The sequence below is a fragment of the Dryobates pubescens genome, chromosome 5 (genome assembly GCF_014839835.1).
Source record: "Dryobates pubescens isolate bDryPub1 chromosome 5, bDryPub1.pri, whole genome shotgun sequence".
Taxonomy (NCBI): Eukaryota; Metazoa; Chordata; class Aves; order Piciformes; family Picidae; genus Dryobates; species Dryobates pubescens.
The window spans coordinates 25,321,304-25,536,998 of record NC_071616.1 but is presented as its reverse complement, the minus strand read 5'-3'; the positions used below and the strand labels follow the sequence as shown (position 1 = coordinate 25,536,998).

Sequence of the window (215,695 nt, the reverse complement as noted above, 5' to 3'; positions counted from 1 at the left end):
GGAAAAAAATATTATTGCATAGATATTTGTGGTAGTGCTCAGTTTTTTAAGAGATTACTGAAACCTGGCAGATATGAACGATTTTTAACCTATTAACAATTTTCAACAGATGAGCTCTACAAAAATCAGTCACTGTACTAAAGCAATTAAGTTAAAAAAAAATATATAAAATTTAGAACAATGAAGAAAGGGGGTAAGTGTAAATAGTTTTTCAGTTCTAATGAGTCAAGAAAATCCCACTATTTCAAATAACTAGAAAAATGCTCTCAAGAAGCTGATGTCGTTAAAATGGAATTTTTTATTGATTTTTGGTAATTATCCTAATTCCTACAAGATTAATACAAGGTCATATTTCCTGTGTGGAATATGTGGGTGAAATTTATTCTTCAAAAGAATTAATAATAGAGGATATTATTTCCTTTCACGATTACTTATGTGGCAAAAGCTTGCAAGGGCAAACAGTCAGGGGTTTTTTTTGCAAGGGCTAGGATTTTTCATTTCTTCAGGTTTTGCTCAGAGGAGCAGGCAGTCTTTTTGCTGTGCTCTTTCCTCCATCCCTGGAACTAGGGCTGTTGACAGATCACTTGATTGCATCCTCAAAAATACTACAGATGCCAGGGAAAATGTCACTTTAATTACTAGTGAAAAGAACAGACTTACAAGAAGCCTAAACAGAAATCTTTTTTCCCCACGACTGGCCGGGATTCCTAGCTGTGCTGGAGCAGCCTGATCACTGCCATGCCATTCTGGCTGCAGCAGCCTCCCTTCAGAGGAGATGCCCCAAGACAGAGCATCTCCTAGCCCAAAAAATGGGAGATGAGGAACAGCTCCTGATGGGAAGGACAGTTTCACACCCATATCTGTCTGCTCCCAGACAAAGGCTGCTGGCTGCCAGATGAGTGAGTACATTAGCAGTTCATGCTCTTGCTGAGAGATTTCAATTTCTCCTTAGTCATGCAGTTCTGCAGCAATTCCATTTTCCTAAGTGAAACAACTCTGCCCCCTAAATTTGTTAAACAACTGTAGAAGATTAAACGATAATTTACATGGAGGTATCGATGACAGTTCAGCCAAAGCTGCCAAGTGTTTAGTAGACCTTGCTTCTGTCAGTGGTGATACCAATGAGCTCATCTGTGAATGCCACTAGCGGGACTTTTGTCAGTTAAGGTGTTTCACAGGATTGTGGGTTCCCCTTGGTTTCCTGTTAAATGTGGAAGTGTAAGAAGGTGCCTCCTTTTGGCAGATCCACTTTGCTGTTAGTGTCAGCAGGCACTTCTTTGGACTTTGTGGGCACTTCTTTGGACTTTGCATTTTGTCTGTCTTGTTATAAAAGCCTGAGGTCTTGAACTCCATGAAAAGTGGTTGCTTCCCATTAACTCCACAGTCCCAGCTTAGCACAGGTTTGGTTTTACCATCTTTTGGCTACCTACAAATTACATGAAACTTAATTTATATGTTTCCATTCACTTGTAGTGGCATATCTGTACCTTAAAGACTGCCTCTTGGATCTAGTTTGAGGTGCTGAGGTTATAACCATGATAATGATGACTTGTTTTCTGGGTTTCCATGGAGCTGAATGGGCTTTTAGTTTTTAAGAGATGAACATTTTAAAAAGCTGACCCGTGGAATTACCCAGAATAAGCAAGTAGCCAGAGGGAAGCAGATTCAGCTGCTCTGTGGATTCTGTCTGTCAGCGCTACGTGAGCTAAGTTTGCTCCAGATTCCAGGTTGTAGGCTAAAGAAATGTCCTTCAGGCTGTTCAGGCATTATGGTTAGAAAGTGCAAATGAAAAAGGCTGGATGATTTCTGTAGCCATGTTAGATTATTGTAATTTGTCATTGACTTGCATTGCCATCACACCACAGGGATGTGCTGAAGAGATAACTGTCTGCTTGAGGCAGCCTGAAGAGAACAGAGAATACCTCCCTACAAAATCAATTGCCCTGGCTGTTCATTCTGGATTCAGTTTCTCATTAAGATAAATGCTAACATTTTAAGGCTCCTTCCTTCCTTCCTGCCCAGATTCTTCTTTTCAACAGCTTCCATTGACATCATAATTCCGAATTTATGACATCAGTGTATAACCACAGGGGAAGTTATGCCAGAGGTTCAAGTGTTTTGGCCTCCTCACAGCACCTAGAAAAGAGCAGATGAGAGAGCTCTGAGAGTCTCTGTCTACGGCTTGAACAGTTGGAGAGCAAGCTGACAGGAGGCTCAGTTTAAGTGAAAAGCCCTCTGGCATTTCCCGTATGCACAGCTCCTGTTCAGCAGAAAATCTGGCCACATGCAGTTAGCAGCCTAGAGAGTCCTGACTGTCTCCAGCTTCATGAGCACAGCTGTGCCTCTGTGCTAAGATTTTTCAGACAAGTTTTGGGTGAGAACATCACTGTTTTTGTTACCCCACTGTGACAAGCCTGGCCTCTGTCTAAAAGTTCAAGCTCAGACAATCTTGACCTTGCAAGAGTGGGACCAAGGAGATTTTAATAATGATAAAACAAACAAAATGAAGCAGCTCCTTGCCTGGCTCAGTACAGCCTTCTCTGCAAGAGGCAGCAAAGATACAGACTGTTCTCTGAGGACACTGTGTATATTCCCTGATATGGAATATGCTGTATCAAAACAGGCTTTGGTAATGCTCAGATGGGGCTAAACCATAAAATGGAGCAGTATTTCATAGAGTCATAGAATTTTTTGGTTGGAAAATACCTTTAAAATCATTGAATCTAATGATTATCTAACTCTACCAAGTCTGATGCTAAACTGTGTCCCTTAGTACTACATCTATGTGTCTTTTAAACACCTACAGGAACAATGATTCAACCACCTCCCTGAGGAGCCTATTCCAGTGTCTGTTAACCCCTTCAGTGAAGAATTTTCTTCTGGTAGCCAATCTAAACCTCCCCTGGCTCAATTTGAGGCCATTTCCTCTTGTCCTATTGCTTGTTAGTAGGGAGCAGAGACCCACCTTGCTACAATCTCCTTTCATGTAGTAGCAGAGAGCCTCCTTTTCTGCAGACTAAATCACCCCAGTTCCCTCAGCCACTCCTCCTAAGACCCATTCTCCAAACACTTCATCATCTTTGTTGTCCTTCTCTGGACCTGCTCCAGCACCTCAGTGTTTTGTATTGAGGGCCCCAAAACTGAACTCAATACTGAATGTGTGGCCTCCCCAGTGCAGAGTACAGCAAGACAGTCACTTCCCTGTCCTACTGGTCACACTAGGCTTGATACAGCCAGGATGCTGTTAGCCTTGGCCACCTCAGCACATTGCTGGCTCATATCCATCTGGCTGTCGACCAGCACCTCAAGGTCTTTCTCTACTGGGCAACTTTCTAGCAACTCTGTCCCAAACCTGTAGCACTGCATGAGGTTGTGGGACATGCACAGGGCCTGTCACTTGGCCTCACTGAACCTCATACATTTGGCCTTGGCCCATCAATCCAGCCTATCCAGGTTACTTTAGAGAGTCTTCCTGCTCTCAAGTAGATCAACACTCCCTCCCAGCTTAGTGTCATTTACAGACTTACTGAAGGTGCACTCAATCGAGATCATTGATAAAGATATTAAAGAGAACTGGCCCCAATACTGAGCCCTGGGGAACACTCCTTGTGACTGGCCACCAACTGGATTTAACTTCATCCACCACTACTCTTTGGGCCCAGCCATCCAGCCATTTTTTTTTTACCCAGCAAAGCATCTATTCATCCAAACCATGGCAGACAGTTTTTCCTGGAAGATGCTGTGGGATATGGTGTCAAATGCTTTACCAACATCCAGGTATATAACATCCATGGCCTTTTCCTCATTCACTACATTGGTCACCTTTTTGTAGAAGGAGATCAGGTTCATCAAGCAGGACCTGCCCTTCAGGAACTTGTGCTGACTGAGCCTGATTACCTTGTTTCTCTGCATGTACTGCATAATGGCACTCGAGATTATCTCCATGACATTCCCTGGCACTGAGGTCAAACTGTAGTTCCATGGATCCTCCTTCCAGCCCTTCTTGCAGGTACATGTGACATTTGCCAGTCTCCAATTATCTGGGACCTTGCCAGTTAGCCAGGACTGCTGGTACGTGATGGAAAGTGGCTTGTTGAGCACTCTGACCTGCTTCCTCAGTATCCTCAGGTGTGTGTGCTGTCTGGCCCCACAGACTTGTGTGCAGCTAAGTGGTGCAGCAGATTGCTAACCGGTTTCTCTTGGATTGTCTGGTGTGTTCATATTTCCTGTTCCTGCCCTTTTGCCCTCACCCTAGCACAAACATATCACTGGGGGTGCCGCTCAGGAGGTTGGAGTACTGTTACCTCTGCAGAAGGGTCCATGGTCTTTAGAAACACTCTCATTGCTTTAGATTTTGCACACTGGGCACCTACACCCCTCTAATTTACTGGTGTCTTCTCCTTAAATAGCACATAAAAGTTGCTAAGGAATAATCCCTGGCAGCCTTGAACAGATAAGAACATAACACATCCCCAGGGCCTGCCTGCAAACAGAGCTCCTCCTGGCTGCCTGGAAGGCTGTGGCTTCCTGCATCAGCCTTCCTAACAATTGTAAATGCTTCTCTCCTGAGGCATAAGTGGAAGAGTGGAAGTGCTAGTGGGCTCCTCCCTTTCCGAGAGCAGGTACTGACTATAGCAAACACCATCCTGGGAGTGCAATTAGATCCTTCTTTATACTGGCTCTCATCTTCACTTGAGGAATTACAATAAAGCAGAATTAAGTATATCAACAATATATTTTTTCCTATTCTCTCCCTTTACCAATGCCACTTCCCCTTCTTGTCTTCTTTCCCTTCATTCTTTTTTCTTTATTCTTGCCCTTTTCATCTATTTTCCTTCTTTCTTTTTTTAAAAAAAAAAAAAAAGTAAATCCCAAACCACTGTATTTCCCTCATTTCTTTCTAGTCTCCTTCTTTTTACTCCTGCAGACTCTTCTGCCACTTGATCCTTTCTTCCAGCCTCTTCTCCTTCTTTCCTTCTCACGCCAAGACTGGATGAAGCATTGATATTGAAATCAAGATTTTAGGGACTCCCTATTTGCAGCCCTGCTGCAGCTTCTTTCTCTGTTTCCCTCCAGTGTGGACCCCAGCCCTCATGCAGGCAGTGGGTGATATGCACCTCTTTACCACCAGTACCTCACAAGGGCTGTCTTTTGGGTTGCCATAACAAATCACAGATGGAACCCAGGCCTTTGTGAAATGGTGCCAAAGATCACAGGGTATGTTTAAGTAGTCAAACACATGGACATGGTAATGGGCAAAAACCAAACATCCAGGATCACAGGAGTTGAAAGGGACCTCCAGAGATCATTGAGTACAACCCCCTTGCCACAGCAGGACCATAGAATCTAGCACAGATCACACAGAAATGCATCCAGATGGGTCTGGGAAGTCTCCAGAGAAGGAGACTCCACAACCTCTCTGGGGAACCTGTTCAGTGCTCTGTGACCCTCACAGTGAAGAATTTCCTCCTCGTATTGAGGTGGAACCTCTTGTACTGCAGTTTATATCCATTGCCCCTTGTCCTATCATAGGGTGCAACTGACAAGAACCTGTCCCCTCCCTCTTGGCACCCAGCCCTCAGATATTTATAAACATTTATTACAGTCCCTCTCAGTCTTCTCCAGACTAAAAAGCCCCAGGGTTCTCAGCCTCTCCCCATAAGGCATGTGCTCCAGTCCCTTAATCATTCTCATAGCCCTCTGTTGGACTCCCTGGAGTAGATCTCTGTCCCTCCTGAACTGGGGAGCCCAGAACTGGATGCAATATTCCAGGTGAGGTCTCACCAGAGCAGAGTAGAGGGGGAGGAGAACCTCCCTCAATCTGCTGGACACACCCCAGGATACCATTGGCCCTCTTGGCCACAAGGGCACATTACTGACCCATAGATATCTTGTTAACCACCAGGACTCCCAGGACTGAACCTCACTGAGGTTTAGGAATCTTTGGATCTCACTTTACACTTTGATAATCACATTTCCTCTGTGAGGTGTCTGTGAAATTGTACAAATGAAACCCAACTTCAGCTTTGGCAAAGTTACCATCTGAGGAACAAGTTTTTAGAAATACATGCATTACTGGACATAGTATAATGAGCTGGTATAAAGAATTCCTCTCAAGGGTGACTTCTACAAAACCAAACCCTCATCCTTGAAAAGAGCAAGGTATTCCTGTGGATGAGCTCAGGAAATCATATCTTTCAATCAACACAATGATCTGGTGGATGCTTGAACCATGAATATTGATGAGGAAGCCTCATGGCTTCTAAGACAACAAAGATTTTTAACACTGTTCTCCTATTTTTGTGCTGTTAGTGGCCAGACACTGGCATCTTTAACAGTAAACAACATTTCATCTCCTTTTCTCTCTTGCCTCTTTATATAAGAATAAAATAAAACAGCCAATATAATCAACCAGTAACCTCACATACTCTACATTTCTGCATCACTTCTCAAACCACCTCATGAGCAATTGTGCCTCCCAGCCCTTTGTAAGAGTAGACATTGCACAAGTTTATAACCAGTGAGGTGTTGCAACTTGCCCAAGGACAGCACCTTTCCTCAGGAGACAGTGCAGGTACTGAGCTGCAAGTGGTGGAAACCACCTCTGTGCCCTACCCAGTTGTTTGCAGTCCCTTCTGGGTAATTCCTGGTGGCTGGATGTGTCAGTCCTGTGGCATGCTGTGGTTGTAGCTTCAGCTCTTTGTAAAGGCTCATGAGTCCCTCTGCACCATCAGGTGCCCCTTTATGCTGTGCAGCCTACACACCCAGATAAAAGTCTTTGCACAAGATGTTTTTACTCATTTCTATCTTAAACATGGCACAGTTTACATACATTTTCCCTCTTTTATAACAGGTACTAATGTACCCATTATAAACCTATCCTAATGAAATTACGCTTTAAAAACCCCAGTATATCAGTGGACTCACATACAGATTTGCCTTTTTAATGATGCTGTAAGTTCTAGTACCATGAAACTTTCTAATTTAATAAGCATCCTCCTTGCCTTATGTGGTCTCCCATATGTTGCATGGGCTGGTCAGTGACACACACTCTAAAGGATTAGTCAGATGATTGTAATAAGAAAATAGGTTTTATTCTTGCTCATTATTTCTTCATAAGCTTGCTGCCCTCAGCAACCCTATTGCAAATTACGTGGATGAGTTTCTCTGAGCCACTGTCACTCAGGGGAGACTGCGTATCAGATCTGTGGTCTGACACAGTTGCTTCTTTACACAAGAAACATATATTGTGCCTTCTAGGAAATTTAGGATAAATGCTTATAAGAAAGGACTGTAAGCTTTGGTTTCAAACAAACAAGGAGACCCTTTAATAATAGGGGAATTTCTGCTTCATGAAGGACCTTCTCTGTCTGAAGTGAGCTTAAACTAATTGGCGAGGTGGTGACTTGGGAAAAGCATAGCACAGATCTGCTATAGGACAGAGAAGGTATGAATTGGGGTCTCTGTTAATGAGGCACACAGGAGGGGTGAAGGTTTCCTCCCCCTGGTCCCTCAGTAACTCTGTCCCAAATTATTTTTTTAACATCTTAATGATCATTGAAAACTGCAATTATCAGATATGCAGTAGCTATGAAGAAACAAGCATGGCCTTGAATAAAAAACATGCATATTACTACTACCCAGGTTTTGTTGCTGTCATATTATTGCTGATGTTTTTGTTGTAGTAGAGCTCTGTTTGGTATGGAGCTGCAGTAAGCAGCAGCAAGGCTTGACAAGCCAATGGGCAGACAGGTCTCTGGGGTGTCAAATCTATGGGCTTGATTTTTGAAACATTTATCCTAGTGCCATAGGCTATTATTACAGTAAAAACAAGGGTTGTATCGGCTTGGATATACAAAACTTTACCTGTTCAGACAAGCAGAAACAAAAATGTGTTTACATTAAAAATGGCCCCCACTGCACTGCCCTGTACCTTCTGCATGGATTGTGCCATGCCCGATTGCCTCCAGCATGGTCCTGCAGCCTGCTTGCTCTGCACGTTCCCTTGAGACTTTATACAGCTTTCCAGCCACACCTGCTGCCCTACAGCCCATCTTCCTTTGGACACATTGCCCGCACTTTCTTAAAACTGCCTCTGCCCAAAGGGAGAGGGGCTCCATCTTTCTTGCCCTTCACAGCACATGTGGATGGAGGTGGGTGTCAGAGAGCAATTGGAGCGGTATAAAATGAGACACAGATGCATGGCAATAGGGAGAGGGACAGAACCCAATTGTGTTCCAGATATAATGTGCACACACATGCTAGCTGACTCAAAATCCACTGCTTGCTGTGGCATTATACAGTCAGAGATTTTTGGTGTCCAAATCAGATGATGCAGAACTGGGAAAGATCATTGGGAGATGGATCCAGAGAATGCCAGCTCGAAGAGCCTTTACTCTTGAGAAGTGTAAATCACATTATGGAGACCTATGTATGAAGGACCTGAGAAACAGTTGCAATATTTGGTCCCTGATTGTGCCAGATCCTAATGGATATCCAAGCAAGGCCATTTTCAATATAGTATTTTTCCTAGTAGGTGGTCAATGGAAAGAGGCAATGAGATGTGTAGAGGAGCAGAAGCTCCAAACTCTGGGCCTGCAAAGAAGCTGTTTCCACTGGTAGGGATCATCACTATGTCAGTTTGGGCCACATGGAAAGCTGGTAGGAGGCAACTGAAAGGAGTGAAAGAAGGGCAGAAGGCAGGAAGAACTGGGATATGGAGTGGGAAGGAGAGCTGGAGACGGAGAAGCAGCAGGGCTGGGAGGCAGCCCAGGGCACCTCGGGGTGAGTGAGTGGACAAGGTGGGTGCTGAGGATGGAAAGGGCTGACAGCAGGATGAGAAAGCTGGCAGGGAGACTCAACTGGGCATTTGGAAAAGGCAAAGGGGCCGAAAACACAGTCCCTGCAGTGTAACCTGAAATACTGTTTCTGCCCTTGCTTCTATCCACAACAGCGGCGGTTTTTAACGATGGTGAACAGAACCTCCATCCGCAGCGCTGCCCTGCTCCCAACGGGAGCGGTTCGAGGGCGCGGCATGGCCAGTTCCCCGGGCCCCCGCCCCGGCCCCCCCCCCCCCCGAGGAGCCCGGAGGAGCCCCGAGCCTCCGATCCGTGCCGCGGTCGCTCCCCACGCCCCTAGCCGCCTCACCTGCGCTGCCCACGGCGAGAGATCGGCCGGGCAGGGCAGTCCCCGCTCCCCGCTCCCCGTTCCCCCAGCAGAGGCTGCGCAGGGCGGGGCTGCGCGGGGCGGGGGGGGGGCGGCGCGGCCCCGCCGCGCGTGGGAGCAGGGCGGGCGGCGGCAGCAGCGCTTTGTCCTGCCCACACACACGGGCACACGCAGACACACGCTGCGCAGCCGGGCGGGAGCCGGCAACATGGCCGGGCCGGCGGAGGGGCTGCCCGCCGCCGCCGCGCTGCCCGGATAGTGCCGCGGGGCCCGGCGCTGCGAGTGGGGCGGCGCCGCCGCCGGAGTCCCCGCCGTCCGCTGCCGGCACCGGCCGCGGCCGCCGCCGCCGCGCCTCGCTAGGAAGATGAGGTGAGTGCGGGCGGCTGGGGGATGCGCAGCGCCGGGCGTCGCGGGCAAGGCACCCCGCCGAGCCTGTCTGCCTGCGGGGAAGGGGGGTTGTCCGCGGTTCCCCCGTGATGGTGTCACGCCGTGGTGGGGGATTTCCTGTGCGAGTGGAAGGCGGAGGAGAGGTTAAGCAATGCGACGCTTCCTCGTCCTTCACCGGATGGATAATACTAGTGGGTGGCGACATTTCTGGCATGTTTGACTGTCAGTGCCTAAATCCATATGACAGATTATCTCGGCGCTTACAAAAGGCTGTGAAAGTGCTTTGGAAATCGTGCTGCAATGTAGAACCGGGGATGTGCCCAGGGCTGCTATGCCTGCTGCTGCCCGAGGGCACAACGGGGCGAGCCCCGGGCTCGATACCCCCGGGAAGCGGTAAGGACGACGTGCAGGGCTGCGGGAGAGGGGTTCTGGGGGTTCGTAGAGCAGAGGAGGTGGGATTTCTTCCGAGCATCTGCCACAGGTCGTGCCTGATCTCCGGAATCTATCTCCTTTGGCAGTGAGTGCTCGAGCTCGTAGTTTTCCCGAGGTCAGTTTCCTTATTGTGAATGTGAAAAGCAACAAACAAATGAATAAATAAACAAACAACCCACAAATTTCCTGAAGCTAGATAAGTGCCTGGTGAAAAGAAGGAAAGAAGACATTTATTTTTGTTCACTCTCTTCCAGACCACTCTCTTCCCTTATTTATCCAAGAGTTCACTTGAGCTGTCAGTATCTCAGAGCAGCCCAGCTTCTGATTCACTTTCTAATAGTAGTAATGCTTTCCACTTAATTTTTATCTTTAGCAAAGGAAAACCGATTTGGGAAACCTTAAAAATGGAAATACCTGTTTGAAGCCAGGTGCCTTTCTGTGGTGCCTGATCCCTGAATCTTGAGGTTGGCATTGCTTCTAGGAAGTGCAGTGGAAGTCTAAAATCCTTAAGCTGCTTTTACAGTTATGTTAACTCCTAACATTATTGCCTGTGTTGAAGACTTGGAGCTGCATCAGTTTATGTAGTCATTCATACTGCCATTAGTTTTCGTCACTCATTTAAAATTCTGTTCTTGGAGAGTGCCAGAAGCGTACAAGCCAACAGTGTCATGTGTCTGGTGGCTTAGACCTCTCTGGTCTCCATACAGAAGGACTATCTGCATCACTCTCACCTGGTCTGATCACTTTTCCATTCAGTTGGTAGCCCAATTAGGGGAGCTCGTCCCTCATGAAGAAGGAAAGCTGGCTTGCAGACTCAGAAACACCTCTTTCATCCTCAGGGAAGTAAAAGGCTGCAACAATTCTGATTTTCTCCCACTGAAGGTACCCCACTCCATGTGAACTTCTGCAGTTGATGGTTGTGCTTTTTGTTGGAAGAGGTAGCAGAAAGAGAGACTGGCAAAGACCAAGTGTTTATTAAGGAATTATAATGCACCCAAAGTAATCCCCACTGTAAGAGCTAGGGCACTCTTGAGGAAGGAGTGAGCTACAGTGCATTTTAGGATGCAAAAGCAGCTTGACTCCAGGAGGGTCTGCAGGACTTCCTAATATCCCCGCTTTTGATGACAATGAACGGGGTCCTTTTCTAGGTTGGACACCTAACACCAGGCTGCATCTGGTCTAGGTGGGGAAGCCAGCACCCAAAGTTGGTCTGTGTGTGCTGCCAGGCACTTTGTGCAGCTGCCCTTTCCTATTTTGCCCTTGTGATGCTTGGCATCTGCAGGTGTATCACATTTAACATAGTCTGTTCATATTAATACCACTTTAATAGTTAAACATAGGCTTGGGTTTGTTTTTGTTTTGGTTTTAATCAGTTCCTGTTTTCAATGGTTTCCATTACTGATTTGTTTCCTTATATATACAGACATTGCTGAATAGGTCATATTTGTCAGTAAATACACATCTGCAAATCACCAAATGCCTTTTCCAGTAACAACTCTTGTTTAATAAATACAGGCTATATAATTCCAAAAGGCCCTGCCAGGCTGTACAATCATTTAATAAAAACCTTCTTGAAACATTTGCCTAACCATGTGTGTTTTATTTATATTGCTTTTTGTGGTGAATAGATTACAGTGCTATTCTTTGCACAATTGCATTGGTGTGATGATTTCCATTTTTTTTTCTTAATTTCTTTATGTCTTTGCTTCAAAGGTATAAAGTGTGTGTGTGTAGTGGGTGTGCCACACATCTTAGCAATAAACCAGACTATAATAGATGTTCTGTCTCAAAAGTGGATTAGGATCCCTGGGTGGAAAATGCTGAAGTGCAGAGGTGTTATTACTTTATAAAAATATTGCTTTAGTACAACAAATGTTGGTGTTATTCTACAGCAGATAGTAATTTATTCTTGGAAGTAACATAATTAGCTCTTATTTGGGAATATGTCTATGAATATTATTGTAGATGGAAATAAGATTTTTGCATTCTGTCAACAGAGGTGTAACCTTGCAGTTCTTAGTCATACATGTCTTTTATAAGGCATCTGTCTTTTAGTGTTCTCTGTTCTTAAAAACCAGATAGTGTGTTTTGGGTGTATCCCTGAAAAAAATCTTCAGTGTCTCTCTCTATAGCATGACTGTGGTGAGTGTAAGTAGGCTCTCTGTACTGTACTTCCAAGGCCACGATGTGAGGGGGATCCTCCCACTTTAAGCATTTTGGGGTTTTGCGAACAGAATATACAGTGAATATTCATAGCTGGAAACAACATCTAAACAGGATTATTCAGATTAAAATGACACCTTCTTGCTCCTTTGTGGTAACACATGCTTTAATTCAACACAAGGTAGTGAGTTCAGTACAGAACTTACTGGGGAAACCGATGTCCCTCAGCACCTTAATGATTGTAGGGCTCACCAGAGAAAGCCAGCCTTTTCCTTCAGACATATCTATATAGCTGCTAACTGGAAATCCTAAAAAGTTATTGTATTTAGCCCTAATTTAAAGGGATGGAGCAACACCCTGAGGAGAAGAGGACTGAATATTCATAGTTTAATGCTATTCTAATAACAGGAAGTGTATATACACCATTCTTATTAAACCTTTGCTTTCAGACATAAGCAAGCAAAGTCTTTATGTTTGTTGCAGTAAACACAGTGTGTTGAGCATTTCATTGTCTTCCATATTTTCTCTTCATTAAGCAGCTCAGAAGATCACTCATTTTGCCAATGCTTTTAGTGTCCTTGGAGGGTAACAGGAGATGTACATGTGCAGTGTTACTTATCAAGTTTTCATTTTCCTTACTGTTTTTGTTCTGTAACAAATTTGAGAGAACGTATTACTTACATTTGTAATGTGAGCAGAACTGGGGTTACCAACGTCACTGGACTAGTGATGTGTAGCCCAGTGTAAGATCTTCTTCAGGAGGGTAGCATCCCTTGAGATGGCTAATAAAATCAAGTTGTCTATAATGTTTAATTTTAACTTTGTCATTTAGTAGTTGGTTTCTTGAGCTGTAGCAATATCTTGTCACTTAGATAATTTTTATTTAGTTTGAGAACTCTGTCCTGCCCTGTTCAGACTCCTCCTGTGTGCCTTGGTGTCACAGTGTGTGTGGCTGAAAGTTCATGAGGACGTTTGAGAGTTGTCACACCACCTTCTGCAGACATGCCTCTGGGTACCTTTAGGATTGCAGCCTTTCGAGCCAAGTCTCTGATACATCGTTCTGCCAGTGTCACTCGATGGGAAAACACCCAACACTTTGGCTGTCACGGTTTCATCAGCAAAATCCCAAGTGTGGATACTGTGCTGCTGACAGAAAATTGCTTCTGTTAGCTCAGCTTAGATCTTCAGAGGAGTAGTTTTGCTCTAGCTGCAGGAACACTCTCTTGTCAGCAAATTTTGGACCTCTACTGAAGGTTACACCACACTGACTACAGCCACACAAAGGCAGTGGCAGTATCTCATCAGGAACAGAACAATGCTGGGTCTCCTTTAGCATACCCTACTCTGGGAACATGTGAACAGGCAGTCCAGTTCTTTTACACTGATTTTTATTCTGTATACTTAAAAAATAAACTTATTTTCCCCTCTTTATAATTAGGCATAAACTCTGGACCTCTTTGTGTGCGTTGCCTCTTTTTTGGAGTATTTTGCCCTGTATTCTTGTAGTGGTAAAATTGAGGCTGAAGTTTATCTTGCAAGTGTTTGCAGGTCTCTTTAACTCAATATTGTGGGTTTGGGTAGCATTTCACTTCTGTCCTTTCCTGGATCACTCAGACAACAGACACTGTAATGCAGAACGGCTCTATTAGAAGTATATTGTGATTAAAGGTGGCTGCATAGTCTTCCTTGGCAATTGGCTAGGTGCTTCCTCTGGACAGTACAATGCTGCTGGTTTTTTTTTTTAAGTAGTTCAGTATTTGTAAATATTTCTTGTAAGAAATCATCAAAATCTTTCCTACAGTTCAAGCACAGTTCAGGCTCAAATAATTTCCTGTCATTTGCAAGTTAGCAATTTTGTGATTTTTGGTTTTTTTTTTTTTTTTTTTTTTTTTTTTTTTTTTTTTTTTTTCTTTTTTCCTTTCCATCATAGCTTCTCTCAGTTTGGGGCACTGTGTAAGAAGCAATACTGAACCTCTTTAGAAAAGATTTGTAAAGCTGCTGCCAAAATAAAATGAATCTGTTCAGTCCTAGTAAGTATGGAATTAAAATAAAGTTGAATAGGCCATAGATTTTCTTTACCTGAGAAAGTAACTAACAATATTTGAAGTTTCTGTTTTGAATCTGAATCTTAATTTCATCACACCTGCTTTGTATTTACATTTGAAAAAATAAACAAACCCCAAACCATAGTTGATGTTTTGGTGTTATTTATCATTGCAATAGATGGTCAGTAAACACTGTTCCAGTGTACATTGCTATGACTCCTACAAGAGTATGGAGAGTTTGGGGATATATTTTCTGTTTTCTTCACAGCCTCTGCAGACCACTAGGGATCCACAGTGCTTCCCCTCTTTTTTTTCTCAGCCTTGTGCCTAGGTTCAGTTTCACAGGAGCAGGGAGGAGAAGTAGAGCAGCTGTGCCACTGTTTCTTCATCTCACCCTGTTGTTTGCCCTTAGGCAAATTTCATCTGCAGTCACCTACCCAGGACGTCCATTTCATCTGCTTTTTGATCTAATGCACCATAATGAGGGGAAGTAACTGGAAGCTGCCCTGCTACAGCTCAGAACTTCCACCAAGATGCATTTGAATCACACTCCAGTAAAACTCCATCTCTGCGGGAGTACAGCCCAGGGAGAAGACACCAGACCTCCAGAGAGGCTTGCAGTGAGGCACCCGGGGTGTAAGTCATGGTAGCACACAGGTTTGCTTGGGTTAATCTACCTTGCTGCTGGCTAATGAGCCCATGGGGAGCTTTGCAGCGTAAGGACAGGCTGCTCCCCAGGACTTGGGCTAGCCAAGCTGTTTCTAGCCTGCACTGCAGGAAGCGGAGTAGCCTAATGGTTCTTCTGATGCATTCTCCTAGTGATGTGTTCATGGGTGTGCGCGCACATCATCTAGTGACACTGAATGTGTGTTTCAGTCTAGATTGTGACCATGTGAAATTGAAGACAGTTTAAATGTGATTGATTTATTTTTTCTTTTTCATTTCTGGGTTATTGAACACTGCAGAATGTTTCTTCCCATGACACCTGAAATTTTTGTATTGAGCAAACATGCAGAATACTATTGACAGCCTTGAATAGCATTGACAGTCTTTCCAAAACTATTCTTTACTTGAGAGTTATAAAAGCGTTAAGAATATCTATTTTTATTAATGAGAGGAGACAGGCTGGGCAAGTTTTTACCAAAAATTCACATTTCTGACTATCCAAAGTGCTCTTCTGTCACAGTGCAACAGCAAGTGAAGCATTACACTTCAATGGATATTTCACAGCCCTGGAATGGAAGACGTGTATGGGGCCCAGAAACTTCTGATTTTCCTTCTTAATGTAGGCATTCAAGCCTTATGTTAGTTTCAGGTTCAGCATTAGTTCATACATTTCTTCTGAGTTCTTATTGCCACTCCCCTCAGCTGCATGAATTTTGCCATTTGTGGTTTGTTAGTGAACTTGATTGTGGAGTCTTCACAAATTAAATACAGAATAAAAGAAAATTCACACTTTCCATAAACAAAGGCTGTAGATGTAGGCTAGGAGCAAGCAGAAGGCTGAAAATATGAGGCAGTGCTCCTTGACACAACTAGAAATGTTAATGAAACCATTTCTTCAGCAAATGCTATTAATACAAATTAAAATCTGGCTTTTCCTGAGATGCTACTCTTCCTCTTCCACACTCCTAGCTCTGGCTCCCCAGTGCTTGCACTGTAAACTCTGTGGCCTAGGTGGTAGTATGGATGAGCATTTTCTAGCTAGTAAGCACGTGCCCTGTCCAAAGAAATGTGTTTTTTTCACTTGAGTTCAGGATGGAGATGGTTTTTCCCCTGAGTCATATATCCTGTTCATCAGGAACTCAACACCTTTCTTCACATAGCTAAACCTGTCTCCCTCCCTGAATTTCCTACAGCCTTGCATGTGATCACCCTGGTAGTCAGCAGCAAGACTGGGCCTGTTTCATAGAGTCATAGTCACAGGTTGGAAGAGACCTTTAAAGATCATCTATTCCAAGTGCCCATGCTGTAGGCTGGGATGTCTTTGACTAGCTGTGGTTGCTCAAAGCCCTGTCCAGGGCTGGGTTATTCACAACTTTTTTGGCCAACTTCTCAGTGTCTCACCACCCTCATCATAAAAAAAAAAACCACATTTCTTCCTTATTTCTAAATCTGAACCTACCCATTTTCAGTTTAAAACTGTTGCTCTTTGTCCTGGTATTATTACAGGTCCTAATAAAAAGGTCTCCATCTTTTCCTAAGTCCCCTTAAGTACTGAAATGCTGCATTAAGACCCCCCTAGAGCTTTTTACTCTCCAGGCAACTCCCTTAGCCTTTCTTCACAGGAGAGGTGTTCCATCTCTGTGGTTGTTTTTGTAGCCCTCTTCTGGACCCACTCTAGTAGGTCCATATTTTTATTGTGCTGAGCTCTCCAAAGCTGGACAGAGTAGTCCAGGTGAGGTCTCTCCAGAGTGGAGCAGAGCAGCAGAATTACCTCACTCAACCTGCTGACCACACTTCTGGTGTAGCCCACATTATGGTAGGCCACCTAGGCTGCAAGTGCACATTGCCAGCTCATGTCCTTGTGCTGGTTTGTTCTCTAGGAGCCCTGCTGTTGAGTGCCTATCTCATTTAGGTGAGCAGTTCATTTCTTAGGCAGTAGGTGTCATTCCTGCAACTTAAGATCTCAGTTTCTTCTGTCTTTCTTCAGTTTCACATAGGATGGATAGACATGCTTTTCTGTGATTTAGTGTGTGTGTGGGGAAATCTCTGTAGAGTAATTCAGCTTCTTGTAGTGACATGATTCATAGTATGCTACAAGTTCAACCATGGGTAGATGCTCCAACAAGGAGGGCATAGCTGTTTGGGTCTGAATTTGCAGTGATGCTCCTCAGGTCTGGACCTTGTCCTTGTGAGGAGCTCCATAGTGCAGATATGCTGTGCTTCCTTGGCTGATCTGCAGCTTCTAAGTCTTTTAATCTTTTTGGTTCCATTTATTTACCTGCTGGAGGATGACAAAACTTAGCTAAGAGGGAATTAAGATGATTATGTAGCTAGGTCTCAGTCTAGCTCCAGATTTAAGGATATGCTTAAGTTTGGTCTTGTTGAAGCCCTTGCTTTGCTAGAATGTTCCCATTCAAAAAGCATTTCTGAGGAGAACAAACGTGTTTATATTAAGTGCTAAATGTAGTGAAGTTCCTTGTGTATTGCTGTCCACTCATTCCTTCCTCATCTTTCTTCTTTTGCCTTTTCCATCATTTGTGGCTTCCTCATAGTCAGCATGTGCATTGCTTCCTTTCTGTGCTTTCTTCCTTTATCCCTCAATCAGTAAGCCACTCCCTCAGTACTGAGACGATCTAGAAAATACACTGAAATGGTATTAGCAAGAAGTAGGGCCAGGGTTACCATAATCCCTTTAATAGCATGCTGTATCCTTCTTTTTCTGTAGCTGTACACAGATCAGGAAGTTGGCTGCAGTGATGTATCATGGCTGTATGTTTGCATGCTGCAGGGATAGCTGAATGCAACCAGGACTGTTAAATGCTCATGATAAAAGCTTAGCTTAAAGAAGTCAATTCAAGTGAAAAAAACTGTAACTGGAATTAAGTCAGTTGCACACGTGTTGGATGAGTAGGAATATGTCTTCATCACTGAATAGACCAACACTACTCAACTTGTGGCTTGTGGTCCAGAGAACATCAAAAGAGAGTTAAAAAATGTCAAAAAACCCTAAACAACAAACACAACCCCAAAAAACCCAAAACAAAACCAACAACACAAAGAAGTTAAAATTATCCACATATCCACATATTTCCCTACAGTTGGTATGTATGTACCCATGTCCATTAGCTCCTTAGTGTGCTTATTACCCAGTAAAAATGTTTTTGATACTAAAGTAATGATTTCATTAGATGACTCTGTTTTGTCTGTCACTCTAGTTCCCAGCTGCCAAACAGTGCTGGGATTTGAGATAATCTGCGAATTCCTTTTTGGAAAGGATTTGTGATTTAAAATAAGAAAAATACTGGACTAGCATATTTTGACAGAATGAGGTAACTTTAATATTCTGACTTTGTCATGAATTAGTGTTGAGTGCTGCAATACATTTGCATGCTAATCTTTCTGTTAAATAACTAAATAGATCAGCTAGGTGAGTCTAAGTCAGTTTTTGATCCCACAGCTGTTATATTGAGAAGCAAGGGTTTGGATCAACCAGTGAAGCAGACTTACTGTTCTTGGGCAATTGATTTCTTTGACTAGTCAAATAAGTGGAAGACATATATTCATTTTACCTGTATGCTTAATAAAATGCCCTATATCTGTCCCTGTTTGCTGTTTCACTTGTCTGGTGGTAAGAACCATATGTGGGTAGGCAGAATGCCATCTTACGACTCAGTCAGTAGCCCAAAACTGTGGTGGATCCTCCTGACCTGACCTGCTCACTCTTGTCTAGTTCACAGCATATGAGCCATGTACCAGGATAGCCATGGTGCATGGTGATCCCTAGAGTCATCAGGCTCATTACACACCCAGGAGCAGTCCAGAGTGGTGCCTTGCTTAGCCTTCAACTCAGTCTGGACAGATGGCTATTATCCTCCATCTTCATGGGCTTCAGCTGGCCACAGTGCTGGAGGCAGGAGGAGACTTGGCCAATGCTATGGCATTAAGGTCCTACTTGAAAAGAGTTGTACGTATTATTGACCTTATTACAGGGAACAGCATCCTTGATGTTTATGAACCTAATGACCATTGTGATAAGACCACTGACCATAAAAAAATTAAGTACAGGGGCAAGTATTGTCAGGATTGGGATCTGGTGGAGCAGTGAAGGCTTGTTTCTGCATTTGAGGACAGAGCTCAGTATGGTATTAGCCAAAAGCTACCCAATTTCTGCCCTGGGTGTGGCAGGTGTCACTTTTAACGTATGAATGTGAACATAATGATCTTATGTTTAAAATGTTCCACCTCAAATGAACAATTAACTCAAACCTTGGCATTAAGTCATGAACAACTTCTACCCCAAGGGAGCAGAGGAGGCAGGTGGGTGGTACAAGGAGTGGCTTTGCTGAGAAGTTGTGAGGAGAGCTGGGGCTGGTGGAGCTGCTCTGGTGAGGCAGATGTGGTGAGTCTTTCCCTTTTGAGGGTTCATGGGGGAAAAAATGGAAATAAGAAGTGAACATCTGGGCATAATGTTTTACATAACTGAGGAGTGTGTGTATGTAGTGGGGGATACCACCAGGCTTGTCCTGTTGACCCCAGGGAATGCTCCCTTATTTTGTCATCCCCAGAATATTGCCCAAGGATGAGCTTCGAGGGCCTGCTTGTCTTTTCTGTCCTGTCTTGCTAAACAGAAATAGTGCTAGAACTGCATGACTGCAACCCTTTGCAGGATCTCAAAGCCCTGAGCCAGCATACTATTTTAAAGTTTCATGGTATTAAATATGAGTGTGACAGAAATAGCAGAGGGGAGACTGAGCCAGGAAGAAAACTAATTAAGATGGAAACAATTTTATAAGAGCAATAAATGCACACAAGAATGTGTCTGGAGCTGTGAAGCCTGTTGGGAGCATCATGGATTATCTGTCACCAGTGTCCTGAGCTTGGTGGGGGATCTGGAATTGGTACTGGCCTGGGTCTTGTTCATTCAGTGCTCCTAGTCTGAAATCAAAGCATCATTGATTTCATCTGGCTCCATCCCCTGAAGCAGGTCACCATGGAGCTGTGTAAATGTCTGTCAGCATCATCCTAGTGGTGCTGCAGGGAGCAGGAGGTGAGGCTCGAGCACATTGGGGCAGACCAAATGGAAATTATGCTCTGTGGCTGACCCTCATCTTGGTGGTGGCTTCATGCTTCCAGGAGTTCAAATTTAAGTCACTGCATGGTCTGACTAACCCAGTAGTTTGGTAAGGATTTCTGTGTAGAATTGCTAAAACAATAGTCCTCCTTCTTTATTCAGGAATGCTTGCTGTGGCTTCTTATTCTTGACACTGGCCTCTAGTTTTTGATCTCTTTTTCTCTTTGGTCAAAGTCTGTCAATGCAGACTTAGATGCACCCTGATACCAGCTGTCATCTGTTGTTGACATCAGAGTCTGTTCATCATCCTTTTGCTTTGCAGGTTTGGACAGCTTTTGTGACCCTTAAAGATCATAATCCTGAGTAAGCACTGCAAAACAAACACAGCTAAAGGTTTCCTGAACAAACCTTTTAGAGGTATGTTTGGGTATGAGAGGCTAGAGTTATGCCTAATCTTGCTAGAGTCCTTGTCTTCCCTTTGAAAGCAAGGGGATTATAATCTAGTATCGATTTCCATCTCTGATTCCCAACACACAGGTCAATATGATAGGCCTGAACTGCAGTTCGGCTTCACAGATGGTACCTGCATTGCAGAAAATGCTGGATGACTAGTGCCCTAAATATGACAGAGTGCATTTGTCTACACATCTGTGTAGACTGGAAAAACTCTTTAATGGTAAAAAGCATACTCACTTAAGAGGAATGTGAGAGGAGTTTGCTAGAAGACTGAATGGTGACATTTTAAGTGTTGAAGCAGCATAAGCACAATTTCAGTAAACCCTTAAAACTCTGAATAACCATGACAAGTGACTTTAGCACAACTGCCTAAAGAAGTTGGCTTTTGTATTTTTGTGATTTTATTAAAAGCAACAACTTTGTTAATTGCTATGGTTTCCTAATAGTACAAAACATGTCCAATATTTTAGTGACCTGCTCTTTAAAAAATAACCACGTTAAATGCTTTACCTTCCTTGGGGATTCTCTCAGTTTCTTTCAGGACATGAATAGCCCATCAACATGTGTTTGAGTATTGCAAATGCAGGAGGATGGAGAAGTGAAGACTGGTGGATTGATTCTCTCTCCCCAGCCTCTGGGCTCCAGAGAAACTAGTAAAGATGGAGGGACAGAGGAGAGCTTTCATGGAGACTGAACATGCAGCATCCCTGTCAGCGTGTCCTCAGCAGGATACACAGCTTCGAGTGCCACTTTCCTAGGGAGTGAATTAATTGATGTCTCAAAACTGTTGATTCTGGGGGGAGTTTTCCAGTTTTTCAAGCTTCTCTTCTTTTCCTTGCTGCTTCTTTCTCTTCTGAAGTTGTCTGTGCGAGGATGTGAGGGAGAATTAATCCAAATCACCTAAAATGTGAACATAAAGTGAATTAGGTAAACTGAATCAAACCATTATATATTTTGTCTGATTCAGCATTTGAGTGACCTTAATTTGATTAAGCTTAATTCACATCAAAGTAAATTGTACTAAATATGAAATAGGGTTGACTTAATTAATAGTGAGTGTGTCTGCAGGGATCTAGTGTGGTTTGATTCATTACAGAAACATTAATTCAGATTATCTTTCTAGAGTTACCTTGTGTAGGTAAACCCTGCAGGGCAGTTTTTTAGTTATACCTGGACTGGTGCAATTGTGTGTTTCTTCCCCCTGGCTCTAGAAGGACCTTCTCACCACTCTCCTTCTGTGGGACTTCCTGAGCATTTTGTTGTGGGATGTCTTGTTAATTCAATAATCCAGACAAAGAAAATTAATTAGTTTCCTGTTGCACCTGGTTCATAGCTGCATGGAGCTCCACATAGTGTGAATGTGTGACCAAGTTGAAATGTGGAGAGGATGGGGACTCATTTCACCTCATGTCAACTCTTTGTGTAAGAGACACCCTTCTGCTGGCAGTATTCATATGCTGAAAGTGCAGTCTCTGCTGGATTATGTAGCACATAGTCTAGAAGAAGCCATAAGACATGCTGGAGTTGCTTAAGGTCAGATGCTACCAAGTTTGATTTGCTTGGTGTTTACATACAACTGTCACATATTAAATGTTTCTGGCTTCTACTGTTTTCCTTTGGCTTTTTCTCTCCTTTGTGCCTATTTAATTCTACAGCATGTACTTGCTCAATAGCAGCCACCTGAGTATCTTGTCCTTTCATAGAATCAATAAGGTTGGAAAGATCATCAAATCCAACCTGTCACCCAAGACCTCATGACTACTAAACCATGGCACCAAGCGCCTCATCCAGTCCCCTCTTGAACACCTCCACCACCTCTCTGGGCAGCCCATTCCAACAGCTAACAACTCTCTCTATGAAGAACTTTCTCCTCACCTCGAGCCTAAACCTCCCCTGGTGCAGCTTGAGACTGTGTCCTCTTGTTATGGTGCTGGTTGCCTGGGAGAAGAGACCAAGCCCGTCCTGGCTACAGCCACCCTTCAGGTAGTTGTAGACAGCAATAAGGTCTCCCCTGAGCCTCCTCTTCTCCAGCCTAAATAATCCCAACTCCCTCAGCCACTTCTCGTAGGGCTTGTGCTTGAGGCTTCTCCCCAGCCTCATTGCCCTTCTCTGGACACATTCAAGAGTCTCAATGTCCTTCTTAAACTGAGGGGCCCAGAACTGGACGCAGTACTCAAGGTGTGGCCTAACCAGTGCTGAGTACAGAATGGGCAGAAGGACTTCCCTGCTCCTGCTGGCCACACTATTCTTGATGCATGCCAGGATGCCATTGGCCTTTTTGGCTGCCTGGGCACACTGCTGGCTCATGTTCAGCCAGCTGTCAATCAGTACCCCCAGGTCCCTTTCTGTTTGGCTGCTCTCCAGCCACTTCAATAGGCTCAAGTTCTACTGAACCATGTTCTTACTGTTTTTCTTTCCCTTCTGTCCATGGCTTTAAAGTTCTGCAAGTGTGTGTGTATATATACTTTTTTTCCCATATGACTGCAGCAGGAGCAGGCACATTCTAATTGCAAAGATAGAATGACTGGAATGGCTGAGAGCTGCAGGGTTTTACTTAAGGTAATTTTTAAGGATTTGCTTAGTTTTCAAAGGATTGTAAAAATTTCATTATGCTGTGCTTTAAATGTGAAATAAGAAGGCTATGTGAAGCACCTCATAGTTTCCAACAATTTGCCAAGTTGAAACAATTGGAGAGGCTTCAGGAGAAGACTGCATAATAGATACGAACTAGATAAAGCGAAGTTGATCTAATTCCATAGCAGTTTTATCTTATTTTTCTGAGGATGAGTAAACTCTTATTTGAAAAACAGAGAAATTACCTGAAACCTGGCCTGAATCCTAACTTTGTTGCAAAAGTCTTTGAACCTAAGGAGGCTAGAAGGAATAATATATTGTGCTTCAAATTTCACTTGAAATTTATCCCCAGAGTACTAAGAAATGTTGGCTGTACGTGTTAGTGTCTTCACGCCTAGTTTCAGCTTGCACAAGGAATCACTCCAAATCAATGGCTGAAGAGGTGCTGTCAGCCTCTAGAAGCTTTCTGTGATTATTTGGTTCATTCTGTCTGGAAACCAGGCTTTGAAACCACATCTTGCCCTGTTTTAATATCAGCACACCAAGACACATAAACAATGTGCTTCTTCATGAGGCGATGAAAATCAATGAGGCTTTGAAAAGACAGGCTCTTTAAAGTCATGGCCTTATTTGGGAAGTTGCAAGAAGCTTGGCTGTCACAAGAGAATATTTTGGCTCCATGACAGTTTCCTTTATACAGTTCTTCAGCAAATAATCTCCTGTGTTTGTGCAGTGATAACTTGGTAGTGTTGCATCCCTTTCCCCTCCCCCTCCTTAGGAATATACACTGGAGTAGAACCCAATATTGTTGGTCAAAAGAGGCCAAAGAGCCCTCTTTTTTGTACAGAGTATGTAGAGAAAATGCATTTTAAAGGTAAAACAAAAAATTCCTGGTTATTCGGTATTCCTGGGACGATTCACAAATGTTTTTATTATAATTACTTTTCTATGCACTTTTATTTTCCATTAGTCATTTGTTGAGTACAGCCTTTTGTTTATATAAGTGTGGGATTGTTTAGGAATAATCCAGCTTGTTTGGAATAATCCACCCTTTTGCCCGTTATGTTCCTTGGGAACGTTTCCTTTGTGTTCCTGCCACCTTGGGAACTGTGATGGGACAAAAGAGCCTGCATGATGAAGATAAATAATAAACTGAAGAGAAGGTGTCAGAGACAGAAGCATTTTAGACTTGGAGTGATATAGGGAGAGCAAGAGAGGAGAGAGATTGTCATATAATTTTGAAATAGTTTCAGAAGAGAAAGAGGGATTAGAGAAGAAAGTTGTGATTGTAAGCTAATAATCACTGTGGCTGTTGCTGAATCCCCTGTCCATATGATAAAACACTGAGACAGGAAAATATCAGAGAGTCATAAGCTACATAATTTAGTGAAGTCCTGAGGGAAAAGGACCTCCGGGCTGTGCTGATGTTGGAGATCTGGAACACAATGATCAACACCATATGGATCTATCATGACACTAATACATGGACACACTCGAGCATCAAGAGTACTGTTAAATAACAGTAAGTTTTGGAGAGGCTGAGACATCAAGAGGGACAGAGGGTGAGGTCAACATATGCTATTCTGTGTTTGTACTGATCCAACATACATTTTGGCTGTTTTCTGCTCTGTCCAGTGCCTTTCTGCTTCTGAGGAAGTGGAGAGGCAGCTGTACAGGCTTATCTCTGTCTGCAGCCCTACACTGTTACATTACCAATGGTAACATTTGGCTAGTGCTGACGTATCTTCAGAGAAGGAGCGGGTGGAAAGGGTGGTGAGCCTGGAGCCAAAGAAGCCCAGGAGACTAGCACTGGGGGGTTTTCCAGGCCCAAACATTCTCTGATAATACTAATGTCACTTAATATTGTGCTCATCTAATAGCACTCTGAGAAAGCAAAGTGTGTTACTGTCCCTTGACAGTAGCATTGGGAGAGCAAGGTACTTGTAACTTAGGAGACCTTGAACTATTTAGAGCTGGTATGGCGAATTCAACCAAGAATATGAAGCTGGAAAGAGCAGGCATCAGGTTAAGCATATCTGCAGTGCTCTGAGATAGAAATGTAAGTTCAAACTGTGGAACAATAGTGATGCCTGTCTGTGGCTGGAAACTTAGCAGGGAATTTTATGAGCAAAAGGAATGATTCTGGGATAGTATTTGAAGGTTTGTGATGATCTCTCATTCTGTGAGTCTCAGAAATTAATTTGCAGAGTCTTGCTACTTCTGTGTTCCCTTTAAAGGTTACTGATTGCTCTGTAGTTCATTCATTCATTCATTCATGAAATATTAGCTTAGCCAGGATTTGACTGGGATGTTTATCCATGATTACCTGACCATTTCCCTCAGGAAGTCAGTCATACTTGGAAAGACAAATGTATATCATGTTAGAAGTTAGGTCATGCTTAGTTTTCTTTGCCTCCAAAGATGAGGGAAGTAGAATTTGGCTCACTAATAAATATTTATTACTCAAATATATGAGTCAGTTATCTAAGCTATATTGGTGCCCAGTTCCATTTCAAAGTAGGTGGAGGGTTTTTTAGGATAAAGAGAGAAAATGGGATCATTCAGTTGGGAAATGAAATTATAGCTGGACGAGTAGTGTGTATGCATGACATAGCTGGACGAGTAGTGTGTATGCATGACTTCTTACTCTACTCTTCCTCCTAAGGTCTCTTTGTTTCTTCTGACTGCAAGAAACATCACTTGGCCTTGAACAGTGCTAATCAGGGCTTGGGGGCCACTGGGGTTGGTTGCAGTGATGATTTGATTTTTCAAAGGCCTTCTTAGCTTAGGCTATGAATTGAGCGGAGAGGTCTGGGAGCTGACAGAGCCAAAATGAGAATTCAGACTTCATCAGTAACTTTGCTACTCAGTCCTGAAGCAAGTAGTGTGGCTTCCCTTGCTGATCACTTCCCTGCCTTAGAAATTCATATCTTATTAGATAAGTCACAGGAAAATTAGGAGAGGTATGGAAAATTATAGATGTAGAAAGCAAAGCAAGGTGCCCCAAGCATGGGGTCTGTGTTACTGTTCTGCATATTTATGAATATTAGTGCAAGTCCTTTTGTTAGGAAACTGAATCACATCCTCACTACCACTGGAAACTGCAAAACGAGTGACATTCAGGTGATGTAGTGTCCCGAAAGCTGCCTGGTTGCATGGATTGTGTAAAGGCTTTTACTGTGATGCTGTTTTTTTTCTTTTCTTCTTTATTTTTTTAGTTTTGGGTTGTTTTTTGTGTTTGGTTTTGGTTTTGTTTGTTTTTTAATTTACATGACTTCAACTCTAAAATAAAAGATACAGCTTATGTAAAAATGATGGGGTTACGTTCATTTTGACACCTCCTGTAATTAAATATTCAGACTTAATAATATGTCACTGAAGAAACCAGTGGACCCTCTCCAAGGAGTCCTGCTGGAGCAGCAATGAGCAGCAGTTGAGGTATTTCTCAGGTTCTTCAAAAAATAAATCAGTTTTTCCATCTTCAGCCTTTCCTTATATGAATTGCAAGTAAGGAATACAAACATGATATTCAAAACAATATCTTACAACTTAAACCACCTGCTGTGATTTCAATTTGCCATGGTATGTCATAAAACATCTCTTGCTTTTTCGGTCTCAAAAACATTTGGTCTTGCTGATGCATGGTGAAGAAATGCATGCATTTGCTGCACTGACCCTTTGGAGAGTGCAGTGTAACCAAGCCATGTGCATTTCAGAGAAAGAAAAGCACACCTGATTTGTCTTCTGTGTTGTGGAATATACTGATAGCCTCTTGTAACTTTCCTCCAGCCTTAGGTAGCATGCACTCTCAAAATTGTAGTCTAGATGTGTAGGTGGTTCTTGTCAAAGGTTATGTGTAACCTTTCTCCATTACGTTTTCATTAGGGAGCATGTGTTGTCAATAAGTAAATTCCATGTGAGATGAGTTACCACAACGGGAAGAGGTTGTGGGAATGACCTTACATTTCTTCTGCAGCAGCTGCTGTAGCAGCCAGGCACACTTTGGGAGCAAGCTGGGCTATGCCCAAGGGATTAGAAGGTCCTGCTCACAGAATAGTATTGAGTTGTGGAGACTGGCAGGGACATCTGGAGATCATCTGTGTCCCACTTAGGATGTTGTCCAGTTTTGAGTATCTATGTCCCAAGATGGTAATGCCACAGCCTCTCTGGACAGCCTGTGTGTGTTTGACCACTGTCATGGCAGAAAAGTTTCTTATGTTTGAAGTGGATTTCCTCTATTTCAAAGTTTGTGCCCATTGCTTCTTATTCTGTCACTTCTGAGAAGAGTCTGACTGTCTTCTGTACTCCTCCATCATGTATATTTACACAGTGATGAATGTCTATAAGTTGTGATGGGAGGCACTGTCAAAAGCTTTATTGAAGTCAAGACTTGTGATTACAGAGTAGACCAGAACCTGATCAGTGTAACGATGATGTCTTCTCTAGGCAGAAGCATAGCTCCAGTGGCAGCACACCATTAGCACCTCCCTCCTGTCAGCAAAGTCATATGGATTAGTGTATAGAGCTGCTGATGGGTGCTAGATTGTCCCAAAGCCTTGGAGGAATCAAAACTTTTTTATGTTCTCTTGGAAGTGAGAAAATTGTCCTGGAATTGCCACAGATTGTGTCTGTTGCTACTGTCAGAAGCTGTTTCTGAACAAAGAATTCCACAATATGTAATGAATAATTCCTTCACACATTTATTCTAACATCTTTTGCATGAGTTGCAGGAAGCAGGGGCAGCATAGTTCTTAATGTGACAGCAATACAGCTAAGTTTTGGCAAATTCCTTACCATCAGAGCTTTACACTGGATAATCATTGCATGTCTTGGATGAAATTCTGGGCCACAATATGATCTGAGCTTTGACTTTATGTCTACATGTAATCCCTGTAAGATAATAAATAGCTCCTAAGACCTCAGTGCTGTAATCATTGACTGCATAGAGCTTGCTCAACAGAAACATGGTACTTGTGGAGTTTTGTCAAATCCAGTAGTTACTTTTTGCAGAGAGAAGCAGAAGTATAAAACAGGCCTGATTTTAATCTTATACTATGTCCTACCATTTAACTAGGGAGTGCAGAGTTATAAGGAGATTCAGTTGTTACTAGGACTACTCTTCTAATGTCAGAGAAGATACTGATATTTTCCATGCAGAATAACTTCTGACTTGCCAGTGTACTTGATAACGAGTCTCCAGTTCCGTAGGCGTTAATGTGCTCATCTGTGTGTGGGAAGTTGCTTGGTTCATGTTGGCTGCTACTTTTGACTACAAACATGCCACTGTATAATTTAAATGCTTGTAAGAGCTAGACCATTTGCTTTCCTGAAAATGGCAAGATGTCAGTGTTTATGGTGGTATGTGAATACCTGTGTTCGTATTCATGGCTAAATTACAGAGGTTTGTGTTTCTTGATATATGATAAATACAACCCACAGAAATGTCCAAATGTTTTATTGTCACCATGTGCTTCAGTGGATAAATGTGTTTTGTTCAGATACTGTTTTTATATCCATTGGCATTTCATTTGATAGTGGTGATAATACAAGTCTGGTTTTAGCCTCCCACTTTTCTTTTTTCCCAGTTAATTTCTCACAGCTTGGAAAAAGTCACATTGACTGATTATAACTAGCTTGAAGGAAGGTTCCAAATGGAAGCCTACAGTTCTTTTTCTTTTCTCTGAAAGAATCATCTATGTCTTCTGCTCTGTGCTTGTACAGATTAAGATACTAATCAGGCAAAATTAGGTATAAGATGCTGTGGCTGTCAAGTGAATATTGAGGCAGTGTAATACCTAATTGCTAAGGAGACTTCAGTGTGCAGCATGATTCAAATTAGTCTGTTCTGCATTGAAGAAGCTATGGTTGGTAATTGTTTATCTAGGAATAAATAATACATTACTGCCTTGTACTTCAAATTTGTATAGCCCTGAACCTTTTCCTGGAAGGGATTTTATATGGTTTTAAATGATTTTTCATAAGCACACAGGAATACCCAAGTCTTGCTCATATCAACACATTTGAAACCTATATAAACCAAATCTTAATTGTCAATGCTGTGATGATATTTCTTCTACTAATCTGACATTTATCTCACATATCCTTGTCTGTTACTGGCCGTTATATTTTGTCTATGTAAACTGCTAGGGACTTCTTCCATTTTCAGCTTTATGTGGCAATCAGCACCATACAGTCTTAAACTTGACTGGATATTTCAGGCAGTGATCAGTAACTTAATAGCCTGTATGGAGCTTTTAGATTTCATCCTGATTGGCTCAGTTCTGTTGGATTTTAACTTATTACATGGTGCTATCCTGAAGACCTGATTAGAAAACCAGTAGGAATCTCATTCTCTCTAGTTCATTCCAGTGCATCTTCCCTTAAGCACTATAATAATGCAGATGGGTCTGTATTTGGAAAACCATCCCATTTCAGCCATGTGAGATGTATGCTCATCTGCATCTGGTGCAGAGTATCTGTTAATGAAAATGGTATGTTCTACTTCCAGTATGATAAGAGGAAAGCATGACGAAGAACTCACAGCAGCTGCCCTGTGGTCAGGCCAAGCCTTAAGATTTACAAGGCATGAGGCATAACTCAGACCAAATCTGTCGGGGAGAAATGTGATTTCTGCTGTGCAACTATTCACGTGCTGTGATAATTTCAAGCTATATAAATGAGGAGGGCGCATAGGTAGGAAATTTTTTGGTGAAGGTTAGCATCACAGAATCAAACTTCAGCGGGCAAATTGAAGATCAGAGAGTGAAAGGAGCAGTCTGAACTATGGATGAGACTATTCTTGTGCATCAAAATTCATTTAGTATTTTAAGGCAATATAAAATAGCAATCACATTGATTAAAACAGCCAAAAAGTATGTTCATTTCCACCTCACCCACCCTTTACCAGCTGAAAGTCTGAGTCAGTAATTCAATACTGAATATACCATTGTTCAATAAACTTTAGGGGACTATAATTATTTCCACAAATTTCCCAGTACCTGAAAAAACTGAAGTTGCTATTCCTTTTCTGTTTCATTAAACATTTTAAATCTTATTTTCTTAGACCCAGGAAAGACTTTTGAACTCAGACACAATCCTGTTGAAAGGAGATTTTTCAGCATATTCTGAGATGCTGACTGTGATAGCCACATTCTCCACTGTGTAGAAATGTAAGAGCTGCAGTGGTTGTGTAGTGATTATATATGCTCCCTTCTGATTTCTTTCTCATGAATTGAAGTGAATGCTGGATTTTTCGGTGCAGTTGTGGGGTTTTTTAGAGTGGTCTTGATATCACTTCAGAATAATGATAATACAGGCTTAATGACAGAAGTCTGCTGTGTTAGTAGCGTTTTTCCTTGCTTCAGCAAGGGAATAAATAGTTCCCTCATTAAAATATCTCAGTCTGCTTGTGGTCGGGTAATGCCATCTATCATCTGGCCAAAGCTTTGATGGAATCTTAGGTCAAGAGCACCAGTACTAATACACTGATGTACTGAATACCAACAATCACAGAAGACATCTGGTTGGAAGAAACCTCAAAGATCATGCACTGAAGGGTCAGTACTAAACCATGTCACTAAGTGCCAGGTCCACACCTCCAGGGATGGTGACTGCAGCACTGCTCTGGGCAGACCATTCCAGTGTTTGATAACCCTCTCTGTGAAGGAGTATTTCCTAGAATCCAGTCTGTTAGTCTTGGGGAAACTAGGGCCTTGAGTATCAACACAAGGCCCTTGTGTGCCACTTATATACTATCTAAAGCCAGAACTTTCCTCATTATCCTCTGCCTTGTTCTGGTTTGTCATATTTCCAGGCCTTTAGTGATTCCTTTGCTTCATTGTCAAGCTTTCATGAAGGCTAAGCACTTCTGTCACAGTCTCCCTTGTTTGTTAGAGCACAGAATTAAAATTGCAAATTCTTCTCCAAACACTACTAAGCTTCTTCAGTGGGTGGGGACCCTCATTGTCATATCCATGTGGCCTTGGATCAGAGGGTTGGGTCTAGGTCCCACAGTTCCCATTACATTAATTGTCACACACAATGTATAGTGTCATGTTTCATTTCTGTGGCATAATTTGATTTTGTGGTAAAGTGTTGAACATTTTTTTATCAAAGGTTTGAACTGATTATAGAACCAGACAGGGAATAAACAACTCCTTCTTGTCAAAAAATTCATGACTGGTTGTGGTTTCTGACGTACACTCTATCTGCTTCTTGAGACTTTCAGCCTGATTCAGGGTATGAGAGGTCACAGTCGTCTTTGCTAAAAGCCATAAGGAGGTCTTATAATCCTGCATTTATTTGTGTATTTGGCTATTGCATGTGTCACTTTCTGAAGGGACTTTCTGAAGTCCCAGCAACTCTGTTAGGTAATTCCATGCCAAACCTCATTCATGGTGACAACATATGACAAGATGGTCTCAGATCTTACCCCCTAATGTGGGAATCCTAGTAATTAGCAGAAATTACACTATTAGTTATCTCACAAAATAGGAGCCCTGCTCTTGCTGTCTGTAATGAGACATTGTGAAAGTGATGGCTAAGGAAAAATAAATTAAATCCCAGTTACAGTTACCCTACTGAAACTTTTCAGCAGCTGACCTCTACTGAAATTGAAAGCTTTCTGGAGTGTGTTGCCTTTCAAGTCCTTCACAGGAGACTCATTGATGACAGAAGCCTTCACTTGAACAGCTGACTACTTATTTGCATAGTGGCTCTTAAGAAATTGAAGGCCAGGCAGTACATTTGCTGTTAGTTCTGTAGAAAGGTTTTTATTTTAGCTAGCATGAAAAATAAACTTCCCTGTTCCACTTGAATTAAAGTTAAAAGAGGATTGGGTGAACAAGAAAAACAGAAGTTCAGGCTTTGACTATTCATCCCTGAAGGATCCTGGCTATCTCAACTTTGAAGGTAATAAAATTGCTTCCCGCAAAGTCAGTAGCAGAACACTTGCTTGCAAGAGGCTACTTCACTTGTGCCCAGTTGCTTGGGTACTGTATATCATATGCATACTTGTGGTGAAGTTCATACTAAGTATGTGAGGTGATTTTCTAGATGGTTGTATTGGTCTCCTCTGATAGTTATAATTTTTTATTAGACTTTAATCAGAAGCACCCGTATTGCAAGGCCTTCTCTTTCTGGACTCTCGTGGAATAATTAATTGGTCAGATGATGTGGTTGTGCATGTTTTAGGATTCCTTCAGTGTGCTTTCATTGTCACTATCACATTTGTTTAAAAGGAAATAAAATGAAACCCTAGGTCACCACTACATAAAAACCAGCACACCCCAAATAAAAGTGGATTTTCTTTGTTTCCAGTGCTGCTTTTTGCCATGAGTGCCTTTCCCTTTCATTCCAACCCATTTTACCTATATTTTTCAGAGCCATGGAATCAGGTGTTGCAGTTACTGTAGCCTTTGTGTACAGCTGATATGGCTGGCTGTAATTAGGATACTTTTGCAGACTCTGAATCCCACAGTACAGTGAGGCAGCCACTGCCCTACAGCAGAGTGAATTTCAGAAGCTGCAGCTGGGTGTGGATGTTTCAGATTCCAGCCAAAATCTTCCATGTGAGAAATTGTTTCCTTGTACTGGAAACCATACCCAGCAAGTAAAAGAAAGAGGCAAATCAAGGTGAGGAGCAGCCCCCTCTAGAGAAGGGGAGGCTGAGGGGTGACCTCATTGCTCTCTGCAACTGCCCAAAGGGAGACTGGATCGAGGAGGGGACCAGCCTCTTCTCCTTGATGACAAGTGACAGGACTAGAGGAAATGGTTACAAGCTGCTCTAGGTGAAGTTTAGGCTGGGTATTGGGAAATCATTCTTCACAGAAAGGGTTCTCAAACATTGGAATGGTTTGCCCAGGGCAGTGGTGGAGTCACCATCCCTTGAGGTGTTCAAATAGCATGTTGACCCTTCAGTGCTGGGTTGAAGGTTAAACTGGGTGATATTTGAGGTCTTTTTCAACCAGATATATTCTGTGATTCTGTGATCCTTGGGTGGCTGCATGCTGTTGTGGCAGAGATGCTGAGGCTACTTTGGTGTGTGCACAATCATATGATAAAACCTCCTCCTGTCCCTCCTAAGCACACTGCTGAGTTCAGCTGATGTTGTCGGAAGCGTTGGCAAAGTCTCCCAAATCTCTCCATGAATAAGACTCCTGTAATCCCTAAATGAACATATAATAATGGCAGTCATCCAGCCTGTGCTTCTTACACATCCAAAATTTCCAAGAGCCTTTCTATAGGGATGATGAGCTCTGGCTTCTGGTGTTTTGGGGTCTGTTGCCTTGTGCTGTGAGCTGTGTTTATTCAACCAGGGTTTTCAGTGGTCTGGGATGCATTATTTCAGAAAACCAGATGTGTTGTCCATTGCTGGGTTATTCCAAGAGCATGCCCATGTGCTTCCATGCTCTGCTTCAATGAGGTCACCCTACACAGAGTAGGTGCAAACTTCACTCCCATACCTGGGGTGCCACCTCGCTCCTGGTTCTTTCTGCTGGCCGCAGGCAGTGCAGGGGTTTACACCAGTGCATGGTGGCTGGCATAGGGGTGCTGCAGCTGGGCTGGGGCAGATTTGCTCCAGTTTGTCATCCCTGTCTGTGTGTGCAGTGGGGATGCTCTGACCTCAGCACTGGCTGCGTTGTTGCCATGGAGATTGCGTGTGCTGTTGCTAGGCAGCTGAAGCATTTTCGCTTGCACACTGCAATGCCATGAAATTCTCAACTTTCCTCGTTCCTGTCTCCCTTCTTTGATTTCTCAGATATAACTCCTTTGGCTCTTACCCCGCTTCATTCAGTTGCACTGCTGCGATTTCTTGGTGTTAACCCTATAAAACCCTAAAGAGCCCGCATGGCACTGCAAATAGGATTCATGGCAACAAATTCAGGGCTGAAGGAGTTAAAGTGGTTGAGGATAGACTGCAGAGGAAATGATTTCTAGCAGATAAACTACTTTAAATGCTCTGGCATTCATGGAAGGGGAGATTTGTGGCTGCAGTCTTTTGTTCCGTCACTGATGGTTTATATGAATAAAAACACAGACTAAAATATCACTGCAAGGTAAGAAAATCAGCTCAAATGGGCCTAATTAATCTCCTTGGTTGCAGTATATACTTAGGTTTTTAGTATCCTCTGCTTGCATTTACTGCTTGTCATGTAACATGCGAATGATATTTTATCTATTTATCCAGTATTTGACTTATTTGCCTTGAATAATAAAGATATCAGCCTGTATTCTTGGAGTATACTGCATTAATCAGACTTGCAGGAATGATCACATGGTACTCTATCGCCTTTCCCTGTTAGCTGCTGCTTGTCAGCAGCTGGCTGAGCTGTAGGCTGCAGGCCAGTATCTGCATACCCTTTCTCTTCAGAATATTTCAAATATACTGTCTTGTCATTATGCATTTTGCTGCAGTTTGACAATCTAAATGGTCCTTCTGCACGTTAAGAAGATTATTTCAAATTTCAGAGCATTTGTGTAGTTACTAGGCCATGTATGCATTTGAAGAATTCAGGTAGGCTCTCTATTTTATACATCAGTGTGCTTGGTTTTTGTTCTCACAAGGATTTTGCTGTGTAATGTCAGTCAGCTCTACAGTTAGTCCTTCAATGTGCAAATATTTCTTGCATTTTAAAATCACTACCCTGTGCATGGGGAGAGGTGCTTGAAGGGTAAGATGCAGGTAATGGTAGCTAACTGCATGATGAAGTGCAAAGCTGGGTAATTGATTATATCTCGCACGAATTTCATCGCCATGCAGCCAGAAGCAGCGAGTGCAGTGTAGTTAAAAATATAAACCAGAAACTGTTCTGTTTAAAAGGATCTTTGCTATTTTTGGTTGCGGAGAATCTGACAGATGCTCCTTTGAGATAGAATACTGATTGTGAGAGAGAAGAGAAAATTGGTGCTTGGATTGTATATAGGATTGTATTTTGTGCTACTGCAGAGTATACATGTCTGGTTTTCGTAGCTTTCATTTTGTAGCTCCAGAATTCTGTATGAATTACATGTGAAATAACAATATGGTTAAGTTCACTGGGGTTGATTTGTTGTTTGCAAACATTTGAGGAACTGTGATTGTTAGAGTATAAAATTAGCACCTTTTATTCGATATTGGTTCTGCTCAGTATTGCCTCTGCCCCCTCTCCTCCTCCATCCCCACCCCCAATATAACTCCATCCTTTTTCAAGTGTTGAGAGCTCTTAAAACCATAACAGATTTTTGAAGACAAAACAGAATTTCTACCCTCGCTGACAAAGTTGATTATTTTATCTGCAATGAAACAGTACTGGACTTGAAAAAAATTCTGGTCAGTTCTGGTCAGTAGTTGTGGGGCAGAGGGTGTCTCAGTTTTTAATTTAATTTGGTATGTTCAGTTCTTATAACTCATAAAATTGTCCAAATAAATTGGTGACAATGTTGTAGCAGCATGAGGGATCATTTCATGATGTATTTGTCTGTGTATCATTAATATAATGCATCTTAAAAATACCCTTTCCTTTTTGGTGCAGAAATAGGAGCTTCTTTGATCAAGTATATAACTGGAGGAGAGGATGGAGTCTTTTTGTATACACACTGAGCATTCTGTACCTCATATTGTCAAATTAAACTTTCTAACCTCGGATGACATTTTGATAAAATTATTTCTGCCTTTTGTTAAAGCATTTAATATGTTGGCAAATTCCCATAGTTTGTGTTTTGCTGATCATTCTGTGTGGAAGTAAGTGATGTCAAAAGCAGTGAAATCAGGTACAGGACATTCTGCAGCCCCCCAGATATCATGGTTGCAGCCATGAGGACTGAGGAGATACAGCCTGATTATGTATACTTCTGTTGTGAAATGCTGTCTGAGGGAAAAGATTTTACTGGAAGACTAGATAATGCTGTATAACTGCAGTTGTCACAGGGCTGTCAGGAGATGCTTGAAATCTTGACATCACTGATCGTTGGCAGTAAATTAAGCTGTGAATGGGCCCCAATCTTACTGTGCCACTTACTGTACTCACAAAGTATTTCAACCTGTTGGTTGGATACTATTTGTAATGGAGTGAAACTCTCTTCTCTACATGAGAAGATAAGTGGTATTTTTAAAAATTTGGTTTGAAACATAATTTTAGCTGTCTTTCAGTGGCTTTCCTAGACATCTTGGGCTAGGAGAGCACCTACTTTTATGACAAGAATGGTCAAATGCTGATTACACACCCACTAGACTGTCTAAATTATTTGTTATCCTCTCTTAGACTTGATTTGAAAACAGTAGTAACATCTGATGTGCAGACTGCTAGACATTTTCTTTTAAATTTCTGCACTGGTAGGGCTGTGGTTTCTGTATAACTACATTTAAGTGGCATTTATGTTATTAAGACATGTCTGTGGTGTTTTGTTAAGGTTGTATCTGCATGGTGATTTTTTTTTATGGTCATTATTCTCATACCTGTGGCTATATTACATTTTGATATGAACAAAACATATCTTGCAAGAGAAAGAAAAAACAAAGGGTCTAGTTGAGCAGCAGGATGGAAATCTGTCACATGAGCTCCTGGAAGCAAAGTTACTGTAGCAGTAGATGGCACTCTTCTCTGGGCTAATAGCCCCTGGTCTTTGGCAGCCCCACAGTCTTTACAGGGGCCATTTTCCAAGTGCACAAAACATAAGCTTGCACTCATCTCTCATCTTAACTTTCAGTGCACCTACAGGGCTAGAGTACCCAAGTATCTAGAGAAGTAGTGACCCCACTGGTGCCTGCTCATTCAAAGCCATGCACACAATTTTTGTACATGCTATTTTGCATTTTTCTTTCTGCCTGAGGCTGAGCCTTAACGCAGGACTCCTTCTATGGGTGATGGGGGCTGTGGCACCCCAGACCAATGCCAGGAAGCAGCACTGCTGGCTGGCCGCCTGCCCAAGTTCCCTAAGGGGTTTCCGTTTGAGGCAGCTGCCTTCACTTCCCCAGCAAAATGGTGCCAAGGTATTTTTGTGAAGTGTTAAACAGCAGCCAGACCTCTCTACAGGAGTGTCTTGCTTAAGGGCTATAAGTGCCCCTGGTGCTGTTTGTGAAACATCTGTGCAGCCCTTTGGAATTCCCTATTACCCCTGTGGTTACTGAATGGATGAACAGAGACTGAAGCCTTGGAGAATCTAGGGGTTGATTGCATTGAATAATCTCATAGGTTCTTGTATTAGCCAAGCTTGGATTATCTTCCTCTTGGGAAGAACCTAATATCCCCTGATACAAACTTTGATTGCTTTTAAAGTGAGAGTTAAAGGAACTAAGCCTCTTCTCAGTTTATAGGCTGCTGGTTTCTATGTCATACTACTTTGGTCCATTTTCTTACTGGTTTTCTGTACTGACTTCATAAAACCCTAAAGCTCACATACATTTTATAACGGGAGGTAGGATTGTGTTTCTGTGATCTCCTTCTGACTGTACTAAGATGCCTTTGCATATGAAGCCAAAAGGAGGGTGGTATACTTGGTCACAAGCAGTATCTTGGTTTCTTCAGTGCAGATTTAGTTCTCCAGCAGCATACCACAAATGCTTTTGTTGCCATGCCTTTATCTTTCTGGGCTATTACTTGGTATTCTTCACAGTGAGCTAGTGTCTGTCTATTTCTGATACACCGCCCACCATGGCATCGCAGTATTTTTAACTGCATCTTCTATTCCCCCATCCTCTGAGCAAACCCGAGAATTCTACAAGGGGGAAGATCAGTCTCTCAAAGAGGTGGCTATGAACAGAGGAAACAAAACCCACTGATAAATAGAAAGCAAAGTTTAAATGAACATAGAGCATTTGGGCACCATGGTGCATGTGGAATCTCTCACTTGCTGATTCCCTAAGCAGCAGTAGCAGTCAGGCAGTACTGCCAGGGAGAAGATGATCCCCTGTGTCTTGGAGCAAATGCAGTCATTGACATTCCCTATATGCATTTAATCATTGAGTTTAACTGCAGAACTGGAACCAAACCCAGGAATTCTGATGCCTGAGCCTCTTTTACTATTGCCAAATAAAACACTGAATGTGCAAAATTAGTGAAGAATTCTACCTTTAAAATGATGCTGCAAAAAATTCTAGCAGCAGGTGCCTATCAAATGCCTGCTCTGACTTTGGCTGCAGCATTTGCTGCATCACAGCCAACAGTATTGATACTTCCAGGGTAGATGGTACATTTATTAAAGAACAGTACAAAAGAGCAGTACAAACATTTTATAAAGATGGAAAATATTGTAAAACTTGAAGGCAGGTGGCTTTTTCTTTCCTCTTTCCCAAAGAAATGGCACATGTGTGCTCTACACCTACCTGAAAAGAGTTTGTAGTGAGGTGAGGGTCAGTCTCTTCTCCCAAGTAACAAGTGAAAGGATGAGAGGAAATGGCCTCAAGTTGCACTAGGGGAGCTTTAGTTTGTATATTAGGAAAAGTTTCTTCACAGAAAGAGTTGTCAGGCACTGAAGCAGGCTGCCCAGGGAAACTGTGGAGTCACCGTCCTTGGAGGTATTTAGAAGTTTTGTGCATGTGGTGCTTAGTGACATGGTTTAGTGGTAACTTAGGAGTATTAGATTAATGGTTGGCCTTGGTGATCTTAAAGGTCTCTTCCATGCAAAACAAGTCTGTGAAGCTGTGGTTATGATTTATGGAAGGCACTGATGGTCCAAAGGGATGCAGGCCTATCTGCTGTGGCTTTTGCTGCTGAAAATTCATAAGGAAGCCTTTTAAATAACCCAAAATTTAGGTAGTGCAACTGCAGTCTAAATAGTCAAACAGCTTCAAGGAGCTGTAAGTGGGGCAACTGAAGGGATTTGCTTGTGTCACAAATTGCTCTTTAAAAAACAGGAACAACAAAAAATAATCTGCTGTTCTTTTCTACAAGAGATAGGATCATATTGATGAGCAAGAAGCATCAGGAGAGTTGCCAAAAGACGATTCAGTTGCTACAACAGTGTAGCTTCTGCAGAGAGGAGTAATGGGATTGCACCACTATGGAGAAGGCGAACAAATTCTTCTAAGTTGGTAGCTAACCTCCCAGGTTACAAGGGGCAGCTAGTGAAGGACACACCAAATAGTGCATGTAGTCTTTTCTGACACGAGGGAAAATGAATGAAGGAGTAATTATTCCTGCAGTCAAAAAGTCTTAAAAGGGAGTAAATGAGTTTAAATTGGAGAAAATCTTAATTGGTTGCAGTATCTCAACCCCTCCTAACCCATGTTGCTGAACTCACCCATTGCATTGCTGTGTTCAAAACAGCCTCTTGGTGCTAAATAAGTAGCCATAAATCTGTGAACCTAGAAGCCAGCTCAGTGTCAGCAGACAAGCAATGCTGCAGGCCTGCAGAATCTCTGCTGGCTCAGTGCTTGCTCCTCCTTGGACTATGTTCACCAGCAAAACAGTTATTTATGCTCCTCTCTTCTGTCCTTATGTGGTTACAGGAAAACTGAATGCAAAACTCCATAAAAATTCATTGCTGAGAGAAAGCTTTTGATGACACACAGCAATTGGCAAGTCTGGCAGCTGCAAATAACAAAATGCATATGCCCAGGGGCAGGGCCGCTTAGGGTTTCTGTAAGGTCCATAATACCTTTTACATATTCTTCACTTAAGAGTTCACCCTTCAGTCAGTGACTGAGAGGCTAAGTTTTATAGGTTTGTTCTGAAACAAACTTGCACTGAATTTAAATAGAATGGAAAGGAACTACTTTGGATTGTTTGGGTTGTTTTGTTTGTTTTGGTGGTGGTGGGTTGGGGGTTTTTTTGTGTGTTTTTTCTTTTCTGAAAGTAGTTGCCTGAAATGTGCCCTTTGCTAGTTGAAATTGGTTTTAGATACTTGATTTTTGGACAGTTGGTATTTACCCACACAAGGCATACACCCTAAGGAAATGTTGCTTCCTTAACCAGCAGATTGAATCAAATGTTTTTGCTGACATATTTTCCTCTGTGACAACTGACACAGAGTTGCCACATATTTCAGTTGTTTAGCACAGAGACATGTGAAGAGAAGAAGAGGAGTACTTCTAAGGCAGTAATAGGAGAATACTGTTGCTGGGAATGGAGATAAGCACATGTATTCTCATAGTGGCCATGTTGTAATATTTCTTCTGAAGAGTCAAATAGCTAGAGATTCTTTGTTAGAGGTGGTGGATTTAGGATTGACCAGATTTAAAAATCAAAATGTTGTTTGGGAGTATAATCTCATCCCAGATGTAAATGTGAAAGGAGATTTATCCTAGGATATTTATTGAACCTGAGAGACTATGGTGTGTATTTTAGGAGGTAAATTCCAGTCACATTAAAACTGATGTAAATTGTATGGGGGACGTGTATTTAGTGCCTGAAATGTGGGGCTGTTTGTGGAAGTATGCAGTACTCCCATTTTTACCTTGGCCCAGTTGTTCACCTTACAGAGAAACCATCTCACTGGTGGCAAAGACTTTTCAAGGGTACTTGACATCTACTGCAGTGTAATTTACTTGCAAATGCCAGAAATTTCTTCTCTATTTCCTTTGCCTTCTAGGTGTGGTAACCTGGCTTCTATTCATTTTTCTGTTGCCTCTCTCATCTCCTATACATGTTTATCCCCTTACCCTCAGCACATACACACCCCCCCATTACTTTTTTAAACCATTCTGGTAGTAATGTTTACAAACAAGAAGTGGTTGCTGTTGTTTAATGACGACCCAGACACGCTTTTCAGAAGTAATGCTAGTTGTTAAGACACATGGTAATTGATGTCAATCTTTAAAATGAAAACAAACACATGAGTACAGATGGCTTCTTTAAAGAACAGAATTTATGATAATTTCAAAATCCACCTATGGGCACCCATTAGAGCAAATAATTCACAGTCTTGCCTGCCTCTTTTAAGCATTAGTATAAAGTCTATAAAGATTTAAAGCACTTTAATTGAACTTTCATGGAAAACAGATGCTGCCCATTGCTTCTTACCTGCAGTGCCAGCTTCTCAGGGGTGGATGCTTGGTTTTGGCTTCTTGGTGTCTTCAGAGGTGCTCATTATCCCTATCCCTGCCCTTAACTTCAGCAACACAGTGTGAATGTCTGACTTCCCTCTTGCCTTTTTTTTTTTTGTGAGCAAGGCCACAGAGATTATATTGCTGCTCCTGCTATTTCTGCTACTCATATGGGAGACACAGGACATGGAGGCTTCTTCCTATGTTGCATTTCAGTCCGTACATTTGCCTTTGAAGGGGAAAGACTTTTTTCCTACTTACTCTAGTATGAGTTGGGCTGGATGGCTGACCTTGTTCTCCTGGGAACTGGTTTGATTCCTGCAGGAATTGAGAGAACAAAGCTGGATTGCATGACCTGTGCCTCTGTTTTTGTTCAAGAGGAGCGGCAGGACCTCAAAACTTTGTCTTAGAGGAGAGGTTGACTACACATAGCATCATCTCAAACTCATCTGCATAAGCTTTGTGTTCATCAGCTGAAAGTGGGGACAACATGGTGCTTATGGAGAAAAAAACACTGGCAAGAAAGGTGATACTTTGTTATTAGAAGCATTTAGAATTAGAAGCACTCAAGAGAGGATCTCTGTGTGCATATAAGGAATGAGCCTTTCACTCTCCCATTGAGATTTTGTATGAAAACTAGGGAAGGTTGCTCCCTGCCATTATTACACAAGAGCTTGTGCCCAGTTCTGTATCTCAAACCCTTCTTTAGCTGTAAGATTTTTGCAAGTCTAGTGCCTTGCATCCTTGGAGACCTTCTGGGTAAGGTGTGTCCATGCATTTATCTCAGCTTGATATCATACAACCTTGTACGTTTTAGATTGGCTGCTGTAAAATGAGGTTGAAAACCTCACAATTTAAGTGGCTTATACAAAGCTTCATAAGGGTTTGTTAAAACACAGACACACAGGGAGGAAAAAAGAAAAAAAAGACCTGAAAGGGAAGCTAAAAAAAACCAACACTCAAAGCAAATGTTGAAATTTCTTTATATGTTGCTGTATTGGCTCATGAGATTATACAGAATTAAAATGAAATGTTTATAGAGTTTCTTCTGTTTGAGGTGATATCTATAGCTGGGGATTGCTGTCTGACCAGCAGCTGGAAAGCTGCTTCATGCCACCCAGGGTGAAGATGGTTTTAGTTTCATGCTTTGTACTGCATAGCACAGCAGGGTGTATCTCCTTCAGAAATTATTGCAGCCTCCTGCTAGAGACTAACATTGTTCAGGTAAGGTTATGAGAATAAAAATTTGTCCATTGGGGGTTTGCGATACTACCTTTAAAAAGCAGTTAGGGAGCTAACACTTAATTTTATTTCCTTGCAGCTACTGTAGAGCAGGGGAAGATGAGGAGAGGGAAGTTCTGTGAAATAGCCTCTTTCTTTCCATCTAGGTGCAGCAAAACCACCTGAGCTCTGGAGAAGAAAGGGAACGACCTGGGGGACAGGAATGTAGAGAAAAACTTTTCCAGGCAAAAGATATGTCGATGTTGCAAAGTTCTATGAAATTTGGGGGATAATGGTCCAGCAAAGATGATTGCTAGCCTGGGCTTGATTGTGGTGGCTTTGTTTCACAGGTGTAGAGCTGAGGGTTTGAATCCAAAACTGAAAGAAAAGACAATGATTCCAGCTTTTTTTTTTGGGTGGGGGGTGGTGGTGGTGGTGGTGAAAATACACACTTTGGTACTCTCCACTGTAGGAAAGTGGTTTTGATGTGGGTTGGTCAGACAGCTTGATGTCCCCATGTTGGTTCAGAACATGAAAACATAAATTAGAATTCTACTTTACCTGTTTCTGGATGACATAGGATGAAAAAGCATTTTTAAAGTCACAGAGATTTAGTTTTAAATCTGGGTTGTCCACAAACTAGGCAAGTGCTTTAGGCATTTAGAGATTGTGCTGCCTTCATGGAAACTGATGTATTTCATTAAAACATGCTATGGTAGTGCTGTTGTAGTGGTCACAGTCTAGGGATATAAATGAGGCAGTGCTGGAAGGGAGAGGATATCTTTTATTAAACCAGTTAACAGAATTGTCAAAACCAGGTGAGCTTATGATTACACAAATCCTACACTGATTGGAAACAGAGGTTTTGAACAAAGAAATTAAGAAAATATTAAAACCACTCAGAACATGGATAATTCTGTGAGGTATTAACTTCTGCATTTCCTTTCATTAAAGTATCATTAGCAATGGCATAAAGCCTCAGACTAATTTTGCATGAAGTTGTCTATGGGTAAGAAAGAAAGGGAATAAACAAGCTTGACAGAAATAAAAGACGAAACAAACTGATAAAAATGTAGGAAAAGAGATGATTGAAAATTTGTTTCAGACTGAACAGAGTTTTTTGTATCAAAAAGCTTGTGCTTTCTTCTGACTATAAGAATTGGTCTAAAAAAAGAACTATTCCTGTAAGCCTTGCATGCACAGTTTGTCTTTGCTTGATGAGACAGCATTTTTTGATGTTATTTCATGCTAACTGCATCTTGTGAAGTTAGCAGCATTCTGCCCTGCTAGCACAGCTTTGCTGGCAAGGGGCTGTTTTTTATAAAGTTGGGTTAAAATGGCAGGAACTCTTTTAGACATCCATTACAAATCATTTGAGATCAAAGTCACATTCTTCTTTTAATTGGGGAACGGAAATCTAAGAACATTACTTCAAAAATACAGAAAAAATAATTTTCCCTGGATCAGGTTTTCACAAGAGTGTGTATCTGCTCTGATTATTCCAGGGAGGAGGACCAGCTGGTTGCTATTTATGTAGAAAATTGGCCTTTGTCTTTAAAGGCTCACATAGATGTGGAATATTTTAATTATTTGAATATTTATGTTTGTTTCCCAGTGCTAAAGAATGTAGAAAACTGGATTTTAAACTTGTCTGTGTGTATTGGAGAGTGGAAGGAGCGGGCATTATGACTAACATCACAAAACCTGCTGTTTTCTTAGGTCTATGATTTCTCATTTTATCGTGTTGCAGGAAAATAAGACTGATGAAAACTTCTTACACATAAAGACATTAAACCTGGGAAGCTATGACATCTCCCATGTGATTTTTACACCATGTTTAAGATGTGTCAGTAAATCCTTGCACTTGATGGAACAGTATAGGTAGCAGTGGTCAAAGCCTTTTCAGAAGTACATAGAAGAGGGACAAAGCCAAGGAAAAATGCACCTGTAATGCAGAAAGATGCTGTTAGAGCAAATGAAATGAATTTTGCTTGGGACCTTATCACCAGAGAAAGAGGTTCTTGCCTGAGCCTGAGTCTTAGGTCGCACATAATACTGCTTGAGCATAAATAAATGCCTAAGCTGGATAATTGTATCATCACTATGTGTCCTTTGGAAACAGAGAATACAGCCCAAGCTTCACCATGCTTTAAAGTAAGGCAGTCCATTGAATCAAATGTAGGTGAGCTATGTGGTGCAATTGGAATCATCCCGTTACGGCACTGAGATGTTTCTTTTGCAGGCAAAAGAGCAAATTATTTATGAATCCTAAGTGCTTAGTAATACAAAGGATGGAGGAAAACCCAGAACCACCTTTGGAAAAGGATCACCCTCAAAGCCTGAGGATGACACTTCAAAGACTGCACAAGCTTGTTAGACAAGATTGTTGGTGCTAACAATATGTAACATATTCATACTAATTTTTAGCTACTCCATATAACTAATGGTATTTTCAAAATTCATTCAGCACAGGCTGATTAAACAAAGATAGGCTTTTATTTAAAATATTTATAAAGTCTAGTCTGAAAAGGAGGAGAAGGAAAAGTTATACTACAGAAGAAGGTGAAAATAAAGTACCCACAGAGTAAGGCATATGTAAGGTATCTAGGTAATTTTACGTGATGATGTCTAGTTTGTTGTGGAAAATCTCAACATGGCTGACAAAGATGTACAATATCCTGGTTTTGAAGGTTGAATTAAGAGAAAAATCAATCCTGAAATACAATGTGATTTCCTAACACTGAGACTTTGGAAGAAAAGGGATTGTTTGGAGGTGGACACCGTGCACTTGACATCACCTCAGCTCCCGCTGCAGTTGTGCTCCTTTGGGGTACAATTTTCTCTCCCAGAAAGGATCACATCTGTGTCTGTGAGTGCACAAGTGCTGGGTGTGGGTGTGAGCTCCGCTCGGCTTCCCATGTCCCATCTGAGCTCTGGCCACACTTGTGTGACTCTGGGTCTACATCAGGGTAGCCTTGGTTGCCAAATACTGTGGATTTCAGCTGGCTGCTGTTGCATGTGTGGGTGAGAGGAGAGCAAGGGGTCAGTGATTGGTTTTCCCTGTAGATGTGTGGTTTGGCTTCTAAGGTCTGGAATGTGTTTTGCTTTGCCTTTTTGGTTTCTGTCTGAATTATCTAAGGTTGGTCTGGCTGGCCAGGCAGTGCTGAGAAAGGTAGACCCAGTTCAGGGGTGCTGGCAGGAGCTGGGCAGCTGCTGCCTTTCTGCCACACATGGAGATTTCCATGTTTGGGGTCCTGCCAAGGCTGGAGAGCCTACTATGGTTCTACTTCTTGGGGTTTTCATCACTCCAGTTTCTCCAGTGTATGTTTGGATCCAAATAGAGCACTCAGCTGGTCATGTTTCCCCAAATTAATGTTTCTGGACCTCTGAGGTTTAAAAATCTTTATCTGCAAAATGTGTGTATGTAAGTGTCAGGTAAAAAACTGTAAATGAAAACAAATAACCTATGAACTCAGTGAGGTCTTTTAGTTGCTTCTCAGTATTTTATAATGATGATGCAGAGCCTTTCGGTGGGTGTCATGTAGAGAAACTTGATTTCTAACAATGCAGTTTGAGACATACAACCTGTTTTAGACTTTACTGAGTCCATCTGGTAGAGGAGCTGTTGAGAATTCAATGCAAGAGAAGCAAAACCCTGCCATTGCATTGCTACTGTGGAAAAATACAAAAAGTACTGCAACTTTGCACTTGTGGTTTAAGATGATGACGAGCAGAAAGCATGTTTCCAGGGCTTTCTGTGTTGAGCAGATTACTTAAAACCAGATTCCTTCAGATGTCTGAGCTCAGGCGTGGAAGCATTAAGTTAAAAAGTCAGAAACTTGACTAAGACTGCTCACTGAAACCATTATTAAATTTTAAAGGAGGCAATGAAGCAAGGATTAGCTGTAGCTGGGTGTGGAAAATAGCTGTGGAAACAGGTGTTGCTTGTCACTCTGAGTTTTACTTCCATGCTCAAGCAAGCTGGGACAAGTGCAAGGCAAGCTGAGGAGACACAGGTGGACTGGCTTTACTGGGATCACAGCCTCTCACACTGGCGCTTGCTGCAGCTCTCAGAAATGTGTGTCATTGGAAGCCATTCATCCAGTAACATGGGCTGGAGGAATCATCTGTTTTTTCATAGTCAGTATTCAGTGTGATGATTCTAGTCTTCAATCAAAAATCTCCATAACCTTGAGCGGAGATCAAATCTGACAGTTATCACTGTGCCAGAAAACTGAGGATTTGTCTCTAATGCTGAGATTTAGTGCAGATGCTACCAGAAATGGTAGATGTATGCCTGTATGAGGCACTGTGCTTCAGACAGCAAGTACCATAGAGTGGTACCTGCCAGAAGCTCTGCCTTCTCTTTTCTGAGGACAGCCCTGCACCAGGCGGGGAAGCTCTCAGTGGCAGGGGGGTTTCTGTTTAAAGAAGAGGGGGCAGCAGAGCAGTGATGTGATCACAGCTTTATGGGCAGGGGGTAATTCATGTCTCGCAGCTGGTAAGTGACTGGGCTGAAAGTGGTCTCTGTTGGTGTCAGCAGGTTGCTTTTAATGCAATGTTTATCCCTCATGCCGTGAGTGTGGCTGCAGTAGTCTGCCTCAGCACTCATCCTCCTCAAAAAATTTTCCTTACTGTCTTCTTCCCCTCAACGTGGCACTGCCCAGCCAGCAGCCTGGCTTGACAGGGCATTTCAGGGTTTCTGCAAGCCATGGAACAATTCCTCTTTTGTTCTTTGCAGGGTGATCAGGCTGGGGCTCTTTAGCTTAGAGAAGAGGAGACTGAGAGGTGACCTCATCAATGTTTATAAATATGTAAAGGGTGAGTCCCAAGAGGATGGAGCCAGGCTCTTCTTGGTGGTGCCCAATGACAGGACAAGGAGCAATGGGTGGAAGTTGAGGCATAGGAAGTTTCATGTGAGGGTGACAGAGCACTGGAACAGGCTGCCCAGGGAGGTTGTGGAGTCTCCTTCTCTGGGGATACTCAAAACTCTCCTGGATGTGTCCTGTGTAATCTGGTGTAGGTGATCCTGCTCTGGTAGGGGGGGGTTGTCTTTCGAGGTCCCTTCCAACCCCTGAAATGCTGTGATTCTGTGATTTCTACATTGTGCTGGAAGTGGAAGCTGTTTTCAGATTAAAATAAAAGTGTTTATGGGTAACCACTTAACTTGAGCTTTCATTGCTGGAGTTGTGAGGACAGAGGATGGAGACAGTGACACTTTGTTTCAATTTCTAGCCCAATTTATTGTGTGCAGTGATTCAAGTGTGCTTTCTAGACAGGAATTGTTCATATCTGTCCGTTAATTACATGGACAAAATGAAAATGGATTTGTCTGCTACATTTAATGTCAGAATGGGTTGGCTTTTACATATGCATGTCAAGATCTATTAATCTGTAGTCATATTTAGGCAAAACACAAGGAATTGTTTTTTTCAGTAGTACATGATTTTAACAGTCAACGAAAAGGGGAACATGGTGATAAACTTGCAAAGTGTCAGGTCAGAAGATATATAAATCCCAGAGAAGTAGGTGTGTGAATTCCACTGAGGAGGACTATTCAAAACAAAAGCACATGTAAATTAATTTTGATGGGTTTAAAGGTAAATATCAGTGTCACCAACTGAGCCTGTGTTGAACTGAAGGCTACAACTGCCAATGTGCCCCAGGAGCTGAACTCTTCTTCCTCTGTTCTCCCCGTTGCAGAGTGACTGACCTTGGCTGTGTACTGGGGCATGCTTCTATGTGTCTTATCAAATATTAAGCACACAAGTATATAAATAATTTCAGTGTTACTGTTCTAACATCTTTATTGCAGTTACAGGGCACTAGTTACTATCCCTCTAGTAAGACTAAGTTGTGGGGTTTTCCTGTTTAATTTGGGAATGAGTTGATAGTTTTCTTCTTGCCAGCTATGGCACAGGAGAGAATGAATTTCACAGTGAACTTTGGCTATAATAAAACACATAATCTGTTTGACTTAGTTGTTTAAAGCAGCTGGTTGAGTACACAGATGTTCTGGTTGAGGGCAATCCAATATTCAAATGGCATCATACAGCAACAAATTCTCATTTTAAATTGATGGCTGAACAAAAGAAATATTTAGTTAAGCACTCTACCCTTAATGATAATGGCAGATATTTTTCTTCTGGAAGAATGTGTTCAAAAGGTGCTGAAAACTGAGCCTTTTTTCTAGAAGAAAATGTTGTGTTGCACTTCCATAAGAAAGAAAAGATGCATTCACTGACTTCTTGGACTCCATTCCCTACTGCAACATTGCTGCCTGAGTCTGCAAGTGAAATTACAGTGGCTATGCAAAGAGGTTTTACTCATTTACAGACATAAGAAAAGTTGTGAAGTCATACAAGAAAGCTAAAGGTAATGTGCTTGAGTCAGGGTTCCACTCCTCTCCTTGGGCCAATAGAGTTGAATTCTTAGGATGAGATGGTGCCCAGCTGCCTCAGTGAGTTTCTTGTGAGAACTGAGCTTTTGATTATAATATTTACTCACTTGGTGAATGCCTGCCCAGAGAAGCATGAATGTGTTGGACTTTCTCTCCCCTCTGACAAAGAGGAGGTCAACCAATGCAATTTTCTGACACTGCATTTCTTTGAACTTGCACAGCTGCCCTCTCAGGGCTGCAAAGTTCCCAGCACTAGGGCCTGCCAGTTCTGGAAGCTTCTAAATATCAATTCTAATCTCAGTTTTCATTTTTAAAAAAGTAAAATTTTCCTTGACTTTCTGCTTACAGAGGAAATGGAGTTATTTCCAGTAAGTAAAATGTTGGTGCTGTTACGTTTCTGGGCATAAGGTGGAAGAGAGAACGAGATGTAACTACTTCGTATACCAATAACAATAAAAAGAGGCATAATGTGTCCAATTATACCAGTTAAACAATACATTTCTTTCTTTTCACAATGCCCCTGCTTTATATAAGCCTGTTCTGCAGTTTCCAGCATTAGGAGCTCTTTATAGATTGCCCTGTCAGTTTAAAGACAAGGCAGTTTCGTATTTCTGTGTTCTCAAGGTAAGAACTCCTCACAGAAGGCACCCAAAAGCCTGTGGGAAGCAGAGGAGCCCCTGAGAGCAGCAGGGGAGCCCAGGAGCACCAGAGAAGTTGAAGTTGTGGGAGTATATTATAAAGAGCAGTTGTGGTTATTTTCCCATTCCCTATTCTGGCTGCCCAATTTGAAGCCATTACTGGCCTAAAGATGCAGAAGTCAAGCAGAAATAGAAGGCAGATCGGGAAGTGGTGTAAGAAGTTTAGTCTAGGACTTCTAAATCCTTTTGAAAGTAGCCTCCCCTCTCTGAACATCCCGTTGTGTGGGTCATTTTTTTTTTATCCCTTCCCAAGCCCCACTGCCTGGCAGTTCATCACTTACAGCCCTAGGGCTGTCATTTGTGCCTACCTTCTCTGCTTGTCAACTATCTATCATTGACTTCAAATGTGCAAGTAAGAGCTGATGCAGCTGCCAGGGGGGCTGTGGTTGCCTATGTCAGTAGACTGTTGTCTGATGCTCCTCAGTAGCATGGGGTTGTGCACAGACTATGAAACTCATCTGGACAGACAGCAGTCAAGTAAGGTGAACTTAGTGTCTGCACTGGCTTGATCACAGCTTTATTAGTGCCAGGATAAAACTTAGCTGAGTTGTGTGCACAGACCTTGAAGTCACACTTCTTTGTTTTCAGGAGAGGTGCAAACTGCCATTCTTGTCCCTGAAACAATTTGAGTTTTTTTCACCACTGTGCATCATTCAATATTGTCTTGATCTGCTGGTCAGATTTGCTAGAATTTTTCATCACGCAGACCCTGCATCTCTGATTGTTGTAATCTAGTTGCTTGCTTGCATGGTGTTGTAAGCACTGATAAAAGGAACCTTGTTCTAGGAGCGTTATGTCTTGACCCAGCCTTTGGAAAGCATGAGGCATGTGTGGCATGTAAGAGATCTTCTCTGAGTTTGAAGAACCAAGGTCAAAATTACTGATGTCAGCAACTTCAGCAGAACATGATCAGATTTATTCTGATTCCCAGCCCTGTTATTGAGACTTAGAGTCAGGATGGGTCTCAGAAAAGAGTGGATGTGTGTGGCGTATTAAGGGGTGAGTGGATTGGGAGCACAGCCTGGGGGCAGCTGGGATTTCTTCCTGGATTTGCACTGGAGTGACTTTGGGCAAAACGTATTCACTGTCTGCAAAATGGGGATTGTGAGACTCCTGGGGTATAAACCTACTATGGTGGAGACACTCTTCTTCAGCAAACAGCATAAGGTTTTCCTTTTGGATAGCTCCTCCTGGAGAAAGTTGCTTATATATTTTCATGTCATGCTGCAAAGCTTACCTGTGGCAAAAGGTGAAGATATATAGGCTTTTAACACATTCATTTAGATTTAACTACCTTTCCAGGAAAATATTTGAAAGTACTTAGTCCAGATAAGAGGTCTTGTCTTGAAAATGGATGTGCTGCCTCAGGGCAAATGCAGTATTTTACTGCTCAGAACAAGGTTACTTTAAATCTTCTCCTTTGTTGAGAAAGTCATTATCCTTGTTGAGGATTCCTCCATTAGTCAATCAGGGAGACCTTAGAGAAGCAGATGAGTCATGTGAAGCCCTGTGTCTCTTAGTGCATGTTTGCAAACCTAATTTTAGTCAGTCTACTCTATTCTGCTCTGCCAACATTAGATAACATTGGTACAGCTATGCAAGTGTTTAAATCAAAAAGATTCTCCAGATAAATATAATTAGGCAAACCAGTTCCCTTTAGCAGTTTTCAGCCAGGGATCACAAATGCATTTTCTTCTTCTTATTTTTTTTTTTACATTTTTTTTCCTTTTAACAACATACCTAAATTTGGGGTTCCAGGATTGTTCTCACACCCATTGGCTTTGGTAGGCTTTGTAGCATGTCCTTAACTGTACAAGCCTTTAAATGTGTGTCTAACATTTCCTCTGCATCTTCCTACTTAAAACTGATAGTTACTACGACGTTCTGCCTAGAAACATCCTCATGAAGCACAGCAGCAGTTTAGATAAAGTTTTCTTAACTTGCTAGCGAACTGTACTGTTTGTTATTTTTTAACAACATTGCCTCCATTAGCTTTCAATTTGAGCACCTTGCACTAATGAATTCAGCCCCTTTGCCCTTGGGAAGTTTGGGATCTGATCCTTATTTTGCAAATTCTGCTAGTCTTGCTCATCAGCTGGCCCTTGCCTCTATGAACTCAGTGCTAGGTGGGAACAACTGAATTCAAATCAGGACATGAGCCCCACTGAGAACTTCAGTGCACACTTCAATCCCAACCATGTGCTTCAAAGCTTTGTGATAGCTATCTTAGAGCTTAAACATGTACAAAGTTATTCTTCTGTTGAACAGTTTGTTAACTTGGAGAGAGTTGTCTGTATAGTCACAAACTAAAGTGAATATGCTGTGGAACAGGAGCAGAACCTGATGTGAACTGAACACATCCAACTGAACACATCTCAAAAGGGAGGATGAAACTGATAGCCTTTGCAAATTTACTATTAAATGCTACATCTGATGCTATTGCAAGAGGCTTTTTACGGTATTAGTTTCTTCTGATGAGATTGGTGAGAGATACTAGATGACAATTTATTTGAACATCTATTCATATTCTTGCTGTAATGTGTTTTAGAGTCCTGTGTGGATTATGTTTGGTGTTGCAAGGACACACTTACACAGCCTTTGTTCCTTTGTCCTGGAATTTTTGTTCTGATTTGCCAGCTATGGCAACTTGCTCCAGGATTTACTTGGCTTTTTATCTAAAAAGGACCAGATTTGGAGCTTCTGGACTGTCTAAACAACCATGTTGGTAGAATGAACTAAAATCACAAAATCTTCCTTGAAAGACGAGACTTTTGGCTCCTTCCTTTTCCTTCCAAACACATTACCTGCCTGCCAGCAAGGTGTAGTGCCTAAGTGTGGAAGAGGTAGCTAGCTCTGAACAGCAACAAGTGAATGCAGTGGTTAAAAAGAAGAAACAAGACTGACCAGTGTCCCCAGTGTGCAGCCTTCATGGGGAACGTCTGACTCATGTTTTGGACACCCATTTCACACTTCCCTGCAGCTGTGCTGCATCTCACATGCCTGCAGAGTTGTGTTGCAGGGCTTCTCACAGCTTTAGATCCCACAGTTACAGCTGGTCTGTGACCAGCCGTCCAGGATGGCTGGACTGCATGGCCATAGAGCAGGACAAATGCTGATATGTGGTCCAGAAGGAGACTCCTACACTGAAAGAGCTCCTAAAAATGTATCACTTAGCAAGATCTCAATGCCAAAGAGCATCATCTGATCTCACAGTCAGACATGTGAGGTCTCATCCTCTGGGATAGCAATTTGCTGAGGAAGTGAGGTTGAAATCTCTCCCTTTTGGCCTTCTTGATCCTTCAGGCTTACCTTTTCTCATGGATTTTCTCCCTCTCCTTCCTCTGCCAGTACCCTGCTGTGAACCAAGGGTGGGAAGTGCCCTTGCTTTGGTGTCACATGTTGTCTGGGTAAACAGAGGTTTATTGTCATTGGTCCACAAGCCCTCCAGTCTGTTAAAAGTTTTTATTTATATAAACAAAGCATATTTTTAAGTGTAAGCAATGTTTGGCCATGGTAGCAGAGAGCTCTAGCAGGTGTCATTAAGGCTTCTAGAAATGAGACAGCAGTTCCCAATTGGAGCATGCAGTGGGCTGGCTGCTTAGCTAAAGGAAGCTGGCCAGCCTCCACTGGATTTGACCCAGGACAACCAGATTAACACAGAACCAAAAAACTCCACTTGTTTTCTTTCTAACGAACAATGTCCCCTTCTCTTGTGTCTCAGCAGTCTGTGCTGCTCTTTCTTCCTGCACCTTTCTCCATCTCATTTTTCCCAATACTCTCCATTCTCCCTCCTGCTGCAGGGACCAGACCTGTAAACATGCCAGTCACTTGGGTGGAGTAACTCAAGAACAATTTTGCCTTCTTGTTGCTTAGATATTCCAGGAAGTAAATGCTACCTTTGGTTTTGGAAAAGGCCAGTGCTCTGTGCTGACATTGCGTAGGATGAGTGTTGGGACGGCACGGCAGGAGTGATCCTGCAAAGCTGGATTGCATGTGAAGTTAGGAAGAGTTTGAGAAGCACAAGACACTGGGGCAGGCCTTTGGTAGCTCTTGTTCTTGGACTGCATGCATAGGTTGGGCATTTTCCTCCTGGTGGTTGAACTCCATCTACAAATCCTAATGAAGGATCTGTTAGAGATCCTCCAAGTGCTGGTTGTGGCTGAACCGTCTTGCACATCTGTCAAATGTTTTGCTGCAATAACAGTGTCTCGTGAGCCAGCTGAGAAGACTTAGATGGGAGCGTATTGCCAGTGTAGTGTTGGCTGAGTTAAGAAATAAACCCCCAGATGCTTTATTCTCAGGATATTTTTTTTAAATTGGATTAAAAAAAGAACATCAGCTAGTTAAAGATGACAGTTAAATGTGAGAAAATAGAGAGATAATGGAGTTAACTGTGGATTAAAATAGGTCTTGAATAGTGTGTTTGAAATTATTTGTATTTATCCTGATGTATCTGTTAGTGGGGCTTTATTAATGACATACTCAGCGGCCTTGGTTAGAATGTAATACCACTGTCTTCTATTTGAAAAGAGCTTCGAAATATGAAACACAGCAGGAGAAACAGGTGTTGGGAAAATTTTAGGCTGAGAAATCCATTAGTAGATTATTTTATGCCTTCAAAGTATCTAATTACCTGATCATTATTCTAAACACTATTTAGAAAAGGTGGGACATGGTGAGAGATGCACTTTCTCCTTCAAGTCTTGCTGCAGATGTTGAAATACTTCTCTAGCTACATGTCAATTCATGACCACCTGAAGCAGCTTCAGAGGCTTTACTTGGTGCTTGCTTAGAAGCAGCATAAGGTAGCAAATCATGAATAAAATCAGAAATCAGTACTTTTGAAATGAAAGCTTTTATCAAACTTAGGGTGTTATTCAATCTAAGTGATATGGAAATTCACCTGAAGTGGAAAACCAATACAAGAAGGCAGCCTAGCAGAAAGATTTGGGGGTTGGGGTTTACCTTTGATAAGGCAATAAATATATATAAGGTAATGTATGAACTGTATTTTGTATTTTCTAGTCTGAGAGCCTTTGTCAATGTGTGTCATAGCACACACTTAGCATGCACTTCCTACTTAGCAGGAAGAAGATTTGTGTCTGCTTGGTTTATGTCTGAACAAAAGAATTCCTGAAATCTACCTTCACTTAAGAATATTTTAGTCAGTGCTCCATTTCCAGCTCTTGAATTTACAAAAATACCTTGTGTTCAGAAAAGGTGGAAGTCTGAAAATTGTGTTTAAGGACTAAAGTACTGTTGCCTCTTCCTGCAGAAGCCCAGAGAGGCTGTATTCATCCCTGCTGTTTCACCTGCAGCGGGTGAATAATGTGAATTCAGAATTTGAAAACCGAACAGAATAAACTAAGTTGTTGTGGATTTTGGTGGATTTGGTTGGATTTTTTTTTTTTGCTTGGTTGGTTGTTTTTTTTTAAATTTTCCTAGTGTTACAACTATGAATAAAAATGTAATCAGTGAGACCTGCTGGCTCTAAAACTGTGGAGGAGACCAAGCTTAAAGACTGTCAGTTGAGTGCGATGGCAGGTGATATTTTATTTTTCTTTCGTAATGTTTTAAAGTTAATTTTTAGATGGTACTTGGGGGGGTTATATAAGCTTATTTTTGTGTGGTGTGATTGAAAAGGCAGATTTCCTCACTCCACACTCTGACAAATCAAAACCAGGGAAAAAAAAGAAGTATTTATGGAGTGCTAGATGTACAGTTCTGCCTACGTTAATGTAATAATTAAAATTCTGAGTAACGGTATGTTTAATCTGCGTTACTGCCTGTTGTGTTTAGATGCTGAATGTGTGTTCTCCTGATACCTGAGAAAGCACCACATTAACCAGTATGAGTTTGCTTTGGGAAAGGAAAGGCTCCAACCCTGAAAGCATTCAAAGGCCCTGGTTCCTTCTCCTCAGCCCTGTTTGCTGGTGACTGCTGAAGCAGATGCCAAAGGCATGGGGCCTTCAGCAGCCTGGTCTGGTGGAGGGTGTCCCTGCACTTGTAAAGGGCATTGGAACTAGATGATCTTTCTGGTCTTTTCCAATGCACACTATTCTAAGCACCTTAAAAAAAGCACAAAGGCAAACCAAAGCAGAGATAGTACAGGAAACCCTGCTTTAACTAATATTGCTGATTTCAATCATAATTAATTTCAGTGATAGACTTTAATGCATATACTTATTGAATTTTCAAGAGCAAGCTTTTTTCTGCTAGGACACACCTCACAATAATGTCATGCTGATATGGTTTTCTTTCTGGGCTTTCTGTTTCTTGCTTTTACATCTAAAATTTCTACTTAAACATAGCTTGATGGAAACTGTCCATATCCCTTGGTTTGGGTAAAGGAAAGAGTCTTTGTGTTTACAGTGAGGTGAGTGGGGTGCAGATTTAGATGCTGGATTTAGTGTGGATGTGCAATGTGGCTACAAAAATGAATGTTTGAGATGGACAAAAGAATCTCTGAGGATAAGAGGTGAATATAGAAAAGGCATAGGTGGGATGTCTTGCAAAATCCTCAGAACTGCTTTCAATGCTTTTGTCGTTGGAGAGAGCTTGTCATCAGATTTAAAGGTTGTTATTCAGACTTTGAGACTGCTACAAGGGATATTTCACATCTGCTTTATCCTCTCCTGAATCTCATTCTTCAATCTTCAAAAATAAAAGGAGTGACTTTTAAATAGCTATCAAATGTTTTATTATATCTACTGTGCCTAGAGCAACCTTGGAAAAAATACTCCAGAAAATGCGAATTGTGTACTATGAATAGACAAATGATTCCTAAGCAATAATGTGAGCTAAATAACCTTTGTACCGTAGCAAACTGCCAAATCTGCAGTGAAATATGGTAGTTGAATAATGCATTGGGTTTGATGCTGCACCTGGCTCTGGACATGGAAAGCAAGATCCTCCAGCCCTGGCAGTGGCACTGCACCGTAGAGATGACACTGGCAGGAGGTTCAGCCACAGCATCTCCGTGAAATTCGTGGGCATATTTTCAGTAAAAAGCAATGTTCAGGATTAGCTAATTTAGCCTTCTCTAATCCCTTCGTACTCCTTTTCAAAAGCAAAGCTGCCTTTCAGGACCATTTGTTGAAAGTGGAATATTCCATCACTGCTAGGCTTGGGGGAAATGACAAAATAGCCCTTACAATGAAGCACGTTGCACCAGTGTCTCCCAGCACCAAGATGAAAGAACACAAATATAGCTATGTCTTATCGTGAGCTTCTGAGTTTGGTAGGGTTTTCTTCCCCCCATTTGTTTCTATTTTAAGAATGGCAGTAAATCATTTTAGGATGAATATATCTTAAGAAGTAACTCATGTTTTAATGGAGATGTCTATGTAAATCATGCTTTATCATCCTAAATGCCACTTTCTATTCCTCTTTGTGTTATCAGAGCTATTTCAGAACATATTTTCAGCTGTATCAGCCACAGTGAGTGTTTTTTAAAAATGCTTTACTGTTATGTCATTCTGCTACTGACTCAAAGAAGGAAAATGGTAAGGCTAGCTCTCAAACTGATGCATAGTCTGTCTGCTTCAATGAAATCAATACGCTGGTCTCCACCTAATCTGGCCTGGGGTTATCTTTGTGAACTACATATCAGAAGAACATTTTATCATTGCAAGCATTTGAAAATTATTCTCTAAAATCAATGTTTTATTTTCTCTTAAACTTGCATTTAGTAAAATGTTCACATTTCTTCCCTCTGAAAAAGTCAGTGGCTGTTAATTGTGAGAGAAATGCGTGTGATTTTTTTTTCTTATTTTTTTTTTCCCAGTGACTTGGTTTCATCTGTACCATGGCCCACATAATTCTGTTCTTACCACAATGACATTCCTGAGCTTACACCCAAGATAAATTTGTCCTGATGTGTGCTAGGTTATTTATCCATGGAAATACAGGAGGGGGAGCAAACTGGCTGTTGCTGTGGCTTGTGCACATGCTAGAAAATCTGCTGGCAGCAAACACGGCACATGGCGAAAAGTTAGTTGCCCTGATTCTGTCTTTTCCAGAAAGCCAGAGAGACAAAGCAGCCCTGAGTCCCCTGAACGGGCAGTGCTGGCTGCCAGGCACGTGGGTGTGCTCCACTTGCCCGTGCAGCTGGATGCAGCATGCAGTGCTCCCTGCATGGCACCAGCCATGACTCTTCATAATGTCAGGATCTCACAGAACCTATTTTGCGCTGAGCTGAAGAGTATTTCAGTGGAAATTCAACTCTTCAAAGTGTACCCTAGATGCTACACTAAAGGTCATCTCCACTGTTGTTCTTCACCCTTGATGTGACCCAGCATTGTAAAAACAAGCTGTGCTGATGCTGTGACTGGTAAGCAGAGAGCCACACTCTGTAGCTATGGGAACAGAAACGTAAGCGTGACCCTCTGATAACCATGTGTTAACTTAAAGCTGCTCAAAGGTTGTACCTTCATCCAGTGAACTGTCAAAAATTGCCATCGTCTTTCTCTGCTTCCATCAGCAATTGCTCATTGTGGATTTTTTTTTCCCCTTCTGCAGCCATGATCTGCAACCTCAAATTATGCTAATAGCACCCATCAGATTGATGGTAATGCCAAATGGGTAGGTAGCAGAGGTGCCTTAGTGCAGCCAGCATCCTCCTTGTGGAGATTACAGCCATCAATTTCCATCTGCTGCAAGCATCTACAACATGATTCTTGGGTATAGAAATGTCATTTGGTTCCCAAGGCTGGGCGGGTTTCCATTTGGCACCCATTCCTCCATGCTCAGCATCAGTGCTATAAAAACATCCTCAGCATGTTATGTTTGCTTTAGCTCCATAATATATAAGCCTGCAATTTATGTATTTTCCTCTACTGCATTAGATTGGTACCCAGAGTGGTACCTTTGAGACTATGGATGCTTTATAGCTTTCAGTCCAATCACACAGTCATCTCTTTTGCCATCTGATCAGAAGTGTTATTATTCAGTATTGGTGTTTTGGAAAAAACAACCTACAAACCCTTGTTAAACATGGTGTGAGCCAAGCCTGGAATTTCAGGAGCATAGTGAGAGAAGATCCATTTGCAGGGCAGTAGGCTCAAAACCTCATCAGCTGTGAGGAAATATCCCATCTCAGCGTGGCAGACTCAGCGCATGAAAAACTTATGGTCTGACTTTGGAGGCCTCTTGAAAACTTGATCTGCATGCTGTTGTAACCCTGCACCACATCCAGCAGCCCTGGTTCCTTCTCCTCAGCCCTGTTTGCTGGTGACTGCTGAAGCAGATGCCAAACCTTGATAGTGGGTTACAAGCCCGTAATTCTGGCAAAATGCTGGCCTCCTGGTGTAGGTTCCTCTAGGATCCTTTACGCAGCCCCTCCCTATCGCTGTAAATGCAGTTTCCTTATGAACATTGGAAGTTGAGAGAGACTGAGGATTTCCCAGTGGAAGTCCTGAGGGCAAGCAAACACTACTGATTCTCCAGAGGAGACTCTACAGCCTCTGAGGCTGCCCAGAGAGGTTGTAGAGTCTCCTTCTCTGGAGACTTTCAAAACCTGCCTGGATGCATTCCTGTGCAGACTATCCTAGGTGATCCTGTTTTGGCAGGGGATTGGACTTGATCTCTTGACATTCCTTCCAGCCTCTAATGTTCTGTGATTCTATGATTCATGTATGTGACTGGAGTTTTGGGGAAGTTTTGGTCTGGTCCAGCTCCTGGGGACAAAAATTTGAATCTGAAACCCTAAATCTTGTTTCTTCCTCATTCATCCTCCTGCCCTTCCCACTCTGCTGCAGATGCAAGGTCTCCATTCATATGTGGTCCTTACTTTATTACTACTCCGGTCTGAAAGCATGCACAGTAGGAGCTGTTGCCCTGACACTCCAATCTGCATTTTAACATCGATTTCTGTCATGGAAGAGCTAATGCCAGGGTAGAGATGAAGGGTAAGGAACCTGGCAGAAAAGGAGACACCTTGGATGAAGCAGCTGGGGGCTGTGGAATTGAAGCTGATCCTTCTACAAAGCATCAATCCCTGTAGGCTGCAGGTATGTATCTCCACTGCAGCTAGTAAATCTCCTATGCTCAGCAGCTTTGAGGTGGACTTTGTGAAGGCTTTCCAAGCACCCATTCCCAGGATATTTCTAAACACTGCCTGTGATTACTCCAGAAACCACAACTATAGCACTTGGAGGAAGAAGAAAGGCTTAATAAACCCAAATGTGTTTGTTAACAGTAATTCACAGCAGGCACTCTGGCTGAGCCTGCCAGCTACCAGAATCTGCAATGACTGCATTTAGTCAGTCTTTAAAAGGAGGATCAACTCTGGCTCTGGAGGAACTTACTGCTCCCTCCTATTGTCTGGATAAATAAATTCATTTATAGTAATGCCTGGAAATGGTGTGCCAGTCACATGCTGAACTGATAAGGAGGAGACAGAGTACAGACTTGTACCATGAATTTGCAAAACTTTCTCAGTGAGATATGGGTCCTATAGGCTTTCTGTTAATAAAGGGCCTGATTCCTCCCTGTTTTCTTCCAGGTGGTGGTTTGTTCCTGCAGGAGCTATGCAGAGCACTGTCCTCTCAGATACTTGGCCGTGCAATACTATAAACCAGCATTTATTTCTCTATACAACTGTATGTTCTAGAACCATCAGGAGTTGTAAATGTTCTAAATACAGCTTGTTCCTTTGCTAGTTCTGGGCCCACTGTGGCAAAGCTGCTTTCCTTCTGAAAAGATGAGGATGTAGTGGAAAGGAAGAGGCACGTCCTGTGCGATAGGTGATGTGTGGGAGGTGGGTCTAGGACTCTAAATGCCACCATCTAAATGCCCCAACTGAACCACGCATTATGAAGTTACATGAGCCAATTCCTTCCTTTCTCAGGCTGCTTCCTGGAAATGCTCAGGGAAGGTGTTTACACCATCCTTACTTTCTCTATTGCAGGGTTCCAATCTTCCATCCAAATCTTCCTGGTAGAGCCAAATGAATTGTTGCTTTTGACTTCTTCTCCAAAGGCAGAGTTTCAGCCTAGTTCTTTTGGAGACCTTTCTCTGCAAGTAGGTAACTGACTCTAGGGACAGCAATAGGGGCTTTGCAATTCTGAACTCATCCATTCTGGGTTCTTCTAATACGGGGCAGTATCTTACCTCTGATGCTGATGTACTGCCACATGACCCGCCTTGGCTCCCTTCTCTTTTCCGATCAGTACTAACTGCAAACCATCTGCTGTGGCCTTGTCTCTTGCTGCCATGTGTATGTTTACCCTTTCCTCTGGTGTGTGTTGCATGTGCCTGTTGTGCCCTAATTTTTGGAACAAGGAATTTCCAGGAATGGAAGAGTATGTCTTTGCGATGAGAAAAAAACCTCCTACAAGATCAGTGGATTTCTGTCAGTATAAAATAAATCTCTGCATTCCTCCATCTTTTTCCCCAAGGTCTTGTAAACAGTAAAACTACTTCTGGAAATGGCTTTATACAGCCATGTAGAGTTATGGTGGAGATCAGTAAGGAACAGCAGCACTGTTGCAGCAAAGTGATTGACATGAACTTTCATCTCCTGCTGCGATACGAAGTGTGCTGTAAGCCTGGTTCCTTGCCTTCTTTATACGTGTCACTTCAAGCTTGATTTTTCTTGATTATTGACAAGCAAGGTACAGATTTTACTGTACTAAGGCAACTAAAACCTTTGATGCCATTCAATGTGGGCTACATGCGATGTCATACAAGAGCAAGTGAAACAGTCTTTAAAAGATGGGAAGAAATTAAAAGCATTAGTAAAGGAATGGGAATGTTTGGTGTGATCTACATATAAGCAAAACAGACACTATTATAAATATGGTTTGGGTTGTTTTGTTTTAAAGTATTTAAGATTGGGCAGCATGGTGACTACCAGGTTAAATTGTTTCTTTCAGAAGTCATTGATGATGGAAATCACATTGCACTGGTTTGGAAAGCTGGACTGAACAGTGAGATAAATGAGTTATGTTTTTGGATTCTGCATTATCATGTTGCTCTAATTCAGCTAAATGAGTCAATTATCCACTTACAGAAATTAATTGCAAAATAGGCTTTACAAGTGTCCAGGATGGGTTGTATTAAACCAGCAGCATGTTGTGGGGTGTGATGAGTGATGCTGAGCCTTTCTCCATGTCTGTGCCTGTAGGAGACTTCTTTCCCAAGGATATGGGAGAAAAGAAGGAAGGAAGGTCTTAGACTACAGTACAAAGCCTCCTGTCAGTGTGCTTTACTTAGTGTTCAGCTTTGCCTTGGTGGAGGTGAGCTTGAGAACATCACATGACAGGGAAAAAATCTAAGGGGGAGTTAGAGCTAATTGAATCACAGTGTTAAGCACTCTTGTTGTTCTAGGGTACTTGAACATGGCACAGAGAGGATTTACTGCAGGGGTTTTGATCTGTCTGTAGCAATGGTGCAGCTCTTGTCAAGGGAATACAGTGCAATGGATCAGAGTTAAATTAAAAGTCACTTCATGTATGTGTAAAGGAGAAGAGATACCTCTTTTCATGCTTAGGTGAACTTGATACATAACAATATATGAACCAGTCTCTGGTGGTTGTATTTAATAGTGAGTGAAAAACCCAGAGAGTGTAAATTCCTTGTGTTTCTTCATGGCAAAACTGGATTATGTACAATCTGGAAGGAAACAATATACTCAGCAGAATAAAACTGATTCATGTATTGCCTGTTATTCTTTCATTGTTAGTGCTGACTGAAGCTGGGCTTGCTCTGGAGTTTGTTTTTTGGGATTTTTTTTTTTCTGATTTGGAGATTGTTTCATGTTGTCAGTAAAAGAAGTTAAGCATTGGATTGATTAGTTGAATATTTAAAGGCTGCATTGAGCATCACCATGAATGCTGTGATCTTTAGAGGCAGTGACAGCTTTCCCTCTGGCTATTAACATGTCTGCTTTATACAACACAAATGTCAACATCACTGCTCCTCTAATTAGAGCAGTAGGTCAAACAGTGTCTTTGTCTGTAGAGGAATCCGAGCCATTCGCCATGTTAAGAAAAAGCCACTTTCTAAGCTTGATCTTTGGGGGTTTTTTTAAGGTTTATTTTATCCTGTGACAACCAAAAAAGGATATTTTTCAGGGTGGGGCATTTTTGCTTCTTGTAAAAAGGGAAATTCACAGAGGAGATTGTCCCTTAAGCTGTTCAGCCTTCTGCCTAAAATGCAAAGCAAACCTTCCACAGCAATCCCAGCTCACTGCAGGCCTGACCTGTATGTGGGGGTTGCATTGATTTCATTTTGTTCAAACACAAGAAATCTGTGTTCCCAGAGACAGTTTAAATGGTAACAGTATTGTAAACTCTAGAAGCTTATGAAGGTAGAGGTATACAGTGCTATCCCATAACACAATTTTCTGCTAACCGATGCAAAGCAAAATTGCCATGATTGTCCTCATTTGGATACTCTGCAGGAGGCACCAGTTTGGTTTTGCCTTTTCAGATTTGTTTTTAAGTAGAATTTAGCATCATTCCCATAATGATAAATCTTTCACTTAAGACCAAGAAGCCAGTGATGCTTGTCTTGAATATGTGGAAGATGTGATTGCTATTTACATTTTATCCCATTTGTTTTCTGACAATGTCTTTGATTGCACTACAGATCTTGCTAACTGAAATTGCCTGTAGCATTGTGGAAATACCTTGAAAATTGTTTTAAACTAGACAATGGCTTTATATATATATTTTAAAATAAATTAATGTTTAATATCTATTTTATATAATATATGATATACAAATATATTATTTACATTTGTATATTTTATATAATATAATTATATTTGTATTATATATATTATACTATTTATATCTATTATATAATATATATTATATAATTTATATTATATAATTTATATAATATTATATATATATTATTTTTTTCCCTGTGATCTTGGGTTTTGATGGCTTATTAGTTGGTGAGTGTCCAGTGGAAATTCTCAGATTTCAGAACTAGAGGATTATTTTTTTTTTGAGTAAGTAATAATCAAATGACTTAAGGCAGCTCTGAGCTACTGTAAACACTTTAATGGAAGAAGAATGCCAGCAGTAGACAGAAGGTCACAACCATCTTTCCTCCTTAAAGAAAAGCACCTTGAAGAACATTGCCTAGGACAGATCAACAATGGATGGTTTGGATATGATTGCTCTGTTTCATATTCTCATTAGCATTTGGCACAACCACTTGTGCTTCCTTTCTCCTGCCTGTTTCCCTTTATCTGCAATGACATGTGCCTCTGCAAAGATCAGAGTGGTTGTGGGTAACAGCTTGTAGATTATGTGGTCATTGGCCTGACTCTTCAGCAAATATGAAGCACATGGAAAGCACAAAGAACAGTAATTCATTATCCCTCCTCTAACCTGTCCTGGATCAAAGCCTTGTGTCACTGGTGAACACCTACCTCTTCTGCTGCCTTTTCCTGGTCTGCAGGTGGTCCCTGTGGTGCAGGTTGAAGATAGTGGAAGGGGTCTGCCCGCTGCCTTCCTGCTGCAATCTGCTAAAAGAACTTCTTCTCAAGTGGTTTACCTCTCTCAGGGTTACGTGAGAAAGGAAATAATTTTCTGGACATCCCTGCAATATGCTGAAATATGCTTTTTTACTAGTAGGAGAAAAGCTTATCACAGATTGAACTGGTAGGTGAGAACCTGAAATGACTGCAATTGCTTGTGCTGTCACAGTGAAAAAGTCTCTTCTCCTTTTTTGCCTTGTATCCCCCCGCGCCCCCTCCCCCCCCCCGCTGGCACACTGCCTCCGGAGAAGCGAAGCTCCTGCAGAGACGGGGTTTTCCATTTGTTGGAGGAACTGTGCTTCGTTGCCATGGGTTTTTTTGGTTGGTGGTTTCTTGGTGGTGTTTGAGCTTTTTTCCCTCACATTTCCCCAGTGACTGTTGTTCTAGAGAAAATTAAAGCTGTTCATTCCCCCAAAGAGAAACTGTATTTGCAGATTTATGTTGCCCTTCTCTGAAGAGGCAGTGCTGCTTCTGCCAAATTAGCTGTAGCAGATCTATGACCTGAAGGCTTCTCTTCAGCAGGCTGGAATTAAACCATCCAACATATTCCAAACACAAACACTACTTCTATAAAGAAGCTCAGACAGAGAATACCAGGTGCCAAGTCATCCTTGGATTTCAAAGTGGTACCTAATGTATCTTCAGAAATCCTGGTCTTACCACTGAAAAACAAATGGAACTGAAATAACTGAATTTGGCTTAGTTTGGTTTTGTTACTGCAGGACAGACCTATCCATCAGTGTCTTTCTATTAGGTTTTCAATTTCTTATTGAATATAAGTTGAAGGGCTCCAAGGTTATTTCCTTTTTGTGTGTTTGTTTGGGGGTTTTTTGTTTGGTTGGTTTTGTTGTTGTTGCTGTTGTTTGGGTGGGGGTTTTTCCCCAGAATAAGAATGTTCTTATATGTGCACCAAAATACTGCAATTGAAATTGGAATTTTGGCTATTGTTTGTGTGTAAAATGAGTCTTATACAGAGATCATGCATAGGTGCTACATGCATCAGTATTGGACCAGTACTATTCAATATATTCATCAGTGACCTGGATGAGGGCACAGAGTGCACTGTCAGCAAGTTTGCTGGTGACACAAAACTGGGCAGATTTTCATAGTTTGCATAAACAGTTTGACTCACAATAATTTGGTACAAGTATGGCCTGTGGGATGTTCTGACTCCTGGTCAAGTGGTGCTCTCTGCACCCCTGAATGAAGGAGACACAGGGAATGGCTACCAAGGTTGGGAATGGCTACCAGGTGGGCCAGTACCTTTAGGAATGAGATGGGGAGCTGCGCTATTTTGGAAACATGTCTCCATAGCTTTCACACTGAAGATACAGTCTTACCTATGCTGGCTGTACCCTGGGTGTTTTCTGGTAACCCTGATGAGCAGGAGCTGTTGCTTTGGGTTCTTCACTCTGCAATGCTGCTCCATGCACTGTCTCTGAGGGAACAGTTCATTGCACAGTGTTTACCTTTATTACAATGAGCTAGGTGCTCATTAGAGTGTCGCAGTTATAAACAGAGACACAATTTTGCTTGAGGAACACCATAATATTAGTCTGGTACCTGGAAAGTAATCTTACCTGAAGCAGGGTTATGTCAAAGTGTGATACTACTTTTAAGTGCATGGTGTAAATGTAAATGTTTATAAAATGTACAGATGAAAAAGTGAAGGAAAATGTAAATCTACAGCCCCCCTCTTATTCTCTCCTATTATTTAGCCAGCTGTGTTACGGCTCTTTAACATTGTTACCCATACAGAGCGACTCTGCCCTTGTGCCTTGGTTTTAGAGAGCTCCCATCCCAACAGAGCACACTCACTTTCCAGAGACCTCCAAGTGTTTCTATCATGCTATTTTTTTCCTTGTGTTAAGTTATGCAGCTAATTAGATCAAGAGATCACTCTTAATTCCTTCTGATAAAACCCCATGGTCAGCCTCCCTTCTTTGGTGATGCAGGTGTAGCTGTGGTAGAGCAGGTCCTACAGCCTTTAGTCTGCCCATGAACCTCTGCAGCTCAGCTCTGCTTGTAGCTCCTGCTGCACAGTGCAAGGAGCTCCCTCCGCTGAGCTGCATCTCATGCAGTGCCTGTGCTCTGAGACGTGCACAGATGCACATAAAGTGTGAGTCTCGGTTTTGCATGTGACCGGGATCACCCAGGGGTAATGCTGTGTTTGGAGAGACTGATGCCCACTTAAAGGTCTTAAAGGGATTCTGGTACAAGAGAACAATTTGGAATGTGGAACAAACCTCTCTCTTTTCTGAACCTTGCACTTACCTGAGAGTTTTTTGGTTCAGCCAGCGGCTGCTAGCAAAAGCAAGCATGATACTTTTGTAGCAGGGAGTGGCAGATCCCACAGATGCCACAGCCGGTGTGCAGTGTGAACGTGCTGCCGAGTGAGCAATATTCTGCCTGTTTTCTGAGTGGTTTCTCTTAAATACTGCAGTGCCTTGAGACTGCAAAGACTGCAGTGAGCTTGGCAGCAGTGAGCTTGGCAGCAGTGAGCATGGCAATGTGCATGGCAAGGGCTGATAATATGTGCCTGAGGCATGTCACAGACCAAGAGAGCCTGCATAGAAACCAAGACACAGAAAACCTCGTGGATCAGCAGGTTTTATTATCATTTTAAAAATGCTGTGAACTGAACTCTTAAGTGGCAGTGGAAATGAGAGACTAAGAGCAATGGCACACCAATTAATAGCTGGTGTTTGGTTTGGTTTGGGGCTGTTGTTTGTTTGTTTGTGGGGGTTTTTTGGTTGGTTGGTTGGTTGGTTGTTTTGTTGTTATTGTTTGGGGTTTTGTGGGTTTGCTTGGGTTTTTTTATATTTCCCTTTTTTCTCTTGTTTGGAGGCAGACGGGAGGAATCCCCAACAGCAAAATACCACTGTCCAGAAAAGATATGGGGGAGGGATGGAAAAAACAGACAAATTATAAAAGTTCTACTGGCTGTGTAACACAAAGCTGGAAACTGTGCAGACTACCATAACCTTGAGTGAGCAGCAGGGAAGTTTTGTTTTCACACATCACGTATTTCAGAGAAGCATTCCCCAAATCCACGGTCTGATTTCCAGCTGTGGTTGTATTATCAAGTAAATAAAGACCATTGTCTGAGTGTTAGAAGCCAGTCAGCCTAGGCAGAAAAAGATGAGACAGGCAAGGAAGGCAGAAATATTAAAGAGAAAGGGCTCATGACAAGAAATGCAGACAGTACTTAGGAAAATGGTTCTTTGAAACTAATGCTTCTAACCCAGTTCCAGTATCCGTCACGGGAAAGCAAGCAGGATTTGAATAGGGGTCTTTGAGGTCAGTGTTTTATCCATTAAGCTGTAACTGTCTAAACTGAGTGCAGAGCCCAAGAGACAATTGAGAGCTTTGCCCAATTTGTATTCTGTTTACACTTTGGAGAGTAGGTTTCAGCAGACCAAATAACTGGAACACTGCTTAGCTAATAACAATGATAGAGAGAGAACCCTGAGAGAGAACTTGCTGTGAACTAACTGAAGGTTTCTTTATCAATTTTGATTTTTGGTAGGCTCTTGGTGGTGTAAAAAGAAGCCAGCATGGATGTAGGGGAAGAGGTTGGAGGTTATGGCACTTTATTAAATCCTTCAAAAGTTTTGTGGTTCTTGTTTGTTTCTTTGGTTTTTAATTAACAATTTAATCAGATTTGGATGCTGATTTCTCTATTTGCATTGGTGCTGAGAAATAATAGTTGCTGCACCTGAAAGTGGGATTTGTCTTTTGATCCCACCGGGTGGTGGCTGTTTAGCATTACTGTAGAGACTGGGCTGCCTTAAGTCCATATGAAGGAGAAGACAAGATAGGGAATATAGGAACTATAAAGAATTTTCAAACCTTGAGGCATAACTGTGTTTGCTGCTCTTTAAGGAGTGTAGATTTGAAGTCAAAGGAATTTATATGGTCTTATTTTGCAGCTCAGCACCACAGAATAACTGAGTCTTCCATTTCTAATGGTTAATCAAAGATGATTTGATTCTTTTTTCTTCTTAATCAACATTAACTTGAGGGAAACTCCTTCCGTTCCCCTTCTTTTAATTGTTTTAGCTTTCCAGATTGACAGAAGGACTTAAAAGTTCTAGTGTAGAATTTTGGAAATCTGACTGAAAATTGCTTTATCTTAGATTATACTTCATGTTTTTCCTCAAAAAATTTCCAGTCACAATACATTTCTCTCTACTGGTTACTGTAGCTCATTAGAAATAAAGGGTGCTGCTTCACAAAATCTTAAAGTTCTAGCAGACCTGCTTCCACCTGGGGCTCAGACATGGGTCTGTATTATTTCTCATCTGCTTATACAGTGGCCTTCAAAATGAGGTGTACATGAGACACTGGAGTAGAGAAAGAAGATACTAAAATTTTAGTAGTGAATGTTTATAATTTATAAATATATATTGGGATGTGTGATGCTTTTTTCAGATAGGCATGTACATTTTGGAGACCATTATTCTAGTGACATTTTAGCTCATCTGCAAAAAAATGTGGAAGAATCTTTGTCAACTCTGAGTTGTGAAAATTGTCACAAACCATAGGAACATCTTTTCCATGCTATAGACACAGGTAATTTCGTGGGAAATCCAAAACCTATGATATGACTTGTGAGGTTGATGTTGAACTTTATGCTGCTCCCAGTGCATCCTTTATGATCTCTTTCTAGCCTTTTTTGTAACTTGAGGTTTTGTTGTTACAGGAGGTTGCTTTCAAAACATTTAATGAAATTGGCAACAGGTGAAATGTAGCCAAAATGCTCAAGTTTACTGCCTGAAGTGCTTTTAGTAGAAGTTTAGCACTGGATACTGTTACATATAAACATCAGTGGTGAAATGATACTGTATTTAGCAATAGCCTGAAGCTGATTTTAAAAGGGGCTGTGCATGCCACTGTGGAGGCTTTGGCAGTTATTCACTGTAGATGGAAGAGCTGGTGAGGGCACTGGTGGAGGCAGGTAGCTGTTCTTTTGGAGGCCCTCACTACCAACCCCTCTTAAGCTTGCTTTCCTAAAGAAATAAGTCTTATGTCATTACTTCACTTTTCTGTCTGTCCCATCCTTTTCCTTTTCTCCACCACCTTCCCTGCAACCTACCAGCAGACTTTGAAGTGTCAGCCTTGTCTAAGAGAAGGATAAACATCACTGGTTTGTGAGACTCAGCAAATGGATGAAGAGCACTTCAGAAAGTTGCCAGGACAACTTTTGTTTTGTTAACTGTCAGTAGTTTTGGATAAAGGATTTGCTTACTGCACATCTCTATTCACTAACTCTCCTTGTGTTTATTTTTACTAAAATAATCTGAAAGTTATTCTTCTGAAATTTAGGGGGGAAAAAAACCTCCCTACTGATTAGAGCATGTTTATATGCACATTTTTGAGTACAGCTTATCTATATTTGGTGCCCACATTGAAGGAGACTGTACCTTTTCCATGAGGGAAAGCTACAAATGATCATGCATGCAATGTTAAGCTTTTATCAGAACAAAGATGCTCAATCTAAATACATACTGTTGCTCAGGTGTACAGACTGTTGTTTATGTCCAGGTGTAATTTGTTATTCTTCCAAGCTGAATCATGTCTGCAAATATTGAGGCCACATTCATTACCCATCATCATCAGTGCAGACATTGGATTTCAGATGAGGCTCCAAGAGCCCAGTATCATTTACATGGTCTTACTGCCTGGCCAATGACACAGATGATATAAAAGATAAATATCTGCTGCAACTGAAATTGCTAACAGGAGTTTTTCCAACAACTTAGCAAGAATGGCACAAGGATCAAATCATGCAAAACTTGCTGAACATTCTGTTAAATGTTGTAAGAGATTATTGTACAAGCTGCTCCTTACCTACTGCAAGACATAAAAAAGGGGAAGAAATCTGGATGTGTTACTGTTATTACAGGAAAGGACTTCCCTGTGTGTCTGCTCCACAGCATGTTACATGGTAATGAAAGATGAGACTTGATATGGCAGACTGTAGACCACCTTCAGGGATCCTTCTGCAAGTTGAAGTTTCACTGTGTCCATATGTATTATTTTCAACCTGGTCTGTTCTGAGAGGAACAAATACCAGAAACAAGTGTAGAAACAAGGTCAGGCTTTCTTCATCTCAGTGTTAACTTAATCTCTTGTCCTCTCACAACCTCAACAAACACCATCCTAGTGCATCTTTCTTCCCTAAGCAGTAGAGCTCACTAGCTTTTGCATCCATCCTGTGCTGTAGAGCCTTCACTTTACTGTTGTGCTTTGGGCTCTAACTTCTAAGGGATGGTGGTGTTGCTGTCTTGAAAAGGGCTTTCCCAAAGTCTGGCAACCTAAACATCAGCTAAGCACTTGCCTTTAGAGAAGTGCAAGTAGTAAAAATACTATAGAATAGAATAGACCAGACCAGACCAGACCAGGTTGGAAGAGACCTTCAAGATCATTGCATCCAACCCATCATCCAACACCATCTAATCAACTAAACCATGCAACCAAGGACCCCATCAAGTCTCCTCCTAAACACCTCTGGTTGCTTTCTGTAATCTTCTTCCCCTCTCTGAGCTCTTAAGCTGTATTTACATTCCTTCTCTTTTCCAGCATCTCTTATATCAGAAAGTCTTTCCTTATCTTCACACCTTCTAGATTGTGCCTCATCCATCTATATGTCTCTAAAAGGCTTATGACAAAAACATTTCCAGTGGGTTATGGTGTCCACAGCATGCTGTAGAGGTGTCTCATGATGCTTACCTGCTCAGTAAAATGTGACATTTGAATTATGTTAGTGGTGGATAGCCTTAAATAACAAAGAGTACTACTAGAAATGAGCAAGTGCTAGCTTTGAGAAGGAAGCTCCTAATTTCTCTTTGAAACTGCCAGAGTTGGTATTTCTTGTTTCAGATCAAAACACCAGGAATTTATATGACCTCCCCATAAATTAGGAGCTACAAAAAAATAATGTATGCAGTTCAAATACCCACTGCCAACAGCTGCTGAAACCACTTGTGATAATCTATTTACTAAAGTCTAAAAAAAAAAAAAAAAAGGCAAGCTGAGTGTGAAAGCATATCTGCTGTGGAGCAGTGTTGGAGGACAGCATGTGCTTGTTGACATAACTATGGGAATATTTTGAAGCTGATACCCCAAATGAGTGTTTATTGACAGACATGCTAATAGCTCTTTAGCTATTTGCAATACATTGATTTGCTTTAACATTAAAAAAGTTGTTATATGGAAAAACTAAGTACATCTCTTACAATCTGTGGGATAGAAGAGGGTTTGAAATGTTGTGTTTGGTTTGGTTTGGTTTTTTGGGTTTTTTGGGGGTGTTTTTTCCTTTTACTAGCCTCCAGAAAAGAGGCTAAGGGATGATAAGCCTTGTCTGGGGGCAACAACTTCACTGCTGTTGGAGCAGGTGTGAGTGCCATGGCTGACTCCATGAGCATGGAGGTAGCTGCTGCCTGCAGTAGCAAGGTGCCCATGCTGGTGACTGCAGTGAGATTGCTAATGGGGATGCTTTGATTCTTTTGCACCACTGGTTGCCATGAAATGACATGGAAATGTTTGTGTAATAAGGACTGTAAAATGTCCCAGCCACTCAGGACTCTTAAGTACTTTCATACTTTCATGGGATTTTTTTCTGGCAACTTTGATCATATTAAATGAATTTCCCTTGGTATCATAATGCTCCATTTGTCATAAACGTGCTGATTTGTGGTTCTGAAATTAGCTGACTCAAGCAAAAAAAAAAAAAACATTACAGATATCTTGTGTATGAAGTGGCAGTTTATTTCTCTCCATATGGTCTAGAAGTTGTTTTGTGCTGCTTAACGTGGGGTCTGGGCTTACTGCCCATTGCTCATCACAGTTTATAGAGAGGAAAATTGAAGGCAGACACAGAGTTAATTTTCCACAATACAGTTATTTCCTTAATGCAATACCTAAGCTGTTTTCATCAGCCAAAACAGACAGTCTCCTTGAAAGTAGGTGAGTCCTGACTGTTCCCTCTGCAGAGTGAGGGGGTGGAGATGAAATCATCTTAGGAAGAGCACTGTATCCATCAAGAGTCAGGGGCTTCCTGGCTGGCAAATGTGGGGCTCCTCAAATCTTGCATATCTCAGGTCCTTCAAAAGACTTCTTTTTTTTTTTTTTTTCCCTGCCATATGTTCATTTATCAACAATTGGAAGGACATATGCGAGTGGCTAAGTCATGTCTCTTTTAAGTCTATGGCAAAACTTCCTTGAACCTCGCCAATGATGGAATTGCATTCTAAATTACTAGTTTCAAGAAGATTCTCATTTATAAAATATGCTCAGTGCAGGGACAATTGTTTTGCTGTCAAAGTGGCAGTCAGCAGAGTTAGTTTTAACTCTTATAATACTGAATAAGTATATTCTACTCTCCTTTAAAATGAGTGAAGAGCATGGGAAAAAATAGAGTTGAGAGACCAATAGCATATATTAACAGTCAGGGTTAAACTTTCTGAGGACAAAGGGTTTTTTTTCTGTCTCATCAGCATGTTTAGCAGTTGCAGATCTCACTGTATGAGGAGATGTCTTACATTTAAAGACTATTAACAGCAGTGAAATTAGTTTTGTGAGTCAGAATATGTAACTGCATATTTTATATGTTGTTTTATAGCATTTGTGCATATAGTCATACAATTGTCTTGTAGTTTATGCAATTTGAGTGTACAGTTTCAGTGTGAACTTTCAGATTTCTTAGTCATGAGATTATTAAATGAAAGGCACTGCCATATGCAAATTTTAACTTTTGTGCAATATAATAAGATGCCTTTTGAGTGTAACTGAATTAGAACCAAATGTGTGAAATTCAAACAAAGGTGTGAAATGTGTGCTTATTAAGGAAAAAAATCATGTGTGCCTTCAGATAGCTCTTAGGTTATTATACTTTATTTTTGTGTTATGATTGTAGTAGTCTTTTTAGAGTATAAGCAGCACATTCTACAGTGTGTTGCTTCATTCTTAAAAATTAACTTGGGTTAGTATTTGGAGATGAGTCGTTCTGAGGCTGAGACACCTTTTTGCATTCAGTCTGTAGCTCTGAGGATTGAAAATACATAGTGTATTTGTTTTATACAAGTCATGTTTCATCTGCTAATAAAGCTCCTCCAAAAAAAAGAAAGGTAAAAAACCCCAGTACTTCGACATCTTTAGAACATCGATGCCTAGTCCACGGCCAGCAGACATGCCACTTGGATACCTGTGGGAACTGCAACTAAAGACTCACTTCTGTGTTCAGGAGTCCTGATCTTCACAAACAGATCTCAGCACATGACTGAAATAATGTCTTCATCCAGCATATGGTCCTTTGTGAGTACTAGATAGAAATCAGCCACTGGGCCTTATTTGTCATTTGTCCCAGAATGCTGTTGCCTTCTAAGTGCTCCCTTTCTAGTCCAGGGCCACAGAGGCAATTTAGAAATGCAAAGGGGTGATTAGAGGCACTTCTGCTGGAATGTATGCTGTAATGCTTAATGAAATTAATTTGGCTTATATCAGGGATGCTGAGTGGGCTTTGTCCCACTCACTATCATTGTTTCCCAGAGTGACACTGGATGTGTCAGTAGTGAGCTGCTCTTTGCTGTGCTTTGGGCATGCACAGTGCTAGCAGGAGCTGGGAGGATGCTGAGGTTTCAGGTGTGCTCCAAGTTATTTTGTGTCCAGGAGAACCCAATGTTTAAAACCAGATTATTCCAGCTGATATTATTATAGAAGGTATTTAAGATTAAGAATAATTATATCTGCTTGGTTTAGCAGGAAAACTATTCTGACAACTAAGTTATCCTTCCCTCCAGATGAGTCACTCTATCCCCAACACATGAAATCAGAGAAATAAAAAGTCTGCTCAGATCTTTCTTTAGTCCATCTTCCTGCATCCCTCTGCCTAGAACAGTGGAGTCAGTGTGGCTGGTCTGGGCAATTAGTGATTTGAGTCCATGGTTATTTGGAGATGCATTTTTCAGATTATGTTTTTCTTTTCTAGTACATGTGGGAGGGCACTGTTTGCATGGACGAACTCTACAATAATAGTCAAAGCAGTGCATGAGCTATACAGAGAGACTGCCACTTGATGCAAAATAAAGTCATGTTTTAAATTCATGAAAAGCACATTTTTTTTAAATGAAACAAGGTTGTACCCCAAATCCACCCAGACCTCAAAGCAGAAAGGTGTAGTATCAAAAATGCAGCCAAGCTGAAATCTCAGAAAAGTGTTAATAAAATGTTTTATTAAACAGGAAAAAAAAAATCAAAACCAAACACACGACAGAAAAATCTCTGCTTAAATGTCAGTGAGAACTTTTATTTATTCTTTGGTTTTAAACTTCCTCCATCAGTTGAAAACCGAAACACTTCAGTCAAATGGATATTTACTGCAGAGGAATCACAAGCTGCAGCTGAATAGCTGGTGCACTAGCAACCATGGAATCAACCAGATTTTGACTCCTGTTTTCTCTAGGTGCCATTTTACCAATAGTTTCTGCAGGCCTTTCAGTTGGACCATGAAAGCATTATTTTAGAACAGGAAAACCAGTAAAGAAAGCACTCCACTTCTCCACTCAGATAGAGTGGTGTTCGAAGCCTTTACTTCCCAACAGAAACTGCACTGAAGTGTTTTTGTAGCTGGTGCACCTTGCCAAATTCAGCCTATTTCTTACACTCTTCCCTCCTTGCTGTATTAGGTGGGGATCTAAGATTATTCACATATATACTACTGCAAAGGGATTGTGTGATTTCCTGAGGACTGGTCTCCCCAGCGCTTTGCAAGTTTTGCTCACATCAGTGGAGACTGCAGGGTCTCCCAGTGTTGACTCACAGAGTATGTGCCTGGCATGCTACATGCTGCCTCTGTGGTAAAACCACATCTCCTTGCTGTGTTTCAAGCAGGTCTTCAAGAGCTAAGTGCCTCTGAAGTTTGTGGGATGCTCTGGGAGGTTACCTGGGTGCCATGGCTGCTCTGGATTGTCAAGCTCAGACAGATGGGCAAAAGGGATCAAAATAGTTGAGAAAGATAAGCTTTTGTGCAATGGTTTACAGGAGGGAGATAGTTCATTTGCATTGCACTTTAGGGAACTAGGTTCAGATTTAGTAACACATCCGTTCCTAGGTTGTGTAATGACTGAGTGGACAAAAATTGGCTTAGCAAAATGCTGCAACACAAGTGGGTGCAAACCCTCCTTCCCCTTTCCACCCGCTGATCCTGTACTACCTTCTGGGCTCACATTGTGAAGTGGTTTAAGTAATGCCATGGAAGAAGTACTTTCTTAAGAATGTGTGTTGAAAAGTGCTGTTAAGGTAAAGGACATAAAGTCTTCAGGTAAGGAGTGCTTGTGATGGCCTGAGCTAGGGAGAGGCAGTGGGTTTGTTCTGCAGCTGTTTGCATTTTATATTTGCATTGTCCATGTTTGTGTAAGCACAGATAACAGATGACATATTTAGACACATTAAGAGAACTTGCGAGCACACTGACAAAACTCCTCATTTTCACAAGAAATTGTCTTCAGGAATAGAACTTCAGCTTTCTCTACTTGCAACCAGAACATGGCATTTCTTAATTCATGTACTGATGGTGATAGCCCCAATTAGGACAATGGAGCTGGAGAACAAACATTAAAAAGCTTTTTCTCTTTCTGGACCTTGAATTAGCCAGGTGTAAGGCAGCTCCTATCCACATGCTTTATTGCCATGGTAGATGAGAGTCAGTGTGCAGTATCCTGGGCATTGTGCCATTACAAGTTCTGAGCTGGAACTGGCCCCTAGCCATCTGTAGGAGGCGCCAGGCTGATGGCAAGGTGGGACAGGGGCCCTTGCTACAGACAGGGCCCCTGGATTTGGTTCTGTGCCATGCAAACGCCCATGCCATAAATGAATAATAGCAATTTTTTATGAGTCTGAGTTTTGTTTACTTTTGCTTTTTCTTAACAGTGAACCTGTGCCTTAAGACATAAGTGAAATGTTTTCAATATCTGTGCCACCAATGAAGCAAAGGGAATGCATCTAATCTTAATCTATATTGTTTGGACTCTTGTTCAGTAAATCATCTGAAAGAAGGAATACATTTCTTCTTTACAGTCCCTTCCCCGCCCCTGCTGTACAAGTAAGTGTTACATCCTGCCCTCCTGCTCGCTCAATAGCACTTCCCTTTCCTGTTTTGGTTTTAAGCCTTCATAGAGTCTCCTGGCTTGTCTCCCTGCCAAATTTGTCTTGTGCTCAGTAGTCAGGTGAAATAGCCCATTTGGATTTAAGCACACGTGCCAGACTTGACTGGATACTCCTGTGGGATTACCTGGCAGGTATTCCTCAATGGCAGGCACGTAAGTATCTGGGGACCATGCAAGACTGCAGAATTTGTTGACCAGGTTTAGTGTGGTTAGATGGGAAGGAAAGCATGTACTGTTATAAATGTGGAAGGTATGTGTTTTGGTTATGGCCTCATAGGGAAATTTATAATTGTATAAAATGGTAATTAAGCTTTTATGGCAATGTTACATTAGTATGCATCCTCTGGTAGTGAGAGAGAAGCTGACTTGATGGAGCGAGCCTTCTTCATTTCTGGTCTACCTCAGTCAGCTCCAGGGAAATTGTCACAGGTTTATTTGCATTTCTTCTGGGACTGAAAGGAAACAAGGCAAAGCAACACAAGCTTTAATGAAAGACCTTTATGCTGATTTCCTGTATTCACTTACAAGTCTGCCTTTCCTGATTATTAGTTATGATTATGATCTTTCAAAGCCTTTGTTTAAGGTATTGTTCTCCTGAAATATTGATATGGTTGGTCCATGGCTGAGAGCCCTCAGTCATATATTTTCACTTGGCAGTTCAATTCTGGGTTTTGCATAATGTGTATTCTACAAGATTAGTTACTTCTTCTTTTTATTTCTGTAATTTAAGGGTGAAGGGAAATAGTTTATATTAATAGCAACCTGATCTAGTCAAGTTGGTTTTTTTCCTATTCTTGACTAATTGGGTTCATAGTGTTTCCCCAGGCCATTTCTTGATGTATTTTTAGGAAATTCTACTTGATATTTATTTTTAAGAATTCTCAAATTGTATCTTCAAGGTAGCATGCAAAATCTGAAAGTGAACCACATACTTCAGTGCAGAAAGATATATTGTGTGATTAAAGCATTAATGGAGCAATGGAGTTTCTCCATTAGGAGACAGAGGTGACCCAGTCTTGTTGGAGAATGTGGAAGCTGAAGGGAAAGTTTCCTTGAGCATGTGTTGGCTCTGGAAGTCTGACTGCCTTGCAGCAATGGCTCTCTGAATCACTACAGTTCCTCTATGAAGTGCCTTTTGCAAAGCAGCTCTCTTGTAGCATTTTTTAAAGATGTCATGATACTGATGACTGGATTTCTGCTTAGAATTATTTGAATTCTTACACTTCAGTTTGCAAAATCTCAGCCACATACACTAAGCAGATGTGCTAGCTTACAAAGACATCCATTGGCAGCCACTCCATTGGTCTTAAATCTCCACTGATTGGCAGTTGTGCTAATTAAGTGCTGCAGCAGACTATGAGAGGTCAGGGCTCTCCATGGGCTTTTACTGGTGGTGCTGAGGACTGAGCTGTTCTGGACTGATAGTCAGGGCCAGGTGGAACATCTCTTCCACTGCATTATCATTTTGCATGCTTTGTTTCTTTTTCTAGTTCTACTCACTTCTCCCATGCTCGAGAGCACTGTGGGGTAACAGAAGGTTATGCAAATGCCTGTCATCATGCCAGGATTGCATGCATGTTTGCAAATTTAGCAACTCATCTCCCAAAGTCCTGGCTTAGTGTGAGTCCTGGGTGCCTCATAAACTCTCTTTTTCAATTTCCTTTTGAAGTGTCTGCAATGGCTGCCTGCAGTAGATATTAGATGTGGCAATTCCAATTGGGTATGGCAATGTAAAAAGGGAGAATTGAAAATTAATATATCATTGCTAACAGAAACGATTAACTCTTAAATGCTTTTCCTTGTGGAGGTGTTCATCTTACTCTTGTTAACACTGTAGGTACCAGTATTTCCATTTCATGCTCTATAAAATATGACAGTCATTTTGAGAGTTGCTCATGAAGGAGACTTTGTGCTATTTTCTTGTAATTATTTAATATTAAAATGTTTAGATGCTGAAGTTCAACACCAGTGGAGAAAGGTGATAGCCAGGCATCTACAGTAAATGCTCAGTGCAAAAGCCTCATATTGTGCCAGCAATGCTGCTAAAGACCAGAAACAAAGGCAAGTGTTCAATGTGTACATGCAAGCTGAGCAGGAGACAAAAAAATAGAAGCTCCCCTGGGAACTGGGTTTCACTTCAAGCTGACTGGGTCAAGAGCATCACTGCCATGGATTTCTCTCTGCACAAGCAGGCAATCAGGAGTGAGTTAAAATTGAGGAGTTCTGACCACTAGGTCGGTGGGTTGATTTTTTTCAAGGAATCTCAGGAAATTTGACTCCAAAAAGCAACTGGAGAGAGTGATTCAATATTATGTATAAACCTCTGCTATTTTTCTAAATGTCTGCTAGGAGAAAAAAGTCAGGCTTCCACATAACACTGAGGATTGAAGGACCTATCTGGATGTAAAATCCTATAGGTTTCCACTGTGCTTAAGTTGATGAGTGGCTAAATGCTATTGTTTCACTATGAGGTTTTGTTGTGTTACTGAGAAAATGAGTTCTTCAGTGCTCTGGGTGAGCAATGATGGCACTGACTATCTTGCATGTTTGGCAGCAGAAGGAAGTAGACTTTGTAAAAGGAGAAGAAGCCACAAGCGAGACTGACACTGTATTGGAGAAATGAGGCTCACCCTGAGAAACAGGGTTGTGAGCAAAGATGGCAGTGAATCTGTGCTGGAAGGCTGGAGAGCCACTGCATTCCAACAGTGTTGTCTGTGATACACACAGGTCTCAGACGTGCTCTATATGAGCCCAGATGACCTGACTGATGTGTTCAGAGGGTTTCCTGGAGGGTTTTTTTCCTGTAAATCTTGTCAAACAGAAATGCCCTCCTCTTCCTATAAGGGTAAGTACTGAAACACTGCCCTGCATCACAGCCATTATTATATTTGTTGTAGGGAAATCAAATAAAAATGTTTAGGAAACTAGTTCGTTAGAGTTTGCAGTGCACTTGATATGCTGCAGGAACATGATTTATAGCTTACTAATTTTGAGGATGACACAAATACCACACAGACCACATGTGTCCATGTACAGGATTTTATGTTTACAAGAGCTGTCTAAGCAGACGTGGAAGAAAACTGCTAGCATCTAAAATCAGCATCAGCGACTACAACTTTCACTTCAGGTTTAACCACGCAACTGTGATTCTGTAAGCAGAGTCAGTGGAGAAGTGGAGTGAGATGTGTTAAATGGCTTGTGATTTATCTCATGTGTTCTCAGTGCTGAATGTTCCCAGGTAGGACAAGCCTTGGGCAAAGTAGTATTAATAGTTTCTGACACCCATAAGGGATGGTTAGGTCAGTACAAAATAACTTTGAATTTTTAATCATTTATAGGGGGAAAGGGGATGGGGAGGGGAGAGGAGGAGATGAAATGGATGCAAAATAGAAATAAAATACAGTATTTATTTGTGAAAGTATCTGTTTGCATTTCCTAAGAATACCAGAAGACAGCTTGTTTGAAGGTGAGAATCATGAGCAGCTTGAAACAAGGTAGATGTGTATAATAGGTCCAAAGCACGATACCTTGATTTCTGTCAGGGGCACTTTCACAGTTTATGCTGAGTGAATTTCTGCCCCAGGGAAACAGTTCTGTCTGTAAATACAAAAGGCAGTGGAAGTCTCCCAGTCCAGCTGACTTTCTGGAGCGAAGCCCACAGAATTAAGTGTTTAACCCTGAAGTTGGATAGTTGCAGTTGTTTGCTGCACTTCTGTGAGCATGATTTGATGACACCACCCCCCAAAAGAGCTGTATTACATTGTCATGGCTCTATGAGAAAGTATTTTAAACCTCTCCCATTTCTTCCTGGAGAGGTGACATCTGGGTGGGCTGGTTGCTGGTTGGGGAGTTCAGATAGGGCTGGGATCACTTTGCACCATGGCAGGATCCGCAGAGAGCCACTGGTCAGAGGTGAGCTCAGTGACTCAGTACCACACTTACAGTCATAGGAAAATGCCTTGTAAGTGGAGAAAATTGGTCATTGAAAGAGCAGTGCAGCCTGGCCTCTCATCTTTTTCTTAGCCTGTGACGGGAGAGAAAAACAGAAGACCCTTCAGAGCCTCTCTACCAAAGATCTGCCATTATGTTTTATTCATTTTTCCTCTTTATTCTCTATACCAGGTCTTTCATGGTTCAGTTTTGAGCTTTTTGCCCAAGTGCATGTGTATAACCCACTGGGTTAGACAGAGTGAAACAGGAGGACTTTTCCCCAATATGTGGCTTCCCTACTCCCAACCTCCACAGTCACTTCTGTCAACTCACTTTCCCTTGTTCCATGCTCCTATTTAATTACTTTCAGTCAGTAGAATTAGGATGGGATGGGATGGGATGGGATGGGATGGGATGGGATGGGATGGGATGGGATGGGATGGGATAGAATAGAATAGAATAGAATAGAATAGAATAGAATAGAATAGAATAGAATAGAATAGACCAGACCAGGTTGGAAAAGACCTTTGAGATCATCAAGTCCAACCCATCACCCAACACCATCTAATCAACTAAACCATGACACCAATTGCCTCAGCCAGTCTCTTTTTAAACACCTCCAGTGATGGTGACTCCACCACCTCCCTGGGCAGCCCATTCCAATGGCCAGTCACTCTTTTTGTGAGGAACTTCTTCCTAACATCCAGCCTAAACCTCCCCTGGTGCAGCTTGAGACTGTATCCTCTCATTCTGTTGGTGGTTGCTTGGGAGAAGAGACCAGTAGGTAATGTCAAGCACACCCATTAAGTCTCATGTGATAATTCACAAAAAATACAGATATTTTCCCTAAGACTCCCTATGCTATCTTTTCCATACTCCTTTGTGGGTCTTTTTTGGCTATGAGTCCTTGGTAATCATAAATTTACTAAAAGTCAGGAAAAAAAACCACTGCATTTCTCAGATTCTTGCAGAGGCAGAAGAGGAGAGAGATTTCTGGATGAAGCCTTCATTGCAGCACTATCTTAAAGTGCAGCCTCTTTGCCAGCCCAAGCGGATTGAGGTGGTGTCTGTACTTTAGCTCGTACCTTTAAGGTCGAGTGACCCATGTGATTGCTGGAAGTGCTGCTGGCATCATAGCTAGCAAAGCAAAGAGGATACAGCAAATGTATTTGGCCATCCCAAACGTTCCACTCAGCCACCACTCTCTCCAGGGCTGAGCAAAAGGGTAAAAGCTGACCCTTTCAAGAAGGATTAACTCCAAATTAGCTAATTTGCTGATTTGTGAAGACAAATCCTAAACAGAAGAGGTGGCAGAGAGTGTGTCAGAATGGGTTACACAAAATGAACTAAACAATATCATCTGCAAAAATATTTTTTAAAAAATATAAATTAGAATGTTATTGAAGCAATATTCTGTAAGTCTCAACGATGAATACTGGATTTTAGCTACAAGCTGTGAACAAAGAATTTCCTGGTGCCGTCTGCTTCTATCAGATATGAAGTTAATCAGATCTGCTTTAACTTCAGGCAAGCAAGTGGTGCTGGTGCAGAGGTTTACCATCCAGTAGATTTAAAACTGAGGAGAAAATGTTTTCAGAATAGATAGGGTTAGGTATTACGATTTGGATATGAAGGAGTCCCTAGGAAGAGCCTCTTCTCTTTCACACATAAATGAAATGTCATAAATCTGCTCTAGGGCAAAGTGTAGCACATTGGAGTAGGTGTTATGCACAAATCTGAACAATGTTGTAATTAAAACCCTTCCATGACGCAGGTTTTGTCTTTTTTACACATAATTGCCTGTGGCAGAAACGCAGGTGGATGTCTCTAACTGCTTGCATGTTTATGACACAAAAAGTCAATAAGGGCATTTAGTAATATTTGGATAAATACGTGAAACTTGATAAATAGTCTCCATTTTTCATTAACTTTAGTGTGTTCTTAGGAAAATAAGGCAAGTTCTAGAAGGTACAGTCATGACCTTGTGTATAAATATTGATATCTGACAGACTGTACTCATGAAGGAGGAGTGTGACTATGCATAATGGTGTGACTAAACTCCGTAATAATTACCTGTTACATGTAGTTGACCTGAGTATCAATGCTGCATGATCCCAAAATAACAACATTTTGTTGGAGCATTGTGAAAGCATTGTTACTTGATTTATGGTTAAAAAAATGGACTTCACAGAAGGTAATAGAGGGGTTCTCACTGACCTGTATAAAAGGAATATTTGCTGAGCTTAAAGCAGCAGTGGAAGAGTTGTGCTTTTTGTGGGTAGGATAAGTACAGAGTCTTTAGGCATAGTGAGTTACATCTCCATTTAGGGTGAGACAGGAAGGTAGCAATGAGTCCCTGGGGGCATTTTAGCTTGTGAAAGATTGATGAAGTGCTTTGCAGGAAAGGATTCCCCTCGTGCTGTACTTGTTTTATGTTCCTTTCTGTTATTTCACTGGAGGCCAGATAACATGCTTAATCCTGTTTCCATTTATATGAATGATGAGAAACTTCATTGACTTCAGGGAGAGCAGAGATTGAGCTTGATCTGTTGCTTTATATTACAGTAGCAATTGGTAGTCATGCATTAAGTATTGCTTCTGGGGTCTGCATCCATATTTCATGGAGTTGTAAAGGGGTTCTTTGCTGCCGTTTAAGTCACAGCAGTCTGAAGGCAAAGCTGCTGTATTCACTGGAATCTGGATATGGCGTTACAAATTACACCATGGTAAGACACTCATGTCTATATATGGTTCACTCTATTCTCCTTGTTGTAAATAAGAATAATTTAATTAATTGTGACTAATTAAGGAGCCAGTGGCAAGTATGGGTTCCAAAATTCAACTGAGATGGAGGTGACTTTGGGTCTGAGACTAGCTCTGTTGAAACTGCTGGCATGGTCTTGCTTGCTTAGTACATTGTGACTTGTAGTGACCAGCAAGGACTAAGGAGAAGGACCCGTTGTTATGTTGGCTGAGTGTGACTCTCTCAAGGACCATGTTTTCTGGGAGCCTGGTGGCAATCTAGGCAGGAGGTTGCTGTGGCCCTGGGCAACTGCTTCTCCTCACAGCTCCGAAAGTGAAAGTGGCACATGACGCATGGTAGCCCAGGCAGATAGGCATCATCCAGCCATAGGACTACACTGGAGATTATTTTCACCCGTTCTGCTTCTACATGGCAAGGCTAGTCCGGTGTACTTGCCTTTTTCCAGTGCAGTTCTGTCCTGTCCTCCCCATCTGTGAATCTGAAGCAGAGTGAGCATCACTGGGCAGGTCTGGAAGAGGTAGGCAGTGCTGCTGCTACTGCTAGTCTGTGCCTCTTGCACCAGCTGGAGGATTAGACAGGCTGGAGCAAGCTCAATCCCTCAGATGCTGGTGTCAGATATAAAGAAGCTGCCTTAACTTACCTTAGAAAAAAAGGGGTGGAGAAGTATTTGCTGTGTAAGTACATGAGCAAAGGCAGAGCTGCTCTCCAGGTACCTTGCATAACAAAGCCACAGCAACTGATGGATGATCTTGATTTTATAAATTTTCAGTAATATAAGTAAAATAATGTTTAGTTGTTCTGGGCTGAATGTATTGTTTCAGTAATAGAATATAGCAAGCTACATAATAAAAAACCCATACTTTATTATGAATTTTCTCACTTTGTTCTTTATGGAGACATCTGCCATCATCATTGCTCCCTCTGTAAATGTTGTGAAGCATTCTCAGGCTCTTTCCCACAGCCTAGAGGAGGTCTGTGGGCTACCTGGAGTCTGTGCAAAGTGACTGATAAAACAATCTGGCATCCATAGGCTTTAGTGTATAGTGGGGGATGCATCTGCCTTGGAATTCTTTCTGAAACCCACATATCATAAAAGATTGAAAACTGATGCTGTAATCTACCCAGATCCTCTTAATACTTACAGTAACATGCTCCCTTACATTAAAAAGATGATGGTGATGGGATCAAGTGGGTTTGGGCTTGCAACATTTGGTGTAATATGCAAGTGGTATAATTTATCACAGTAGAAGTGCAGATTTAGCAGTGTCCAGAAACTTCTGGTGTGTTTATGTGCAAACAAGGCATTACTGAGGGGGAAAAAAAAGTAAAAAATATATTGTATATGCAAGAGAGGGGAGAAAGGGGATTTGTGTGCAAAGAGGGTTACCGCTTGATATTGCACTGCCAAAAATTATTTAACACAGCTTGGGCCAAGGAAGGGAGCTGTATATAAATATATATGGGTTTAAAGTTAATGAGATGCTCATGAACTTAATAGCTTTTCAGGACATAAATCCTAACAGCTTTATGCAGGCCTAATGTTCACTATCTGCTCGTTGGATATCCCTCTTACGTTTGAAGGTCTCCCATCACCAAAACTTGGAGGATTCCTTTTTCCTTTTTATAAAAGAGCTCTTTTTTTTCTCTGTCACAAGAAAAGTGACTGGGAAGTCAGGAGGGTGGGAGTTGAACTCCTGATCCATATTGACGTGTCATCTCAACAGTCTTTGCCAGTGGCATTTCTTGCAGGTGAAAGGTGTGTTTTGGCATGAATCTGGCATGTGTATATTAGTCACAAATATGCAAGCAAGAGGTGAAGAACTGATGAATTTCTGTTAATCTACAGGACAAAAATAGTTCAATATTAGTGCTACGCAAAATAAGGGCTATTTACATTGATACTGAAATGCATACACGGATTCCCCTTTCCCGCTTTCTTTGTGACTGATGAAGGAAAGAGATTTTCTGTGTGTTTTGCACCATGTATTCTGGGACTTCTAAGTGCATCAGTCAGTCTGGGTATTAGGCATCAGCTGGATTAACGTAATTGATTTCTTCAGTTTACCTAACATAGCTTTTGGTTCAAGGTCTGGTTGCTTCCAGTTTTAAACGTGTAACTGAGCTGTGAATGTCACATTTATTTTGTCAGTGGGATGTAAAATACTGGTAAGTTTTCATGTAAATGTGCAAGGCTTCGCTTGCCAATAGGTACATAAAATAAATTGAGCATTCAGACTGTTGGACAGTTTCTATAACGTTTGTGTGAAACAAGTTATTCCTCAGGGCCTAATATTTTTGTATAAAACAGATTATCAGTTCAAAACAGCAGCATACCAGAGTTTTTTAAACCTATGAACACATCATACATGCCAGCTTTAATTTACCAGGCAGATTGCATTCAAAGGATTAGCAGATCTCTTATAAAACATATGTTGCGAATAGTTCTGATAATTTCTGTTGGTTTAGATATTTTTGCTAGTGAATGGCAAACTCAGTGGCTTTTTTTTTCCTGATTTTGCTGTTTTTACTCTCCAGTGAACAGAGTATTTGCCAAGCCCGGGCTTCAGTTATGGTCTATGACGATACCAGTAAGAAATGGGTGCCAATCAAACCTGGACAGCAGGGATTCAGCAGAATCAACATATACCACAACACGGCCACGAACACCTTCAGGGTAGTTGGAGTTAAACTGCAAGATCAACAAGTGAGTAACTGTATTCAGTTTCCTGTAAATTAACCTTTGATCTCATTTGATACTGTCAGTTCTATACTTCATGCAGTCTAGCAACATTTCCTGCTCCCTGCAAGGTGCCTACAAGTCTGTTTACTCCAACCCTTCAAACTTTGTGTAATTTATTTTAAAAAAATGGCAGTCATTCTGCACTTCCATCTCACAAAGTGTGATTGTTAAATTGTTGTGATAAGTAATTAGTTCATCCTAGGTGCACACCATGATCTGATTTACAGCAGCCTAAGTCCTCTGGAGCTCCTTGGGTATTAAAGGAGCTATATGAGATTTAGATGACCAGAACTGGGATCCGACCCCCTTCAGCCACCAAATCACAGTGCTCAGCCCTAGGCCACCATGGCATGGCTGTGGGCAGCCTGGCTCATGGGTGTGCCAGGTAGTGCCTTCCATCAGAAGCTCCGTAACCAAATGTCGTGTTTAGGTCATAAATTAAAAAAATATATACTCAAGTGGAGTAGCAGTGCTGTACCTGAGGACCATTTGCATTTTAAAGCAGAAATTTCAGACTTGGGGATTCCCTCTGTGTTGGCATGAGGCCAGCATGGCAGTTGCAACCCAACCTGTCTGGGCTGCCTGCCTCCCATGCTCACCTTGAGCCCTCAACTTGGCAGAAGACTCAGAAAAACGTGGGAAATTGATCTCCTGTTGGTTCAGAGAGCAGTGTTGCCTCCTGGGAAGGTGTGGTGAGCACTGCTGCCAGTGTGAGATGGGCAGGGGCCTGGCAAGGAAGGCCAAATCAGAAAGCAACAGGTGTGGCACCATCACCTCTCAACTGCCAGAAATGTTGACTTGTCCAATTTGCTTATGGAAATGCAGATGATGTCCCTCAGCTGTAATGATGCTTAGGCCAAATGGAAGGGTTAGTCAGGCTGGTTACTGGAAGTGTTAGGGACTTTGCTTCACTGTCCATATATGCAGTCATCATTTTGAAAAAGGAAAAGCAGAATAGAAGTAGGGAGGTAGAGTTTTTTAGCTCCTTGCAGTGCACTTTTGAAACATTTGATGTATCTTCTGCCATGGTCTTCGGACTCCTCAGTAGAGCAAAGGCAATATATTAATGTAATTCCATTTCAAAAATAGAAAATATTCTAGAAAATAAGTGAAATACAGCAGCTTCTTAGTCAGTTGTGAAACTAAGTATTGCTTCCTAACAAGCTGTGCTGGCTGTTTATTTTACATAGCCAGCAGGTGAATGTAAAAGATTTTCATGTAACCAGAATCTGACATGGGTTGGAATAGTTGGTGTAAAACAAGCAAAAGTTATAAAGGCTACATATATACATGAGACTATGTACCAGAGGTCTGTCTTAATTGGAGTACACAATTGACAGAATAGAATATATTAAAAAGTCAAATCTTGAGCTGTACTTTAAACGTGTTTTGCATTAACTGTAACATCGCTTGCAAATGTTCCTGCTTACAAGGAGTCTATGTGACATCTAAAAATCATCTCAGTTCAGCAGGAAACAGATAGAAAAAATATATTTTTCTAGGGTTTACAGACTAAAAGTCCTTCCTCAAACAAACAAAAAAGGACCTCAGTCACTTCATCTGTCTAAAAGAGAGTATTCAACTTAAATATGATTAGAGTAGCAGTAAATTGAAGACAGCACAGCAGAGTAGTATTAAAATGAACATTCTGAAAGTCTCAAGATTCAGAATTTAATATGTTTTATATATCTCACATGGTATCATAAGCTTGTTAGGCTTGCTAAGTGTTTGCATTTAATGAGAACAGAAATTAATTTCTGTAAAAATAATTCTCTGTACAAGCTATTTCATGCTTGTTCTCAGGTTGTGCTAAATCACACTGGAAGTAAGGTTTGAGTAAAGCAGTTACTTTGCCAAGAAAGCTATATTTTTCTGAAAAGGACCAATCTGCAGCTAACACTGGATTTGGCGTATAATGAAGCTGATTTCTGAGAGTCAAGCAAACAGTTTAAAATACATAACACAACAATACCACAAAGGAACAGTATAATTTTTATTACATACTGCTTGGCAAGGTGTAGACTAGAATAATCTTCATGACTTCACCTCTGCCCGCCTCTAGTGTTTCCCTTTTAATTTTTGTTGGTTTATATTACATGTCTCATCTCTTTCTTTACTTTTCATCCTCTTTCTTTGCTTTTCATCCTCTTTCTTTTTTTCATGTATCTTCTTCTGTAGACTTACAGTTTTGGCTTTATCTAGCTGCCTGTTTTCTAGCTCTTAACTGGATCATGTGCTGAGAGTTTATAGTACTGTCTTCTCATTCTGTTTACCTCATCTGTGTTAATCTTCTTCACTAGCTGACGGCGTGTAAAACATCCACCACAAAGAAATGTGGGTTTTAGAGTGGCAGAACTTCAGCACCATTCTCACCACCAGGAAGTGGTCACCTGACCTATTGTTCTCCTTATGTGTCTGGCTGATGTGCTCATTGTGTGCTTGCGTGCAGCAGCAGCAGCGCCAGTGGTGCATGAATTCCAGTTTCTGCTCTGCACAGACATGCACATTTGCGTAGACTCACGCTGGCATGAGTGGTAATCTTCTGAAAACCAGAAGACTTTTTGATGTTTTGAAGTAGCCACAGAGGCCAGAACTGTTTTGAAGCTAAGGCGAGAACAGTGTTACAATCACTTGACATCATGAACTTTGATGTTTCCTTGCAGCTTTAATTTTCTTGAAGCCCAATACTTGCAAGCAAACAGATTATTCCCATGTTGCAGCTTGCCAGTTGTAACCTAGCCTGCTGTAAAGGTGAAGTGTATTAACTTCAGTCACCACACAAGAGGTTCACAAAGCTAAAAATGCGCAAGGGTCCATCTCTTTGGTTTAGCTCTTGAGTAGTAGCTCTCCAACTCCAAACTTCGGAGCCAAATCAACAGAGGGTTTAAATATAATGACTTTACAGCAAGTGATTTCAGCTCAGCGTGATCTCATCACCAAAAGGCATGTGCTAAATAAATAGATGGGGAGGAGGGTGCAAGTCAAAACTGAATCACATCTCCTGAGGGTTTGATGTATTGACATGGCTAAGAAGGGAACATAAAAACAGGGCCTCAGGAAAGGTGGGACATTTTGCATTTGAGCCTAAGCCAAAACTGGAATGGGGACAGTATTCTTGGGATATAAACTAAACCACATTCTTTGAAAAATAAAGGAACCAATTAATCATCACTGTAACTTACTAGAAGTTGTTCAGGTTTGGGCCTGTTTACAGAAATAAGGAATCTGACCTCAGCTGTAGCATTTTTTAGTTGCTGTGCCATATCCTCCCTGGTTTAGCAGTTGTATGAGTGCTCCCCATGAGAGAAATCTGAGCACTGACAGTGCCACAGTCTGTTACCCAAACTGAAAACCAACTTCTGAACTGTTTCATGCTCTGGAGAAGCAACAAATGTCTTGTTCTGGTTGAATAAGCACCAGTATGTGTGGTAAGACTTGTGTGGGAGCTCTTCTCATCATCTTGCTTGTAGTTACACCTCAGATGTGGTCCTGAGGCCCCCTCAATCCCTTCTAGCCCCATTCCTGTGAGTCTTGTCAACAACCACTGTCTTCACTACTGACAACATATAACTCAGCAGCCTACAGACTGCAGTCAGAGGAAAGGGCTTCTTGGTTTTGATCTTTTTAATAAATCACAAAATCCCCTGCCTGCCCCAGGATGCCTACACCCATCCTCTTTTTTTTCTGTATTCTGGAAACATTAGCCAAAGGAGATAAGTGAAACTGACTATTTTGTGTTTCATTTCCTATTTTGAAATTGTTTTGAGCTTGATACAACATGTGTAGATATTCTGATTATTGAAGAAGGTCAACATTTAAAATCTTTCTTTATTCAAATGAAGGGATCAAACCCTCAGATTCTCTGAGTTCCTTGAGTTGATATTTAGGGAAAGCAAATTTTACTTCTATGAGATTGTTTTTGGCATAAGTTTTTACACTATGCAACTACACTAACCCTCTGGTGCTTTTTTGACTTTAATAGTGCTTTCCTTAACATCATGCACCAAGATCCCTCTTCCTATTCCTGCATAGCAGTGCCCAGCCCACCTAATGTACAGATGAGCCATACAAACCAGTTTCATGAAGGATTTTCCATTGTGAGATTGTTCTGGCTTTTGGTAAAACTCCAGCCAAAATATCTCCATTTGTAGAGACAATCTCAAATATTCAAACCACGTTTGCTGTATTTGAATATTGAACTTTAGAATTTCCCTGCTCATAATTTTAATTTTCTGTGTCTGTGGTGTTCCCGTCTGTTCCTGGCCTGTGTGGGCTGATGAAGAGAGAGCTTCCATTTCCTACATCTTCTCTGTTTTCAACTGCACTGTGCCTGTTTATGAGAATAATTATGATCCCTTCTGTTGTCATTTTGTTTCTTAGATTTGTGTGACAACAGAGTGCCATTGTCAGACCGCAGATGGGTATCTCAGGGGTGCTGTCTCTGCCACAGGTTCTTCTGGCTTATTAATGGTGCAGCAAACACTTCTGCCTTTCCATCTCCACCTAGAGCAGCTTGTGCTTTTAGCATTGGATGTTTCTGATCAGATCTCAGGTGTACTGTGTAGCTTGGTGCCCTCCACATTCCCTGCCCAAGGACAAATGGGGTATTGTATTTAGCACATTAAATTAAAACATACAGGAACACTCTTCTGCTGCAGTCACCCCATACTTGGAATTTATACAATGTACAGGTGGGAGAGGAAGTATTTTCTTGTGTGGTTTTATCATTGCCTATCTGATTCTAGAGAAGAAACTTTCTTAACATAAGAAGCTAGTGGTGATCAGTCACGTGAGTGGAGAAACGCAAAGCTAGTGCAATGTTTGGATTTATCTTCTGTAGGGCAGGTTTAGTGCCAAGAGTTCTTTCTGACTCATTTTCTGACAATTGTGTATGATCATCCCCCAAAGGATGGCAACTGCTGGCACTGTCTCGTCACATCTGTCTGCAAGATCTACATGATCTGCACAGCTGTATCCTGCAGAAGTGCTTTAGTGTGATTTTTACCCCGAGGCTCAATGGAGCTTTTGTAAATCTAACCCCAAGGTGTGCGTCTTCTGTCATCAAAACACACACTGCCTTACCGTGCAGCCTTCTAGGAGCTGCCTATGAATTGCCTTTACCAATGTAAAGCTTTACCAAAGGACTGGGTTTTATCCCACTGAAAAAAAGAACTATTTTTAATCTTCATTCCTTTCTTTCAAATCACAGGTAGTCATTAATTACTCCATTGTGAAAGGACTGAAGTACAATCAAGCAACACCTACCTTTCATCAATGGCGCGATGCACGGCAGGTCTATGGCTTGAATTTTGCAAGCAAAGAGGAGGCTACCACGTTCTCCAATGCAATGCTGTTTGCTCTGAACATCATGAACTCACAAGATGGAGGTAAATTCGCAGCTATTCTGCTCTTCGGTATTCTGTGACATTATACAGTGTTTGTTACGAGTCACGTAGTGAAGATGTGTTGGAGAGTGTGTCATTATGAAACATTATAATAAAAAATGTTCATCTCTGGTAGACAGCCTATAGATCAGCATTTGCTGTGGTGTGAACTGTACAGTTCTTCAGTGTTTTTTTCTCTAATTCCTTGTCATGCATTAACTTGTGGTAGGAAATAAATGGTTATTTGGGAAAGCCTCTATAGGCAAGTAAAGCCACAGATTTATGTGGATCTATACATGCATTACGTGATATGTAGGATGGCAGAAAGTGACTTTAAATAAACAGAAGGCAGAATGGAATTAACAACATTTTATGAGGTAGAGCACAGAGCTGGTATTTCCCGTGTGCTGGGTGTCAGCTACAGCTGTTTGCTCTTAGGTCCTGGCTTTCAAAAAGAGAAGTGTGTGGTGTCTTGGTTATTTCGTAGGGTACAATGGGAAGGCTTGTACTCTGGACTTTCATGTTATTCCTAAGTACTGTATTGCCTGCAGTTGAACTCTGTGGTGAATTTTACTGTTCTGTGACATTACGATTGCATTAGCTTGATGAGAGCCCAAAACAAAGTCCTAGTTTCTAAATGGAATACAGATTTTGATCTGCAGTATCTGGATGAAGTACTGCCCTCACATGCCTATGGCCTCTCTGCAGCTCCTGGGCTGGGAACAGAAAGCAGTCCTTGTGTGGTGGCTTTTCTCCTACAAAATACACACCACAGCCCTGTTTTCCTTTTGAAAACACAGTGAGTCAAGGCTTACATCACTTGCTGCCATAAGGTTTCACTGCATTGTTACCTGGTAATGGACAGCAGCTCTGCAGAGAGAGGTTGTCTCTTGGCAGTTTTCAGTATACAAATATGCCCTACTGAAAGGTGTAGTTGCGATATAAAAAACTTATTTTTCCTTTTGCTATTTCCACTCATCCTGTTACACTGACAAAGGCAAAAGTCATCGCAAATAATGTATTCAATTCTGAGATTCATTTGAAGTACTGAGGAGTGAATTCTGCCTTCTTCAGCTGCAACTTTTTCAGTTCTGGTTTTTCCATGACAGAATATTTCAGGAAGAAATCTGACCAACACTTAGCAGTCCTCAACTCATGCAAGTTTGATGAGTATAGATATTTTTGGCTGCTCATACATGCTTAGCCCTTGTAGACTACCAGATAGACTCCAAAATTAGGATACTTTGACTATGGTCTTGATGCAGCGGTTGGTTTAATGTCTGTGACAAGTCTGCCTTTCTTCTGAAAGTTGTTCGGTTTGGTTTGGTTTTATTTTGTTTCCATCTGACTCTTCCCATCAAAGGGAGTGGGGCTTTTGTAGGATTTTGAGGTTGTTCAATGGAGGTACCTTGTGGAAACACAAGTCTCAAGATGAGAATTTATTGCTCATAGACTAAACTGAAAGAAACCTTAAGGTTACTTTAATTATGTTAAGTACTTCTAGCAAAGTACAGGAATTTTTTGAAATGTATTTTTGAGCACTTTTAAAACCTCTTAGATTTCTGGGAAGTTTATGAATATATGGCAAATAATGATTTTCAGTTTGGTGGGTATTCTTTTTATTCATTTACTTAGCACACCAAAGTGTGTTAGATACTTTCCAGACATAAGATCCAGCTCACACGGAAGAGCTTGCATTTAAAGCTTGTAGTTGTCACACAGATAGATATGAATCAGGTCACAGCTGAAAAAAATTTCCAAGTTTCTAGAGGAAAAACCCACAATCTGGTAAATATTCAGGCTTCAACAACCACTTTAATGCATGAAGTATTAAAATTTTCAAAGATCACCAGTTGTCCCCTTCTTTACAGCTGAACTTGTCAAAAATTGAGATTTGGTTTAAAGGGAATTTGTGGGGCGTTTGCCCCAAAAAAATCTTCTGATTTGATGAAATACATTTTAAAAATATTAATTATAAAAGATATTTTTAATAAAAATATTTCTGTAAGTATTTCCATTCAAAAGTTTTATTACCTACGAAATCGTGATAGATTATATTGGGAACTTTTATATCATTGTAAGTTTCCCAGTTATTGCCATGATCCTCAGCATGTGAGTTGACAGCAAAGGTACATAATAGATATAAGGTATAAAGTGGTGTGGTTTTTTTTCAGACGTGCTTTTCTAGACTCATATAGTGCTTAAGCTTTTGTGGGTATGAATTACTGCAAACAGGAATTCACACAAGCACACATAACCATGTATCTTTCCAGGTACAGCCACTGCCTGCATTCTCCATCCATTCTGCTGCCTGCATGCTGCATTAGCATTTGCTTTTTCATAGAGAAAAATCATTAAGGAAAAATGTATTTATTGAATCTATGCATCCAGGTATTAAAGTTGCTCATGGGATTATGGAGATGGATGAAAGCTTTAAGGAATGCATTTGTAGGTACTGTGAATGTATGTGTTTATATAGTTGATACACAGTCTAGCTTCCATGACTGCTTCTCCCTTCACTCTACCGCCCACTTTCATAGACTAAAATTAATCATGGTAGACTACAACAGAAAACCTGAGACTACCTCATATCTTCAGCAGATGTGGAGTCAGGGTACTGTAACATTTGGGAAAATGACTAGTCTGGGTTGCAAAGTTGTGTGGGTTTTTGAATGGTGCATTAGCTGAACTAGGTAAAAAAAATTATAGCAGTCTTTGTTTTGGGGAGTTAGAAATCATTTTTAGGCAGTGCTGACTTTGAAATGAATGAATCACTTCAAATGAATACACATCTATGAACTGGTATTGAGAATTACTGGACTGCCCCACTTTTCATGAGAGAGGTGCTGATCAGTCTATGTCGATTGCATGGGCCACTAGTGAAAACTAAGCCAAGTGCTTTATTAAATGCCTATGGTTAAATGGGCTGAATCAGATTCTACATCCAGGCTGTGTTAACCAAGATCATCCCTAGGGAGGGATTATTCACAGGGGTCTTGACATTCCAGTTTGAGAAAGCTGGGAGAAAAGCATTAGTCTAAACTTGCTGCCTAGCTGTATTTCTGCAGTGGATGAACTCTTAGTTTTATCCACAGGAAGAGGTGGTCATCTTATGCATGACCAAATTCTCAGTGAGATTCAGTACTGTGATGGGAGCCTCTCCCAGTGCACATCCTCAGGGTGGGGTGAAGCAAGTCTTGCAGTGCAGGGGCTGAACACATACTCAACTCAGTCTTGTGCTTTGTAAGGAAGATAATGATCATGTTAAGAGTAATCTGAAATGAGATAAAATAAGACTAAAAAAATAATACAAATGTGTACCATCCTTCCTTCAGAGGCTGACAGTTGCCTCACTGAATCACAGTGGCTTACCTGCCAGCTTGTTTATATGCCTAATTACTTTGATTTCCTTATATGTTTCTTTAATCTCTTCTTTACAATGAAAAAAGATGAAGGTTTGGTTCTCAGCCAGCCTGCAAAATGAGAGCAAATAATAACATTGACTTGCTCATCACCAATCTCTTGCTTACATGTTTTTAAAGATATCATTTAGGAAGACCATTAGTGTGACAAATTACTTCCCATTAAATTGTTTTTCTTTCATGAGTGTCCACTTTGGGAAGCCAGACAATTTGCTGGCATAAGCTAGCTGATGCAAGGAGTGTCACCAGCCTACCTTGTCACCTGCTGCCAAGTTTCACTGGGGACAGAGCATTACCCCTTCCTATCCAGAGCAGCATGACACAGTTACTAGAGCAAGACACAAGGTGAGCATAGCAGTAAGCTAAAATGGCAAGTTCTTCACTGTTGTAATTTTGTAAGAAAGATGGTGGTACCTGTGGTGAAGGTAAATCTTTCTGCAGGGCTAATGGAGCATGTACACTGAGTGTTTCTCTCAGTGGGTGGTTACACCTCCCTGAGAAAGGGAATGAGACTACTTTCTCTCCTTTCTTGCTCCCCAAATCACTAAGAGCAGGCAAAGAATGGCTTCATTTCTTTCCTTCTTTAGATGCTTACTTTAGATCCTGTCCTTGCTTCCATGCTGATCCCCGACAGTGCCTGTATGTTTCTATGCTGCAGAAGGTGGCAGTGGCTGTGTGGCTTGGTGTGACCAACTCCAAGGGCATCTTGGGCTTAAAGACTTGGTACCTCTTGCAGAAGAATTGAGAGTCTGATCTATGCAGCCTAATGGTCAATAACAGAGAATACAACATACTGTGGATTTCTGCTTTTCTTTTGGTATCTTTGTCCTGGGGACTTGGATAGTTATTGTTGACTTACAGTTCAATAAAGTCATATTTCTAAGCATAAACACCATGTGCTGGTAAGCTTTATGCAGCATGCAGAATTAGTCACAGTTGAAGATATCAGCTGTCTTATCTGACTAAGAATGGAAAGGCTGGAAAATAGTATTATATAGTAAGGGAGAGTTTTGAACAACATAACTAATGCCTTATTTATTCTTTTTTAATTCTAAGAAAGCCATTTTCTTGTTCTGACTGTAAGTGGCTTACAGACCACGTGGTACAAATGTTTGTGGGTCACAGACAGAGGGTGCAGAGTTCAGCCACGTCTTCCAGCATGGAACAGACACAGCTTTAACTCTGAAGGGAGGATGTTGTGTCAGAAGGATTGCTCCTTACTCCTGTTCTTCTAATTAGCAGATCTGCTGGCTTTTCCTTTCCACCACTGTGAATTATTTGACAAGTATTTCTCCAGCCCCTTTCCCATAAGTTGGATTTGGTGAAGTTCTTCAGAGTTTGAGATCTTTTTCTACTCCTTCAGTCATTCTGCTCTTATCCTTGTCCCAGAGTGTATCTCTATACTACTGGGAAAAAGACCTAGGAGGGGGCTTTCAGCTCTCCAAAATAAGAGGAGAACAGAAGAATAAAACATTGATTCATCCAATAGCAGACAAACTGTCAGTATGTAGCACACATTTTCTCCTGGTTAGATGTCCTAAGTATTTGCAAGGTTTCTGTCAGTGCAAGGTGTGTGTGAAGATTATGGTGTGCTGCATTTTTTTTAATACAGAATTTTGTAATGTTATATTCAGTTCATTTTCTCATTAGAATTTTTCAAGCTAGTCCCACATCTCCTGATATTTCAGTGGCACTGAAGTGTAACTGCTGGAAAAGCCAGCCAGCTGCATTCATCTCCTACAATGCAGTAACTGTTTTATATGATAATATTGCCCCAAGACTTCCCAGCACCACAGAGGACACAGTGTGGGAGGACAAAAAACTGCATCTTCATTACAGTACTGCATAATACATAAAATAACTCATCAATAATGGAGGGGACCTACCACAGAACACAATGCCCACTTACAACCAGCTGGTTCCAAAACTATGCTGGTGTAAAGAGATCCATGCCCTGTGCAAGGCCCTTTGCGTACGGCTCTGCAGACTCATTTCCCGTGCTATCAAGTGTGCTGCTGCAGGTTATAAACCACTAAGACAGTGTATTTGTGGTGGTTTAGCACACTTTTAAGTGTGCTAATATCATTTAAAGACTCATGTAACATCATTGTGTGTAGACACTACAGGGCTGCAGGTCTTTTAACCAAATCATCCCAGAAGTGGCTCTTATTTATAATGTAGGCATAGAGAATTTGTAAATAACAAACTTTTAAACCTCCTAGTGTAAATATGATCCATTTGGTCAGACACCTCATGCTAGCCGAAACAGCACCCCACAGGCAGTGATTAACTGAGTGCCTGTTAAAAATACCAAAAGCTTTTTCTTCTTTAAAAATCAAAGGTTTCCTAGGGGAATAAGTCTTTCTGTAGTAACATTTTTCAAAAGCACTAGAGAAAGGTTTAGTTTCACAGTTTTTCCAGCATCATGCTTACTCCAGTTTCAATATAAACTGTAGTCACCCAGAAATGCTCTGAGGGCAGTTTCTAATCTAACTTGCTGTATTTTGTAAGTCAGTGAAGAGGGAGGGAAAATTCAAGTAAAATGATGAGATTTTTCCTTTCATCTGCCGTATTACTTTATTACTGAAACTGGTCCAGAAAAATCTACCCAGCATAAATAATCTTTTAGTATACTGCTAAATATTATAGGAATAAATGTCTTCCTCTGCAAACTGGACAAATGAACTGTCACTCAGCAAACTAGGTGTGAATTTATTTTCTTGAGCAACCAGTGAAGACCTGTGCCACACCACATGTTCAGCAGATCCCATCTCTGACTGACATTTGTGAGCAGGAGTCCCTTGTGACCCCAGATGAAAAACATCTTCTGTAGTAGCATTCACATCTTGCTCTCAGAGCTCTTTATTACTATGCTGATGCAGGTGAAAATCCTCATGTGAACCCACTGCTTGTGGTTCTGGAACAACCAACCATTTCTTTTCAAGTTTCCCCTGCTTGCAAAATTGTTCTTGTACCCTCTTCTCAGGTTAACCTTGATTTCCTGAGATGCTCTATATGATGTATCTAAGAACCTGGGTACGCTTCATAAGTCAAGTTCACATGGAAAGGAACACGTTTAAAACCATAAATCAAAGAAGTTGGCCCAGCAAAAAGAAGCAATAAGTAAAACTGGTTAATCTTCTGTTTTAGTTTGGCTCTAGCTGGCTGGAGAACAGGAGTTGAATTGCTTCATTCATGAATAGATAACCTGGGATTGCAGACTCCTTTCAGTGTTATGAGTGTAAATATCATTGCTGTTATTCATCTGTCAGGAAGTATCAAACTGTTATTTAATTATTCTGCTCTATAGAAGTAGACATCAATTTTTGCCTAGTTTTTCAGTCCCCCAGATGGTAGAGATCCATGGCAGAAAGTCTTTCAGGGCAGTGAAATGTTGTCCCAGTGTTATGCTAATAAGAACCCATGGCATGTTGCTTGTGTGTGTCTTAGCCACTTTTCTGCAGGACTCTATTATATCCCTGATTAGAACAGCAACAGTGCCAGAGCCGCTGTTGCACATCTCGAACAACAAAAGGTGCCTCTGCTCTTCGAAGAGCATAACAAAACTAACAGCTCTTGAGTCTCGCACTGATCTTTTGCTGTGCTGAGTCGTTCTGCACTAAATGGAAACCACTTCAGGAAGGAAACTGTTGGGGGAGAAAACTGTTGAGAGATTTAAGAGATACTTACATTGAAAGCAGACTTCGCCTAGTGAGATTCCCTAGGACCATTGCCCTCATACACTTGTGCATTGCCCTCAAACTGGTGCAAACTGGAAAAGTTCCCTGAGCTCAGCAGTTGGAGATACAATGTGGCTTTTTCACAAGACTATGATGAGTGGCAGAAGAATGTATTAGCTTAGAAAAAGAAAAAAAGAAATTAATCAAAATTTAAGAAGTCCAGTAATTTATGTGCAAGTAGTGTAGGCCAGATTTAGGCTAGTATTCATTTGCACGCCATTTCTAGGGTGTTTGCTTACTAAATATACCTCTTCATCTGGTGATGGCTCCTTTTGTGGTGTTAACTTGGACTAGCCACAGCAGTGAGCGGATCTCAGCCTGGAGCCACCAGATGCCATGATTCACAAGCAGCTCCATGTCCTCCTCTGCTTGCTCTCCTCTCCCCAGAGACATGGCAAGAGAAGGATTACCTGCCATGAGCCTAGGCCAGCAGTGCCCTGCAGGCACCCTCAGTATGCATCTCCTCATGTGGGCTCAGTCCTGACTCTGTGCCTTGGGCTCTGTACAGGCAATGGGCAAAGGGCTGGACTTACACCCCAGTCTGCCACATGATCTCCTGCATAAGCCATCAGCCTGTGCTTGGAGTCCATAGCTGTTCAAAAATCTGAAGCACATGAAGAGCAAATGGCTTTTTGTGATGAGAACAGTGTTTTTCTCTTTACTTTTCCCAGTGGTGTATGTGACATATCGAATCTCAGTGCATTTTGTTTTGCTCAGCAGTACTGGTTTATGGGACATATGATATCTTTCTGTCAAAGAGAAGTTGCTCCTTGGAGGAGATTTGATTTAAAACAAACAAATAACAAAAAAACCCTTTCAGTTTTGTGTTCATTTTCTGTCATTCTTAAAGTGCTTTGATATTTGGTGTCCCAGAGTAGTTCCCGAAATAACATGACTTCATTTGTATTGGAACAAGAATTGCTTTTTTAGGGCAATTTGTCTTTCTTTTGAGACCTTGCATGAGTTAGAGGTGCTGTAATTCTGCACAGAACAATGCTCTTTTTACCTCTGTGCATACACTGACATCTCACCCCACTCTTCAGACTGATTCATGCTACCTTTAAATGTTGTAATAGTTCATAATTTACAGATTTACAGATTCACAGATTGCATTGGATTGGAAGGGGCTCTCAAAGGTCATCTTGTCCACCCCTCCTGCAGTGAGCAGGGATACCTCCAACTAGGTCAGGCTGCCCAGGGACACATCAAGTCTGATCTTGAATGTCTCCAGAGATGGGGCCTCAACCACATCTCTGAGCAACCTGCTCCAATGTTTTATCACTCTCATTGTAAAGAACGTCTTCCTTATGACCAACCCTGCTTCAGTTTAAAACGATTGCCCCATGTCCTATCCCTGCATGCCCTTCTAAACAGTCCCTCCTCAGCCTTCCTGCTGTAGAAGGTCCAAGTCCCTCTTGTGTTGGGGCCCCCAGAGCCTGACACAGTACTCCAGGTGAGGTCTCATCAGAGCAGAGTGGCAGAATGATATCATATGTGTGATTAATTTGAGATGTGATACACAAATGTGTAGGGATTAAGACAGATTTGGATTATTAGTTGCTGAGCTGGCAAGAAATTTACTTTGTTTTTTATTTAGTAGACTCTGGATTCCCAGCTAAGACCCAGATCTTTTAATAGTTTGCTCTTACGCAGTAGCCCGTGCACTCCCCTAGCTGTGATCCACTTCTTGTATGTGTGCTCACACGAGTAATAATTGTGTGACCACGATCCCCCTGTGTGATCCTTCTATGGGATTAGAAATGTAGGCATCTATAGTGCAGGGGTTTGTACTGGTCTGGGCTGTCTGTGTGCTCAGGGAACAGTAGCAGATGCTCCTAGGACAGTCAGTTACATATTTGAGGTGTCTCTACCAAGCATCTCTAGGCAAAATTCAGCCTATTTTTCCTCTCTTTTTCTGTCACTGACTGTAAAGGACCCTAAGAATCCTCTCCAATTCATGACAATATTGCTATGATCCTCTCACAAACTTTCTGATTGATAGATTAATTATTTGTAATTATGCTGTAATTAATTGTTTGCTACAATAATAATTAAATCTCTGATTTAATAATAGTAAATTAGGGGCCTGGAAACTAATGCATGTAAGCTGTATTTTTAGTGGCTCCATGTGGATTTCCCTGGGATAGTTAATGAGAATTTGCAGCATATTTGTTGTGTGTGTCCATATGTGTATGTTTATATGAGCAATGTACATCAGATGATTACCTCTTCTCCAGCTGCCTGAGCTCTGATGGTCTTTGTACATGTAAAATTTTGAATTTTATACCAGAAATGAACTTGGGGAGAAGTTCACACATACATATATAGCACTCAGGAATAGGTTGCTGGGCTGAGAGAATTTTTCACAATAAATCTAATAGTTATTTGAAATTTGTTTCTAAATTCTGCTTTCATTATGTGCCATTGTTCACTGTGTGAACACATTCACTAAAAATGTGTTCACAGTATCTAGGACCAGAGCACTGAGTGGGGACAGTCAGTGGTTTGGCTGAGGAGGTAGGGCACAGCACTGCAGCCCTCTTTGACAGCATGCTCAGCTAAAGGGAAAATCTGCTGCTTAATTCCAACCACTGAGTGAATCACCATATGCTGCTGCCAGCAAAGCATGTAGAGCAGCTTCTGCTGCTAGCTGGTAATCCCCATGGAGCTCACACAAAGTCTATTAATTGCCTTTGTAGATGACTCCATGCAGTCATCCAGCATCTTATCTTCACCAAGGAAGGGTGAAGCTCTAGATGGTGTGTCATTCCACAAGCAGAATCTCAGAACCTTATGGCAATGCCTCTTGTAATTTCTCCAGTTAATCTTAGTGAAGCAATACAGACGAAAGCAGAATTCATTTAACTGAACTTCAGCCACATAAATGCTAGGGATCTAGTCTACAATAACTGTGTAGTTTCCTTTCCACCCCACAGAGTGAAAACAGCTCACCTCAAGGTGATGAGTGTGGATGCAGTCCTGTGCTGCCTGGTCATGGCTCAACAAGCTGCATAGGTCCTGTGACACAGCAAGGAGTGAACCACAGCTGCGATAAAATGGAACAATCTTGGGCTGTCATGCAACTTAGGAAGGAAATAATCTGCTAGCAGGTGATTCTAGTTCATGGAGAGCCTCACCTTTGCCCTTGTACGTGCTCAGCTGCACAGTTGAGGAGAAGGCAGCATGATTCAGGTCTTGAAGGTGCATTTTAAAGTGTTCTCTAATTCTAATGTTAAAGAAAACAAACTGCAAAGAAATCACCATCAATCTGATTTGCATGGATTGTTTTATCTGTTGGTCTTGATTAGTATTCTGAAGCACTCTATCGAAAACATCAGTTTAATTCCATTTCCTCTGCTGCTGGTTCCCAGGGACTCCCTCTGGTGGTTAGTGCAGCCGTGAAAAGCGCTGTGTACGTCTTCATCTGTGCAGTACAGCACGGTATTAGAGGTGGATAATGCGGGCACAGCAATGTCAGTGAGAAAGATACAGGGGAAATAAGCCTATTTCATTCCCTAAATGGAAGGAAAATAGCAGTAATTACTTAATGTACTGATTTTGCTCTATTTTGATGCAAGCCTATCCTCTCTGCTAAGGAAGATAATTCTTAAATAAGCCCATTTCTCCAATACTGACCAAGTCTTGCTTGAAAGATCCACCTTGTGCTCTTTATCCCAGGATCTCACTGAGGTGATAGTTTGGTGTCTAAGAAATTCAAGGCTGGTCCCTTAGCTCTCTGTTCTGATCGGTGGGATACAAGGGTTGTGTGGTGGACGATGGCAACATTTCCTTCACTGGCACAAGTACATGCTCAGCACTTGCAGTTTCCCCCAATGTAAATGTGTGAGGAATCATCCTCCTCTATGTGTCTGCAAAATGGTGCTTCATTTCTTCACTTGATTCTGAAACGGTGAACAGTGCATCTGCTGTAGTTATCAGTGTTGTTTAACCAAATGCTTCTGAATCTTCTGAGAAAGCACCTCTGACCATCAGACTGGAAGGTGTTGGCTAGAAACTAGTCCTTATATATGGGCCATGGAGCTACTATTTCATAGACAGTAGGACTGATACCCTCTGAGGGAGACTTCAGTTCAGTGTGCTCAGTTTACTGTAACTGCAGGCTTAACCTCCTGCCATGCTGCTTTGGTGCTCTTCTTTACCATCTCCGGAGTGTTCCTCCTGAGTGCCTCCTAAGTCTTCCTTTCTTATTATGTCTGTCTCCCCTCCTTCTTTATGGAGACAGCAGAAAAAAAATCAGCATTTCCATAGATAAGAATATGTACTAGTATCTTAAGCAATGACCAGCTCCAAAGGCATGTCCACCTAGCCTGAAGTTATGCACTGCATGCTCTGATCCACCACTGCTCCTAGTCTGAAGGTTCAGTAAGAGAGGGGAATATGCACAAATAAAGGCACACATGAAAGAACTCTTTCTGTACTAATGACATCTTAATGAAGCAATATGATTAACCAAATTTAGTACTTCATAAAAACGGGTACCCAGGTTATGGGAAAGGTAAGTTCTCTTTCACCTCTGTGTAGGAAGATTGCAAATTTCAGGTCAATTATTATTACAGAGGCCTCGTGTGCCACAACCAGACAACAGTACATAGGGGGTTGCATTTTAATACATAATCAGTGGATCTATCACTCTTTAACAACAAGGACATGACTTTATTTTACTCAGAAGACCATGCATAATTCAATATATGGAAGTCTTTTTATTCTGATCTTATGCAAGACTCAGAGGATATGAGCCAAGGAAATTACTGATTTAATTTTTTCACAGTTTCTAGTGGTGTTCTGCAAACTGGCAGAATGATGCTGGGAGGAACTTGGGAGGCAGCTGGCTTAAAGGTACTTTCCAAAAACATGCCCCCTCTATCAGCTGCAAGGATTAAACAGAGGGCAGAGCTGTAAAACTGTCACACATGGAGGCAGTGAGCTTCTAAAGTACTGGCCAGGAGACAATGCAAGAGAGACAATCCCAATGTGTTTTGTAAAGCAGAAAGTTTAGGATCAGTTATTTGTATGGGTGACAATGAGCTATGATTTATCATCTGCAAATATTCTCCTGTATACTGTTGTCTAAGCAAATTAATGTAAATACTGGGAGAAGAGTAGGGCCTCTTGATTTGACATTCAAATCTTGTTTCTCTTGGAAGAGTGTGAGGGATAGGAATGGGTGAGGTGGGAGGAAGCCAACCATAACAACACTGGGGGAGACAGTGTCAAAGGCTTTACTGAAGTCCACGTAAACAACACGCACAGCCTTTCCTTCATCCGCTAAGGGAGTCACCTTGTTGTAGAGGAAGATCAGGTCCATCAAGCAGGACCTGCCCTTCATGGACCCATGCTGATTGTTGCCCTGCACATGCCACATAATGGCACTCAAGATGATTTGCTTTGTGACCTTCCATGGTATCAAGGTCAGACTGGCAGGTTTGTAGATCCCGGAGTTCTCCTTACAGCTGTTCTTGTAGAAGGGAGGCGCAGTTGTTCAAATTCATGTCTAAAGGCGCTACTTGGCTGTCTGCTAGGAGGAGGAACAACTCATTGACCGAGGAGTACCTCAGCTTTTTTCACACTTCTAAAAATAAACACATAGTCAGAAGTCATTGGGATTATCACTTCTTTTGAATGCTTGAACTCACTAAAAGCAAATTGTTCACTGTTGTGAAGAAATGGTACATTTTCTGCCAGAAAAATGTGTGGCAGAGCAGGGAGCAGGACTGCAGCTACCTACATGCCAGTCTGGTGCTTTGTGGACAGGAGCAGCAGGACATTCAGAAGGTTGAATAATGTCAGAAATCCATTTGAATATGGATTGTCCTGACATTGAATGGAGTTCATTTCTAAGGCTTTTTAGTTTATGGGGTATTTGTTTTTAGTTCTTTCAGCATAGCATAAGCAACCAGTATTGGCATCCACAATAGAAATGACTCTGCACATTTGGATCTGGTTGCTTAAGTTCCCCTGTCTCATTTACAAATACATGTCTTTCCATTTCACTTCTCAAAGTGCTTTGCCAGCAAATCTTACGGGATCCTTGCTAAATGCAAAAGAAAACACTTTGAATCAGCAGAACAGCAAGGCTGAAAAGAAACAGAGAAACAGCCTTTCAGTGTCCTCCAGAGCCTGCCAAATCACTAAGTGCTGATGATAACTAACAAAGGTGGCACATCTTATGCAGAGGCTGGCAAGAGTCAGCAGGCACAAATGGGAGAGGCACCCTTCAGCTGGGAGGAAGGGAGGGATGGATGAATGGATGGACAGATGGATGGAACCAAAGGGTAATGGCAGCACATGATCTGCTCCATGCAGTGCTCTGGAGACAAGTGGATGAAGTGTGTGGACAGGTCTCAGGATCTGTAGTGGACGCGGGAGGCCCTGGGTGAACGCTTGGTCCCTGTAGAGTCAGCAGCAAAACTCCTTACTCAGATAAACAAGGAATTCACTCCTAGATTGTGAAAGAAAGAATTGTTTGAGAAATGTAACAAAGGTGAGGATTCAAAGGGAAGCATGCTCTATACTTTCTGTTGATTGTTTCATTCCTCATCTTTTTATTTAGGCTTCAGGAATAAAGCTTAAAAAATAAACAGGGATAAATTGGTCTTTAGGAGAGCTGGCATTTGGTTCTGGTTTTGGGTTTGGGGTTGGTTTTTTTGGTGGGTTGGTTGGGTTTTTTTCTAGCTATCTGTTGTAACATTCCTGTAAACCCAAAATAGCAGCATTTTTTATACAGTTACTGTAATGATTTTCTTACAGATGAGATTGCCCCTGGGTGGCTTTTCATTGTTTCATCAGCCTGAGAGTGCAACCCCCAAGTGTCTTCTTTTTGCTTGTCAGAGTTTACTGGCATGGCCAGAATTTGGCCAGCTAGGGTTGTGTTCTATATATTTCTTGTCTTAGATCACATTGTTTTGCAGTTAGATCTTTCATCACCACTATAATTTTAAATAATGTCTTCCCTGACACTGCAAATGGTGCAGAAAGTTGTAGGCAGAAGGCCATTGAATTGAGCTGTTAGGGTTGGGGGCAGGGGCAGGTTGGTCAGCAAGCCTTAATACACAAGGAGACTATTTTTGCAGTGATACATTGAGAAACCATTGCTAAAACCTCAACAGTGCAGAGAAGTGTTCTTGGTCATGCCGCAAAGGTCAGCATTAACATGTTGGGCACATCAATGGGAGCTGAGTATGCAAGTGCTGCTCTGAAGTATGTTTTATAGGCAGGTTTTGCCAGGTGGGTCACTTCCACAGCTTATATTCATTCTAATTTCTCTTTGGCTTTAGAAGTTAAGTTACAGATAGAGCAGCAAACAATCTGTGTGTTTCTTCCGGAGCATTCTTGAGGTGTATCAGGTCTGGGGAACTCACCGAGAGATCTAAACCAGGTATGAGGTGGGTGCTTAAGTCACCATTTCATCAACATTGGGAAAATCTTTTCAAGGATTTTTGAGATCCTTGGAAGGTAACCAAAACATTTTTCCCAGCAACATATTACATGTGGTAATACTTTTTATTTCACACAGTCTCAAGCTGCGCCAGGGGAGGTTTAGACTCGAGGTGAGGAGAAGGTTCTTCACTGAGTGAGTCATTGGAATGGGCTGCCCAGGGAGGTGGTGGAGTCACTGTCCCTGGAGGTATTCAAGAGGAGATTGGACATGACACTTGGTGCCATGGTCTAGTCGTGAGGTCTGTCGAGACAGGTTGGACTTGATGATCCTTGGGGTCTCTTCCAACCTTAGTTATACTGTGATACTGTGATACTGTGAAATCAATATGGAACTTCCTGAAATGATGAAGTATGGGTTTGGTTTTTTTTAATTACCTTTAGTTTCACTGTATTTTTCAAATATTCATTGTACTGCAGTTGGTATATGAAGGCAGCAACAAAATCCCGGCTTCTCTGTTCAAACTAAAGAGAAATTCAAGCTAAACACTCTTTAGCATTTCCATTTGAAATAGTAAATTTCAAGGTAAAAATGAAATAGTAAAATTTAAGGTAAATTGTAAAGCCCCCAAAAGACTGTTTTGCTTGAAAAGCTGAAATTAAACGTTTTGATGTTTTTAAAGAAAAGGTGTGTCTTTTATTCCAAGTCACAGAATCACAGAAATGTTCAGGTAGGAATAGACCCTCGGGATCACCAAGTCCAACTGATAACCCTACTCTACAGGGTTCACCCCTAAACCATATCCCCAAGCACCACATCCAAACAAACTTTAAACAGGGCTGATGACTCAACCACCTTTCTGGGCAGCCTATTCCTAAGTCTGACCACTCTTGCCATGAAAAAATTTTCCTAACGTCCAGTCTAAACCTACCCAGTCACAGCTTGAGGCTGTTCCCTCTTGTTCTATCACTAATTACCTGGGAGAAGAGACCAGCACCAGCCTCTCCATGATGTTCTTTCAGGTAGTTGTAGAGAGCAATGAGGTCTCCCCTCAGCCCCCTCTTTTTCAAACTAAACAGCCCCAGCTCCTTCAGCCATTCTTCCTAAGATTTATTCTCCAAGTCAAGCCCCCATACATTTCTGTGAAAATTCACAAATTATCCTTAACTTAACATTTGAATTAAACCACAGAATTTTACCATAAAATTATGTTTTTTCCCCACTGGTGCACTAGAAACAGTACTGCAGTAATGTTTCCTGGTCAGCAGTATCTTGAATTACTGGATTTGTCATTATTTTTATTATGGGTTACTTTTAGCATTAATATTCATTTGCTACCAATGTGAGAACAGTAGCTATTTAAACAAAACTGCAAAACATATTGTCAGCTTTCACACTACATAAATTAAACCAGTATTTTCTCATATTACTTGAGAAACAGACATAGGAGGAGAGTGTTTGGGGTTTTTATCATATAAAATGATTCTGAAAGTGTCCTTTTTTTTTTTTTCCCCATTGGTGGTTTTGAGGAGAAACTTTGCTAACATAAATTAAGGAAATGTATATGGAAAATCAGGAGGAAATCAGTAGAAAGTTGTGTAAGCTGTCCTTGCCTCCTAGCTGTGCCTGCACATGACTGCCCAGGACTGTCACTGCTTCTGGTCTCCTTGTTGCTGGGTGCAGCATGGAGGTAAATGCATAATTTTTAGCGATTACTTCCAGGGCTGCTTGTGTTGTTTTCCCCTTAAAAGTGGTTGTGCTAATCATTTGGTTTATAAGTTTCATTTTCCATGTTCTGCAGCACTTGGAAAGGAATGGTGGTGCCCTGGGGTTCTGTTCATATGTGCTTTAAAATCAGATGGTTTGGGTTGTTTCTTTTTCAGTTTAATGCTGGTTACAGAATTTTCAATTTTTCTTCTTGGGATTTCCTGACCATGTTTCAGTCTTCTGACTGAACTCAGTGAATACAGAAGTTACAGTTAAATATTAGTCTCTCATTTTTTCAGCTAGAGTGTGTTTTTCCCCTCATGCAACTCCTGTGAGCATTTAAGGATGAGCTGTAGTTGCTGGGGCTTCTGCCATCATGACCCAAGCTGTTTGGGGTTTCTCCTTTTCATTGGGTTGACCGACAGAGCTGGCTGGCCTGAGCACATTTCTACCAATCCTTTTTCTTCCTGTCAGTGACAGAAAGTTTGTCCAGTGCTTTTATGTCAGTGTTCTGTTCATGTTACTTTTTGTGGGGTTTGGTGGTGGTGGTGGTTGGTTGTTTCTTTTAAGAGCAAAGCCCAGAGTCTTTGGCTTGAAACTCTCTCGAAAAGAGGGCTAACAGCTGCACCGTGTGGGCTTGGAATGCCCTGCAGAGACTAAGGAAAGAAGTCCGTTGTCTTGATGCTTTCATTACCTAATTTTCAGAAGTTATTGGCAGGGATTTGTCTTCTTAGAATAGATCTTTATTTTGGGATGGTATAGAAAGGGCATGTTTACAATGACAGCTCTGTAGAGGGAGTATTATTAAAAGGATTTATATTCATTTGCATGTCAGATGGAGGTCCTATACCATTCACCATGTGAATTAAGCACAGATAACAGAGAGTTATGGGCTTTCATGATGGATTTCTATGTTGAACTACAGTGAAATCTTAATAATATAATAATGAAAATCTTAATAATGGAATCAGATGGAAGTGCCCACTCCCATGCATTAATATCCTTTTGTATTTGAAACAGATATAAAAATGGATATCACATTGTATGCATAAATAATGCATTTTATTCACGTGGATTTATATTTCACAGAAATGAAAGGTCATTCTAAGTGAATAGGGAAGGAAGTTTACAATTGGTAAGACAAAGCAGGGTTGCATATCCTTACTGTTACTGGTCCCCTCAAGGAATGGGGCTTCATCTGCTGCGACTGAGGCAGCAGTCACTTTGCACCCAGATGCCAGTACTGCATCTCACCACCACATTTATGGCATGCAAACAGTGTGACAGTACCTTGGCAGAACCAGTGGTTTATGAGACTTGAGGTATGGTGAGGAGACAAAAGAGCTGTCATCCCAACTCTGAGCAGGGCAGGTCTGGAGGCCGTTGAGGCAGCTGTGCTGTCCCTTCTGGCACCTCACAGGTCTGTAGCAGCAAGGTGGGTTTGGACATTTGGATCACATTCTTGGCCTTGATGCCCTGCCCAGCCCCTGTAAGATGCGATCACCAGTACCAGGAGTGTGCAAAATTTTGTGTTCCAGAAAATCTGTGCTACACCAACCCAATATGCCTATGTACACCAATTTGAGTCACAGCATCATAGAATGTTTTGAGTGGCAAGGGACCATGGAAGACAATCTGATGCAACTGCCCTGCCCTGGGCAGGTACACCAAACACTGGAACAGGGTGTCCAGGGAAGTGGTTGAGTCACCATCCCTGAAGGTATTTAAAAGGCATGTAGACGTGGTGTACTTACAAACATGATTTAGTGGTAGACTTTGCAGTGTTAGGTTATGGTTGAGCTTGATGATCTTAAGAGTCTTTTCCAACCTGAATGATCTTTCACTAGCTTCTGATCTTTCACTAGCTCAGGCCATCCCATCCTACCCGACCTTGAACATTTCCACTAACGAGCTATCCATAACTACTGCAGGCAACTTGTTCCAGTACTATGTCAGTGCTATAACATGCCTGGTGCAAGTGCTAGTTTGTAGGCATCACACCTTTCTTCCAGGTGCAGGGTGAAACCAACTTCCTCATCCACTTCATGGTATTCCAGTGAGAGGTTACGTCTCACCAGTAAAATGTGCTAGTTAGAGAAGGAAATAAAATGCTCCAGCATGCCCACATGTGAGTGACTGTAGGGTTTATAAACACAGACAGGGCTTTTTTGGTTCTGACTGGTGATAGTAAGAGACTCTTGTGCCTTCATTACATCACAAGATCTAGATTTAAAGTGCCAATGCATCACTTAGACAGAAATAAAACTGCATTTTCTTTTTTAATGTGTGAACTTTGCTGCTGTGTATTGTAAATCCTGCAGGTCTGTTTCTCCTACATGCCATTCTCACACTGCACTGCCTTTTTACAGTCATTTCTGGTTTGCAAGTTTGGTGGAAGCTAAATCCATTGATTTTATCAAATGCTATCTATTCCTGTTGAAGACTGGGAGTAATACATGAAATGATCATGGGATGGATTTTTCTGAATGGCTTATTTTAATGCTGCTTGCATGAGAGGCTTTCTCTACTCACTCACTCCGCTGACCTCTCTGGTCACCTGCACCTTTCTCATGTAGTTGAGCTTTGTGAAGAAATTTGCAGTGTCATTATAAAATTAATTTTAGTGTAACAGAAGGCAAATATGTAATTACATCTATATTTTGTTTTATTTTCCATCTGTGAAGTGTGGTATCTTTCCTTATTTCTTTATTTCTGAAGAGATCCAAGCGCAATAGATGGCATATTTCAGCAATAAGAACTGGTGATGATTCGTTGTGCCAGCTTAGAACAAGTATATACCACAAGTTTAACAGGACAAGTTTGGTTTCATAATTGGTTTATTAGAATGCTGTGATATTTTGCAGAAGCAGGCATCAGGCCTGCTGTGGGCTCAGGCAACATTTTCTCTCCTCATGCTTTCCTAAGAACTGAGGATGTCTTTGCCTGTGATACTATTTAAAGCAAGCTTGGTCATGTGTGTAGTGTATTGGTTAGGTTTGTGTAATGTCTTACACAATGGAGCAGTTAGCTGCTGGGGGGATTAGCAGGAGGATGGGGTACTTTTCTAGCTTTTTCCTTCCTTTGTGCCCTTGTTGAAATGTCAGTTAAGACAGAAGAAATATATAAATTCCTGACCTTCATTTGGACAGTAAGAGAAGGGAGTTGGAGAAAATGTTACAAAACACGTTGTGCATTGGTAAAGAACCAATGTAAAGTCTTTCAGACATCCGTATTTTGAAGATGAATTATTTTCAACTGTTAAAGTAGAAACACAATATAATGATGCTGAGGGGATGCTGGCATCTGATCCAGACAAGGCAGTCTGTGGGCAAGGCAGGGTGCATTGGGCATCCAGGCAGGCACAAAGCACTAATAGCTGATTTTCCAATGCCAGATCACAGGTGTGGTGAGCAGAGCAGGATCCTGGACATAGCAGTTTAGTACAAAGGCTTACAGGATCTGCCCTTTGTTGCCATGAAATAGGATGCCATGCAAAGAGGTGGCAGGGTTAGGAAGAGCAACCCTGTGTTTTACTCAGTTTCATCCCTATTCTGTAAGGTTTTCTCTGCAGTAGGTTTACTATGCAGTACATCACACACACACTTTTTTTTCAATAGGCAGAGTGGAGGTACAGAGCAATCATCTGCTCCCAGTCTGCAAACCCCTACACATTCAGAGAGGGTGGGCACTTATGACAGGTCATGAGCTGACCCCCATGGAAGTACTTAGATGAATCATTTCTCATTAATGCAGTCAAGGGATTCGTTCATTTGTACCTGATCCTATATTTTCATTTGGGAGTTTGAACTGGAGAAGGGCTAAAGGATTTGTCTGATGCATGGCTGTATGTAAATTGCCATGGTAACCGCTGCATTTCATGTGCTCAAGGCGTTTTCCTAAATTCAGCAAGAAGCTGTAGATGTGTTTATTTATGCAGCTCCAAGTCGAGTTCCATTAAACCCTTAGCTGTCTTTTGTTTTTTCTCAGCATCTCTTTTCCTGTCTTATAACTATTTATTTTAGCTCTGCATTTTTCTTTTCCTTTCCGAATATGAGTGCCTTTTGGAGCACAGGCCCTTACCTGTACCAGAGTCTCCTTTTAATTACAGGAACAAGCTTCACCTAAAACAACTCTTCCTTGGCACAAAGAGTGGAGTAGCACCGGAGGAATTGTCATCATTTAGGTTACTTAATCTCATTTGGGAACTCTAAAGCCTGCAAACGGTGTTCCAAGTCAAAGACCCTGAATTCTCACAGTCTTATGAAATTATTTATTATTCAATGAAGATAAATCTTCTGGCTTGGACTGCTTTGCTGCAGTGTACAGAATAACATTTGTCTCTTTTAGGGTTTTGGTGCTGCTAGGAATTTTAATGCTAAGTTAATATCCTTCTGCTTTTTGATCCCCTGTTTCATACAAGGTCATCTGCAATAGTGGAGCTCAAGTTCAGAAACCATTTAGGAGAACATTAAACATACTTAGATATTAAATGCTGAATTATCTTTGAAGTAACTACCCTAATTAAGATCTGGAAGCTGCTTAATGGACCCCAGAGCATCAGCAAGTAACTCATTTTAGAGTAACAACCATGGTCAGATGAAGTTCTTGTATTTGCTTTCTGAATGCTGTGGAAACTAGCGATACTTGATTCCTTAATTTTCCTGGTGTCTTCACTATTAGGGGCCTATGGAGGCCTTCTAGTCCAGACATCTGCTTAAAGCACAACTAAACTAAAAATGTCTCAGCGAGTTTTGAGCATCACTAAGGATGGAGACTTCTCCCTGTGGCCAAGCTCTCGCCCCGGGTCTGTACCTTTCCTATCATGAACCAGTTAGGCATTGCTCCTCAGTCTTGCTTTCTTTGAGCGGAACAAGACAAGGGTCCTGGCACCTGCTCATGTGCCATTTGCAGCTCCCAGCCATCTACACCATGCTCCACTGAATGATGGCACTATGGCAATAGCTCTCTTAAGTTAGGGTCCAGAGCTGGACTCAGGTCATCTAGCCCAACCATTGACCCAGCACTACAAGAAGTTACACTGGCTTTCATCTCAGCTCTTCTCCTTCCAGGCCAGTGCTTAAAATATCTTGTCAGAGCAAGAGTAGCAAAACATAAAGGTTTCTACGTTATGCTCCATCTTCTAAAGTATTGTCAAGTCAGCATCACTCTACCTCAGTGCAGAAGTCGACATGGGAATCAAAGGACACCCAATGGGACAATGTCCTTAATCTGCACCTAGCTAGCTTGCCTGGGCTGCTGTGCCACCTCGGCATGTCCCTGCCATGTTGGGCAGGCATGCCCTAAAGAGGTGAGATGTCATTATTGCTTCATGAACAAGAAGTATTTCTTTTCAATTAAGCTGTGTGCTATAGCTCTGAGTCACAGCTGTGCTTTCTGTGAGAGTATGCAGTGTGAAGGGTAAAAACTGTTTCTTGATCTAAGAATGGCTGCAACACTGGGAAAACTCTGTGTACTTCCCAAAGAACTTGGGAAGCAAAGAGCTTTTGAGTTGTTGATAATTATCTCTTTAAAGTAATGAACTTCACAGCATTGTGGGGGACCATGGATTACATGCAGATTGCAAAAAATACTTTAATGACAACAGTGCTAGGGTTGTTTAGTTTCTCCTAAAGTCAGTAGAGGAATTTACATTGACTTCCCCTTGAGGGTTTTGTGTTATGAGTGTCTGCTGTGATTGTATTGACTTGACAGTATTTTTTTTATGGAGTAATGGAGTAATTATGGAGTAATGAAGCTAAGAGATGCCAGATTTATTTGTTTGTTTGTTTATTTTCATCACTGACATTATATGTTCACGACTCTTCCCAGTGGTGTCCAGAGACGGGACAAGGGGCAATGGACAAAGTGAAACATAGGATGTTCCATGTAAACACAAGGAAAATATTCTTCACTTTGAGAGCAGCAGAGCACTAGAACAGACTGTCCAGAGAGGCTGGGGAGTTTGGAAGCATTCAAAACCCACCTGGACATGTTCTGTATAATTTACTCTAGATGATCCTGATCTATCAGGGAGGTTGGACTAGAAATCTTAAGGGGTCTCTTCCAACTCCCTACCATTCTGTTATTCTATTGTTAGTGACACTCTGAACTAGAGAAATAGAAATGAGAGCAAATTGTGTTGTTAACAAAAGTTGGTTTAGCTTTCAGGATCGTGCAGACATGTTTGTAAAACCACTGAAACTCAATAAGTAAACATAAGATAATATTATTAGGGAAGCATTTAATTAGCTGTCCACTGCAACAGAGCTGAAAGCCAAATACTTCAGCTGGCATTTCCCAAGTAGCCTGTCTGTAGTTCACAGTGCAACACTTTAAGATTGTGTGTTACATACAGACTAAGATTGAGTTGCAGAAAGCTTTATGATGAACTTAGTTGTATTATTATTACCAGCCAAAAAAACGTCTGATTTTAAAAGATCTTGAGAAAAAATTAAACTGATCTGACTTCAGTAGTGGAAAGAAGAGTCTAACATATGCCCCAAGAAGGTGCAAAAGTAAAACCTTCCATATATTTTTGATTGTTCAGTCCCAGTGTTCCTGCTTCTGTTGCAGCACATCTAATGAATGAGAGAAGGGTTTATGAAAAGGCTTTTGTGCCCCCTCCTCAAGATACTAGAACAATTCTGCATAGGATTGAAATTAATGTAAAGAGGACTGGTGGAGGGATTGATTTAGCAAGGTGCTGACTTCAACAAATCTCAGGAATGCGCTCTAGAGTCCTTGTCATTCCAGGAGAGATAGGGTGCTGGCTGCTATTACACAGAGCTCAGTACTTTGCAGAATTGGGTCTTCACCTACCACTTCAAGCATATTGTCCCAAATCAAGCAAACAAATGACTATGAAATAAGATGTCTTCACCAGTGCCTTCTTCCATTAGATGATAAAAAGGATATTGATAGAGACAGGAATTTTGCTGTGGTTGCTAAAGCAGCACAGCTACTCCCAGTGGGAAGACTCCTTTGGGTTTCACAGAGCCATCCTCAGTGTATTTTGTGTATGTGTCTGTCTCACAGAGCAAGGCTCAGGACACTGCAAGACTAAGGGTTTGGCAGCGCTCCTCCTGATCCAGCTGATGGGAGATCTCGGCTGATGGGAGTGCTTCTGGAGGGTGTCCCCGCCTCACAAATGAAAATCTCCTTATTAGAAGATCAAGACTTACTTGCCTAGATTAAAATCTGTCTGGGACAGGGAGTAACTCCGTGAATATATTTGTCAGCACCTAGCAAACAGCATCTAAAAATAAAGCCAAGGTATCATTGGCAGTAGCACACAAGTAAAAGATTTACTAATATGAATAAAAAGGTTCATTTTCTTAGTGGTTTTTTTTTTTCATAAATTTGCCAAAATAACTGACTAAATATAAATTAGCCATACATATATATTCAAAATCTGAATATATTCAGTAGCATGATATCCCTTTAAGAGAAAATATGAAAACTGAAATTCATTAGGGAAACAGTTTCTGCTACAGCTGCTGCTCAGTGTGAGGGTCCAGTTTGTCTAATTCACATTGATATGTAGATAAGACTGCAGAATAAGAAATACACAAACATACTTTTAATGTTAGTTCCATTTCTTGTTCATGCATACTTTAGCTAAAGTCTTGGTACAGTAAGATTTCAGATTCTTTTTACGTGTCCCTAATCAAATATTCATGGTTGTATTCTCACTTATATTATGTTTTCTCTGCTAAAGAAAGGATTCTGAATCCTACCTTCAGGTAAACACAGAAAGGGCATATGATCACACCAAACTTTGGTCCTGCTTATGCATGTATGGATTCTGTAGCAACAGCTACAACTGGCTCTGTATGTCAGAATCAAAGGACAGATGATGCTTAGGCACAGCATTAGCAATGTGAAATTACTTGATGTTCTAGGACTGAGATGCATCACATTAAGAACATGTGCAGGTTTCTTTTCTCATTTCTGCTAGAGAATGGGAAAGTGCTATTTACCCAAGAGGTCGGATCATCACAGAAAACATCATAGCCTAGATCCCATCTATCAGGAAATTTGTTCCATTGTGTTCAGAGGAGTAGCATCAACTTCCAGGTGAAGGGATGGTTGATGTTCATCTTTCACTCTTCATGCACAAGAAGTGCAAAAGCAACTATCTTAAGATATAGTCCAAGCGTTTCATTCCACTTATGTTACTATGAAAGAAGAGTGAATATTGCTAATACTACCATTCACAGTAATAGAGCTAAAAATCTACTGATGTACAACTAGATTTTTTTTTCCTCAATGGAAGAGAAAAATATAATTTGGCATGCAACAAAGCAGCTTTAGAAAGCATCACTGTGTTTGAGCATGAGTAATTCCTTAAAAAATGAATTCATAACATCTATCAAAGTTATTTAGTTCGCTAACTTTGCCTGTGTTGGGCACTTAATTATTACTCATACAATCCTTTTAATGTTTCATACTATGTTCCTATGTAGGTTCCTACTGTAAAAAGAGGTAAATTTGTTAGTGCTGTTAATTATTTATGTTGTGCCCTAGGTAGAAAGGAAGAAACTGACAAGATCCAACCTCACCTTCACTTCCGTTCCTAGAGAAGGATGTTTCATTATTTTTCACCCCTTTGAAGTGCCAGGTCTCTGAAATACCTTTCTAATGACACAAATGCAAAATAAATATGTAGAGGAAGGAATCAGTATGCAGAATGTCAAAGAACGCAAGACATTTTGAGGTTGTGCTATGCAGGAGGATGGGAGCAGCATCTCAGTGTTGGAGGGTGTGCATGCCGTGTCCCGGGGCTCACGGTGCTGGCTCTGGTTCAGCAACCAGGCAGGAGTTTCTCTTCGTCAATGAACCAGCTGTTACAGCAGATGATCGTGCTGAATTTCAGGTCATTTGATAACTAGGGCAGGCAGACGTGTTTTGCAGTTCAGCTTGGGTGACACGTAGATTAAGAACTTCATCGGCACGATGCAGCATTGCTCACATTTCTTGGCTGTTTGGATGGGTTCGTGCTGGAGGTGGATGGAGGGGTGCAGCCAGGTTCTGACTTTGGCAGCCAGATAGGAAGCGCTGTCTCCTGCTTGGCAGAACATTGCAATTTTTTTAGCTTTACTGTGAGTGACATTGAGCATGGTTCTTATTTGGGCTATCAATTAAATCCACAAGCTGTTGGCGAGTCTGGAAGGCTCTGCTTGGTCATGTAGCTGCTTCTTCAATGTGAATTGTGGTGCTGACTTCCAGACTTGAAAAAAAAAAATTCTTATACCCATGTCAGGGAATGGCAAGGAAAGCTTCCCAATTCCTTCAGTGGCTTGGCAATATCTGAGAGGGAGAGGACATGTGGGGAGGGGGAAGCCTGTAAGGGGGAGGAACAGCCCAGCCGTGCTCCTTGCTCAAGCTGCTCAGAAGAAAAGTGGCAAGGCTTGCTCAGGGACAAAGAAAGGATTGATGTAAAATTCTGAGGAAAGCAGCTGGAAATATCATGGTAATTTTCTCAGCTTGACAATTTTTTAAACTGTAATGGGTTCCCAGAAGAGTCAAGCAGATTTTTGATAACTAGTGATGCTAGATTCTGGGATTTTTAGAGTCAGAGGAGATCATGAAAGCCACCTCTGTGTTTAAACCTACGGTGTTCTGCCCACAGATTCCTTACCAAGTACGTAATGCCCTGCTAGTGCTAAAAAGGCACAGTTTAGGAAGCCACAGTCTGGATTTAATAACTCCATCTGATAAAGAATCAACCACTTACCCAGTCAAGTTTTCTCAATTGGCTCATTGCCATTACTGGTGAAATACTGGGTCTGAAAGGATGCACCTTGTTTCTGAAACCATAGAGCCCAGGCACCTGCCCTGCTGATGCTAATACACAGTTTCCAAACTGGACTGTCCAGTCATCCCAGTACTGGGCAGGATGTGGTCAGCCTGCCCTCCACCTGAGTGTGTAGGCACAGAGTGAAGCTAAAAGAGGATGCTGGGGAGCTGAAACAACAATGGTGTAAGAAATGTGGGAAGAAAACAAGGCTGCTATGTATTTTAAGAAATAACCTTGAAGGATCTTTTTGGTGTGAATAAGGTTGGTCTTAATGTAATTTAGAAGGCCATATCTGCCCTCTTTGCCCCCAAGCTTCTCATGATGTGTTGAAATGCATCTACAATTTGAAATGGTAAAATTTTAAGAGTCGTGGAGCAGTAGGTATTTTGGCAGAGAGCAGGCTGCCAAAGATGTCTGTCATGTTAGAGGTGGCAGCTAAAACTTGGTTTCTGTGTTTCAAAGTGAATAAACTCTTTAAGGCAAGCAGCTATTTTTAACTTGTGCTAGGAGGGAAGATATGTGCCCTGTGTCACATCTGTCTCACAACCACTTACCTCACCAGCCTCCTTCCAATAAGGAAAGGCAGATAATTGGACATAAAGTTGGTCACTCAAGCTTGGTGATTCATAAATCTCTGTTCCTGCTCAGCAGGAGGGGTCCTATTGTGGACATTACCAAACAGGTATTCATTACTCACTACAAGGAGAGCTTGCATGCTGTGCCTTCTCACAAGGCTCACTGGCACACCCAACAGTGAGTCACCAGTGGCGAGCAGAATGGTAAGCCAAGATACAGTGTTATATTCCATTTCCCCAACCCTCCCTGAATCTGTGGGTATTTTGGTAGAGTTTGTGGCTTAGTCTCTTAGGATTACACTCATCCCAGCTATATTTACAGGACTAAAAGCCTGGTGTGGAGTCTCATTCAGGCTCCTCCTGTAATCACTGGAGAGACACCCTCCAGGGAGAATTCATCCCTCTTTCAGACTGGCACTGATAACTGAGGAGCTTTTAGGAGACTGATGACAGACACCACCAGAAGTTTGCAAAGATGAAATATTTCTGAATTGTGCTGGCTAGCCTCTTTACAGGATGTTGGGGCTTTTTCTTTGGTCTCAGGCTTTCTGCATCATATGAAACACACATCACAGTCTCCCTCAAAATATCTATTCTTATTCTCAGTAAACAGAATGCATTTTCTGAACATTTCCCAGTGAATCATAATACATTTGCAAGTTTAATTAAAGTTGAGCCATCCAAGAAGTATCAAATCCATGCCAGCACTTCCTTTATACCAAATTATCTTAATAGCAGTGTAGCACAGACTTCAGCAGTCCCTGTAAGTTAAATTAATTGCATGTTTTTGTAGAAGACAATTTGGAAAGCAATATAGTGTAATACAGGTATGTTGCTAGTTACTCTATATAATTGTCACCACACTGTGGGCTACTGATAGCAGCATAATAACTTGCAAGCAGGGCAACTGTCACCAGAAATGCCTTACCAATCTTTATCTTGTCTGTAGTTATTTTGCCCATAGCAGTACCCTGCAAAGAAAAGATATGTAAAGTGCAAACATGTCTTTTAAAAGCAGTTTAATTTAGTACCACACACACCAACATGATTTAATCATAACATGTTATTAGAGCATGGCATCAACACAAGATACTCCAATGCAGGTAAATTGCTGGTAGCTGTAATCTTTGCTCAGGTTGATGGGGGATTTCTGGGCTCAGCCTGAGAGATTCACATCTGCTTGGAATGCTTCTTGATTTCTGTTTCTTGGCAGAAACTTTCAGTCTTGCATCCTACCCATCTCACTTTCATGGGCAAGTCTTGTTTCAAGCACCTGAATCTGAGCTGTGCATGTAAGAAATCAAGGTTACGAGCTGCATCCCTAGTTTAGTCTCAGTCTCTTGTACCATTATTGCAGACACTGAAATTTGGGAGAGAATCAATCAGCTTGGTGTCCCAGCTTAGTAAGGGCTCAGTCAAGGTCTCCATGCAGGGAGCAGTTGCACAGAGATAAAATGTGGAAATGAGTGGTGTGCTTTTTCCCAGGTCTTAAATCTGGTCCATACAATCTTAATTCCAACCAAATCGCTAGGGTATGTGAATGTGGTGTCTATAGAATAACAGCCATCCTGCAATCACCACATTCTGGTGGGAAACACTTCAGGTCTCCTTGGCATAGATCACATAGATCACTACAGGGATCTGAACAGTGGCATGGTAATGGCTTTTTACATATATTTTGCCCAGCTGAGGAACTTGAAAGTTCATTGCTCTCCTTATTGAGTGTTCTCTAGAGCTGTTTAGAGTACAGACCTTTTCAAAGTGCCAGTGGCTAAAGACACTACTAAAATCCTGCAACCAACCACTTGGTTCCCTTCATAGTGTTATTTCAGTTATGGCACAGCCTCTGGGTTCTTAGCTCTCTAATGCACTGTTAAGTGACTCCTCAAGCATGGGTAATAGACATTAGGAATAAAAAAGAAAAGCAGCCTTTTCAATTAAGGGCAAAATGTACTGAAAGTAAAATTACACAAGTTGTATCAACTGCATATTGGCAGCACACTCTCCAGATATAATCAGTAGGAGCTCTGACAGATAATTACAGTTTTCCTGCAAAAGGTTTCATGTAGGAGAGCTACCTGCTTGCCTGCTACCACTTGCAGGATCAGAGCTGTTCTTGAGTTTTACTGCTGTGGATTACAGAATTACAGTTTCCCAATGTCTGCTTAAAAAAAACCCAAGGCACATTTCCTTTGAGGAGTCTGCTGCACCAGGTAAGCACTGGGCATCAAGACTGATTTGTAAGCCTTTGCTGTAGACTCAGTGATGATTTATATTTGTCAAAATGCACAATTGATTTCCTGTTGCAGGAATTACAGGGGCAATTAGTTGAAGGAGTGTTTGCCTTCCAGCCAGCTGGTTTGGTTCATGCTCAAAATAGGGTCAAGATTGTTTTTTATACAGGGGCAAGAGTTGAATTGTTGATTAAAATCTTTTTAGGTGCACATCCACAGGCACTGCTTGTTCAAGAATCATCTGTCCTGCCACAGGCAAGCTGGCCCATGTTTGTGAAGGCAGAGTCAAATAACAATAGTAAGAAATTAGGTTTCTGGAGGGGGTTCTGCCCAGTACCAGGTGCCACACAGCAGAATATCACCTTTAAGCAACTTGCATACAGCTGGCAGCATGTGTAGGAATCCCAGCAGAAGCACTATAAAGGCGTTTAGTCAGTATTTGTGACCACATAGGATTTTTTTTTTCCAAACTCAGACCAACATCGATAGTGTCCAGCAGGTCATAACTTTCTTTGTCCAAAGCAGGAAGCAGTGGTGGTGGCTCACATCATGCTTTCTGGGGCAACTGCTCGTTTCAGGTTCTCTAATTACTTTTCTGATGGGCCGTGCTTCTCTTTCCCACTTCTGAGGGGTCGCTTTCTTGCTGGTGTGATTGTGGATCCCAGTCTTCATTTCAGAGTCAGAAGTGATGGTAAAATTCCTGAGAGAACCTGTTCCCAGTTTGTATGTGCTCACCTTGCAGATCATCTAAAGCCATGCTGTGCCACTTAGTCATGCGGTGGCACTGCCTCTGCTGCCCTGCTTTGGGTTTGAATGAGCTAAATAAAAACATTATTTTAATCCTAGGGTTAGGTGGAGGGAGAAGTAAGCATACCAGCACTCACTGGTTTTCTCGCATGCATGGCAGAGTTTGTTGGCAGGGTGTTTGCTGTGCAGGTGGTACATCTCCAGAAGGACCTGCAGGACTTTGTTAATCTCTGCTAGAGCAGTCTGAGATTTGCTGAGATACTGTTTATCCCTGGAGGATATTTTTCATCTTTTTGTTAGTCATGAGCATGTTTAACTCCTTAGCAACCAAAATTTTAGTATAGAAGAGCTAAGTGTGTAGTCTTGGCTAAATACATCGATGAAAGAGTTAGATGAATTCTTGTAAGAGAATGAAGTTCTACATCTTTGAGTTTACAGATTCCCTCATTAGGTTAATACACTGTTTTTAATTGCCAGCATTTGTGTAGTACTGTTTTCTTGTGAAAGAGCAGGTGGTTCCACTGGTGCTGTAGGATAAGTCAGTGCTTCAGAGGTTAAAGATGGTAGTTTACACCAGCTGGATGCCTCCCTTCATTGTAAGATATGGGAGGAAAACAATGGAGAATAAAAAGGATTAGAGTGTCCTCAAAAGTAAGAATGCGATAGTTTGAACATACCTTTTTCTTTAGAAAAAATGGACTCCTGATGATAAAACATAGTGTAAAATGTTACTATATAAATGCAGATTATATTAATCTAAATTTATTTCTGGGTTTTTTTAAACTTTCAGAAAGTAATTACGTAATTATAGCTTTATGGCTATAGAAACCTTAATTTAGACTCAGGTTTGAGTATACTGTTCCTGTTTGCTGATGTGCCTCTAATGTCTTTATGAGCCAGCAAGCAGAAAACAATAGCATGTGCAGGTAGAATTTCAGCCATCTGGGTGCCATAGTGAAAAAGATAGTTTGCTATTAACAGAGTTTTTGCTGTCTCAAATATTAATTAGTCAATACTTGTATCTGATGGTGGAACACACCTGAGAAGTATCGATATTGTACACTTAAAATAGGACATGAATAATTCATAGCAACAAGCATTAGAAAACATGATAAGCAACTTTGCTATTGGAATATCTACATATTACCCATACACTCTGAGTATATTGCAGGAGGCAGGTACAGAGAGTGAGCAACTACTCAGTTATGCTAAATATGCATTGTTTGAGAAGGATAGGAGTATCTCTGATATACTGCAAAGTAGTTATGAACCTGTCCATCTGAGGTTTCATCTACTCCAACTCAAGGAAGGGACTTTTAGTTTTTATTCAGCATATTCTAGAAATTAGGTATTAGATAAAAGACTTACCTGATGAGTTCACTGGGTCAAAACATTAATTGACCTAAATCAGAGTATTGTCACTGAAGATGTGATGATACATCCCCTAAATTAGCTATGAATTTGCTTGAAGAGTACAGGATTGGGCTGTGTGAAATCCCTAGTAGACAGCGTAATATAAAGGCAAGGAGAAGGGAAAGAAACAGGCCAAAGGACTGGTGATAAGGCAAAGATGACAGCAAATAAATGGTTTAGCCTCCTCATACAAAGTGTCCACTAACTTGAACTGGACTGCCTCTGTTGGAACCACCATACTTAAATATAGAAAAGTGATGAGCAGACAAAGTAGAAAGAGTGGAAAGTAGCAGGATCAGAGATGCTTAGAAATGGTAGGATGATAAAAAGAAATAAAGGAAAAGTAGATGGGGATTTTAAGCCATTCATATTTATTTCTGAATCCAGCATGTTCACACTTCTATTTTAAGACAAGTGCTCAAAATTCATCACTGATGAAAATCCTCTGACTTCTGCAGCTATACTGCTAGTGAATTTGATCCTGCATGTTCATTTGCAGTAATTTTTTTCCCCAGTACAAGCTAACTTTCTGCTTGTTCACACTTTACATTTATTGTAATTTCTTACGTGTAGGCAAACATATGATGGTCTGATTGGGGCAGGAGGCAGAAAATTCAATTTCCTTCTGCCTTTCATGGTATTATGTGAAAGTTCAGACAATGAAGTTAGGCTTCAGACACCCTGAAGGGTTGTGATAGGTGAGGAAGAGGATCCAATTAAATATTTAAGTGGCCAAGCCCACGTTGCTGCTGCAGTGGTGGATAGATTACACCTGGTGAAACCTGGTCTGCAGCAGGGTGATTGGTAAGTGCTGGGCATGAGGAGGGTGTAGAGAGGAGTGCGCTGAGGAGGTTGCTGCCATACTATGGTCAGCAGGGAATGGATTTGGCACTGCTTCTGCCTCTGCCACTGTGACTGCATCGTCCTGTGCCGAATGTCTTGTAGGTGATGGAAACCTCCCCACTACCTTGCACACCCTGTCCCTTGCATGCTGTGCTCTGGTGGGAGTCATCCTGGGAAGGGGGATGGGATGCTTGCACCAGGGTGATTTTGCATGGAAATACTCTGTGCCACCATTCAGCTGTGCTAGGAAATCACTTGCAGTTGTAGCTCATCAGTGGATCATTTGTCTTTCTCTGCTTTTAATTCCAGCAGGCAGGTAGTAGGATGCAGAGATAATATCTGAGGGGAATGACCCATTAGGTTCAGATGATGCAGGCATTAGTCGAGGCTGTTAAATCAGGTGACATCATTACAATGAGAATGTGGCATGATGATTTCTGAATCAATGTGTTGGATTTCTTCTGTCTTTACTTGCTAAAGAATAACATCTGTACTCATGGAATAGATATAGGTTTAAAAAAATTGTATGAACAAGGGCAGCATTTTATACCTGCTGAAGTTATCTGGATATTGAGCTATTTTTATTCTCCTGTGTCTGCTGATTCCTGTTAGCTTTTCTGGAAATGAGGATTTGCAGAGTTGTGAAGTGTTGGACTATTAGGCTGAGAAGGATTAGTGGATTTGCCATGGACCTTTCTAGTTAGTGGGACTTCTGCTTCCCTCAAGCAGAGCACTTGGCTTCTGGTTTTAGTGTGAATGGGATCAGGTACTGTATTGGAAATTTTTTTAATCCGTAGAATTTATTAGACTAATGTGTTTACTGCCAAAGAGGACTACCCATTGCTAATGTGGGGTTTTCATGTGTTTTCAGAGATCACTCCATTTATTTTGTTTCACTGAAAAGTCCTCTGCCTTTCAGCACGCTGTCCATCCTAGTCATCTTAGAGCAGCGGTGTCTGGCTTTTCACCATTAACTGAATACAAACTGTGTGTTCATAATGTGATGTTTTCTATGTGTACATTTTGCTTTGATGCATGTATGGGGCCCTACAATTCTCCATGTTGTAAGGACTTTACTGTCTCACTAGAATGAAAAATGTAAAACTGAATATTTGCCTTGCATGTTATTCTGTGTGCCTTGGGTGCTGCACCAGGCTACACTAAGCATATATATTTTCCTGATTTTATGTGTCATAAGTCTTACTGTTAAACAAAACTAGAGATGATGTTTGACAAGCCAAGTGTATAAACATCAGCTGATTGAACTCCTGTACATGCCAGAGGCTGTGCTCATTTTCCCTGTGGCTTCAGAGATTTTCAGAGATTAAATTTGTTAAAAAAAAAAACTTTAAAAAAAAAAAAAAAGATTGATTCCTGCATTTTATCTGATGAATGGAATTGTAAGTATGAAGTGAGTATAAACAGGTGTATGTGCTGGTACTCCTGTGGAAATGTACACGTGGTCACACTTGGCCAAAGGAGGATGTTCAGTTTATATTTCACAAGAGGGATGCATGAGGCTTATGACTGCCCCATGAGGCCAGTGGGAAAGTGCTTTTTGAGCTCTGTGATGCTTTTACTGCAAAGCAGGAGGCCAGCACTGCCAACACTCCCTTCTCTTCTGGGACAGAGCCTAGCAAACTGTCACCAAAGCAAAACAATTCATGTCCTTGTTAAATCCCAGTTCAGGAAAAGATCTTTGTAATATAAGTCGTATGTCTAGATGGTGTTTATTGGTTTATACCCTCAGGTTCTTTGGCGCATCTACTGCCTGAGCTCTGGCGTTAATCAGACTCCCATGCAGGAGCAGGGGGGTGACAGCTCCTCACTATGGCTAACGCTCTCCAGTTTAACAAGAGTCTGATGATACTTCTTGTTTTCCTTAAAGTTCCACTACTGCCTAATGACACAAGATTATGATCTTAACCTTTCTGGAGAGGATTCAAACTTTTTCCTTTATTTTAGCTAATCTTATATACCTGAATTTTATAGATTACTTTTTTCCCTTATGGTGCTGATGGAAATCTTGTCCCATTGCCCTCCCCATACGTGTTTGTAAAGCCAGCAACACAGGACTTACACCCTAAGAAATTCAGCAACACCTTTTTTTCCTAAAAAATCCCCAACTATTCCCATAGCTTTCTGTGCATGTACCATTTTTCTCAGAGGCAGATCCCATAACCAAATGAAACTGTCTCCAGAAGCAAGGTTATTTCTCTAAATGCAGCAGAGCCCCTGTGTCAGCCTCTGAACAGGAGGAAGGTGCTGATGGTCTCCCTGCTCAGCGCTGGATGGCAGGTGGCTTCCTGGCCCATGTCTGTTTCATTAGCCATCACTGAGCAGCTGCTGAATTAGTTCGTTCTTTCTCTGAGTTCAGCACAGCAAACAGAATTCCCCCAGGATGCTCCAGCTCCACCTTTCCCTGTGCTGTGTGGAGGTTCCTTGCACTTGTCATACTGTCTGTACTCTTTGTTTCTTGGAAAGCCAGCACTGCACAGAGTCTGGTCCTGTCCCAACACTTTCACTGGGCTCCACAGCACTGGTGCCTGATCCAGTCAGCTGTGTAGGCATTGCCTTCTGCTTTGCTGGACTGGTGCTTGAAGCACTTCCACGGAATGTGGAGGGCCAAGGTTCAGCCACCTCCCCAGCCTGGAGGTAACTGCAAATTCCATTTCCCACCTCTCCCCAACCTCAGCAGCTCATGTCTGGATCAGCATGTGTGGGTTTTTATTCCTGTTAGAGCTGATCTGCTGAGAGGAAAATAATTCTCAGTTCTAATGCAATTCTTACACTTTATCAGTCATCTGTTAAAATATAGGGAGTCACAGTCCAGACATCTGTTGCATATCGTAACTGTGGAGGTGCAATCCCACCACTTAAGGCTGCATTATGGCGGAGCTGCTGACCCAGATAGCTGGAGCCACCTTACTGTGGAAGGCTTCCTGTTTGCACTGTCACCTCTGTGTATTTTTAAATTTCTTTTGAAGCTGTCTTTTATGTAAGGGGTAACCCAAGCTGTGCTCCTGAGTTGAAGTACTGATACCGTGATAAATACACTTGAACCATGTTCTTAACATAGTAGAGATGATCCATGCTGTCAGAGTGCAGTTGATTACTGCAGGAGCTGCTTTAGCACTGTCCCATCTCTATTGCACTCAGAATGAGTTTTTCTACTTCAGCTCAACCAAGGCACCAGCATGAAAAGTTATCAAATTCTGTCCCGGTGCACTTCTGGTGAATTGATAATGATTTCTTTCTAATCCTCTTGTAGCACTGGATCTTTACCTTGCTTTGCATTTGGTAACTTCTTTCTGGATCTCATGTCTTCCATCCTGTTCAGGACACATGCGTAGCTATGTGGTTGTGTATAGAGAGCTATGCAATTCCATTTGTTTTCCTAAAAAAACCCCAACCAACCACCAACAAACTGTGCACACACCTGCACATATGTACCTGCCAGAGGTATGAACTAATGATAGGGTAGGGCACTCCCATATTAAATACCAGGCTTGTTTTTCCAGCTCTGTCACTGTCCTTAAATCTTATCCAAAAGTTTCAGTGCTGAGTGATAAATCAGTTTGCAGTTTGAATGAACAGACTTCATACAGACCCTCTGCGCTCACATTTGTATTTCAGGTTAAAGAGGGCTTGTTTCATGGTAAAGTAATCCTACTGGTAGAAGATAAAAGTAAAGGAATTGCAGCCATGGGAACAATGCTTTTTTTTACAGCTTCTGAGTTGAATATTTCTATAACTTAGCTGAGAGTTGGTACCTAGGTACACACAGCTTCTCGTTCAGTGCAGAATAAGGTAAAATGAGGTTGTGTGAAAAGTTGTTTGGAATTATTTTAAGAGGATATCTCCTACTTTGCACTGCCACAGACTTGCAGCACTGTCAGTCACTAAATGATGAGGGAGGTAGAGAAGATTTCTGAAAATTCTTATTTTACTAGGATCTTCTTGCCTTAGGTCAAACCAAAACTACTTTGGTCTGCATCAGAGTAAGAGTGCCTTAGGTGGTGTTTTACGTAGGCTTAAGTGTGTCAGTAGCAAATCTCACCTGTAGGCAAATTGATGCAAACAAATTTGACTTGTGCAGACATTGTCAGGGTGCAAATGTGTCCCTTCTGCCTTATGATATTGGTGAAGCTTAATTAAGGCTGATAAAGTTCTTTGTACTTCTTAGAGGAAAACCTGAGTCCATGAATAAATGGTGTTATAGAAAGTATTTCATGTACTTTGTTGTGAATGCTGTGGAGGCATCCAGCCTGTGAGTAACACTCTGAAACTCTATTTAAAGTTAATGTTTAATAGGAATGAGGCAACACTGTCTGAAAGCTGACTTTGTGGCACTGTATCCAAACCCTCCCTTTAGTGGGTGTGCTCATTCTCTCTCAGCCAAGGTGGTTTTGCTTACTGTGATTCAAGTACTCCAACAGGATCTTGTACAGAGCTGTAGGAGCTTCGTTGTTCAGTTAACAGTGCAACAAAACCTAAAGCCATTAAATTTTTTAAAACTGAGCCACTAGAGACCCATGGGCAAAAACTTTCCTATTCATCTATCTGTCCATGCTTTGATTCAGCCCCTGCACCTCTGCCAGACAAACGCCCTCCACAGTGTGGTTAAGACATGGGCTCTTGTCAGGCAAGGCAGGATGTGCAGAGTCCCAAACCACTGGTATGGAAATACAGTGGCAGTACATGTGAAGGGCCTGTGGCTCTGCCCGGCTGCAGTGATGAGACACAATAAGTGGGCTGAACCTTCTATCCAATCCTTTAACTCACCATGGAAATTTAGGTCTACATCTAACTCCGGTTGTGCTAGCTTGGGCCCCAGAAGTAGTGTTGGCACCCTGCTTTATCTATGTGCTTTATCTAGTCTAATTAGATCGGCGCTCTGTCCAAGATAATTGTCTCTACCAAAGAGTTTGAGCACAGTGTCACTAGCACAGCAGCATAGCACCCAGTTCCTGTGTCAACTCCCTTGGTGGGCAGTGCCTTATAGCACGTGGCCATGCTGTGCCATCTTCAATAGTAGTGCCCAACAGAACAGTCTGAAGGGGCTGAGAGCAGGTTGAAGTCCTCAGGACAGAAACAGATGTATAAAATGCTGACAGAGTCTCTGCTGCAGCAGTGTGATTGCCCAACATCAGCAAGAGAGCTAAAATTACAGCCAGACTGTGAACGAGGGAAGTGCTGGTATATGAGGAGGCAGATAACTTCCCCCTCCAGCTGGAGTCCACTTGATGTCATGTTGATATCGCAAGGCTGGTCTGCTGGGCAGAGCTGGGACAGTCAGGGGAGATCAGGCAGCAGCACAGTCAGGAGCTGTGTAGGGGTGAAGGGGAGAGGTTATGGCAGAGACAGCAAAATGCACCACCCAGCCATGTCCTGGCTGGGTTTGCAGGTTGGCCCCAGGAGCCAGCAGAAGCCTGACCAGAACTGCCTTCCCAGTACACTGATATGGGGAGTGTTAGCCCAGGCTGTGTCTGAACAGGGGTGTGGGAATTAACATTGGTCAGAAATGCTTTTGCCAACGGAAAAGTTTTTGGTGGTTGGTTTGTTTGGTTTGGGTTGGGTTGGTGTTTTTTTCGTGTCAGAAAATGCCAATTTAATTGAAATATTTCTGTGGGAAAGAAAAACTTTGCAGGAGCATGTAATCTGGAACTATCTCCTGTGTTCTGGTCAAGATAAGCAAGTGTTTATGTCACAGTCTCAGGATATAAATTATAAGTGAGACCTGTTGCCTGGAACCTGAATCTCCCACAATCTAAGTATGTGCTGAAGCATCAAGCAATGAGAGATTCTGGTGCCTGTAATGACCGAAAGATCTGTTAATGGGGTAGATTGGACCTTCTGTATTGAAGAAGCACAAAACCCTGGTTGCTCAGGGAAATGGCCTAGTTTTGCCACTTTCATGAATGCATGCAGCCAGTGGTACTCACAGTTGTAGTGTAAGTAAAAGAGGAAGAAGAAATGCCACTTGGGACTACCCCAGCAGGAGAGAAATTATGATATTGTTCCTGCTTGCTCATGCTTTCCTGCCACAGCTACACCAGAGTGGAAACCAGAGTATGGGCTTTCCCCTGGTGACAGCTTTGGTCCTATTTTGTGGCTGTCCGTGGGTCCAGACATCCATCTCCAAGCAGCAGCAGAGTGCAGCAGTGCTGGAATGGCCACTGATACCATCACACCTCCCATGAAAACTGCCTTAGGCCAAGAGTTCCCCATCACTATTTTTAGGAACAACTGTGGAAGGGTAGAGCAAGTGCCCTTGCTGAGGCAGCTGAGCAAGAGGAGAAAAAGCAAACATGGAAAATGTCCATGTGCTTCTAAAATGTGCCTTGAGCTGAATCACAAGATGCTTGTATAAAAGCACAGTTAATTATTGCAAAGCAACAAAGGGAGGAAACTCAAGCATTTGCCATGTGTATCCTGCATTCGTTAATTGGTAAAAATGTTGATTGCAACAGCAGTGAAGCTGCAAATGGCTCAGTAGCAAAACTGACTCTCCTGGTTATTGTGCTGAGAAGTGTTTTTGATCTCTAAGGCTGTTCCCAAAAGTTGTCAGGGTTGGAGGCAGCTCAGATGGCAACTCCAAAAGCATGTTTAAGTGAGGATGCTGTCACAAAGAGCACATACTGTTCATGTCTCCTCAAGTCTGAGAAATACCTAAAACTCTGGAGAAGAGGTAAACCTTGAAATCCACTTGAATTTTAAAACTCCTCAAACAGATGTCTGCTGTATGTGTACAGGAAAGCATACACATGGAACCAAGCATAAAAATCATCCCTGCCTTCAGTATCTGTATGATCTTTGGCTGAACATGTTTATAGCCAGCTTAAGGATGCGAGGAGCAAGAAGCTCCACTATTATAGAGATGAAAGTTGTTTGCAGACTTCACATCCAAAGGTGGTATGCTTTGGTCTGCTGATTTTAAATCTACATAGCCAGTTTATAACAGTGCCTACAGGAAAAAGGACTTGGGGTATTTTTGTGTGATGCTGATAGTTTGGTCTTGATTCCTTTTGTAGTCTAGCATTAGCCAAACTGTCCACATTGCCATTTTTCTGGACATTTGGCCAAAGTACCCCATCATTACAGCCATGATTGACATGATTCATTGCCAGGGAACAATTGGGGTTTTCTGCTGGCTTGTCTTTCGGCCTTTCTTGTTCATGCTGGTGACCACTTTTAGTCCTCTTTCAAGCAAAGTGCTGGCTTCTGTGTGATGCTCTGAGTCTTTGTACAAGGGGAGTTTTCTCATGATGAACTCATATGCAGTGATTAGCATATCTAAGGCCCAGTATGGTGAATTTGTTACCTGGTGAGGGTGCATAAGTGACTTATACAGGTACGTGTATATGCACAAGAGAGCGTGGGTGTTACCTGCACATACCAGAGCCAGAGTCCACTGCTAACTGTGGGGCATCAGTTCCACAGATTGGGGATAAGACCTTGCCTGCCTTCCTACTGTGTTCAGAAGAAGCTTCAATTCAGTCTTTAACTGCTGCGTAGCTCTGACCTTCCTTCACTTCAGAGGTGAAAATGCATAGTATGAACATTTAAGCAGTAATATAGCATTCTTCTTATGCCTTAAACTCCTTGCATGTGAGCTTCCTGCTCTGTGCTTCCCAAATACCTGCTAAGTTTTTTCCTAAGCCTTGCTTCCAAAACAATGCCCTCTCCCCCCATTGTGTGATCTGTACAAAATATGGCATTTCTGTCTAAACAGTTTGCCAAAGGTGTGTTATAAACAAATTTATGCTGTCAGTCAGGAGAGATTGAGGGGTGGACTGTCATCACTTTATACACAGTCTTAAGACATTTTAAAAGGTCAGTCCTTTTGCCTCAGTGGTTGTCACTGGCTCTGTTTTTGTGATATCCCAAACTGGAATATGTGGGCCTGATTTTCAGAAAGTGCTGCGTTCCCTTTCTGCAAATGTTATTCCTTAAACTTGTATTTAAAATATGCACAACTTCATCAGGATCAGGCAATGCTCTGGAAATTCTGACTGCAATGCATATCTGCCACCTTTCTGGTTTTCACATGGTCATACTTCCTAAATTCATTTTCAGATTACATTCTGCCTCACAGAAATATATCAAGAAAATGGAGAGAAATATCCTCAACAATTTTTGATTGACTTATTTAGGGTTGTAAGTGTTTTATTCTGATTTGCTGGGTTTGGATAGCTTTTAAAAGAATGACATTTTACATTTGAGAATGAAAAAAATAAGATAAACATCGTAATTGCCTGCATACAACTGATCTATTTCCTGTGCTGTTTATCAGAAAATTTGATTTTACATTTAATAGAACTCTCATGTGTTTAGTCCCAGTCAAACCCCACCTTGCCAAATCAGTGAAATGATCCTCCACTGTAGCTTATGTTACCAAAAATTCTTTTTATTTTCAGAATAATTATTTCTTTCTGAAAATGGCAAATAGCATCAGTGTGCTTGGTTAAATGTCCAAGAACAGAAATTAAATTATCAGAGTCAAGAGAGGAGGTGTTACTTAAATAGTGACATGCATAGTTGGGGTTTGTTGGTGAGTGCCAGTGAAAGCTCAGTGTGTATCCTGCAGAAGCAGAAGGCTGACAGTGTTGTAAAAAGAAAATGCACCTTTGTAAAAGGCTTGTTAAATTTCGTATCTGCTTGCCCTCAGGTAGCTTCTTGATGTCAGCTCAGCACCAGAGCAGCCCTAGATGGCATATCTACTCACAAACTCAGCACTGGGGCTGAATTCCCGTGCAAGTGCAGAATAATCCAGAGATGGTAGATCTGAACCGTTCCAAAGCTAGAAATGCATCTCAGTGTGATGGATTGTCCTTGTACCAGACAACTTCTGCTACCCTGTGGGTCTTCACCCTTGCCAAGGGATTAGTATATACTCTACCACTACCATGATGTCAGGTTTCTGGAGGAATCTACTCACATGTTTGGCCATTAGTTTCTCCCAGTGAGCCTCCAAGTTTACAGAAGGCAATGTGTCTCACGGGGAGGGGGGAAAAATGCAATTAATAAAACAATGAAGTAAAGCATAACGGTTGAGGTTTTTCTCTCATAGTAAGAAGGAGAAGCAATTATCTGAGTGGTATTGGGCTTTGAAAAAGTCAGCTGCATTTGCTTTCCTGATAGCATTCTCTCATGTTTTCTGTAGGTCCAGCTGCCCAGCGCCAGGTCCAGAATGGGCCATCTCCAGATGAGATGGAGGCACAGAGAAGGTAAGTGGAGTTAATCAATATTATGGTAGAGTTGTGGTTTGTAGCTTGGATTAATGTGCAGTCCTTGATCATCAATAAGCACTGTTCTTTTCACTTGTATCAGATTTAAGCTGATTGTGAGTTCCCTGCAAGCAAAGTTTCAGTAATGACTTTTTAAAAGGTGAATCAAAACCCTAGGTAAACCTTTTACTCAAAGGCAAATGTGTGGCTTGCTGATGTTCAGAGTTAAAGACAAAACACGTGTAGTGGTAATTTATTGAGTGTGTGTTTCTCAAACACATTAAGAAAGCCTAATCTTATCCTGTTCTAGGTCAGGATGGACCATATACACCCTCAGTAATGGCTTATGCCCATTCTGCATATGATTCTTTTCTGTATCATGTGCCATTCCTTTCATCGATATTTTGCTCAGGGTTATAAATGAAAGTGTTAAGTCATATACTTCACCTTTACACATATGTCTAGACTTAGTGCCATTATTACACATGGCCTTTTTTCTAGCTGCTAGGAGTGGTCTCCTTGGCATCAAAGAGAAGGTGAGCAGAAGTGTCTGTCCTTATATGCCTGTCTCCATAATCAAATTATGAGGCTCATCTCATTCCAGCTTTGCTGATTCAGCCCAGATTCCTGTAGCAGCCATAGAAATCCCTGCAGCAGCAGTAGCTTCAGCTTCCTTCACTAAGTATAAGACATGCCTATCCCATTCTGGACAGTCTCCTAATTTGTTCATGCTGCCAGAGCTGTGATCTGTGTGTCCAGTATCAGTGGTGTCCATGCCAGCAGCACTGCTTAGCCAGGCTTGTGCTTCTGTGTTGAAGTAGAGGCTTGTGCACACAACACAAAGCACCCTGGTCCCCCATATTCCAGCTCACTGGAAGAGTGTTCCTGCTACTGTATGAGAAACACCAGAGAATATTCAGCTGTAACATGTACAAGCTTGTGGGCCTCACTTCATCAAGAGTGCACTGAGCTACACAAATCAGCAGGACCTGTGGCTGCCCGAAGTTTGGTTTGACATTGCTTAAATAAGGTGTCTGTCATTGCTTCTGTAATGAGAGTAGGATCACCAAGTGCAATTAAGCCTCCAGAGGACTTGGCCCAATGTTAGGTTCAGCTAGTAAATAGCTTTGTAAGGATTTTAGTGGAACCAGACCTACAATGGGCAGTTCATCACCAAAGATGTGTGATGTTGGTCTGATGTGACAGGCAGTTAGTAGGCAAGATTCTACCTTGCAGAGTCCAGGGTCTGCCCTGGCCCTGTGGGTCATGTAGCATTTTCATGATCCTCGAACATCAGTGGTGAAGTGTTGCAGTATATTGTTACATTGATGCTCCAAAGCTACTGTTCTAACTGATGCTTATACAAAGCCACAGACAGGGCATTAAGTCAAGGCTTACCTGGTGGCTGTGGTAGGTACGTAGGATTCTCTCCTTCTCAAAAACTGTAGGGAACTGTAGGGAAACTGGGTTCCCAGTGCCTTTATGAATAAGTGTGAATGGCCTGAGATTTAGTAGGGATTTACATATGACCATTAAATGGGTCAGCAGGTAAGGATATTTCACTTGAGATTTGTAAGATTTACTTTGGTATAGAAGAGCTATGTAAAGGTCAGAGGAGAGCTCCTGCCCACTCAGAGCGAGGGGGGCATGCTGCCTGTCCACACTGTCTGGCTGAAAGGACTGATCCCACTCTTTATTTATCCACTGGAAATCACTGATTCTTTAGACCATATGTTATTCAGACCTCAAATTTAGGTGTCTATTATATTTAAAGTGTGAGCACCTTAACTGTGTTAGGAAAAAAAAACCTTACTGTTTTTCATTTAGAGACAATAAAAGCCTTTTGGGTTGGTATTTTACTGCTACAGGGCACATTGTTTTGGGAAAGCTTCTTTTGCTCCACTGGTCTGGAAGATGTTATGGCAGTAGATGCACTTAGATATTACTGCATCTGCACTAGAGGATTTTCAGCTTTCATTATGCTGATGCATTCTTAAGCATAGAGTAGACCTAATTTTAGGACTAGCTTTTTAAAAATATCTTATAAGCAGGCAAGGAAATTAAGTTATGGTAACTACCCTGCAAATGTGTTTGTTTAAAAGGGTTTTAGAGACCTTTACATAGATGTTAGAAGAATATATTTTTAAGTTAGTGTAATATGTCTCCTCATGTACTTTGCTCCTTGCAGACTCCTTAAGCAACCTTGGGCCAGTCTCAGGCTTTATTTAGTTCCACTGGAATATATTTGACTTCTTATGGGTGTAAGAACTTCTCCTTTTAGCATGTGTGGGAGGGTGTATTTGGCAACATATAAACTGCTTTTTCCCAAGGACAGACAGGGCTGGCATGAACTCCAATGACAAATGGCAGTGGCTGACCCTTATTCTGGGGAGCACGCCACACCTCTGTCTGCACTGCAGTGGTTCTAAATGACTCAGAAACATCTTGGCCATATTTATTTCCTGGTCTATCAGATAGGAGTTTTCCAACTCTGTTCTCCAGATAAACCTAGAATTTCCCCCAGGTTTAATGAGGAAAATGTATGTATCAAGTTGATGTTTATCATCAAATTTTGCTAATAAATGCCAAGCTATTGTAGGGGATGACACGCTTAGGAAATTCTTAGACCCTGTGTGTACAGTTGAAATTTTAGCAGTGCAACTGATGCTGTTGCCTATGTGTTGATTCCATAACTAATAAAGAAGAGTCAGAGTATATACTGGAGAAAATATTTCTGTTAATTTGGTTTAAATTGTCATAGCTGAAATGAAACCAGTTCAATCAGCCAACTAAGGCTGTTCCTCAAAACTGTTTCCTCCTTGCACATATAACAATTTTCTTAGATGCTTGTAGTAGCTTTCCAGAATTTGCCAGTGTTTGATGGATTCCATGTCCTGAACAGAAAAACAGTTTAGGCTGGATCCCTCCATGGCAAAATCTTTTTCCCATCTATTGAATTAGAACTGAAATGTGGGAATTATTTTTTTTCAATAAGGATTTTTTTTTTCCCCCTTGCATCATGTAATTGTATTTTTCTGGACTTTTTTTTTTCCTTTCAGAAGCTCCTCTTGGTATGTAAATAAGATAGTATTATTTTAAATTGCAGGCTCAGGAAAGTACAAGTGAAAAATGTAGCAAGGACATCTTTCTGAAATATTATGTAAAGAGTCAAAACAGAATTGTTGCTTAGAGTTAAGCTTGCCTTACTGTACAGACCATGAAGTAAAGCTGTGCAGAAAAAAAGAAATCTCTATACAGCTAAGAATGGCCCAAACATATTTAGAACAAATTCAAGGCAAACTTGGCCTTAGAAAAAAAAAATAATAAAACTTAGTATTGAGTGCTTCAGTAAAGTAATTTCAGAGTTGTGTTTTAGTAATTGTTAAAATCTTCAGTGCATGTCCATGCACGTGGCAAAAACCCTGGCAAATATTCTAGCTTTTAGCTATCAATATTTTTAACAAGGGAAATGTCAAGGTGGGTTTGTGTCAGAGGTCAGAGTGATAACTTTCTGCAGAAGTGAAAAAGTGTGCAAGAGAAGACCTCTGCTGATAGACCCTGGGAACTGCACATCTTTAGAAAGCAGATCATGGGAAAAGGCTTGGCAGTGCATTTTCCTATGGGACACCAGGCCTGGGTGGCACAGGAGCTAGCAGTTCCTGGAAGAGAAGTGCCAAAAAGCAGCAGCACGATGTTATAATCAGTATTTGTGAAGGAAAGGTGGTGGTTGTGCTACCCATGGTCCCACAGTGGCCAAAACACAGGTGGCTCTGCTGGGGCAGGAGGTTCCAAGGTATCAGCCAGGCTGTCCAGTGCCAACAAGTGACTTGGCTGTGCAGCTAGACAAAACAGGTTTTGTACAGTCAGCACCTAACCACAGATTGAGCTTGTTATGTTTTCATTCTAACTACAAGTCCTTTGGGCTTGCCACCTATAGAAGACCTTGGACTGTGCCATCTTATATAAGCCACCCCTTACTCCTTCCTTGCCATACTTGTGTGCTTCAGGTTAATGATGTGCACAATTGCTGTGCTTTCCTGGGCCTTGGGCACTGGCTTTTCCTTATGCAGAGTCCATTGAGGAGCTATCTTAAATGGTTCAAGCGACTCCTGTAGTGTCTGCCAGGTGCAGGGCAATGTCCTGGTTACACTTCCCCAACATGTGCAATGACACTGCTGTGGTCAGGGCAAGTGAAATCAAACATATCTCTATCTCATGGGATCAGCATTTCTGTGAGGAGCTGGCTCACACTACCCAGGGCATACAGCTTGAGTGCTTCTCAGTGTATAAATCTTTTACTCCAATTATAAAGAATACACAATGACTGAGGGTTTTTTCATTGCTGTTTTAGACAAGTGATGGAGCAACAGCAACAGCGCCAGGAATCTCTGGAAAGAAGAACCTCTACCACAGGCACGTATCACACCAAGCAGATATAGTCTCTCCCTGCTTGTCTTCTCTAGCTGTAGTTGGGTTTTGCATCAAGCTATATAAGAGCTAGACTGCTAAAACTGGTAGTAGTTATAATGAGATTTTAAAGTGTTTTCAGCTAGGGACTTCCATGCATTCAGGCATGGCTGTGTTGCTTCACAAAGGCTCAGGTGTGGGCCATGCAAGTGCAGCTTGACAGGTTTTGCACTTGGCATAGTTTGTACAGTTGACAGGGATTTTAAATATACCAAGGACACCTGGCCATGTTTCTTCTACACTCATGAGGAGAGGAGGTAACACAGCCACTGCAAGAGTGACTCCATGTTTCCAGCACAAAGGGTTTGGTGTCCTGGATGTGCCAGGTCAGGTGCTCCCACAGTGCAGAGGAAAATACAGCTCTGGATGCTCATCAGTGGGGATTTTGTGGTCATGAAGTGAGGAGTCTTCTGTGAGGATAATGGAAAAAATATATATATTTAATGAGCTTGCAAAAATCTTCTATAGCATATTAAGTTGCACTAAGCTGAGAGAAGAGATGACAGGAATGGTTTATAACTAAAAGTATGGCTTTGCCTCTGGAAGAAGGCAGAGCAAGCAAGCCAAGATGGCCATCTTGTGTTTGGGCTTTTTTTTTTTTGGGGGGGGTGGGGGGGTGGAGGGGTGTTTGTTAATCTGGCCACATAAGTGGAATGCTTTTCCTTAGCTGTTAGAACTTTCTAGGTTTTGGCTTGAAAACAGCTCACATATACACACATACCTGAGTCAGCCACAGAGGCTGGATGCAGTTTCGGCAGAGGTTAATGCACGCTATTCTTCATAGGGAACATAGCCCAAATCCTGCCTTCCAGGGACTTCCGGCTGTCCCCTCCCAGGCTCCAAGGTAGCCACCACTGTCACCTGCAGCTGCTTATGGTGCAAGGGTGATGCTCATGATCCTGACTCAGATTTACAACAGACTTAGATAAGCCTTACTGGCACTGAAGTGCACAGGCCATCCTCTGCTGCCAGGGTCCTGCTCTGCACAGCTGTGAGGGAGCACACAGCCCTTAACCATGTTGTCAGGGTCCTGCTTTACAGAGCCCTCTGGTTCTGCCAAGCATTGGGAGCCCCCAAGCCAGTGCCTACACCTTTTCTTCTTTGCTTTGTTTGAGTTTGGTTGCATTTACTTCAGTTTCTTTTTCTCCATTCTGTTTCACTCTTTGATGCATACCCATCGTATTCTTTTCATTTGTCTTTTCTGTTCTTTTAGTTTCCACCCTTCAGGCTCCTTCTTCTCAGGCCCAGTCTCCTCCTCCCACCAGCAGTAATTGCACCATTCCTGCCACAGGTGCTGTGCCTCCTTCCCAACCTAATGCCAGTGCTGTCTTTTTGGCACCTGCTGTCCCCAAGCCTGCTAGTCAGTCCTCTTTCAACTCCCCACAGAGATGCAGAGAGCTTCCACAGCTTCTGCACAGGCACTCGGCCTCTGAGCTGCCAATGACACTAGGTTGCTCTCCTGCAGCCTACACAAACCACAGGACCCTAACACCAGGCATCAGGCGAACCTCGCTGTCTCCACCACCTCCCCATCCTTCTCACTCTCCCTTCGCCTCTCGCCAGCCTCTCAGGCGCTATTCTCTTTCATGCTCTTCGCAATCTTCTGCTTCCTCTGCTACAAATGCACCACCTCTGGATAGGGGTGATGTCCAGCAGCCACATGGTCCCACCATCCTGCCTGTGATTCCTGTCCCACCTGACAGGGTCAAGGAATCTGCAGATAAAGCAGGCCAGGAGACCTCAGCAAATGTACCTCTGAATGGACATCCTGAAGAAAAAATTGCTTTAGGCCCCTCTGGAACCCAGGTGAAAAGTGTGGATGGGTTCTTCTTTCCACACCTAGAAGCTGCACCTTCCTGCCTACTGTCCACCATCACCAGTTCCCCCAGGTCCTTTGGCCAGGCTCCCTCCCCATCCTCCCATCCATCACTGAATCCTCCACAGCAGTGGTATCAGCCCACGTCACATTGTCTTCCATTGCCTCCCCCTAACGCTGCTGTATCTGAGGTGACTATGCCCAGGAGGACCCCTCCTTACATGACTTCATCAGCCATTGCCCACTTGAGTAAGTACTAATTTTGAATGAGTTGCAACCTGCTTAAAGCCTTAGCTTTCAGCTGTTTAAAAAGCCTCATTGACACTGCTCATGACCACCAGAAAAAGGTCTGAGAGACCCAAGGCTGCACCTGCTGTATGTGAATTCTGAAACCAAGGTGGCAAAGTGGTAAAATCACTCATGACCAATCCAGGAACCTTCTGAGCTAAAAGCAAGGCAAAAAGCAAGAATTACAGGACCAGGCTACCTTAGCTGAGTTGTTGCAATGCATATTCTTACTGTGTTAGCCTAGATGGAGATTCTTATCATTCAACAGAGTCAAACTGCATTTGACAGCAAGTTTCAAAAACACCCTGTTTTCAGCTGGTCCAGATGCACCAGATGGGGTCTTCTGAAGCTGGAGGCCAGGTCTGTGGTAGACTTGCTGTCTGTGTAGCAATACTGTTAGAAGTTGTGATTTTTATTTTTTTTTTAAGTGATATTTCTGTTACTAGCAAAACATATAGCATGGGTTTTGTTACAGTCATTCAGAATCCCCAGTGCTTGTGTAATTTATTTCACTCCAGAAATTCTGTTCCTGGTATAAGCTGCTTTTATAGTTGAAAGCTTGTCACTAACTAATCCTGCAAACCTTTTTCATTGTAGACAGATCAAGAGCTTGGGTCTGCCATTTTACATATGGTCTTGATTTCTAAAGCCTGTGGAGTTAGTACAGTTACAAGTAATGCCCATTTGCAATTCAGATTGTATGTTTTGTGACTTGGATCCATTCCTGTTTATAACCACATATAATGCTTAAATGATGTGCCTAGAATAGGAAGAAAACTGAGACATTTGATATCACTTTCTGCTAAATTTTTTACTGCAGCTACTGGGGGCTTAGTCCTTCAGCTGATACAAGTCCTTCAAATCCACTTAGTTTGATAAAGTTATTTTAAACTCACATCAGTCCATTATTTTGACTCAATTCAATTTTGGCCTCAGGCTGGCCTCTAATTAGGTAGGCGTAGCTTTGCAATTACAATTAACTGTACCCACAATGAATTACCAGCTATTATGTTTGTGAACCAAAGAGGGCTTGAAATGTTTAAAGTACTTCTGATAGCGGCTATGGTTCATTTCAAGAATGGGAGTGTGAAGAATTAACCACAGAAATAAGGCAGTATTGTAAGAAAACCTAGGTAAGGAGAAAATCAGGCTGCTAATGCTAAATCCATTTTTCAAACGTCAAAACCCACCTGTCTTGCAAAATAACACTTACTGAATAACTAAACCAGTGATGAAAAAGCAAAAGCAGTGTGTTCTGAGAGAGTTAATATGGGGAAATACCCTTGGGGAGCTGTATTTGCTCAACTGGCCCATTACACACAGACAAAACACCGCAATGGAGTTATCCACCATCAGCCCTCTAACAGGTTGCTGCTTTGAGGAGCTTTGATGAGCCTAGAGCTTCTTGAGGATGGATTCTTCCCCCATTATTTTTCTATATTGGCTGAGGCCACATGTTTTCTGTTCAGCTGAAAGGAGGCTGTGTTGCTGTAGCGCATGACTCCGGTGAAAAGATTGTATTAACCAAAGTCCACAAAGTTGGCTGATGTAATTTATTACCTCCATGTAGAAAACTATGAGAGAATCAGAAGAAGGTGTCACTTGGCAAGCATTGTCTGTATTGATTTCAGCACAGAATAAACCATTACCCCAGCCAGGGGAGAAGAGAAAGGAGAGGCTGTTTTATCAATGGCAGGGTCTTGCAGGAGGACACAACTGTAGCTGATGCAACCACCATTTTCCATTCTTCTGTGTGCTTGATGCTTCCTTGCATTGCTCACTCCTCATGCAGTCAGGTCATGGTCTTGGGAGTGGGAACATGACTTCGTGTGCAGGCTGGAGGAGATTATGCTTCATGTCTAATTTGTATTCTCTGCATTTCAGGCCCAGTACTTCCACCTGGTCATCCCAGTGGCGCTGCTGTGATCTCTGCTTCATCTGGGGGGCCCCCACCTCCACCACCACCCCCAGTCCCTCCACCACCCATGGGAGCTGCGCCACCCCCACCACCCCCACTGCCAGCAGGTGCTGGCCAAGGGGCTGGCACTGAAGATGGGTCAGTGTCAGGGCTTGCAGCAGCTCTGGCTGGTGCCAAACTAAGGAGAGTTCAACGGGTAAGGAGGTGGCACTGGGACTCCCTGATGGGCTCTTTTCTGCTGTGGGAAAGCCTGGCTCAGCTGGTGTGAAACATGGTGAAACATGCTTAGGCTGACCATTAGGTGAACTTTTAAATGTGAGTTTGTAGTGCAAATAAACCTGAGCAGGAAGTACTTATGTTGCCAGGCTGGGGTCACAGTGGCTGGAGAGCTGCCAAATAGAAAGGGACCTGGGGATGCTGATTGACAGATGGCTGAACATGAGCCAGCAGTGTGCCCAGGTGACCAAGAAGGCCAATGGCATCCTGGCACGCATCAAGAATAGTGTGGCCAGCAGGAGCAGGGAAGTCGTTCTGCCCATTCTGTATTCAGCACTGGTTAGGCCACACCTTGAGTACTGTGTCCAGTTCTGGGCCCCTCAATTTAAGAAGGACATTGAGACTCTTGAACATGTCCAGAGAAGGGCAACAAGACTGGTGAGAGGCCTCAAGCACAAGCCCTAGGAGGAGAGGCTGAGGGAGCTGGGATGGTTTCTTCACTGAGAGAGTCATTCGCCATTGGAATGCGCTGCCCAGGGATGTGGTGGAGTCACCGTCCTTGGAGGTGTTCTGGAGGGGATTGGACGTGGCACTTGGTGCCATGGTCTAGTAGTCATGAGGTCTTGGGTGACAGGTTGGACTTGATGCATCATCTTTGAGTTCTTTTCCAACCTTGTTGATTCTATTCTGTTCTATTCTTATAAGTAGTTAAAGCTGCACCATGCTTACAAAAATCCAGTGGCGACTGGCTTCACATCAATAGGTGTCTGCTTAGGTGAGAGTTGCGTAGCCATAAACAGTCATCAACAAACACCACTGTGGGCTTTTTTATCATTTGTCCTCCTATTTGACTCACCCAGACTGCTCCTAGCTTTTTTTAGGTCTATGCATGTCTTCATCCCAAGGCAAAAACCTGTCTCTGGTTTTGGGCTATGATTGCAATCGCTGTTCCTAATAATTAGGAAAACTAATCATTAAGGGTGTGGTTGTAAATGAAACTTCATTGGTCTTGATGTTGATTTCTGTCTTAAGCCAGAGGATGGTTCAGGAGGGTCCAGCCCCAGTGGGGTCTCTAAGAGCGATGCCAATCGAACAAGTAGCGGAGGAGGAGGACTAATGGAAGAAATGAATAAATTACTGGCAAAAAGGTTGGTACTTAGACATCAAGTAAGCACTAACATGAGCCCTGCAGCAAACCATGGAACAAGGTTCTGTTAATTTTGGTTAGCAATGGGTACATTTGGCACTTCTTTGCAATTTGATAGGTCCTACATAGGTGTTAATTGACAGCATTGCTTGGCCTTTAATAAGGAAGTGTAGGTGCTGCAGCAATAATACCTGGTAGAGTTTAGCTGCTGTATCAAATCCTGCAGTGTGGTGACCTTCTCCAGGGTTTTGCCATCTTATCACATCTATTTCAAATTTACTGTGTTTGGGAAGAGTAAACTATGAAAGGAACTTAGACAAATTGTTCTTTAATGCAGAACATTGCTGCTACTGAGCTCCAAAATACAAACATAAGTGGTGATATAAAGGATATCTAAGTTTAGTGGCCCCCATGGCAACAGTTCTTTGCATCAGGACTGAAGTGCAAGCGAAATAATAAACAAGTCATTATCATTTCTAGACCAGTAAAGTTTGTTGCAAGGTATAAATCTAACATTTGCTTCTCACCCTGGCAAATATTTCCCTTGCTCAGGTTTGTAACCTCTATAAATTTTTTCCTCAGAAGAATCAAGTAAATATTAAAGAAATACTATAAAAAATATTACTGATCTAATAAAATTATTAAGCAGTCAAATAGCTGGAAATAATTCCCACAGAGCACTGTGTCTAGCAAACACATGCATGTGCTTTGCTCATCACATTTTTCATCAAATTTACATCAAATCCTCCGATTTGTGTGGCTTTTCTTGTGGCAGTGATATGAAGAACATAATCTTTTGACAAACTTGTGTCAGTGGTTTGAATCTCAGAAGCTTTTCTAAGTACCACTTGCATTCTTCAATGATACACAACCATCGTCTTTGTTTACTCTTGTGTCCACTTGCTTCAGTGGATATGTTGCAGCTCTTAGCCACTTGCTTCTCAGAAAGTTTTGCCTCTCCTTGGGAAGCAGGACCAAGCAAGGGTCTCAGGTCCTCAGTCAACTTTTGTAGGCACCACCAACAGTGCCAGTCCTGACAACACAGGGCTCAGGAGCTCTGCTGCCTTTGAATTGGATTTGAGATGGCAATAATTTCCTATCACTCACCAAAGGCACTTGAAAACCCAGGCTGGTGCACTTGTTTCCTTGACTCCTGATCTCCAGCCACAGCTTTCCCACCCTGGAGGAAGCTGGGGGTCTTGGCTGGGCAGAAGTGGACCTGGGTTTGAGGTCTTTTCTGAGTGTCTTCCCATCGCTTGGGAGCACTGCCACAGCCTATTCTCTGGATGGGAACAGGGATGTGGGTAGCAAAATTGTTGAAGCTGTATGAGAAGAGTCATCACTGAAATACCCATCTGAGCCACCTTAGGGGAGGGTTGGACTGGTCCTGAGAAACCCCTCTGTGTTGTTCCTCCTCTGTAGAATGAAGAAGGCACCATTTCCTGAGCCCTTTCTTACACGGTTTCATACCCAGATGCACTTCCTTCCTCCCCTTTCACACATTTCCTTATTCTCTTCACACTGCATTCCCCTGATGTTGCCCCTCTCACTGAGTTGTATCACTGAGATCTGGATTCCTCACCTCCATCAAAATCCTACACAACTGATTCCAGTCTTTGTTGTATTCCTTACAATGAACTAAGTAAATAATAATTCCCACCAGAGCCTGATTCAGCCTTCCTACATGGAAGGTGTTTCTAGAAGACTTACTGTGTGTCCTGTCTCACGTTCTTTTTCAAAGGAGGAAAGCAGCGTCACAATCAGACAAGCCAGCTGACAAAAAGGAAGAGGAAAGCCAAAATGTAAGTGAAAAGCTCCTCACTGTTGTGCTCTTGCAAATATATTGATGTGCCACCTTGTGAGCCAAGAGACCTGTGCTCATTCTCTGTGGGTGGCAGGCAATGACAAGTAGTGCTGGTCCAGGAATAGATTTGCACATTCAGTCAAAAGCTAAATGTAGCTACTTCCACTGTTCCAGGAAAGGGCACCCTATAAGTAAGAATTGCCACCTTAGTCATAGGTGAGGTATAGTCCAAACCAGGTTGATAGGCATTTTCTCATGAGCTGATATGAGCATTGTAGCATACAGTACATTCTTGCCCTTTAACAATATGTTTCATATTTTAAATGTGTGGCTTCAGTTAAGCTGAACATCATCCATATGGTGTAACTTTGGGTTGCCATCCTCCATGCAAAGCAAAAATCGTCTCAGACCCCACAGTACACCTAAAATGCCTTGGGGTCTTGAGGGGAGGGCAGTAAAGGAGGAAAAGTGTATTAACCATTAGGCCATTCAGAAGTCAGAATGTGTTCATTATACTTACACTGAAAGGACACACAATTTGGACACCTTTTGGGAACTTTGATTAATTTCTGGTTTAACTGTTCTGTCTCTATGTTGTCCACAAAAGCAATTAAACAAGAGTTTTGATTTGACTCAGTCTTTGCACTGAACTTGGTGCATCAATTTTGAGTTCACCGTGAAGAATGAACCACTTTTTTACCAGATGAACTGGTAAGGCATGCAAGATCTTTGAGTTTTAGGAGAGGCCAGGCTTGATGCTGTCCCTTCCTGTGCGATGGCTTTCTGGGCTGCATTCCTGTTGCTAGCCAGTAGCCTTGTAAGGCTCTGTCATGACTGCAAGTTCATAAAGCATCGCATGTGCTTCCTATCACCTATACAGAGATATTCCATCCAAACACAAAGTAACAGCTGTTCAGTAGGTCTCACCTCAGTCCAAAAGGTCTGTAGCAAGAGTAGGAATAAGCACTTTGCACTTGTTAAGGAGAAAAGTAGGGTTTTTTTTCATATGTCCCTCAAGGGATGCTTCAAGCATGGTCTTCCCCTATTGAACCTGCTATGGAGCCATTGCTCTTTATCTTGCATCGGAGCTGGTTTGAACTATATACTCAGAGATGAAAGGCACCATTTAACTCCTAACTATTCAGCCTTTGCTGTCTTTATGCCCCATCTTCTCTCTTCTTGAAGATCAGCATTAGTTTATACCTCAAATCAAGCTTTTCAATAGAATCAACCTCTTTAAAAAGGTAGTTTAGAGAACATTGGTTTAATGTGTGTCTTGAGAACACTGTGTTGGGGATATCTTCTGCCAAACTGGGTGCAATTCTGTTTTACAATACACAGTTAATGCTTTGCCTGAGTGTGTTTTGAGGTCTGCTGAGCAATAGTGATGTTACATATGTGGTTAAAACTGTTTTATGATCTGTCACACATATATCCCAGAAAAAAAGCATTCAAATCTGTGATGCAGTGCTCAGTCTTCTGCTTAGGAATATTGATTGATGAGTATTGATTCTCTTAGTGATACCAGTGGCTGTCCTAGGCTAAAAAAAAGGCCAAAAGAAGAGGTGGAATCTGACCTACTGTTCCTTGTTATGGCTCAGTTTCCATATGACACAGAGTTTCTAAATTTGGGAAATGGAAGGTTGGTATTCAGACAGCAGCACTTTAGAATGGTAATTCAGGCTATTTGGTTGAATGTGGTTCTGGGATGAGAGTGATTCAGTGGAATCATGAAAAGGTAGCAATGTTTGTGGGGTTTTTTTGGGGGTGTGGGGTGGTGAAGAGAAGGAAAGATGTATTTTGCCATGCTAAAGAGAGAAAGGTTGAAGCTTAAATGGACTTAAGCCCATACCTTGGCAGGACTGTTTGTTGGACGTGCTTGAAGGAAACATGCATTTGTGCCACCTGTGTCACAGCTGGTCTTCAGGGTAGAAGAGGATTCTGCATTTCATCTCCTGCAGTAATGGCCTGGTTTTCTCTTTGTAGGATGATGCTAGCACCTCTCCTTCACCCAGTACACGAGGTCCCACCCAGCAGCAGCAAAATTCTTCAGGTATTAAATAGAACTTGATAGTGCTGTAGTTGTCTTTTTAATGTAGTCTTCTATGCCATCTCACAATTCTGGGTTCATCATCCTGCTTCTAAGTGCAGCAGCAGTAACTAACAGAAAGAGTCCCAAGTGTCTATTGTTTTTAAAACTGTACTCAGCAAGAAATTACGATTTCATATGCTTCACAGCACAAGAAAATGATAATACAGCCAGTTTAGTTAATGAGGTGCAGTCATGTAGCTAAGCATCTGTGTCTTCAACATTTTGCACCTAAATCTAAGAGCAAAAAGCTGTATTATTTTACTTTTGGTAGTGTAGCTGTCCTGATTTATACAGTTAGGGTTTGAGCCTCAAACTGTTATCCTTCCTTAATCTAGTAGTAAGCCTGATCCTGAAAGTTAGTAGGTGAAATTAAGGAGCTACCAAAATATATTTTTCCTATGATGAGCTGAAATAACTTAGTAGATAAGCTGTAAGCCAGTCAGATTCATCCTTGCATCACCCTTGGCTTTCATAAATGCTAAAAATCTCTCCCAAGGGAATGAGTATTTAAACATTCCAGCTTCCTTTTGGAACAAAGCCATGATTTGCATGCTTTGCAAGGGAAGAGGAACAAGCCAAGAGAAAGGTGTATGTAAATGAGGAACACAATCTAGAGGTTTCCTGGGAGTGCTCATAATGCTTTTAAAGAGCTTTTTAGAACCTCACAGAGGAACAAATCCTTGTGTGTTATTCAAGTCTCTGAAATAGTTCAGTTTATTTTAGACTGTTAGCATAGTGAGAGACTGGGAGGACAGTAAGCATTTTCAGTAGCAAGGGTTATGTAGTACAGCTTTTGGGATGTTCTGTGAGTTAGAAGTGAGGGCACAGTATTAAATAAATTCTCTGTGGAGCTTCACATGGTGAGGATCTCACTGGCTGATTTTTAGATGCACCCACATTCTCTGCAAACTATGCAGATAAAAGCTCTTATGTTTTTTTTTTTTAACTTAAAATATAAAGAAATGTTGTACCAAAGTAAACAAGACTTGCAGCAGGAAGACTTTATTTTGTATTAGAAGTGATTTATGTTTTTCCTCCTACTGTTCCAGTTCCATGACTTTTTAGTATTGTTTAACTGCCCAGTCCCTAATTAGAGGAATCATTAAGCAGAATTTTCCAGTGATTTCTTCTATAATGTAGACAACTGCAGTCATTCAGGAATCCTGTTTTCCTGGACTCTTCTTAGTTACTCATCCTCAGTGAATGAAAGCAGCTGTATAAGACAATGAAATTCAGCATGGATTTATCATTATAGAAGAAAAAAAAAAAAAAGTAACATAATTTTTGTTTTTCAGACTCTGGGAAGAAGCCATGGGAAAGGAGCAATTCTGTTGAAAAGCCTGTATCTTCATTACTTTCTAGGTGAGCTGAACAGGATGTCCCTGAGGCTGACTAGCAGTTGGGATGGTCATGCTGTCCCCATGGCACTTGCACAACTCATGTCTTGTTTCATTCCATTGCTGTAGAAATCCATCAGTGGTGAAGAGCTGTGACGCTAAGAGCCCCACACAATCCCACGTGTCTTCTAGGTACTTGCTAACAGCCTGGCTTCTTAACTGTCTTGGCTTGTCCTTTGGTTAATCCCATCATTCAGCACTAACGTTCATCTTCTGTCACATCTTTTACTCATTCTCTTACAATTTGCTTTGTCAGTCACTGCACAGAGTGTGAAGGTACAGTGTGTCGTGTCAAAGGCTTGTTCCATGGAGACATCCCCCTGCTCAGGTGGGGACATGCTCACAGATGTTAGTCATACTTAAGCAAGTGCTTAAAGCATTTGTGCTCAAAAATCAGAAGCACAGGCTTGATAGTGTGCTGTGCCGTGTGGAAAGCAGATTTTACAGCATCTTTTTACAGCAGATTCAGGAAGAACCTACCATTAGGAGATTTTTTTTCATTGTCCAGCCTCTGCAGAAATTTTCTGAATAGCCTGAAACTGAGAGGAGGGAATTTACTTTTCCATTCATGCAAATGCAGCAGGTACATGAGAAACAAGAGCAAAGCTTGGTGTGCTAAGTTAATAACATCAAGCTGTAAAAAAAGCAAGTCACAGTCAGGGCATTCAGAAATATGGGGTGCAAAAGCTGGCAGGTATCAAAAGGCAAGAAGCCTCAAGTAGCACTCCAGAAGTGCTGTTGGTCAGAGCAGCCAAGCTCCAGCATCACCACCCAGTTTCTTATCCCCACAGACTGAGATGAAGTTTGATGCTGAGCAGCTACAGAAAGACTTCCATTGCTGTTGCAAGACCATCCAGTATCACTGCAGTACTGAACACCAAAACAGATGGATAAGATGAATAAGGAGGTAGAACACAGGCTCATACATTTAGCCTTCACTGCAAAGGGATGTGCCTTATTTTATGCTGTTCTCTATACAACAGTGCAGAGTCTGCAGAGAGGAAGTTGTCAGTGACAACTATATGCACTTCTTGATACTGTGTTAAAGATGCTGGAACAGGCCCTGCCCAAACATTCAGAGGCCATGTGCCAGTGTTACTAGAGCAAAATATAGTCTCTTCAGCATTCCTAAAACTAATGGGACATCTTGGTTCTAGGAAATGTGCATGAGTTTCCAAATAGATATAGAAAGAGCTTATTCTGGGAAATGGGAATGAAATGTGGTCTATTTCAAGCAGCCATCAAGTTTTCACCAGCTGTCTTCCATCCTGGGAGAAGAAGAAATTCTGTAGGAAAAAAATCCTTTCTTAGTTTAACACCTGGAGCAGTACTCAGTCTTTGCTTGCTCAAATGACTTCTATGAGGGAAGTTGGGGCAGGTTTCAAAAGGTTTCAGCAGTGACCTGTTTCCATTCCTGTTCAGTTTGATGGCATTTGTATCTGTCTTAATTCCCATCTTAGCTGTGAGATGGTATGAGATGTTAATATTTTCCCAAGAAAGGCTCAAGACCAAGCATACCCTCAGGACTGGCAGAATCTCTGCCCCAGTTTGTACCCAGAGATGATGGAAGAGTAGTTAGAAGCCTTTTCTACAAATTATCTAGCATGGTTCATTTTTTTAATGGTTCAGAGTTACTGGTCAAAAGAGAAAGTCAAGCAGCTTCTGCTGTCTTCCTGTATTTTATCAGCTGTCTTCAGAGTTCAGCCCACTGACTAATGCCATCCTGGAAGAATAATAACCACCTTATGTGTACTAGCCATTAAAGCCAGATTGGTTTTATTCCTCAGTCAAGGAAAAGTGCCAAAAACCTCTACTTGACTCAGGCCTTTCAAGCAAAGGATTACAGGGTTATTATTTTTCCATATAATATTTTTATAACCTGCATTCTAGTATTATGTTAGCACCCAATTGAAGTCTGGATGGCCAAGACAGGGTTGTTGTATAGAAAGCAGCCTATGAGAGAAAACCAATTATCTAGCTTGCAAGTGGGAAATGCTGTAATAAAATAAATTTTAAAACAGGCTTTATCCCCAAAGACATCTCAGCATTTTCTAGTCTGAAATCTCACACACACACACAAAAAGTAAATTACATTTCAGCTCAGTCCTTGCATTCCCACCAGTATGTCTGCATTAGGAGAAGGCAGCATCTTTGAGGGTCAGGCTATGCAAGCAGGACAAGAGCTGCTCTGTGGCTGCCCAACACTCCTGAGCAGCACAAGAGGGAGCTCAAACATGGGTGCTCCTGCTCTGGGGTGGGTATTGTACAAATCATCAGGTGGGTGTAGCTTAGCATTCATTGCAGGGAGCTGACTGGCTTTTCTATGCTCTTCTCCCATTTCTCCAGGATGAAGCCAGTGAGCAGCAGCAATGATGTGGCTATGGATGCCTTAGATTTTGATCGAATGAAACAGGTGAGTGAAGAGGTCTTTCACACTTTAGAGATTGGACAAGCTACCCATTTTCCCCCATGCATGCGCTGTACAAGCAAAACAGCTGTTCAGTCCTTTGATTTCCTCTATAACTAGGTGTTAGAGAAGGGCTAGCTGGTGAGCAGAAAGAGAGCACAATCTCAGTGCTGTTTTATTAAGATGTCTGTACAGAAATATGCCAGCATCTTCTGCATCCTTGGCCTGGGAATACAGATGTAGCTGTTAGTGCTAGGCTCTGATTGTCAGCAGAGGCGGGGAACAAGCACAGCCATGTTAAACTTGCATTTTCTTCCACCGGTTAGAAGGAAATTCTGAGCAGCTGACTTGTGTTTTGTCTCATCAGGAAATATTGGAGGAAGTTGTAAGAGAGTTACACAAAGTGAAAGAGGAGATAATTGATGGTAAGAAAGAGAAAAATAATTATTTTTCTCATCTTTATGACTAATTTCCCATAGAAAAGGTGATAGGAACTGCAGAGAGTTTCCCTGGTGTTTTCAGACTTCTTTGAGCAGCTCTGATTTATATACACATTTGATGACAAGTATCTTATCTTATTTGAGCTCTGGTTATGACATTGTGTTTACATACTTTATTTTTGTGATGTTGACAAGCATTTTCACCCCCAACCTGTGGGAAATTCACTGGCTGGTGTTTCTCACCGGTGAGAAACAGGGTGAGAAAGGACTGTGCCCATAGCCCATGGTCTGTCAATTTATCATTATCAGGGACTTTGAAATCACCTGTAATTAGCTGGTCGCACAGGTCCAAGGATGAGGAGGTGACAAAGGAGGTGACAAAAATCCTTCCTGAGCACCTTCTGTAGGCTTCCAATGCTTGAAGAGCTATCACAGACCTTTCTTCAATTACAGCTTCCCAAATAGCCACATATTTTTATGCTTAATTGAAAGGTCCAACATACAGTGCTACATGTATCGGTACCTTTTATAAAATTGCTCTGCAGGATATGAGGAAATGTGTTTTTCAGGGCCACTATTGAAAGACACAGGCAAATATCTGTTTGAAGCACACGTTAGGGTGTGCGAAGATGCATGTCTACACTCTGCACTCCCATCAAGATTCAGAGAGAAAGGCAAAAAACGGAGACTGTAAACCAGCTAAAATCTATTCCCACCCCCCTGGCCCTAGACCTGTGCACTCACAAAACTTGGGGCAGCTTGCAGTTGAGGAGACCCTTGCCTATATGCTACCGTCCCAGCAGCTTGGCCCTCCAATCCTCCCTAGTTCATTCCAGTGCAAAATAAGGCATTCACATAAACCAGATACTGCTTCTTCAGCCAGTACTGCAGTTTGCAAACAAACAGCTGACTGCTTGCCCTTACTCATCCTTTTACCCTCCACTCATCTTTTACCAGCGTGTACTTTTCTGCAACCTCTGCACTTAGCATTTTCCATCACACTGGATATGCATTAACCTTTTGGTTTGGTTTTCTAGCCATACGGCAGGAGTTGAGTAGAATCAGTACAACATAATGATTGCAAAGCCTTTGGACGGTACTAAGAATGCTAGGAAGAACGGATCATTTCTAAGTGTACCAAGGTCATGCAAGATGGTGAGAGAGGACACCGGCACTGTCTTTGTTCTTACACCCTTTTTATTAGCAGACTCAGCACACTTTGAAGCTTGCTGCTGCCTTGGATTCGCTTCATTTAAAAAGTCTTACTCTAAAGAATATTAAATTTTAAAATTCTGGATTTTTTAGATTTCATCTGACACTGCACATTGGATTTGTCAGCCTTTTTTGTATTTTGTATTTGCTTATTTAAATGTATTACCTTTCTTTTTAGTAGTAGATAAGAACACACGTGAACCATTTGCTTTTGATAGATGACTTCAAAGTAATTTACTAGTAGTCTGCAATGTAAATGAAGATCCTTTGCCAACGGAAATGTATTGTGGCATCACCAGAAGAAACAGAGACATGTTAGTTGTCAGCCAAGTTCTTTGTCTCAAAGTTATCACAATATAAAAAAAATGGTACGTCAGTGCATCACAGTATCTGTGTTCATATTGGTAATAAACTGTTTATTGTCCACATGGCCCTGCCTGCCTTTGTTTTGTTCCTTCCCTCAGCTCCTGCACTTCTGTGTCATTTGAGTTGATGACAAGAAGGTGACTAAGACTCACTGTGGGGTGGTCCCTCTGCCTGGCCAGCACTGCAGAGCATGAGAGAGCCTGAGCATGTTACAGCTGGTGCAGTGGCAGCACCTCTGCCTTCTTTTACAGGAAGCTGTGGCTTTTGCCTGCCTGGCCCTCCAAGGCATCACCTGCTGAGCACCCAAGCAGGTTGCAGCAACCTCAGCAACTTCTTGCCAAAGTCAGTGAAGGGCAGTGGTTTATGGCTAACTGTTCCACTGCAAAAACAGGCCCTATCACTTACACTTGTAGGGGCTTCTAGTAAATAAAAAGGAGGTATTTATGCAGAGCAAGGCTACGGAAAGCACTAGGAGGATGCAAACTGAAATCATTGGCACCGCACTGCTGACCTGGAGGCTTAAGGGGAATAATTTCTTATTATCTCATATCTTATTTGTCAGTGTTGTGCAGGTGAAATCAAAAGTATGACTAGAAGCATACACCCAGTCATATCCTTCAAGTCATACTTTTTCTTTTTTTTTTTTCCCCCTTTAGAGCCATTCTTTCCACCAGTACCATCTTGATTATTTCTGCTTGACTTAGTTTGGCACAAGCTTGACATGGCAGTAACCTTGATATCATCTTCTTGTTAAATTTGCACAAAAAGCCAGAGACTGGATTCCAGCTATTGAAATCTCATATTTTCCAAGCCCCCTACTTTGCTTCAGGCCTTCCTGACATTTTTGCTTTAAAAGCCAGGCTCCAGAAATGGCTTTAGGTCCAGAGCCTAGTGTAGCAGCCCAGTGGGAGTCTGTGGTTGTTCTGTTACTCACAGCCCCTAGACTTCATGGAGCACAGCAGCACGCAGCTGCTGCCAGCAACTGCCTGCCAGCAACAGGAGACCCAGGACAGAAGGCAAGGTGTGCGTTGCAGTTAGTTGTAAAATGTTACCTGCTTTGACTTGGAGGGCATGGCAGTTGTCCTTCAGTGCTTTTCAACCCAATTTGCCTTTTAGAAAAGAGCCCTTTTTACAGTGTAGTTATGCTGTAGATTAAATACTGGGAAAATAGGAGAAATTTGAGTTTAATGCAACAGTGAGCACCAGACTGAGCCTGATGTCTGTTAGCTGTTTAATGCCAGCAGAAGGTGAGAGGTTAAACACACAGAAACTAAAGCAGGCTGGCACTGATGTGCACCATGATACAACCACCATAGGACCATGAGAAGGAGCTTTTCCAATAGGAATACAGACAAGCATAAGTACCAGATAAGGTTATAATGCTCTGTTGCAAAAATCTTACACAGTAGTTCATCGATTTCTTGATTGTACACCTACTTAATGGCATACCTGACAATGGCAAATACTCTTCAAAACTGCCACCCCTCAGATGACCACAACTGGTCTGTGAAACTCTCCCATAAACTTGATTAAGCCTCAGAAAGTTGGGACCCAGCCTGGTTCATGTTTTCCTTTGGAATGTGGCATTATGCCTAAGGTTGGTAACAACTGTGTTGTAACTGGGGCTGAGTGCACAACCCCTCTGTTAACATCAGCCACCTGCTGTAAATGAGCTTTTCTTATTTTCTTCTACCATTGCAGGCCTCATATAATTAAGGCATAACCTGAAGTTTGCACAGGCCACTTAATAATTGTGGAGCAAAGTGCAGGGGGTTGGCAGGGTAAGCTTGACTGATAGGGGCAGGGGAGCAGTTCTAGCATGACTACTGCTTTGCTAGTTCTCAGCTTACAGCTCCAGCAACAGGGATGCTCAAGGTGCTTATTTGCAGTAGTAGCACTGCTGGAGGATTTATTTCCTCCTTACACACACTGATTCAGTACATGTGTTGCTTTTGCATAGAAGAGTGTCTCTTCATGCTGGGCTTGTTGAGCCACTGTGACAGGGAAGGCCACAAGCATTTTACAGAACAGAAATTAAACAAAGCATTAACCTCCACTCCAACATTTCATGCAGCTATTTGTTCCTTCTTTCTCCTCTTGACAGAGCATTAATGTGGCCACAGAATGGAGGAGATCTGGATAAATGTTGAAGCTAAGAGAATAAAACTATAGCCCTCTTAATGTGCTTTTAACCCAGGCCCTATCTATCTTGGGGGGGGGGGGGGGGGGGGGGGGGGGGGAAGAACCACACATACCAAAAAACCCCACCCTTCTGCCAACCTTACCAGTAGTGGCAAGGACAAGTCCCCCTGGCAAAGGCCAAATCACAGCCTTCTTCAGCAGCATCCACAAACACCGAAATTCAGCTTGCACAATACACCTGGAGGCCTCATGTTTCCAGCCACTTCACATTCCTGCTGAGATGGAGAACACAGAACAGGAAGGCTGGAGGGCTGCCTGGGCAAAGCCATGTGAGAAATACTAATGGAATGGAGGATAAAAAGCAGTTCCCAATTGTGGTTGCCCTCTTTTTACACTAGCCTCTGTGTCCATCTACACCAGTAATCCATAAAACACATAGGCAACCGCATCTTGGAACAGCTGAGTAAGGGAATGAAATAAGGTCATTCTCCACACAGAAGAACAATAGTTGTTTTGAGGAAGATAGCATAATCTTTATTATGGTTTTTCTATTAACTTGCTAACTTGGCCAAGAGAGTTGAGGAACAGCTGGCCAAGGACAGAGTTGAGTACGTGATCATGGAGTAGTAGCAGCATTGAAGTAAATTACTAATAGCTGACATGAGCACTGACACCAAAGTTAATGGAGGTCCAACACCAAAGCTTCTTCCTTTGGGGGAAAGGAGGCTTCAATAAACAAAAATGTATAAAAAAAATAAATCTTAAGTACTGTCTTTGCTGAAGAACCACTGAAGTCTGAAGTGTCAGAAGAAGCCCCATTCTTCCTCTTCTTTTCCAGAAGTACAACCCATGGACCAAAACACTATCTGTGAACGAGCTGATATCCAGCACAAAGGATCTGGCACTGCTGAGCAGACCTGAGCATTTACCCACCTGCCAAAATCAGATGGGTGAGGAAAAATGGAGGACAGGAGATGGAAGAAAAAGAACCCAAACTGCAGCAGGCTAGCTCAGCTGCCTGGTGTGCCAGGCTAGCAATCAGACAGAATAAATCATTGGATCCAGGGCTGTAGGAGGAAGGAACAAAACTCTGTTTATTGAGGAAATCAGGCTTCCCAGGTGTAATAACATTCTTTGAGGGACCAGGGAGAATTCACAATAATCCTTTTCTTTTTACAGACATGGATTTCCAGAAGAAAACAAAAAATTCAAAGTGAGAGGGTTAAAGTATAAGAGGACCTTTATAAACCTCTCTTTTAACCACTTAGTAAGGACAGAAATAAGTTGTTGTCTTTCCAGAGTGCAGGGAATTTATTAGATGGCATCTGACCCCCTGACTCCCATGCTGTTACACTTTGAAAAAGGCTTTTGATAATATGGAATTACTGAGGGTAGGAATTACTGAGGACAAGCAGAAAGATTTAGCTATTCCACTGGGTAAAAATGAAGGATGAAGGTTAATTTCAATAGCACAAAGACACACAAGGAGAGAAACAACCCCCAGCTCCATGTTCCAGTTAGGCAGCAACTTTTATATAGTTGTAATGCCACATGCTGATGGAGGAAAAAAAATAATCATAATTATTCTGAAAGCAGTTAGGAACAAATATCATAATGTCTCAGTGTCTTCACTGACACATACTCCTAACTCCTCTGCACAGAAAGGGGTGTAATACAGAGAAGACCAAGAAAGGTGAACCGCAGCAATTTAAAATACAGCCTTTCCATTCCTAAAAGGTCTTATAGTGGGGAAAAGGAGGAAAACCATGAAGTTATGGATACTGTTGAAAAGCTGAGTTCCTGCAGGGGCACACCCATGCTGCTGATCAGGCATTGAGTAAAGGAAGGGTTTCTCCATGCCACAGTTCATCTCTTCCAAATAGCTACACTGAATATTAGATCCTAAGAATAGAAATACATATAGAAAAGGTTTAGGCAAAGCCCCGGAATAAATGTCAAACAGCAGCTACTAAAATAATGATACAAAATGTACAAAAATATATATATATTGGCAGTGCATACACAAAATCTCTGCTGCCAGCAATTACCAGAAGATATTAGATTAGACATTCAATTAAAGGCACCCTGTGTTGTCCAGAAAGTATCATTTACTGCTGTGTGCCAGTCCTCCCTTCTTCACAGTCCTGTGCACACAGAGCATCTACATGTATCCCAGTGCAAAGAGAAACCAGTCCTGAGCTGTGAGCACACACACATGTGCACACACCAAACATAATGCACCAAATATTCTTGATTACAGATCAGGCCAAAACCCAGACTTAGGCACGCATGGCCCAGGAAGTTAATTCTAACTCTATAACAAAGGTTCACATAATCATAGCTCACACTAATCTAGTTTAATCAGGGTTACATGCACAAATATCCTTTACTGAAAACTATCAGTAGTCTAAAATAGTGCATCAAATGGCTTCATTTTCACACATTCTCTTGGTCTATGGAGCACGAGCAACAGCTGATTTGGCACACAAACATCCTTCTCCTTCTGCAAAAATTCAAGTTATTCAAATGAATGAAGAAAACACCAATGAGGCAGGCAAAGCTAGTCCATTATCTTTCTTTTGCCAGCTTACATAGCCTCTTAACCCTTGAATAAGGACCAATAGTGTCATCAAAAACAAAATCCCACAGAACTCGAATCCAGGACTGGTGATGTGGGAGGTTATCATAATATTCTGCTGCAATCTTTTTCACCTGGAAGAAGAAGAGGGAAAACAAGTTGTTTAGCTGCACAGTGTCAGGTGTGTTTTAGTCTTCATGCTCAGATCTGATAGCACAGCCATAACCTGAAGTTACTTGTTATTGCTTGTGAGCTTCTGAAGTTCAGCCAAATGAGATACACTTAAATACATTTACTTCTTAGCACATTTCCGAGGTAAATTGCACCTCACAATCTCACAGAGTTTGAAAGATGCTGCCTTCAGTCAGACTTATTTTTTCCCATTTTGGGGGTGGAAGGATCTCCACAACAACGTGCCTAATCCACCTTATGATTTGCCAAGACTCCACCACCACTGTATTTAAAGCCCTGTTTGCCACTCATAATACTTGTCTGCTAAGGGTTTTGAGTAGGAGAGAAATAGCAACTGAGAAAATGCCAGACACAGCCTTGCCCACGCTTGGTTTTCTTTCCATTCTGCTACAATGATGCAAATCTGAGAGAGACATTCCTCCAGTAGGCAGAAGAAATTGCAAGGACAATCCATTCTCCTCAATCTGGCGTTTTACATGCTGCAAGATACAGTATTAGTTCACAAGCCTAGTGATATTTCATCCCTGTTGTAAATCCCCAAGTCTTAAGATTTGCCATCAGAGAAACATTGCACATCGAGGGTAGCACTTTTAAGTGGGAGCAAGGCCAGAACCAGAGGACAAAGAAGTTTCAAACCTGGCAGGTTCAAGACACGATGGGGATTCCCAAGTTATCGGTACTCCCTGCTCCAGCTAGATACTTTGCTTTTTGAACACATTTATGAAGCAGCAGAGTCTGTTAACTATTATACATTTACACATAAACTGCTTAGGCATTGTTTTATTACAGCTCCACCTCTTAGACAAATAAAGCTCTACTCCAGAGCAGTTTGTCTTGCTGGACAGCATGACTTCTCTGTTTTAAAATCCTGCAGAATTTTAAAGCCAGCCATGCTGAACACAGTGCAGCCTTCCAGTGAAAAGGGCTACACAGAAACTCTCATCTGGGAGAAGGGTCTCACCAGCACCTGAAGTGGAGTGGTGAGAATGTTACCACCACATTGACTGCTTGTGAAAACAAAAATCCCCACAAAAGTTAAATTATAAGCCAGTATGGCTCATTGCTAGCTGCCTTGTTAATTCAGTTTCCTAGCAGACACTTCCCTGTGAGGAAGACTGGGTAACACACAAGTTCCCTTAAGATCTCAGCCTCTGTGTACTCATACTTGTGCCATGATAGTGGTGCGGTAGAATTGTTTAGATTGGAAGGGACCTTATAGATCATATATTCCAACCTCCCTACCATGGGCATGAACTGACTCTAGCTTCCTAATAATTCCTTATATCCTGCTCTGAAATGCTGGTCTCTACTTCAAACATGGTTCATGTTCAATGGGATTCAGACAGTATTAGCATTTTCCCTTAGAGATATTTATTAGTGACTGAAGAAAAGTGATTGACAGAGACCAGGCAAGATCTCTGGAGATGCATATTTAGCTTCCTTTTGTAACCACAGTCAGAAACAATTTAATCTGGGGTTTGTATCCTCCCTTTTCCCATATGGGTAATTGACAGAGGATGAGAGGAAGGACTATTCAAATAGTAAGCTCCCTTGATTCCCTCCAATGAAAGCCACTAATGAAGCCTTATGCAAACACAAAGAGGGTCTCAGATATTTAGCCTCAAAAGCTTCACTCCAGCTCTTGTTACAGTTATTCCCTGGCACATTGCTGCCTACTGACCTTCCATCCTACCTCTGCCTGAATTTTGACTTGGAACAGTAATTCAGCCCTCATTTATAGCAGAGTTCACACAGCAAGTCTACCATTCTTGTTTTTTCCAGAACCCCCATGTGTTTCTACCTCAGTGAAAAAAAAAAATGGTCTGATCCAGGCACGTTTTTGAGCTAGTTACACTATTCTGCAAAGCTCTTGGTCATGTTGGATTCTGACCACCACAAGGGCTTCAGAATTTTTTTTTTTTCTGTATTGTCCCTTGCACATGGAAGTAGAAAGCTGGAGATTCACAGAAACCAATTCAGCTCTTACGCAGTGGCTGTGACCTCTGACACCAAAGGTTAACTGAAAATTACTCCTGTAATGAAGTAGGGAAAAATGGCTCAGAGACTAGGCCAATGAACAGTCTGTCTATACTCAACTCAATACTTTCTGCACTTTCAGCAAACATTAGCCCCAGTATAGTCTGGGCATAGTGCTGAAAAGCTGAGGTGGACACAACATGCAGGTCTAGAAACTTGCACTTAAGTATGTTTCATACACATATTCTACAGTTATATTACAGATTTAAAACAGGCAAGTAGAAAACAAATATTTTATAATTAGGATAATTAATCAATATACTCAGCAGTGAATTTTGAGGCAGATCATACACAACCTTATAATGGAAGCAGGTAGCCCAGTCGTGACTGGCAAGCTGCTTGCCAGTGTCTGGTGGTGGAGGAGTTGCTTGTTCACCAAGCATATCCATTTAGCACCTTCCTGCAGTATATGGTTGCAGCTCATGCTGACTAAAAAGATCAGTATGGAAATAAGAGGAGATGACCAGGAGCTTGCACTGAAGTCGGTTACTCTAGACCAGCTGTGGGACAGTAACTCACCCCTATATGTAGTTCTTTGCTCTGCTTGGCTTTGTACCCAGCAGCACCCTGTGCAGGAAGGCAGCCAGTACTCATGCCATTGGCAAGGTCCCTGTGTCCTGAGCAGGACAACTCCACGAGATGTACAGAAACATTGTTGAGAAGAAGGTAAGCTACAATAAAATATTTTTGACAAAGGAATGGGGAAAAGGGAACATTTGATAAATGCAGTTAGAGGGAGGACTTCTGAAGATTGTTCTTATGGAAATGACAAGGAAGTTTGTTAGGTATATGTCCCCTTTTTGCTGTTAGATGGGAGGAAATAATTTTAAAAGTGGTTTCTCTTTTACAACAGATCTATGCAAAAGTTTTCCAACAAAAACAGCTCATCTATTGTAATTTATTTCAGCATCTCCATATGTAAAACAAAATTGTCTCCTCCTTACATACCAGAATATCTGGAGGGTGGGAGGGCAGAAAAGTAATTGGATTTTAATGCAGATTCCATTTCAAATATGTCATTAACATATATCTGTTAAGTATGTTTGAGACTGGAAGAGTCATATTCCATGTTGTGCTCTGGCTGCAGTACAAGATTTGTGGGTGGCAATTTCCAGGGGCAAGTTTTGCAGCCAGATCATAGATCATCTCAGAGGATGACACTGTGACAAAGTATTCCTAAATCCTTCTGACTTCCTCCTTCAGGCTTTCCATCTTTTGCTGAAGATGGTCCATTTGATTCAGTTCCTTCCTTCCTCCCTACGGCTCTCAACTATAAGCCATAATTCATTGCTAATTTGTGAATGGAAGTCATCATGAAAGCATAACAAGAGAGAAAAGTCACAAGAAGCTTATTAAGCTCTTGGCACCTGCTATATCCAGGCTTTTCTTCAATTAGATCAGGTGCTAGGTAAGAAATCACATCTTTTAGACTAGAACTTTGCTTCTGGTTTTGTGCTTGTAGAATACAGCAACAGGATCCCAATCCTACTCTATTGTATCTGACAGGTGCAACCTAGCATTTTGCCATGGCTCTTACAAACCCTTTGTCCTGTGGTTGTACAGAAGCTAGAAATCCTTATGACAAGAAGCTGAAAAATTGTTTAGAACATTAGGAGTATCACAGAAGTTCCCTCTATAGTCACTGCGCTCAAGAACACTCAAGCTAGCCCTCCTGATCATCACAGAGTTAATTACATCTGCATTTCAAAACTAGCACATCTACCATGTTTTCCAGTCTTGTCTGCCTAATAAATCTGGTTCCATACCATGTATTTTCCTTTTCCCACAAGCTTAATGAGTAACTAGTTTGCCTCTGGTAAGACTGCAGGTTTTTAATCGCAGTTTGTAGGAAGAGTACAGAGTTCCCCCTTTTTCTACTGTCCCCTCTTTTCCATAAGTAAATTAAATCCATCACATAATGAAGAATGAAACTTCCTACTTGTTGGCAAACAATGCAATATTTTATAATTATACAGCTTCATGCAAAGACTAATCAAGTCCTAAGTCTGTAGAGTTTTTTAGAGCAGGCTTCTTGTGTAATCCCTCATTATACTAGTGGGACAAGTTCTTACTGCACACTCGTGTCACTCATCTTTAATATCTACAAGCTTACAGCAGAGCCTAATTCTTCCTCTTTCAAAACTGTCACACTCCTAGGGTAAAGGTCTTTCCAGTGGCAAACACATTACTCAGAACATTCTGAATGACACACCTGTAACAAAGGACAAAGCTGAATTTACTTTTCTGATAAGCAAGTGGAAGAGCCAGTTACTTTCCAAGATTAAGATCCAGTTATTCTCTGATCCTATTCCTCCTTTCTCAATCATGCAGGAATGAAATAAAGATCTTTATTCCACTTCCAACTTGCCAATAATTAAAACAAAAAAGTCTAAGAGGTCATACATATTATACAACTCAACTTTTGGAAGTTCAAGAGACTAGAGCTGAAAAAACAGACTTGCTCAGTGAAGAATTTGCTGGGAGGTTAAGCAGAGGAGAGCAATGGAAAGGTTCTGCCCTTACCCATTACGAATTTCAAACATTAAAGCTATGCAGAGAGGATCTCTCGTCCCCTTATCTCCTTTCACCAAAGAGGCAGAGATAATCAACTTGTTTTAATGGATAAAGGATTTTCTACAGTTACAATTTTGCCAGAGGATTTTCACTTCCTAATAGATTTTCACCTATAATTGATCACTTGTCAAAGACTCAATTTTCTGTACGACTGTCAGGCAACAATGAACAACAAACCTGATACTTCCTCCACAGCAGTGAGGTTCCACAGATTTCAGCTGCCCAAGAACTAGAAACACATAAACATGAGCCCATGAAATTTAACTAAATACCTCTATCCTCTTTACACAGGATGGCAGACACTTCCAGCTGCTGCATGGCCTCAAGGAATTAGGCTGAACTATTATTTGTGGTGTGGGTGGGGAAGAGTTTTTCAGGTCTCAGTCAGGCTGGGAGCAACCATCCCAGCAAGTTCAATTAGTCACTCACCTCCTCAGTGTAAGATACAGAGCTAACCTCCTTTTCTCGTATTTACATTTCAGTAATCTAAGTATCTAAGCCTATCTAACAAGTTTGAACATTTGAAGCTGAAGCAAAGCTTATCCACTTCCCAGCTGAGCTATCAGGTGTATCAGCAATGAGAGTGCCTAACAACTTCACATGTGAACATGGGCTGCTTTACCCAGCTACTCTGGAACCCTCCAGGAACAGCTAGCTTCTCCAGGACAGACCTCCAGTAGTAAAGGTGGTGTTAAAACAGAACTGCAGGCTATATAAAAGCTCACCATGCTCTTCTGCACCACAAGAAAAATCTCCTCTCACTTAGTGTTTCTGAGATGAAAAACATTAATCTGCTGCCTGGACATACCATAAAACTTGTGTTATGCAGCAATTCAGATTCTGAACTTCAGACTCCTCAACTCTACCTCCACCTCATAAGGCTATTGCATAACTAGCCCCCAAGTTTGCATCAGACCAGAGGCAGAAGATACTTTCTTTCCTACTATGGCAGAGGATTTATATGTAGGAGTAATACTTCAAAGTCACGTACCTCTAACACTGTGAGCACCTGATGAGGAATCTTTGTATTAAAACCCCAAGGAACAGCCACATACCTGAAGGGAGACTGAAAACCATTTCTAGACACCTGGGCTTTGCAAATTTGATTCCCACAACTGATAAAATGTAAACAAAAAGGGGCTTGACTTTCAAAAGAGGAAAGCCACAGCACTTTCCCAATGACAGATGAGGCATCCTAAGTTTCTGTGGGAGGAGCAGCAGTGCTAAAACAAGTCATGTGGAATGGAGCTCTGCTCTCTAATGCAGGAACATACCCAAATTCTTATGTAATCTCAAAAATAGAAGGACTTTTCTTTGATATTAATTGAGCAATCTAGTTAGTAGATTGATCATTAGACAAAATTCAAGTAGTAATTACTATCTGTTTTACTTTAGATGTGCCTTTAAACTTCCAAAGAAATGAAACCTGGTGATGGGGGGGGGAGGGGGGAAATGGAAAAATTCAGAGCATTATTGGAGGGTTTTATCATGAAAACAGTATCACCTGAGACTCGGGTGTTCTTGTTTCCATAAAATAAATGTAATATTGCAGCAGTTTAGCAGCTATTTCTCTCAATCTCCTGCTTAAAATGAAAGAATTGGAAAGAAATAAAAAAAGCTTTCTTTTTCCCCTTTCCCTCCCCCTGTATTTTAAAAATGGATTCATTGTTGTGATTTGGAATTAATTCTTTGAGGCAGTTCAGCAGCTTTTATAACAGTCCAATTCACACATGCTCATCCAGTACTTACCATTGGCAATCTGCATCCAGGAATGCTGGGGAAGTCATGATGCTCCATATGGTAGCCTACATTAAAGGTGAGCCAGTTCAGAGGTCCATAATAAGAGTAAGTCTCATACCCTTTTAAGAACATGTAGTGCTCTGCTATGAAGTGCCCAGAAATGGGGTGTACACCCATGCAAAGAATTGTACCTGCTATTAAGTAAATAATAGGTTTGAGTCCCCAAAGGTAGTAGATTATAAGGTCTATAGAAAACTGGATGAGAGCATTAAAAATTTCCATCCGTGTTATCGCCTTAGGGTTCACATACAGTGGCCTCAAACTGTAGAAGAGAGGTTGGAGGAAAAGCCAAAGCAGTTTTCTAAGCGGCGTACAGAAGAACCAGCCTTCAAAGTCTGTCGGAATGTCCACGTCCAGGCTGTCCCCACCAAGGTATCGATGATGGTCAATGTGGTATTTCTTGAAGGAGGCAGAATAAGGGATGCCAATCGGCAAGTTGGCAAAGACTGCAAACCATCGGTTCCACCTGGCCTGCTTGTTCCCAAAGGCAACGTTGTGTGAAATATCATGGATGGCTAGGGACAGCGAGTGGTTGATGCAACCCCCAAAAGCATAAGCCCAGAAGAAAATCCATTTCCAAGATAAATCTTTCACCAGGTAACATGCTAGAAACTGCATGAAAACCATTCCAGATACAATCCACTTTAAGCGTGGATCTGGTCCCATTAGAGTCTTGATCTCTGGATACTTTGCTAAAGTGAAAAAATGCAGAGAAACATTTCATTAGATCACAATTTGGTAAACATAATCACCACTCACCCTATGTTTGAGGCCCTGGTTTTATAAAATGGCAATTCTACAGTAGGGTTACCACTACAGTGAAAGCTTTACTAGTGTATGGGTTCCATTCCCACCTCCAGCATCACATCCATTTGTAACTGATATTGATATATAAAGCTATATAGAGACATGATTTAAAAAAATTTCCCTAATGGTCAATGTGTGGCATCATGTGCCTTCACAAGTATTGCTTCAGAGTGATAAGTATTAGTATGCCAAACCCCACCAGATTTAAGATGAAAGAAGCACTTTCTGTCAAGTTTTTAATTTTCTTTTATTTTGCCTAATCCAGATGCTGTTTTCCACAAAAAGGATACAGCTGCCTTCTTTGCAGCCCTTCTACACTGTTGCTTCAGAAATACTAACAAAGACAGCTGAGCAACAGGCTTGCCAGGTTTTTGACCCATGGATAGATGACAAATACAGCATTAAAAAAAAAACCAAACAACTCCTAAGAGTGCTCAACAGTGCTTACAACACTTCCAGCTCTTTCCACGTGGTAACAAGACCAGAAAAATCAGTACTATTAGCAGGAATTTGTAAGACAGATTCTTTTTTTTTTTTTTTTAATCTGTTCCCATTTATTTGCCTTTTCAGAAATCACATACCAAAACCAGGCATGCAAGTCACACAGATAGTCCCACAGTAGCTCCACTTAGCCTCACAAGTACTGCAATACAGCATCACAGAGGCATGGGCTGGGTTTGCCAGGTGTCACTTGTGTCAGGCCAGGACCAAATTACTGATCTCTAGTTCTACTGACCATTCACGTGTCCTTTCAAGAAAAAGAAAATACAGAAGTACAGCTTTTCTAGGTGCTGTTCGTTGCTTCTTTACAAATCATAACTTTTCACTTTGAGTATTAACTTGTACATTAATTTTTCCACTCTTTTATGGCTTCTATTCATACTCTGCATTTCCTCCCTCTAACTCATACTCTGAATTTCTCAATAATTACAGCTTACACAGATAAGACTGCAGGATACTCATTCTGAAGCCAGAGGTTACACAGTGTGTCCCTGTAAGTTTGATAGGCCTATTTTATGACTGGAAAAGTAAACTTAATCAGAATGTCACAGTATGACACAAGAGCAATAAAATGAGATTATAAAGATTTGCATCTATGCAGCTGTATATACTATAAATAAATGCTGGAGACAATACACAACTTCATGTGACCTTGCAAGCAGTGGCAGGAAGTGGATGCAGGACACAAAGGTTTTTTCACAGAAGTGAATCCTGAGACACTGGTAGAAAAATCAGAGAGATGAAGCACTACTTAAGGAAGCAGGTTAGTGTGGTCACACCCTACAGCTATTCCCACAACTTTTAAGTCTGTTGGTCATCTTCAGTTAGAGACCATAAAGATTAGACAAGCACGATGGAAGATGAGAAAATGAGATGTTCTCAATTCTTCCTCTTCCGAGGACAAGGGAGCAAAAATCACCAAGGAGATTATTCAGGCAAGAGATAATTTTCTTCTAAGTGGTGGGAAATACCTAGTAAAAGTTCACATCTTTCCAAAGCCAGGCAGAGATTTTGATAAAAATCTCTGCAAAGCCCAGGGTTCTGTTTGGTTTTTTGCTGTTCTATTTTTGTCCTATTTTTGCAGTTTTTGAAGTTACAGTTTTCACACTAGAAATGCTAATGTGCTAAAAAATGTTCTCTGGTACTTATGTGCTAAAATTTCACACAAAGTGTTGAGATATTCACTCTAAAGAATAACCTGATATGATGACCTAGTCAGGGAAAAAAAAAAAAAAGTTAAGTAGCTTAGTATCCTGCTTATCCAGAACCCAGAAAACCCTTTAATAAATAAAGCCATTCAGTCATGCAATTAATAAGGGTAAGTTACTGAAGTCAACAGAAGAGATGAAGAAATATGAAACACTGAGCCCTGGGGAACACCACCCATAACCAGTCACCAACTGGATTTAACTCTATTCAACACTCTTTGGGGGCAGCTGTCCAGGCAGTTTTCAACCCAATAAAGTGCGTGCCCATCCAGGCCACAAGTCACCAGAAGAATGCTGTGGGAAACTGTCCCAAATGCTTTACTGAAGTCCAGATGGACAACATCCAACACCTTTCCCTAACTGACTAGGGCCTGATCATCTGGTTATCCTGTATGTGCTCCATGATGATACTCAAGATAATCTGCTCCATCAGCTTCCCTAGCACCAAAGTCAAACTGATATGCCTGTAGTTTCCCAGATCCTCCTTCCTTGTAGATTCTTGTAGATTGGTGTCACATTGGCTAACTTTCAGTCAAGCTGGGACCTCCCCAGTAAACCACAAATGCTGAAAAATGGTGGAAAAGTGGCTTGGTAAGCACCTCCACCATCTCTCTCAGAATTCTTGGGTGGATTCTGTCTGGTCCCATAGACTTGTGTACATCTATGCGGTGCAGCAGGTCGTCTCTTCCTCAATCACAGGGGTATCATTCTGCTCCTGGTCTCTGTCATAGCTCAGGGATCTGGATCCCCAGAGTACAACTGATACTTTTACCAAAGACTGAGATAAAGAAAGCATTAGGCACCTCAGCCTTTTCCTCATCCTTAGTTGCCATGTTTCCTCCTGCTTCTGACAGAGGATGGAGGCCCTCCATGGACCTTTTTTTACTGACTATTTATAAAAATATTTCTTACTGTCTTTTATAGCCAAAGTCAGATTAATTTGTGGCTGGGGTTTGGGCTCTAATTTTCTCCTTGCATAGCCCTCAGAACACACCATCATGTGTGACCTGTCCCTTCTTCCAAAGGCCACAAACTCTCCTTTTTACCCTAATTTGAAGTCAAAGCCCCCTGTTCAGCCAGGCAGATCTTTGCTGTGGGCTCGTCTCACAGCACATAGGCATAGCCTGCTCCTGCACTTTGACACTCTCTTGAAGAGTGTCCAGCCTTCCTGGACTTCTTTGCCCTTCAAGACTGCCTCCCAAAGGATTCTGTCAAGCAGTCTCCTAAGCAAGTCAAAGTCTGTCCTTCAGAAGTACAAGATGGCAGTTCTACTGCCCCCCTTCCTTACTTCTCTAAGAATAGAGAACTCAGTCATTTCATGATCTCTCTGCCCTAGACGGCCTCCATCACCCACCAGTCCTTCTCTGTTCACAAAGAGCAGGTCCAGCAGGGTACCTTCCCTCATAGGTTCACTCACCAGCTGCATAAGCAGGTTATCTTCAGCACACTCTAGGAACCTCTGGGTCTGTTCCCTTTCTGCTATGGGTGACAGCAGGTGACAGCCATTAAGTAACTTGCTAGAGTTTAATATTAAACACATGATTAACTCCTCTTCAATGGTAAATTTTTGCATACTAGTTAAACCACAATACCAAGTCTGTTTATCATTAATACTGATAAACCCTTCCTGTTTCTATGGCATGGAGAAACCTCAGAGAGGTTGAGAGGTGGAGCTGCCAGGCTCACTGGAAGCTGAAAGTCCTGCTGGTGGAGCAGGCTGTCTTGGTTCAGAAGTACTTCACATGCAAGATGTTGAATGCTGGCCATTTCAAAACTTGAGGCTAAGCACAGTGAGACACATTTAATCTCATCTTAAGTGATCCTGATGACTGCAGTTTATATATAACATGCTAACACAAAGATGTGACAACATAAATATGTATCTCATTTTTCCCTTGTGTTCATGTTTTCAGTTCGCTGAAGAAATGCTAGCAAGGCAAGACAGAGCTCTTACAGTCTAAAAACCTGGACAACCCTGTAAGGCTGCTGTACAAGTGTCTGCAGGTGCTGTGCAGGTCAGACATCAGCCATCTGCATGTCCCAAAGGCAACAGAGAATCAGAGGCAGGGCTGTTGTGCGGTGCTGAGCCAGGAGCCATAAAGGACTATCAGACCTGTCACAGCCATACAGTAAAGACCACCTTAGTTTCCTACACACTACACTTGGAGAACTAAACAGACTTTCCACTCTTGAGACTGATAGAGTTTTGTACTATGAGACATCTGGAAAGAGATTTTCATCATGCTGCTCTTTCCTGAATTGCTTTCATTTTGGTCTTCCTGAGCACTTTTCCAATATAAAAATGATGAGCTTTGGTATGGCCAGAGGCTATTGCTTCCCAACAAGAACTGAGTTGGGGCTAATATGTAACAAAGGGCATAAAATGCAATCTATAGTGAGCACTTCATTATGCACCATCATGGCACCAAGTGGGCACAGAATGATGAGGGAAAAAAATGAATCTTTCAGCCCTTCTACATAAGGGTGATGGCTCCCACAAAGTTATGTGACCACAAGAGACCAGGATTTGCCCTTCAGTACAACAGACCAAGACAACTCCAGTTACTATTATGTCCCCACAGGACATTCTTCACCCTCCAACATACTAAGAAAGTCTGCCCAGCAGACAGCTTATCCACATGTACTGCTTTTAATCATCCAGACTGAGTTCATGTACTATCATTCAGAGGGTGGGGACACTGGTATAGATACACAGCAGTGCAGAAGCATGACTTTTCTGTCTTCAAGGTCAGCACACTGTAAAAGCAGTGCAGGCACTTCAGTATAGCAGGTAGATGTAGTTAATAATTCTGCCCAGACAGCTCCACAGTCTCTATGCCATAACCTTAGAGCAGCTGTAATATGCACCACAACAATGAAAACCAGCACTCCCTCTTGTACAACAGTGTGGGTGAATGAACAGCAGTCAAGAGAGAACAAATGCAGCAAGTGTATTTTCAGAAGCGTTCACGATTCTAAACCAGCTCATTTAGCAGAGATCACACCTCTGTTGTATGTAAGCATCACTCACCTTTCTAGAGACAGGCCTCACTCTGAAATAGAACTGAAAAATTACTCTGCCTATACATTTTTGTCCTTGGTGTTCTCTGGAGATCCAGAAGTGCTCACCATAGCCCTACACACAACTCTGAGTTTGGGCTGGAGTAATTGGTCCTGGAAACAATATCAGTTATTTGGTCCTGGTGTACCTCCTCCTCCAGGGACATCATATATCTTGTCCTGAACACTCACTCATACTCTGTTCTCATTGACCGTGCTCCTGAGATGACTCCAGAGAGACCTAATTAGAACTCAGTGATAGCACCAGACAATTTCTCATTATGTGACACTACGCACTTAGCACTTGTGTATTTTGGCATGGAAAGCATTTACATGTGGGCAAGAGCAGGAGCTGTCCACAAACACAGAAATGATGGAAGCTTGAAGGAACAACAACCCTGCTCACATCCACAAGGAGCTAATAGTCATAAGAGATTATATTTATCTCCCTTTATGTTGACCAGAAGTGCAGCTTGCAGGTATAGTCAAAGTAGAGATACTACTCAGTATAAGACTTTCAAAAGACCTGTTAAGGGGAAAGAACTCCAAATCTCTGCACTGCTGCTGTCCTAGACTACGTTCAGCTCACAGATGTGCTCGTAAACAGCACAGTACACTCGAGTCCTCAGCACAGGAAGGACATGGAGCTTTTGGAGTGGTCTAGAGAAGGACCACAAAAATTAGAGGGATGGAACACCTCTCTTATGAGGAAATGATGAGAGTTGTACAGCTTGGGGAAGAAAAGGCTCTGGGTAGACCCTATTGTGGTCTTTTAATGCTTAAAGGGAACTTTATAAGAAAGATGGGGACAGACATTTTAGCTGCAACAGGACAAGAGGTCAGTCATGGGTTTAAAGAGGGTATATTTAGACTAGATAAAAGAAAGAAACTGTTTACATCGAGGGCGGCAAAATACTTGAACAGGTTGCCCAGAGAGGTAATAGATGCTCCATCCCTGGAAACATTCAAAGTCACATTGGACTGGGCTCTGAGTAACCTGATCTAGCTAAAGATTTTCTTATTTATTGCAAGAGGGTTGGACAAGACCTTTAAAGGTCCCTTCCAACCCAAACTATTCCATGATTCTGTGATTCATTCAAACCATTCATGAACCAGGACACAGGTAGGACAAACACCGAGGACATGAATGACAAAAGCTTCTGGCTTTGCACATTTGCCTGCCTACTCCAGTATGCAAAGCAGTAAGAAGCCTTTTATGGCCCAGCTAACTACACTGAACTTTTGTGTATCCACTGTACAAGGTCAAGGGTCTTAATCTTGTGCTTGCCACCCGCAAGCTCAAAAACTTTTGTGCTAGGTAGTCCAAGTGAGCTGGGTCACCCAGAAGTGGCCACCAGAGGCAAAGCACCGCAGTGCTACATTACTGATGTTGGCAGAGATGGATGGTGTCAGCATCACCATGAGAGCACCTATGACCTGTTTATTAGCTGATTCAGAGCAGAGGGATGTAGCAGTGCTAGAAAGAGGGCCTCCAGCTCCCTCTGAAACCAAAATCTCCAGCACAGAGTAAACTGAAGCCTTCAATCCCACTTAATAAATTTTCAGCAAAAGACCACTAGCACCTAAAACAGTGACTTTCTGCTCATGTGGTTTATTTCGTAGGTGATCCCCACAAGGAATTGGCATTAGCACTGAGATCTCAGCTACTCTGAATGTGCTCATCAGAGAACATGCTCATCAGTGGCAGCACTGTGCCCACGTACTGCAGCATGAAAGGAAAACAAACTCATGGCTTCTGTGCCAGAAGCATATGTAATTCAGGGCTTTGATTTAAGCTAAGGAGATATGTATCTCACACATTTCAGTAGGTACAGTTTATCAGAATTTTCATAAATGTGAGGTTTAAATAGGCAACAGAAGAGTTATCTGGAAGAAACTACAGATTAACCTCTAAATAAGTGAGCAGAGCTGAAGCTATTATGCTCAAATTGACTAAATGCAAAAATAAGATTAATTTTGGCTTTTTTTCCTCCCTCCCCCACCCCAGCCTCTCTACAGGATAAAACATATATAAAACACTTGCACCATCCCCACTCCAAAAAAACTTGCCAAAGAACCAAGTATATAAATATTAATTACTCTTGGATGTTAGGTCATATTCAGATACAGGTTAGGTTAGAAACCTGCCCTGAAAAACACTGATTCAGTCCTCATCCTCTGCAACAAGCAAACACCTCCCTAAGGATCCTGTGAGGCAAGACATTTTCTGACCAACCTACAGTGATTTTATAAAGTCAGATCTAACCCACAGCACAAAGAAGAGCTATTCTTTCCATGCCAAAACATATTGTTCATTGCTTGCATTTGGGAAACTGTTTGCATGCGAGATGACCATTCATGGTGTGCTTATGGTGTTACTAGGATTTGAGTGACGACTTTTTCATCTTCTCTCAAGACCTAAAAATCACCAACACTTCACACTGTGGAAGATCATAGATTTACAATTTTTTCAATCTAACAGACCCTATGATACCATTTATATAACTACACAGCAAGGCTAAATGTATCCATATGAAAAAAGTTTTCATCTACCAAGTTAGTTTTTAGCCATGTCTTTCCCTAATACAGCTCACTGCACAAAAATATCAGTCCCAACACAAGGCAGTAACAATCTTTTCATAGAGTGAAAGAACAGCAATGAAACAATTCCATGTCATAAACTGAAAAGCATGGATAACATGTTCAGGAACATGAATAACAGGATCAGAGTAGAAGTGCCAGCTTGGCAAGAAGTTTGAGACTTAGAAGCAGTTGGTACCTAGACCAAGCAAAAGCTACATCTCAATACCTTCAGTCTAAGAGGAAAATACTATAAAAAGACAAAAGAGAAAGTGTCACCTCTTTCTTGCACAAAATATTGATCTGTTTGCTCATATAATTATAGCTATTAGGAATCACATCCCTAGTAGGTGCATCTAGTGCAACAATCAAGTTTCAGGTGCTTAACAACTAAATCATTAGCCTAGTGGGAGGAAAATATTTCCTTTTACCAGCATGAAATGCTGTCCCTAGGGCATTGCTATGTATAAGATCATAAAATGCATCAATACATAGAGATATTTGTTCATATGTATGTAAGAGTCTTACAGTGCAATCCAACTCAATAGACACTAGATAATTCAGCAAGTATAGAATCTTGATGCAAGGGATTCACTGACACTCAGCCTTTGAATAATACAGTGATGATCATTATAGCAATACCATATGGGATATCATGATTGTTTCAATTACTTTTGGTAACAGTTTGCTATTCATACTAGTTTCATGATCCATTCTGCCAGACACAGATTGTTCTGCTCATATCTTCCATGTCTCTCTTAGAGCATAGAGAAATACAACACACATTCTTCTGCTCCCACACCTGGGGCAGGGTGAGCTGCAAGGAAGGAAATAAACTTTGATTCTGATCATAGGTTCTGAATCCAAAGAGAGTGGGGTAAAACCTCTGCAGGCATGTAGTTTAAAAGTCCTAAAAAGAGTTTGCAGCAGCAAGGATAAGGTAGTCCAGCCACACCAGTAACTCCTTACATTACAACTTCATAATGATTCACAGTCCCTACTCTATAGCAAAAACAGGAAAGCAAGACATTAGCAAAGGAATAGACCCAACATACAGACTCCTACACATAGCTCACCAAAACATATCCCTTTTGATTGGAAGGATGAGTAGCATAATGTGAAGAAGCATCATTTTATGTAATTACACCATTTGACTCTCTATCATGATTACATAGTAGAATAATTATTATTTTTCTGGATATAATACAAGCCTACGCCAGGATATTCCACCACAACTATATCAGAAGTGGGTTTGTAATTGAGATTAATCCTGTTTTAATCTATTAAATCATGGAGGAGTAAAGAAACTACACCACAGGGCCTATGCAGCACCTCAGCCATGAACGCCAGTGCCTTCCTCTATTTAAAAAACACCACCACCACAACCACCTGTTAAAACTTTACCTTACTTATAAGAGGGAAGGAAAAAAATCAATCAAACAACCCAAACAGAAAATAAGGGGGAAAAAACTCAAACAAAAAAAATAGACAAGAAAAAAAAAATCTTCATTAACAAAATGCCGAAAACCAAATATTTTCAGGAGATGTACAAAAAATATTCTAATATTCTTCAACAATTCTGAATTAGTAGTTCTTCTCAGAAATTGTCTTTAGAAAAGCCCACACCCCCCCCCCCAACCAAAACCTCCCAACTCAGGGGATTCATGGACGCAGTTAAACGCTGCATCTACAACGTGGAAGAACAAGAGTGCACCTTATCCCTGAGAAGCCACGGGTCCTTCCATTGTTCTCCAGCAAACATTCACCCACACACTCGCTTATTTTATTGCACTACGAAGACACTGGGTACATTTACCCATAGGACACCTCCCGGCCATGCCCCACGCAGCTTCGGCAGCGCTACCGGCCACCGCGGTCCCTATGCAAGCAGCTGCCGCCAGGTGCGGGCCATGAGACTCAGCCCCGGCCGCAGGCTATCGCCCCACGGTGACACCCCGTCGGCGCCCACTCCGCCGCCCGTGCGACCCCGATGGGTGCAGCAGCGGCCGGTGTCGCAGCGTGCCGTTCAACCGCCGTGCCTCTCCGCTGCCTCTGTAAGACGAGGCTGTGCCAGGAGAGCTGGCGACAGCGTCGCCCTCCAGGGAAAACCTCTCTCCGAGCCCACCGGCTTGCAGCCCCCTCTCTCCGCTGCCCGGTCAGCGCCCCGCGCCTACACTGGCGGACCCCCACGTTGCGCCCACCGTCCCTCCCCGTCCAGTGCTGCAACCCAGCCCGGCTGCCGGACCCGACGGCGGCCACTTCCGAGCCCCTTTGACATACCCAGGATCTCCTTTCTGCGCTGTGTATGGGGCTGCTCCGTGTAGACCCATTCGAAGTCGTCTCGGGCGACGCGGTTCCCCATAGCTCCCACTGCGTTTCGCGCGGCTCCACGCGCCCTTATAGCTCCGCGAGCCGCGGAGGGGCGGCTCCTCCTGCCTCCGCCCTACCGGCTGCCTTTCGCCTCTGGCGGGCACCGGGACTGCGGCTGTAAAGGGAGCTTCAGCTGTGCAGAGCGAAAAAACCTGTGCGCTTCGCTTGGCTATGGGGGTAGCTGGGGGAGCTACGAGGTCCTCCTCGGGTGTGCAAGGCTAGTCGGAGAGAGAAATGAGGCCTCAGGACTATCTCTCGGGGCTGGAGAAGGGTGACTGAGGCTCACCTTGCTGTAGGGACCTCGAAGAGAGCCGGAGGAATAGTGAGATGGGTGGTGGTTTGCATGGTAGCAGGATACCCATCATACTGCTGCCACGGCTCTGGGGCCGCCCAGGATTCGGCATAGTCACTACAGGTAACCACTCCAGGACAGCCTCCCCCCACAGGGAGATCACCAGCACTGCAGGAGGGTTCTCGGCCACTTGTAAACAAGGGGTTTGTAAAGCAAGAGTAGTCAAAACACCATAAATCCAGTGCCATTGTCCTAAGCAAAGTGTGACATGTAAGCTCCTCCCCGGGATGGAATGTCTAGGACAGCATGAAGATGACCAACACCTAACATACATTTCCTTGGCGTCCTGAAAAATCCAGGAGCATCCAACCCTTGACCGGATCACACTTCAGTCCTGGGAGTCTGCAGTTCATTTCCTAGGTGCAGTACCATTAGTACTGACCTAGCAGGAAATCACACAGCTCACTTGGTAACAAAGACAGGGAAAGGACTTGCTAACATCACAGCTAAAGCAACATTGCTATCCTCTCTAGCCTCTCTGATTCACAGGGAGAGGAGTTACACCATGATGTTTCTGCACAAACACAACCCAAAATTAAAGTGCTTCTCTTGTTCCCACTATGCTCTTTTGCAAGCCCATACTTGACCCGCTGACCATCTTCAGTGTTCACTATCCCTGTCATTACTCTTTTGACTGACAACATCCAATTTGGATCAAGTTCCACACTCAGAAGACAATTTTGTTTCATTCTGTTTCACTATGAATCTGTTTAGTTTCCTCCACACTTTCTTATACCCAGAAACACCTCTCACAGTTTGAAATTAAAAGGGGCAAAAAATCAGCATTGCAAATATGAAATGTAAATATTTTTCAGCAATATTTTTTACCTGCCAACACTGGCAATACTATCACCTATTTAGTTTAACTATTCAAGATTTCTTGGTAGCAGAGTTCCATGAATTACTATGGGTTAAAACCCACTAAGCAACCTACAAATTCAGACCTTGCCACATGACTGCTAGAAAGCTTTAGCTTTTTTGATTTCATTTTTTTTTTTCTTCCTTAAGTGGTCTAAATGTAAACCCTTGAATGCTTAAAGATCCAAAGCAGGTTGAGTTGAAAGCATATGGTGTGAAGCTAAGCAGCTTTACCCAGAGCACAAGCAGGGGTTCAAACTGTGTTACTTTTATAGGTCAGCTCTCTGTAAATACAATGATTTCTTCATCATTGCTCCAGCATGAGGTTGGTATTCTCCCATAAAGTTACAATGCCCAACCCAGTTAATGAATTGTTAATCCAAGTTAAGGTTATTAGATGTTTCTATAAGGAATGAATTGTTCAGAGAGCAAATGCATCACATTTCAGCTTAAACCTTTAATCGGTTCAAACATTTTGGCTCGTTGACAGTATTGGTGGTGAAGTCAAAGATGACATGAATGTGACGACACCTTTCTGTCACTTCCTGCTCAGGAGTGCTCAAGGCAGGTAAAAAGGCAAACTAGTGGGGCAATACATGCAATTGAAAAGAAAACAAATATAACGTCATCCTTTAAAGTTTATCCAATAGGCTGGTTCTATTGTATATGGTAAGTTACGCATGGGAAGTTAAGAATGTCCTTTGCAGGCAAGCGCATTGTCTTTGTGTAACTTATTACAATAGGTTCAACTTGACCACATGAGAAGAGCAAAAAGCTTTTCTGTCTCCATTGAGTTGGCATCTCTTTGAGAATAGATTTTCATGTTTTATATTTCTATAACAAGCCAAACAAATTATATTAATTTAAGAATAATTGTGGATGCCAGACAAACAAGAAATGCCAGCTTCGTGTCTCTGGAACTGGCAGAACTATTATCCAGTTCTGACCATTTGGCATCCCTGGTTTTATAGCACCCAGTAAAGTGAACACAGTCTTATAGTCATTCACAAAGAAAAGGAGGGGGAGTTTAATGTCACCTGGCCATAATAGCTTGCCTCCCCCCCCCCCCCCCCCCCCCCCCCCAATTTAAATGAATATATAGTATTAATGAATACTATAATGACTGTGAACTTTACAGATTCATGTACACTACACTTTATGACAGTTTAAACATGCTTCATGTGATCATGTTCTAGTTGTAGCATTCCTTTCTTCTGCAATTTCCTGTACTTGTTCAGGATTTCTAACTATTGATAAGCCTAGACAAGAGAAATTCCTAACACACTCAACAGGAGAAGCACAATTGCTGACTATGTAGGGTACCATCAAATATATAATTTGCATGGTTTGAGTACACATCACATTCACCTCCATCATTCCAAATGGCAATTTCCAGGGTAAAAAAAGACACAAATCTTTTTCTCCAGTGAGGACATGACCTACAATGTGCAGCTCTGAAACAAGACATACTGGTCCTCTCTTCCACATAGCCAGGCAGACTCATTTCCCCACCCAAAGGCGTCTTTCCACCAGATGGCTTCCCAACATGAATGTATTTCTGCTACACAACCCAGCTACTTCCTCCTTCCATTTATTAAAAGAACAGGTGACACAGTAAATGCAGTAGGAACACCTGCACGTTTCCCAGTGGCTATTGCAGCCTGAAGAGCAGGCTGGATTTTTGAGGTGCCTTAATTCTACTCTGATGTGCAGGTCTTAACACTGCTTCTAGTTTCCAGAGACTAACCTTTATTAAAGTTGATACTCTGGAAATAAAGTTGTTTGGCAATTTTATCTCAAAGTATGGTGTTTTTTCCTCTCTGAATAAAGTCCCATGACAGGCTTGTGTTTTCAGTTCCTGCATCATCTAGCTCCTTCTCTGTATAAATTGGATCTTCCTTCAGTTATTTTGATTATCTGAAGAAAATATTGCACTATATTTGCTTTAGAGAACATTTTGCAGTGATTTTGAATTGTATGTAATGTTCTGACTTGATGTGTAGTGACAAGGTTTACAATGTGATGTGTACAGTCACATTTTCATGCTAGTACAGTTTGTAGATGAGCCATGTCATCAACACAGACAGACCCACAGAGGAGGTAGATCAGAGGAAATAATTTTCTTTTTTCCTGTCTTACCTGTGCTGACTCTGCTCTGGCCCTTTCTGGGATTCTTTCTTTCTTGCATTAACTCTGTGCCAGAGCTGTGAGTTGAATTGAACAAGCAAAGGCACTGAAGAGCTGGTGCGCCCAAAATGAAAAGTGAGGTTTAAAGAAATAAACAGTTCCCTACAAGACCAGCTCACTTCTGCCCAAGTTCATCACCCCTTACTCTCTACCAGCTTTCCCACCTCTTTGCGGAGGTGTGCCTCTGTCTCCAGTCAGCCCTGCCGGAGACTGCAGAACATGGTGCAGCTCACAGGAAGGTGAATAACTCTCTCTTGGGTCATGAGCACGGGAAAGCACATGGGAAGAACCATAAAAATCCTGCACCAGCATCACAGGGGCTTGGACCCCCACGCCCCTCACGCTCTCCACCTGTACGGATAGTGGCAGGCGGCTCGAAGGCTCGAAGGCTCTGCAGCAAAAAGCATTAGATAACTCTCCTCCTCGTTGCCTGCCCGGGGGGCAGAGCCCGGGGCCGCGGCTCAGCTGCGGGCCCTCCCTGGCCCCGCGGCGCCCGCCGCCGCCCCACACGCCCGCCGCCGCCCCACACGCCCGCCGCCGCGGCGACCACAGCCCGCCCCCTACCGGCACCGCGCCGCTACCAACGCTCCTCCCGGGGAACCCTGCTGCTGCTGGGAGCTCCGCTGCTGCCAGGGAGTCCCGCTGCTGCCGGCCTGCACAGAGAGGACCAGGCTCCCGTTTGCACTCCCCGCATGACGAACAGCGTTTTTCACGCTCAGCGCGGCTGTAGCAGCTCTCCGCGACCACTCTGAGGTGCTGCGCGGGCCGAGTCAGCTTGGGTCGTTCTTCTTGGGAGCAACGGCTCTGCCGGTAAACCTGTCCTAGAAATGACCTTGGGGTCATGACTAGTATCTCTGCACTTATTTTGCCTCATATCGTTATGCATTTTCTTCCATCAAGTCTATTTGTCCCAGGAATTTAATGGAAATTAACAAAAGGGAAGCATATGACTTGGGAAGTGCTAACTTCACAGAAGCCATAGACTGGATTTGATAGAACACAAATGTGTTCGCCTCCTTTAGAAACATGTGCTAAAGGAATTTTAAAATGTGTTGGCCTGATCATGAAATAGAAGCCTAACAAATGCAGGCCTGCTCTAATTAGCAACACAGCTATGATTGAGTACAGAGCATATTTAGAAAGACTGCTTCTGCAGAATTCCAATGAAAACAATTCCCCCTTCTGCATAAATATTTTTTCACGTGTCACAGCTTTTTCAAATAATCACAATCTTTCTGGGAAGCAATTTATTCCACAAAGAGTTTTATATTGTTTAAAGATTTTGCAATCACTTTCTGTCGTGAGATATATTTGTTGTTAACACAATTTAAGTACTTATCCCATTAACAGTTTTTGACACCCTCCCTGCAACCTTGGCATTTCAGGAAAAGTTTTATTAGCATCTTAGTACAAATACCTGAATGGAGCGTATTAACTAGACTTCCTTTTCACAGCAAAAATGTTACATGCAAAAATAACATTTGTAATCTCTTATCCAGATTGAGAACCTAAGGTATTTCCTTTTGACAGAGATTCAGGATTATGAGATTCTATGGGTCCTGTGAAAAAAAGGCATTGGTTTAAATGGGGTTTTATCTCCTCCCTCTCGAAGTGTCAATGCATCTCTTCACTAAAACCCTATACTGCTGTACATCACTAGTAAGACAGCATTTTCTATACCACACCTAACCCTGGCAAATCTCTTCTTTCAAACTTGTTTCCAGATACTCAGTTTTCAACCTGGTATACTTGATTCATCTCAGTGCTGCTGAGCTCACTTCTGACAATAGGAGTGACATAAAGTTAAGAGGGGTACTTTTTTCAGAGCAGGGGGGGCGGGAAACCACTTGAAAATGGCTAGCTCTGTAAATGTGTATAGATGTGCCTGCATAAAGGTAGAATTCCCACTGCACGGAACAGTTGGAGAAAAACTTTGATAACCAACTATGCTAAATTCCAGAGATGATGTCAAATACTCTCTGGTTTTGCTTTGGAGAAACAATCAGTATTTTTATTCTGTCAACACACACAGTCGCTTGGCCTAAGATTTGTCCATAAGTAAAATTGCAGTCTTTCCTCCAATAAGTTTTAGTTACAAGTCCTTCTATCAGAAGCACACTAGGAAAAGTATAGATCAGCTTTGCTCATACCTGGAGTGTCAGTTTTCATACTTCCGTTTTAGCAAACTGTCAGAGAACACTGAGTCACAGTACCTATTGCCTTCTCGAAACCCAGCTAAGGTGATTTAAACGAAACAAACACACAACAAAAACCCACCGAACAACAACAAAAAGGTGTCCCTGGGTGTCCCTGGGCTTTCATTGAGACTATAGCAATTTATATATTTTATTTATTTTTAATTAATTAGCTTTATTAATCTCAGATATTATTTTCTTTTAAAATGTAATATTAACTGTAGGGGTACTTCTTTCTTAATGCTGGGATCTATCAATACCAGATGACTTTAACAAAAGCTGAGAACTCAGCACTTCCCACCATCAGGTCTGGCATTTGTAACCTGAGCAAATGCAGTTGCAGGGGGAGGGCTAAGAAGCACTGCTATCTGTCAAACAATAGGCATGACTAAGAGCTGCAGATTTGCTTCCTGGTCCCGGGAATGAGCAGTTAGGACACTCATTCACAGATATTGGCTGTGCTGGCAGGTGTGAAATCAAATCATGTTGCCTCAACTAATAGGTATATTTCCCAGAAGTTTCTGCTCCTTGTGTTGTCTATAATTTGCAAGATATAGCCCATTCAGATGTTTGCACATCCTCTGTTGATAGGTTTAATATGACTATTTTGTAAAGGCAGAGAGGTTTTGTAAGGGTTACCTACCCTCAGCCACAAAATCAGGAGTAGATGAGAAAACCTTCAGTTTTGATTATCAGCTTCATACTTCAGTAATAATTGTTTGTGTTTTCCATGCATGACAAAAAGGCTAAATGTTACTGGATCAAGGATTAGGCCCACTGATTCATGTATTCTTTCACACAGTAAGAAAACCAAATTATATGAGCTTGTCCTTACAACAAAACCTGTTTAATGAGACTGGAGTAATCAGTGACCATAATTTAGAAATTAGTTTGGAATGGTGGCAGTGCAAACCCTGTCTCCCTCCCTCTACGAAATTACAGGAGAGAAAATCCTTCCTCGTTGTCTCAAAGACACAAGATGACAGATGGAGAAGAGCACTATAAATCTCAGCAAATTAATTGGTGTAGATTTTTTATCCAGTTGGTTTGCTTTAAGTGGGGAATCCAAAGTAGGATGCAGTACAGCAAAGAAAATAGTTACTAAAAGTACTATAAAAGGAAACAGAGTAAAGAAGCGCAAACAGGGTTCATTGCTTCTTCCTAGTCATGGTCAGCAAGTTATGCTTTTAATGAACCTGTAAATGTGTTTTGTAGGAGTCCATAAACAAATCGTGATCAGGTATTTCCCTCATGTTTAATTAGCAACCTGAGGAGAGAGAACAGTGACATTTGTAGAAGCAGTCAGTGGGCCATAAAAGCCAGGCATGGCAGCAGCTATATTAGATCATCTGGAGATGAGTAGGCTGAACTACAAAGGACTACAAAGGTAAAGTTAAAACCAGATTTCCTGCAGAGCTGCAAAGACCTAGGAAAAGGGGTCTAGGAAAGGATGGCACACCTAATTAAGATTTTTCTTAGTGTATTATTTTAATGGCATTGTAAATCCTAGTTTAGATTTCTTCCTGAGGTGTTTTTTGGTTTTGGTGTTTGATTTGGGTTTTGTGGGGGTTTTTTTGGGTTGGCTGGTTGCTTGCTTTTTTTTTCTTATTCAAGACTTCTTCTGTTGTAATTGATTAACAAGCTATTCTAGCTGAAGATAAAGAAATTTGATATCTTAAACTTATTCATTATCTTAGCTCAGTCTTTAAAAGGTGTTAACTAGAGAACCCTGCATTGTCAACTACTATCTTTTCTCCATTAAGTGACTCTATAGCTGGCAAGTACAAAAATACATTAAAAAGCTAACCATATCACACATTTAACTGGATACACAAATATTATCACTTTAGTGATTGGTGTTGATTTACAATGGGAGGGTTAATCTTTCTTCTCAAACATTAGACAAATAGTTTGCGGGAGAATGAGAAGAAATAAATAGGATATCAGAAGTTTCCAAATCAGCGAATTTGAAAGGCTGGGTGAAATAAATTGAGAAAAGGGATTTTTGACCCCACTAGAGGCAACAGAGAGAAGGCTGTAGATGATGGCTGTGAAAAACCTGGTCTTTTCACAAGCTTCACACTTTTCTCCCTCTTTCTCACTTTAAGCTGAAGAGGGCAGGAATAGGACTACAAAAAAAGTATTATAAAACAAACATTGATTTTTTTTTTGTTCATTCTTTCTTTGTGAAAGATTAACTTATTTTGTGTGACCTTCATTTACTTAAAATATAACAAAATTTTGTATTTACCACGTAATTCTTTTTGAAGTGTTACCTCAATTTTGGCTTGATACAGCTGAGATAGAGGCCAGAACACTTAGTTCTGGAGTATGAAATAAGAAATAGCTCTTTATACAGATATCATGGCATCAGACATTATACACAAAGTTGAATTAGTAGAGCAATGACAACTACGGGTTTGTGAAACCAGAAACTTCTAGTTTACCACAACAACAACAACAACAAAACACAGGAGAGAAAAAACCATAATATTGAGTTGCTAACAATGTTGAGTGCTGACCATCATCTGCTGATGCTATATTGAGCATATCTGATAGCTGGGTTGTAAGAGTTCTCCTGAACCAGGGTGCTGCAATACCTCATGCATTCAATATTTTTCTGTACTATGTGTGGCACTGCTGATTTCAATGCAGGTAAACAGCACTTAACTAATGCTTTAAATCTAATCATGACACCAAGCATCCCAAGAGTTGCAAAATGAAATTTCAAATTAAGAAAAATAAAAACCCCCTAGACCCATACTTTTCTAGTGGAAGGGCACCAGCGAGGCAACAGGCACAAACTGAAATACAAAAGAATGTACTTAAACATGAGGAAAGAACTGTGAGGGCAGTCAAGCATGGGAATAGGTTTTCCAGAGAGGCTGTGAAGCCATCATCCTTGGAGATATTAAAAGGCAAACAGAATACAGCCCTAAGCAACCTGTTGTATTTGACCCCACTTTTGACCAGGTATTTGGAGCACACAATTTTTTGAGATCAATTGTAGCCTCAACTTTTCCATGATCTTGTGAAACCGAAAAGATCAGTTACTATTCTTTAAAGCTCAGGCTTCATATCCTTTGGGGTAAATTGAAATAAAACATGATTTTTCAAATTATGCATGTATGTCATCTATGCATACTAAATAGTGGCAGTAACTTGTCTTCGGAATGCTTACACTATATAAAAAACCCTAATATACTGAACATGCATCTTGTGTGGTTTTTTTTTTTCTTTTCCTTTCCTTCCCTCCTTCCCTCTCTTCCCTCTCTTCTCTATCTTTTCTGCTTGGTTTTCTTTCTTGTGCCTGTTACTGATAGCTCAGGTATATGTGGATAGCACTATTTTTTATAAGGCTGTACAAAAATTAAAAGGTCATCTCTCAATAACTCATAGCCTTCTAACTTCTTCAAGCAATGACTGTACAAAGTAACTATACTGTTTTGGGCTTGCTTTGCACCTGTCATCTCTTTGAACCCTGAGGTTTTCCTCTGCCTACTCAGCTCCTGAAGACAGGCAGACATGTGAGCCAGTTAAGTCCCAAAGAAAGAAAGGTTCGCAGGATGGTAGTTAGTCATCAGAAAACTCATATGGTTTTACTCTTTCAGTCACACTTAGGACTTGAAACTCCTACCAAGAATTTTGTAGTGCCAAGAAAGGTGAGTGGAGAAAAAGCAATACTGTGAGGGTGTGTGTGTTTGAAAAGCTAAAACCTGGTTTCTGCAGATTGATGATGGACTGTGGTTTACTGCAGTAGATTTTAAGGAAGTAACCAGGAAAAAAAAAACCAAAACCCAACATAAAAACCAACCAACCAACCAAAACAGAACAAAACAAACCACCAAAACCACAAAGTAACTAAATGTGAGGCATCTAGATATTGTAGATAATATGTATTTCCTAAGACCTTATTCGTTATGAGTTTTAATTTTTTAAAATCACGTTTCTTTACCCCTCACTGTTTAGATTTGGCCAAGAAACAGGCTGGAGTTCTGAGGATGGCAAGCAAAATGGGATGTGTAAGGCAGGAATACAAGAAATTATCAAGGGAGTAATTTCTGTTGCCATCTGGGTGGGGGGAAAAAAGTTTTGGTTTTGGTTGTTTGTTTGGGTTTTATTTTTAACACCTTTTCACTGGGCAGTTTTCACATCTTTCTTTTTGCTTGTTGCTGTATTTTTTTTTTCTCAACAAGCAGTTGGAAAACTGGTACATGTCTAATCTTTGCAGTTAATGAAAAAGAATCACATGGCAAATCATCTCATTCAGATGAGAAGTGTATAATGGGTTTAAAACATAGAGCTGATGAAACATTTCTCACTGCAACATTTCTCACTGAAAAATAACAGCAACAACAACAAAAAAAGGAATGTTGTATCAAGACATTGAAACAATGTATGGGGAAAAGTAGGAAACACTTGCAATATTCAAAACAGGGTGATTTTGATGCTTACAAACTTAAAAGTGCCTTTTCTGTTCAAAATGATAGGCGTGTTCACAGGAAAAAAACTATAATGAAATGCTGTTGTACAAGATTGTTAAACTATTATCACTGACCTGGATTAAAAAAAAGAATTACACTGATAAACAACAGAAATTTGTGACTTGGTTCCTATATGTAACAAAGCACATTTACACTAATACAAAAACCCCCCAACCCAAACCAAAGCGACCCAAAATAATCAATTCAAGGCCCAATCCTGCTTGCACTGAAGTACATGTCAACTCTGGTAGGAATTCAAGAGCAGGATCTAATGCATGACTAACAGAATAAAAACTATATATGAATTGTGCATTCCCCCTCCTCTTCCCCCCCTCTTCCCCTCCCCCCCCCCTCTCCATAATGAACTCGTTATTTTTTATTACAGTTCCTTGGATGAAGGGCAAAGGAGACTCATAATAATTCTTAAATATTCTTATAAGTTACAGGCACTATTTTCCCACACTTACATTTGCCCTTATAACTATAGACAAAGGGGCAGAATCAATGTATAAAGGTCTGGAGATCTCTCTCCAGGATTTAAAAATAGCCTTTCATTCTATGAGAATTTTGCAACGATAAACTACGTCTTGTAGTTAGTTAAAATGGAAGTGCTGAGTGTGATTGGAGAGCAGGAATTCCCAGATCTCCACAAGTTAAGTAAATTTGTTGCTATTTCTGATATTTAATAGGAAACTATTTCCTAATCTCGTAATTAGCCCAGAGCTCAGTATTGCTGGCTAGAGACTTGGACTAGACTGACTTCAAGAATACTTCATGCTGAGTTAGATGAAGAAAGCATTTCTTAGATGGAATCCTTTATATCATGGGAACTTGGGATAAGAACAAGCAAAGCAGTAATGTAGTGAGAAGTGAAGATAGACATGGAATATATACTTGCAGCAGCCTAATAAATACTTGAGGCAAATTCCTACTTATAGTTAATAGTACCCTAACATATAATGGGGAGGTAAAGCAGTACTAACAGCAGAAAAAAGAATGAGGAACATGAGACGATTGTGATGTGAGTACAGAAGGCCTATGAGGCTTCAAACAGCATTAAAATGCTCACATTAAGTAGCAATTTATTTTGTATGAAGCAAACACTTCCCCCCCCCCCCCCCCCCCCCCCCAGATGTATATACTTGCAGAGCTACTAGTACATTAATCTTCAACTAAGGATTACGTACAGTCCTTTTGGAGAACTTTTATGACTAGCTTTTAAGAACATTTTGCCATGAGATCGTGGGAGAACCAGTCCATGGATCTTTACACTCACATCAGGATAGACAGATGTTTCTTTGGAAATACTGGTCCTGATTTATATGCACACAAGCCTGATCAATTACAAAGCTAGTAATCAAATGAGTGCAAAATAATAATGAATTGTATTTTTCTCTTGATGCCTCTCCACCAGGGGGTAAGGAAGGGATGTCCTGTCACAGCTGGCAGAAAGATAAATAAATGGTGTCTAAAGAATAAAGCTGCTGCCCTTGCAAAGCACATGTTTTTTGTTGTTGTTTGAAGAGTTTTGGTGAGCAATGGAGTTCAGGTATAGAGAGATGTGTTAATAATTAAGGCAAATAAACACTTGATAATTTTATTTTAAATGAGGAGATCACTTTACCTACTAGAATTTTATGAAGTGATTGTATTACAATGTATCACTTATTTTAAACTCAGCTTCTGGGTAACCGAGTTCATGAACTTGGCTACTGATCTCTTCCACCGACTGCGACGTGACCTTGGACCCCGTTCCCGCTGTCAGCAGTGTGGAAACGAGAACCAGTGCTCCCGAAGGCAAGCTGCCTGGGCGGTTTTGAGTGAAAGACCGCAGAAAGCACTGTGCGGTACGCGGTGCTGACTCCCTTCAAAAAAATTAAAGGAGGAAAATCGCTGAGCGCTGCTAGTACTGCTGAGTACTTCGTAGGTAAAATTCAAATGAGCCGACCCTGACGACTGTCTCTCAAGGCTTTTCCGGCGACTGCAGAGGCCGAAACCAGCGCTCCGCAGGAGCCTGCCGCTCGTCCCGTGCGGGACCCCGCCGACAGCTCTCGGCCCAGGCTAGGGCTGGGCCCCGGGCCGGCTGCTTAGCCAGCCGTTGCGGGGCGGGCTCTGCTCACCCGGCCAGCCGGGAAACGCCAGGACGTGGCCGTTACTGCTCGTCTGTGTTTTAGACGCAGAATCCTGTGTACCCCGACTCAGGCGCTTGCCGCAGGCCGGCCCACCACACACTTGGGCTAGCAGCCGGATCGCCCGCCGACCGTTACCCGCCAGGCTGTTAGCGCGCCACCTGCTGGCGTCTCGAGAAACGGGTCCAGCCACCTCCAGCGGCAGAGACAGCAACCGGCAGAGAGGAGAACAGAGGGCCGGATGAACAGCCCGCACAGGCGACGGGCCAGGCACGGTGCTTCCGCACGGGGAGGAGCCAGCATGTAAGGGCGGGGCAGGCGACGGAGGCGGTGATAACCGCCGCGGGCCGATTGGCGCTCAACACCAGGAGGGGCACTCCACATTCGCAGCGTTCCTTGATAGGCCAGCGGCGGAAAAGGAAGGCGGGCCACTGCAGCACGGCGCACCCCTGTAGGCTACTTCTCTCGCCTGGATGAGCTGTGGGCCTGGCGAGCAGTGCCATTGGCCGCTTGGCGGGGGGGAGGCGGGCCCCGGCGGCAGTGGCCGCCCGGGGCTGAGGTCTGTCTCGGCGGCAGCAGCGGAAGTCTCGCGAGGGAGCGTAGCCGGGATTTGGCGGCTGGCTGCCTCCCTCTCGCTGGCTGCGAGGAGCTGGTGTTTGTGTGGAAGGGGGAGGAGGAGAAGAAGCGAGAGGAGCCCGAGCCCCACCATCCGCCGAGGGGAGCGGACCGAAGTCCCCTCGCCACCCGGGGAGCTATCTCCCCTCTTCGTCCCGCCATGGCCTCGGGAGACACCTTGTACATCGCCACGGACGGCTCGGAGATGCCGGCCGAAATCGTGGAGCTGCACGAAATCGAGGTGGAGACCATCCCGGTGGAGACCATAGAGACCACCGTGGTCGGCGGCGAGGAGGACGAGGAAGAGGAGGACGAAGACGAGTGCTGCGAGGAGTGCGGCCCGCACCACCCACCCCATCATTACCACCACCACCAGCCCATGATCGCGCTGCAGCCGTTGGTTTCGGACGGGGACCCTAGCGGGGCGGGCGGCGGCGCGGCTGGCGGCGGCGGGGGACAGCTCCATCTGCACCACCACCACCAAGAGGTGATTCTGGTGCAGACCCGCGAGGAGGTCGTAGGGGGAGACGATTCGGACGGACTGCGGGCCGACGACGGCTTCGAGGACCAGATCCTCATCCCAGTGCCGGCCCCCGCCGGGGAGGACGAGTACATTGAGCAGACCCTAGTTACCGTGGCCGCCGCCGGCAGCAAGAGCGGAGGCGGCGGCTCCTCCTCGGCCGGCGGAGGAGGCCGCGTTAAGAAGGGCGGCAGCGGCAAGAAGAGCAGCAAGAAGAGTTACCTGAGCGGGGGAGGCGGCGGTGGGGCCGAGGGCGGCGGCGGCAGGAAATGGGAGCAGAAGCAGGTGCAGATCAAGACCCTGGAGGGGGAGTTCTCGGTCACCATGTGGGCCTCGGGTAAGTGCGCGCCGGACCCCTCCCTCCCCGGGCCCCTGACTCCGCCGGCGGCTGCCCGGTTCGTCTCGGACAGTTTTGTTTTGAAGGGAGGCCATGTTTTGATGTGTGTGATGGGCGCCGCCATGTTCATCGCCAGGGCAAGTATGGCGGCTCCCCGAAAAGATGGCGGGGTCTGCGCTGCTGCCGCCGCTGCTCCTGCCCGGCTCCGGCGGGGGGAAGGAAAGATGGCGGCGGCCGCCAAGATGGCGGCGGCTGAGGGGGGTGCGAGAGGGAGGGCGGCAGCGCGCCGCTGGCTCTAGGACTAGGCCGCAATGGCGTAGTTTCTGCAGCAGGGGGAGGCGGGGTGTGCGGGCGGGCACAGGGTGCGGGGCGAAACCAACCTCCTCTTTTCTCCCCCCGTCCCCGCCCCACCGCTGCTGCTGCCGCCGCTCCCCCTGGCGCCCCGCCGTTCTCTCCACGCCTGCCCCTCGCCCTTCCCTCGGCCGCCGCCCCCCGGCGCCCTCTGTCCTCCTTCTCTTCTGTTTCTCGGCCTGCCATCCCTTCCCGGCCGCCGCTGCCTTGCCGGCTCCCCGGCTGCTGTTCCCCTCTCTCCCGCCCTGCACTGTGGCCGCCGCGCACCCGTGGCCCCATTGGGCCGCATTTTAATGCCGAACGCAGGCGGCTGCCCCGGATGAGGCGTGTGCTCAGCGCCACGACCGTTATTTGTGGCGGGGAGAATTGCTTGCCCCAGCGCCGCAGTCCCGACGGCTCACCCCGGCCCGGGGACAGCGATTTCCCCAAAATACCGTTTCACAGCTCGCCCGGTGGGGGTGGGCCTAGTGGTGGACCGGTACCAGCCCGCTGGGCCGCTGCGGTAGCCAGGCGTGGTGTGGGTGGGGCCTCCCCTCCCGAAGGCGGCTGTGCCGGCGGGGGAAAGACACTCTCCGGCCCCGCGGGGGCTGACCGCGTCTCCCGCCGACTTCAAAGGGGGCGGCCACAAACAACCTGCCCTTCAGAAATCCTCATGTCAGGAACCGGGGTCTGACAGCCGAGGGGGGGGGGTGCCTCAGCGCTCTGGAGGCAAACCTCCGTCCCTGTGAGCTGCGGGGAGAAAAGGAGATGTTTTTGGTTGACATGCTGAAACCTTTCAGCTTTTCCTTGGTTATGTCTAAAGGTTTAAATAGGGTTTTTACATGGGCGCAGGGAGTCCGTCTTATGTGAGATTGTATATGATTTTTTGAGGACTCGAGGGTTTTGGGGAGTGTCTTTTAAAGGGAATAAAAGCTTATTAAGATGTTTAGTATCTTCGGGACTAGGAATAAACGTGCCATATGCCTGCCCATGCCACTTCTTTTATCTGTCACTACTTTCTGATCATTTCCTTTAAAACCTTGGGGTGGGGGAGGAGAGAGAGAAGAGTATTTTTAGTCAGCAGAAAAATGTTACTTGTGGCACTTCTAGAGGGTTTGGGTGGTTGAGTGTTTTTTGTTTGTTTGTTTTACTGTATTGCTGGCAGCCAGGCTAGGTATTCAAAGGTCTGTGCTAAAGTTATGTAAATGGGGGGGGGAAGCGGTCAAATAGTGTCAGTTCATGTAACATTTAAATTGTATGGTCTTTGAGTAGTAGATTGGTAATCTATCTTGCATATCGGAATTATTGTGCTTTTTTGAAGCATATTGAGATGCTCTTTAAGCTTCTGATGTAGAATGTTTGCTCTCTTGTTATGTTTGTGAATGACCAGTAGTTGTTAGGGCAGTGTTAAAGGAAAAAAAAGTGTTTTGGATGGCTGAGTTCACTTGTCTGAAAAGATGGAAGGAGTGGTGATTTTAAAACTTTTTTTTTTTTTAACTGCCCTTTTAAATATAAGTGAATACTCACAGGTTTCCTGGAGTATGAGGCACCTCTGGTATATAGTTGTTTGACAGTCTAGTCTAGTCGGTCTGATCAAAGTTCCCTGCTTCTTTATGAGCAAAACCCAAACTTTTAAGAGTTTTCCAAATACTGTTTACTAGAATGGGGTTCTGTATGCTTCTGTGTATCATTGTATGAAATCTGAATAAATCCACTTGCTGGATTTTTTTTCTGAAAATTGACCATTCAAGAAAACAGAAAATGTTATCTAGCATAGTATTTTGCCTTGTGGAAGCTACCTGAGACAGCTGAATGCAAGGGGATGTATGATTCATGCGCTAGGAGCATACAGGACCTCATAGAGATAAACTGACGATTTCCAGCATGCATTTGCACTCTGAAATTGAGTGCCTGATAGGATGCTTCTTTATATCTTTTGCATGCTGATTATTGACTGAAGTGAAACATATGTATAACCAGTACACTTCATTCCCTTTCTGCATATACAACTTTTACATCAGGGTAGCCCTATTGATTTCAGTGGTTTGTTCCTTATGAGCATGATGATGCAAGCTCAGTGGGAATGCGATCCACTTGTAATCTACTGGAGGTCGAATTGCATTGCTATGCTCAACATGATGCAGAAAGATGCAAAATACTATTCTGACTTGACTTAATATGCAATAAGGCCCATAGAAGCAAAATCAGAACATACATAAATGAAAGAAAAATATTAAAGTTTGACCTTCCCTCCCTGTGTGCATGCACATACAACATCTCCCACACACCCCCTGCTTCCAACAGCCTTTGGTAATAACCTGCTTAACTCAGAGTTCTGTGAAGGTTTACTGAACCTATTGGATAGACTTTTATACTTCTTACACTGCTTACTGAATGTTGCAGAAGTGGTCTGAAGCAGTCAAATGCTGAAGTTTATTGTCCACCTTCTGAAATTTTAGAAGGGGAGTAATTGCCAGAAAAATTCCAAAAGAAGGAAACTGCAGGGAAAAAAAAAGTGCCAAGAAAACAGGAGAACAAACCTACTGGCTTGCAAAAGCATAGCTGTACTAAAGTTTCCCCACGGAATTGGGCATACTTTATCTTGAACAAAGATAGTAGTTTTGCCTCTGTATTTTGACATCATTAAAGACTTGCTTGCACACTGATGTAATTGATTTAAATGCTTAACAAAAAGTTTATCAAAAGATGAATAGTAAATAAGCCCATGCATCAAGATAAAACAATGAGCCCTATATTGCTGAGTATTTGAATTGAGAACAAGGGCACTTTGCTTACCCCAGTGTGGGAAGACAATGTGAATTAATTACTTGTTACTGTTTTATTGTGCTGCTGTATTGGCTCCTACACAAGTGGTACCAAATTTAGCAGGTCATGAATATTTGTCCATAAATAAGTATACCATCTCAGGTAGCACCTTTTGAAATACATAGAAATAATCAGTGAAATACATAGCAATGTGATTAAAGGAGACTTCTCAGTCTTTCTCTTGTTAGGTGGTTTTTTGAAGTTGCAGTACTGTTGTTGGCAATGGTTTTAGATTTGCCATAGCTTCTCTTATCACCTTTGTATCTATGGTGATACCAAACTTGTGACCCGTGATTACTTTAATTGAAGTGTTTAGTTTGAAACAGAAATGCTTTGTTCTAGTTCAGGTTAGTGTTCCATATCTTCAGAATGGGATTATTTGTCTTTCTGCATGTGCAAAAATAAGACTTTATCACATTGCAGGGATGAGAAAATTCTTTGTGATGACAGATCATAGAATCAGTCAGGGTTGGAAGGGACCACAAGGATCATCTAGTTCCAACCCCACCTACCATGGGCAGGGACGCCTTACAGTAGATCAGGCTGGCCAGAGCCTCATCCAGCCTGGTCTTAAACACCTCCAAGGATGGGGTCTCAACCACCTCCCTGGACAACCCATTCCAGGGCTTCACCACTGTCATGGTGAAGAACTTCTTCCTCACATCCAGTCTGGTAATGATAGATCGGTAATGAGCTTCTTATATGAAAAATTTTCACAATGGGGGCAGAAGGTGATTGGCTGTTTCCTTTAAAATATTAAGAAGATAATGCTTTTCTGACTAAGACAATAGTATAGGCTGTTGGTATCCATAAGCATTGAGTCTGCTCTGACACGTTTTTGCCAGGGAGTCTTAGACAATGAGGTAGATACTCTGCTGCAACTGTTTTAAATATCTTTTCAGTTTTGAAAGTGAAAGACATGAATGCAATTAGTCACTTAGAATATCTCAGTTGAGTTGCCTCATAGCCCACCTTCAAACTAGGATCCTCTAACTTGGTATTGGATCCTTCTCTTAAGAGGTCCGTGCCACTTGTATGCTGATGATTCAGAAGGTCTTAGTGCTTTGGCACAGTTTCTCACAAATGAAGTCAGGCGATGACTATGGCTATATGCAGCCTTGTTGTCAGTTCCTGTTTCAGTGGTGTGAAATAAGAGATGGGTGACATAAAGAATGAAGAACCTGTTCTCCAGCTGTGCACAGAGCACATAGGAGGGAAAGTGACCTAGCAGATTGAGGTTAAAAAATTACATACTGTGCAATATGGAATTTAATATTCAGAAGAGTCAGCTAAATAACTGTATTGTTTAACAAGCTAATTATGATTCTTTGCTTCCAAACATGACCAGTGAAGAAATTTGCCTTAGGAGAATGCAATGTGATAGCACTAACAAAGCTGTTACCACAGTGAGTTGTTGCTGCATAGTTGCTGAATACATCCTCTATCATACAGTTGCGTTTCAGTGATTCCTAAAAAAAAAAAAAATAATTTAACTCTGTGATCATAAAAGGACAATTTTAGTTTAAATGTTTTTCATCCTTTTGTTTGCTAAGCAGAATGTCTTTTTAACTTGGTACCTTGAGGAGGAAGTTACAGGATTATATTTCATTGCTTTGCTACCAAGTGTACTTTCTGAATTCCTTTTTCCCTTCCTAATTTTCCATGGGGGAAAACTGATTGAATAAGAATGTGGTCTGCCTGCTCTATAATAGAGAAGGAGGATGGCTTGGAGAATTCAGGATCTAGAAGTGGAATATGATGGCTAAAAGAAAGAATAATTGAGGCAGAAATACTGACAGGACTTCTTGGGTTGAGAGTTAAGGAAGAGGGAGTCATCTTTATAAATTGGGAGGGGTTCCGAAGATGTCAGATGGAGCTAGTTACTATTTTTGAAATTCATGAAATAACAGGGTTCTAAGGTGGATGGATTTTCTCTGCAACAAAAGACCTGCAAGAGATGGAGGAAACATGGTAATAAGAGCAGAAGGTAATCAATAAAGTCTTGGGAAACATTCTACAATGTTTTGTCATTGATATGTTATGTGGGACCAGTGGTTGCTAGTTTTATCCCAGTAATCTGGCTTCTTCCTAATTCTGGTACTTGAGCTTGGTACTCTTAAAACTTGTGCCTATTTTCACCACTACAAATATGTTTTGAGTGGTAGTTTAAAAGAAATGGCTGGCTAAAATGCTAAGTTTTCACTGAGATTTGTTACAAATATTTGTTTGACATACTTGCTTTGAAGTGCAGAAGCGAGTCCAGTTCAAGGTACATATTGCTTGTATGTAGGGCATGAGAGAAATGCAGATGAGTACACTGAACATGAAGATTTCTTTGGTTGTATCTTAAACAGATACATAGAACAGCCCAATTGATGCTAAGTGTCTATCTTAATGTACTTGGGCGTAGAGGTATGTCAGGCGATATTTGTGTGGGGTGTCTAACATCAGTATTTTACAGCTGTGTAATGTAAATATCAGACACAGCTTATTGCAGTGGCTGGTAGTGCATATTTTTCTGAAGATGAAGTGATTAGCTGGCTGACATGCATTTGGATCTTCAGTATTTTTCAGAAGATGAGACTAAAATCATGTTCCATGTTCCTTACAGAAAGCTGCATTAGATAAAAAAGAAAAGTGCTAAATACTCACCGAAGCAGAATGCCTTTATACTTGAGTCTGCTGTAGTCCCAAGGAGTACACGAGTGGTTTTAAGGAAGAAAACAAAGCTGATCAGATAGAGTATAGCAGTTAACTTCCTTTTCCTGGCTGTCTCCATGGCTCTGTTGGTATTTAGCTTGCATGGGTGGTGTCCAGATTAGCTTGGCATAGGCATAAACTGCATGGAGTTACTTTACAATGCCTTATTTGTACTGTCCTTCTCACAGGTGTCACTAGAAATTGATGGTTGTGTCTCTGTGTTTTGCTTTGAATGCAGAATATTTGATTCTCTGATGCTTCTTGAGAGGAAAAGGGGGAAATAATTTGGATGTAGTGGACATCAGGACTTCCTTGAAGGCAGAAAAAAAATCAAGCAATTTACCCTGTTCAAAGTGAGAGTATCAGTTAAATTTGTAAGCCTCAGTGAAAGTTTGCTTGGACTTTAGCCTCCAAACTTTGATCTGCCAAGTCCAGGTTGGTAGGGGATCAAAATACACTTGTGATAAATTCGTCCATAAAAGACATGGGTAAAATTCATCCAAACATCTTCCAATGAAGTGCTGTGGGTTTTTTGTTTGTGGTGGTTTTGTATTGTTCTTGTTTTGCATTCCCATTGAACTGATGTCATAGGATGGTTTGCAACTAGGACGGTGTGGGTACTAAAGAGCTATTGAAATCCATTGCTGCTTTTTGAGAAGTACTTGACTTTTGGTGTGAATGAGATACTCTATCATGATAGACCTTAGCCTGATATAACAGTTTGGGATAAATGTTTTGTATGTTGTTTAAGTCTGTTTTGTTTTAAATTAGTCTTCACAATAGCAAATGTGTTGCTGTAGAGTTAAATTGTTTTGGTGTAGGAATATTTGATTGGTTTTCATTTTCACATAACTGTCAATACCTTAAAAACAATACTCATTAAGGCTGGCTTGTTAAGTCTTTGATAAGGCTGACTTTCAGTTTGGTCCTCAGATGATCAGAAGGTATACAAAATTTCTGTGTTGAGCCATGCATCTGATTTGAGGCAGGAAATGAAAAATTGTTCCTGTCATGAATATCATCACATAGTCAAACTGGAAGTTCTGGGTAGCTGTTGAAGCGGTGGCATTAAAGGCAGTTGATCTCATTCTATCTAGTCTGCAGCATGGAGAAGGCATCACTTTTAGCTTTGCAGTTTTGTGCTCTTCTGAGCTTCAAAATGTCTTTCTGTCTTCAGGCATTGCTAAGTATCTTTTCTCAAGCTTCTGTTTGGAAGATCAAATTGTTGCCAAATTGGGGGTTTATTCACTTGAATTTGTAAGTCCTGCGGGTGCTGTAAAACATACTATATAATACTTGCTTAAGGCAAATTCAGTTGCTTCCTTTAAAGCACTGATAAAGACTGAAAGGTAGTGTGATGAGTGGGAAAACTAGATTTGGGGGAAGAGAAAAAAAATTACGAAAAGTTGATTTTGTAGTTTGTTGAAGTTCGTTGCTGTAGATTAATTCTTACTAGCACTCCTGTGTTTGCAGTGTTGGAGTCTATTTTCCTCTTTCAGCATGGAACTTATACATGAACTGCTATTTGATCTGGTAGATCAAATTAAACCCCAAACTAGCAGTAACATTTCTAGAAATAGCTCAGTGGCAAACATGAAAAGCAGGCATTACAAATTGAATAGAAATTTATCCTTTGTATATTTATTTTATTTGCATATGTATTTGTCCTAGCTTTCCTAACCTAAGTTATGGACTAATGAATAATGTTATTTCCTGAGTTTCTTTTTAGAGAAAGAACCCAACAACGAATCACACCCACCAAAAAACACCCAAAACAAGAGCTAAACAAACAACCCCCCCAAACCCTATTGCATTACATTCCTGTTTGTTTGGGGGTTTTTGTGTGCTTGTTTGTTTGAAGAGGGGAAATGCCATTTCTGACCCACCACCTTGTATTTCCATTCCTTAAATGTTACCTGGAAAACAAAACTTCCTGTTAATATTTGTAAATACTTTGACATTTTAAACCCTTTCTGTATTAAAGTGATTTACAAAATCTGCTCCCCATACACAGGAGGGTAGGAGTAGTAGTGTAGTGGCAAGTTTATTAACATTAAAGTGAGTGATTACAACCATAGAAATACATTTGTTGTTCTAGGTGTATTCGAGGGTGGAAAACAGGAGTGATGTTGGTGTGTGCACTGTTGAACATCAGTGGATGTTTGTTCTCTGCATTCTTGGTGTCTCCTTGGTTTCTGTTAAACATGGAAGAGGAGGGAAAGAAAGCCTCATGTCTTGACATATTATACGGTCTGAATATGAGTAGACAGTAACAGCAGGTCTTCCAACTGTTTTCACTGCAGTGAGCACAGATCCATAGGAGGAGCTCTAGGGCAGGATCTTAACTGGCATGCAGATCAGAGCTCTGAATATGTACATAAGGGAGTGGGAAAGAGCTTAGGCTGGCCTCTGCCAGGCAAGGCAGAAGCCTCTGTGGGAGCAAGTCATACTGTTTAACATTTTTTATTCTTTAAGATCTGTGCAGGTTTGAAAAACTTTGAGCAGATGCTGAAGACTATTAGCAGTTGTTTTCACATTTCTTGTCGCTCCATGACACTTGTGTTGGAGGCTAAGGGACTCTAAAGATTCCAGGGTAAAGATCACTAGTCCTAAAGTCTTGCAGTAAATAACTGCCACTACTCTGATAGGCTTGCTTTGTTACCTTTTGTTGTTTAGATACAAAATAAGTATGGTGGAGGTTAGTCTTGAAGAGGTTAGGGAAATTAAGTATTTAGGCATTGTTTCAGGAAAAGCACATTATCTTTCAAATGCAACAAACATTTATAGATTTTTATATTTTTTTTTTCCTACTTATTTCCTTAGTTCCGTGTTTAAGTAGATAAGCCACTGTTCTTTCAGTGTTCTTTATGCTGTAACTGGATGTCTTTTTGCTGTTTACAATTAGCATGGAAATCTGGAAATGCAGTGTATTCTTTTAAGTGTACAGCAATAGTGAGTTTGTGTTGAGATGCGTCCTAATACTTATGTACTGTTTGATCTTTACTATATATTGAATGGAGTATTTTATGTATTTCAGATGATAAAAAAGATATTGACCATGAAACGGTGGTGGAAGAGCAGATCATTGGAGAGAATTCTCCTCCAGATTACTCAGAATACATGACAGGGAAGAAACTTCCTCCTGGTGGGATACCTGGCATTGACCTCTCAGACCCCAAACAACTGGCTGAATTTGCTAGGTAAGTAGGAAGAAGAGATGTTTAAAATGGTTTTCTTTTCACTGCTTTAATTATGAAACTGTTAGGCAAAATAAATAGTAGATTTAGCATGGCTTATTGTTCCATTTAATCGTACTTGGAAACATGAGACTTATTTCAGAACAGAGTAGTTGATACTGTGTTAAAATTACTGGATTTTATAGTCAGCAGTGACTCCCTCAATGACTTCTGGTTTTTAGTTCTTGCAGGGTAAGACAGGACCTAAACACACTGATAAACTGTGTGTTATGTGATAGACTGTATCTTTCATGTGAGCAGTCTTAGATTCTTCAGCATGAAAGGGTCCAATAAGTGAAATGCAATATTCAGTCTGTAAAGCCACTTACTGCTCTTTCTCATATGCTTCTTACTCTTAAACTCCAGGTCTTAAATGTCTTTTTAGAGGAGTGTCTTACACTTTCAAGTGTCACTGATAATTGCAGCTTCACCGTTGGCAACTATACTGCTTGGATTTTTCCTCTCACTTATTTACATATCAATACATTGACCAGAGTTACAGGGTGATTTTTACTTTAAAGTAGAGGTGAAGTGACAGAAACTGTCATGGGGGTAGTACCAAAACCACGGTGTTTCTTCCCTTTTTCCTCTGCATAGCCCCTGACTCTGGTATAGAGGGCTCAGGGCAGCATTAAATTAACGCTGTTGTTTCCAAATACCCGAGCTCAGCTGCTAACCTTCTGCAGCTGCTGTGATTGACTTTTCTCTTGTCAAAAGCAAAACTTTGTACGTATTGAATACATACTCATTTTTATTTTGTTACCAGCTGGCTACTCTTCAGAACTCTGGTGCACAATTCTGGTGTGTAGGACAGGTGGATAGTCTGATGTTGTTAGTCTTCCTTTGTCAGTTGGTAGAGGGAGAAGTTATGGGGGGTTTAGGGGGTTTTATGTTTTGGTTGTTTTTTTTGTTTTGTTTTTTTTTTTAATCACTGGATTTTCCAGCTAATTGCTAGATGGCAGGAACTGTTGAGACAAGGTTCTGGTCTGGTTTTTTGTTAGGTGGATGTTGGTATCCAGTGCATACATTTACTTGTTTCATCTTGCTGACTTTGCTGCTTTTTACAGCTTGTTCAGTTACCCTTCAGAGTGTGTGTGCCAGAGGACCCAGCACAGCTCTGTCCCATTCAGCTATGGGTTTTGAAGGCTCCTCATAAGATAGTCTTGCAGGGCTTGCTGATCTGAAAATGTATAAAAACACATCAGCAACAGCTGAAAACAGGATTATGTCTACACTGGTTCTAGCTGTTGATAGTGTTGTTACTTTTGTTTTACTATTGTTGATGAGAATGACTCTCTCTAAGACCGACTGTAAGGTTAATACTTTTTTTTACTTATTATTTTCTGTGTATGAAATCAGATGTGTAGGTGATACTATGCACTGTGTTCTAAATCCCTTACTTAAAAATTTCTGCTCGGCATGTGCTTAGAATGTTATTCTCAGTTGTTGTAATAGAACCAAAGGTTGTTCAGCTTGTTTTTAACACTCAGGTACTGAATCTTTTGAAAGAAGTTACTTTCTCATAGGGTATTCTCTATGCAAATACTCTAGATTGGTTTGAATACTTGAAATGGTTGCCAGGATTTGGGCTTTCTGAAATGACCAGATTGCTTCTAGACAGACAGATCTGATATTTCTTAACACTATAAAATGCATTGCATCTTTCTGTGGAGAAAATAGTGGCATCTGACAGTAATTTAAAATTGCCACTCGTTTTATTCTAGGAAGTTCTATAGCTAGAATTTGTAGTAGATGATGGAAAAACTGAGCTCTGTGTGTACAGTGTAAATATTTCTGTACAGCAAATAAAATGTAATCCACTTCAGTTGTAAGAAAAATACATGGTTGAGTAAGCAGTATGCTCAGGCTACACAAAACCTATGAAGAATTATGCTTAATTTTAGGTATGCAAAAACTTGAGGCAGTGTTTTAAGATTTTTTTTTTTTCTGATTTCTTTGTCAGAGCTGATGACTGTCAAATATTTCTTGCCATAAAAAGGGGAGAATTAAGAAGAAAATGCTAGTTCTATGCTAGATCTTAGTCTTTAGCCTGAGCTATACATAATTATTCATGGATGTATTAGAATTTGTGTGTTGCTCTTAAGGTCTTGGCCCTCGTGCAGTGAAGCATGTTGGAGGGACAGACTCCTTTCATCTAGGAACATGAACTCAAGCACTAATAAGTACAAACCTATTTTTATACTGATCACTTGTCTTCTTGATCTAGGTTGCTGTGTGCAGTATCACTGGAAAATGAAACTGGCTTTTCGCGTGCTGGCATTTGGTTTGGAGTTCTTAGGAATATAGTTATGCATTGTAAAAGAATACTTAGTGTGAAGCTCTGTGAAAACTTCAAGCATTGCTGGTTGCTTTTCAATTCAGAATGTTGAAATGCACAGTAACTGTTCTGTAAACTTTGAGCAGCAGGTGATGCTGAAACTCTTAAACTTACTAAGTGGCTTCACATGCTGTAAGGTTTTGAATAACAAGCCAGAATTGTGATGACTTGAAAAAAGATTATGCACATTCCACATGTAAAGAAGCATGTGAAATTGTATGCTGTGTATTGTGCAGTCAAGAGCAAATTATTTTGGGTTGCTTTCCTGTTTTCATTGATGTAGTTGGAAGAATCTCACTACATGTTTGTAGAAATTAGCTACTCAAAATCAAGCTAGATTAATCAAGCAGTTCATTTTGAGTAAGGATAAATTACATCCTCAGTTCTTACTAACAACGTTCTGAGGTTAAGTTTAAGTGAGCAAAGCTTGAGTTCTAATGGTAACAGCTTTCAGACAGGATTCTGAAGTTTTTATCATGGTCTGGCTAGCAAGAGGAAAGGCAAAGATGGGCTTAAGGCTTGCAGTCCTCTGCAGCCCTTTCCATTAAAAAGAAAAATAAATTTTAAAAAATGGCACCACAACTCCTCGGCAGCTAGGTGGCACCAGCAGTGAGCAGTTGGTCTGTCTCTTGTAATACAATTGTCTTTCGCTGTTTTTTAGTGCATTTGTCACTGAGTCATGCATCAGGAATCTGGACCCTTTAACTGGAACTCTTATAGTTTTTCCTGGAAAGGCTTTTATACATTCTGAAACTAATGAAAACACTGTGAATAAACAAGCTGTGTCAGAATGTTAGGATATGTTTGGCAATGCATAGACAAATTACCATAATTCATACCTGGCTGAGCAATTTATTGCCTTTTACAATGATTGTATTCTGTTGTAAAGCTCATTACTTTCTCTAGTATGCTTTAAAAATGCAATCGAAAAGAAAACCTCAAAACATCTGTGGATTTCTCTTAGTCATATCATATGGTGAAATGTTAGTGGTGAATTATCTGCTCAGAAGGAAATAAAGCCTAATAAATTACCATGTTCCCATTTGATATGTCTAACTAGGACACTGGAAATGCCTTCAAGTGAAATAAAAAGTTTCATCCAAATCTAAATTGGCTACAGGTAATTGTGTAGATAGCTGTGAAGAGGTCATAACTGCATCGTAACAAAAGCTTGGTAAAGTAGCAGACAGGTTTCTGGTTGATGCATATGGCAAATTCCCTGAAACAAAGGCACTACAAAGGATATCTCTGATTGCTTGCTTCCTACTCCAGACAGATCCAGGACTGTCTAAAGACAGCAGAAGACAGACATCAGTAAAACTTAGAAATTAGAGTGGAATATGGTATAGCTGGGATATTATCACAACAATGAATCCTAGTGGTAAAAACTTCACTCTCCATGGCTCTGTCTTCAGCTCTTCTCTGAAGGGGGAGCCATTGTGAGGACTGCCTTGCCTTTCCAAAAATAGTTCAAAAACAAAGCAGAGGAAACTGCACTAGAATTTGAAACTGGATGCTGTTCTTAAAAGTGACAAAGCATTCTGGTCAATTAGATTTATGACTTAATCCTCTTTATAAGGTATGTGCTTTTGGTTTGGTTTTGTTCTTTTTACAGACAAGCTTAAAGGGTGATAAACTGAAAATTGCTTTACTCAGTGTTGCTCAAAAGGAGAGGAAATACCTTGCTCTGTGCCACACTGTAAAGGTCACTCTGTTCACACGTATTCTTTTTAACTGGAACAAAACTAGTAATTATTTTTTACAGAGGCTTGGAGTGAAAGACAAGTCTTAGACATTTTCCTACTTAATCTCTTGTCATGCTTGGGTCACAGTTTGCTACAGGCTCCGTGGTTGTAGATAAATTCCTGGTACACCGTGTGCCACTCCCCTTTTGTCTATTTATCCAAAAGCCAGTCTAGCCAGTTTCAGTTCTTCAGCGCAAGTGAATTCTTGTAGCAGCATAGAGCCATGATACTCATGTTGTTTCTGCTTCAGTAGGGTAGCACAAAGGGAATGCCAGAGTAAGGGAACACATCAGAAGAGCCAGTGACTCCTGATAGGAATAATTTCTTCCTCTTCTAACAGTTCTTAGGGATGTAGTTACGAGCACAGGTCAACATAATTTCTGGTTACAGAGGACCTCTAGGATTTGCCTTGAGAAAGTAATGCTGTTTAAGTTGCTTTATGCATCGAGGAAGAAAAGATGTGAGAACACAAGTTGAGCAGAGGCAAAAAGGGGAGAAATTCTACACTGGTATTTGGTTTTTGACTTTGATTTCCTTTATTCCTGTCCTTAACACTGTTTCAGTAGGTAACTTAAAATTGGGTCTGTCTACAAGACAGTAAGTTGTGGAGACTGGCAGAGGTTTGAGGTGGGGATTGATTCTGTCATGGTACACTTTCAGTTCATCTGGGTAGATGAAAGGAGTAGCTTACTTTCTAATGTTGTACAATGACTGAGTTGCTTGCCTTATTTTGAGGAACCACATGGTTTAATACCTGTGATTTGACTCCGTTGTCTTTATGGGTGGATAAGAGAATGTGTTTCCATGGAGCTCATTCTGTGTGGCTCTTGGGTTGCACACCTTCCTGCTTGCTCTGCTGCCCATATTCCCTCCCTCCATTCTACCGATAAAAGTTAACAGACTTACTCTTTAATCACAGTGTTGCAGTGTCATGATCCTAAAGATACACTTGCTATTTTTCACTGTTAGCTAGTCTGCAGTTGCCACTACTAGGCGCAGCCCACATAAACTCACTGCAGAAATGGAAAATCTGTTCTTGCAGCGTAAATGGTCTTTCTGCAAAGGAAGCTGGTTCTAAAGTTCCAGCCAAGTATTAATGTGTGTCAGCAGTTGTTTTATGTGTTAGAGTTGTGTCTTTAATGTTTCAGGCTAAGAAAAGTTGGATGAAGCTGATGGAGATGCTCTGTTGGGTGGGAGCCAAAAGTCTAGCTGCCAGCAAGAGCTACCTGCAACAGTATAATTAATTAAGATCATCAGCTCAGGTTCTAGCCTGGTCTCCTTTTGCAGAAAGTTTATTTTAAAGTAAGACCAAAATCTTTTTTTCTAATAGATTTGAATATGTAAGTCTTTCATTCTTTTTTGAGTGTTGTCCATATGGATTCCACAGCCTAGTGAGCAAGATAACATTTTGGACAAAATTATCTGTCATAGTTGTCATGCCTTTAATCCCAAGTGTATGAGGGGCCCAGCAGCTTCTTACTGCCTGTGGCAGTGAAATGCAAACCTGGACGCTGTTGGCTGCCTTTTCCTGTTGAAGTGTCGTCTGTTTTGTTGACTAGCTCAGTTGCTTGTGGAACCCTGTGCTTATACACAGTCTTCCACATGTGAAGCTTAGGTTGCACACTTCAAGTTACAAATAGGGTTTAACACTATGATCACTGGAGTCTTACACCCAGTGTGAAAAATGCAAGTGTAAATAGCTTTAGTGTTGCCCACTAAAGCTATTTACCACGTATGTTGGTGGTGATTCCTTTTCTGTTTAGTGTCTCCCCTTACAAGTGGTTAATTAGTACTCGAGAACCATAGTGGTTTTACTCACTCTTGAGGTTGAAAACAAAGATATTTGGTCTGAGATTACTTTGCTTTGGTTTTGGGGGGCTGAAGGAATGATTCAGCCAACAATTTACCTCTAACTCCGTTATTTGTTAAGGAGGTGCCAGCTTTGTCCTCTAAGGGTGTTTGTTCTCTAATGGAAATAAAACATGGCACTGTGTTCTCTTCATGTCCCATCGTGTCAAGACGTTCTTCTGTGTGTCCAGGTTTTGGAATAACAGATGCTCATTTCTATGTCTTTTCCTCTTGAAAAATGGCAGAGACATAATGAGGAGAATCCCATGCAAGGAGTAGTTGAAAGCTGCCTTTTTTTTTTTTTCTCTTTCTTTTGGGGTATGTGTGTGTAATTTCCTGTAGACTCAGTACATGTAGTACTACCAGTCTAGAATGTTACTGGAGAATGTAATCAGAAAGTTAAGCCAAATCATTTGTTTGGATTTAGGTACTTAAAACTTTACTCAAGGTGTTAAACTACTAACACAGCAGAATCATTCTGTATTCCAATTGGATTATGTAAATTTTATCTAAGCAGTAAGGTTGTTTAAATTGGTCTATAATCTTGCAAATAAAGAAGTTATCAGGAAGATTAAGGTAATAAAGAGGCTGGCCTGCAGGAACAGATACAGTTTGCTGTGTTGAGGATGCTTCTTCCCTTAAATTGATGAAATGTTTAGATATGCTGCTGCTGGTGGTGAGAGGAGAAGTACCTCACACCTGTCTTCTAGGAGCTGTTAATACATGCAGTTGAGGAGATTGTTGGGGATATAATGCTCTTTTTCATTATTTGAACACAGCACTACAAGTTTGAAAAACAAAGATAGGTAGAAGAACAGTGCACTTCCATGGAATAGTGTCCACACAGCTGGCTCCTTTCTGACATTTAGACATGTGGCTGTTACAATAGGACTGTGCTACCATTGTTTTCTGTGCGAAGCCTTACTGTGTTTCAGTTGCCTAACTCATGATAGTTTGCTGGGCTCCTTATGTAGTCAATGGAAATAAATGGCACCTCTAAAGGAGTGGTGAAGATGCCAATCAAGACCAACAGTAAACAGATGATTGTTTGGATTCCACTCTTGGCAAATGACACATGTACAATACCTTAAAGTAAGAATAATTGCAATTTCTGTGAGTATAGTGGATGTCTGCATTGTGTAGATTCCACAGCTTGCCAGTTCTCCTGCTTCTGTAGAGTTTTCTTCTGAAGTCTTGTGTGGTGAAAATATTGAAAAAGATTGAGGCAGCTCTGTGCTTGATGTCTGGGTGCAGGGATGGAGAGAAAGGATAAATAGGCTACATGGGTACTGGCACCAAAAAGGTTTTCAAACAAATCCTTCTAATGACAATTGGTGTAAGTCAGAACAAAACTATTTTCATGCGTTCACAGGACTGGGAAGGTAGTATTAAACGTCTTTGTATGTGAGAGATCCTTCTAGAAAAGCTGACCTTCCCAAAAGCCAAATTGTACTGTTACTGTGAAGGTTTTGAAAATTTAAACTGCACATTACTGATGCATGTAATGCTGTTGAATAAATGTGCACATTATGTAGGCAGATAGGGAAGAATAGCTGTCTACTAAGGTTTTTCTACTAATGATTGGGTTTTTATTTTATCTTTAAGAATGAAACCAAGAAAAATTAAAGAAGATGATGCTCCACGAACGATAGCTTGTCCTCACAAAGTAAGTACTCAGCTTCTTAGTAGGTAGCAATTTGTAGATGAGATTTTTGTATTGATGTTTTTTCTTGAGAATGAATAACTAAAATATCTTACTGTTAATGGACTGCACTCAGTTAACTATATTTTAGTTACTATTCTTTGGAAGCTTCCTTAAAAACCTTTCACTAAATAATATATTATTCCCATTCCTTGTCTTAAGGTTAGTGCATCTCTAATCTTCTGGTAACCATGATGCACAGTCCCTAACATGCTGGTTTTACTGTTGTGATTTCCTGCCACCCAAGAATACATACTTGAAAGAATGTTCTGAAAGCTGTTCAAAGTACGTTCCTAAGATCTATATATCCTCTGCTTGGAAACTATGACAGATTTGGAGTCTAGATCAGGAATCAGCAATTTATGGTGCAGATGCCAAAGTCAGCATTATTGGAAGACTTTGAATTACATTCCACACAGCTGGAAGGTGCATCATCTTGAGAGAGAGGCATCTTGGAGATACAATTCTAATCCACTGGTAACTGGGAAGTCTCTCTCTTGAACAAATGTTGACAGTCACCTGGATTGGTAGCATCTAGCTTTACTGCATTATCCAGCTTTTGTAGAGCTTCTGTTAGCTGACTTTGTAATGAAAAAAAGACAAATACAAGCTTGCTGACTTCTGGTCTAGATAAGTGTGAGCCTGAGCAAATAATCAGGGCAGACAGCTAATAGTACACATAGAGCAGAGAGCCTGAATAGAAGGCTTCTTTCTGATAGCTGTATTCCAAGGAACTTACTGGATTCCTCTTTGTTGCTTATATTGATTTCCAACTCTTTATGTTCTACAAGTGTCATGTTTTTCTTGTAGTATAGTATGTGGAGATTCATGAACTCCTTACAGTATCAAGGAATGCTGCCTTCATTTCTTTGATTTACTTTTTCATAGCCTCAACTTCATCTGAACAGGGGTAAAAAAAACTCTTCTATCCTTCCACACTCTCTCTTCTAGTGTTTCTAGGTTTTGTGCATTTGTGACTTACATTTACAAAAGGAAAATATTATAGAAGCTATAAGTGCTCCTCTCAGAGGCAAGTAGGCACTTTGAAATAAATGCGAAAAAGGTGGATGGTATGCTTATTTTGGTGCTGCTTTGCCTCACTTAGTTCTGTCACATGCAATGAATGGTGGCAGAAGACTTCTTAAATTAGTCAAAGAAATTCTAGTGCCTGAAGAGAGAACTCTAACTGAAAGTGGCGTTTGCCCCTTTTTAAAGAAATAAGGTGTAAATAAAGGTGGTTATTAATTTTTTGAGGAGGAAAAAAAGTACCTCCAAAGAGGAAGCCTTCAAAATTTAAGATTAGCAATTTAATGTTCCTTGAAGTTCCATTGGTGAATTTCATGCCTCATAACAGTGATGTCGGTAGACTAGTTTTATGTAAGTTTAAACATCACTGAGTACAGATAGAATTTACAGTTGTTAATGGGATTTTTTGAGGGAATTGGAACCTTGAGGAAGACATTTATAAAACATGATAGATGTCTACTGTCACTAAAAGGTGGAAAAAAGACAGAAAAATTATCCAAAGGAGAACATCAGGTTACTCTTAAGTGTACTCTGAAATCAAAGTCATTTTCCTATGTCAGTGCAGCATAGAACCCAGATTAAGACTTCTGATGCTGTACCTGAGTTAATGTGAGTGTGTTGACACTAACTCAGATTCTTCAACCTTACTCAGTTGCACAGGGTCACTTTGTAGGTTTCAACTGTAGAAGCAGTGGCAATGTCTCTTAATTCTCGAGGTGATAGTGACCAGTGTGCTGCTGCCAGTTAGGACAAGATAGTTCCTATAAGCTGGTACATGCTGGACACCGTCTTGAGTGATTTCTCCTCAGGAAGAAGACAGAATGTTGGGAGATGGAGTGGTGCACACACAGATTAGTACTAGAGAATATTCTGTGGTGTATTAGACTGTATTTTGTAATACTGGAGTACTCAGAATGTAGCACCCTGAAGAATATACCATGGGTATCCATGAACTATTATTCTATCTTTTGTTGTTTGGCTATTTTGTTTGTTTGTGGTTTGTTTTTTGTTTTCCCCCTCCTTTTTCCCCCCTGTAAAACTCTAAGTGCCTTTGTTTTACTCATTTGCTTCTATTAGAGCTGCATCTTCTCTATGAGACTGTCATATTACTCATTTGACCGAGGAGAGGGATTGGGGCTTTTTTTGTTTAGGATTATGTGACAGGTTTGTGGGAGTTTTTTTGTGTCAGCTTTTCAAATGATCAGTTTCCTTGGCCTTTTTTTTTTTTTAAATGTAAAGGATCTCTCTTTCATGGCCAGTACTTAAGAAAGTATTCAGGATGTAAAAGCATTTTGAGTGCTTGTACTGTAGCAGATAAAACCTTTACTGGAACTAGCTTATCTACTAATTGAGTTTCATTGTTGTTTTTAAGGGCTGCACAAAGATGTTCAGGGACAACTCTGCCATGAGGAAGCATCTGCACACTCATGGCCCTCGGGTACACGTATGTGCAGAATGTGGCAAGGCCTTTGTGGAGAGCTCAAAACTAAAGCGACATCAGCTAGTTCATACCGGAGAGAAACCCTTTCAGGTACTGTTAACCTCCAAACATTGGTGAATATATGCAGACTGTAACTGTTCCCTAGCTTCCATATGACTTTAGGGATACTCTGTTTTTTCTAAAATCAAATGAGGCTCTGAATGATACCTTAAAAATGGAAAGTCCCCTTAAGATACTTTGTTAACTGTTTCCCTGGGCTTTTGTTAGAAATTAGCAAATGGTATATATGTGGGAAATACCTTTCAAAATATGATGTAGTTAGCCACTTCAAAAATGAAGTCCACAGTTCCTGCTGAATGAGTAAAATGTTTCTTTCTCTGCATCTTTTCAACTTAGCACTTAGAGACAACTGGGACTCTGGGCTATTTGTTAAGTTGACTCATGATTTTCAGTAGTGGCTATTAAGCAGCATCCAACAGAATTATGGTAGTCATTGAATCTCCTCCTGATTATATGAAGTCACATGAGCCTCTGGTCCCAGAAGTCCCCTGCCTACTTTGCATGATAGTTCTTACAATTTTTTAGATATTTTTTCTCCACAGAGATTGATAGTCTCGAGCATATCTCCAGTACACATTTAAGATGGGTGGTTTTATTATTTTTTATTTCTACTTGATCTACAGTCCTCAGGCATTCACTTAGGTGCGTGTGCTGGTGGTGTATTCCAGGTCCATATTAAAAGTAGAGCTTCTAGAATGAGCAGATCTTTGCAAATTATCGCTGAAAGAGGGAAATTCTGATGTGAAGCATTCTTTCTGTTTCTAGTACATTGTAGTAAAATACGGTTTCATATGCAGAGAAGGTGCTTCATTGAAAGCATTTGCTCGCAAGCTGCAAGTTATTTCCCTGTTTGAAAACAGCTATACTACTGTGGCAAAACAACCTAAAGTATTCCTTTTAATTTGTCATGCAGTTTAGAACCAATGCCCACAGCTTCACTATAATGATCTTCAGCATCCACCTTGATGTTTGTGCAGTCTAGCGATTTAAGAGGAATATTCTTCTACTAGGCAACTGACATTTTGGTGCTATTTTGTTAGCTAATGGAGTCTGTCTTTTCCTTTCAACAGTGTACATTTGAAGGATGTGGAAAGCGTTTTTCACTGGACTTCAATTTACGCACACACGTGCGAATTCATACTGGTGACAGGCCCTATGTTTGCCCATTTGACGGCTGCAATAAGAAGTTTGCGCAATCAACTAACCTGAAATCTCACATCTTAACACACGCTAAGGCCAAAAACAACCAGTGAAAGTTGGAGGAGAAAGTTCTTGAACTCAAAGCATCTTACAGGAATATGAATTGGAAATAAATATGCCTCCCCTTTGTATATTGTTTCTAGGAAAGAATTTTAAAAAGAACCCTACAAACCTAAAGGACGTGTTTTGATAAGTAGTAAATAAAAAGCAAAAAAAAACCCACAAAAAAACTTTAAGGTGACGTTGCTAAGATGCTCTACCTTGCTCTGTAATCCTGTTTCAAGAACACGGTGTTTTGTAAAGTGTGGCCCCAACTGGAGGGGCCGGTTCATGAACTTGCATCCAAAAAGACAATTCTTTATACAACAGTGCTAAAATTGGACTTCTTTTCACGTTCTTATAAATATGAAGCTCACCTGTTGCTTACAATTTTTTTAATTTTGTATTTTCCAAGTGTGCATATTGTACACTTTTTGGGGATATGCGTGGTAATGCTATGTGTGATTTTACTGGAGGTTGAGAACTTGGCTTGCGGTCGATTTTCTTTAAAAGAATGGGCAGTTACATGCATACTTCAAAAGTATTTTCCTGTAAAAAAAAAAAGTTATATAGGTTTTGTTTGCTATCTTAATTTTGGTTGTATTCTTTGATGTTAACACATTTTGTATAATTGTATCGTATAGCTGTAATGAAATCATGTAGTATCAAATATTAGATGTGATTTAATAGTGTTAATCAATTTAAACCCATTTTAGTCACTTTTTTTGGAGAAATACTGCCAGATGCTGATGTTCAGTGTAATTTCTTTGCCTGTTCAGTTACGGAAAGTGGTGCTCAGTTGTAGAATGTATCGTGCAGGCACTGACCATTTATTAACACCTGATAATATGTACATCCCATGTAATAGAAAGGGCAACAATAAAACAGTGGTCCTAAAGAAAGAATATGGCAGAAAATGATCTGTAAGGACAGTCTATTTTCTTGTGTTGTCCAGAGCAGTCCTAGTTCCTCTTGCCCTCCCAGAAATTGGAAGCTAAATAAACTCGGGTTTCCTTTTATTTTTGCATTCAAATACAATGATTTGTGATGAACTTACATAATGCCATGTCAGGTGGTACACCTAAACAGAATCGCTGGCTCTAGTTCTGAGTGATCCAGACTTCAGTAACTGGAATGATGAATTTGGAAACTTGTCAGTGTAGTGGGGAGTTTTCAGTATGCCTGGACAACTGGGTAAAAAAATACAGTAAATAACTAAATGGGCACCTTTGTTTAGTCAAGGTAAGTAAGCCTGGAGGTTTAAATGCCGTAACAATAGGAGGTGAGGAATGGTAGGAGGGAAAAAAAAAAGGAAAACACAATCGAAAATTGTCTTTTACTTTTGACTTGTTTGAGTATTACAATGAAAATTCTTGGAACCTCACTGTACACTTTATTTCAAAACAGGAACTCTGAGTTCTCAGAACATGGACTTTGGATGGTCGCACTAAAAGTTGTTACTACTCATTTGTTCAGGTGTTCAGAGTAAGAAATTTGCAGTACAATGTGACCGATTAATAAACATACGGATATGCACAGAAGTGCATAAGTATTTCTTGGACAGATGTGACATTTTTAATGTGGTAAAAGCTTGTTAATCTTCTCCTGAATTCTGTTCTTGCAAGGTTCATCAAATCTTTCATTGCTAATGCTGTAAAACTTACTTTTGAGTCCAGTTTTGGTTTTAGTGGAAAAAAACCATGGGTAATAACGAAGCTACACGTAAACCCAAGGGAATTTTCGTCCATACGTGAGTTAACCTGAACACCGCAGATGTAGTTTGAGGTTATTAGGGGTAGAAAGACGGGGTGTTTCATTGTAAAGTATGTATTAGAATTTTGGCAGATTGGGGTTTTTTCGTTTGTTTATTTTGTTTTTTTTTATATATATAAGCAGTTCTTGAACAGGACAATATACTGAAACTTGTATAGTTAAATTAAATTCTGTATACAGTTAAATTAGTGACTGTTCTTTTTGAAGGAAATAAAATGAGTTCAGTCTAGTTCTAATTTATCTTTTTTTTTTTCTCTCCTTACACACTATATATAATGGTGTTGGGCTTGCACAGGCGTTTGCTTTCTTCTGTCATAAAGTGGTACCTGTTCTAGTGAACTGCAAGGTTCGTACTGTGACGGTGGTGTTACTTCATCCTTGAACATACATTTCAGACTAAATTAATTTTATTAACTATTGATTGGGGGATTAACTGGGAACTGCAACTTGTATTGCATATGGTTATATTGCATCTCATTATGGAGAGATGCAAAAAAACCCATTAATCTAAGCCTCAAATCAGTAGCATTCAATACACTTCTGAAAGTAATAGGAATGCTTAGTAGTAGCATGAAAGGTGTTTTATAACTAGTTAATTCCATACTGAGTATGAATAAATACTTGCACTGAGCAGTTTCTTTAAGTTATTTAAGCTTTCAAAGTATAATTGGCATATCGTTTTATTAAAATGTCATGCATGGTTGATTCCAGAGTTCTCTTTATGGATTTTCTGTGAATAAACTACAGGGTTTGAGAATAACAACACAGTTAACTTTGAAAGCACCATTGTTTGTCACCTCTTGACAAGTTCCTGCATTGTACCACTGGTTTGTTGAGCGAGTAAGGGGAGTAGAGTGAAGGGTGAGGGAAATGCAGCCAGTGGTTTTAAAGCTGGCAAAAGATTTAAGTGCTTGCTCTTCATGCCTGTTCTGCTCGTTTGACTTACACTTTTGTTTTATTGGTTCTCCTGCTGTCAGTTTCTGTGGCTGTGTATCTCTTGGTTTCAGACCATTTTTTTTAAAGGTAGAGCTGACTAGAGTTTTCTAGTTGTCTCTTGCCTGCCAGTAACAGTAGGTCCTGCCTTAAATGCAAGATCAACTGAACTTGAATACTTATTTGTTCTGGAGATTGTCTATATTGAAAAGGTTGTAGGAGGAGTCCAAGTACAGATTTGAAATGCTAAGTGAATAGATTTTTAGTGAAACAATGCTAGGCAGGCAGCTGAACTTGCACTTGATTTTTAGTTAACTTCATTCTGAAGAGATTCACGGTTGAGGTAGTACAATTTGACACTTCTATATGCAGTGGTCACAAATTATCTATCAACAAAGCCAAATTTGAAATGCATTCTGACGTCTTGGCAGCAGTAATCTAGGTTTTAATGCAGAGATCCTTTCCCCCTGTTAATTCCACAATAAGTAAAAGCCAAAGAAGTAGTAATTGATGGAAATAGCAAAATTATTAAGGCTCTCAAATATTTGAACAAAGCTAATCCCTTCAAAGTGCTAGATGAGGAGGAGTGGCAGTGGTGATAAAAGGTGTTTCTGCTTGATCATCATCACCTTACGTACTCACAGACTGTTTAACCAACACATGCCTGAAGTTGATTAATCATTCTACTTGGTTAAGATGAACAAACTCAAGGACAGTGTGTGCTCAGCTGAATCCTCAAAATGTAGCTCCTTAATGCCCTGAAGTAGAGAAAAGCAGTATTTTTGTCAGGGCTGCTGGACAAGTCATTCCAGGATGTCCTATCAGTCAAGTGGTAGCTGTTCCTGGTGCTGGTTGATCCAGTTCTACAATGACAGCACTTCAGTTACAGCAAATTTATTTATTTTTTTTCCAGATAACTCCAGTTTGGAGGATTTCTTAAATCTTCTGGTTTGGTTTTGGTTGCTGGTTGGAACCATTCCTTCTATTACATGTTACAATATGAAAGTATTAAAGTATCCCTCTTCTGAGTTGCTGTTCTCACTGGGTTCCTATCTTAACTGGAAGCTCTCTTTGGGAGCAAGCCACAAGTTCTTTAGAATTACTGGTTAATTTGGGGAGGGAGGGTCTTGAGTGGTCCTTGCAGGACTTCTGGATGCTTCTCATGCCACCATTTCTATATGAAGTGTTCTTGTAGATTTAAGTGTGATTTCTCTCTAATTGAGCTGCCATGTGGCAGCATCTACTCCAAGGCTTTATTTCAGTCTGTACAGATACTCATGAGTAGTAGTTTGCCAGGAGATGGCAGTGAATTACCAGTTTGTACAATGTAACCAACACAGAATAGCAGTGTCGGGGTGTCCCTCTGAGGTCAAGTGTGTGTAGGGTGTCCTGTGGTGATAAGGAGACTGACAAGCTTAGAATGTGCCAGTGTCAAAGAGTAAGTTTCTCACACACCAGTGCAGAAGAATAAGTACAGCTCTCTGCTGATTTCTGAGAATCCCAAGCGTACTTGTGCGTTCATAAAAAGCACCAGCGAGGCAGTGAAAATAAAGACTCTGAATGAGAACTGTGTAGTGTGAGCATGTATTTTTATTTCAGTATTATCAAATGTCTTCGAAGAGAAATGCAGAAATCTAATGTCATGTAGTGGTAACGAGTGTTACTTTGAAATGTAAGTGGCTGTTTTGGTTATATGATGGACATGTAAAACACTGCTTCATTCTGGCAGTGGCTTACTAAAAAGTCTTAAGCTTAGTTGAGGCAATTAGCCATTTGACTTTCCCTAGGTGTGTTGTAGTGTTTCGAGACCATTGCAGAGACAGCAGGAGAGATGTTGCATGAGCGAGTCCTGCGTTGCTGTTCTTCAAGGAATCAGGTAAAACACTTTTCTCTTGTCTAGCACACCCACAGTAAAGAAGAGGGATGTGGTTTGTGAATAACAGGTACATTTTGTGATAAATCATGGAGCAGGTAAAGGTTCAGGCATAAGATGGACTCCTTGTTTGGTGGAAAAATCCATATGCAGAAACAACTTGATAACTAGGGTATGTTCCTAGTGTACTTCAGCCAAAGCTTATCTGAGTTGTAAGGTAAATCTGTAGATCTGTCTTAATGTTTTAAAGATTTGTAAATGTTCTTCAGAGCTGCAATATACTTGCCAAGGACCCTGCTAATGTTGCCAGTTGTGACACTGGTCTGCAAAGTTTTGGCTGCTTCTTAGGTGCATCTTAAGCTTTGGCTCCATTTTTCAACACATTTCTTTTCCTTCAGCAAAACGGAAGATTCAACCTTTATATCCAAAGTCCTTCAGTCCTCAGTCTTAACTGATGCTTTGACTCAACCTCTAATGGATTTGCATTAATCCAAAGACTCCCATAATTTGAAAGGGCATGCAAATGTTTGTCATTTGAAAGTGGATTGTAAGGAATAATACTATGGCAAGTCTTCAGCTTTTCTTCTTGTGGGGTTTGTTTGTTTTTATTCTTTTCTCTTGCATAGGTTAGGCATGAGGGATTTAATCTCATGTTTTTCCTGAGTGTGAAGTGGAAGTGTACAGTCTCCATTACAAACCAGTAGGGAATCAGGTATCTGCCCAGGGGAAATCAAGGGTAAGAGTTATTTTTACTTTTACCTCCCTAGTTGAAGTTAAAATGCTTAAACTTTTCTAGTAGCCTGTTTGCAAATTACTTGTTGTAGATACTTGCTTTAGTGAAAAAACTTCAATGTATAAGGAAGAAGGTATATGGCTTGGTTGATTGCAGCACTTGAGTATACCTGATCTAGGATAAATCTGATTTAGGCAACTAGATCAGGTCCTAGAATAAGAATACTAATTTTCTTTCAGACCAGCTTTAGTCAGATTACCTTGCAACATTTCTAACTGGTTTGATATATTTAGCAAACAGATCATGAGGTCATGCTTCATTATGAATTTACTGTTTTATTGATTGACACAGATATTCTTGAAATAGCACAATTCCATTTTACAGTTAGTAAAAAAAAAATGCTGAGGGTTTGGTTCAGTAAGAAAAAGCAGACATAATGTATCAATGATAATAACAATACCATGAAACAATTTAACTATATTAGATGTAAAATTGAATGGACCTGAAGAATATTTTGTGAACAGTAGAACTTGCCTTTCTTCCATTGATATCAGTGAATTAGGGTGGTATTTTTTTACTGCAGACCTTGCTTTGCTTTCTTTCAATTTAATTATTGATGAAACTATAGAGCTTAAAATCACATTCTAGGTAAAATCAATTAAAACGGATAATAAACTGTAAGTAGACAAGCATTTACTGTATATCATACTGTGCCTATTATCTCCCTAATTTTTTGTTGTTGTAAGTGATAACCATTTTTGTAATTAGGGCAGCACTTGTACAAAAATTGCAGAATGGTTGTACTGGGAGGCTTTAAATGGCTTATTTTCCTCTGCTTTCTTCCCTCACTTCCCATTAACATACATGAACTCCTGAACTTTGGAAAAAATAGTTTGCTTCCTTGTGATTCCAAACCGTATTTCCACTAGGTTTGGCCCAGCAAGTTCTGAATTAGTTGATTTGATAAAAATCTACCAGGAAGGAACTGATGTGTGTGGGGGTTGGTTTGTTTTTAAAGGCTTGTCTAGCTTGATTTAATAGTTATGAGTTGCAGAGATTTCAAGCAATTGACATCAGAGTAGGTTAAAGGCTAGCTTTTACCCTCTTCTTAGGCTTGAGAAACCTGGATGAATTTCTAGAGGTAGTATCTACTGCAAATAAAACATTGTGTAGTCCTTTCTGTTTTAATGATGTTACTGTCTTTTAGGGAGACCTGTTTGGTTATTCCAAATACTTGGTTCTGTGCCATGGTTCAACATTGCTGTCCCTAGTGAGAGAACACAAGGTACTGAACTGGAACTGCCCTGGTCACAGTTAGTTGCAGCAGTGGCCTTTTCTGATCTAGCAAGCTGATGCTTGACAGGGTTTCTTTGTCACGTGTGTCTGTGGTTTACAAAGATGAATTAGCAGAGTCAGTACCTGAAATAACCTCTAACAGCAATGGGAGACCTTATTCGTAGGTCGTAATATGCATCACCCCCCTTCTCCTGCATGTCTTTTTATTTGGAGAACTGATGCTATGTAGGTTGGTTGAGTTGTCTGAAAACACAGCTACAACCTGTGAAGATTTTTGCTCAACTTCTTCGTCTTGGGGCCAAGCATTATTCCAATTTAGACATGAGCAGTTCTGTTGGCAGACCTGGTACTTGATTCTGATGTGACTCTCCAGGGACTGTCTTGTGTAGCTCTCCAGCCTTGGTGCTGACCAACACTACTTAAACCAAATAAATGCAGAGTATAAAGGATCCTAGCATGCTACCAGCTCTTTGGCTCTAAAAGCGGGGTTGTTCCCTTAGCAGGTGTATCTCCAGTGAGGTACTCTGTGAAAAGATCAACTGCTTTGAGGAAGTGAGCTCAGGCAACTTCCCTTCTTTGCTTCAATGAACGGGTGTTTTCTTAAGTCAGAGCAAGGCACTGCTCTTCCTGGTGGTGTGTGAAAGGCAGATAGGGAACAAGTTCCTTCAGGCAAAAGCCAGAAACCCCACCCTCTTGCAAGGAAGCTTTAACAGAAGGAAGCATCTCAGCAGAACACAAGAAACTTTAAAGATCCAAAGTTAATTTTTAAAAAAATTTATTCTCTCAATTTTATATACAATAATTACAGACTACTGTACAAAGGTGTAAATGGTCTTTGCTGTGAGTTGTTGTGCATATGCAGCTTAGTAGACAGATTTAACATTCAATTTGAATCTCAGTGCAAGTAGGCACTAAAACATCCAACATACCTCCAAGGTATAAAAAGACATACCAGTTTTACAGGTTTCTCCAGCATATTTTGTTACAGTGCAAAATGCTGTGAAATAAGGTTTCTTTAGAAAATTGGTATAAATTAAACACATATTGCACTTGTCCCAACCACAAAAGTGTAACAAGTTCTACTTACTGAGCTATTCTGATACATTTTAGAACATTCCTCACACACATGCACTCTTTCCTCTGGGTTCTGTGTGCCAAATATGTGTAATTCTTACTCCAAATCTTAAGTAATTGTTTATAGCTCTTCAACTTAATGAATACTTTTTGAATATACTGCTATTAAAAAAAAAAATACAAAAATTACAGCAGTTAGTGTACGAAAATTCTCCAAAACCCTTTTCAGTCTTTCCAGTTGCACTGTAACCCGACACATAAAAATCAGTAATTGCTTAAATTCGTAACGCAGAACACCAATCCTTTCAGACACTTACACGTCTGTTTAGAACCTCCAGTTCTAAATATGTACATATTTCTACAGTACTTCAAGCTGATAAGCTAACATTGAACCCACAAATATTTTGTGCAATACCACACAGGTAGGACTTTGACTTCTGTACATCACTGACTGCTGTGGGGCATGTTGGAAAAAGTGGTGCAAAGCTGCATTAACTTCAGAGAACAAAGTCTACTTGGGCTGAATCTAGCCAATACAATCTGTGAACTCACCTAAGGAGAAAGAGAGGTGAAGGCAGATAACATTGATCTTGCTAGA

General features: G+C 41.6%; 3 protein-coding genes across 9 annotated transcripts; 2 read left to right on the top strand and 1 right to left on the bottom strand.

Moving 5' to 3' along the window:
• Positions 1–9,244: 9,244 nt before the first annotated feature.
• On the top strand, positions 9,245–151,456 carry EVL (Enah/Vasp-like). Of its 7 annotated transcripts, none has more exons than XM_054161849.1 (15): positions 9,245–9,534; positions 85,134–85,302; positions 90,548–90,725; positions 131,765–131,828; positions 136,180–136,241; positions 137,509–138,360; positions 140,284–140,513; positions 141,566–141,681; positions 143,422–143,482; positions 145,471–145,537; positions 146,872–146,938; positions 147,043–147,105; positions 149,320–149,386; positions 149,748–149,805; positions 150,858–151,456. In XM_054161849.1, the coding sequence occupies exons 1-15, from the start codon at positions 9,530–9,532 to the stop codon at positions 150,893–150,895; spliced, it is 2,097 nt and encodes a 698-aa protein (XP_054017824.1). In that variant the 5' UTR covers positions 9,245–9,529; the 3' UTR covers positions 150,896–151,456. The 7 variants fall into 7 exon arrangements, with proteins under 7 accessions (XP_054017824.1, XP_054017825.1, XP_054017822.1 ...); XM_054161850.1 differs by lacking the exon at positions 9,245–9,534 and adding an exon at positions 33,669–34,016; XM_054161847.1 differs by lacking the exon at positions 9,245–9,534 and adding an exon at positions 34,264–34,474.
• A 4,635-nt stretch (positions 151,457–156,091) lies between these two features.
• On the bottom strand, positions 156,092–163,404 carry DEGS2 (delta 4-desaturase, sphingolipid 2). The gene is made up of 2 exons (XM_009905433.2): positions 162,671–163,404; positions 156,092–156,252 (listed from the first exon to the last, which is right to left on the bottom strand). The coding sequence occupies exons 1-2, from the start codon at positions 163,385–163,387 to the stop codon at positions 156,109–156,111; spliced, it is 861 nt and encodes a 286-aa protein (XP_009903735.1). The 5' UTR covers positions 163,388–163,404; the 3' UTR covers positions 156,092–156,108.
• Positions 163,405–185,922: 22,518 nt separating this feature from the next.
• Positions 185,923–207,596, top strand: YY1 (YY1 transcription factor). The gene is made up of 5 exons (XM_054161846.1): positions 185,923–186,924; positions 195,818–195,980; positions 203,553–203,613; positions 206,048–206,206; positions 207,247–207,596. Exons 1-5 carry the CDS (start codon positions 186,228–186,230, stop codon positions 207,427–207,429), a joined length of 1,263 nt encoding a protein of 420 aa, XP_054017821.1. The 5' UTR covers positions 185,923–186,227; the 3' UTR covers positions 207,430–207,596.
• Positions 207,597–215,695: the final 8,099 nt, after the last annotated feature.

Bases quoted from the DNA above. Each gene is read 5' to 3' on its own strand.
- EVL (XM_054161847.1), top strand. From the start codon at position 34,452: ATGTATGCATTTGAAGAATTCAG. The intron at 34,475-85,133 runs GTAGGCTCTCTA...TTTACTCTCCAG, and splicing joins TATGCATTTGAAGAATTCAG to TGAACAGAGTATTTGCCAAG. The intron at 85,303-90,547 runs GTGAGTAACTGT...TTCAAATCACAG, and splicing joins TTAAACTGCAAGATCAACAA to GTAGTCATTAATTACTCCAT.
- DEGS2 (XM_009905433.2), bottom strand. From the start codon at position 163,387: ATGGGACCAGATCCACGCTTAAAGTGGATTGTATCTGGAATGGTTTTC. The intron at 156,253-162,670 runs GTAAGTACTGGA...TTCTTCTTCCAG, and splicing joins CTGGATGCAGATTGCCAATG to GTGAAAAAGATTGCAGCAGA.
- YY1 (XM_054161846.1), top strand. From the start codon at position 186,228: ATGGCCTCGGGAGACACCTTGTACATCGCCACGGACGGCTCGGAGATG. The intron at 195,981-203,552 runs GTAAGTAGGAAG...TTTATCTTTAAG, and splicing joins CAACTGGCTGAATTTGCTAG to AATGAAACCAAGAAAAATTA. The intron at 206,207-207,246 runs GTACTGTTAACC...TCCTTTCAACAG, and splicing joins CCGGAGAGAAACCCTTTCAG to TGTACATTTGAAGGATGTGG.